Source organism: Crocodylus siamensis, chromosome 11, assembly GCF_052110815.1.
Source record: "Crocodylus siamensis isolate JL-2025a chromosome 11, ASM5211081v1, whole genome shotgun sequence".
Taxonomy (NCBI): domain Eukaryota; kingdom Metazoa; phylum Chordata; order Crocodylia; family Crocodylidae; genus Crocodylus; species Crocodylus siamensis.
The window spans coordinates 47,990,593-48,207,608 of NC_143405.1; the positions used below are offsets into that span (position 1 = coordinate 47,990,593).

Here is a 217,016-nt window from a genome sequence, read left to right on the forward strand (position 1 = left end):
AGTCCAGGACACATCCAGGGATGTTCAGGAATCTCCTTCCCCACACACTCTCCCCATAACTCTTCACGATCTTTGTATCAAAAGTGTCAGGCACCCTCCTCCTGTTTCCTGATCAACACATGAACAAATCCAGCCAACTTGAGGAAGCAATAGTTCATTGAGGAAGCAATGGTTTTAAAGACGCAGAATATTTTTGAAGCAGGGAGTACTAATTCAACTTCAGGCACCTGTAAGAGAGCTTCAGACCTGCAACAAGCAAAAAGTTTAACTCAAAAGCCGGTGGCTGCGAGAGAGAGTGGTTGTAGAAGCCATAACACAAGGAAGCTCGGTGTGCAGGTAGCTCATATCAGGCCCTATATATAAAGGCATGTTAGGGAAGCTGAAGGGGTCCTGTCCGTCCCAGCCCTCAGATACTACGAGGATGAAGCTCCTGGCATCTTCCAGAACACGCCATACTCTCCATGTTGAATGTGTGCAAAGCTCTGATGTGTTGAGGGGGAAAAACAAAGCCTTCTCCACAACCTCCATTGAAGCTGCGTCTGGGCATTCATCTCTTCTCTCAAGATCTCACCCAAGCCCTTGCATAACCCCTTCAGGAGGCATTTGGCAGGAGGTTGATGTGCCTGCCAAATGACTTACCGGAGGCAGGCAGGGAAGCCGTGTTGTCAGAACCATACTTTATGGCTGCAATAGCAACCCCGGTGTGTAGCAGGGATGAGGCGTGAAGGCAGCAGCCTGTACTACAACCCTGATCTTGACCAGCCTGCAGGAACGCTCCAGCTGCACAGGCAAACGCTAATGTATGGGAATGGATCCCCATAAGCACAACTTTCTGAAGCCCTTTAACTGTTTTAGAGGCCTCCTCTTCCTCCACGGCGGTTTTATTCATTGGGGGCATAGTGGCCAAAAAGCCTAGAATGAGGGCTTTGGGGTGGCAAGTACAGAACAGCCTCAGTGGAAAGACTTCACCATGGGAATCTCCTGTGCAACCCCATCCTCTCTCGCACACACCCAAGAGTGATGGAAGAAAACAGGGCCAGGCCTAGCAGCATTTCCAGCTGATAACACAAAGAAAATGGTACAGTAAAGGAGGAGGGAGAAAAAGGGACATACTGCCACATTAAAGCTGTACTTGGCACCTAGGTACCACAGGACTGGAAAAAGTGGAGACAGAAGGGAAAAGACAAATGAAATATGGAAGGTTAGCTCCTGTCCCCCTCCTCCTCCCGCTCTGAAATGGCTTCTGATGATGATTTGCTTATTCATCTCAATTAAAATACCCATGCTGTTGGTCTGTACAAATGCACTACCCATCCTCCGTTCATTTCAGTCATTTGTAGCAACTTTTTTTATGCTACAGGTAAAATTTTAAAAAGCTCCTAAGTGACTCAGGAGCTTTGTCTCACCAATAGTCCACCTGGCTGTGAAGTGCCTAAGTCACTTTTGAAAATGGGACTTTAGGCTCCTAAGACCATAAACTCCCCAGGGCAGGAACTTGTGCTTACCACAGTGGGCTCTGCTCTCATTGGGCTTTCTTGATACTGCCATAATATGCATAATACAGGAACCCCTTGGTTTCCGGTACATTGTTACTCAACCTTCAGCAAAAGACCAACATAAGAAACGTTGCTGCTCGAGAGACTTCTCATCGGAAGCAGTTGTGGACTTCCTTTGAGCTATTTATTATATACTATACAGCTCTTCTACAAACGTTCTTCCCCAAGTGCCTTTTCAAGATCCTTTGTTAATGCCATTGCACATCCTGCTCTATGGAAGGTAAAGTCTAACAGGTAGATAAAGACCTTGTTTGTGCTTAGTTCGCTGGGCACAGAAGTCCTAATAGCAGGCAGCAGCTGGCACCACCACAATGTGTGCACATCCACCTGCTCCTGGTGGCTCTGCGTGGCTGTACCCTCACAGCTGTGCCACCGGCGCCTCAGCCACCCAGGGCAGAATGGAGCACAGCAGCCAGCTGAAGGTGTGGGAGTGTCTACACTCTTGGTTGCCGGATAAAACCAGAAATAGTACTTTGTTCTGGAGATCTGCCTGAAAAACTGTGCAGTACAGATTAGGCCCAAGTGACTTGCCTTCAAGGTATCACAGGAACTCTGTGATGGAGACCAAACAAATCCCTGGTGTCCTTGCTTTTTGTCCCCTGTGCTAGTCCCTAGACAATGCCATCTCTCTTTTACCTCAGGAAAGTAAATCAAGTGCCATTTCCAGTACAGCATCAAGCATTAAACATACAGGAGGAGATTTCAAAGGTACAAATGGCAGGTAGACCTTTAACTCACACTGATGGTCAAAGCCCTGCTGAGCACCCAAATGCCGTATGTCTCCTTGGAAACTCTCCCCCTCAGCGATTTGAATGGAGAGTAAAATCTGCCTTGTTTTCTAAGGAGCCAAACAATTTCCTCTGTACAAACCTATGAACCCAGCAATGCATTACAGGCATACAAAAATGATTTCCTTCTCACCATTAGGCATCTAAAGAGTTGAGCGTGTTAATTAAATCCTCCCCACTCTTGCCCCCAACACATCATGGACATCATGTCCCAAAAGAATGAACCCTCTGATGTCTTACAAGGCCTTTATTATCATGGCATCTAGACACGGCTGTAATGTATTTATCTTCAACAGTCCTGCAAGGCAGGCTGTGCAATTCTTCCTGTTTTCCAGTTGAGAGAGAGAGGCGCAGAACGTCTAAGAGTGAGCTCCACAACGGATGCAGAATGGGATCAACAACCCAAGTGAGGCATCTTCACCCGCATGGAAAGAGTTAGGCACACCAGGGCAAGGTTTACAAAAGCCAGCACACTGAGCAGGAAGCTGCCAAAGCTAGTCAATAGAATCGCTGATATTTTAAGTCCTGCCCCACTCTGAGGCTTCAGCACCTGGTGGTGGGTTGCTAGGAAGTGTCACCGTCACATGGGATTCACAAGACCTGAATTGTCTCCTGGAGTTTGTGAGCTAAGCTTGAGCCCATTCTTTTAAAAAAATGTAGTAGTTTCTTTTAAAAGCTGCTGAGAGAAAGGAGGAGGAAGAAGACTGGAAGTCCCTCCCTTCAGTATGATATCCCAAAAGTTAGAGCACTCACCTGGGATATAGGAGACACAGGGTTACAATTCCCTCCCAGCCTGAGGGGTTCATCTCCCATGTCACACATTAGGTACCAGGCTATGGGCTATTCTGCAGCAGGAGTTCTCTCAAAGCCTCCACTTTGCACAAGTGAATTACATATTCATCAGGCAAGAGGAAAAGAAGGAGCCAGCATGACTCTAGCCTAGTGGCTAGGATACTTACCTGGGAAAGGAGACCGAGGTCCCAGTCCCTGCTCCAAGCACAATATGTGTGTTTTTCCAATGACTGTTCAATATTAAATGACATCATCCCAAACTAGGTGCCTAGGCCCCTTTGTGAACCCAGCCCTAACCCTCTTGTCCATAATCACAGGAGTCCATGGACTTTGTGTTCAGGCCTAACACATTCTAAGTTACAGCCTTAACCACAGGACCATCATTTTTCCTTCTTTAGAGAGTCTTTCTGCTTCAACCTACTCATCATATAAGGCTCCCAAATGTGTAGCAATATGGCATTCTTCAGGTTGATTAGGTCAAGAATAGGTGGTATCATTATTCCTTCAATAACCACTTGCAGAACCTGAGGGCCCACACCATAAATCTGTCACCTCCACTTGGCACAGAACAAGGCTTGCAATTTTTTATAGCAATTATTTTTGAGTAAAAAGAGCAAAGAGAAATTATTTGGTGTTCTCTTTTAGAAAATGTAAGTAAAAGTGTGTTAATAAAACTGTCAGTGATTCACAGGCACTTCAAGCTCAGACCATCATTTAATGAACTGTATATAAAGGAAGGACTCGCTGCCAGTGGAGATGTTGTACAAGGGAAAAATAATGTCAGGGTTGGGATTGCACAATAATCCTACAAGAACAAAGACATAACTGTGCTCAGGCAGAGCTCTCAGCTCACCCATTAGATTCTCTGACCTCTGCTTCCTAAGGGCAGAAGCAAGAAGTTTAGGTTGAGGAAAGAACAGAATAGAGGCACCATTAGTCAGCTCCCACTTACAGTTCCAAAGCAATATACAAAGTGTCACAGCTGTGTGAGGTTAAGTTGTGAAAGAGTCTCCATCCAGTCAAGCATCTGTAATTCTGGACACTAGAGAAGGAAAAATAAAGGTAGGGTGGAAATTAGAGGCAAGAACTGCACAACTCTGACCTGAATCTCTCAAGAAACATACTTGAATCAGAAGTTTGGGCCTCTTACTAAGGTAGGAACAAAGGAGTTTAGATCTGGCCCCTGACTTTTCCCAAATTTACATCAGCACCTGAATACTCTCCCAGTGCTAGCCTGTGCCAAGAGATAAGGTGAGGGACATAGAGAGGCAAAGAAATATAGTGGACAGAGCACTGGAGTAGCAGCAAGAACGCTGACAGTCTAGTCTGGAGTTTTCTCATTAATATACCCAAGAAGGTTATCTTCAAAATGGAAGTTTCTACCAAATATGAAAATTTCTCACAACATTTTGCCCCAATCCTTTTTGATTTAAAAGCCTGGGTCATACTAAAGGCCAAGTCTTGCTGTTAAAGTCAATGGCAAACTTCCCTGTTGATATCAATGGGAGCAGGATTTCACTCCAAAAAATTAAGTCATTAACACCCAACTCCTCCCCTGTAAAATTGGCATTATCCTCATTTAACACATCAGAGAACTGAAGCCCATAGAGGTGCAATAGCTTGGCTGAGGTCACACAGCAAATCACTATCTAATCCAAGTCATCTTCCTCTCAGAGCCATTGTTTTTGTCATGGGCCGTTCTACCTCAAAGTTACTAAAGACACAGGAAGCCACCCAGTAGTCTCTCTGATGAAACAGAGTAACTCTCCTTAACATTATTTCTGTAGATAGCTCCCTTGAAGTGCATTGGATTATGCTTATAAGGCAAGCATGATTTGGTCCTTATTTTTGTTGGCAGGGCAGAGGCAGATGCCCATGTAACATCTGTTATTATATTAGTATTGACAATGAAAAGTATTTTCCTACACCTGGGGTCTAGGTCTTCTATGACTACTGATTTATAAGGACTAGCTCCCAAGACTCACAGAATCACATGAATGGAGAACAAAACTCACAATTCCCTAGTAAATAGTGCCTTTCCTAAAACCTCTGGCCAGTGTCCAGCCTCTTGAATATGAGCATGCTGAGCATCATCTGCCTTTTTAGGAAAGCACTGATAGATTGCACTTCTTGGCAGGGAAGAGGCTGTAAAATGGCAGCTTAGTGAGAAGCACCATCCTGATTTAGTCATGATGCTATCAACTTTCACAGAGGTGTTTCTTTTAAAATATTTTGAAAATTAACCCTAAAAACCTTTAAGCTAATTACCGCAGTTTTCTTTCAGAGTTCAGACACATGTGGTTATAGCAGCTGGGATTATCTTAATTACCTTCTATCCTAAAACTATGTGGCCCCTCATGGGGGAGTAGGATTATTGCTACTCACTTGAACCCTTAAATGTCCAGTCCTTCTCAGTGATAGAATAACTCTTACCACAGACTGAAACTACAGGCTGTAATATTCACCTCAATAAGTAAAGAGCTTGTTCAAAGTTTTCTTCCCACATAGATCCAAGGAGCATCAAAGTTTCCAAGCAGCCAGTATAAGAACACACATGAGCAAAATTAAAATAAGAGTTATATTTATTTCTCCATTGGGTGCACAGGCCTCATCTCATAATTAAGTGCATTATCATCTCATCACTAATGGAGACCAGTTCTATTACAAATGTTGGCCTGCTTCTAATAGCAAGTACTACTCAAGGAATGGAAGGCATGAAACAAATAAGAAAGCTGAAGAGTTTTAAGATGTGGTTCTCTTCTATCCAGCCAAACTGAAGAAAAAGCCAGGAGGATCTGCAAAGAGTTTCTCATGCAACTCTTCTGCCTGGAGTTGCCACAGGGCCACGTTCTAGGCATTTCTCTTAAAAATTAAACACCACCAATTAAAGCCCCTACCTAGAAACCGGAGAAAACTAAAACTTTCCTTGAGTGCCCTTAGCAGATACAGTAAACTCTAGTTAATTTACTGCTTCAAGGTGAAGTAGGCAATAGCGGTCAATTAACCAGAGTTGATAACAGGGGATGAAGGAGGAGGGAGGTGATGGAAGAGAATGAAAACATGGCCAGTTAAAACATAGTGGTGAATTACCCCTTGGACAAATTAGCCAGAGCTTAGTGTAATACTCTTCTGGCTTGTGGGAACTGAGCATAGAAAGCACAGAAAACTTTAAGGGGGAAAGGAGTACAACACCTGTTCTGGAAAACACTGTGACAACAAAGCATGCGTCTGTAAGAGAAACAGTGCATCTACTTCCACAGTATCTGGGACAAATAACTTCCATCTCAGATGCCCTCCTCCCCCCGAACCTGTTGGGAGAACATCCAAGAGACACCTCACTCTGCCACTCCAACCACTGCCTCCAGCTCACCACACTCACCATTTGCTGTCGATGGTTTGTGAGGCTCCTAGCCTGGGAATGCCTTTGGGCAGGTCCAGCTCCAGCTTGCAGAATGAAGCGCTCCATGAAGGTACCTCCATCTTGCTGCCACCCTGTACTGTGATCCCCTCTAGTTGTGATCCCACGTCGCCCAGCACACTCTGCCTCCTTTCACAAGGCCATCTCTACACACCCAGGATTCTGGCCATGCTACTACTTTCACTTGCAATACCCAGTTGGGTCCTGCAGCGCTCTCGCAATTACAGCAAGGAGAGACCAGAAGGGCATTGGATCCTTAAGTCTTTTTTTTTTTTTGGAAAATTTTTTGTATTTCAGTTCAAATTAGCCAAATCGGTTCTGAATCCTCTTAACTGAGCAAAACTCAATCATTCAAACACCATATTCAAACCAGCAAGCATCCTCCACCTCAGACTTTTCAGCCCGGAACTTCAGATACTCCCAAATCCGTTGGCAGGCATCCTACGTGCAGACCCAAGCCTAGAGAGCTCGGGGTTTGGATGCCCCCAAGTCTCACTTGCCCTTAGGCGTGCAGCCAAGATCCTCCAACTGGAAGCCGGCCTCTAGGAAGCTAATCGCAAGATTCGTAGGGTGTCCTGTCCGTAGTGCATTAGACCGGGGTGCACCCTCCACTATGCAATGCCCAGACCAAACTGGATTTGAATGGCAACAGACCAGTGCAGTGACTACACTTGACTCTCTCTCTACATATATATTCTGTTTGTTTGTTTGTTTTTAAAGAAATGTTTCACGTTCCAAGCCAAATCAGCCCAAACAAGTCCAAACCCATGACTCAATCCAGAACCATAAGTGGCCTTACAACTGGGAAACATCCTTCAGCCCCGCCAGAGGCTTCAGGCATTTCCCAAGACTTTTGGCAGGCATCCTAAGTACTGGCCCAAACCCAGAGTTTTAGGGCTTATACACCCCCAAATCTCACCTGTTCTCACCTACAGGGCCATAGGAACAAGCTAAAAAAGAACAAGCTATAAGGAATTTCCTCTTTTTTAACTAACCCAAATACTTAGTTGTCTCATACACCGCTACCCAGTGATTTGTGACTGAGAAGCTACTTAGGGTGAATTTTCCCTCAAGCTGCACAAGGCCCAATTCTGTTACTTTTTAAACTCACAGTAAGGATAACAACACCTAATCATCCCTACAGCCAGATTTAAATTAATTTTAACCAAAACAAACATAATGCCCATGCTAGCAGAGTGGGTGGCACCTATGCAAATTAGTCCTGCTCAGTCTGTTTTCTGGTTCCATCCATCAGTAGATAACGCCTTCCTTTCTGCATTTCGGTCTGGGAGGCTATATCAATGCCACAGAAAACAGAGCTACCAAATCTACAAAAACTGGATGACTGACGACACAAGGATATTCAAGCATAGGGAGACGGATGTTTCAGGTTCTGAATTTCTAGCAGCTTTCCAAGAGCAGTGGAAAGCCATTCACATCATTCTTAGGAATTAAAATTTGGCCAGGGCATACACAACAGGATAGACGTAAGACAATCTGGTCCCCTTAAAGCAACGCAGAGGAGCTCAAAAGCATCACTGTTCATATTTACAGGCAAACTTCATCCCCTCTATATTTAGATTTTATCCTTTAGTGAACACAGTGCTGTGGGAAGGTTGTTGGGGCTGGTTCACGAAGGCTGCTCCCTCACCTTCCCACATCCCAGTCACACATTTTTGACCACAAGCAACCACTGTGCAGTGACAAAGTGCATGAGTTTGTGTTCATTCAGACCCTACCCGCTCTGCTGTAACTGCCAAGAGGTGCCGATTGTTGTATTTTCTTTCTGCCAAGTGCTGCCAGTGTGGCTGGCATGACCATATTAGCAATACCCAGAGGACTGGCAGAGACTGGCCCAGAGAACAGTTCAATTTTACTATTAGCACATTCTAAAGTTGTGAAACGGAGGCAAACTACTTATGCAGAAAGGAGTCTTTTTAGGGCTACTCTTGCCACATTTCATGTTATGGTTTCTCTGCCAATTCTTTGAAAACTATCTGACTGTTGGCATTAATCCCCAGCTAGACTGAGGGACCTGGACAGCCACAAGCTCCCTGATAAATACAGAATGAGTTTGCTTTCTTAGCTTGGAAATAGACCTAGCCAAATGAAGTGGATCAGCTGTGCTGGGATGTGCCGGAGCTATTGTTCTGCCTGTCGATGCTGCAAGGCAACAGGCCATGTGCAGGGTTTGTCCCAGGGTTTGAGGGGCCGTCCTGCGTGACCCAGGAATTCCCACACGGGATAAAGCCCCTCGGGCACTGGGAGTGCCTGCTTGCCTTTCCCCTCTTATAGAAACGTGCCCCAAGGGAGGGACATGTCTCCATAAGTGGGGAAAACTGGGTATATGCTCCTCAGGTTTGAGGCACTTGCTCCCTGTGCTCTCGTGCCATTAATAGCCATTCAGCAAATAGATGTCTGCTGCTAAATAGCAGCACAAAATGAAACCACCTTTGTCTCAGCCATGAATTTTCCACATTTGGGGGACAACAAAGAGCACAGGAATCTGTTTTCTTGGCTTTTTGCCACCATAACATTTTATAATGGCACAAAAGCGGTGTCTGTTTCTGCCCCTAATCCCCCATTACGAAGGCTGGGTTATTTTACACATTTGCATAGCACAGTCAGTCCTTCCTCCTGTTGCTAAGAGCCACTGCCGCATCAAATACTTAAGCACTCTCTTCCCTGTTTTTACACCATGTTGCGCACGGGTGCAACATGCATAATCTACAAATAAAAAAATACTAGGACTACAGATCTGGTTTGTGCTTTAACTGCTCTTCTCTTTCAACTCCAGGGAACTGGTGCCTTGAATTACAGTAGAAGAGCACCCCCAAGTGGACAGCAGTAAATGTTACTCCAGAGATCACTTCAGGGAAGTTGAGTTAAGCTGGAAGTGCCTCTATCACAGAACAAAAAAAAAGAAAGCCTAACAAGCAGTCATTGTTTGAACACCTGCAGATCTCCCTCTACAGCTGGGAGGATGCCAGCAATGCGTTCCTTGCTGGCCGGAGTTCAAACTGTGACCTTTTTAAACAGGAAGCAGGCAAAGGCTGGGGTTTCATGTCAGAAATCTGGCAAAGGGAAAAGCAGAGAAACTGAGAAGGTAGAGGGGTCCAAGCTGCATACCAAATAAAAGAGTATTTCAAAATGTCATTAACCTTCCTGCCTTACCCTGTACTCACTGCCACCTCTTTGTGAAAGCACCCTTCTCCTCTACCTTCTCTACTGGCATGTACTTGAACATGGCTAGTGGGGTTCACACCATACTACAAAGACAGTCAGCGCTCAGTCCTTATGCTTAGACATATCGGGAAACCATTTTAGAAGCCTACACTTCAGAAATGACAGAGCACCTGTCAGTTATGTCATGTCACATCAGTAAATCAACAGCAGTACACACTGCTTTATAAGACTGGACAAAACTGAAGCCTATTGCTGCGTCGATATGCTGACAGCGTGGGGGGCCAAGTGGTTAAAGACAACAACCGGGAGTCAAGAGTCCCACGTTTAATGAAGACTGGATTGTGGGTAACAAGCATCTTTCACAAGTGAGAATCCCAGTTTACCTTCCCATGGCAGGGATATACACTACTTCTCTCCTTCAAAAGGGGCTTTGGAAATTCTAGGTGTAAATGGAAAAGAAAAGGACAGCTTAGCTAGAATTTGGTTCACTTTCCCTAAAAATGAAGCATTCAAGAATCTTCCAGGACATGGGTAAGATTTTTTCCCCTTGCAATTATAAAAAAATAATAATCAGAAGATAATAATCAGTCACAGTGAACACAGCTCAGGAAGGGAACTGTAGCGGGGCTGTAAGGGGAAATCAAATCTTAACATGACTTGTTTGACCAATCTGGGACATGTGGAGTAGGGGAGGGGTAGAGGAAGGAAGCCCTGTACACATATTTTCTGTTGACAATGAAGCTAGGAAAATGCTTAAGCATGTATTTTGGCTTAAGGAAAACATCAAGCCTGTCCAAAATTCACAAATGTTTTATTCCAAGTAACACTGAAAAAAGAAAAAGGTCAAAGGGAGCACCTTGGTTGTTTGATCTCCATGTAGGCATTTCAAATTAAGTAGATTACATACTTCTAGATGCTCCTTGTCAGTAAGAGTTTTACTTCACAGGCGGGCTGGGGCATAAAAGCTGTAGCAACCTGCTGCTGCAAGGATGCTGTACTACAGCTACAAATTCCAGTGTGCTCTTTGCTGAGCAGGGTCTCAAGCTGTACAAGGCTGTCCTGAGCTAACTAGGGAATGCAAGGGACTGCCCCTTTCTCATACAGCATGCTAAGAATATTACCTGCACAAAAGAATGCTTAACCTTTTCTTTCTGTGCAAACATTAACAGATTTTGTCCTGTGGACATCTCCCCTCACATTCACAGTGCCCTGGACCACTTCCTTCCATTTATGATCACATAATAGCTCTGTGGCAGATGCTGGTATTGCTTACAGGAGAAGTATTTGTATTTTTCAGCTGTCCTTTATTGCAATTTAGCAGCAGGGAAAAATAGTATGATAGCATCTTCCAGCTATACATTGACCGTTGTGAGAATCACTGTGCTATGGTGACTTTACAAATGATAAAGTCCAGGCCAAATTTCTCAAGAGCAAAGAGAATGTCATCTTCAGAAAAAAATGGAGCAGAGTAGTGGCATATGCACACAAAAGGTGTTTATACCACAAAAAGTTAAACATCCTCCTTCCCTATTCCATAAGGAACCTGAAGCCTGCCAGAACATTGCCCAAAAAAACCCTGTCGCCCTTTAAAGTCTTCTAAGAATTACTTTTAAGTTACGGATTTAGTAACACGGAAATACTGCTTTTACCAATAACTTCACAGATTTTATTACCTCTTCATCATAGTCTTAATGCTATTTGCATGTCTTCCACCTGTTGAAGCCTAGGTTATACCTCAATTCTAACCTCTGGAGTAGGACCTGCCTATTTGTACAATACTAGCATAAAAGGGTTCCCCCAAACCAACCATAGTAAAAAAAATAATACGTTTCAAAGTATCAGCTTGATGTATTGAAAAACACTCCTGAAAATAAATAGGTTCCTCCCCATCTGGACTACATTCCTTTGCACAGTTACTTTAAGAGGCATACTTATTTGTAATATTCAACATTCACCTTCAGAATTCAAAAGCACCAAGTCCACATTAGCTCCAAAGTTGTATTTTATTTAATTAGAAAGCAGAATGTTTAGGCATGAGCTCTTTTTGTGAATGTCCCTTGTACAACAAGCAGGTCCTGTCTTGAGGACATATCTGCCTGTAGGTATACCAAGGTTCCAGCACTAGACAAGGTAACGGGTGCATTGAACAAGCACTCTTCACCAGACACACAAAAACTGATGGTCTACCGAGTTGCTGAGAAGGCATTTGACAGAAAAATGCAAGTAACATCTCCAGCTCAGCCAGCACGCTATGCCCAGAACCAAGGTCATCTTCATTTTAACAGTGAAAGCTTCGATTGGTTTTATAGGGAAAAATTCTTCTTCCCCTCAGAAGCCTCAGGAAAACCATTCCCTACATTTGCATCAAAAACACATGCTGTTAATCCTAAAACAGACTCTGAATAAAAATAAGGATGTAGTGTGAAGTAGCAGCAAGAATGCTGTCATAACAGTACTCTTTATTCATGGGTACTTCACTGCATCATTTTCACTCCTTTTCCAATTCTGGTCCTTGTCCAAAATATGAGGGTGGTGGTATGTGGGAGGGTTTTTTTGATTCTTGAATTTTTTTAATTTTAAAGTAGAATCTTGAATTTTATTTTAAGACGGATGGCTCTCACAGAGCTTGCAGAATTCTCATATATTTTGTAGCTGAATTAGATGGTTCATACAGCAAGAGCTTCTGGACCTTGTCTACATTTTTCTCCATGACATGCAGTAGAGAAGCTCCCATCACTCAAAGCAGAACAGTATTTTACAGTTTCAGAGTAGCAAGAGAAAATACATAGAAACTCAAAATTGATGCAGTACAGAAAAATACGCCAACATTGCTGTCTCCCACCCTGGTTCTCAGGCTGGCAATACTGCTTGGAAAGAAATTTGTGCGTGTCAGAAAGCTTGTAAATAAAGATTACTGCATTTGGTCATTTAAAAAAGTATTGAAGGCTTAAACGAAAATGAGATACTACAGATTTTTCAGCACCGTTGAAGTCTTTCATAGACACTGCTCCAATACGAAAGACTGGCCCTGAAGCATAAAAAGGAATCCCTATACCTCCTTGACAAATGTTTTCACTATCAAATAATCAAGTCAACATGAATATACTTAAGCATATGCTGGAGATGGAGCAGAGAAGTCTTCTGTGTGGAAGAGACATGAATTACTTGACAGCAACTCTGGATCCTGGACTATACACTGAACTTCAAGAAAAGTATATAAATTCTACTTGCAGCATTTCATGTGAATGAGTCACAATTGACCAGAAACAAGTAGTCAAATACTTGTCCCTTCACTGCTGCTAGGCCAGCACTTATTTAAAAATGAGAATACCTTGGGTTTAATGCATGGGCACAAGTGTATTTGCATCTAACTGGCTGTGAGATACATTTCTCAACTTGTGTCAGAGCTGGAAATTACTATGGTCAAGGTGGTGATGAAAATGGTAGCTTGAGCATTTACAAGGCTTCCCTGTCTTGTCAGGTTTAAAGGGTAAACTCTTTAGGCACAATATCTGCTTCCCTGGAGGAACCAAGACAGACCTGAGTTTTTCTTCTTATGAAGAGAGGGGAAAGCATTTTTATTTTTATTCTCTACAGAAACTAGGCAACAGTCTGAAGCCAGTACTCATCATATGACAAGACCTAACTTAATTTACAGGACATCTGGAAAGAGAGGCAGTTTTGTAAAGACACTAATAAACTGCCTCTCCCAATCTGCCATATTAAAAAAACCAAAACTAAACAAAACCAAAAACTGAATGTATTAAACAGTGTGTGTGCTTACAACCATAATTATGGAACTCCAGTGCCAGAGGGAAATCCTTTTCTTGGCACATCCACTGTGGAGATGCAAACACAAGATATACAGAAAAAAAAATCCCTTCCAATATATAACCCTCCCCAACTCATGTCCATTTACCAAAGCCTGTGAAAGCTTCAGATCTACCATTTCAGCAAGGGCATAAAAAATTTAGAGCTGTCAAACAAAATCCAATTCAGAAAGATGGATTTACTAATAAAGTAATTAAAATACATTTTTCTTTAAAAAGGGTTTTTGCCATTTTCCAACCCTTTATAAAACGCAAACAGTATGCTAAAAAAGTCTGAACCAAAGGGAATGTGCTTTGGAAACATTATTAAAAATACATGTTCCAAAAGCATGATGTGCCCGAGTTTGTTTTATTTTTCACCTGATTGGATAATTCAAGAACACTTTTCCCCCTTCCCTGGGTCCATAAGAAGCTGGCTTTAGAAAAGAAGAGCTCCCATGCTGCCAACTTCACTCTGTTCCTTGACAAAGATTTCAAAGTACTGGTAAATGATAGTGACAGCAAGCAAAATTCCAGTTCCAGACCCAATCGCCCCAAGGAAATCTGCCAGGACAGAGAGGGCACCAATGCAAAGACCACCAAATGCAGCCGCTGTGGGAATATACCTGTAAAATACAATGTTAATAAGAAAAGCACTGTCAAATTTCACTTTGGATTTGAATCACACTACTTTTCACATGCAAGAGTGCAGTACTGTTGTAGGATAAAGGTACCTGGTACTGTAACCTAAAATCAAGAGCTGAGTGTTTTTCCTATAAAGGAAATACCAGCTCCTTTAAAATATGAAACTAGACTTCAGACAGCTAGGGTCAGAGTGCTTTTTCAGCAGCTACTGCACAATTTGATACCATTGTTACTAATAAACATAGAATTTTTTGTAACAGAAGACCCTTTTCCATCCTGGTTTCAACAACCAGGAAGGAGGAACATGCATTAGGATCATCATATTAGACAAGGTGGGAACATAGCTTGGCCCAACAGAAGGACAAGCTGGAGTTATGGATAAGACAAGGCTGTATTAGTAAGCATAAAGGGCCAGCCTATAGCAACTGGCTCACCCAAAATACAATGCATCTTCTCCCAAATACTTTAAAGTTAGGATTGTGATGGACCAATATATACTGGCACCTGTATCCCACCACAAATTATATGTTTATATTATGGATCAATACACAGTGGGAAGCACTGCAGAACTCAAGAGATCTCTTTTGTTCACCTCTTGGCAAAGTATTTTAATGATTAAATATTTTTAAAAGTATTTATGTAGAACACAGAACTCTGACCCAGAACTGTATGTAATTGAGGGATCTGAATATATTTAACTTTACTCATCAAAACAGAGTGTTTGAAAATGTAAATGCCTGTTTAAAGGCCAAGTGTATTCTTATAGGTAAAAAAAAAAAAATAAAAAAACCAGTAGGAATATAGGTGCATATGCATGATTACATGGAAGAGCTTTACAATGACCTGATGTAAATGTTTCACCTGACTACTCATCTATTCCACTCTAGATGAACACTGTACTTTAATTGTACTATACAGTTCTAGCATAGGAGTGGACAAACAAAACAATGACTAGTTCAGCTAAGTATTAAGATCCAACCATTTCCTTTAGAAGTTTGCGTTACATCTGTCCATAGCCTAAGTTATATTACTCACATTTCTGAAGTCCTTACAGCCATACAAGGATACTAAAAACAGTAGAACCATTACAGTAACTGCTTACTAAGTTGGGCAATTGCATATACATGTCCTTAAAGGAGACAATTTGGGCCTTAATTCAACAGCTCTTGTTCTGTCCAGGGAACCCTAAATCCCATACATCCCACAACTATCAAAGAGGACTGAATTCAGGACATTCACTACTGCAAATATGTTTCTACCACTTGAGCTATGTCCTTTTGCTGAAGTAGTAATAGGTTGCACTACCTCTGGGCCTAGCCATTAGCAGAAGATGAACATATGTGCTAGGCCAGAACATTACATGAAGACTGACCTGGAAAGAACATGATGTATTTTTATCTCACCTGTTTAGTTCATGTACCATGGAGGTTTCTCTATGGCCTCTCATGACCATCTGTTGCTCTTTCAGTTGTTTGGCAACCTGCATTAATGCAAGAAGTTGAGGTTATAAATTTGATGCCAGTTTAAAAGATACTATTACAGAATCTGCTAGCAGTTTAGAATTAGTAGTAACGTACCACAGTGGCTACATGTCAACCATCTTCCAAAAAACAATATTAAAAGCAAAGCGGAGCCATTTACAAGGATGACGTTTATTTGAATTTGTCTTTTTCCACTCCTGTAAGCCAGGATGGGCTGAGTAAATAAAAGGCATCTTTACACCATCCATTATTGGATGCTTTTGGGGATAAGTCAAATTATGCTGAAAAAGAAGCCACCACTGGAAATAGGCAAACTATACAAGAGCAAGTTCCTAGTGGAATCTTTTACCAACCAGTAAGCAAAACCAGGTAACCTTTAACAAAGTCAAACGTGGTTCTGTATAACAAACCGCAATTTTTTTGTGCTAGCTCCTGTAAACTCCATAAATAGAAACTCAAGGAGGTTTAAGCCCCCTTTTGTTTGTTTAATGCAATTAGGGTATAACAGTCTCTCCTGTAGTGTTGAGACAACATTCGTACAAAAGGTGTTGAGAGCTATTTGGTATTTTACACGCAATAAAAAAAAAAAAAAAAAACCTAGTCAACGTCTTATGACTGCTACACAAAGGTCCTCTCACGCACCTAAGCAGCTAGGTGCAATCCCAAAATGAAAATGTTCCAGCTGTTACAACTATAATGAGAACTGTACATTACTCATACTCCATTTTTTAGTTCATACAGTTGCAAAAAAAAGCTCACCTCCTTACCAAAACCACACACCCTCAATGCCAGCCATTTTTCACTTTTGATACCGCCCAGCAATGCAATTTAAGAACGAAACATTTTGTCTGAGCTTCAAGCATCTTGGAACAACTGACCCTCCCTGAGGCCAGACAAACGTATATGAGATGAATTATTTTCATGATACTTGGAAACACTGTTACAGCTAACTATTATACCCAAAGAGGCCTCAAGAGAGCTTATATTGGCCAGATGCGTATTCAAATATTGCTTTTAAATAATGTAATTACTGACACTATGTAGCTATGTTCTCTCCACTATGCTGGAGAAATGCATGCCTTTCACATTGTTCTGTTTTCTTCTACACTACCCAAGTGATGTTTAAGCATCTTTTTTCCTAAGCTGATCACCAAGACCATTTTGGGGTTTTTTGTGTTTTTTTTTTTTTTTAAAGAGGCAATGAGCAAGGAGACAGCAAAAAGGACATAAAATAGGAATTGGGAGACCAGGATTCTACCTTTGTGTGCCCAAGTTCTCCCACTTGTAAAATGACAACAGAAATGCTTACTCAAAGTCCTCGAGATACTCAAGACAAAAGGCAGAGTATGTATGCAACATTACTGAAGCACATCTGGCACTAGTCTATAGTGTCCATTTCAGAACGTTACTGGAAGGGAATAATTACTGCACAAGAATTCTCCTTACTTAATGCTGCAAATGTATTTCTTTTACTTACATCTTTGGCAGAGGAGCCAGAGACTTCAATCCATGTCTTAGAGAAGAATGCACAGGAGCCCAGCATAAATACTATATAAACAACGGCATGGACAGGATCCTCTAACACTGAAGTAAAGGACTCAGGGGGTGACAGATAATAGCAAAGTCCACCAACTGGATAAGCACGAGCAGGACCTCCAGATGACGTGTCCTAAAAAGGAAGAAGCAGATTTGTCCTACTTGGTTTCATCTCCCTGCCAGATAGCAGTTAGACTAGCCCCCACAAAAAGCACCACCACCTTATTACTGGGTAATACTCATGCAGTGCACAGGGATCTGAGTTTTTCTAATAAGAGCAGTTTTTCAATGACATAGCAAAATATAGTGACACATGAACCAAATGAATTAGGGTCAGCAAAGGAGGAAGAAAACCCAACCAGTTAGAGTTTGTACATATATATTCAAAGGAGAAAGCTACATACTCTACAGTCAACAACAAAGGAAAAAACATCAGAGGCTGGACTATTAGTCTCAGGATGAATAATTCTGCTTGTGAATAAGTGGCCTTATTTTTAGAAAGGCTGTCTCCCAGGCTGGGCATTTAAGTGGGACCCTTATACAGCAGATTATAGAAAACAGCCAAATACTTACAGACCAGGTACCCAGTAGGCTAACCAACAAGTTGCCACTGAAGCGAGCAGACAGCATCTGGGAGATCACGTACAAATTGGATACCAGGGCAGACTGAAGAATGATGGGAATGTTGGAAGTATAGAACAGCTTGATAGGGTAAGTGTTGTATTGGCCACGGTAGCGGGCAGACTTGATGGGGAGGTCCACTCTGAAGCCCTAAAATAATCAGAAGAAAATCCATCATTATATTTTAGAGTTGACATACAGATACAGAGTACAGCAACCCCACTATTTCAACAAGACCTCATCAAAAGTCTTGCTGGGAAGCCTGCAGGTGTCATGTGCTCTGCCAGCTAAGCCATCCACTTAAACTTCTGCCAAGACCTAGGAACAATTACAGCTGGGCAACACAGCTTAAAAATACAAACGTATTAAATGCCACAGTTCTTAATGGGAAATCTTCAGTTTGCTGGTAAACAATTCCAGCATAGTGCCCAGGGGAGGAAGCTTTAAAAGTAAACTACATTTATTTCCTGTTTGTGGACTTTTTGCTCCATTCAACAATGAAAGGACACAGATTTTTAAAAAGTCTAAGGTGTTTTCTATCAAAATGGCCTGGTCTTTTTGGTAATGTCTACTACAATACATATATCCATCAGCTCTGCTGGAGAGTAATGACAGATCACAAGCCTTTGGTGGATACAGTAAGCCAAGTATAGAAGCCTGTAGCCTCTGCAGATCAGGTAACTGAGTACCAGAAGCAAGAAGCCTTCTGAACACATCAGCAGGTGAAATGTAACCCTGAAAGCAAATCAAGCTTTAGAACACTCAGCACATCAAAATTTTGTGGAAGAACAGAACCACCAAACAGTGAACTAATTTTATTTGTACTGAAGCATTTCTAAAGTCTCTACCCAAAGCACATGAAAATGCAAGTGATACCAGGTAATGTATATAAATATAGTGAGCCATGCAATCCTTTATTATTTCCATAACAAGCACTTTTTAGACAACGTTCTCAGTTCCAACTGACCTGGAAGTAAATGACAATTGCAAAGACAAAGATGGTGGCAATCAGGTTCATGAGGTTGGGAAGGTTCTGGCGGTAGAATGCTTCACGGAGAGCTCTGACTTTATCTGTACGAGTAGCCAGCAGATGAAACAGAGCAATGATGGCGCCTTCAAACTCCATTCCTTAAAAGAGAAAGAAATTGCCAGGAAGTGAGTTCAGATATCTTGTGACCTTGAGACTTTGTCCTATTAACTAGGGTTTGGAAATACACTGTAGAATAGGATTTTAAAAGTATTTGCTTTTAAAAGTACTAAATCTGCTGTCACTAGCAAGTTTTACCAGAGACCTCCAAGGAACTGGTCAGGCCACACACTTGCTATAGGAAAACAAATGAATATGGAAAAATGCTACTAAGTCCAGATGCTAATAGTCCAAACATGGATTTCATACCGCATAGCTTTTTTACCACAGTGCCAAAGAATACACTTTAACATGAAGTAACAATTGTATAAAATAAAGGAATTTAGCAATGACAACAGAGCACTCAGTAGCTGCAGAAAGCAGCATATCTTGGAAAACTGAATCATTATTCAAAATAGTTTTGGAACTGCATTGCTAAGCAAAGTTATTCAGAAACCCAGATTTCCCACAAAACAAGCAATAAGCACAAAGGGCAATGCAGTATTACAGAATCAAAGCCAAAATGACTAAGTGACATTTCAGAGGGACACGGTACTTTCTTTTTTTTTTTTTTGTAGTTATGACACTCAAAACTTATTCTTCCACAGCCTTGGGTTTTACCAATGCGACTTTGTTTTTCCCTAATCCAAGCTGTCTTTTATACTTCAGGAGAACCCAACGCTCACAAAGCAAACAATTTTGACCCCTGCTGGAAAAAAAAAGAGTCTCCTTTGAATCAGTGGCACTTGCAGCAGCAGACTCAGATGGCCCCTTTTGGGCAATCTTACATTCCATACTTACCCACAATCCTCAGGATTACCATCCCTCCTACCAGGCTCTGTTAATCATACATGTAACCAGTAATCCTAAAAGTGGTGCGAGTACTCTGAACACTTAAAGGGCAAAAACAATACAAGTGGAAAAAGCTGCAGGTTAAGGATTAAACACTCGCAGCTTATTTTTACACCTCAAACTGGCTGCCTTTCCATAAGCAGGTACTATGTTACAAAATTAGAGCGTTCTATTTCCTTCACCTCAGCTCTCCTTGCAGTACCATAGGGTACTTTTATGGAATTTACACCTACCATGCGAACATTCCCCTTATAAAACTGGGGTTCCATTTGATAAATGCTACAGGTTAAGAAATCAGGAGCAGCTTTTGATGGTTATTTTGCCACATTGTTTTTCTTCTTTTTTGGGCTCAGAAATAAGATCTCTCTAAAACTCAAATGTGCTTTGGATGTTCACCACAGTGCTATGAATAGGAAATTTAGGTAACTGATGCTTCAGAATGTGGAAGAAGGAATGTAAATGTACAAGGGTAGCCTCTTCATCCTACATAAATAAGCCCTAATGTGAGTAAAGACCACAGAGAATAAAATATGTTACCTCGACCAGTGTTCACAGTGGTGGGGCTGAATGCCTTCCATACAATAGTCTCACAAATGTTAGTAGCAATGAAGAGAGAGATGCCAGAGCCAAGACCATAGCCTTTCTGCAGAAGCTCATCCAATAGCAGAACTATCAATCCAGCAACAAAAAGCTGCAGGAAAGAAAACAGCATTATTCACTCAAGGCTTCACCCTTTTTATTTTCCTAACAATGCTCACTCTGTACAAGTGTTTTGTGCTACTGGAGGTAGCAAAAAAGAAAATCACCAGAGGTTAAGCAGCAAAAATCCGATTTAGTTGGCAGACACTGGTGTCTTGATCTCTTTTTACTCCATTAGAAATGGACAATGGTCCTTGAGGCTGTTTGTTCACACCTTCTACACTCAGGCTAAAAAGGGAGCATAATGTTGAGGAATGACACGTATGGTCTGGTATAAGGATTACCTGAATTGTGATAAGCAAACAGATACCAGCACCCATCTCCGATGGATCTCCGTACATCCCAGTCATTACATAGACGATAGACTGACCGATGGTAATAATCATGCCAAACACTGTAGAATAAGAAAAAGCACTGGCTGTTTAGTCTGGAGATTTATACCCAGGAGAAAGGTAGACTAAGTAACAGAGGTTTTTCATTGTAGGCTCTGAATTTAGAGGACTGTTTCATTAACTCCTTTCCTAAGTTAAACTGAATTTTAGTCAGTGAAATCAGCTGTAAGACACTACAACACTTACAAATATTTCATAGCCACAGTGAGAGAAAACTGTCATAAGACAAGAAGCAGAAAAGTTTCCATGCTTGCAGGAAATACTTTTAAGAATATCTTGAGTAATAAGCTATTGAGCTGATTCTTAAGCATTTTAGATTAGGTTTTTTCCCCCCAGTAAACAGATTTGTGTGTGTTCCCCTTATTTATTTCACAAGTTGCAATGAAGACATAACTAAAGTTATCTAAAAATTTACCACTGGGGCACTAACAGGACCGCTTATTGCAAAGAGTCATATCAAGAGTCACAAGAATGAATCTGCAACAAAGAACTGCCTCATTGTTTTGCCCTGCAAATATGCTTCAATCCTAAGCAAGGATTTCTAGGCAGGCAGGGTTGAGGGCTGGCTTTCCAACACGCATTAAATGCTTGGCTTCTCTGCTGTATGTGCAGAGGGACTTAGACACATATCCACTAGGAATGTGACTGAAGCTTACTAGATAATAGGCCAAACAGCAATCCAACAACAAATTAGAGCACTAGAGTATTGATTTGGAATCAAGGCGCTATCACTAAGGGAGACCTGTATGTCAGACTCTACGATTTGTCACAGGGTTAAGTTCACAGCTTACTGCTTCCATTGTTACAGTGAGGCCCCCTCCGAAAGAAAAGAAAAAGCATTCTATAAGAACCTCCTTCATTATCAGTTGCTACTTACATTTCTGCGCTCCATTGAAGAGAGCTCTGTCTTTTGGGGTGTCACCAACTTCAATTATCTTGGCACCAGCCAGCAGCTGCATGATGAGCCCAGAAGTGACAATGGGTGAAATACCCAGCTCCATCAATGTACCTGTCATATGCAGAAAGTGGAATGAAACCAAATCAATGCAGTCCAGCCATTTCCATGGCAAAAACTGACAGGGTTACCTCACCAGGGTGAACTAATGTGACACAGAATTAAAAATAATACTTTTTACTTTATAAAAATTATAAAGTCTAAGTCAGTTTAAAAATAAAAGCTTTCAGTGGAAATTGAAGCTTGATGAAAATCAGTTTAAACCATGCATCATAGCATCACCCCTCAGAGCTTTCAGAATCATAAGATCAATCCTTTTTCAACAGGTATGCCAGGTTTAGATGATATAAAGCTTCTTTCACTTTTTTTTTAAAAAAACAAAAAAAAAAAACAAAGGACATCCAAAGGAGTTCTGAGGACAGAAATGAGCAACTGTACAAGTGTTCCAAAGTTATACGGTAGTCTCTTCCCTTCCTATTGCACTACAGTTAACAGATATTGAAAACTGATGTTATATATACTTGTGTGCGCATGCGCACGCACACAGACTGGTATCAAAGTATATTGAAGTGACTATACTTCATTTGAATTGTATCAGCATTAAAAAAAAAAAAAAAATCTTCAGTGAACAACCAGCCAGACTACACCAACCACTAAGGATTTTTCTGCCCCATGATTTACTCAAAGGTGTCACTAAAACAAAACTAAAAGGCTATCACATAGCTGGGAAACTGCATTCAAATGCACTGTACTTGCTGCAGAATTTAGAGCCGTCTCATTCCCCTTTTGTTTTCAAAGGCTATTTGGCTACACTGTAGATATCTGCAATGGAAGACATATGCTCATCCATATATGGAATTTTTGATACTGTTTATGCCAGCTCTAATCCCCAAATTTGTTTGTTTTATATTTTACCTGTGTTTACTGCTTTAATTCAGATATTAAACATCATTACTAAAAACCTGCAAACCAAGATAAGCCCCAAATGTTCAATGGAGCCAAATTATGTAGCAACTAGAAATACAACAAAATCATGCACTAGGAAGTGAGAAATTTCCCCAAGAAATGGGATCATACCTCTGTTTGAAGCCAGAATTACTCTCATCCAGTAGAAAGGATCTGCTGAGTCTGATGACATGATACCAAACAAGGGAATCTGAATGTCCATGCAATGAAAGGGAAGTGAGGTTAAATTAAAATAAGGGAAACCAAGTCCATAATTTTAGGAAGGGTTGAAGGACTGTTACACACATACCTGGCAGCATACTAAAAAGATGAAAAGAGTGATAGCTGTCCATAGCACTTTTTCTTTAAATTGAATCTAAAGCAAGAGAGATAAAAGGGAGAATTATACTGAGTAAGCTGTCACTGTCAATGTCTGATCTATTAAGCCAGTTAAGTAAACTCTGATAGCAGCCTCAGCTCATTCTACTTTTCCACCCTTTACAAGATAAGTAAATATAGGCTTCTTGAAGAAAACTGCCAATCCCCCTTTCATTCCTTTGATACTGTGCAGAGGTTTGAAAGGAAAAAAGTGCCAAATCTTTACTTATGCTTTTTTAATTGAATAGAAGTTTACGTAAACAATAAGGTAATTCCACTGTTTTTACTGATATTGATACTTATAATTTAATATCCTAAAGAAAAAAAAAGCTTTTAGTACCAAACTAAGATTGTCTGAATTAGCTGCATTTTAGAGAAAAAGATAATTTTAAGTTTAATTTTTAGGTATACAAGTTTGTGTGTCTCACATGCATAGCCATAACTTACGCCTGATCTACAAAGTTGACTGTTTTAGCTATATTTACCAAAACAATTGCTCACCACAGTACTTTTAGCATAGATGCAGTTATGCACCAGTACATAAAGGTACTTTTTATATCAACACCATTATACTCACAGCTGCAAGGGTAATACTACTATAACTATTTCAGTTAAAAACAATCACATTACTGACCACTACAGTCATGTCAGTTCAAAACCTATCAGCTAGGCCTTATACATCTTATCTTTCACAAATAAAGAATGATGAAGGACAATTTCAATAACATACCTTCCTTTCTGGCTTTTGGATTTCAGGCAAGATAACACAGAAAGGCTTGATTACTTCCAGAAATTTTACTGCAAAACAACAAGGTAAAAAGGCAAATGAAACACAGGTATGAAATTGATTGCAAACTTGATTACTAGGCACTGAAACTTGATAAAACACAATCTGAAAAATTAGTTTTTACAAGTCTTCAGGATTCCAGTTGTGGGCTTAGGGCTTTCACACCCTAACCCCATATGGATAACCGCACTGACAAGAATGAGAACGAGTGGAATGTTACAGAAAGCGATTCTGGGTGTTTTCTGACTATCTTTGTTGAGAAGGACGGCAGGAAAAAAAAAGCCTGTAAGTTTTGCTAAGTGATGTTTTTCCGCCCCCCTCAAGAGACACAAACATGCTCTTTACTTTGTATTTAGAATGGCTACTTCCTTAATATGATGTTGGAAGAATAATGGGAGAACAGACACTTGTTCGTGTCCGTGTGGACATGGCCCATTTGGTTCCCTGGGAACAACTAGCCAAGGCACACCTCTTTGCTGCCTCTAGCTGTCCCTGGGGACCCCCTGTGCCATGTGTCCTCTGGCGCACGGCAGGTTACCCCAGGTGGGGTACAGGAGGCTGCAGCCAGCACTGGGCTGGCCCCAGCAGCCTTACCTGGGGTCCTGGGGCTGCAGCAGCAACAATCCTGACACTCAGAGCCTGGCTGGTAGCCAAAGCATGGCTCTGGACAGCCAGACACTGGCTTTGAGTGGCAAATGCTGCCCCTGCATGCGCCACTCTTTTTATTTTGCGTGGCTTTCTGTTCTTGCACTGCAGAGAAGAGCTGAACGTGCAGTAAGTGGCACCACGGACACCACACAGCCACACTCGTCTAGACGCGGCATGTCAAGCAGAAGATGCAGTTGGGCCACACAGCTGAATTTGGGCAAAGTTACTCCATCTCAAAGGACTTATGCATGAAACTGCTCTCTAGGGCAGCAGTTCCCAAACTCCAGCAGTCTAGGAAAATGATGTAAAACGATATGACACTATGACAAAAATGACACAACAAATGTAAAACGATATGACCTCAACTACCACCAGCAAACTTTTCAGTTCAACCTTAAGTAGCACCAGCAAATTTTGGTCATTTAAAGTAATTACAATAAATCTGTTAACACATACCACAGATTGGGAACCGCTGCGCAAGAGCAAAACATTTCCTCTGAGAGAGGAAGGCAAACCTCAGCACTCCCCTCAGCTCACGAAAAAAGGAACCTGTTAGAAAGCCTTGAACCCCTCCAAGGTGGAAGGGACACAGGGAAGCATTTTGCCCCTCCAAGATAGGCTTTCAAGGTTCAAAAAAAGACCCAAACCCAACAACACTCACACCACGCGCCTTGCCATCCCCGCACAGACTCCAGGACAGCAAAAGGTGCTTGCAACCCTCCCACAGAGATGCAGGACAAGTCACTTTCACAAGAGCCCAAGCCCGGACAGGGCAGCATCCAACACGCGTGTTAAAGGCTCCGGAGCCCAGGACCGGGAGGCGGGGGGGCCTGCCGGCCCCAAGGGCCCGGAGAACGCGCTGATTGGCCCCGGCGCAGCCCCGGGTGACGGGGGGGCAGAAGCGACCTCGGAACGCGGCTGAAAGAAGGGGGTCCCCTCCAGGACACCGTCCCCGCGCGCGTTAACGGCTCCGGGGACCGGGCCCGTCAGAGCGGAACTTCGCGGGAAGGCTCTGGCTCCCCCCTCCCCACCGCCGCTGCCAGGCGCCCGGGGAGAGGCCGCGCCGGTACTCACTCCCCATGGCGGCCGCCGGCGCCGGGCAAAGAGCAGGCGAACAGCAAGCGGCGACTACGAGAGACACGTCAGTGCTCGAGCCGCCGGGCCTCCTTCCGCTTCCTGCCACGCACGGGGGTCGTTGGGAGCCTCTGCGCACGCGCGGCGGCTATAGCAGTGCGGCCGGAACTATAATCCCCGCGAGGCACTACTATTCCCGGCATGCACTGCGACAAGAGAAAGCGCGCGCTGCATCCCTGCCCCCACCGGCTGTACTAACGTTCGATTGGCTATGGGGTCTGTCAATCTTAGAGCCCGGGGGGGGGGCACGCGAGGGCCGCTCGGCATGCTGGGAGTTGTAGTCCCCGCCTGCTCAGGCGCCATAATAGGAGGAGGGGGCCTGAAAACTGCCCGGAGGCGTTTTTCAAAGCTCGTGAGCAGGAATGTTGGTTTTCTCTGATTTAAAAAAAAAATCCCCAATTTTTTGATTGAAAATGTAACCCAAAATTCACATTTTTCTGTGATAAAAATGAAATATCACTATCTATCTAGCTATATCTAGATATAGCTATATCTAGATATATAAAAGTATATGTATGGATATAGGAGTTTTGAGTTACTTTTTTTAAACCAAAAATTGGGGATTTTTTTTTTTAAATCAGAGAAAACCAGGATCCCAGGCAGGGGGTAGGACTTGAAGATCTACAAGGTCCCTTCCAACCCTGCTTCTATGATTCTATGAGTTAGGCCCTCCCCTGTCATGGCCTTGACTCCAGAAGTGTAAATACAAGCACACACAAGCCAGTGGGACTGCTCTTTGCTCACCTGGCTTTGCCCTGAGCACTGCAGGGGCTCGAGGCTTTTTATCTGCAGCCGTGAGCGGATGTAGGGGGTGCAGATGGTGAGGGGCTGCATCCCGTATAAAAACAACATGCATTTTTCTCCAGTTCCAAATGAACGCCGGGCTCGGGGGCTGCATCGTCCCATCTAAGATGGAAGCACAAACCTACATGGCTTCATTGGAATGAGCTAAAAACAACCAGCAGGACTGCAAAATAGGAGCGTCCTTACCAGGAGCAGCTCACAGACAGCCGTGCTGCAGAGGAAAGGCTAGCTTGATGGGTGGAACATCAAGACAGTTTAAAAGGAGAGGGGGCCGTCAACACCTGTGCAATGAAGAGTTTAGAAGAAACTGGCAGATTATAATAAGCCATGAAATCAAGTGACTCCCTCAGCACTGCCTGACTAGAAATGCTGCTGCCACTGCCATGCACTTGGTTTTAAATTTGGGGTAGAGTAGGAATCCAAGAGTGGGTGCAAGTGCACTAGTGCACCCTCTGCCCCCATCTTCAGCAAAGAAACTCTTTCATTTCCACCACCAAAAAAATAACCCACCAAAAGCTACGGCTCTTCTGAAATCACAAGACTCTGGGAGCTGGAGGCTTTCAGGAAAACATGAACTTATCAGCCCTACAGCCAAGGATTTGTGTAATGTCCCCATACAGTGGGATGGCTTCATTAAAAACGTGATGGCAGCATCAGCCATGCTGGTATATGGTAGTGCCAAGAAGAGCTAGACACTTTTGAGGCATCTGTAATGGGACAATCTTTGTAGTGAAGACATTGCAGTAAGAGTGATGTTGCTGTAGTCCAGGAATCATACAAGAGACAAGGACTCAATTAGTGTGATATATTTTATTGGACCAACTGCATGGTTAGAATAGTGTTAGACGAGCTTTCGAATGCTAGACAGTCTTCATCAGGTCAAGCTTTGATCTGAGACCCGATGAAGAACATCTTGTATTCAATAGCTTGTCTAACTCTATCCCAACTGTGCAGCTGGCCCAGTAAAAGATACTGCACTAAGAAATTCTTGCCTCTTCTGATGTATAAGGACAGACACATAAATAGACATAGGGTAGAGGAAGGGGAACAACAGGGGTTTTAATAAAAATCAGCTAGACTTATTGTAAGTAGGTAGAACTGGGTCTTTCAGAAGATTTAAACGTGGACAGCTTTGAATTGCTGACAGGACTGCAGTACTATCTCCTTACACCCGTAGCAGCCACATACTAACACACTATTAGATGGCCACTGACATTAGGTTGATTGTACTATTAGATACAAGCGTGAAAACACTGAGGCAGAGAAACATGTGAAAACATTTTGTTACATCAAGATATCCTCACCTGCAACATGGTACAACTGCATTGTGTATACAAATGTCATTCGGTTATGTCAAAACACCATTGCATGAAGACAGAGATTGATGACAGTTTGGTTCAGCAGATTGACATGGCATCAGAATGCCATCATGCTGTGACACAATATGTCAAAAAAGTGTCACACCTCTTTGCAATGTCATTCTGCCAAGAGACAGCATGGTGGCCTTATGCTAAAAATTAGAGGTAACTATAGCATAGCATAGTAAACATAGTGCTGGAATTAGTGTTGTCTTCCAGACTCAGCTGCTGTGTCTGTGTATTTGTTTGATTCACATACCATTTCCACACCTCAGTTTCCCTGTTTGTAAAATGAAGGTAATGATTTCTCATCCATTTCTGTAAAGTCATTTGTAATCCTTGGCTGAAATATGTAATAGAAGCACAAAGTCTTGGGATCCTTGCCAAGATAAACTGGCATGTCATCAGATGACAGAATGGCCTTATGTCAAATAAAAATCCTGCGGCTACTATAATCCATCCTTTCCTGGAGGTGTTACCTTTTGGTCAGGTTGCAGCACTTGTGCATGTAGAGGCTGGAAAAAGAAAAGAAACTTCCCAATCTGTTTTCTGCCCTGCACTTGGACTGTTAAAAAGATAAACTTCAACTTTTAGGGATCTCAGTTCAACTCCTTTCACCAGAATTAATCTCACGCTAAAAATTAGCATCTTGGAGGTAGACAGTCCCACAGATTGTTCAGACTAGTAGCCTTTATCAGTGATATAAAAATAGCTGAAGAAACAGATTGTGTTATTCTGGGCATTGGCTAGCTGTCAGATTTCTTGGTTTGTTGTTTGTTTTGAAAAATTAATTTAAAACAATGAAAAGCTTTGATGTGTTTGCCATTGTAATAATAAAAAAATGTTTATAACCAGATATGGACCTGAGCTGGATCATAGGGATAGATCATTTCTAACTCCCTTCACAAGTTGGTGGGAGACTAGATTCAAATGCAGATCTAATCTCAGCAGCTCTTGTTTATCTCAGTAATTAGTCCCATCTGGAACACTATAACTGAACAGCCTCATTTTTGGGGAAAGTTTGTTCCCAGATCTGAAATGTGCCAGATACAGCCCTAATTATAAATAAGATTCCAATAATCTAATCTTTTAGGGTCTCAGAGTGAATAGTCTTTCCTCTGCCAACCAAAAGCAAGGCAAAGCATGCTACAGTACAAACCACGTTATTTCTCTTCCATAAACAGGCATAATTCTGTCAAACCATTGAAGAGCAAAAGAAACTGAAAACATAATTACAGTAGCGTTATTGGGGTGGGGCAAGCAGAGTACTAGCAACATCCTGCAGCTCTCTGTACCTCCACCCTAGCACTCAACAGCATCAGTGGGCCAAAATTGGTAGTTACACCTCTGAATAGACAGAGGCCACTACTGAACCAGTAGGTCAAATTCCTACCTGCAGCAACTCCCAGCAACTTTGGTAATTTATATTGGTAACAAATCTGACACGTAGACTGTTGTAAATTGAGTGATGAAAAAGGAACATCACATGTGAGGACTGTTTTTTGCCCTGTGCTTGTAGAGCACACCTACTACAACAGGACACCAATCCTGATTGGTGACATTTGGTGCTACTGGGATAATAATAATGATGCTTAGGATTATAACAATAATTAATAAGCCACTCGTCAAAGGCAAGCAACAGCTGAAAAGAAGCAGACATAGATTTTAAACAGCTTATTCTTTTCATGCCTTGCTATTCTTTCTTGAACCAAATCAGTCTCTCTTACATAACCAAGCTAATCCTGCCTCAGAAATGAAGTGCAATTTAGGACCATTAAAAACATTAATATTCACTTACTGGCTCCAAAGTCTGTTAGCCAGTGCATTCCACTGTTTCACACAGCGAAAATCTCGAGCATTTGCTGCAAAATTATATATCTGCTTATACTTTGATTATATTAGTACAGAATTGACATTTAATTACAGCTTTTAAATGTGGGCTTCATTCTGGGGTGATTAACTTGGGATGCTGGACCCATATTGCAGTTAATTGTCCCCTAATGGAACCTGCAAAGAATAGCATGATTGCTTAAATAGCCAGGTGGAAATGGGCAAATAGTTGAGGGTGGAAGGGTTATAGAGTGGGAAGAAGGGTAGTTACTCAATGTCTCTATGTTGTACTGGTATACTTCCCAGCTCCATTTATATTGGCTGAGTGCAGTGGGTTAATATTCTCCATTTAAAAAGTGCACTTTCTTAATCTCCATAGTAATCTCCTGTTCAATTACCATTTCACTATCAGCATGATAAAGCTTTCAATTTGCAATAAACATAGGCTTTTACGGGGTGAGCTAAAGGAGATTTGTGTCAGCTGTTGTGCTACCAGGTCTTAGATCATCTGAGGGCAGCAGTCGCTAGAGGGCAACATAACTGCATTGACTTATTTACATGCATACATACACATTACACTTACCATCTATATGTTCATATGGGTGACATTAATATATTTAGTACTCACTTACAGGTGAGGATTTGCTGTTGCAGTGGGGGTTTGTGTGATTTGTCTGTTTAATATGACTGTCCGTAAGTGATCTCTGACTCTGATACTTAATGCAAAACGCTGGGAGTAATATTCTGTTTAACCACAAGGTGGAAGAGCTGCTTTGCTTATGTTGCCACCTCTGTTAGCTTGCATGAAATATGCACACACTTAGACAAGTATCATTAGTATTATTATTTAATGGCTAGATTACAGCTGTGTGCAGAAGCCCCATTCAGAATCAGTACTCCTGGTGCTAAATGCAATTCAAATGTAGACCCGAAACAGCACCATGCACATCGGATCTCTGTGCCACACAGACCCATTGACTTCACTGAGGCTTCTCTACCCAGAACACTTGGAAGGACGGGGTCTGTGGCCATAGGATGATTCTAGCACAAAGGGCTAGATTTAGAAAAGGCCATAAGTGCCAAAGAGCAGGACTTGGATGGACTTCAGGAATCTACTAGCCCCAAAGCCCTGTTTAGTGGCTATCTTACCCTGGAATAGAAGAACATAAAATTCACTAGGCATCTCCTTGTTTGTTCTGAGAGTTACCTAGATACCTGGAGCTGTGGTTGTACAGTGTGTGCCCAGTTATCTGAGCAACTACATACCATGGGATGCAGAAACTAGGCTGAATGGTACTTAAGTCTATGGAGTGGTCCAGTCGAGTAGTAGGCATGCTTAGAGCGCACCTAGCACAACAGCATGGCCAAAATGTAGTCATACCTGCTTCTTTTATTAAAGCACAGCTAGGGGTGATGAGCTCCTTTATATAATAAAGCCTAATAGTTAGAACACTGCCCTGGGAAGCCAAGGCCATGTTCCTATGACTTCTTCAGTCAAAATGATTCAGACCTACATCTGTCTCCAAGGAGAGTGGCCTAACCAACAGCTACAGGTGGGGAAGAGCAGGATGCTCCTCACTGCCTGTTCAGAGTGATCTGTTGGGCCAAAAGGAATACAAGATTTGTGGGTCCAGGAAGAGCACAAGAAATAGCATAACCCTGTAGCCCTATGGTTAGGATTCCCATGCAGAAGAGGGGAGACCTGGATTCTGGCTCTACTCCCAGGATTTTTATTTTTTTTATCCAGTGACTGCTTAATGCAAAATGCATAAGTAATTATGAGATCATGGACTAGAACCCAAAACTTTCCTCCTCCCTGCTTCATTCTCTCACAGTAGATTGCAAAACCATGTATTCTCCTCCTCGCTCCATACATTGTGCATTTCTTTCTGCATAATAGCCTAACTCCAACAGGACAATTGAAGAGTTTGCCTCCCACCCCCACTCCAGCCTGTAGGTTAATTTCTGGAAAGGCCCCATTTCTGGAAAGCACATTTAGGACCAACCATGTTCATGACAACACCTAATAACAGGCTTTATAGGAAAGCACCTAAATTGAAGGCCCTTAAGCCTTGTCTTGGATCTAGCCCAAAGGATGTACAATTTAAGGATTGAGTTCATTAAAATCTAGGAAAACTTTAAACATCTACGAAAACACTCCTGTTTTTATCAGGTTTTGTAAAAACTTAAAAAATAAAACTTTACTTGCAATTTTAAGCAATAGAATATTCCCCCCTTTAATCAAACAGGGGCTAAAGTGTACTGATCTAACCACACTTAAAATAGTGGCTACTGTTCTATTGCCTTGAATGGTGGAAGAATTTCCCTTGGAGTGTTTATTCATATTCAAGAGATGTTTTTTTCCCAGCTTCTACATGAAGCTGGGAAAGCAGCTGTGCCAAAAGGCAGATGGGAGAAGGTCCTCTGTGGCACACAGATGTTGGCAATTATGTTCCTATTTTCAAAACAGGTAGAAAGTAACAGTTTCTTTAAAAAAAGAACAAAACAACGCCCCCACCCGGTTGCACATTCATTTACCAAGTAATTACATGGTATACGTGGCCAACTGGGACATAAGTGCACAAAGTGGTATGCTAGTCTTTCTCTCTGCAAAGACACGCTTGAATTAAAAAATTTTCAGCAAACAAACTGCCTGAGTGCTTAATGAAGGGGGTACTTTTTAAACGTAATTTTCCTTTAGCCTAGCAGATTTCCATTTCAAAGGTCCCATTGTCAAAGGTTGCATCTGTAATTTTTGTGGGCTATGAAATCCATCTTTGCTGCCTGTCCTAAATACAGATTGAGCTGAAATGCAAAATGTGAATCCACAGTTTACACATCCCAAAGGTCACAGGAAATTTCATATCTGAGAGTATATGCTAATCATTTCCAACTTGGGGGTGTCAACCATCAGGCACCTAAATCCTAAGGATTTTGAAAGAGCTGGGTTTAGCTTTGCCTTCCAGCACAAGTATGATGCTTTACTGTGCCTAGGACCTTCTAGGAGGATTACCAGGACATGAGGGAGTTTAACTGCATGACTTTGTGTAGCTTTGCATAAGTTGTTTTGCATCCTGAACTACAGTTATGACTCACATCTCCATTTCTCCCATTTGATCACAGGGCTTCTGGAACATCTCTTTACTGAATGCAGTTACAGCAGTGCTCTCTTCATAATATATAAATGACATTTTATAATGCTGTACTTGTTTCAGCTATGCTCTTATCTGGCAATATTACAGCTCTGTCTCTCTCTCTCTTTTTAATAAAGCTATAAAATTACTAGGCTTCTCTTTTCTGGCTCTCATTGTTAATATAAGCTGTCTTTATAAGATCTACCTTGCACAACACAAAAAAAACAAAGAAAAACAGCAGTCCCACTAGCAACATTACAACAAAACTCCCATTGACTTCAATGAGGCCAGGACTCCATCCCAAATCTTCACATACGGCTTCTCAGTTACAGGTAGGGACACATACTGGTTAAGGTAAAAAGTGTAGTGTTATCATTTAATGCAAGAAAGCTCTATCATAAATATAATATTTATTTATTTGTTAAACTGCATGCTAAAAATGTACATAATAAATAAACTAGGCAGATTAAATGACAAGCAGATATTTTCTCTTATCATGTGAAAGCACAAATAGGTGCACTGAGGGCATATAGATTAGGGGAAGCATGAGATCTTCAATCTACTCCAAAGGATCTGGAGCTTACTACTGTTAGGAACAGGATTCCAAAACTGGGGGAAATCTGTGGTTGGTTTCTGTTGGATAATATGGAGGGTCTATAATACGTAAGTCAATATTAGCCAACAAATTAATATCAAAGAAAAATTACAAAGCCCCAAGAAAAGTACTAGCATATGCAGGGGTGTGCTTTAATCAGCTTCTTATTAAAGTGACATTGAGCCCTTATACGTTACCCGAATGCTTGATTTGCTTATAGTTTTGCATATGTTCCTTTCCTTTGCTTCTAAAAAAAATGCAAATTGGTTTCTTGGGTCCACTTTAATAAATGTGTGTGCATCAAGAAATAAAACAAAACTCTTTACTTGACAGAAATGCTTTTTTCACTGTCTTATTTTATGATAGCTTTTCTGATTGGGCTTTGTAGAAAGTGGTAGGCTTATTGTTCAAATCTATGCCCGACACACATAGAATAATACCCCCAGGGAAAGATAATGGTTTCTGTACTATTTTTAGTTTTGGATCCTAGGACCATCATTTAGAAAAATGTGTTTGTGTTGGAAACTTTTATATAGGTTATTTCTAAGTGATTGCAGCACTCAAAAGTCACAAGATTCACATAATTCTGATTATCACCTTGTTTTCCATATGCACTTCATTCCCAACCTGATTTTGCAGCTGCTCTCTTGAAATCAGCTAGGCATCAATAATTGTTGCTCTATAAAGCTCTTACACCACTGGAAACCCAGATTTTAGTATAAAGTATTCATTTCTCTTTAGCGTTTCAAAGGGCACTGGCCAAAGCACCTTTAATGCTAAAAACACATTACAGTTAGGAAGGAGAAAGCAGGAGGAAGAATAATGTGACTTTAAGGCCGGCTGGTTTTGAAAATATTTTACCTTAAATTGTAACTGATCCTTCTGTCTAGCAGATCTATTTTGACATTAGATCAGGAAGTAGAAACCTCTTACCTCTTGTCTATCAAAACAATATTTCAACCTGCATTTCAAAAAACCCATGCAATTGCATGTACATTAACCTACCCCAAATTACGAGCAATTTGTTCAGAGTTACTTCTGCTGGGCACATAAATTAGGTTTCTGGGCATATGGGCATTAGTGTATCTAACTATGCTTGCAATTTCAGTAATTGTGTCTGAAAATTAAGCAGGCAATTGTATGTGCATTTTTGCAGACGCTGTTGCTTGCCTACTTGAAAAACAGGGCCTGTAGATAAAATTACATTGTTGACCCTTAAAACTAATCACCAAATCCATGCTATTTATCCCTGGGACTGTTTCAGCTTCCAAAGTAATTCTTTTAATCTTGCACTTCTGGTCTCATGACAACATCAGCTTTTAAATCAAAACTGTTTGTAAATCATTCTCTTAGCAATTGTGGTCGTCTGATTTGGAATTCTAAGAAGCAACAGAAATTCATCAAGCAAATTCCCTTTCTGGCTTTAAAACCAAAGCTGAAACCTGAACAGTTTTGTTTGGTGCACAATGAATGAGCTTTGGTTTGATTTGATTTTTATCATATTTCATTTGAACTTTACTATAAAATAGCTCCCAGAGGCTCTTGTGTGTGAGGCTTTATAAATAAAATCTGTAATGTATTTCCAAACACATGACTTTTCAAAGTTATTTGATACTTTTTTAGGCCACAAAATCTTATCTTCATAAATATACAAATATGTGATAGGCAACTGCAGATGTTCAGAAATGGAGCTAGATGTCTGTAAGGTTTTCCCTAATGTGTTTGCCTTTCCCTTACTAAAAAGTGGGTAAACTGTATTTCTAAACCCAATATATACTTCTTCTGCACCTTGACTCATGTGCAAGTCCCAGCAGGCTATGGATAATATTGGCACTCTTTTCTGACTTTAGCTGTGTCTCTAGAGGTTTTGTTGACACCAAATTAGTTGTACATTTTTTCATTAACATCACCCCAAAAGCTGCCATAATTTAACTAAGTAGATGGTGTTCTTAGTAGTTCAGTAGAGTTATGCTCTTAGGGTCCTTATGCTTTTTTGCTAAGAAGTTGCTTCCCTTCTTTGAAATGATCCTTCTGGTGTTTTTTCAGTGGAACAACAGTGAGTTCCAGTAATGGCTAAGTTATTCAGGTGTGTATTCCAGACATATACCCAAAGAGATCTCCTAACATCTGCTTTTCTACATGGAGCTCATAGTTTGTATGCAATTAGGTATAAATAACCAAATCTGGTCCATTTTTTAAGTCACCTAATTGCTACTGATTTCCAGATATCAAAGTGCCGCTGTATGAATCCTAGTGGAGTTACAACACAGTTCTGATCCTGCTCACATTGCAATCAACGCAAAAATTCTACTGATCTCAAATACAGCTGAAACAAGCCACCTCTCTCTTCCCCAAAATGCTACCCTTCCAATCAATGGGATATAGCAGGTCACAGCCCTATTATATCTGAATGGGATCATTAATAATTCACAGGAAGTTCAACCAAGCAGCCACTGTTTGCTTTGGATTTGGATTTTATGATTTATTTCTCCCATGCTGAAAGAGATCAACTTAGTCAGTAAATCAGAATATACACGTTGACCTTTCTGATGTTGCAGTAGCAGAAGAATGTTAAATATTCTCCTTAGATTTAAAAGAACAAGGACTCTGGCCAAGTGAAAAGTGTGGGAGAACAGGCTGGGTCCCTAGAAATGTAACACTCTCAGGTTTTACAAATACGTCAAGAGGTTTAGGAATTTGTATTGAATATTTTTCGCTCTGGCTTTTCTGAAGGGTTTGTTGTTGTTGTTATTTTTGTTTCTACTCTGTTTAAAGATTGAGCAGTTCAAGGGAAATATCAACATTCCTGGGAAGATAAGCATTATTTAATGCATCAGATGACTGCTTCAAACCACTTCGCTTTACACAAGTGTGCCATAAACTACTAAAACAACAGCACTTTAACTAGGCAGGTTATATCTAATACAAATCCTGGAAAGGGTTGAAGCCTCTGTACCACATGGCTTTGTGCCTCTGTTCCCTGGTGTCCTGGTATAAGGACATCAGAAGGCCAAGTGGTAAAATGCCTAAGCTATTAAAATGTGAGTCACTGAGGAGCCTGAGATCTTGTGCATCACAATCATTGCTGGAGGTGTAGTCTGCTGCCTCCTTATCTATGTGAAAGGCACTCTGCAGAACTAGAATTCCTAGGCCAAGTTTGGAGGGGAGGTGCATGCTGGTGTGTTTGTCTTAGGCTACGTTATTGGTTCTCAACTTTTTTAAACTCAGGGCACCCCTCAGAAATTGCCAGCTCTTTGCTTTCATTCATTCCTTGACTATGGGGAAAAGAATAGAGCAATTCTTCTGTTACAGAAAAACTACAATAGGTCATATTGTTTCTGACACTATGGAGTCCTGTTTGAAATCTCTGGGTTTATCTTGTGAAACGTGTGTAGACTTTTATTGCAATGCACCCCATGGCACCCTTAAAAGAATCTCATGGCACCCCACCTCTAAGTAGGCCTCACTGTCTCAGGGATAGTCCACTGTAAACACTTCAAAGGGTGCTCATGGGCCATATCTTGGAGACAACTGGAATTTTGTTGCTGATTTCAGGGGGAATCAAGATTTGTCCCCATGGACCTCCCTACTGATGGGATCCTGGGAGAATAAGTATACTAATAATACCCAGATTATTGTATTTTCTGAATTTCAAGTGAAGTTTGAAGATGTCATAGAAGCCTGGAAAGGACATTTTGACCGGCTTGAAGATCAGCTAGACCAGCTCAGAAAAGGCCTGTGCAGATCTGCCTGCCCTAGCCTCTCTCAGCAAGCAACAAAGCTTAAGAGCAGACCAGTAACCCCATACTCCATTCAGGGAGGGTAATAGGTACTTTCCACTGACAGTTTAATCTTGGCTATTCCATAACAGGTGAGGTTAGATACAAATTTCCCATTACTTTCATATATATATATATATAGTAGCCAAATAAATTCCCTGTACTATAATTCATAGAAGCAGATTCTTTTATTGGTTTGCAATGAGACTTTTTATCACCAGGAAACTCAAAGAGATCTAAGGATACTGCCAACATTCACTCCAGCTCCACAATCAACAGTTTTTTATTCAGGTGCTATAGATAACCTATACCATACACTTCATTGCTGAAGTGTCTTTTGTGACATTTGGAATCAAGACTAAATATTATATTTTTCTTCTTTGAGGACATTAACCTTGGTCCTAAAAAATTTATCATGAGCTTTTTTACCTGGGATTCCACCTAAGGAGGCAAGGCTTCAAATAAGGTTCATTTTGAAGCAAGGTTTGACATAAGAGTCCTCCTCTCCTTCCCTCTGCCCCACCCATTTATATATCTCTTCTTATAACTCCAAGAAGTTTACTGCTTATGAGAGATAATGGTAGTCCTGCTAGCTGACCCCTTACACATACAATTCCAGGCAACAACAATTTTGCAGACTGCCACATTGTTGTATTTCAGCTCTGATCGAAAGGAACCACATCTGGGGGTGAGAGCAGAAAGCGAATGCCATTGACCCGTTTAGTCCTTCACCTCAATGTTCGGGGTGCCAACAAGGAAGCTGGCTAACAACAGTACTTTTTGAGCCCTTTGCATACCAGTCCATTTGGGGCTACACTAAGACCCACAGAACATTTCACAATAAAGAGCCACCAGCTGGGAATGACTTTCAGCCACTACTAATCTGCATTACATTTGAAGCAGTGGCTAAGACGAAAAGGCTTCCTATTCTATCACCAGTCCCTCAAACCACCTATTCTTTTTTGTTTCCTTTTCTAATTTACCATAGAAAAGACTCCCAAGCCATGAACCTCTTCCTAAGATGAAACTGGCTTTGAGGGAAAGTTTAAATGAGATTTTCTTCTTATTTAGACATATATTAACCCATGCAGTGCCACTGACTAAAAGAATTACATCTGATTTATACCACAATGGACGAGCACAAAATGAAGTGGCTTCTCTTTTCTATGTTTCTATTTATTCATGTTTTATTTTCTTTTCAGAAGCTGCCAGTTCACTTTCACATGAACGTTGTATTTAAAAGGTCAAGGCAAAAAAAACAACTAGAGCAGCTTCTAAATTAAAATTAGTTCTGTCCTGCAAAGTAAATGCCTATACATTTAGCACTGCATAAACAGGAAACAGATCAACGTCCTTTGCTGGCTGATTAAAAGAAATTTGCTGTAAAACTTTGTCCATGCCTGAAGGAAGACACCTTTTAGGAGTGCAGAGTTTAGGCATTGAAAGGATCTGTTTGTTCAGCTAAAATTAGATATCTATGCAGAGAGACAGATAAGTCCACAGTCATCTCCAGTATAACTCCAGTGATCTCAACAAGTAGATCCCAGTGTTTACATCTAGAAAAGTCTGAAGCTCCTTCTAATAAATGTTCTTCTGAGTCATTTCTTGGACACATCAGTACCTTTTAGCAACTAGTTAGGTGAATTGCAGGTACATATTCTTTATGGGAATCCCAGAAGGCCTCTACCAGCTGCTTTCCTCATCAAAGCTGTGTGGTATATAGTCTAAATTCAGCTCAGATATCAGTTACCTACTACATCTGCTACTCTTCCATAAACCACCTTCTACTTTCTGTCTATAACCAATTGTCAGGAGCTCTCTGTGCACTTTGTCGAATGACATAATTCACTAAATCAAAACCACTTTTTTTGTGAGGACAGTTTATCTATGCTTAATGACTGCAGCTCAAATTTATCCCCAGTAAGTATCCTGTAGAGTTTTCTGTGATTAGTTCTGCATGTCTAGGAACACTCTGAGCAGCCTAGGAGCATATGTGTAAACCCTGTTTCTTTCCTGATGAATAAATACAGTGGTTTTTATTACAAGACTTGATTTCCTTTACTGCCTATCCTGTGAAGAAGTATCTACAACACTCTTGTCATCTGCTCCTAGCTGACTTCTCTCTTAGGAGGAATTGGTTTCTGAGAGCTTGAAACATCTGTGTTACTGAAACTGCAGAGATGGGCCATTATATGTTGATAAATATACATTGCAAATCCATAGTGTTTTTTTATCAGCTGACCTCTGTTGGTTTGCCCACTATACACCTTATATCGGTTTAACTCATAGATCAGCTGAGACCCAGCAATTAAGCGATTTGCCTGTGATGACAGACCAAAAAGGTACAGCTGGAAGTGGAACCCAGGGGGTTTTGCTTTCCATTCCTGTGGTCTCCCCACAAGACAACAATCCCTCCACTTCTCTCTGCATTATAAATTTCACAATTATTTGCCTGATACTAATGGGCCATCAGTGTTTTAATATTATGCCACAGTGATCTCAGCAGTATTTCTGAAGGAAGGAGTCAGATGTAGGGTTGATGTGGGAAGTGATTTAGCTTACATTTCTGTATATACACTGAAGTGCATTTCCATCACTCTGGAGCTACTGAATGAGAACATGAAATGGTGCAGAATGAGTAATATTTTAGCAGCAGTACTTTCACCCTGACAATCAAGAACCAGCAGCATCAATCAGCAAGCCTATTTAGGGTATGTTCTTTATAGAAAGGTTGGAGAAAGTCATATGTGTTTTTACAAAGGATGATTGGGAAAAGACAAGTCCAGAATATGTATCTATATTCATTTATGAATTACAGACTGGGTTTTCTAGGATGATCTGCCTCTCTTGAAGCCACAGATGAGAATCTGACTTTAGAACTAGACCTATATGGCAAAAATAAAAAGTGTCACCATTCATGCTTTACTTTGAGCATCAGCCTGGGTTTGAAGACCCAAGTATAATAAGACCTGGCACTAGCTGCTATTATTGGTGGGGCATGAACAGCTTCTAAGCATTTCATTTTATTCTGTTTTTCTAGATCCTTCCTTCCAGGAATCTCAAAGACATTGCAAACAAATGGTGGCTCAGAATCATTACCCCATTTTCAAGAGAGTAAAACAGAGGCATACAGTGGCAAAGTCACTTCCCCAAGGTCACATAACAAGAGTATAACAAAATAGTACCTTAAACTTAGCTCCCCTGAATCTCAGGGCACTGGCTCATGAGCACAAAACTAAAAATAATGCAGAGCAAACATTAAGAAAGAGGAGTTCTTTATTAACCATGAGGCAGAGGACAGGTCTACACTGCTGTTATACCATGCCCAGGAACACCACTCTGAAACATGGCTGGTACGCTGACTCCTGCTCTGCATACATACACTCCCCAAAATGATGAAATGTAGTCATTTTAGAGTGGTCCTGAACCCACACCCAGAACTGCTTTCTGTCTTAGGTGTCCTTATTGGCATGTGCTCAGGGCTGGTCTTAGAGCCCTTGCACCCAGGATTTGGCAGGGATGGTGCAGAAGCGCATGGAAGATCTTTCACAGCAGTAATGAAGACAAGCCATGAGATGCAAGTTCAGGTTGTTTGACTCCAGGGACTTGGTTGGCCTCCTCCCTACTTTCTAAAGCTGGTCTGGTTCATGGAGCACTGGGTCCTAACAAAAGCTTTTTTGAAGGAGACATAGGAGGCAGCTGGGTAATGTCAGTGGAAAGGCTGTTGCACGGATGAGGTGCTGAGAGCTGGGCCAGGAGATAGTGGGAGTATAGCAGTCAGGACAAGCTTTAGGCAGAGATGAGGGCAAAGATACAGGGACAGGCAGCCTTGCACAAGACCTGGAAGATAAGCATATAAGGGCACTTTCACACATGCTCTGGGGGTTGGGGGGTGGGCAGGATGCTTTAATTAAAGCGCTGCAGTGTCTTATGTATCACCATCCCTGCACTTCAAAATGGTGGTGGGGGCGCTTGAACTAAAGCTTGTTTGATGAGTTTTAGTACAAGTGCCCCTGCTCCCATTTTGAAGCATGGGAACATGGATACCTGAGATGTGGAAGGCTGCTAGAGCATGATAATTACCATGTCCCAACAGACTTAATTAACCGAGTCTGCTCTCACATGCTGTAATTACAGCATGTCAGAGCAGCCTCCACACTTGTGTACTGGCCTGAACTGGATTTGGAAAAGGAGTGGTGGTCAGCATAGGACTGGAGGAGGTGGAAGACATGGGTAGAGCATCTAAACATGCTAAATTGCATGGCTTATAAATATTTAAATCTGATTGATTTAAAGCCAAGAGGTGTTAGAACCTAGAGGACTTTCCCATCCAGCCATTGGTACCAGTTGGGCCACATACTTAGTCGTGTGTCTGACTTTAATCATGTGACTTAACACAAATACACTTAAAGGCAGGTTCACGCTTAATCATCCTGCAGAACTAAGACCTTGGCAGGATCACTAGGTACTTAGTAAGAAGGATCCCATTGCCCACAGCACACAACTTCCAACCAAAGCTGGAAATAAGAAACTCCCCATATAGGCATGTGGTATCTTTCTCATACAGATAGCCTTATTGGGTGCTAGAGCTCAATACCATTTGCTCTAGCAAGACAGGTCTGCTCATATGGAAATACAGCCCTTTTGTTCTGCTGCATTTTGCACTGTGCAACATAAATTTGTGACCCTTACTCCAGAGTACCTTGTGGTTGAAATCACAGGGTGTTATTAAATCATTCCATCAAACAGCCAGAGGGAATGCTGCAACACGCAGAGATGAGATGCTTGCCAAGGAAAATAAGGGAGGTGCACTTAGAAGTACATTCTGCATATATTTTGGCCATTTTTTAAAAATACATCCTTTGCTTTCAACCTCAGAGTATCAAAAGGTAGTAAATTGCTAACGTACTAGCTCCAGCTGAGCACAACCGGTGGTAAAATGGCTTCTTTTTGAAGCTGCTGATAGATGATCTGTTATGGCTGCTTGAAAATTCCTAGCTCCAGACGCTTGCAAAAAAAAAGTAGCTGGAATTCTGACCAACAAGTTCAAAGCATCGTGATTCATGAATCAAACCACTGAAAGGCGTTCACGTGCCATAGGAGACCAAAATGTAAAGTCCTAATAAGGAAAAGACAGAAGTCAACTACAGGAGAAACAACTGCTGAAAAGAATACCCTTGCTTTAAGAGATTAGCAGGAAAGCAATAAAGATGTACAGCTTTATGAATGTGTTTTTAACATTGATTTAAATGCCTTGTTTAAAGAAATAATTTTAACACACGCTTAAAATGGCACATCAGATGGTGGAAGGACTTGTTACACATTTCAAATTGTTCAGAAGAGAAAGGGTATAAATGTAAAAAGCCAGGGCTCAATCCTTCTACATGTGTGAAAAATGAGTGTCATTTCACACCAACTCAGCTCCTGCATGTAATATAGCAGGCTAGGAGAATAATATGTATTATAGCATATGTATTGTAATATGTGGCATGATGCACCTCACCATCTGCACCCTTTTCAAAATTCTAGATCCGCACATGCCTTGCATGCAACACCTTCAGTTACTATTTTTATTGTTTTCGCAAACAGTGACACTTAAATTAATGCCTGTTTTTGCATAACAACTTCTGGTCATTTCTACAGTGCTAGAGTTTGCCAGTGCTTCCTTGTTTGCACTCTAGAATCATAGATCAGTGTTTCCCAACCAGTGCCCCGTGGCACAAAAGTGTGCCATCAGGAATGAACAGATGTGCTGTGGAATTTTGCCATGGCAATGAGCTACAACAAATATGAGGATGGGGAATGCCTTTACAGGTGTGCTGCAGAAAATGTTTATTAATGTAAGTGTGCCTTGGGCTGGAAAAGGTTGGGAAACACTGTCATAGATGATGTGTGCATGGACCTAATTGAAAACTGAGTTCACTACTGTTTCAACAGGCAGTGGCTAAAGCAAGCAATTATCATTTTAGTGAAACTCACAAACAGTGAATATATGTGCTATAATTTTTGGTATCAGGATTTAAAACAGGAAATCAAGAATGGGGAGGATGTTTCCAGCAGGGTGACATTACATACAAACTCGTGAATGTATCACTCAGGTTTGCAAAGTCTGTGGACATTAGACATTGGTGTGATAGAGGAGATATCTTTTATTAGACCAACTAGATAGTTGCAAAAAATGTTCTTTATTTGTAAGCTTTCAGGCTCATGAGCCTTCCTCAGGCAAAGGAGAATGCAAAGACTGTAAAATTTTTCCCAGGTAGAAATGACACTTCATATTGTACAGAAGAGCTGGAGGGTGCTATAAGTTCTGGCTGGAAAACTTCAGTTTATGCAAATTAGGCTCGGGTAAAAGTTGGAGCAGTTTATTTACCTCAAAGGTGTCTGATGGCAAGCAGGATGTTGAATTATGCTTCTTTCTACAACCTTTATCCCTGGAAATTTGTGGAGAACTCTGGCTCAGATATATACTTCTCACTTTCTGTTTCTTGTTCCTTCTGTCGAATTTCCATTTCAAACTGTTGAATGAGAAAGTTTAGTAGAATTGTAGTTGTCAGAATTTTTGGAGTCACCATAGAATTTCCAGAATTGTAAGGACATTCCACCTTGAGATGAAGCCCCAGCTTGGCACCATGAAATGGCTGAGTGATGTCAGAAAAATCAGGTATCAACATGAATGCCGTGTGCCCCTGGAGGCTGGTGGGGTACAGCAAGCTCCTGCAGGCAGCAGTGGCAGTGCTGTCAGCAGTGGGAGCATGCTGGCAACAAGTGTGGAGCTCCTGCAGGCAGCCGTGGTGCTGCAGCAGCAGCCCAGGGTGGGTGGCAAGTGCTGACCAGTGGTCAGTGCCCATCCATAGACACCACCAGCAGCAACAGCGGTGGTCAGCAGTGATTGTGGACAACCTGCAGATGCTGCTCATGGTGGCGGCGGTGAGAGGGAGCGGTGGCAAGCAGCGACCGCCCACAGGCACCACTGGCACTGTTGGCAGCGCCTTTTCGGAGGGGGTGCATGTGCACCCACGTGCATCCATACATGTTGCCAATGGACCCCCTCTATATTTATGTATATTGGGAGAATAACCACCTTAAAAACCTTCCTGTTGCAAATGAATTCAGGGAATTGGGTGTAACAGAGAAGGAGAGAGATGAAAAGTCTTGCTACTGGCTAGGATTTTGTAGTGAGACTGCTGAGCAGTACTGAGTACGTGATTGGGTTGACTGAGCTCTGGTATCTCCTGAGGGACCTCTGATGAGGGAAGGCCACACAAAATGACAGCAGCCCCAGAACTCCAGTTCTGGCAGCTGAATACAATTTAGGATGGTTAATTTATCAGTTCTTATCTCCTCCAGTTATCAAGAGAGACCGTGATGGATGCAGTGTCAAAGATTTCCGTGACAGAAACAACACGTAAAGACTGGGGAGGAAGTGTCAACTCATCATTGGAATACAAGCTTGATGGAGGGGCTCTAGCTGTATTTAGGCTGCTGCCGTTAGCTGCAGCAGTTCCATGAGACAGATTGGGGTCCCTCTAATGGCATGTATTTCAACGCTCCAATAGATCGAGTGAGGAAAATTAAAAGCCATACCAGGAGTGCTCAGAAAAACAAACACATAAATAAAAATAATAAGAAACATTTGGATTGTTCCTTTCTTTTTATTTTTCTCAGCTGTTAATAAAAAAATGAAAGAAACAAAATCGGCAGATGCGGAAGCGGTGATCGAAGTAATCTGCAGGACCTATTCATACCAACCCTTGAAGAACTATCCACTTGAATGAGTTGTGACTCAGGAGTATCAATTCCCATAAACTTTAAAGCTGTGTAAAAACAATCCTCATGCCTGAACACAACAGACACACTTGTTCTGCAGGGACAGCAAGGCTTAAGCAATTAAAGGTTCTTTACTTCAACATGAGGAACTGTGGGCGCTCTCTGCTATTTCTTTTTTTATAGTTCACAAAACTTTATTGTCATCTCAATCCTGAAAAGGTATTTAAAAGCCTGGGCATCGAGGTGTGATCCTAAGAACCAGCTACTTTTGTTACTACCACTGGGGCTCATCTTAGCTACAACACTACCCTGAAGTTTTAATGAGCTAAATGTCAACACGGGAAAGAAATCAGGATGATTTAACAATATGGAGATGATGCATACACAACTGCGAGTGTTTAGACTGTCAAAGGCATCCTGCCTACAGAACATGCAGGGAGACGGAAGCTGAGTCATAAGGATCACAGCCTCACTTCTTCTTTCCTAGATTTTTTCCTAGTATAAACAAAGCAAAACACATTGGTTGGGTCACCCTCCATACAGCATGGCGTATACGGTGTGTACAGAAGTTGCTTTTTTCACCATTTAAAGCACTTTGCCGTGACTTAACAGAAGTGCATGGCTTTATAGTAGGGCTGTGCAAAATTTCGCCGGCCGTTTTGTTTCGACAGTTTTGACCAATTTCAAGGTCGAAACAGGAAAATTGGAATGAAACAAAGGCCGTTGAAATAGCCTCAAAACAAAACGAGGCTAGTCGAAACATTTTGAAAACTGAAATAGGCTGGGGATAGGAAGTCAGTCCAGCTGGGTTGACCTCCCATCCCCCGCGCTAGATCATAATGGAGGCAGGAGGCAGCCCAGCTGGGCTGCCTTGCCGCGCCTGGTGTGATCTAGCGCTGGGGATGGGAAAGCAGCCCACCTGGGCTGCCTCCCATCCCCCCCCTGCAATCTAGCACCAGGGATGGAGAAGCAGCCCAGCTGGGCTGACTTCCCATCGCCAGCAAAACGCTGAAACAGCATCAAAACAGCCGTTCTGTTTCAATGGAATGGAATGGAACAGCTGTTTCAACTCGAAATGAAATTCGAATTGGAAGGCTGTTCCTTTGACCCGTCGAAACTGAAGGCAAAATGGAATGGTGCCCTTTCACACAGCCCTACTTTATAGCACTCTAAAAATGGGCACAGAGCTTTAAATTAACCCTTGTTAAATGAGGTATTAAATTTGAAGCACTGTATTTTACAGCACTTTAGCAACCTACAGTACTTTAAATAACTTCTGTACATTGGTCAAATTTCTCACCAGTGGAGAAGCCCCAGGGGGCTGCCTAGGACCCCCTGCCTCCTAGCCTGGAAAATGCAGAGAGGCTCAGAGGCACCCTCCTTTCCCAAACACTGCACTTCTGTCATGTTTAAGAGAACTGTCACTTTATAGTGCTATAAAAAGTGCTCTAAATTACAGCGTTGTAAAACATACACAAAGCACGCCTGCAATGAGCAAACTTTGGTGTCCTTCTTACTGAGTGTTGTTACAGGCAGGCTGACAGCCCCACAGGGCAGTCCAGGGAATAACTGATGAATCTGATAATTTAGTCCTAGCAAAAGGGCTTCTGGGTCATCTTTTCTAACTTCCCCTGCAATGACTGCAGGAGAGAAATCAACTGCTGAAATATTTGCTACCAAATATATGATTCAAGAAGAGCACAAAGAGAAACCACTCCAGCCTGAAAAATTTGCCCTGCAAATAACTGTGCTCACACTACCTAGGGGACTCACTCTTTCTTTGCTGATCACTTCTATCCAGGTTTGTGGTTGCCCCTGTGACTCTCAGAGGCAACCTCTAGCTAGAAATGAATTGTGGACTGCTTCAGTGCTTTATAATATATTTATACATTCTCCATTGATGATCTCACTGTCTCTTTAGAGTAGCATCCTCTCAATTGCAGCTTTGGCCCAGGAGAGCTGCTCAAGCTTCCAGCCCTCTTGCCTGAACTGCCTAGGAAATGACACTCAGAAACCACGGTCAGACACAAGAGAACGTATAAAGGGACATTATTTATTCAAACTGGAGCTCTGTTACTGGGTGAGACTTCAGAGCATCTCCTGGCTGCTGTCATCTAACCTGCTCTACTTAATGCTGCTTGAGGAAGCTTAAAGGAATCATTCTGTCTGAACTACTCCTTCTCCCTATGGAAACAGTCGTACCCCTCTCCCAGTGCAGTTTACCTCTGATCACATGCACACTTCTATTTAAAAAACAGCCTCACTGAAATGGCAATGGCTTGGTCTGTGTATGGCACCAAATCTGGTCTGCTAAGAAAACTAGCTTAGTTCTATTTTTACTTTTTGTTTCATTCCTTTCCCTGTCCTTCTATCAAAGAGAAAAGAAAGGCTTTCAAACAGCCATGTTGGAACTGTAAGACGCTGGCTCCACAGCAGGTTCTCGCAGCAGCCCAGATCCTTGGAGAAGTCAGAATTCTCCCTGACTCTGGTGCAGGAGGGTCAAACCACTGCGAAGAGACACAATCTTTTCTCCTCTCAGTACCGGCCCCTAAGCATGCCTTAAGGGGTCTTTAAGCTACAGTTACAGTTTGCTGTAGCCTGCTCCTCAGCTAGTCTATGCTTGGCCCTTAGACAATGTGAAAGGTTTTGTGGCCTATTCTCTTCTCCAGTCCCTGCTTATATGTAGGAGCACAGGGCTTGCTGCTATCTGTCTGAGCTATACCCGTGTGAGGCCAAAAGCATCCATCCATGCTAGCCCCACTGAACACTGCATGAGGTACAGCCAAGGCAAAATCTTCTTATGTTTGCACCTTCAGCCTGCTGCTGCTTGCAGTTCAACTATGTGGCTCTACCCTGGAATAGGACTTGGGTTGCAACTAGACTACAGTTTACAGCAATCCGCAATGCAGTCTAAGCAAAAGCTTATGAAGGTGGATAGAGGAGTGCATTACAGAGTGCCTGGGCCAGGCTCAGAGGCTGAACAGATTAGGGAACCTATAGTGTCATTCAGTAGTCTAATATACTAGTACTGGGGCATGTAGCAGCTGGTGGGAAGCACTGGTGCACTTGCACCTGTCTCTGATTCCTGTTCCACCTAAAGTTTAAAAACAACAGTCTAGCAGTGGCAGCAGCATTTCTAGTCAGGCAGTGCTGAGGGAGTCACTTGACTTCATGGCTTATTATAAGCTACCTGATCTCTTCTAAACTCTTCATTTCTGCAGCTGTTAATGACCATCCCTCCTGTTTAATGGTCCTGATAGTCCATAATCAAGCAAGCCTTTGTTTTGCAATTCTGTGAGCTGCTCCTGGTAATGAAGCTCCTATTTCATAGCCTTGCAGATTGGTTTTAACTCATGCCAATGAAGTTATATTTATTTTTGTAGCCCTAGGCCCCTTGCATATTAGTAAAGCTTCTAGTTTCTTTTTAACTGGAGAAAAAGGTGTTGTTTTAGACATTATGAATGCATCTCAACATCTGCACCCCCTCTTCAGAATTCTAGATCTGCCCATGGGAAGCACCATTTGAAAGCATGGCTGTCATGGTTACAGAGCCATCTCTGTAAAACCCAGCTGTCACTTCAGACCAGTTCCAATGTCACTCTGCCTCCCTCTCTTTATTCTGAGTTCATCAGCTGCAGCAGACTCTGGAGCCACTAGAAACAACTGCATTTCTACTGCTCCACTAGATCAGAAGGCGGGGGGATCAGATCTCTTGGGTTCAATCTGGCAACAAGGCAGACGTCATAGTTGTCATGCATGAGGACATTGACGGCCACCACATTCCACTGGTTTTCCCATGTATCCAGCTCTAGGATCTCTTTGGTGATAACTTCATGTCGAGCTGAAAAAAAAAGTGGCAGCAATATAAAACCAAAGGCTAAGCCAACAGGGTCAAAGGAGTTTCCACAATTAATGAATGAGTCTAGCTTCTGTGTGAAGTGTCTGTTAAAAGTTCCTTTTTGTGGGGTTATCATCATTCTGTTGTCGTTATCAGAAGGTAGGTTGACTAATGTGCAGTCCATAAATAGAATAAAGTACATGGCATTCTATACTGATCATTATTCCCTCTTCTCTTCAATGTTGGGGTGCAACATGGAGACAAAAGGTCCCAGCATGCAACACTTAATTTTGATTCAAGTGGTTCAGCAGCATTGCATTGTGGGATCTACTGTCTTCTGTAAGGCACTCTGCTCCTGGACACTCTCCAACAATGTAGTTTCAAAGAGTGCAAAGTCTGAACACCCCTGCTTTGTGCGATTCAGGATGGAAACAAAGGTAGAAGAAACCTCCAGTGCCTTAAATACACTTGGGCTATTTTGAAGAGTTGAAAAATTTGCTATGAGCAGTCAGAAGAGAACAATGCTACTAAATCAGAGCCAGTCTTAAGACAAGATGCTTTTTAGCAGAGCTAACAAAACTTAACAAAATAGCCACCACATAGGGAGAATTTTGCTTCTGTCAGCCAGCAATGCTGCATTAAACTTCTTGTAAAAAGGGAAAGGAAAAAAAAAAACCCTTTCTGTGCTAATACAAGTCCTGTACTTTCAAGCAGTTTTGCTACTCAAAGCTAACCTCTTTCCTATAAAAGAAAAAGGGCCTTTCATTTCCCTCACTTTTGCTTTTCATTTTAAAGTTACTTTCTCGCAGCAAGTGACCTTAACCTAAACTTTTCATAATTTGAAAAGACAGCACAGATGTTCTTTGCTGTCTCCCTTCTACAGTTGATGAAACTCTAGATAGTTTTTCCTGGATGCTGAGTTGCAAGGATTCCCAAGTACAGACATTTCACAGCCAACAGGAGAAGAAACTTTCACAACACCAAACATTAAACACCCAGCCCTGTTCTCACTGAGACTGGGTGATCTGGTGTCCGGTTGAATTGCTTAGTAGGGCTGTGCGAAATTTCAGCGGCTGTTTCATTTTGATGCTATTTCCACTTGTTTCAAGCTCAAAACAGCAAAATCAAAATGAAGAGCTTCGAAACAGCCTCAAAACAAAACGAGGGCAGTGGAAACTTTTCAGAAGTTTCGAAACATTCAAGTTTTGTAACTCAAGCTGGGCTTGCCTGCAGGGAAACAGAAAGTAAGGAGATGGAGGAGGAAGAGTGGGGAAGGACTGCTCTTATCGACTGTGTAGCTGGCCAGTGAGTGTCATCTTTTTCTGACAGTGCTTTGGGGGAGGGATGGAAAAACTGCATAAAAGGCAGCACTGTTAGAACTGGCCTGCTTTCTGTCACCCATGTCACGAGTTTTGCTTGTCAGCAGCCTGAGGTGCAGTCTCACACCTTGCACCTCAGCCCCTATCTCCTTGAAACTTGGCCTCAGAAGGGGCTAGCCCGCCTGCAAGTTTCATCCAAATCAGGCAAGAACTAACAAAGTTATAGGCAGTTTTATGGTCCCCCATTATAGCCTATGGGTGAAACATCGAAACAGCATCAAAACAGCAAAACTGTTTCAACGAAAGGAAACAGAACAGTGGTTTTGAAACTAAATGAAACTCAAAACAAAACACTGTCCCGTTGAAACAGAAGTTGGAACGAAACACTGCTGTTTCGCACAGCCCTACTGCTTAGTGTCTGAACTGGAGCTCCTATTCATCTCTTCCTTCTTGGTTACACTCGATCATTTTTCACATGGCCTCAAAAACTGTTCCCTCACATCTAGTGACCACACATCATTGTTTATATCATGCCATTGCATGAATAATTCTGCTTTGTGGATCAAGAAAGAACTTCAGGAAGAACTTTCTGACAATGAGGGTGGCCAAGCGCTGGATCAGGCCTTCTGGAGAAGTTGTGGAATCGGCACCCTTGGAAGTTTTCAGGAGCAGGTTGGATAGACACATGGCTGGGATGGTTTAGTTAGGGCTGATCCTGCTTTGAGCAGGGGGCTGAACTAGATGACCTCCTGAGGTCCCTTTCAGTCCTACTTTCCTATGATCTTATGATGAACAAGCAAGGGAAAGACGAGGACAGAGACAATGAAAAGGACAGCAGCAAGGCTCATATAATCTCCCAATTACTAGAAGCACAGGCAGCTTCTTCCCCCTATGAAAACAGTCTTGGGGATTTACCACTCTTCCCTGGAACATCTGTATTGTCTTATCATGATCTTGAGCCAAGGTTTTCAAGCTTCCTGAAGTCACAGAACCCTTTTATATAAGCTCTTCTGCCAGAGAAGCCTGACACCTATTTTAAAGGCTGGCATGAAACCAGGTGACCTAGCCTGGCAGTGGCATCCCACCCCTCCTAGACTGCTCTGCCATTGCCTCCAGTCTCTTTGCAGGACTCCAGATGATCTACCACAGAATCCCAGGGTTTCGCAAAACACCATTTCAAAACCACTGATCAACACATGCTAATATTATATGTCACAATATCTCCTTGTTATGAGACCTAAAATACATCCAGAGCTCTTCAACAGTCCAGGAAAGTTGACTTGCACAATGCAGCAGTGAGTCCTATGGAAACAAAATGTCTTTGTAACTTCAAGATAGGCTTCCCACAATGATAATTAGGGGCAACTCTGGGTTGTGGTACCATACCCACTGGTACCATGGCGCCCCTAAAGTCAGCCCTTCCTCCAACCAACATACATCTGAATCTAAAGAAGCCATTTGCTACCCAGTCATGCAGATTCTCACAGAGCATCACAAAGTGATTCCCCTTTCCCTAAGTTCACAAATGCTAATAATATTTTTTTCCTCAGTTCTGTCTGTGGTTAACTGTAGAAGAGAGGAAAATTAAATTGAAGAGTGACAAGTCCATGGGCTAAATCCTGAGCATTTCCTTGGCTTTTGCTCCACTCTGGGAATTTACTTGACAAACATCTGATTAAAACCTGAGTAAAGACCTCCTTGGGATTTGTCCCATCTGTACCCCTTCCATTTCTGCCTGCAGCCCATGGAGAGCTAAACAGTTGTGATATTTTGCTTATCACACTCAGGCAGTTCATCAAGTAGACAGGAAGAATAAGTGTGAGAGCACCATCCATCCAGGAATGAAGACAGCAAGCTGCTAAAATACCCAGTTAAGTGTGAAGAAGGAAGGCTTGCTTGAGAGAAACACAAGTACCAACAGATCTTCTCTTTCCTATATGACACAGGAGGGCTGAGTGGGGATGGGGTTTCTTTTTTTCTTAAGGAAAAAGGATGACAAGCCACAAGATGTGACGCTGGAGGCTCCAATCCTGTTTTTTTATTGTGAAATCATCTCCTTATGCACTAAATTATTGTGCTTTGGATTTTGTTTGACATGAAATGCAGCAAAAATAAAACAACTGGTTGGGAAAATCAAACAGTGGAGCTGTCTTAAAATGTTCTGTTGGCAGTTACAGTACTTCAAAAAAGTCCTAATTAAAACATCAAAGGAGGAGCTGGAAACCCTCCCCTCAAGTCTTGCTGTGTCTTTTCCTGACCCTTGTGACTCCAAATCTTCAGTGGCCTTTGTTTTCCCTTCCTTGTGGGCTGTTGTAACTGGTTTTGTTCTGCTCTCAACAAATTCTGCTTGCCAGCACATGAGGTGTTAGTTAACTCTCAACCCTGGGAGATAAAAGAAGATCTATGTTGTTGTAATAATAGATGTGATCCATTTCTCTTGTCTTATCTCGCTTAACTTAAAAGGAAACTGCACCCATTTGGTACAAAAAGTTCAAATAAGGAGAAACAGTGCTCAAAGCATAGTTACATATTTGAGCAGAAGAAATGTATTAATAAGAAGTCAGTGAAAATTGGTACCTCAGCCCTGAAGCACTTTGATTTTGGAATTGGGGGTCAGAATCAAATCACTGGATTCAAACATGGCTTGAGGATTTTCCAAGGTGAATCTAAAACCAGCCAATGTGTCTAAATCCTGCAAGTGTTTAGTGCCACACAGTGGATATCTCACAAGAAGAAATGATTCCATGAAATTCCTGCTGCTGTGTAAATGCTAAGTATTATTTATTACCACCATTTTTTATTATGATGTTGGACACCAATAAGAATAATTAAATGTTACAAGAACGCTCTTATGAGTTTGGTTTCAGGATTCAAGCTAAAACTCAGAACTTAAACTCACCCAGGTGCAGCTCTGAGTGGCTGTCTCATCAATTTATTTTTAATTTTAACTGCAATCTCCATTTCTAAGCCTCTACCCAGTTTTGTTAAATTTTCTTATGAAAGCACAGTATTATCTATGAAAGAGATCACCTTCATCAAGCAACTGCTTCTCTTAAGAAGCCTCACGCAGTATCCCCAAACTGACTCAGTTCCACTTTCATCAGAACGCCACCTTCATCATGCAAATCATTTCTTTTTAGTTCCCTAAACATTTGTTCCATGGTTTTTACTCCTTTACAAAATCAAGTTTCATTCTACTGTAGATACTGTTTACGCATGAGGATTAACTCTTGAAGAGGCAAATTCCTGAGTTGACTTGAATACACACAAAAGTCGCATTACTTTAACTATACTGACATGTTTAAAGTGGTCCAAACTCATACGCCACCAGTATGGACATACTTAGAGCAGTGTGTCATATCCTGTCATACAGGAAGGGAATAAGCTCTATCAGCCTGAGGAACCTTTATGGTAATACCCACAGGCATTACCTATAGGCATTACATTTTGATTAACCTAATAAGTGTAAATACCCACTCACGAAGGTATTCAGAGGGTTTAATTTAGCCCAAGAATGCAGGGCCCAATCTAAGTTAGTGCACCTAAGTAGGTGCATTAATTTAGATCCAGTACAGGCTAACCCAATCTATGAAGGGGTTAACCTGATCTTGCAAACACTTTCATGTAGTTGAGCTTTCCCAGCCTGGGCCTCGGAAAGCCCAGCCACTTGTCCCAGCCCCAGAGCTGTGCTGCTTCCAAACCCCAGTATCCCTGACTGGGCAATCTCCATACCATGCACCCACCAACCGCTGTTCAAGACCTGCCAACTACCCCTATGGACTTACCAATGCCCTCCCCAACTTCAAGTTACTCATCTCAGGCTCCCCACACTGTTCCTGTTCTAGGTTTAGGCAACTTAAAGTAAGCTGCATAAACTTAGGCAAGGTGCAGTGAAAACTTGTTTGCACTTTAAGTGTTGGGTTTACTTAATTCTAGTAATAAGAAAAAAAATCACACCTTTAACTGCCACATTTATACTGGTATAGCATGTGTATATAGAACCAAGCCTAATACTGTATCTACAAATCATGTTTTGCATGTAGTTAAGAACTTGATATTTAATGTGCAAATGCAAAATACCATTTTACATGTGCAAACTGCTGTAATCTAAATACAGAACTTGCAGATATAATCTTTAACCCCCTACTTAAAACTTCAGCCCATGATATGTTGTTTATAAACTAAATGCTTACTACTTCTTGCATAATTAAATCCTTTGGATGTGGTTAAGGCTGGTTGTAACCAACCAAAATATTTATTTTCAGTAAGATGGCCATCTCCACCTATCTACTTCTATCAAAAACTTTATTTTCAAATGGATTTCACCATTCAAATATGGCCAGATTGATTGAGGAGGGGGGTTGTTGTATGATTTCTGATGCTACTTAAATCAAGACAGACCATCACAGGTTGATAGTTACACTATGCTGCAGGCAACATAAATTTTTAATCTGCTTTTCCATTCTTTTGAATTGCATTCCCTACATGGGTTGGACAGTAGCAATGTTTCTGTGTGTGTATAATATTTAATCCTTCAGACTTGCTCTTTTCTGTTGTAAGAGCTGAACTTTCCATTACAAAGTTCACTTAAAGTCAGTATATAGAAATCTAGCTGGCTATTTGTATGGCCCCATCACTGTAGGACATTACCCTCCCAGTCATTTGCTAAGTGAATCTGTCTGCACCACAGTCCTATGGTAAAGTATTCACTTTTTACAACATGGAAACTGAGGCACAGAGAAATTAAATGGCCTGCCCAGAGCTGCAGGAAGTCTGTAGCAGAGCTGGGAACTAGAACTCCATTGCTCCAGTCCAGTCCTTTAACCGTATGAGAATTAGGCCTGTGCAAAGTGGCTAATATTCACTTTGGATTTGGATTTGGCTGATTTGGGGGACAGTAATTCGATTTGGTGATTCGAATCACTGTCCTGAATCAACTTGGCCGAACCTGATTTGGAGATTCAGCTGCTGCTGAATTCGCCGACTCTCCAAATCAGACAGGCCCCATCCCCCACCCACTCTCCCAGCCCCATCAATGGCCGCCCCGGCCCACCCCAGCTCCCAGCTCTTTGAAAAAAAAAGCCTGGCACTCACCAGCTGCTGCCAGGCAGGGGGGCAATCCCCACTACCCCCACTGCCCCACACCACATGGGGGGCTCTGCCATGAGCCCCCTGATCCTTGCCTGCTCTCCCAGCCCCCTGCCCCTCACCATGGCTGCCCTGCCCACCCCAGCTCCCAGCTCTTTAAAAAAAAGGGGAAAAAAAGCCCCGACTCACTGGCTCCTGCCAGGCGGGGGGTGGGGGTGATCCCCGCTGTCCTTCAGTGCCCCATGCTACATGGGGGGGGGCTCTGCCATGAGCCCTCAGGAGACCCAAGGCTGCTGCAGCAGCTGGTGGCTGGTGAGTTTGGGGCTTTTTTTTTTTTAAAAGAGCCGGGAGCTGGGCCAGGCAGACCAAGCATGGGAGGGGCTGAGAGAGTGGACGGGGGCCAGGGGCCTCCTGGCAGATCCCCCCATGCTGCGCGGGGCAGTGGGGGGCAGCTGGGATTGTTCCACTGCCTGGCAGCAGCCGGTGAGTAGGGACATTTTTTTTTTTAAAGTGCCAGAAGCTGGGGCAAGCAGGGCAGCCATGTGGGGTGGGGGGGCAGCTGGGGGAGTGGGAGGGGGCCAGAGGTGCTCAGGGGGGTTGGCGGAGCAGGCAGGGGATGGGCCCCCCCATGGTCCCCTTCTCCAGCCCCCGCCTCCCCCGCCCCCTACTTACTAGCACGGAGTCCGGGTCCAGCTCCCTGCAGCAGCCAGCAGGGACTGCCCAAATCTGTGGAGCTCTCCAAATCTTCCAAATCGATTTGGAGAGCTTCAAATCAATTCAGACTTTTTAACTGGTCTCCTTATTTGATTCGAATTCAGAGATTCAGCTGCTGAATCGGGCTGAATCTCCTCCAAATTGAATGAGCACCCGAAGCTTCGCACAGCTCTAATGAGAATATCAAACCTTGCAGCAGCTCCTTCAGAACATACAAGTAGCATCTGCTTCCATTTTACACCTGAGGAAACAGAGGCATGTGAGATTAAAAGAGACCCATCAAAGGTCACAGAGCAAGTCAATCTTTGATCAGAGATTAGTGTCCGAGCTGCTGCTTCTCATCTGCAGGTTCTGCACAAGTGCTATTCCTCAGTCAGTCCCCTCTCTGAGCAACTGCTGAGCTCAGTCCTGGTGTTTTTATCAACTGACCTGCCTCTTTTCCATGTCTGACGGGCAAGTCTCCTGAATACACCTGTCCTACATCAGTTTCATAACAGCCACTAAACCTCTCCCTATTTAAATACTGACCAACCTCTTTCCATGAAAGAGGCATTAAAACACTGCAAGGTACGCACCATCCCTATCACCCAACCTCTAGACTCTGCTTCATTCTCCATCTCCCCCTGCAATTGGCATTTAACAGCCATACCAAAGCTACTTTGCTTCAATTTCAGCATGGGGTTTTTGTTTTCAAATCTTTCCTTTGTAGGCCATGCTCTACACCAGAGAACAGCCAGTAATCTCTGCACAACACATGACTAACACACTGTCACTGATCTTCATGGCATAGCTGCTCTCATATAATTACCTAGCATAAATATTGAATGGTTTTAGGGAGGGGAGTTTGTGTTGCAGTGGGTTAAATGCTCTGGTAGCCTGTCACCATGGGATGCACAAAAACCTCATTGGATAAGAGAGAATTCACCAGGTCTTTCATCCTCGACCCTGTATCTGTGTACAGCTAAGGGCCAGATTACAGACTATTCCACATATGCACACAGAGGTATAAGAAGGAGGCTTAAGGTGGGCCCTCCTCCCCCAACCTGGCTTGAGAGAGGGAGCACCCTTGTGAAACTACCATGTTGCCCTTAAGCGCATGTGGGCTGCACCAATGAGTTGTGCCCAAACTATTACCCACTATTTTGGGAGTGTTTGCTTGGCTGACCCAATGTAGAACAGGCTGAGACTTAGTGATTTACCTGCTTGCCAGCACACGCTGCCCCAGCGCTAGAAGCAGCACAGAGTATATCCTCAAGGACATACAGAGCAGGGGGAGCACTGTGGGGGCAACCTGGTACTTGGGTTTACAAGACTGTATTATGCTCTAGTAATATACAGGTCCATGTACTGTATGAGTGTAAATACAGTACATATTACAATGCTGGGAGCTTTAGACAGTCAGATGCATAGGCAGGTGTCCGCATTACACTTCAGAAAGACAACACTGCCAATCTGTCCACTTTGCTTAATATCCTGTGTGCTCAGGCAACCTGAAAATGGCAGGGAATCAATTACAGCAGCTCCTGCAGCATTTATTTTCCTTGTAGTTACCTGCTTCAGTTTTAGTTGGCTCTCTTCTTTGAGATCAGAGGCCATGTGGTCATTGACAGGGGCACATAGGAAAACAGACTGTAGACAATAAGCTGCCCTCCACAATGGGATATCAGTGTACAGGCAGGCAGCTTTAATGACATGGGAGCAGAAGTTATTTCAATGATCTTTTTTTGGATTGTTCATTTTACCTTCAGGCTCCAGAACTTTTCTAGAGGTTTATACTTTTCAGGCCTGTTCATGCTCTCTTACTTTCATGTGTAGTCTTATCTGACCCAATTCTCATCAAAGTGAAAGGCAAAACTCATTTCCATTTCCATGATAGCAAAACTGAGCACAATGGTTTTAAAGGGATCATTCGCATGAACAAGGGCTTCAGGATCAGGCCCTCATGGGAAGAGAATTATTGGTCTCCGTATATGTTCAGACTATGTTGATAAATGCTTTACAAAGGGTTAGTAAATTATTAATTGATATTAGGCAAGTGATGTATACACAAACAATGTGTGTTCAAGATAATTATGAGCACATTAGTAGAAGTTATACCAAGCTATAAGCTGTGTTAGAGCGGTAAAAACCCCTGCTCCCCGACAGGCCAAGTCTGTGCTTGATGGGCTAGGGCTGTCCCATGCAGCATGTGGAGTGAGGGATGGGGTTTGGCACTCTTGGGCAACCCTTCTGATGTCATGTGTCATGATTGCCCCTTGCACTGCCATACATGCAGACCCCCACACCCACATTACTTCATATACCCCAGCCATGCTCCCCCTACACACATACTCCCCCTACACACATACCCCCACAAAGGGGGTACAAGAAGAATGGTCATTCCTCAAGGAAGCGATCCTAAAAGCTCAAAGGAAGTCCATAATTTGCGTAGATCTTGTAGGGGAACACCTACCAGAGCTGTGCGAAGCTTCGGTCCCTGATTCAACGCAGCAGAGATCAGGGAATTGAATCAAATCAGAGGACACTTTAATATATCTGAATGGAATCAGAACCCCCCGAATTGATTCAGAGAGATTTGGAAAGATTTGGCAATTCGAACATAGGCATAGACACAGCTTTAAATGTTTTTTCTGTATAATTTTAGGTAGCAGGCAGCTTGTGAAACTGTGAGGGCACGTTGTAAACACAGAGCCAATGAGACTTGCTTGTCACCAGAAATTATAAAACCCCTTCTTAGGGGAAGGTTTAGCAAAATAAACCAGTAAATATTGTAAAGGTTTTTGATGGAAATAAAGACTGATTTAAAAAATATATTATCACAGGGTTTGTGTGCTATGCTGTAGAGTGGGCTGTCATTTTTGGGTGGGACAGAGCAGGTGGTAAATTTCCCAGAACCAGGGGATGTGTTGTAAAGCAAGTAAACGTACCAGCAAAAAAATTTAGATATGTAACCAGAGCATACCTCTACATATTTTATAACTATAGGGATTCTCAGCAGACCTCTAAAGTGTACAACATTCCTGAAGAAGGGTAGAAACCCTGGTCCATTTCCAGGTTCACTGCTGAGCACATGGAGGCCCCCACACACTCCTGTGGGATGCGCCATCCACCCCAACATCACAGCAATCACAAGCCACACTGGTACCTTGAAGTATGTAGAAAAAAGATTTAAAGCGGTGTCTACATCCGAATCACTGATTCTCCAAATTAGCATTGACACTTCAGATTTGGATTCAGCTAAATCAAATCAGGGACAGTGATCCAAATCAACAAATCGAATCACTGTCCCTGATTCAGGCTGAATCTGAATCCAAATTGAATAGGACCCACTTTGCACACCCCTACTATTAAGCACAGGCATTTATTTTCTGAAAAATAGATTTCTGTGTGTGTGTGTTTTAGGGTGGTGGCTTTTAATTTTGCAGAGGGGTTTTTAAAGGTTGGGGGCTCTTCAGAGTTGCAGTACGTGTATGATGTTAAATTTAGGATTCCATTTGTGGAAAATGAATTCTTGATGCTAAGATGTAAATTGTATATATTTCCTAAATGATCTCATGCAATAGATTCATAGATTCATAGATTCATAGACATCAGGGCTGGAAGGGACCTCGGGAGATCATCGAGTCCAGCCCCCTGCCCAAAGGGCAGGAAGTCAGCTGGGGTCATGGGATCCCAGCAAGATAAGCACCAGGCTTAACTCGTTCAAAAACCTAGTGCGTGCAAATACTGACATGATGCTCCAAACCTTAATTTGCTCGAAAGCCTAGTGTGTGCAAACACTAATGCGATGCTGCAAAATAAACAAGTTTAAATTTTATAAACCTATTTAATTTAATGAGGATTAAAACCTGTACCAGCAAAGAACATGGTGTTCCAGAGAATCGGCTCCCCAAAATACCAGAGGACCAGGAATCAGACCAAAGGCCTCTTACAACATTACCACAAAACCAGAGAAATCAACCTTCTTAAATATGAGAGTCCAAAAGGTTGATCACTTCTATCATGTGACTGGGGGTAGGGTTTGTCATGTCATGTGTCATGTGACTGGGGAAGGGTTTATGTCACATGTCATGTGACCTGGGGCCTGGGGATGGGATTTGTGATATCCTGCATCATATGACCAGGGTAGGGTGGGGTTTGTGATGTCACATACCATATCAGGGGAAAAGGAGATGTCAAAGACCATGTGACGGGGCAGGACTTCCAGTCCCAAGATGGTGGCCTAGATGGCCACCTGTCAAATTAATGAGTTGGTGTTTCTATATAATACTTTCATCATTTATTACCCCCTTATAAACTATTCGTATGTGAACATTTTTAAGCCGTGGAACTGAATTGCTCATTTCGTCCCATTAGATGTTCTGTCAGAATCAGACCTGGAGTGAGCAGGTGCAGTCCACCATGACTGCTGTGACCTGGACTAGCCTTATTTACGGCAGAGCATTTCTAGCTAATGAGGGCTGGGTGAGTCAGCAGCCATCTCTGGGAACAGAGCTCACCGGAGAGCTCTCTGTTGCACTTAGGTTTCTGAGAGTGGACTTATACATTGCTCTGATTAGCGGACAAATTAGGTGAAAGATCAACATCAGCCTGGATTCAAGACACAGGCCTGAGAGATGGTTTAGGGCTGGCAGCGTGACAGCAAACAAGGAACATATATTTATACAGAATACAGCACAGGGATCCTGCATCCCTCTTATTAATAGGAATTCAGGGATCAACGCTGTAGATAGGAGAACTTTAAATACAGTCTTCCTCACTGCCTTGTGCCTGATATTGGAGAAAAACAAGCACTGTTGCAAACAGATAGCAATCAGGCAAGAACATGCCCTCCTGCTTTATTTAACTCGGAACATAGCAGGGTGCCTGAGAAACAGTTTTGCTCCAACCACACATCCCCCAAAATTCACAAGTACAGTATTCATTGCGCCAGGGGCCTTAATATGTCTAAATTTAATTTGCTCCCAGTAATGTACTGTAACCACTCTAATCACAGACAAGGATAATGCTTCTCCATCTAAATCATGTAATGGATGAGACAGAGGGGAGCAACCTTTATGGTAGATTAGTCGAAATAAATAGCGGTTCAGCTAGTCCACTGTTAGAAAAGGGTGGCCTGGAGAGGCAAATGCATTAGCTCAGCTGGAATACCCCAATTACAACATGACTCTGTATTACTTTAAACTAAATTCTGTCCCTATGTATGTATTTGCTTTCACTGTGCATGTACACGAGGAGGAGGAAGAGGCCAGAGAATTTGTTAGGATTAGGGACATAAATAGCTCTGTATATAAGGTTACAGTTGTACTTCAGAAGTGTCACTAATTTGGAACAGATACCATGGCTACTTTAATAACTGCAAGGATAGAAGTCACACCTCCTGCTCCAGAATCAGAGCCTTGAACTAAAGGACAATCTCCATTTGTGATATAGTATGGGGCCTGTGACACAGCTGAGTTGAGAGGTGTAGTTAGCCATGTTAGCCTGAAGTCAAGTAGAAGGCAGGGTAGATTTACACCTTAAGAGTATAACCAAAATACTTATGTATGTGTGTGTATGAATGTGTGTGTGCATTATTAAATACATACATGCAGTTATTAAAATAGCCATGATATGTTTTAGTCTACTGTTACTTCTACAGTGCAACAGTAACTACACACGCGCGCACACACATACACACACACACACAAGCTTTTGTGAGCAAGCTTTTGAGAGCAAGCTTTTGTGAGCTGAAGCTCATTTTATCAGATGCTGTGCTTCTAAGGAAGTAAGCTTCACCTAACAAAAGCTTGTGCTATATATATGTACACACACACACACACACTCATACCCACAAACAGAGTATGTTACAGCTTGGATTGGCTACCATGCTTGTATATCATAGCCTTCTAACAGAGCCTATCAAGGCTGGTCACCTCAGCTGTGGCAGAGTAAATTTGTACCTTATAGATTAACCAAAGTAGATTTTATGTTTTTTATATATATTTATTACACACATTCACACACACATATAGGTATGTATAATCTACTTTGGTTAATCCATAAGGTGCAGATTTACCCTGCCTTCTATGCAGCTGAGTTGACCAGCTTTGATAGACTCTGTTACAAAGCTATGATATACAAACACAAGCTCTAACATACCATAGGGAAAATAGTATGTATTGGTTGCTGCATTTGAGACAGTGAAGTGAGTAGCTGGCATTTCAGATACACACAGTTCCATATCAGTGGAGTTATGTGATGAGGACAATAAGGGCTTTTAAAGCAATGGACCAATAATACCAGAGGTTGTACTTCAGGTAGGGCCTTCAGTATTTGAATTCAGATATCTTTTCTTTTGTCATGTATCCAAGGCTCTGTGAGTGTGTTGGCTTTGAATGATAACCAAAGCATATGCTCTTAATGAAGGCTAGCACTTAATTAAACAAAATAGTCACTTCAAAAGACCCCAACCCTACTACAAACCAGGCTCCCACTGATGGCATCTATTCACTCTACCCCCAGAAAAGGCCTAGGAAAAACATGCATTTGGCAATGTAATGTGAAGGTCAACAGCTCTGAGTTCTGGCCAATCAGCCACTGAAGCAAATATCCCACTACCAGCACGCAAACAACACGTGCACATCTCCGTTGGTTTAACCCAAGAGTAAGAGTATCTCTTGGGTTAAAGAGTCCAAAAAAAAGTGTCAAAGAAAAAGGAAACTCGCCTGGCAGACATTTTATAAATATGTAATGTAATGCTGTATAGCTTAACAACTTCTTGCCACATCTTTCAGCAGAGCATACTAATGTGACTGCTTATACCATACATACAGACTGCAATGCTAAAAGCTGTCAACCTGTGCAGGTGTCAGGGTTTCATTTTATGTAAAAAAGCAAAGGAATTATAAAACGTATCAACAAGAACATTATGCAGTCAATCTGCAAAGGTTGGTTTAAAATCAGTAGCTATGGCAATAGCTCAGCAGAACCCTTAGAAGATGACTGGATGGCAATTGCCCATTGCATTGCACCGAAAGTTTGTTTACTTCATCGAGCTTTTACAGTGGGCAAAACTATGAACTGTGATGGACAAAAATGAATTATAAAACCTTTCTGAACATCTTTGTGGGTGTCACATACTGGTAACAGGCAACAGAGTATCAGAGAAAGAGATTTATAATTCCCTCCTGCCTTGATATTAGTTTTAGCTACTGGAAGAGCCAGACTAGTTAATATGTAAGCCACTAAAAAGAAGGTTCTCAATTCCTGTTAAGGTGAGGTATTCAAGCAGACAGAAATCACATTCTGGTACCCAGAAAGGTCATCACCAGATATAAGGTCAGGGGAAGATGGTGCTTACCAGCAAGACAGCCTTGAGGAGTCATTATCCTAATCTGGACCAGAGCTCAGACTTTCCCAAGACTGCCCCTAAACCAAACCCTGCCCACTAGCCTCATCAAAGTCGGGTGCAGTTTCACCATTCAACAGGGCTGAAATGCTTTGCAGAGCTTATATCTCCTTGGGTCAGACTTGGACACGGTTTGGGCTCAGACCATCTTTGAAGCGGGGCTCGTGTGCTAAGCTCGACATTGATAGCCATGCTCAGATACCCATGTAGATTCAGCTCACTCTCATCAGGACCCTTTGTGGGGTTTGAGTTGTTGCCTAGGAAAGCCAATCTATATTATCCCTGATTCTCCCCATAATCCCTAACTTTAGAACCAGTACCACTTTCTCCCTCTACTTTGCCTCCTTACCCTTCCAGCTACCAAATGGGGCAGGAGCTCATCAAATTTCCATGGGACTTGGGACTAAGAGGAAAGAGAGAGTGCAAGGCAAGCAGCCAGCATCTAGCGCTTGTCCAATGACAGATGACTGGAGTTGTTACAGTTGTCAAAATAATACTCTTTGTTTCTATCTTGACTAAAAACCCAGGAGGTTACTTACACAAAAACTGTATTAAAAGAATGTAGTTTTTCAGTCATGTCCTCAAAAGTTAGGAAATGCCAGATTTATGACAGTCTCTGCACTTTTTTGGGTCCCCTCATTTGTTTAATACAGGTTTTAATATGCATACTAGGTTTTTTTTTCCTGCAGGAACCGTGCCTCAGTGAATAGAATGAGCCCACTAGAAAGTACAATTATATTTAAACAGATGACTGTAAAACTGGCATTTTCTACCTTTCAAAGGCTTGATTTCCCTTTTAAATAACATTATTGTCATGTAGATTTTTGTATGCCATCATATATATCGCAGTGGTGCAACAGGAATCAGGATCCCATTGTTCTGTCATTGTACAAACACATTGCGAAAAAAATGCAGATTTTCGCCATCTTGAAATCCACACTGAGACTTTTTGACTGTTTCCTCACTTTTTGACTGCTTCCAATCTCGTCCAGTCCCAGTACTGGCTCTCTCTATATATGACTCAGTGCCAAAGCGTGATGGTGTTTTACACAGTGTGTTTCTATGGCTCTGAACCATAGTACCCTTATTCAGCAAGTTTTATACTAAACTGTTAGTCATAGTGAATGTAATTGCTTCATTTACTGACAGAATGGATTGATCTTTTGAGATTTGCACTGACTAGGTTTAGGCTTTTTTCCCCCCTGAATGTTGGTGTGAGACAGAATTAGTAAAGCATGAGGGCACAGGGTGTTATCCACGGAAATACAATAACGTGTCATAGGCGCTAGTGCTCTGAGCTCACACGATTCTAAGCACATGACAACAGAAAGGTGATACCAGAACGTTCCTGTCAGAAAACAATTGTACTATTGTCTTCAGGAGACGACTTCTTTTTGCTTAAAAGCAGCAGTGGGAGGAAAGGTGAGTTGGAAACCAGTAGAACAAAACAACACGAGAAATTTCAGTACCCAGACAGCTTTACCCAAGAGCTTACGGCATATATAACTGCAAGTGAAACCCACTTGGGACTGGAGTCACTGCCATGTGGAGGATCTGTATCTCACAGTGGTACCATGTGCAGATCTTGGGCAGCGGCTGGTTCAACATGGCACTAGTACTGGAGAATGCATCTGCCTCACTGCTTTCTCCTAAAACATGAGCTATGATGGGGGCTACTATCAGGTGGCTTCATGTGAGTACTGGGGACTGTGCATGGGTAATAATAACAGTAATGTAATCTTTTATAGTGCTTCTTGCCTCAAAGGACTGTGGTGTTTTATTAACAGGGTACATACAAAACCACTGAAATGTGCAGTTAGCCAAGATGTGAAATGGCAGATGCCAGTGATTTGGGAGGAAAACTCACAGAGAGGAAGGATGGTCTATTTGTTAGTGAAGCAAAACCCCTGTGCTCAGTTCTTAGCTCTGCCACAGACTCCCTTTTGTGACTTTGGCAAGGCATTGAGGCCCAGATCCTCAGGTATTTTAGGTGTCCAATTCCTATTGAGGTGCCAAACTTTCACTGAATTGTCAGGAGTACGGGGTGCTTAAAACCTTTCAGAATCTGGACCTTAGTCTCCCTGTATACTGACTCCCTGATCATGATAGAAGGGGAATAATAGCACTTCCTACCTCACAGAGGTATGATGAAGAGAACTCATTCAATATTGTGCGAACCTCACATGCTCTGGTAATGGAGTGAATTTAGAGATGTCTGGCAAAGGACAGCCAGGAAGAGCCCTAGTTTTAGAAAAATATCTAAAAGTTCTTGAAGGAGCAGAACATAAATGTATGACTAGTTCCTGATCTCATTTACACTGATGTAAACCCAAGATAATACTGCTGAAGTATGAGGAGTTACTTTGACCTCCAGCCCTGGAAATGTTCAAGAGCAGATTAGACAGCTATTTGACTGGAATGGTTTAGTTAGGGATGATCTTGCCCTGAAGCTGAAGGGTGGATTGGATGACCTTATGAGATCCTATCCGGCCTTATTTTCCTACGATTTGGATAGAGGCAACAGAGATTAGTACCTGGTCCTTTTGTATTTTAGTTTGCGCTGAAAAGATCAGCTGAGACTAAACCTCGTGGAACACAATATACATTGCCATTAGGAAGCAGAAATGCAGAGACGCTGAATCAACTCTGTGGTTCTGGAGAGTGTGTGATTAAAACTAGGTCACCTGCTGAAGGTCTGTTAGTGCCGGGGAACAGAAAAGGTGAATTATGGATGAAACCAACTCTGGTCAGATTTGTGTGGTACCTGCTCCACGAAATCCTCCGCAAAGATAGAGCTTCCCCTCCACAGAGCCAGCATTGGTAGAGTTGGTTCGCAAGGCGAGGAGAGGAGAAGGCATAGGAGGCCCATCCCTCCAGAAGTCTCCATCTGGGTTATAAATCTCCACTGCATCAAGACATTTCCGTGCCTGCCCCCTGTCTCGACCCAGGCAGCCAATTCCACCTGGGGAGGGAGATATATAGAGATTAGGCAGACGGAGAGGTCACCAAGACAGGAATGCAGCAGCATTGGGATGCCACTGAAACACATTGCTTTCTATGGAGTTATTTTTAATTTACATGCACCTGTTTCCCACCCACGATAGATTTTTTTCCCTCTTTTAATTCCCAGATGCTGTCTAATAAGATTTCCTCTAACCAAAAGCCACAGGATCTTCACTACAGAATTCACTGCTAATTTAGGGAGTGGTTCTGTTCTCAAACCAGAAATGGCAGGAAGAACAAAAGAAACTTTCTCCAAACCCAAAGGTACACAGTCCTGTTTTTGAAGCACATGGTAGATTTTGTCTGTCATTGTCTGTAGTGGCCAGATCACACTGTCCTTCTACTACAAGGATCAAAAAATGACTTTTGCAAAAGGCAGTGACCATTGTTGTTAATGGAGGAGTTTGGAGGGTTTCACTTTTTTCAAAGACAGGAAGGAGTTTCAGAGAGCAAACTGACTGCAGATAAAAATACTGTCCCTAAGAAAGAGAGACAAGACAAGCCCTACTAGTGAAGGGTTAATCAAGATAAATACCTTCTATGTTTAGGATGCTTGACCTCCTAGCTGCTGCTTTGTTTTTAAGACTTAGTGCATCAGCCTGTAGACATACCTACAGTGTCACTCTGTGCTACCCTGTGCACTAACACTGTACTGTAAGCATTGCACTTCCAAATCCTTTCCAATGAGAGAATCCAGGTTTTGAATTCGCAGCCTTTTCATCTGAAGGATTGATATGCTGACGTGCCCTAGCAGGTTTCCCATCTGTGCCAGTGGATACAATACCCTGTAATGAGCACTGATGGCATGCTAAAGCAGCTCTTTTGTGTATGTGCGTATGTGTGACCACTTTTAAATATAAAATGACAGCAATATTCATGCAATTTCCACATGAAGGGCCAGATTTCCAAAGGGGCTCCAGCTACACATGCAGGACCCCACAATTGTGCAAAATCAAAATGGATGCTAATGCAGATAATTACCCACTTATTATGTGCAGAAGGGAGCACCAGCATATATTGCTAGAACAGTTTTGGGGGGAGGGGCCATTCAAAATTTTGGTTGCTAGTGTAATGTTATGAGGATGGTCAGTCAGTGAGATGAGCCCACACTGTTTAATGTTTTAATTACAAAAAGGTGTTTTTTTCAGCTGCCTCTTCACTGGGAATATTTTAACTTTTTGGGCAGTCTCTAAAGGCATTTGCCAGGATCCTTGTACAAGTAGAAGCTGTCATGTCCTGGACTCATCTCTTTTCTATTTCTGGTTAGTAGTTTATAACAACCAAAGATAAGATGAGCCATTCCTACTTTTACATTGAGTCCATGGCAGCAAATTGGCACAGGAGTTTGAGAGCCTGGCACCTGAGCCCAAGAACATTCATGTCAATAGGGCTAAGTACAGATAGTCAAAAAGCCTGAGGCTAAATTGATTCAGTCTTTGCAGATTAGTCTATGCTGTGTAGGTTGAACTGATAAGCAAGTGAACAGACATTCACTTTTGATTCAGAAATGCAGCCATAAGCTTGCAGTGGCCCAAGCCAGAAGCTGGGGGTGGGAAGGAAGGAGGGCTAGAGCATACCTTCCTGCTCAACTGGAGCAGACAGCTTGGGCTAAGACTAGCTTGCCAACCCTGGGGGGGAAGGGGGTGTTGCAGGGGTGGTGCAAAGCAACCTGGGATGCTGGAGTTCTGTGAGTTAACTTGAATCTGGAGGGGATCTGGGATAGACAGTCAATAAACCAATTTAACTTAAGTCAGTTAAGTCTAATATTACATTCATCCAAGTTTATTTTAAACTAGTTTTTGGCCACTTTGAAAGTGATTTATGTGCACTGAGCTTCTGGGCTATGTACAGACAGTCAAAAAGCCTGAATTGATTCAGTCTTTGCAGGTTAGTCCAAGATGCAGAGATTAAACTGAGAAACAACTGGACAGACATTCACTTTTGATTCAAGAAATGCAGCCACATTCCTGCAGTGGCTCAGGCCAGAAGCTGGAGGGCACTAGAGCACAGCACTCTGGCATGGGCTGTGGCCAGCCAGCATGGGCTGTGTGTTTGCCTTCTCTTCTTGCTGCCCCTGAGGTCTCTGGGATTTGCAGCCCTCAATCACAGCAGTGGGACTCTGCAGGGTTGCTCATCACTTCCTCTTTCTGGTTCCAGGTGCCTCTGGGATTTGTAGTCTACAGTTGCAGCCAGCAGTAAGTTTTTAGCAGGGCAGTGTAGGGTAGCTCTGTACTCAGGGGAAGAGGAATTTAACCTCCCACCCTGGCCCCAGACCCCAGCCAGGCAGACCCTGCCTCTCCCACCAACCCTTCTCTGCTGGGGCAGACAGCACAGCCCAGCCCAGGGCTGCAAAGCATGCTGAGATTCTGGGGGACTGTGATTTAACCTGAACCAGGAAGGAGTCTGAGATAGAAGATTCATAAACCATTTTGACCCAAAACAGTTAAGTCTGATACTACATTCAACCAGGTTTATCTTAAATCAGTTTCAGCCATTTTGAAACTGATTTATGTGCACTGAGCTTCTATTATATTACAGGTTTAAACCAGTTTCTGATGATTTAAACTGGTTTATGTGTAATTTTTGTCCCTAGCCCTGTTGTGTTATGGATTTGAGCTAGTTTCTGATCATTTTGATCAGTTTATATGTAATTGCTGTCCCTAGCCTAGGAGTCCTCCCACTCACTGAGCAAACCCAGTGCTGGGTGTATATCATTGATCAGAGAACTATATGAGCTCTCCTATCTCATCATCAAGTACCAGTGCTTTCACTTAAGGCGCTCTCAGTTGAGAGGACATGAAGCATGTACACCTTAAGGCTACCAAGGATATTTATCTCAAAAGTTCTAACCTGGAAGGACCAGGGAATTTTTTAGTGCTTGGCTGCAGTAGGGCAGCTAACGAAAGCAAGCTAGTAGAGCTTCAGCTTACAGAAGGCAATGAACACTGCTAGATTGGGAAAGCATCCAAAGAACAGCAGTAATTACTCGGGCTGTGCAAAGCTTCGGTCCCTGATTTGATTCAGCGGAGATTCAGCCCATTTTGGTGGCCAAATCTCTGAATCTGAATCAAATCAGAGGACCCTTTAATCTCTTTGAATTGAATTGGAACCCTCTGAATCAATTCAGGGAGATTCAGAGATTTGGACATAGACAGCTTTAAATGTTTTTTCTACATACCTCTAGGTAGCTGGGGAATGCTGGGGTGCATGGAGTGTCCCACAGAAGTGCGGGTGCTCCCCAGTGCACTCCACAGCAGACCCGGAAGTGGACCAGAAGCACTGGAGTGGATCACCCTCCCCCCCGCTCAGTGACTAGTGCCTCCTGGGTCTGGCAGGGGGGCACCCAGGGTCCCCCTGCAGCCGATCACCAAGCCAGAGGGGTGCAGGGCCCAGCGTGCTCCCCAGCAGACCCAGAAGTGGACCAGAAGTACTTCCGGTCCACTTCTGGATTCATTGCCAAGCACATGGAGGTCCCCTCTCCCCCAGCGCGAGCCATGCCTGGTACCTCAAGGTACATAGAAAAAACTTTTAAAACCGTGTCTATGTCTAAATTGCTGGTTCTCCGAATCAGCATCGAATCTTCAGATTCGGATTCAGCCGAATCGAAGCAGGGACAGTGATCTGAATCAACGAATTGAATCACTGTCCCTGATTTGGGCCGAATCCAAATCCGAATTGAATAGGGCCCACTGCGCACACCCCTAGTAATTACTTTAGTCTTGATATGTGCCTGAGAATGAGTTTCAGGTTTACAGAGGTTGGCAGATGGAGGGTCGCATTACAGCCAAGGCTGCTCCTAGACCAGCATTGCCACATTTAAGAACGCTTACTTCTCACAGTTGTTCCAGCTGGAAAAAAGACAACCTTTTCCTTCAAGCCAGAGTGGTGGAGGCACCCTCCCTGCATAGCTCTAGCTGTGGTATCAGGACAGCTCTGCCTGAGCTTCTTTGTTGGAGTCCTCAGCCCACTTCAGTTCTAGTTGTGGCTTGATGTTAAGTTCAACCCCTTTCAGAGCAGGGAATCACCAAGTTCAAGTCCAGCAAAAGCTTTTCCCCTTCCCCACTGAGCTCACCTGTCAGCTCCTAATCTTTCAGGTAGCTTCTTACATGCCTGACCCCCACTAGCAGCCTCCTAGGCTAGGGACAGAAGTAGGGGTTCAGGCATGTGGGGGGCTAATATTCACTTTGGTTCAGTCTGCACAGGCTACATTAACTTGCAAAGCTTGAATCGATTCAAGCTCAGGCTTTTTGAGTCTCTGTACTTAGCCCTAAAGTCCTAGCAAGGCTTTTTACACAATAGGGGCACCCTCAATCCACTTTCCTGTATGTAAATAACAGAGGGAAAAGTGCAAGAGCGTTTGCCGGTAGGATATATTTACACAGCAGTCTGCAGCATAGCACAGATAGCTCATTTAAAGCAACCTTGAGTATCTTGAGTACCAGAAGCAGGCCCTGCAGAAAGGGGGTCATGGTATTGCTGAGGCTACACTATTTCTGATACCTGAGCTACCTTGTTTGACACTCACTTGGGAATATCTGCTGTATGCTGTGATCTGTAGGGTGGGTTAGTTATTTAATCTGAAGGATGGAAAGATTTTGCTGTTAAATTGCAGGTGCAAGAGACATTGGAGCAGTACAAACAGGCATTTTTCTGACTTTGATTTGTCACCCTGCTGCATCAGCTTGTGCACCTAAATCCAGAGCTGCCTGTGGAACTTTTTAAGGAAGGTTATTACCTTTATTTTATGCATATGAATAAAAGATGCAATAATAACTGGGCACTGCAACTTTGCAAGGAATAAAAATGGCAATTTGTACTGAGTCAGAATAGGATTAATGTGGCACAATGTGTATAACATTACAACAAGTGCTTTACCAGAAAATCCAATCTTCACCCGCTAATATAAACAAACACTCCTGCTGGTAAGCTGGGGAATCAGCTTTTAAACATTTTCCTGGTATAATTATTATTAAACAAATACCTTTAATGATCTATCAGGAATGGCTTTCAGAGCCTAAAAGCTATTATGTTTAAAAATTATTAAAGAAACCACTGTTAGTTTACACTTAAAATCTGATCTGCCTAAAAGCTGTTCACTCCAATGGGAAAAGCCCTCAAGATACAAAATATCTAAGTTTGTATTTGGATCCAACTAAGTCATTATGGATAAATGCAATTTCAGTTTCATTTGAGACAAGGAAAAAAAATCCATACTTGGTAGCTGGAAAATGAGAAAAAAAAATCAAATAGGAATAAAATATGATTTTCAAACATCTAAAAGAGGATTCTAAACAATGAGGGATTGCATCCATGGGAAAAAAACATGAAGCTTTTCTTTATGATGATACTAACACTGATAATATCAACGTTAAATGCAAAGGAGTTTGAGGTCAACAGATATTCCTAGGGTTGATGTGCCATGCACTCACAGATGTGGCTCAAAACTTCTCCACTGCCTGCAGACTCATTGTTGGTCAACACTTCAGGAGAGAGGACTCAGCTGACAGACACTGATACCACAGGCCTCTTCCTAAAATGTAGGCACATACATGAGACTTTTCACAGTGAGAAAAACTCATCTCTTCCAACAGTAGGGAGGCATATCCAATGACCCAGAATATTCATCTTCCAGAGCAGTTCCCCTTATAGAGACTTCCAGAGTGAGACACTGGAAATGAAAGATTTTTTCTCAGTTGGGCTCTTCATTCCCTCTGGTTGCTCACACTTGGTTCTGCAAGTTTCTAGCTTGCTGGTGCTCTTGTTCAGTGGGGTTATGAAGCTGTGAGGAGGGCTAGTGAAGATCTATAGACATAGTGTTAAGTTGCTGCAGGTGCTCTCATATTTTTAATTCTTCTGATCTGGGTGGGGCCCTTGAACAAGTTATTTACTGTTTAATTGCTGTTGGGGGTTGAGTGAGGGTGAGCTGGATAAAGCTCAACCCATGCAAAATAGAGATGAGGGGGGAACATATGGGGGTGCATCTGGAAGGAAGAGCTGAGACGGGACTTGGTAGTTGGTCAGAGGAAGGTGGGAGGAAGAATTACCTGGCAGGACAGCATTGTTGTGAAGGGCCAGGTCTCTCTGTTTGGGACTTCTGTCCTTATGACTGTGCATATCTTAAACTGCCTACAGCTATACACAGGTGCATTAAAACACAAAACTGTGCTTCCAGTGACCACAGACTCCTGTATTGTGCATATGGAGTGGCAGCAACTTCTATTTCTGCCTATAGGCTGGAATGGCATCTGGGGAGGGTCTGCATTGTTAACTCTCTCCCTCTGGGGACTCTGGCCATGAAGAGAGGGTGACATCCACCTATTTCCACCACCACAGCCCTGCTTAGTTCTCTGCACAAAGCCTGATTACTTGGCTTTTGTGCACAGAGAGGTGGATTTCACTGTGGGAGTTTTGAACACTTCTCTGTCTGTCATTTTCCCGTTTGTCACACAGATGATTTAATCCCAGAGATCTGTCCCTATTCTTTCCAACACACCCTTTGAACATGCAAGACCCTTTGCATTATTTGCTTTCCCTGGAAGATAGTTCAGATGCCACTGGATGACTTCAATAAGCCAGCAGAGCCACCTTTGTGTTCCCAAAGCCATTAATGCTTGAGAGCTCTCTGTATCACGCTTGGCTGACTCCACAATCAAACACACTTTTAAGGGCACTCTGAAAGCAGCTGTTCTAATGGACTTTAAATGTAACATGAAGTTCCATTAGTAAAATAAATATATAAATAAAATACATGATCTTTATTACAAAACCAAGATTCAAAGACAAGCCTTTTGATGCAAGAAGATGCAGGGCAGGTGAGGTAATAAGGACAGCCCTGGAATTTCAATGAGATACAGTGCTGTGCTTTACAGATACCCACATACTCTTTTCCAGTGACTGAATGTAAAAAAATATTGTTTCTTTTTAGGGCAACTCCCCTCATTCTCACACAAGAAGGCTAAAAGGAACTTGAGCTGTGTGGTTAAAATGACAAAAGAGCTACCAGGAAAAGATGCAGGGAGTGGCACTACAAAAAGAGGGGGTGTTCTGGTAAAACCTAGGTGCATTGGGAAACCTGCATAATCAGATCTTTGGATGGGGAGTGATAGGAGAAGTTTCTAGTAGTAACAAACAATGATGATCAGTGCCTCAGAATTACTTCATTTATATAGCTCTCTTGAGAGGGGTGTGGAGATGGACCAAGAGAAACGAGATTTTCCCAGCTGTGCCATTGACTTGCCTTGTGACCTCAGCTTATATTTTCACTTGTAGGCTGCTAATTTTGAATTGATATACCTGGGGTCTGATTTTCAGTGAAAATGAATTTACATGAAGTCCATCAACTTCTGTGAAAGTAGTGGGTATGTGGCACTTCTGAACATCAGACCTTTGACTCCTCAAGTTGGATGCCCATAAGCCCTGCTAAATGGACAGGTTACTTAAAATCTCACAACTGGGGGCTGTCAAGCCTCCAAACCATGACAAGCCCTTTGATCAAAATGCAATCAGTGAAAAATCCTTGTTTCAATTTTTATCAAAGAGAAAAAAAAGAGGGGGGTTGGGGAGGGAAACAGAGCTGATGAGCCAATGAGCAAGTGAAATCTTTCTCTCCCTTTTCTTCCGTAAAATAATTCACTATTAAAATGATCTTTCAAATACACAATGGATTCAACACTTTGAATCTCTTACATAGCATCTTCCTTCGTTACTCCCTAACAGCACACAAGATAACAGTCTTAGCATTGCCTGGCTTTCACTCATTCTCTGTAAATTGGGGGCTGCACAACTGGTTTCATGGAGAAATAAGGGAGCAATAAAGATGAAATGGAGAAGTGCTGCCATCCTTAACTATCACAGAGACAAGTAGATGATATAATATGGCAGGCAGCAAGAGGGGACCAAAGATGTAGTAGGAGCAGGGAACGAATGCCTGCACCACACAGCTAACGATTTTGGGTTCCAGCATCCCTTTCTCCCACAACTCCTGGGTAGTCTCTGACCAGAAGGAAAGAACTTTTGGCTGCAGTTGTCATTCATGGTTCTGCTCTTACATTAATACCCACTCAATGTCACTTCAGGAAGGGATAAAGAGGTATAATCCAGAGCAAGCCTGTTATTTTCCACTTGGAGGAAGTGAATGTATTTATGAATAGACAAGTTTACTTTAGAAGAAGCATAATTTATTCAAAGGCACAGTTCATACTGGAGCATGAAAGTTAAAATTTCTCTTTCCAGTTTACTCCTACACAAGCTTTCCTTCACAGAGACCCCTGAGTACTGCATTCAAATCAGTATTTTATGATGGAGACATTCAGAATTTAATTGAACCTCATTTAACTGCTTAAAACTTTAAAAAGAAGCTCTCAGCAAGTGCTCAGGGGAAACTAGGCTTTAATGAGGAGGGATGCCAGGCTGAGGAGGATAAACAAAGATTCTTTGATTCCCAAATCTTTATTAATAGGATTTCTCATTTAATTCCTTCTATATGTTCTTATTTATAAAAACAGGGATTACATAACAGAAAAACAATACACTGCTAATGCCCTTGTAGTGATGCAATACCTTTTACCAGTGGCCTATATTTCACACACTGTAGTTCCTTTGAAAGTGTTTTAGTATAAGCTGGTACATTTGGCAGGTCTTTTTTCCCCCTCATTTACCCATTGGTTGTAATGAGTTTTCACAGCCTCAGCTGCAAAGAACTTCTTTTTTGATTTTTTAAAGCATGAGATTAGAATGTGTGACCTTAAATAGAGCCCTCCCATCTGGTTTTCTTCCAAATTATCTCAATTGGCTCTGTCATTAAGAACACAATACTGCTCTTTCTTGAGCTTTCTAACGAATATAGTTATGTTCCTGGGAAAATATGGAGAGAAAGAGCTAAGATCAGTCAAATGGCTGAATAGGAGAAAGGATTTGGAGCCTCAGGAAGTGCTGTTCATTTACTTATAAGGTTTATGTATGCCATGTAAGGAGCATAAGAGTCTCTAGGAACATTATCTGACAAATAGCCCATTCTAATATAGGGGAGCTGATAAAAGACTCACAGTACCAGTTCCATGAACAAGCCGATCACCCAGACAGTAAGAAGCTATTTCTCCTGTCCCTGGCATCTGTATGACACAGGAATAACTCCAATGAATTCAGAGGAGTCACACAGGTGTGTGACCAGAATCAGGCCCTACCAACTAATCTGTTCCCTGGGGAACATCTCCGTTAATACAGATGTGCAGTGCAAGTACCTCTCCTTACTTCAGCACAGCCCAGAATTACATAGAGGAACCAAAATTATTAGAGGTCCAGAAAACATGACTTACAAGGGAGGAAAGGTTGGAAAAACTGGGGGGTTTTAGTCTAGAGAAGAAATCTCTTCCTTGGCATTTAAAAGAAATTGTCCATATTCAGACCCAGATTATCTCACAGCAAAACTCCTAGAGCAGCTGATTACCATGGGCTGTGTGCTCAGCTCCTAGGATTTGTGGGCAGTGCCTGTGTAGCCTAGGTTCTGTCCCAACAGGACTTTTCAGAAATTAACCCTTGACAGCCCAAGAGCCAGATCTGGAACTCAGTTTGATGTAAATCTGGGGCAACATGACAGCAGTCAATAGAGTTACCACAGGTTTACACCCATGTGACTGAGGGTGAATTCTAGACTTACATATCAAAAGTCCATTAGAGCCTTCTAGCTGAAGCAATCCCATACATAAATTTTGCTTCATGCATTAGCAGAGTTATATTAAAGAAATTAATTAGGAACATTGCTCAGTTCAGTTATTGTTATGTATATTGAGGCACCCCCCAAACCTGATCGAGGCCCCCTTGACCTGGAGGCTGTACAAACACACGGAAAGACCTGGAACTTGCTTCTAAGACCCAATAGTCTCATTAAGTTTGGATTTCCTTGTAATGCCTTAAGTCCAGGCTCCCTGTAGCCTCATTCTTATGAGCTGAGTATTTATTCTAGGAAAGACACGTATCCTCTGTTTGGTTTTTATACTACTCAGGGGTAAGGAATGCTGTTCTTTCATAGGATTTTCTAATCAACCCTCCAGGAAGGAAAAAGGGTTTAGAGACACTGTCCTTCCAAGAAAGACCACAACCACAGTTGCACTGATGAGACCACAAGGAAAGATGACAGCCTGAAAAGACAGAAGTGCTGGCAGGAAGCCAGGCCCAGACAAGGCCTGCATAGGCTATGATGGTTCAGTGCCCCTTGAGCAGAGGCTGTATGAAGCCCTGCTGGGAATCAGATGTGCCCACACACACACCAGATAAGTTCTTCCTGGGAGTCAAAAATAGGAACGAACATGATATATAATGCCCTCCATTAGGGGAAAACTCTCCGCCCCGGGAACAAAGCTTAGGTTGCCAGAGGAGGTGCAGCTACACCTCTCCTAACCAGCTTTCTGGATTTGTTATTATCTCCTGTACCTTGGCTGCCAATTGAACAGATCTTCATGGGTCTTCTAGCCATGCTGAGCGATGTGGGACCACCATATATGAGGACTTCTTCAGAGCTAGTGATAATCTCCAGAATCTCCCTTTTGGAACAAATTGGCATTGTCAGACTTTTGCAAGGGTTTGACATCCCTGTTTATTGGTGTTATGTCCCACAGATCCATGGCATGGAGCAGCTTGCTCTGGGTTTTACCACTTCCATGGCAGTTGCTATTCTTTGGTCTGTCAACATCAGCTCCAGACCTTCCCCTTCTCATTCTCCCGCTAATGTCATCTCTAGGGTGAAGTGCTGCCCCACCCAGCTTCAGAAGGCTTTTAACTTGTTCATTCCAATGTCATGAGCTGTCTGTCTGCCCGGGGAGGACACTATCACAACTGGTGATGATGAGAGGAGGGCTATACCCATTTGGCAGCCTGAGAATTCACTAGGCAGCAAGCACTTGTCGCCACAAATAAACCTTGGAATGTATCTTATTGAGCAAGATTTTAATTGCAGTTGGCATGTGTGAGCCTAGTGCTGGGGATGAGACCATCTGTGACACTGACAGAATGAGACTCCGAATCCTGGTGACTTTAAGGCTGTTTCTGACCTGTTTTAAGATCAGACTTCTGTGGAGGATAGATTTGTTGTTACAAGGGAAGCTGGAAAGCAGTTCAGTCTTTTCTGCACAACTCTCAGTCAGTTACTGTTAGGAATTACAAGGCCTCAGTTACGCTGATAGAAATTAGTTGTAACTGTTGACATAATGGGGTTTCTGCAGGCTTAACATTTTGGAGCCCAAGGCACAATTTGTCCAGAAATAGGTCATTTGGGGTTTTTTATGTGGTTTTGTTGTTGTTGTTAATACAAGCATTTATCTCTTTTTTAGCAATATGGGTGCTGCGAGGACCAGACTAAGAAATAGCAATTGTAACTGAAGGTTTACATTGCAGTCAGAGGTGTGACCGAAGCCCCTGGAAATATCCCTACACTAGCTTGATCTAGCTACAGGTGGGACCAAGAGCAGTGAAGATGCAATGGCACCGACTTCAGTAAGTACCTATAGCCTCTGGCTGAAGCCCATCCCATCATGTTTTCTCTGCAACTGGTACACAAGCTAGTTAGATCAAAGTTAGCATAGGTCTGCTTACACCTGTGGCAATCACACCTCTCTCTGCAGTGTAGACAGACCTGACAGAGTGGATAAGAGCAGAAATAAGACTGCAGAAAGTAAACACTTTTCTCAACTAATCTGTTCCCTGGGGTGGGTTCTGATATCACTTAATACACATACACAGTGCACTTATATCACCTCACTTCAGCACAGTCCCTCCAGAACTACACAGAGCAATCAAAATTATTATAGCTCTAGAAAATATGACCTACAAGGAGGAAAGGTTGGAAGAACTGGGATTTTTTAGTCCAGGGAAAAGAAGACTGAAGGCTGATTCGATTTAATAATGGTCATCAAGTTCCTGAAGAATGGCTATAAAGAGGATGGTGATAGACTACTCTCTCTGTCTGCAGGTGACAGGACAAAAAATAATGGCCTTAAATGGCAGCAAAGAACATTTAGGTTGGCTATTAGGAAGGACTGACTGACTATAATAGAGGTTGAACATTGGAACAGGCTACCTAGGGAGGTTGTGGAATCTCCATCCTTGGAAGTTCTTACAAGCAGATTAGACAAATATTTATCTAGGTTGGTTCAGGCAGAAGTGATTAAATAAACTGTACTAGAGGACCTCTTGCACCCCCTTCCAGCCCTATTCTCTAGGATTTTATCTGAGATCAGACATCAGCATAGAGATGTTACAAGGCATCTAAGTGCCCAGGGCAGCTGTGAAGCACAGAGGCAGTGAGAAGGCCCTGCCTTAGTTATACCACTGGAGCATCCCTGTAGTTATATAATCACATTGGTTATTTTAGTGACAAAAAAAGGGTCCAATATGAAATCACATCAGGGATCCATCTGACTTCCATGGGACTGTTCATACAGGGGCTATGCAGGTAGGGGTATGAAAGGTGTGGGAGGGAGCAGGATTCTCTTCTGCCTCACTCATCATCGATAAAATTGTTAACATAGCTCTACCTAGTGAATCTTTATGATCAGTTTTGACTGGCAAGCAAGAAAGAACCCAACATAGCACAGAGCCCAGGCTGAGTTTGACAGCTGTACATAGCAAAATATTGCTTGAAAAATGAACAAATCTCCTTTCAAAGCCCGTGAAAGACCTAGAACTTCATGATGCCATTTTTACAGTCACTTCTCAGAGTGGATCTGCCCTCTTAGCAAACATATACATTGCTTCCCTTTCACTCTGATACACTTCTTGCCGTGTATAAATTTAGACCAAGTAAAATACTAGTGACCCTCATCTCAGAAAGCTTCTCTGTTTTCCAGTAGCACCTCCACTGTGTGGAAGACTGTCAATCTGTTTTATCACATGCATCCCGAGATGGCTTCTTTTTCTCCCTCCCTGTCTCTTTTGTGTCACTGCAGAATTCTTGGTGTTGATCTCAGTGTACTTGTTACTGAAAGACTTGAATAAATCCTTTCTTCATGGCTATTTCTGCTGCTGCAGGCCTACTATACAGCCTGTTTCAAGTTCCCCTCTGCCCCCCACTTTTTTTAAATCTGTCACTTTCATATTTAGTAATTTCCTAGTATCTTTGAATTTAAATAGCCACAGCTAACTTTATGTGACAATATGCTGACCTTCACCTGCTTGGGACCTTTGACAATAATGATTTTCTACTTGTGTAACTTTCTTTCCTATACACACTTGCTTGACCCTAACTTCTGGCTACATCCATGGGACCAACTCAGTTCCAATGGAGAAAAGAGTCTCTAAACTCAGACAAATGCAGGGTAGTATATATGTTCAGATCCTACTATCTAAGGACATTTACCTCATGTTGGTGTCTTCTTGTGGAGACTTTCTATACACTGTTTCTTGTGTTCCACACCAGATACAGTAGTCTCACTTCCAGATACTTGCACAGTCATAGCTTTGCTTGTAGCTCTATTCTCATTCTCCTACTTCCCTTTTTGCTGTCTTCTATCCTTGCAAGGTGACTCTTTCCCACATTTTTTGGTCATTTCCTATACCTGGAATGCCTTCCCTCTTCTTCCTTCTTTTTTGCATGAAACCATCATCCTCTCTCCAAACAAATCACTTATATATCTTTGTCTTCCAAGATGTCTGCTAGACTTACAAAGTGCATGCGTGACCCTTAAATGTGTACCCAAAGTAAAGATGAATGGTCATGTTTCTACGGTTTTTAACTGGCAGTACAGCTGTGTGGATAATGGACTACTCAGTCTGATAGTTGGCCACACAAATCAGATGTCTTCAATTTAGATCAATCAAAAAGTTCTGGTATTATTTAACTCACTCTCATGCCTCTTTAAAAATGCAAGTCAAATTCAAAATGCTACATTTCAAATTCAAAACAAAAATTAAGTTCATTTTGAACATGTTCAGAATAAAACATTCCCACTTTTCCAAATGTTTTCTTTTTTTTTATTCACCAAATTTGACCTGAATTCACAAATAGTTTTGGTTCTCCCCAAAACTACGTTTTTTCAGTGAATGTAGTAGTTACTGGAAAACTTTTGCCTGGCTCTAACTGGAAGACCTGTATTTTATTCTCCACTTTGCCAAACTTCACATGAACCTTCATCATATTACTTCACTCTTCCAGATCTCTAAAATGATGCTAATCATCCCTCCTCCCCTACAAGGACTGGGTGGTCATTCTTAATTCATTAATATTTACAAGGCACTTCGCGATCCTCAGCAGGACTGTGTTAAAGAAAAGCAAAGTATTATTATTGTTGCAGTAAACCAGAACATTAAAGTTTCATACAACTGGTTTAGCTGAAGTTCAGAATATGAGGAATGATGATATGAACAAGAAAAAAAAATTGCAATCTATTTGCTCCAACATGGATTGCCCCAACCATACAAAACAAAAAGGGTGAAATATTTCATTTCACAGAGGCAAATTGCTGGGAAAAATAAAAAGTGGCCATAGTATCTGTTAAAAATCTGTTTCCTCTTACCCAGGACATAAATCTCACTGTTGACTACAGCTGTGCTGAAGCGGTATTTGGAGTACTTCATTGGGGTGTGCTCTGTCCATTTGTCTTGGCCTGGGTCATACTGAAACATTCTGTTACTTAATCGATCTGGCTCATCGTCAGGGAGATCCATCTGTATGAAATATGACAGCCATATAATAATACAACATTTGGAGCCCTCTGCACACGCCTGCATGCAATTAATCACAGCAGACAGCTGAGCAGATAAATAACATAAACACATCAATTATAGCTGTGAAGTGATTCATACTCACTACGACTTAACAGCACCCATGACTTGTGGCTGGAAGTACACTGTAGAAGGCAGATGAATAAAGTGCATTTATATTCCATAGCAATGGAGTCAAGGATTTGAGTAATAACAAAACATCCATGGACTGAGCTCTGACAGAACATAGCTCTTTTACAAGGCCTTTGTGAAGCCATACGAATAAAGGGAAAAGCTTTTTCAAGACATTTTTTTCTTCTGCTGAAGACTGAATTTCTATTTACTTTCTTACTTGGGCTGCACCATGAGTTTCAATGATGCATGCGGAAGGCTGTTCTAAGAGCTTCACGTACACATTACTTATGCTGAACTAATATCTGTTAATTTAGTCAGTCCACATACATCCAAGCTGCACAATTGCTAAATATTGCCAGTTAATAGTTGTAATGACAACTTCCTAGCTCCCAACTAGGCAAAAAGTTTATTTAGATAAATGTGATATCTTTTATTAAACCAACTAAATAGTTGGAAAAAAAATGTTCTTTGCAAGCTTTTGGGTACAAATGCCCTTCTTCAGGCACAGGGAGTGTCTCTAGCTTACAACTACATTTTTGCACCTTTAATGACATCTCTAGTCACTCCTACTTGCCTGATTTTCCTAATCTTCCCTTTTTCCTCCTCCTCTGATAAAACATAGGAACTCCAGCTCTGATTATGTTTCCTGAGTGTGGCACCTTTAAATATAAGCTGTCTGCTTTGGGGGAAGACTGATAGATTTCAGAATGAAAGGTGAGCAAGAAAGAGAGGTGGAGGGATTGCTACTGCATACTCACAAAGTTGTTACAGTCCTTTCTTTGCTTGTTGTTTTCCTTAGTATAGAGCAGTGGTTCTCAACTTCAAGGCAACCCTTGGAAAATGCCAGCTTGTAGCTTTCACTCATTTTTTGACTACGGAAAACAATAGAGCCATTCTTCTGCTGCAAAGAACTCAGAAAGACCACAACTGGTCTTTGTTTTTGACACTGCGGATTTCCACTTGAAATGTGTAGGTGTTTGCACAGTGCTAATACTACGTGGCACCCCCTGGCATCCTTAAAAGGATCTCATGGCATCATAGGGCACTGCAACACCCTGGTTAAGAATCACTGGTACAGGCATCTTGAGGCTAAGGTAACGAGTGAGAAATAAGAATCCAGATAATGGAAGTCATCTATACTGACACTTTTTTATGCTTTGCTTTTTCTGCGTGGAAAACTTTTCACTCCACTTCACGCCTCCTTCCAGCCTACCTCTGGGGGGTAGAATCACCCCACTGTCCTCATCAGCCAAATTCCAAACAGCCCTCAGTGACCCTTCTTATTATTAACAACCCCAAGTTTCCTTGGTCTAATTTACTCTCATTGCTCTGCTCCAGTTTAAAACTCCACTGATGTCAGGGAAACATTATATCAATGCAGGCATGAAGTAATGCTGCAGTGACTCAAGCCCTTCTTCTCCTGAACTGTTATTTTACATCCTGTCTTGAGTTTGTCTTTTCTTGTTTCAGTGATAAGGTCCCAGTGGGAAGGGAATGTGACATTATCTATGTTCTATGAACTGGCATATACATTTATGTCACTATATCGATATTATACTAGTAGTTCTGTTTATTACAATGGGGTGTTTGGTGCTGCATAAATATAAGGACAGCTTCTGAGCTGACCTGTGGAATATGTTTTATATTGTGCCTGCAACAGCACTGTAGCCTCATACACAACCTGAGAGGTAAGTCCTAGTATATCTGGCACCATCCTATTTCTGTAGTGTTGGTCTTAACATCCTTATTTCTGTGTTGAGGCTAATGTCGAACTGTATAAGCAGGTTCTTACTTTTCACAGCAATAGCTTCTTTTCAATTAATGCTAATGCACTCGCTATTGTATGTATCATCACATGCCCCCATGAGTTGTCACAGCCAGGGTTGTTGGGAGGTGTCAATTCCCATGTGTCTCACAGCAGCCTTTATTTTTGCCATTTTGCCTCAATATCCATTGCAAGAGCTTTTCAGCTGCTTTTCCTTTTTTCAGTCTCTGCTGGGGAGATGGCTAAATAAAACTGGGTGTCTCACTTAGAATCTTTGTTATACAAAAATCCTCCCCACTCTAGCATTTTACAACCAGGTTGTTTCCATATTGAGGATACTCTCAAATTTTACTTCTTTAAATAAAGAGAAGGTGTCTTTGGTTGTTTCTCTGTCGGAGCTATTCTCTGATCATTCTCTGGTCTCTTTGGGGACTTCTGTGCTCAGGATATTTTAAGAGATGCAAATCATGTTTGCTGCACACAATTTGGTCTTAAATACTTTTAAGATTTATTTCTTCAAAGGCATCCCAAACCAAGGAGATGTGACACTATTTTTAATATCCTTCAGTCAATAATATGAATTACAAATGTCCCAAATACAGTATAGCAAATTTTTCAAGCCAGAGAGAGTCTCAACTTGACTTACTAAAATTAAACTGTACTGAGCAACAACAACAACAAAAGAAGTACCACTTTAAGGAAGGACGTTCACACTGGGGAATTAGAAAGGGGGAATGGTACTTTGGAAAGCAATCCATTTTGCTGCTATTGTTCTCTTTGTGCTGTTACTAAAGATACTTATGATAGAGCTGAATAAAAATGTTACATCAAAACATGTTATTGGAAAATTCAGTTTGCATCAGAGCTATTTTTTAAAGTTATTTTTTCCATAGAACATTTTAATTTTTCATCAAAATCCAAAGCACCCAAAATCAGGAACAATTTCCTGAGAAACAGAGCTGAGCTCTGCAACTTCTTGAACTTCAGATTTACCAGAGTTCACAAGGTTGCATCTTAGGCTCCAATAAGGACGTGTGTCTTATTTTAACACAACTATTTTCTACTAATTAGAAGAGGCAAAGATGAAAAAAGTACCAGTTACTGGGAAGGATGAGAGAAATTCATTTTCCATAGTATGTGATGAGGTAAAAGTGCCAGGCAAGCACCAAATATCATCACTGTTTATTTTTAATAAACATTTTGCTAGATTAAGGACTGAGCAAGGACTTCAAGGTGATCCCAATGACTATATAAAAATGGAAGGTGAGTGAAATCATGCCAAGACAGCTGCATTTTAAAGTCTGCCTCAATGTGAAGTTTTTCAGACAACTGCCTTTTATGGGATGTGACACATGCATCAAAATTTATATAGCAAGGACATTATTTCTTCAGGGCTGTTTGATTCTCATATTAAAGAGATCAGAGGACAGTGTGACTTTTTTTTGTCAGTTATCCCTCAAGTGTGAGGGTGTTTCAAAAAGCAATGGCATTGTGTGTACGACAGTCATTTACTGAACTATGTCACTTCTCGAAGTCGTCGTAAATGCTGGGTGTTTGATGACAGTACATCGGTATTCCTCACTGGTATGTAGTGTCCCACTCCATTGCACAGACAATGGTTTTATTTCAAAACTGCCATCACTTTCTGAGACTCCCTTTGTATTTGAACCATGCAAGAAGCACCATGATGTTATACTGCACAAAAACTAAGCCCAGCTTTGCTAGTTAGTTCTTACATAGCATTTCTTTACCTGGGGTGTCCAGCCTCCCATCACGTAGAGTTTATTTTTCACTGTCACCACAGCGTGGCAAGCCAGTTGCAATGGAAGAGGTGCTACACTTCTCCAGCTCCCTTGCTCCATGGAGTATTTCTCAACACAGTTGGTGACCAGATACTGGTTTTTCAGTTTGGCTTGGCCTCCTATGATATAGAGGTCATTATGGATGGTGCCCAATGCATAGAGTTCACGAAACTGAGCAGTGCACAAACTTTCCCAAGACTGGTTTCCCCGATGGTAATACCTGTAGCAAAACCCCAGATTAGAAACACTGCAGCTCACAAAAGTCATAGCAACTTCTTTTTTAAATCAGATTCCTCCTGTTTCATTGTTTCTTTAGATAATTTTACAATGGGAAGAACATTTTTTCTTTCAACAGAGAAGAAAATTTCTAGCCTTGAATTCAGTGCATTTATTTACTTGTATAGAAGTCACTCACAGATTGATATGAGTCTTAGAACAGGGTTTAATATTGGTTTAAGGCTTTAAGTATAGGCACATGGTTGGAAAATAATGAATCTCATTAGGATGTCCTTATATTTGTACGTGCTGAATTCCACTGAAGTCAGTGGCAACCACAAATACTCAGCCCCTATAAAATTTTTGGCTGCTTTGATTTAGGTGCTTAAATATGTATTTGGAAGCTTACATTTAGATACTCACATTTGGCATTGCTGGCTTCAGTTTTTACTCAGTCTTTAATATGGAAAATTTTGCATTCTAATTTGTGTCAGTTTGTCTGAGTAAGAACTGGATAAAAACAGAGTGAGGCTCTCTGAAATATTTATCATCATCATTATCTTTATCATATTTTACCTCCTCAGAGTTATCTGCATAGGACTGTTAATGATAGGCATAGATTCATGTGTGACCAAATCCCTAAATCATTCCCACAGCTCAAACATCAGCACCATTAGTAAATAATTGACCTGCAGGAATGAACTAGGAAAGAAAATACTAGCAGACCACCAATGCTTTGGGTCAGGGAAAGGTGAGGCTTACATAAAGGCATGGAAGGCCCAATCTAGCTCATCTTCAACACACAAAGATTGAACCTTAATGAATGGGCTTTCCCGTGTGAGTAAAGATGTCAGGATTTTCTCCTATATATGGGAGAGGCTTCATCATTTCATGGAGACAGTAGTACTGTCCTTTCTGACAAACTGATTTGGGTAACTGAAATCTCTGTACAAGCATATGGGGAAAGACAGCTTTCTCCAGTAGCCTCTTTCTGCTCCCAGAAGCATGATTTAGGGTCAAACTTTATAGACAATTAGCCATTTAGAGGATACACACCTATACATTTCAATGTTCCTGGTCTTTTGCCTAGACATTTTGGCAGCACTCGCCTCCCCCGCCACGATAATATCGTTGTTCTCAGTGACAACACCAGTGCACACACATCCCAAACCCTCCCCATACTTTGGAGAGGAAATGAAGTAAGTCTTTTTTGTGGCAGGAGCATAACAAAAACTGGCATCTGCATAGCTGCCATGTCTTGATCTAATACCCAAGGAATTATTGCCGATGCAAAGTAAAAGGCTGGTGGTCTCCATGCCGTAGCGAAGACTGAAAGAGGGTTGGTTGGCTTTCTTGATGGTTTCCAATGCCTTCTCAATCATAGTATGACATTCAGAATTACAAAGTAGCACTGTGTTCCTTTTCCGAGCTTCCACTAGGAAGGAGGGGCTTACAAGTACCAGCCTCACCTGCTTCAGGAGCTCAATAAGGTGCTCTGAACGTGATTTTTGGCTGTGGTTCACCCATCTGAGGACCAAATCCAAGATGCTTTCCTCACGGGATACGTTCAGGTCATCTGATCTTATGAGGTTCAACAACTGCTGTGCTTCAATCTCTAAAATTTCCTCTTGTAGGCTCACCTCAGCAAAATGCCGGTACAAGTATCGCCTAGCTTGATCAGATAAGTCTTCTGCCCCAATATGCTTTGCAAAATAGTAGATCCCAACGCAGTTGGAAGCATCCATATGGTCCATCATGTATTTTTCACATGCACTGAAAATGTCTTCCATCTGCAGAAAGTATGCTGCAACAGCAACATTTTGCACATTCAGATGAGTGAGGTGCAAATCCGCACTGTACATGTAGTTGAGTATTATGGACACGCTCTCTGCTGAGATGTCATATAGCACTACCTCTCTTTGGGTGCACTCAAGTAAGCCACAGGTAAACATGGCTTTGAAATAAGGACTAAAAGCTGCCAGTATCAGCTTATGGCAAGGGAACTTCTCACCTTCTGCCACCAGGACCACGTCTATCATTTGTGTCAATTCTTTCATGCCATTTATTTGATCCAATAAAGTCAAGCTATGCAGCTGTCTTCTTTTCAGATCAGTCTTGTGATCCATGATAAAACTCAAAACATTTCTGTTTCGAACCTCCTCTGGATCCTGTTTGATTTTTGGAAAGATTATTTGTGTGTCATTTGGTCTTCTTTCACCATACCTTTTTCTGGGGTGGAAAAACATAAAACGTTCCTATAAGCACAAATCTCTGACAACTGAATTTTACTGTTAAATCCTAACAATAGTAAATGCTCTTAGAGGACAGGTTACAAATCAGTAATACATACACTAGAATGTGCATAATCATTTCATTTTCCACCTAAATTTAATTCTAATCTCAGGACTATATTTTTTCACTCTAGTATTTGATGTCCAAACACATGAAATACTATTTTCATTTTGCATCTGGAATTGATACTTCTTTTAATATTCTGACTGGTTGTCTGAGTTTAATAGAAAATTCTCATTGCATTACAGAAATGTTCTAATGCTGTAATAAATACTACCAAATATTCATAGTGTTAGTTAGTGAGATCTGATATTAAAGATTAAGTCCCAACTGGTACTAAAATTGCTGGGTTCAGAAGGTCTTAATTAACCAAAGCTTCTATTGATGTCACATGCTAACATGAACCTTCCTGCTTGCCAAAAATCAGATCCATTCGATTCTGCCTGGTTCAGAAATTATTTATTGAAATAGATGCTTATCATAGAAGCCAGTTTTGCTGGCTTTTGCCAGATTAAAAAAATCTCATGTATTTTATTGGCCCCCCCTCTGTTACAAATAGACTTGGCACCTGAGAGTATTCGACCTAAAAGAATTCTGCAGATCTAATTTGCTGTCCACCATTTGTGCTGCCTGTCTTTTGCATTTATCTCTGCCTAGACACGGAAAATCAGCTGGTCAGTGTTGCTTTTGTTTATGGTCAGTAAATAATCACTCTCACTGTCAGATTTTCATATGCTAGCTAGCCCAAGGTTGCAGGTTTTGGGTGACATACTGCACCCAAGGCAGGGTTCTCACATGGAATTCATGTAGGACAGAGCCAGTTTCACAATCTTTCACCAGCCTTTAATTTTAGGTCTGAAAAACGCAAAGGAAAAATATATTTTCAAGAACTCCATTTTAATTTTTGTCTTTTGCTCTGTTTTTCTCTCTTTTCCTCTCAAATATAAAAAGACCCTGCTTTACCACTTAATAGAAAGGGGCTGTTTTCAGTGGAAGTACATTGGCAAATAAGTGGAACTACACTAGCAATTCAGGCCCTGATTCTCCAAGTCAAAAGCCATTTCAAATGATCTTCTGGCTTCAATTCCGCCCCCCTTTCTTTTAGTCAAAGAAGCCCCAAAACCTCCATTTCAAAGTGTGCTTCTGTATCTGGCTCTTCTCTCTTTTCTCAGAGCCTGATCCAAATCTTATTGAAGTCAACGGTAGGATTCTCATTAACTTTAATAGGCCTTGGGTCAGGCACTCAGATATTCAAGCTTCAACTCACGTGCACACCTACAGAAAACCAGTCTACTGCTTGGATGCTGAATGTCACCTTATGGTTTCGTCAGCTCGCCAAGAGCAGACAGCTGGAACGTTTCAAAATCAGCTAGTCAGTCAGTGGCACGTTTCAGTGCTCACTGTTCCCTACAGACTTTGCCAGGAGTTTGATGTAGGTGAGCTCTGCAGGATGGGAACCCAGGGGGCTCACAAATCTGGTAACCCTGGGTTCATTCTCCATTGCATTTCACTTGGTACAGAGTCTACACTGTGGACCTTTCTACCTGTGCAATGTAGGTGCAAGACATCACCACCAAAGGGAGGGCATGAAGAATCTGATTCATTAGCTTTGTGCACCCATTTTGCACAGAGGAATGCAACTAGGAACACAGGATAGTAGAAATTCAAGTTCTGCTCAAGCCTGTATAAAGGGCCTTTCTCCACAACATGCTGATTCTCTGCTCAGACAGGGATCACTCCTCTCAGGTCAGTGGAGTCATACAAGGCTGTTGCTATGAGCAGACAGTTGGGATGCTACTTATTCACTTGCCTCTGCACCAAATACTTCAGCTCATCTCTCAGCTTGCAGAATAGTCCTAAGGAAAACATCCCTGAGCTTCTGTGCTTCTGCAAGCAGGAGAGTGTCTCTTCCCAGACACAGGGGTAAACTTGTCTCTGCCTCTCCGCTGCTGCTGACCTTTTCTCTAGGCTTTAAACGGTAATGGCAGCAAACAGAGAAATACTGCTGCAAGCAGGATGACCACCATTTCAACAGAGAAAGGTGGGACATACGCCTGCCTTCCCCCACCCCTGTGCACCTGCCATGGCCAGAGCAGAGCCAAGTGGGGTGAGGTAGGGGCTGCCAGCTGCAGGCTTGGGGCTCCCCACCCTGATGCTTTTCCCCGGGGAGTCTTGCACTGGACACACACCCTCTGCCCACCCAGCAGCAGCTGGGGGTACAACTCCACACTGCCACCATCCCCATTGCTGCTCCCCCTGGATAAGCTGCCCATGGCTCCATCTCACTCCATGTCCCAGCCCCATGCACCTCCCTGGGTGAGCACCACCCACAGACCCAGCTGCATTCCCTCCCACACCGTGGGGGCCTCAGTCTGCCACCCCTGCCCCCCATACTCTCTCCCCTCCATAAACTTACTTGCAGGGAGCTGCTCTGCACACTGCCTGGCTCTTTCCCAGCCATGTGCATGTGTGTGGGTGTGCACATGCACATTGTGCCCCCTGCATCCTGCTCCCTCCCATCCCCAAGCAGCCTCTTCCAAGCTGGAATGCTGCTAGATTGCAAGGGGAAATCCACCGTTTCCTGCGGACCCCTACACGATGCTGCAAATCTGGGACAAATGCTGTCCCAGACTCATGCAGCCCAGGATTAGGACTTGAGGTTCCCTATCCCTAACCCCCCATATTACTATTAGTTCAAACAAGTAGGCTCTGGTAGTCTGGCGGGGAGAGAACTGGATCTAAACACTAGGCTGGACTCCCCACTCTTGTGAAGCCACGTAATGCCATCAGTTTCAGTGGAGTTACTACCAGGTGGCACCAGGGTAAGTGAATGGTGAGTCCAGGCCTGGCTTCCAAACTGTGCTACAGCCTTTCAGGAGGCTATGACAGGGTTCAGTGACATAGTTTAACAAAATTTGGAGTCATCTCTGTTAGCCCTAAGTGGTAGTTTAACTGCAGTTTAAATATTCAGAGATTCACAGAAGTTTAGGGCAGCCTACTAAAGCTTTGTGTGATGTACTTTTAGCCTCCCCACAATGCTCCCCCATTTCAGCTACCCTTGTTTTTAAAGTCACCCAAGTATAAAATGGGTCTGAGGGGCACAAGGTTCACAAGTACTCCTGTGCCAATGCCCACCTGTCGGCCGCTTCTAGGCTTATCCATGTTCTAACACAACTCCTGCTTGCAGAGCAACAGTCCTATTACAGCATGGAGTGGGGGAATCATGTTACAGGCTAGGTGATATGGAGACAGGCCCTAATGTCAGGCTGGAAGCTAGACATAAACACAGCAGACACAGAATGTGACTGTTCAGATGAGTATCCCTACACATGGAAGTTAAGAGGAGGCAAGACAACACCTTGCTGAGCTGGCTTAAACAGGGATAATCCTGCCTGGAGCAGGGGGTGAAATTAAGTGACCTCCTGAGGTCCCTTCCAGACCTATTTTTCTATGATTCTTTAAGCGTTTGTAGAATCAGGGCCTTCAACTGTCAGAGTGAAAGGATGTCTTTCTCAAGCTCAGAAGTTGTTGTGAGCAACTCTCTGAAGCCTTAACAACGGGACTAAAGGGAAAATTCTGGGACTAAGGAGAAAATTTCACCTAATTTTCACTTCAGACTAAGGGGAAAATCATAATAGATAAGGTTCAGAATGGGCAAGGTGGAAATGACCACCTTCCTACTGTTGCTGTTGAGCTGGTGTGTGATCAATTAGAAAAGTTAGACATTTATAAGTCAGCAGAACCAGATGAACTTCATCTGAGAGTGCTGAAGGAGCTAGCCAAAGTCATTGTGGGACCTCTGGTGAAACTCTTCCAAAACTTGTGGTGCTTGGGGGAGGTCCCTGAAGACTGGAAAAGGGCCAATGAGATGCCCATCTTCAAAAAGGGGAGGAGAGAGGACCTGGCCAACTATAGGCCAATTAGCCTAATTTCTATCCCAGGGAAAATCCTGGTATAATTCATCAAGGAGTCTGTGTGTGCTACGCTTACAGAAGGTAGGATTCTGAACAACAGCCAGCCTGGCTTTGTCATGGGCAGGTCTTGCCTTTCGAACCCATTTTCTATGACCAGATAACTCGCCACCTGGATAAGAGAGAGGAAGCTGACCTTGTACACCTAGACTTCCAAAAGGCCTTTGATCTGGTATCCCATGATGTTCTCACAGGAAAATTGGAGGATTGCAGGCTTAACTGCTCAACAGTTAGGTGGGTAGGAAGCTGGTTGTGGGGTAGGGCCCAGAGACTTCTAATGAATGGATCTGTGTCGTACTGGCGAGAAGTGGCCAGTGGTGTCCCACAGGACCATGCTCGATCCAATGCTTTTCAACATCTTTGTCAATGATTGGAGGTGGGGGTGAAGAGCAAACTGGCCAAGTTTGCGGACAATACCAAGTTATGTGGGAGCGTGGCCACATCTGAAAATAGGTGGCAGATGCAGGTAGACCTAGACAGGCTGGAAAGTTGGGCAGACCGGAACAAAATGAAGTTCAACATTGAAAAGTGTAAAGTGCTCCATCTGGGGTTGAACAATCCGCAACATACTTACAGGCTCGGTGGCGCCAAACTCACTAGCGCCGCGACTGAAAGGGAGCTGGGGGTACTAATAGACCACAGTATGAACATGAGGCATCAGTGCGATGATGTAGCCAGGAGGGCAAATAATACTCTGGCATGCATCAACCAATGCATCTCAAGCAAAACCAGGGAAGTGATTCTTCCACTTTACTCAGCATTGGCGAGACCGCAGCTGGAGTACTGCATCCATTTCTGGGCACTGCACTTCAACAAGGATGTGGAAAAGTTTGAGAGAGTCCAGAGAAGGGCCACCCATATGTTGAGAGACTTGCAAGGCAAGCTGTATGAGGAAAGGCTGAGAGACTTGGGTCTCTTCAGCCTAAAAAAGAGAAGGCTGAGACGGGACTTGCATCAAGGGCTCAGCAAACAACTGTTCACCAGGGCACCCTTGGGGAAAACCAGCAGAAATGGTCACAAACTCCTGCAAGACCATTTCAGGCTTAACTCTAGGAAAAACTTTTTCACAGTCAGGGTGTCCAGATTGTGTAACAAACTCCCCCCAGAGGTGGTGCAATCACCTACCCTGGAGATCTTCAAGAGGAGACTGGACAGTCACCACGCTGGGGTCACCTAACCCCAGCTGTCTTTCCTGCTTGGTGCAGGGATCTGGACCCGATGATCTTGCAAGGTCCCTTCCTGCCCCTTACAATCTATGAATCTACAATTTATGAATCTATAAGCAGGGCTCTTGGCTCATTTTCACTGAAAAAATATACACAGATGTGAAAAAAAAAGCGAATGAAGGTTTAAAAAAAAAACTAACAAAGCCTATAAGGGGATCCTCCCAGAAGAGTTTAGTTCTCTCAAAAGGCTTAAACAGTTTGGATGTTTAGAAAGATTCATAATTATCTCCCATGTGTGGAATGATATTGCAGCTACAGAACCAGCCTTAGGACTATGCTTGCAGCTGTTAAGATGTTTGCATAACTAGTCATCATGCTGTTTAGAAAGATGGGTGGCTTTCTTGTACGGAAACTTACAGTCAAATTTGGGCACATTTTAGGTGGAATATTTCCCTGACTTTGTCATTTTTCCTCCCTATTTTTCCAAATCATAAACGCAGCATAACAAATTTAAGCAGTGAATCTGGATTATTACCTCACATTTGAAATGTATTTAAAAAACAAAAACGTAACCGTGTAGTCTCCATGTGAGCCAAATCCTACATTTCTAACTCAATTTACACTGAGTTAAAGGCAATGAAAAAAGCTTAATACAAAATGAGTAAGAGCCTCAGAATAGAAGAGGAATTTTTTGCTATCTATTCAAAAATGAAATTTCTAGGAACACGTTAAGGTCCTGATCCAGTAACTGATTTACTGGGAGTTGTATATATGGAGAAAGTTTGTAGGGTCAGCCTAAAGTTGCACTTTGAAGGGTTGTTTAAGAACTGTCATCTCTTTTTACTTCTTTGGCATGATTTAAGATAGTAAAGCGACCAAAATGCTGGCGTGCATCCATAGATGCTTCTCGAGCAAATCCCGGGACGTCATTCTCCCCTTGTACTCGGCCTTGGTGAGGCCGCAGCTGGAGTACTGCGTCCAGTTTTGGGTGCCGCAATTCAAAAAGGATGTGGAGAAGCTTGAGAGAGTCCAGAGGAGAGCCACGCGCATGATCAGAGGTCAGGAAAACAGATCTTACGATGACAGGTTGAGAGCCACGGGACTCTTTAGCCTGGAAAAGCGCAGGCTCAGGGGTGATCTGATGGCCACCTATAAGTTTATCGGGGTGACCACCAGGATCTGGGGGAACGTCTGTTCACCAGAGCGCCCCAAGGGATGACGAGGTCGAACGGTCACAAACTCCTGCGAGACCGTTTCAGGCTGGACGTAAGGAAGAATTTCTTTACTGTCCGAGCCCCCAAGGTCTGGAACAGCCTGCCAGCGGAGGTGGTTCAAGCACCTACATTGAACACCTTCAAGAGTAAATTGGATGCTTATCTTGCTGGGATCCTATGACCCCAGCTGACTTCCTGCCCTTTGGGCAGGGGGCTGGACTCGATCTCCCGAGGTCCCTTCCAGCCCTAATGTCTATGAAATCTATGAAATCTATGAAGAAGGCCCCCCCCACCAAAAAAAGTTCCTCTCCCATGCTGTTTGTTTTCTACCTTACAGGGTAGAAAAAAAAAATCAGGGACATTGCATCTGATTTTCCCTGGTTTTGATGGAGCCTGTCTCAAAGAATGCATACTGGGAGCTTTCACACCTTAACAAACGAGGTGTGGCTTCCTTAACAAGGCTGCTCATCCTCCAAAGTGCTAATTGGTCACTGAAAGTGTTAACAAAAACAAACAGTAACAGAAAGGATTTTAAAGGATGACTAAAATATTCTCCCTCTTAATTACTCACTTCCACTCTCTCCCCCTTGTTGTGATGTCATCTTTTCACTAGTCTTTCAATCAGCATATCTTCCAAGGGAGAAAAAAAATCAGAATATCTAATGCAAATACAAGAAGAAGAATGCATTATTTTTATATTACATATCTGCAACACTGTAGAATGAAGATAGAAGGAAACAGTTCCAATTTTCATTTCCTTTGCTGGTCACCTTTAGTGTCCCATCACTATTAATTTAGTCTTCCTGATAGCAGCTCTTTGTCTTTGATTACTTCATTTGGTGGAAATGGAGATTTCATATGATCATTTAAAAATAATTAGGATGGCTAGCACAGCCTGCTCACTGCCAATCTCTCCTCAGCTTCTTTAATAAAACACTAACAATAAGCATGTTAAAATCACCCCGCAGTCTGTCTTTCTATCTTCCCATTCTAATGAAAAATAATCAAACCCTAAGGGCAAACCCTGAACCTAGCACCTAGACCATGTAGCAGACCTCTGGCCTCATCTGTGCCTCTGCTTTTTCATTCCCATCCCTGTGTACTGCCATGAAGAGAGTTCCCACACAGGGTCTAATGTATCTCCTTAAATCCTTCCCATACTTTCCCCTGTGATGTGAAGCTGCACTGAACACACTACCAGAGAATACTAGAGTATAGGAATAATCAAATGTTCTCCTGACTCTTCATATCTAATGGATCCAGACCATGCCAGGACAAGAAATGTAAAACCCCTTGCCACATCTCCACCACTCTCACAATTACTACACCCCACAACAGAGCCATCACCATTCCTGGATCTTACACCTCCAGAAATGTAACATATCTCATCCATTGCACTGAATGCTCTGATGGAAAATACACAGGAGAAACCAAACAACAACTGCGCATCAGAATGAACATACACCGAAAATCTGTCAAAGACACAAATACCCAATTACCTGTGGGTGCACATTTCTCACAAGACAACCACTCTCCGATCTCTCAGTTCTAATCCTCAAAGGGAATTTACAAAACACCTTTTGTAGACAAGCCCATGAACTTCATTTTATACATCCATTAGATACAAAAAGTCATGTACTAAATATAGACATTAGATTTATGGCACATTATAAGCTGCCTGCATCTGATAACCCCAGGTAACCTAACTGCATTTTACCAGCTACAGTCTATCACCAGGTCAACATTCTCCCCTCCCCCCTCACCTACCTTTCTCACACCTATTAACTCCTATTCCCTCTGCTGTCCCCTGCTACGCATTTGCATTTTCACAGACCTGCATTTTGGCTTAAGCTTCTATTCCACCTGGGAGAGCAGACAAACACCAGCAGATTCTCCCTATGCCTGAAGAAGGATGTTTGTGCCCAAAAGCTCGCCAAGAACAATTTTTTCAACTATTTAGTTGGTCTTGAAAAAGACATCACATTTGCCCAAAGAACCTTGTCTGCCTATATCCTTAGAACAACATGGCTATTACCAACACCACTGCCCATATCTAACACATTCAGGAAGCTGAATGAAAATGCCATGAATGCAGCATAGTAGTTTACTCTCACATCTCACTTGAGAAAGGACTAAAGAATGAGTGAAGCCTCAATGGCAAAGCTAATGCCTTTAATGTCTGAAGCTGCAAAACACACCTTTCCTCACAAGAACTGTGCATTTCTGCAGCCTCCTGCAGTGCAAGATCTCAGAGCACTTTACCAGCCTCACTGAATAAAAGAGTGAAGCCTGTTTGGGAAAGCAGGGCTGCTTACACCCCTGTAGATGAGGAAGCTGTAGCACCAAGAGCTCCCATATTACTGAGAAATGCTGCAGAAAAGCCAGGAATAAAACCCAGGGGTGAAATATTTCCATTAGTGTCAGTGAGGCCAGAACTTCACTATCATTCTCTTCCTGGAATTTTGCGTATTTTTATTTAAGTGTGGCCTTTACAGCTATGAATTCTCACACTACTAGACAGACTATTAAAGGATAATGATACCACGATGCTTCCCTGCTTTCTGCTTTGAATTGTAGAGGGAAAAGATTGGATATATATATTAAAAGAAAGGAAAATGGAATACAAATGTAAATTGCTGTGAAGGACTACATTGATCAAGGGCTTGAATGTCATTATAAAACCTACTGTACAATGCTTGAGTGCTTTGTAATGTTACCAGATGCCCAAAATGTAGTTATAGCTTTGCTCACAGTTTTGTTGTTTTTTGGGTTTTTTGGTTTGTTTGTTTTTTTGATGGTGCAAAACGAGTCTAGCTGCATAACCTACTTTATTTTATGGTAATGCAGTTGATTTACCTCCAATTCTGGCCTGCTATCTTTATTTTTATCTGTTTTGTTAGTCTTCTCACATATATTTATCTGTCTTTGTGTAGTGCATCTTATAAATAATAATGCATAATATTATGTGGAAACTAAAGCTTATGTACACAAAGCTGCAGGAACTGTTTCAAACATACATAAATGTGCTGTTGTGATCATGGAACCTTAAATAACAGCTTTGGCAATGATTTCAAACTCCAGCCCCTCTTCACTGCTAGACTGTAAACTTGCGGGAGTTATCCCTCACAAAATTTCCCCTGACAACCAAAAGGGTCCTACCAGGTGGTTGGTATCATTGTAAGAACACTGTGCCATGCCTTCTTGGTTGCTACACAAGCAGTACAGGAAGGAGGGTTACTGGATCACCCTATCAGTTTACAGCCCCCAGGCCCACCTCTTCTGGGTGGCAGATGTAGATTAGAACAGCCTTCAAGCTGTCCCTTGAATCTGAAGGATACTAATGGGGTATAAAGCCATCTTTGGCCCACCAAGCACAGCTGAGTCCCATACCAAGCACAGTTCCTCCCAAAGAACCAAAAAACTCTGCCTACAAACTATTTGCTCTGCATGTGTTAGCAGTGAGCTACCAAGCAGACTTATTAATTAATATATACACTTACATGTTGGCTGGGAACATATATCAACATCAGGGCACTAATAATGTTATAAATGGTATTTCATAGACATCAGGACTAGAAGGGACTTTGCAAGGTCATCAGGTCCAGTGCCCTGCCCAAGAAGCAGGAAGTCAGCAATACTGACACTAAGTATACTATGTATGAAGTCCCAGAAGGCTGGAGAAAGAAAACACTATAACTACATTTCAAGACATGGAAAAAAGGACCCAAAGAATTATAAAGTCAGTATAACTTTGATACAAACAGAACTATTAAATTTTTAAACAGCAATTTATAAATATTTAGAGGATGCTAAAATGATAAAAAAACCAACCAATAAATATTTATCAAGAACAAATTGTAACAAGCCAAGCTAATTCCTTTATTTAACAGGATAGATGGCTCAGTGGATAAGGGGAAGCAGAAGATGTAATATAGCTTCATTTCAGCAAGGCTTTTTTGACACTGTTTCACATGCCATTCTCATGAGCAAACTAAGAAAATATAGTCTGGATTAAATTGCTCAAAGATGAGTGCACAACCAGGTGAAAAACCGCACTCAGAGTGTAGCACCATGAAAGCATTTCAAGTTGGGCCTCATTAGGTCTGTTCTGTGCCTGATTCTATTCAGTATTTTCATTAATGGCTAGAATGATGGGATGAAGACTAAAATTTGTGCTTGGCATCTGCTGAAGGCACTTGGGATGACAGGGTCAGAATTCAATACCATCTTGATAAACTGGCTACAAAAAGATGAACTTCAGTTAATACAAACACAAAATACTATTCGTAAGGTAGAAATCAGATGTGCAAATCCAAAATGGGAAACAAGTAGAAAGGCAAGTACATGCAGCAAAGGAGTTGTAGTGTGTCAATATTCAGGGCATAAAAGGCAAACCTCATGTAAATGGAAGTGCTATATGTAAGACATATGGGATAATTATTTCAGTCTACGTGGTTCTTATGATGTTTCAGTTGGAGGGCTGTATCCAGATGTGAGTACCATACTTTAAGAAAGATGTGAATTAGGTAATCAAGAGGCTAGAGTAAGTGACAAGAATGGAAAGTGGCTTAGAAAATGTGACCTATGAGGGCTGAAGGAACTCACTGTATTTTATCTAAAGTAAAGGTGTGATAACAGTCTTCCAATGTGTACAATGTTATTTGATGACTGCTCTCCATATTTACGAGGGGGGGCACAAGGAGCAATAACCTCAAGTAGCCACAAAGTTTAAATTATTTACTTCTACCTGTAAGAATAGGAAAGCATTGGAACAAATGGTCTACGGAAGTTGTGAAATATCTTTCCTTGGAGGTCTGTAGGGATAGTTTAGGTAAACATCTGTCAGGGATTGAACAGGTGTCCTTAGTTTCCCTCACTGTGAGCACATGGACCAGCTATGGTGGAGGGCCCCTCTGACCCTACATTTCTATTACTGGTCTTTGTAACCCCTCAACTCAGCATCCACTCACACGAGCGTGCTCCATCCACTCCATGCATTGACCTGGTATTGCAGTGCTTCCAGGACCGGTGCAAAAAAAACAGAAAAAAAAAAAATGTTAGGTTTCGGTGCTGGTGTGGGCAGGTGAAACTGCTCAAATCTGCAAAGCAGAGAGGATTTTCCATGCCTATATCCTCTTTGGTCAAGTGACTTTTGGGTGTAAAAATGCAAACATTCCAACAAGAAAATGCTGGGATTTTTCACCTGCATGTATAGTTGTTAGGACAGTGGTTTTCTACCTTTTTTTCATTTGTGCACCCCTAAAAAATTTCAAATGGAGGTGCAGACCCCGCTGAATCGTAAGTGTGCATAGTCACATACTTTTGATTGATCACAGTCATCTTTTGAAGACCTCTTAGACATAGTCTATAGACCCCCAGGGGTCCACAGATCACAGTTTGAAAACCACAGTGTTGGGACATCAGAGGTGGCCTCTTCCACAGGACAGCATATCCACAATGGAAAACAAAACTGTCTAGATAAGGCCTTGAAATTAGAAAAATGAAAGTAAGACTCAAGTAAAATGAAAGGGACAGAACAAGAAGTAACAGTCTCAAATGGGAGATTCAGGCTGGATATTAAAAAGAACTCTATAATTATGAGGGTGGTTAAGTAATGGAAAGATTACAGAGAGAGGCTGTGGGATCTCTTTGCTTGGAAGCTTTTAAGAACAGGTTAGACAAATATTTGTCTGGAATGATTTAGACAGAGAAGATCCTGCCTTGAGCAAGGGCTTAGATTAGATGGCCTCCAGAGGTCTCTTCCAGACCTACATTTTATGATTCTAAGATTTATGGGAATAAAATTAAATTAAAAAATAAAGCCTGGGTTCATCTCCAATTAACACATTTTCTTAAAAGTAGAAATGATGAGTTTAAATCTCATACTAGTTACATGATACACTAGGGGACACGAGGGCCGGGGGCACGAGGGAAGGGAGGGTGGCACTCAAAAAGCAGTGATAAGTTGACATTTTTAAAGGCCACATTTGCAAAAATCAGTTTTCCCTTCATTTTCCTGCCAACTGCTGAATTCATGATTCCGTGTTTCCGCTGTAGCACTTGTGAAGCTCACTCACACCTTGACAGAGGACCTCCTTTCCTGCTCTGCCTTAAGCATTAGAGCAGTCCTCCTCTCTTGCCAAAAATTCATAGGACCTTGAACTTAGGACTTAGCATTTGAGTGGAAGAACAGCTGTTTTCCTAAGACTTTTAAGTCTAAAATGTATTTCTGAGTTATGAGATACTTAGTGACTTTTTAAATGTTCAAGGAAAGTTTTGTCTTAACGAAAACTAGTTACTGTGCTTCTGGCACTCTAGACTGTTTCCAGTCACAGTGTTATATCTCTGAATACACTTCCATGTTTCCTTGTGTGTTTCCCATTTATGGCAAAAAAAGATGGCTCCCATGACTACTGCCAGCGAGGAAAACCTTTTTTGACTCATTAGGATATTATACCAAATGATAATCACATAGGCCCAGAAGCCTCAAAGGCTACCTGTACACAAGCTGGGAGCCTGCTCTGAACACTGTAATTACAGCGTGTTGGAGCAGACTCAATGAATCAGGTCTGCTGGAGTGTGCTAATTAGCACAATCCAGCCAGCCTTTGCATTTTGTGTATCAGTGTGTCCCCATGCTTCAAAATGGTGACGGGGCGGTTTAATTAAAGTTCATTTGATGGGCTTTAGACAAAGTGCCCCCGCCACCATTTTGAAGCATGGGTGCTCTGATACAAGAGATGCTCTGGGCTACGGCTGCCAACCCTCCAGAATTGCCCTGGAGTCTCCAGGAATTAGATATAAATCTCCAGAGCTAGGGACAGACATTACACACAAGCCGGTTTAAGTGATCAGAAACTGGCTTAAACCTGTAACAGAACAGATGTTCAGGGCACATAAACCAGTCTGAAAATGACTGAAACCAGTTTCAGATAAACCTGGTTGAATGTAGTATCAGACTTAACTGATTTGGCTCAAACCAGTTTATGCAATGTCTGTCCCAGGCCCCTTCCTGGTTGATCTTAAACCAGAGTCCCCCAGCATCCCTCCCCTTTGCTCCCTGGTTGCAGCTCCCACAGTCTCTGCAGGCATCTTCCTGGCTTCTGCTCCCCCCTCTCCCCACTCTCTGCTAAGCAGACACCTCTCAGCATTAGTTAGCAAACCACATGTTGGCTACCTCCAAGCTGTGGCACATGGAACAAAAGCAGAATCAACAGATAGCTGGTAATGTCCCTCTGTTGTTTTCTTAATGGGGGTGATAAACATGGAGTTAGGGGTGATAAATATTCCCTGTTCTGCTGGTCAGGACCCTCTCTAAGCATAGCATCCTGCCAGCCTGGTCACACACCCCCACCTCAGCTCTGCTCTGTGCAAGGGAAGGGAAGGGTACTCTAGCCTGAGCCACTGCAAGCATGTGCCTGCATTTCTGGAATGAAAAGGGAATGTCTAGCCACCTCCAAATCAGTGTATGTGTTGCGGGTTAAACTAACCTGCAAAGATTGAATCAATTCAGGCTCAGGCTTTTTGGATGTTTGTCCCAAGCCCGGCAGACTGCTGAGAGTCACCCAGGAGATAAATGATAGGGCATTCTTTAAAAGAAATATTAAATGTTAAATCCAATTTATACAGTAGTCCAGTGGGTTTTTAAAATGTAGTAGTAATGTGCATTTGCCTTCCTGACGTAAAGTCTACTACTCATTACAGTAGACCAGTCATTACGTCATGTGATAAAACCTCCAGGAATAGATGCAAATAGAGTTGGCAACCCTACTCTTGGAGCCACTCTAATTAAAGTGCTCCCCCTGACCCCTGGAGCACAGGTAAAAACACTCAAAGGTACTTAAGTGCCCAACTTCACTGAGTTAAGTACCTAAACATTTTTTTAAAGGCACCTAACTGACTTAAGAGCTCATGTCCCATTTTCAAAAACAACACAGGCTTTCTAAATAACTTAGATGTAACTTTTGAAAATAGAACTTAGACTTCTATGTTACTGTGGTGTTTTTAAAATGTTACCCCTAGGGCCTCCAGTCAGAAGTAGGATTTCCACTGACTTCAGTGGGAGCAGGATCAGCCCTAAAATAAGAAAGTAAAATAATTTGCTGTTCTCAGTGACCTGAGCTGACTTGTTGGGGTCTAGAAGGGACTGGGGATGATGTGCCATACAATGCTTTTGACATACAGACACCCTGGGTGCGTCCAGGCTAGCAGGAATGTGCATATCCAGGGACAAATAGCAGTGCCACATGCTGCTGTTGGTTGTCCCTGGGTAACGTCCCTGCATATGCATTCTGGTATGTGGCAAGCTGCCCCAGGTGGGGCAGAACAGGCTTGGGCAAGCACCTGGGCTGGCCCTATCAGCCTTACTTGAGGTCCTGAAGGACTCCCAGGGCTCCAGCGGTAGTGATCCAAGTGCAGGGAGCCTGACTGGCAGCCGGAGCATGGCTCTGGCCGGCCAGGCTCTGGTTTTGAGCAGCGCATGCTGCTGCCATGTGCGCTGCCCTATGTTTTTCTGGTGGTTTTTTTTGACACTGGGATCTCCTGGTGTCAAAACCCCCCATTTTGCTACAAGTTAGCAGCACAATGAATGCTTGCACGTGCAGTGCATGCAGTTTGTGGCACTGCAGGCTGGTCTGCAGTGCTGCAAACCACATGTGTGCACTCATCTGGATGCACCCTCTAATGTTAGGCCTTATGCACCCCACACATGGTCTGGCTTTTGCAGGAAATCTTGTTGCTAGGCCAGATCTGTGGAGGCTCCCCAGCACCTCACAAAGAACAAGCGGTGTGCAGGAGACGTCAGTGTAGAAGAACAGACTGTTTTGTGATCAGGTAGCCTGAGTGACCCTGTGTTCTCTGTTGTATGTGGCTTTGCAACTATTATGACATCTATTTGTGTCTATTACGCCTTTAATGCCCTAAACTTTTCTGCTGTCAGCCATTTTGATTTTTGACTGAGGTCAGATTGTTGCAGAGGATATGCTACGTTCTTTCCTGGACACATATTTTTTTTACTTTCCCTTTTGTTGCTCTCACTTGAAAGTAAAAATAATTCACACTTGAGGCATCTTACACCTTTTGTGGGCAAATATAACATCTAACAATATCTTTTAAAGCACCTTGAAATGCTACTGTTGGTAGCATTTTGGACCACTGGAGACTTGAAGATGCTTTGATCACTTTTCAAAGCATTTGCCTGGTACGTGATTTTGAAAAGATGTGACAGTTTGAGCCGCATTTATTGCCACAACAGAGCCTAGAAGCAGAGTTAGATTAATATTGATCCTATCTCAGCAAATTCCAGGAATGTTTTTTTTCTTTAAATTGTTATAGATTCATAGAAATCAAAGAGGCCAGAAATGAAAAGACTCAGTGTGCAACCTTTTCAAAGATACCTTAACCTGACTTTAATTTGAGCCTGACTCAAAGCCAGCAAAGTCAATGAAAAGACTCCCATTGACTTTAGCAGGTCCTGCATCAAGTCCTTTGTGTACATACAAATTACAACAGACAAGTTATTATTTGAGCACTCGCAGTGTGCTAGTTGCTTGTGCACAAAGAGGACAGAAGTCACACATACAAAAGACCATTTCTTTGGCTTGCAAGTGCAGATGGAATTTGGACATGTAAGTAGTGTTGCTTGCGCATACAAGTGATAAGACCCTACAACTGCATATACAAGTCTTTTACATATCCAGTATTGTCCTCTTAGGTATTCATTCATTCATGTACGTTGTACCAGCATAATGTCAGCGTCAGTGATGTCAAAGGACTTGCAAATTACCAGGACTCTGATGGAGCCTCAGGAGGAAGATAGTTTCTCCAGGGGTCCCAAAAGGGAGACTAAAATCAAAGTTGCACAAAATGTCAGTGACAGAGTAGGCTAAGCACCTGTATCACTAGGCCATAATTCCTTCCTATCAGCAATCAAATCCATCTTCTATGTAACTTTTAGTTTCTCTGTTAGTATGTCTATATGTGTCTGACAGGGTTCAAATTACACTTTGACTCTTGCAGGGGGAGGTCTGCAAAAAAAATTAAACCAGTTCCTTGATTAACAAGTCCACCTAAATGAAGGAGCGATCTGATCAGAGACCTCTCCCACCAGGTTATCATGCTCAAAGCTTACAGGGGGGCTCTCCCCTCCCACCCAAACTCCACCCCCCCCGGGTGTCTGAGATACTGGAAAAACAGCAAAGATATTAATCTGTTATTGGGCTTTCTTAAGTTGCTCAGACCTTTCTGCAATTAAACATACATGTAAATTAATAACTGTTATAATCTAATTTTCATTCATTCTGTTAAATCAATAAAACCAGTGAAATATCATTACCAGTAATGACCTCAAATTTTCCTGCATGTATGTTACCCAAAGCATTCATTTAATTAGCAAATACTAGTGGAGGAAGAGTTAAAATCCCTTGTCACTCAACCATGAGATTAAAATAACTTGCTGGTTGTAGAACATTGATCCCTTGACATTAGCAATTTGCTAGTTACTCTGGAATTTATTTGAAACTTTACCTATAACTTTCCCTAACTTCAGTCTCAGTCAGTAGCCAACAAGTATCAGGGTTGTTTATACTTTCCCACAAAACCAGGAAAAACTCAACAACCCCTGGCAAAATCCAGGACAATCCCATTAAAAGATTGATGCTAAATTTGTAACAGCCAATCCATGATGCCCTTACACTAAAAAATCATAACAGCTCTCCAGTTAGTACCAGCACCAGCAGCATTCAGACCTGGTGGCAGCAAAGGCACTGGCTCTCAGGAACCCTGGAAGAAAGCAAGGTGAGAGGTGGGTGTCTTTTCAGTTTTGGGGAGACTGTAGTACAAACAGATGCTGAGTTTAATGTTCTCAGGGCTTCTCATTTTGACACCCATGGGAATAAGCCCCATATAACCCCTCTTTGAAATCAGGGACGGATCCTATAGGAAAGCAAGAATGCTTCTGCCTCAGCACTGGCTGTTGCTACTCCACATTGGTATGGAGTCCTAATTCGGGGTGGGGGAGTTGCAGTCCACTACATACAGCTGCCAAAGGCCCTGTTTTAACAACCCTAAGACTTTCAGGAGCCCTGTGCCTGCTCAGAGCACCCCCCTGTCATTCCCCCCAAACACTTGCCTACTGCCTTGTGCCTCAGCAGTGAATCCTCTCCTTCTCCGTTCCTTGAGATGCCCCTGGCTCTGCTTACGCTTGTGAGACTATGTGAGAGACAGGTGGGAGGATGGGAAAGATACCTCATATGGCTGCTGCTTATCTGAGAGCTTCACGTGGACCGAGAAGGAGCCAGGAGCTATAAATAGACCTGGCGGGGTTCCTGGCTGTGATGGAGCTCTTTTAATGTCACATACGGGGGCACATTAGGACTCTAGCCCTGGGACTGGCACCGATTTCTCTCCCCTTCCCTCCCTCAAGCAGTCACCAGCCTCGTTTAATCATGACAAAGCCCATTGGGATCCCTCCAGAATGACACCCCGGCCCCTTCACCTCGTCACGAGCGGAAGCCGATGCAGCAGGCAGGGAGAACGGAGGCCTCCCTGCAGGGACATACATTACCAACCTTTCTCTACTCCTGCCAGAGGGAAGGAAACTTGTGGGCTGGTACTTGAACATGTCACATATTGCCGTGCTTTTATTCGACTTAGACTTGGGTCCCAAACAAGCTTTACAGGAGATCCCGTGGCCAACCATATTGCATTAGCATTGGGTTTAACGAAGGTGGTGTTTCTTCTATCACTCTTAGAAGAGCCAATTTTTTTCTCCTCAGATGTGCAGGTATATTATTCCTTCTAAAGGGATATGGATAGCAGGATCTGGACCTCAATGTGGAGTCAGGGCAGGATCACAGAACAAGCTTTCTTCCTGCAGTGCTGTTTGCAGTTCCTATACACAGAGGTGTAGACAAATTAACTAAGTACAGTGAGGTGACGAGGGAGCAGGGCCCTCTGAAGCATTGGGCATCGGCTATGGCTAAAGCTAGGGAGTTTTGACTCCTGCCTCTAACTACAGATACATAGTATCCTGGCTGGATGGTCTTCTTCTTCTGCTCAGGGTCATACATGCTGCCAACTTTCATAGTTTCATAGATGTTGGGGTCAGAAGGGACCTATTAGATCATTGAGTCCGAGCCCCTGCCCTGGGCAGGAATGAGTGCTGGGGTCAGATGACCCCAGCCAGGTGTCTGTCCAATTGCCTTTTAAACACCTCCAAGGAAGGGGACAGCACCACCTCCCTTGGAAGTGCATTCCATATTTTGGCAACCCTCACCGTAAAGAATTTTTTCCTGATGTCCAATCTGAATTTGCTCTCTTCCAGTGTGTGACCATTATTCCTAGTTACCCTGACAGGCGCCCTCGTAAACACTGTATCCCCTATTTCTTGCTGCCCCTCCCCGATGAGTTTGTAGGCAACCATGAGATCACCTCTCAGCCTCCTCTTGCGGAGGTTGAAGAGGTTCAGGTCTTCAATCGGTCCACATGGTGTTTTTGGTGTCAGTTGAGTTGTAAGACTGGTGTGGACTGTGATGCTTTTGCCTTCCTCTGTAGCACTGGGCACAGTCTCCTCAAGCAAGTTCTAAACACAGATTCACAACTATCATTGCAGTGGCTGGACATTGTCAGTCAATGCCCTTTGCTGGCTAGCCTACAGGCCTTGTAGCCCTGACATTGTCTTACTCTGGCTTCAACAAAACCTTGGCTCACCAAGGCCTCAGCTTCTAGCAGGCATCCCTCCACCTTCACTCCCCACTTTTCCTGGGGTCTTTGCTTCTAACCAATTTCTCTTCCTCCCTTCTCCCTTCCTGGAAGGGAATTATTAAACTAAAGCTCCCTTACCAGATGTAAGAGGAAGATTTTTTTTAACTCAGCCCTAAAAAGAAAAAGAAAAGAAAGGTGCTTATGGTTATATATGCGCAGATACTGGGTCTGATTCTTTTCTCATTCTTACCAATGTCAATCAGGAATAAATCCACTGAAGTCAAGGGATCAGGTCAAGGGAGCCACACTGATTTCCACCAGCAAAGGATTTGATGCAGTAGAGTTACATCAGTGTAAAATTAGATATATTACAGAAGAGCAGGAGGTCCTCAATCATTATTTAAATCTTAATACATTTGAATCCATGGCAGAAAAAAAGAAGCTAAAATTAGGGCCACAACATTTGCTAAAATTGAATCTGCAGTTTTTCTTTAAAATTAAATTAGGGCTGTTCTCATAAGGTTGAAAATCTCTTCCCCCCCTCCTCCCCCTTTTTAATGCACTGTTGATTGGTTGATTGATCATAATAGTGGCTGGGAAAATGGAAATGAAATGTATTTCCTTATCAAGATTTTTTTATCCTGCTGCCTTTATAGTAGGGATTTTAAAAATGCAGGAAGAAATGTTCAGGAGGGCTCAAGTGCTCATGTAGATTTGCTGTTTTAATTTAAAAAATAAAAGATGTGTGTAAGAAGTGGCTGGATTGTCATCTCTCTAGGTAGTTTAGAAACAGGGAGTCCCATATCTGTGCAGGGGGTGGACTAGATGGCCCTTCCAGTTCTTTCCAAATCTACAATTTTATCATTCCTTTAAAAAGCCATCAACAAATGTAGCCCGGGTGCACACAGGTTTGTACTTCCCTCTCCAATTGAGGGAATTATTGGCAGGGCAGTGTGCTGTAGAGGGACACAACAGCCCAGCGGCCACCTCTGTCCCCGACAGAGTCAAGTCCAGTCAATCGATGACTTAACTATATATAGATTTATTATTACAACAAAACCATTAAAGGGTAAGGACATAGATTTTATATATATGTGTGTGTGTGTGTGTACATATATATGTGTATATATACATATTTACAAAACAATAAACCCTATAATACACACACACACACACACACACACACACACACGGATATACACACACACAGTTATCATTTAAAATACAGATGAACAATAGAACAAACCAGACCAAAGGATATTGATTGGGCAACCTTATAACTCTATTCTCTATTCATATACAAACTATTACTTCAAATTATTCACATAAACTGTAAGGCACAGTCCACAAATATAATCAGCAGTCCTTAGACTACCTGGATGCCCCCCTGGGGAGGGGCCCCACTCCCAAGGCACCACTATAGAAAAGGAGGTAGGGGGAAAGAAAAGGGAGAGGAAAATCCCAAAGACTCTTAAGCTCCCCTGCTATCACCCAGGAGTGGCCCACGCGCTGCCCCTTCGCAACCCTCAGGGGGTCCCTCCCCTGTAAGGACCCTCCCTCCAGGGTAACTTATTATTCCACAGTCCCGGAGGGTTGCTTCTTGTTCTCCAGGTCAAGCTCTGTTCCCTGCTGGGTTTTCCTGCCACCTGACTCTGCTGCCGCCGTCCTGGCATAGGGCCACATGCACCACTGTGTAGTGCGCACTTTGCCTTGTGCTAGGGGTTGGAGGCCTGGACAGCCTTGTGCAGCACTGGGGCTCAGTCTGTTCCCAGGCCCTCTGGGCAGCATCATCTGCACTGAGCTGCTGCTCCATGTCAGCAGCTGTAGACCCAAGCCACCTCAAGCGGCTCCCAGGGTCTCTCATCCCCCATGCAGCACCTCCTGCACTGAGCTCCCAGCCTCGTTCTGGGGGTTGAGGACCTGAGCCTCCCCCAGGGGTCCAAAGATCCTGCTCTGTGCACCAGCCTTTGCACCAGGTCTCTGGCCACACACCAGAGGTTGCAGACCCGAGCCACCTCACGCAGCTCCCAGGGTCTGGATGCTGTGCACTGTGCTGCGCACTGAGAGCCTAACTGCTGGAGCGGTGCCATGCTCCCTGCTGATAGAACTCTTCAGGGGCTGTTCCTGGGCTACTGCTTCGCCTTGCTGAGCAGCTCTCCTCAGCTCTTCTAAGCCCCGCTCTTCTCTGTCCCCGATGCATCTGCCCCTTGCAGCTCCTTTTATACGCTCCAGGGCTCCGCCCCTGAAGTCTTCCGGACCTGACCGTCTGCAGTCTTCAGTCAGGTCCGGGAGAGCTCTTCTCCCCCTCCCCTCAGAAAAGGGGCGTGATGTTATTTCTCTTGCTGCCTCCTGATTGCTGAATGGGCTCCATCAATCAAAGCAGCAGGATCTCAAGCCTGGGACTCAACCCAAGCTCTGAAAGGTAAGCCTGGAGATGGCCCAGAGGAGGCCGCCCGCATGATCGGGGGCAGCAGGCCAGGCCCTACGAGGACAGGCTACGGGACCTGAACCTGTTCAGCCTCCCCAAGAGAAGGCTGAGGGGGGATCTAGTGGCCTGTTACAAACTAGTCAGAGGGGACCAGCAGGCACTGGGGGAGTCCCTGTTCCCCCGAGCACTACCAGGAGTGATTAGGAATAACAGTCACAAGCTGGCAGAGGGTAGATTCAGGCTCGACATCAGGAGGCGCTACTTCATGGTTAGGGCGGCTAGGATCTGGAACCAACTTCCAAGCGAAGTGGTGCTGGCTCCTACCCTGGGGGTCTTTAAGACAAGGCTAGACAATCACCTTGCTGGGGTCATTTGACCCCAGTACTCTTTCCCGCCATGGCAGGGGTCCGACCTGATGATCTGCTTAGGTCCCTTCCGACCCGACCAACTATGAAACTATGAAACATTCATCAAGAGACCTGACCTACCACTGGAATGCTCCAGCGTTACACTAGTGTAACCACAATTAAGTCCATGGTATGTTATCAGGGTAGAACTAGAGTAACACGGTAGTAATTAAGCCCAGTATTTTTTTTCTAAAATAAACCCCCTCACAATATAAACCAGCCCTGTCTTCCCCTTCGTAATGCAATTAAGTCGTAATACTTCCTTTCTGATATCATTATCTGTTGTCATGGTGACTGTAAGGAGACAATGAATGGCTGAAGTGTGAGTAAAGATTAAAGTTTTGTTAAACTTCAGTAAATTACTTTTAACAGCAAAGAACAAATCCTGATGATAATAGGACAAGTGGTTCTTTTAGGATTTTATAAGAGAAAAGCTGTTTACAATGGGGGCTGAAGTAAATGGGACAGTCCAATGTATACATGCAGAACGAAACGTGCAGATAAACACCGTAAAGAATGGACACACAGATTGAGTATGGGGTTTAGATAGACATTTTTATCTGGTGTTGCTCAAGCAGTAAATACTAATTTACCTGTAACTGCCAGGAACAGATTTTGTTTCTGATCCTCACTGGGTGCATCTACATGGGTGCTTTAATGCGCAGTTGTTTATTCTTCTGTACATTAAAGTGGGATGTAAAACTTGATAATATGCTAATGTGCAGTAGAATAGGCTACTGTGCATTAAGTGTCACCTAAAAAGTATGTGCCTGCGCTACTGTGCATTAGCACAGCCTTATGCACACTTATTTAGTACCTCATATTGAAGGTACTAAATTTAATGCACATTATGAAAAGCACATTAATGTATGTGTAGATGTGCCCACTGATAAGTAAAATCCAAGAAGTAGAAGCCTGCTTTCTTTCTTTAAACCCAGTCACAGGATAACTTCCAAGAGTAAGCATGCAAGAACATATGAAAGATAGTTACAGTCCATCTGAAAACAAAAGTCTGTTTTGAGTATAACTTATATGCCATTATAGTCAAGTCTTCTATGTAGCTTTTCTTTAAGTCATTATTAGCAATAGGTTGACACAATAATGGGGTTTGGAGGGAATGGGGAGTTGCATTTGGCTTGATAAAGTACAGTAGAGTGTAATACTCTTTCCATTGTATAAAATGTAAAGACTGTCTGGTCTCCATCGTCTACTGCCACCATTCAAATGTGCAGACCTACATGCTAGATTAACCTTGTCTTCATTCATTATCAAGCTTGTCATTCCTCTGTGGTTTTGTTCTGGCTCATGCTGTGCTGACAAATACATAATTTCACACAGATGTTTTATTAGACAGTGGCACAAAGTTTTGGCTTTAAATTATATGGTTCTCTGCTTCCCTCCACGCTTTAGCTTCCTAACGTGCCAACTCCTCCCTGTAGGTCCCTCAGAAGACCCTCTAGGGGAGTGACATGGTACTTCAAGGGCGGTGGGCTGGACTACATTTTGATGATGGAAACTCAGAAGTCCATGGGAGAGGGTGTCTAAACTAGAACTATACGCCCATTGGAGGGGCTGGAAGATTGTACTGTCTTCATACTCACCTTGAAATTTGGCTCAGAGTGACTTAGTAGCTAGAGCACAATCCTGTCCTTCAGTACATGGGAAATACTGTTTGTCTCATCCACTACACTATGACCCCAGTCAGCCAGGTGCTGAAGGCTGGGCAATATGCCTCACATTTCTCTAACTTTAAGCAAGAGAGCAATTGCACTGGCATCAAAGGGCTAATGACAGACTTAAAGTTAGCCAGGTATTTAAGCACCTTGTTGAACTGTGACATGGGTGCTCAAGGAGAGTAGTTTATGATTGTACCTAATGCCTTGTGAGCAGAAAAGGAACATATAAATGTCTTCTATATTTGAACATACAAGAGAGTAGAAAAGTCTGAGACAGTATGAATGATAATTATGATGATGGATTATTTATATTATTGTAGACCATGGGAACCCAGCTCATGGACCAGAACCCTACTGCATTAGGCGCTGTACAAATTATTATCAACTATCAAGTATCACCCTAGAGACAAGAGCAAAAAACTGTTGAAGTAGAATGAGTTTACTTAAAGAGAGAATCTGGTTTAATCTTGTTATCTCTTCTCCTGAATTCTGTCAAAATATGACACTGATTATTTTTTTCTGAAATGAGGATTGACCTTTACTGAAAACCAAGGGCAATTCTGAACCTGCCAGTGTCCACTGATCCAGGGAGCAAGCCCCCTGAAGTCCGTCTCAATTGAAATCTATTTCTGGTTCTGTCAACTTGATTCCCGAGTTGCTGAGCAGATAATGCAGCATGCCAGCCACCCGCTGCTTTTTCATTTAAATAAATGAGAAAGTTGTGGCTAAATTAACACCCCAGTGGTGGTAATAAGGGCAGACTCAGCAGCTGCTATGATGTATGCAAATTGCAGTTTCACACATTAGGAGCTAGAGGTTGCTTCATTTGTAGGTGCTTTGCTGTGTTCTATATGTAAGAGCTTCTGTCACATGCTGGCAAATTTGAAGAAGAAAAAATAAGCTTGATAACTGCCTGCTTTCCTTTCTGATCCTCTCTGATAAGTGTTTTTTATGAAGTTATATGTTCTGTCTGGTGCTTGTTCACACAAAGCCTACATTGATTTCCATGGGTGTAGCATCTGAGTGAACAAAGCAGAATCAGACCTTTTGTGTGTAAATAGAAGTCTTCCTTCTCCTCCTCCTGCTTTCTCAGCCTGATTCATGCAGTAATGACAAAATCCAGTAGCTAAACATCAAGCTTCTTTCTCTGGAAATGAAACTGTAATAGCGCAAAGGAAAAACTGGAATATCAGCAAGTTAATCAGAAAGCAGGCATAGGCTGAGGGCACCGCTTTTTGTATCAGCAGAGCTGGGAAAGGATAGATGAAGGAGCTGGCAAGGCAAGTGAACGGATTCTACAGAAATTCACTGCTCAATATTATTTTTAGGGCTCTCAGAATAGGTAGGAATAGTGCCAATGCAGTAAATAGTTTTGTCAAAATTAGGAACCCCAGCACAAGCCCAACAGAGAAAACAGAGAGAGGAGGGGCAGAGACTGAACAGCAGTAGATGAAAAGACTGCTCCCACACAGGTGAGAAATAGCTGTAATGCGTCCAGGAGGGCATTGTCTACACTGCCCCTCAGCTGCTCCAGGAAACATCACTGAGAAACCCACCCCACTCACTCAGAGGCAGCTTAGAGAGGCCTTGAATATGTGCCAAGAAGCATGTCCAAGATAACCCAAAAGCAGTGCTGGGGTGTGGTCTCAGGGCTGACCAAAGCTGACAACCCTGTCTCATTTCTGAGTAGGAGCAAGTGACTGGGGTGTACTTCCTGATGGTGGTCCTGGGTGTAGCACATCGATAGTATGGACCAAGGAGCTCGTTATACTATGGGAGAGAGCACATAGAAGCTTCCCCAAAATCAGCCTTTGCTTGATGGTTTTGGCGATGGTTGTGCTGAAATGAGTGTAAGGTTGTTAGCTCAGGAACAAAAAGTGGTTTTGTGGCATAAGATGCAATCGTACGATCTAGGGCCAGTTTGTCTTGCATGTAACGCAGTACAGTTGCATCAGGGAAGAAGGTGGCCCTTGGATTCTCATCTGGGATCTTCCATAGCTCTATCTGTGATGCTGGGCACATACTGTCACCTGACATGGCCTCAATTTCTCATCTGTAAAATGGGCTAACAATACTTTCCTACACCTCAGGGATTGAAGTGCACTTAAAGTCTTGTGAGATCCTCACACAGGAAGTGCTGCTTATGAAAAGGTCCCCTGTATTCTGCAGCTCTGTGGCAGCTACATTGTAAAGGCAAATCGCTACACCAAATTGAACCCATATAACATCTTTCTGAGCCTGCAGGTAGCCTGACACAATAGTTCTGAGAGGCATGAGCTGCCTTCATTGTAGTGACAAGGAGTTACCCTAGAAATCTAATGGGAACAAATTAAATGGTGATAATGAATGGATGATCACTTTGGCAGCAGCTTCCTGATAATTTTGCTTAACCAGTGTTACCAGATGGAGCAACTGCTTGCTAGCAAAAGTTGCTGGGGGGAACAATTAAAAAGGCATACCCCAATCCTGGAATTTCAAGCGTCTTCCCTTCCTGCTCACCTCAAAGACAATTGTGGCCACTCCCCACTGAGACCTTCCCACCTCAGTCCTCGGTGTCAGGAATCTAAACCCTTTTCCATGTGCTCTCAGGTGCCCAAAGTGTCTGATATCGTGCTAAAATATCTGGCATTGTGCCAAAAGTGTCTGTACCACATGTATACACTGTCTAGAGAAACACTGTAGAGCAGCCTAGAAACCAAAAAAACATGTGGTTACCATATCCAAAGGAGTAGCACAAGGCATACTGTGCTGACTTAATTATTCATCATTCTATTTAAATCCATTAAAACTCACAGTTTTGAATTGATTGAAGTTGCCCCAGGATGTAGAATTTAGGACAGGGGAACCTTAGAAATCAGGAGACCTTGCCACAGAGTCCATGGGCCCCTGTAAAAATTTGCATTATTACAATATTTATTATCAAGTAAGGAATAGCCAGGTGAAATAGATGAATTACTGACTCCAAAACCACAAAGATCCTTTATTTATATACATGGCTCTTACTAATAAGAAAGCAAGCCAACGAGAAAAGTCCCTCAGAAATGAAGACCTTTCAAAATGTATGGGGACAAAATTGCAGCTAACACTTTATCCAGAGTCATTGCTATAGCCTTTAAGGTTGAAAGAAGATGGGCCCTGTAGAACATAAACTCCACTACTAGCATTTTTGCTTTGCTGTATAAGTTACTTTAAAACATCCTTCTTGAAAGAAAAAAAATAGCCCAAAATTTATGTTGAGGTCATATGATCACCAAGGGCCAGATTCTCTTCCACTTATTGGGCACCTATGTAGACTTTGGCACCTTTCTGCAATTCCTTTCAACTCTGTTCAAGTCCCTCAAGAATTCTTAATTTATCTATTTCTGTAACACACCAACACCTGACCCCTTAAAACTGAGTCATAAAACAAAAGAAGCAGGGAGAAGGAATGGACTAACCCATCTTTTGTAATAACAGTTTTTCAGGACATAGATACCTAAGGGGACTCCCTGCCCAAGTCCACCTAGAAAGCCAACTGATGAATAGACAGTGGTCCTCAGTGTTCCCATGGAGCCAAGTGGCACTGTACTGAGCTATGCTAGGACTGCACTGTCACATGCTTCTGAACTGGTGCACACACACTTCAGTGTAACACTGTGTGTGCAGTAGGCCCAACTGAGGGACAAAGCCCAGTGACCACCCTCCCTCTAACACAGCTGCAACGTGTCTGGTTTGGGAGCTCGCACATGTGCTGAGTGGCACGTTTCAGCCTGGTGCCATCTTGTGCCTATAAACATGCCCTGAGAGTTGAATTCAAACTCCTGGAGAAAAAAACACGTTCAAACAAAATTAAATGGGGAAAATAGCTCCAAGATTCACCACTACTATCTGAGCAAGTGTAGCATAATACTGGACATCTTCAAAGTGTTTCCAGAGGTGTTAAAACCAGCACACGCATGCTATTGAGCATCATGTTTACTACCAGGGATTCAGTGAGACAGCTCATAATAGCACTTGGCTAGGTAGTGTTTGCAGGATCAAGTTCATAAACAAGAAGTATGAAGATGTCTACAGAAAACCAAATTGCTGTGGAATGCCCTGTTTTGGTCATAGACTCTGCCATTTTGCTGCAGCTCAGTGCCTAACATTTTGCTTTCTCCCTGTGCCCTTCCAGGACCTGGCTGTATCTTTCTCCTTCTAAGCTGCTTGCATATGGAAGTGCATTACTTAACCTGTATATTCTCAGCTATGGCCATATTCAAAAATCATGAGACTGGCTTAACATTTATGAGCTACAGGATATGTCTACACATCCATTTATTGCACATTAAATTTACTCCGCAGTAAGCAGGCTGGCATCTACATGTGCAGATTGCCATCTCAAATGGATGTTTTGCTTGACAGTTGTTACTGTGATACATTTCTGATTTCCTCTCAGCAGACAGATACCATAACAGTAGATGTTGTTATCACTGCCAATTAACAAATCAACTCATTAAGAGAGACATTAAGGGCCCTGAGAGGTTTAATATTCATCTATTTCACTTGAAAGCCCATCTCCAAGACATAATGATAGGGTCTGTGGTATCACCACTGTATGCTGTCTTACTCCTCAGCCCCGTCAGTCCAGTACTTGGAAGGCACTTGAGAAGTGCCCTGCCCTCAGTGAGACTTGAACATTCGTTGCTTAGCATTGTCTCTCTCACACGATATCTCCAGATTAATTATAACTTGTGTTAATATAGTGGAGAAAGAATATCAATGAATGCATTTTCCAGCCCTACTAACTATACAGTCGATTGTAATGAACCCGCACATTTTTGGCACAATGTAAATAAGAATGAATAATGATGGACCAGTACTGCAAACCCTCAGAGCAGTGTATAGTACTTACTACTAAAAGCAGCCCCATTTAAAATCATGAGGCTAGGGTTGAATGCTAAGCACTAGGGGATCAGATTCTTATTCTGGCTCCTAGGTAGTGCCATGATACCACGTTAAAAAAGATACCATATTAAAAATAGTGATAGTCAAAAGCAATGCATTTCATAGTCACTGTTTGAAGGCCCATAAATTAATGTAAGCCACCAAAGTATACAGAGTAAATTTTCTCAGCCACTCTGAGATGCCTATGATGCCTATTTTCCCTCTCGCCTCAGTTTTCCATTGGCATAACTCCTTTGCTGTCAATACAGTCTCTCCTGATTTACATGGGTGTAAATGGGGTGGGATCAGGCTCTTGGTTTAATCACTAATGCAACTGTTTTGCTGAAACAGCTTCCTGGCTGGGAATGTATCCAGTCAGCTGTGGATAACAAAAACCCAGCAATAGAGATGTTAAAGATTTCATACATTTATTTTTTAAATATTTGCCGACTTACTTTTCCTACAAAATCTGCTATGCAGATGTTAGGAAGCAATTACTTTACATGAATCAGAAAGAGAACGCAAGTTTTGCACAGTCAGACGTTGGCAGATGTGAGTGCATTAAGCAAAGACACCAAATATGAATTCAAGAAAACCTAAAAAAAATCTCATCGTAATTGCTGCTGCTGGAATTTACCACATGACATGGCAAGACATGCAGCTCTGCTACATACCAGTGACCCACAGGTATATGGCAAGGATCAAGGCAACAAGCCGGTGGTGTTTTTTATCCACCCACAAATTGCTGGTAAATTGTATTCACAATTCCTGGGCTAGGAATAGGCTGTCATAAAAAAGCTCACCCACCCTCACCATCAAAGGGCATGACATCCAGTCAAACCACAAATCAGCACGGTGGATAGTAATAAATTATTACATGCGTTTTTTGTACTAACCAAAGGTTTCCAAAGCACGGTCGAAGCTAAATGGACAAGATTTTTAAATTGGGGTACATGTATCACCAGGGTATGTGGTGCTTTGCCACGGGGCATGAACCTAAATTTTAATAATGGCAGAGCAGCCTCTGATTGGTCAGCATGCAGTGATTAAAGGCATTGCCACACACTGATGTCAATGACAACAGAAATATTGGGTATAAGGGTATAAACAGCAACATTTTTCAAGTAAAGCCCAAATAAGCTTGAAAACATGGACTAAATCATGCATATGCTCATGCTTACATGGAACTACTAGGAATGAACACTCTCAGAACTGCATGATTCCACTTTGAACATAGGATGATACAGCTGTCTATAAAAACCTAAGCACCACCCTGGTTTTTGGTGCAACTGAATGAAATAGCCTTTGCAACTAAGGGAAGTCACATCTGCTATTCCAAAGTAAAATCCAGATAATCCTAACTATTAGAATTATTACCACTAAAATGCAGCCATGTTGGGCTGGTAGCTGGCAGCTATGGCAAAAAACACCCAACAGATAAACAAAGCAAATGTAAACTGGCCAAGATACTAGAACTGGCTCCTCAGCTCTTTCAAAGTATATGATAGATTCTGTAACGATCACCAGAGGTCACAATATTAATCATATCTATGTTCCAATGGACAGACGCTCCTTCTGATGAGCCTGATGCAGAACATAATGAGATGAGAACATGCTACTATATGAGTGACATTTGCCCTTGTGAAGAGAACATTTGCTATGGTGACAAGATGATGGCCTGGGAGACACAAAGCTTGACTTTTGTTCCCACCTTGCTTCTAACACTGAGCAAGTCATTTTATTTTTCTGTGGCCTAGTTTCTCCCTCAGAAATGAGGGATGATAACACTTGGCTTCACTTCTAAAACGCTTTGAAATGAACGGATTAAAAAGTGCTAATAACAGCTAAACATTTTAATCAAATGATATTAGCCAGGCTCTGTGGAGCACTTTTCATCAGGACACTGTATCCAAAGAGGGTCAACAGCAGTATCCCCACTTTGCCGTGGGGGGCAAGGAAACTGAGGCACAGAGCAAGGGAGTCATTTGCCACAACATTAAAGCTCCCTAAAGAGGCAGTTTATAAGTGGAAAGGGACCGTAGACCTCTGTGCACTGGTGATTTTCACTCATAAAGATGGTGTTCTGTCCATAAAATAAATCCCTTATTATGGTTCTTTATCATCTGATCTTGATGTGGCAGTACCACAGAATCAGCTTGCAAAATCACAAACTGCATTAATATTTCAAGGCTAAATTGGAACCTAAAACAGCAGCTCAAGAAACGGTAAGAAAGCACCAGGGTTGGGTGCATTTTAGAACAGCATTTGTCAAAAGAAGAAAAAAAAAGAGCTTGAACATTTGGGTTGCCAAGGCAGAAACAAGCACCACAGACACATTTTACCCTTATGGGGATTCATCAAGGTTGTGCTGTGCAGCTGTTGTCTTAGTAAAAGAAAGTATCGGCCCCTGGCTGGAAGAAACAGAAACATAATTATGTTATGATGAGCTGGAAAACATGCAAAGAAAAATTGGAATGCAAAGTGTGATGGATGATGCTTTGTCAATTGGCAAAGCAGCAAGAAAACCAGGCTGCACAATAATAACTCTTCTTCAGTCAATGCTTCCAGTTCCAAAAGAAAGCACCACTCCGCCCTTCCCAGAACCACCGTATCTTGTTGTTGTATTATTTAGTCCTGACACAATTAGGCTGGATTTGTAAAGTGAATTGTGTAGTGATCCTCCGTAATAAAAATGAGAGGAGGAACAGATATGCCATTCTGAAATACAAGACTGTGATTCCACTAGGAAAGAAATTATGTTATCGCATTGCTTTTTTAAAATATGTTTTTAAATTAAAAGTTTAGGACTTTTTCCTTTTAAGACAACTTTTAATGCTATTTTATATGGGGAAAAACTCCCTTTTCTCCTGATATGACTGGCATCCTAGCAGTAACAGTAATTATAATAATGTGGCTATGTGAAGTTACATCACAGTAACCTAGGAAATGTTGTCCCGGAACAGACTCGTGAATCTGCCTTTCCTCGCAATGATAGAGACAGGATTTCCCTCCAATTATGCCCACATCCAACATATGTAACCCGGCCATGCACATGCACAATGTAAGCGAATCAGGCAGGAAAAGCAGGCTAATGACATTACACAGGAAGCTTCTGTTTAGAAATATATATCAGTAGCAATGATAAAAAAGGGAAGACGAAAAGAGAAAAAGCAAACCGCAAGGAAAGCCTGTTCAAATATATTCTTCCAAGCCTTTATCGGTGTGGCCTCCCTGTGTATCCTGTCTAAAGAAAAGCTGTTAGTGTGCCCTCTGGTGCTCAGGAGCTGCAGTACTTACCTGCTGTTACCTTTGAGCATCACAGAATCATAGCAGGGCTGGAAGGGACTTCAGAAGGTCAGCTAGTACCGCAGCTCCCAAAGCTCTCACCGTCTACACAGGGGTATTGACAGGCACTGCTACCGCAGAACAAATTATTCCACTATAGCTTTTCTGTGGACACTGTGGACAGAATAAGTGGTTTATTTCAGAATACTTCTTCTACTTAAAATTTACTTTTAATTCAGAATAAAGTATGCACACAGAATCATTTTTTTGGAATAGCTATGCTGGTCAATTCCTTCATGTACACAAGGTCTTAAGATGAAGTTTCAGTCTTTAGGTTTGAACTTTCTACTTTCACGGATGTGTTTCATCTTTCTATGTGGAAGATGTGCAAGAATCTCAGCACAAATATCCTGGATTTTTTTAACCCCCTCCCCCCCAGATATTTCTTCTCTAATTAAATCAGCCAGTTTTGAAAAATAAGTAGGAAGGGTCATATTCATGAAAAGGATGAAAAGTTGCATGCATACAATGTATTCTTAATTGCAAGGTTTTTTTTTTCTCCAGTGTGTATTTATGATCATGTTAAACACCAAGAGTTAAGGGCAGACCTGGCTCATTTTATTCATCCAAGTGCTACTGTTTGAAGTCAGAGTTTTTGTCAATGGCTTCAATGAAAGCAAGCACTGCAAAGTCTTTTAACTCCAGCAAAGTAAATCAGATTTCTCATTTATATTTCCTACAAGGAGCATTCTCTGCACTCTGCCTGCACTTTGCATTCCAAGCCCTTAGAGCATCTTAAAGATTAATTATTATTATGTCCATTGTGATAGAGTGGGAAAAGCATGGCTAATGTGACTTCCCTAAACTCAGACAAGGAATGAAAGAGCCTTAGGTTTTCCAACATTTGGAGGCCTCCATTCTCTGCCTGCTGCAAAGGCAATGGATGAGTAACTGCCTAGCAAGAAGCACGAACAGGAGGGGTCAAATATCTACAGATGCTGCACTGCCTTGGGAAACCTCCGGGGGACCGGGACAATAAGGGATTATGGTATCCTTGCTTTCCAGCCCCCTAACTGTGGAGCAGCAGCAGCAGCAGCTCTGGTAGGATCTGAGAGAGTATAGCTGGGAGGGGTTGTATATCCAAATACTACAGACATACCACAACTCAAAAGCACTTCAACCAAAGTGTAATTTGAAGTGCTTTACATGTCCAACCCCCCAGCCCCTGCTCTGCCCATTATTAAAGCAGTGGTTCTCAAACTGAGATCAGGTACTCTTGGTGGTTTACAGAAACTTCTGCAGTGTACGTGAGGGGAAGGTGTGGGAAAGCAGAAGGGAAACATAGAACCATACGGACACACAACCCCCAAATATTTGAGATCTGCTGTGCTAAGCCAATTTTGTGAACTGGTGAATGGGGGTAAAAGACAACAGGCCATGGCATGCTAGGCAGCATCCCTATTACTATCTTGAAGCAACCAATGTGATTAACAAGAACATTATAATTCATAATATTCTTCCACAACTCATGACTCATTTTTAAATGACTGTTGCAAGGAATTAAACTGAATATCTTAAGATCAGAGAAAAGCTGTTCACCCTATCCCACTCCTCATTGGGTGCCCTTCTTTAGTAAGACCAGGTGGAAGGCTAAAAAGTAGAAAGGACACAAAAGCTCAAGCACAGAGACTGAACTCAACCTAGGTGCAAGAAAAGAAATAGCCCCTCTGAGTAGCATAAAACAAATAATCACTGTAAACTGATTGCAGTTGTGACTTTGGCTGCCTTTACTTTTCTCTTGCATTTTAATGCCTCTTCCCTACCCTTCATCTTTTCTTGTTCCCAGTATGCACTTCTAAACTACACTGGCTGCAGTTCTTCCCAGCTGCTCCCTGTATCCTGTAGCTTAAGACCTAGGTCACCTTTCTAGCAGATTTTCTTATCTAAATAGTTTTAGGTACATTTGAATATTGCTTCCTGAGGTCCTCTTTGTTCCACAGCATCAGCAAAGCGGACTGTTTCATTATCCTATTGGGCAGAAACTCGAATAGTGTTGCCCGTACTGCCAGCTGAATCCTAAATCCCCTTTTCAAATCCAAATATACTGCTGCAGTTTCACTGGGTCCCACGGTCAACTGGAGCAGAAGGATCTATGGGGTCAATTTATGTCAGCATGCCAACAGGAAATAAGCCATTACAAACTCAGGAACACCCTGATCCATTTCTTTCACTGCCAGCTTCCTCTATGCTCTTTTCCATCCTTCTTTTTCTCCACCCTCCTTCTCTCTGTTTTGTCTCTCATCTCTTTGCCCTGTGGTCATACAATCCTCACCTATTTATTTCTTTCAAGTGTCACATTCTGTTTTTGGCATTTGTCATATTCTAGGGCCATTGCCTCCTCTGTTCATGCATGCCCCACAAGGTCCAGTAAAGAAAGCAGGGTTTTGCCCTTCACACACTCACCCTCTTTCCTCAGATGTATCTCACAAGTGTGAGCTGTGTAGCCACAAGCTAGTGTAAAGATCCACTTCTGTTAAGAAGTTGGATTTAGTTTAATATGTCTTTTCAACATATGTGTCATTCCACAGAGGAAAGCTCATAATCTCATAAACACTTCATACTCAGAACTCCCTCAGTTGCCATACTGGCTGTGCTGCATCCTTACATGTTGTCTTAATCTCAAAAACAGGTAGGCTTCTCCATCCCAACCCAGGCAATGTCCTCAGGTGGCTTTTCATTCAAGACTCCCCCAAAACCCACAAGGAATACCAGAGCGCCAAGCAACTGCTTCTCATTGGCTTTTAAATTTATATCACAAGAAAAATGGGTGTGTCCATAAAGGGATTTACCCCGAACATCCATGCCTGCTTTGGGGTAGAATCCTGCATTCTTGGTACACCCACAGCTTCCATTTAAATGGTAAGAATTGAGACCATGCTGGGAATGTAGAAGCTGGACCCATCAGGCTGGGCTGGTGGATTAAAGGTTAATTGTTCAGGTGGTAGCCATACATACAGTAATAATTTATATTTAATGCCCCATGGGATCTCTGCATGCTTTATGTATTCAAGGTGTTACCTCTACCTCACCTCCTCTGAAGTGGAATGCGATAGCTGTTTAGCAACACACAGCCCCAAGGGCCCAACAAGCCGATGCAGTCTATCACATGCTTCTTTGAAAGTCCTGTTCTCCAGCCCCGTTCAGGTCCCCCTGGCCTGGAATCCTCAGTCCTACTCATTAGAAACAGCCAGAGCTGGACTTTCAAACATTACCGGAAATAGGTGACTGTGCTTTTGCAGTTGGGAACTATAAACCCCTTTAAAGTTTTTAATAGAAATACCAATTAGAGAAAAATAGAAATGCCAATTAGATAAACAATCTGCCTTTGATTTCCTTAAAAAAAACCCCCAAAAATGAATTAGTTGTTGCAGATATTAATTATATTTCCCCTTCCTTTGTTCTGCCTTTGTTCCTAGATTAGGTTTTTCCAAGAGTATGTTGCCTTGCTCAAATAAATATTGTTTACAGAGGGCTTTTTTAAAGATACTCAGAGGCCCCTGGGTACAGGTAGACATATAGAAATTAAAGGCTATTACTATGCTGAAACATAAAAGGCCTGAATCGGCACTCCTGATGCAGGCAGCATGTAAAGTGCTCGATTAATGCTAAGTAGGGAGTTTTGTCAGCATTAGAACCAGAGGATCAAGTTCTTCAGTTTAGCGCTAGGATCCTTTAGACCTGGGCGGCTATTCTCTCTCAAGAGAATTGTGCTTTGACAGCTCTCATAAGTGTTTGTTATATGCTGTAGAGCAGGGTGTAATTAGAGATGAGCCAGTGACGTGGTGATCGGATGCTGATCTGGACTCACTTCAAGAGGACTGGTGTTTCTGGTTGGGATTCAGTAGCTCTGAAAGTCAGGAGAGCAGCAGCACTGAACTAGACCCGCAGCCTAGGCCTCTCTGGGATTTGGGATCTAACCAGAGGCAAAACCACCGAGGTGGGTTCACAACTGGGACAGGAACCAGGGGCTTGGATTGCTAGCCTAGGCCCTGAGAGAGTTTCCCTGTTTCAGCGCTGGTGCCAGAGGCAGGCAGGGCCCCTGCTCTCCTGGCAGCTCAGGCAGGGGCCAGAGCAACTTCCGGGGGCTGCGGCCGGGCGTGGGCCACCCTGCAGGCAGCCCCGAGCCCCGAGCCCCTTCCCATGGCCTTATCCCGAGCGAAGGAAGCGGCACGAGGCTCTTCCTCCCCCGAGCAAGGAGGGGGAGGCGGAGGCTTGTACCTGGGGGCTGCCACTGGCCCGGGGCTTGGAGGGGGATTCAGGTCCAGCCGGGGCTCCAGCCCCCGGGGGCCAGCTCGGCGGGGCGGCTGCGCAAGCAGGGATCCCACCCGGGGACGCGGACGGGTCCTTCCCTCGGGCTCGGGGATGCGCTCTCCGCCCCCGCAGCGAGCCGCCCAGCAGCCCCCCCCCGGGCCCCGGCGGCGCGTGCCGGGAAAGTGGCACGCTCCCTGCGGCGGCCGTGCTCCGGGGCCTCGGATGCTTCCTGCAAACGTGCCCCCCCCTTCCCCTCCCACCGCCACCGGCGGCACGGGGGCAAGCCACGCTGTGCACTCCACGTGGTGACTCGCCGGCCCCCAGAGAGCGAGCGGGGGGGGGGGTGTATCTGCTTGCAAAAAAAGCCCGACCTCCCCCTTTTTCTTTTTTTTTTTTTTTGCATTACTTTGCATTGCCTGGCGCAGCCCGCGCGCCTGCCGCCCGCCGGGCGCCCGAGCATGCACAGCCGCGCTCAGGATGAGAGCAGGTTCGTCCTCCCGCCGCTCGCCGGAGCCGCCGGGCATCGCCGCGCGAGAAGCGAGCCCGCCTCGGACCCCCTCGCTCGCGGCTCCAAAATCTCCCCGGGAAGATCCGCTTCCCAAATCGATGTATCAAAGAGCCCCAGATGGGTAGGAGGAGGGGGCGAGCAGCTGAAATGGAGCAGGCTGGTTCTTTCTCCCTTCTCCAGTAGCTGGAGCGCACTGGCGAGAAGCTGAAGGGGGTTTGCCGCCGGCGGGGAGCAAGCACAAGACGTCGGGAGGGTGGGAGGGGAGGGGGACTTCCAGCAGTGGCAAGTTGCCTTCCTGAATGTCTGCACCCGGGAAAGCCCCGGGACTGTCTTGCCTGCCCCCCGGTTAAGTATGTCCTGTTTCTTCCAACACCTTGCAGGTCGCCCGTCCAGAATGCCAGAGGAAAGTTCCCCCAGAAGGAGTCCTCAGCATGTCCCTTATCAGGACCTTCCCCACATGGTCAATGCAGACGGGCAGTACCTCTTCTGCAGATACTGGAAACCAGCAGGAGCCCCAAGGTGAGTCATTCCAAGCCTGACACTTTCTTTCTTTCTTTCTTTTTTTTTTTTTTTTGGTGGGGGGTGTCAATAAATAACTGGGTTGGCTGAATGGTGATGTATGGTGTATGCTGCATCAGAGGTGCCTGGGGTGCTTCGTAAGTCAAAAGACCTACCCTCTCCACAGGGAGCTTCTAGCAAGTCCTCCAGGCTCATAGGAACGAGGGCTACTTATGTGAGTGATGTTTCTGCACCATCTGGATTTGCTTTCTCTTGGGGCTCTGTTGAAGAGGGTGAGATTGCAGTGTGCTAAAAGAAGTATCACACGGATGATGCATTTCGGCATCAAACAAATATTTTAAAACAAACGCCGCCAACTTTCCAAGACGCGTGAAATGCACGGGTTTACATCACCTCGCCTCTTCCATTATTTTTAGTGTTCGCGTGTCAGACTTCAGAGGTCTGATTCAGCGTTTGTGGAGGTGCTGTAAATCCGGGAGCAGTGGCTAGATGTATGTTGACATGCGGTATGTCCTTACTAAATATATAGTTGGCAAGCGACTTAGATGGGTCTTCCACTTGAAACTGGCTGTGATTTCACAACCAAACTCAGTGATGAAGCATGAATAAATAAATCCATAGGAAAGAAATGTAAATGACTTTTTTTTTCAAAATAATTCCGTACTGCAACGGCTTCTGACTTTGGTTCTGTGCTTCCAGAAACATGAATATGGTCTTCTGGTGGGAATTTGCCTCTGCATTTCCCTTGGTATTTAAGATCTCTTCTCTTCCTTTCAGTCCCCGTTATAAGATGCTGGCTTGACGTGGATTGATGCTAGCACTAGCCGTATAGACAGTTGCATATGAAAATGCAGCTATTGTTCCATTGTTTGATTTTCTGCTGGCAAACAGGATAAGCTCTGTTTATCTTTGCACTACAGGGATAGAACTCATTTGTGGGAAATTGCAGCTCAAGGGACAAGGGGAAGTTTCAATGTTTCTCCCCTGGCCCTCCAGTGCCTTTATCACTGTTCACAATTGGCCAGGAGCGCTCAACAGTGTAGTGGATAGTTACCTAGCATCATACTTCAGGTCCCACACCTGCTGCCAAGCTGCCGGAGCTCAGTGAGTGACATGCGCTCCTGACGCAAAAGTGGGTGAAAGACCCTTTTTGACAACATCTACTAGCAACCCATCCCCTGGCAGATGAACTGTCGGGCCTGTTCCAAAGCCCACCAAAATCAATCCCCTTGATCAGGCTCTAAAACAGTTGTCTTGACTTAAATCCCCTCATCCGGGGAGCAGCTTGGACAGTTCTTTCTAACCCCTGCTTTGTCATCCTAAAAAAGCAGGTGGGAACTTTTTGGCACCGCTTTGCACATAGCACTGGCATCCGCCTGGAGATTTTCTCTACAGAACAAATTCAGTATCAAAACAAGCTTCTTCTGTGAAGCCAGACTGTCATATATTATAATGCTAATTAATCATTAACTGCCCACAATGCTCTTTACTGAGTTGTGGAATCACATTCTTTTCATGTTTAATTTCTTAGCAAATTGGTGATGAGCAGATGAGGCTTTGATCAAGGACTGAAAGGCATGATGGAGAAGGGAAAGTTAAAACTTGGTGTTCAGCTCCTTCCACTAACTAGTCTTTTCAGGGCAATGCACACCAAGCAGTTAATAGAGAGCCAGGCTGGCCTAGTTTTGTAACAACAAAGTAAACAGGATCAGTGCTGCTCATTTACAAGTGGTTTTTCAGTGTGGGGGGAGGGGCTGCTTATTTTTAGTTTTTCTTGTACTTTTGAGCGCAAGAGATTGTAAGTCACTGCATAACGATTCTGTGTCTTGTTCCTACTGGTATGAATGCTCTCAAAATGCTCCGATGGGAAAACAATCCCCCAAAATACATTTCTTGCTCTCCAAAACCATCCCAAATTTCCTGTTTTGTGTATGGAAACTCAGCATCTTCCATCTGCTTTTAAATGTTCAGCAAAAATGATAGGGAAGTTGTAGGGGCCTGTTATCAATTTATTCAGTTTGAAATCCTGATGAGGGAATGAGTAAATATTTCAGTTTGGAGGTTGGGAAGGTGGAGATGAATGTTGTGGAAATTAATTGGTTGCCTTATTTGGGGAACGTGTGGTGCTGTTGTGGTCAAACAGCGGAGTTTCTTAAGGGTGCATTCTGCCCCTCAGTCCCAGCGAAGGGCTTTTGAAATGCCTTTTTGTTGCAGATGTCCAGAGATTATCATCAGCTTGATTTCCAGCGGAATAGGATGTATCATTCTTGACCCCCTCCCAGGGGAAAGAGAGAGGAAATTTTTCAAAGGAAAAAATAAAACAGGAAGTCTTAGCCTGAGGGCTGATGGTTAGATGCCCTCTGAGAACAGGGCCAGCTGATAGCTACTGTGCCCTTCTGAAGCGCCTGTGTTTCACTCCTAGGATCAGACATGTTAAGGTGTGGTAGACTAATAAGCAGCAGCATTTTGTTAAGTGATTAGTTCGGAGGATGGGAAGTTAAGGACCTTCTGGTTAGCATTTGCACAGATACAGGACCTAATGCTGCATGACTCTGGGTGTGTCTACACATGCATTTACTGCACAGTAACTTACTGCAGTAAGTTCCTGCTCAGTAAGCAGTTTTTAAACCAGTGTCTACACATGTAGGTATTACAGCACAGTAGCACCGTGTGTACTCCGACTTGGGAGTAAAGTTACTCCCAAGTCAGAACACACACAGGGTGTTACTGCATGGTAACTGAGTGGGTGTAAATTTGCTACCTGCATTATACAGATAGCAAATTTATGGCCAACCTGGTGTAAATCACCATAGTTACTGCACAGTAACTATGCACACGTAGATGTGTCCTCAGTGTACTCTCACCTTCCACTGGCCCAAACTGGTGCTTAGAAGTTGGCCCATATGGGAACACATGGGAAGCTTTGTTCCTTATGCCACAGAGGCCAAAGTTACAGTCAGAGTGAAACCTGCTTTTGGGAGATCAAGGGTCTGTCATCTTGTTCTGAAGTGACAATTAAGCAACTATCTTGCATGATGCTGAGGCACTAAGGCACTCAGGTGTCACAGAAATGGTATGGCAGAGACAGATCAGATATTAATGCACCTAAGGAGAGCAGAGGGGAAGGAGACAGGAATTCCTGATCATTCCTTTTGTGTGGGATCTGTGCAGAGCAGTGCAGGTGCCTTCCTGTAACACCTGCAAGTTGTTCAGTTTGCAGAACCTGTTTATGTGCCTGAGCTGATGTATCTGAACACGTGAGAAAAAGAGTAGGCACATGCCAGGATTATTAAACAGGAATGACAGACTGCCATAGTGAGATAGCATGTGTTTTGCAAAGCAGTGGTTAATATTGTGGCACTGGGGACTAACCATAACCAGTGCATTTAAAGCTATGACTAAGGTGGGGAGAGCAAGCGCAGGACAGTTCAGCACTGTCTGGAGTGCATACTAGCTAATCATTAACATTGGAAATAGGGTCACAACTGCCTACATGTGGCATGTCCTTGATTAAAAAGCAGTCCATAAAGTGAAGAAACATCAGCATTATAAAACCCCACCCCGGAAAGCGTGGGAGTCGAAATGAAGGCATTGTGGACTAATGCAAGAAGAGTTACAAGTCCTGTGTCTTTCCCAGTGATTTCAGCTGTGACCTCAGGCAAATCTCTTAGGATGATACTTTCCAGAGCCCTGAGTATTGGTTTTGCCTGCCATCTTTTTTGGGGTACAGAACTTGAGACAGTTTTTTTCTTCACAAACGCTGAGTACTTGCAGCTCTCACTGATCACAGGTACAAATTTGGATGGTTGGTTCCCCTAAAAAAAGCCAATCGATCCTGGGACTTGTCCATGTGGACACCCAAGGTTATAGGGATGCTACTTCTTACTTGTACTTCATTTTACCATGAGTAAAATGTCATCTGCCTAGTTGCGCAAGGACTTATGAGGCCCTCAACATATTTTGAACAGCTGCTTTTAAAATCAACAGCTGAAAAAAAGACTTTGTTATGGAAAATCCAGAAACCTTTCTAGAAAAACTCACAAAACTCCTTCCCATTTCATGCTTATATGGCTCATATCCTTGGTAAACTCCCTTTAATTCATTCCAGCTCAACAGCATACAAGAATCAATCTGGTAATAAAAAATACACATCCCTCTTCCCCTCAGGCTTTACAGAAGCTCCTGTGGTGCAGAAACCCAAGCTGGTTTTATTTTGAGTAGGGCCCCAGATTGTTAAATATTGCTTGTTGATGCTAGCACATCACCACCAGCATTTCCCACGAAACTGTAATGTGCAGCACAGCCGAGGAACATAGTTCATTTGAACTTTCAGACATTTACACAATAAATAAATCAATAAATAAACCAAAATGAACAAGCTCCTATGTACTGTGCCAGTGAATAAGTAATTATACTGTGAAGTTCACACCTAGCTAGGTTAGAAGATTAAACACCCTTGTTTTGTCCTTTGCTTCTTAAAGAAATAGTGACCTAACTGTTAAAGATGTCCAAATAGGTCACCTCCCTTAAAAAAAAAAAATCCCTCATGACTGGTTTTGTCACTTTGAGGAAGTGTCTCTTTTCTACAAACCCTGAGAACAGGAACTTATCACCAAGTGAACATAAGCCAGGGCCAAAATCCTCCTGGGTGTAAGCTCACTGACATCTGTGCCATTACACCCGAGATGAGCTCAGCTCACTTTGAATATCAGATCATAGCGTATGCAGTGCACAGGGGAAATAACACGTTTTGCTTAAAGATTAACACTATCAAATCAGCACTCCGGGCTTTATGTGCTGTATGGCTGTGGTACCTGTGTTTCTAAAGCCTTCCCTTCTCCTATATGTCAACCATTTATGTGTTTCCCTAATGCTAATGCTTTCTCTGCACCATGGTGACTGCCTTATTAATTGTAAGTGGGGCATCCTTTTATGATTCTGTCTTCCCCCAAACCATTTCCAAGGGAAAAAATACAAATCAGCTTCAAATAAGAGGGCCCGCTTGATAGACAGAAGGGATGCTTCTATTTGCAGTAGATGTTTCTAACAGTTCTCATTAGTAGGCTGTTTTTATTTTTTCCCCGTTACCACAAGAATGTTCCACAGAAACAAATCTGGCTTTGTTTTGCAATGGGGCCCAAGAAAAAAAGCAAACAAGCTGCTTCATGAATAGCCGCTATTATTATCCTGCCTTTGTCTTTCAGCTACCTGCGCCGGTACAAAATGTTTCTAACCACAGGTGTACAACGGGCACGGATGGGAAGCCAAAGCAATGCGGCATTGTGGATGTGTGCGTGTAATGGCAGGAGCTGGCTTTAGGAGCTCCCTGTGGTGCTGCCCATAGGTGGGGTTTTCCAAGCTAGCCCTTTGGGAATGAAAAAGAAAAGCAGTATTTTTTCACAGCTTCTAATCTGCCTGATTCTTGGGCCTCCTGCTACCCAGACTTGTGAGAATCAGTAGGGGAAGAGATGGTCCTTGTGACTGTTGCAAGACCATGGTCAGGGGACTTGATTTCTGTTCCTGGTTCTGCCACAGACTTGACTAAACGCTTCTTGCTTCCCTCGTGTGAATATTTCCGTCCACTTTAAAAAGGATTACTAATGCTGAGAGTATTATTTGTCTCAGACCTTGGGGCATGCAGCCCTGACAACTCCCTCAGGGGGCCAGTCACCACACTGCTATATTTGGGTCCCACCAAAGTAGGCTGTGTTTGCTCTTAAGCTTCCCTTAGCCAGGCTTGGCTGCAGCACTGGCTCTTTCCTTGGCCTCTTAGGCATGCTGCATGGTCCAGTAACATACTTGCATACTCCAGCAACAACTGTACCATCTATGGTCATGTCATCAGCCTCCAACCACACTCTCAGCCCAGCTCAGGTGTGCTCAGAGCATACTACATAGGCTCAGGCTGCCTGCTGAGAAAGCAGACCCAATGACCCAGTTGCATTAAACCTCCAGATTCCCTTGGAGCTTAAGCAGAGTCCCACCCAGCAGGCAGTCTGCGTCTGCTGTTTACCTCCTCAGGGACACGCAGTGGCTGAAGTGGCCAGGCATACAGATTTTGTAAAGGTTCCAAATAACCGCTGCTCTTTACTTTTTCTAGCACAAGAAACATGGCTGTGGAGACAACATAGCAGATGCACCTCTGCATATTTCCCTGCCCGCCTTTCCTCACCATTCCTGAGCAACCTTTGGGCTCAGTCAGGACACTGTGAAGTCAGTGGGATCCTTCCCTGGCTCCTCCCCCAAGTCATGGAGTATTTCTTTCCTGTGCAGACAATTTCTTTCTCCCTCAGCTGTCCCTGCTGGCCACATTGCTCTTGAAAGCCTACCTCAGCTTCCCCTCTCCCACCAAAGCTTCCCATGTCTGCAGGCTTATTTAGGCTTAGTCCAGACTGCAGGGTTTTGCTGGCAGAACTCTATGGCTGCATCCAGACAAGCGTGGCCGTGCAGTATGTGGCACCGCAGTGGTGCCACATACTGTACATTTAGATGTTCTTCCTGCTGCAAGAGAGTGCTGCCCATGCATACACTGCTGTGCTTTTTTTTCCCGTGGGTTTTTTTGACCCCAGATATCAAAAGGGCCAAATAATTCTGGGATTAAAAAAAAAAAGCCTATGGAAAAAAAATGAGGAACAGTGCATGCACAGGCAGCATATGCCACTCAAAAGTGGAGCCAGGCCACCCAAAGCCATGCTGCGACTGCTGGTCAGGCTCCATGCAGCAAAATCACCACTGCTGTAGTCCCAGGAAAACCCCAGGACCCAAGTAAGGCTGCTGGGGCCAGCCCAGTGCTGGCCCCAGCCTCCCCTATCCCACCCAAGGTGACGTGCCGCACGCCAAAGCAGTCCCCTAAGACAAGTAGCAGCTGCACAAGGTGTGCTGCCGCTAATTGTCCCCAGGGAACCAAACGTCCACACTCGTCTGGACATGCCCTATGAGTGCATCTGCATTCAGAGCTCTTCAGCAGCAGCAGAACTATCCTTTCTGCCTACCGAGTAACACCACCTTTGCCACTGCCTGGCAGCGGGCTAAAAGCATGTGTGGATGCCCCACTCCTTCAGCCAGCTGCCGCAGTCCATTCAGCAGCCAGTGCCATCCCAGACTGCACTTTGTGCGGCACAGCTGCTGTAGGAGAGCCACCGGAAGTGCACGGTTGTACGCACACGTTAGCAGCTGCTGTTGAGGCAGCTTCGTATAGACACAGCTGTGCGCTAGAAGATCCTGTGCCCTGTGGGCAGTGCTCCCTAGTGGAAGGGACACCCTTTATTGCTAAAAGGAGTTTTTCTGCTGGTAAAGCTACACCACTTCCTGAACAACACACTTAGCTCACAGCAGTTTTCTCCTGTCAGTAGAGCTGCATCTTCATTGGAAAGTCATGTCAGGTGTGGAGGGGGTTGAATTTATTTCTTGCTCTTAGCTGATTTAACAATGCCAGCAAAACTTAGTAGCATAGGATCTAGCCTGTGTTTCCTTCTGAATTACCCTCAGATCTCAGGCTCTGGGTTTCTTAAGACGCGGTGTTAACACCTACCTCATCTCTTTGTTCTCTTAGGGAATTCCAGTATTTCAAACCCAGTCCTGCAGATTGTGGCTTCCTTAGGCTTCAGCCATCTCATTGTCCTCCAGTCTGTCCACTTGAATAGGAGCCATTAATGGCTCTTTATAGTTCCTGGTCTAGGAAATTCATTACAGGACCCTGAGGGCAGAGGGCCAGTTCTGTATACACTGAGTTGTTCAGTGATACAGCAGTTCCCTAAGAGCAGCCAGAGTCCATAATTTGTATGTACACTGATTCTTCAACTTGTCACATCTCATCTATGTTCCAAATTTATACTGCTACAACCATTCTTGTAAAACCAAATCAGTACAACCCCCTCTCCCCGAAACATCCACCTAAGATAATCACTGTTATATTGTGTATATATACACTGTATGCGTGTGTGTGTGTGTGTGTGTGTGTGTGTGTATACACACACATACACCAGGATGGCCTGTCCTCCTATAGAAAGGGAATAAGCTAAACCAACATAAGGTACTTCTAGACTGTTCATAACTATGTTCAGACATACCCACTTCTCCCATCTGACTGTTACTTGCAGGAGAACAGTGTAGACCAGACTTCCCTGTATCACCACTGTAGATGAGTCTGATCCTACCCACTCTTACTGACAGAGGAAGTCTCAGTGAACTTAGTGGGACCTCCATTGTTTATTTCTGGTAGCAATGACAGATTTAACATTCCTTTTTTCCATATCTCATAACTACTCCTATTGCAACCAAAGGGTGTGTCAGGGCCATGACAGCAGAGACTTCAGTCACAACACTGAGGAAATAAATCCTGCCCTTCTTGCCTTATTTTTACCATGGACACAGCTCCTGAGGTGAGGTGGTGAGGACATGCCAGAAACCTAGGTCTTGACTATGCCTTGGGGGGGTACCCTTCATAGTGGCCTTGCTACCTAATTTCTGGGGAGGATATATGCAGGGTGGAAGTAGATGAGCTGGGCTTATTTCTTTCGTAGCATAGACCCACACAAGTAAACCCCTGACTTAATGTGGTAGAACCAAGTCACTAGTTCTTCAAGCAGGGACTGCATTTGTACATCACCAGCCAAAAAGGCTGGGGCCTCTAGGTCCTATTATTAGAATAGCAATGATGGAGAGATCCTCAGAAAGATCATAATATGAGAGGATAAAATCCACCAAGTGATTCAGTCTTTGTTCTCCACCTTTCGGCCAGAAGTCGGTTGTCCTGGCACCAGTGAGTTCAAAAAAGAACAAGAATCTGAGAAACATTTTAGGAATGATAAAGTGGGCAAGGACCTGTGCTTGGCTGGCTTCAAACAAGCAGAATGAATAAATCCATATAGTAACTACATGCTTTATTACTGTATCCAGATAGATACAGTGGAGAAGATGCAGAAACTACTATGCAGTTGATAGGGAAGAAAGATCCGAAGTCTCTTTTTAGGAGACTGCCTGACCTGAGCTAAGCAAGACGCTGTTGTACATTACATCATTTTCCTGATCAGGTTTGCAGCTAAATGGGTGGAATGGGAAAAATCTTCTATTGGAGAACAGAAAAAAGAGTTATTTGCTGAATCTGTCAGCAGTTTAGCCAGCACTTTAGCTTTTTAGGTGGGCTTATTAAAAAAAAAAAAGAAGAGTATATTTTGCCTTTATTATTCAGTGTCTATTCAGAGAAGTTTCAGACTTATCTGTCAGACTCCACAGATCTGTGGTAGCTTGATTTGTGAGGCTGATGGAGTGAGGAATGATGAGGGAGCAATAAGTAATTAAACTGCTGCAGAGGTATCATCTAGCTGACTTGATAAAGACTCTGTATATATGCACACATACATCCATATAGATGTGTAACATGATGTGAAAGCTCTTTTGTAATATTGGGAATATTAAAACACTGAATTAGGAGTATCATTTATAATCTCATGTCATTGAGTGCATATTCAAGAGGTCAGCATTCAACCGTTATTGTGGCCAACTGTAGATGGCTGAAATGAGGGACTGCACAATGTTAAAGATGCAAAATGCATCTGCATTGCAAACAGGCACATTTTCTTTCTTACATTCTCTTAGATTATTAAAACAGAAAGAACTGTAAAAATGCACTTCTCCTTTCTGTGGCTGCTGTGGCCTTATGGCCTGGGCTGGAATTCAGACCCCAGGGAGCTGGAACTCATAAGACCCAAGGTAAAATCCTGGTCCCGTTGAAGCTGTTACCAAAACTCCCATGTGATTTTAGTGGTACTAGGATGTCTCCCTTATTCTTGTTCTCTTACTAGCTCTGCCACTGGCTTACACAAATGTTGCTGTTGGTATTTGTGCTATTTGCTTACTAGCTGCCTTATTTGAAGGTAGGGAACTAAAACTCAAAATATAGTTTTGCTTTTGTTTGTACCCATTTTTACTTTTGGGTTCTTGCTGCAGTTTTTGGGGAATATCTGTTTGTTTAAAACTTCTTCTTTCTGCTGCATTTGTATTTAATACAAGCCTTTAGGTGGCATTTCCCTTGTACTGCTTTACTTTGCGTTCCAGTCTTCAGCAGTTCATGTCCCCATATTGTGACACAACTTTCCTGTAACCTCAGGAAGAAGAGTCATGTCACACTCTGTGGCAAAGTCTTGTAAAAAATGGCATCACGTTATAATGTCAAGACCTGCTAATGTTTTGCCAGCCTGAATAATTTGGCGGGGTGGGGGTGAGAAAATCCATCCTTCTTTTTGGACATGAATTGGACAACTCCAGAACTTCTGTGGCAGTCATAAAATCTCTCCCACATAGCTGATATAAAAGGCAAAACACCCCCCCCCCCCGTCCCCTGGGCTGAGTGAGATTATCTTGGTACATTGGCAGTTATTAAGTATGTGGCTTTCACTCCTGCACAACACTGGAGTGGAGTTCAGTAGCGAGGGGGTTAATAATTGTACTACTTCATCTCTTTGCTTTTGACATTGCTGTTTTTTTAAGTGCACAAAAATGTGTGGTATTTCTCAGTTTCTAATGAAGGAATGCACATAAAATCCAGTGTTTCCTCAGTAGAATAACAGCTTGTGGTTTAAATAAGTGGTGTTATTTCTGCTCTGCTGTAGGTGTGCATGTATGTTTTGGTTCAGTGATTGCCAGATACTGTAAATGAGTATCGATTTCCCTTTCTATTTAAAGCCTTGCTGCAGTAAATGCATCCCACATGCCTTTTGCTTTGGTTGTATGTACCCTAACCCACTGCACCAAGGGGGGATCTGTATTCATCCCTTTCTTGCCATCACTAGCTTTAGTTCTACCAGTAGCACTTGAGGGTGAACAGTCCCATTCACTTGCAGGCATTTGAAACCAGGGGTGGGCAAAATATGGCGCCTACCAATTGATTGTATCCGGGCCACGGATGTGTCCATGGTGCTCATCATGGGGTTAAGCCCTGCCCGCTCCTGCCTGGGGCAGCCTGCACTGCACTACCATCTGTGCCCACCAACGCCCTAGTCCCGGTCAGCGCACACAGCTTCCCACTGGGTACTGCTCAGCTCCCCACAGGTCCATCAGCTGTACCTGCTGCACTGCTCCAGGCAGGAGGTAGCATGCAGAAGTGATGATAGCTGTGGGGTTGCATGCTGGGCAGCACACACCCAGCCAGGTAAAGGAGAAAACCGCAGCCAGGAGGCTCCTGGCCCAGAGTGCAGGGCTCCAGCTCCTGGCCACCTTCCTCCCACTCCACCAGCCTGGTGTGTTGAGCAACCGACTCCATGGACAGGGATGTGCTAGGAGTGGATTTCAGCTTTGCCCCAGGCCCTGGCCCTGTCACTGCCTCGTGCTCCTGGCCCCAGCCCCACCTCTGCCTGCCTGCCCCATCCCATCTGCCCAGCCGCCCTAATCACACAGGTCCTGGGCCAGTTCCCATGGATTCCCCAGGATCGCTGGGCAGTGACTGCTGGGCCAGGCCTGGGGCAGAGCCACCTAAGGAGTTTTGGCGAACTGTTGCGGGTTGGGGGTGGGGGTGCTGACCCAGCCTGCAACAGCTTACCAAAACTCTTAAGTGGCCCTCCAGCTCAAATAATTGCTCACCCCGTTCTGAACCCTACCTTATCTTTGACTTTTGTGAGAACAAAATGACCAGATGCAGTGCTTAAAATACCAGCAGTAACATGTTCCTTTTCTACATCAGTGGTGTCACTTTTTCTATGACAGGTAGAGCAGATGTGGTGTTACTTATGGTAGGGAAGTGAGCCATGTGTGGTCAAGGTCTTTAGGCAGAGATTAAATAGAACAGACCACCAATGTAGAGCATGACTTAGGTAGCAGTAGACTGCAGTATGCATTCAGATGTTAACTGTAACTCATTTGTAGATAGATTACCATAACATCTCGTGCCACCCTTATGAATATCCAAAGCACGGAAACATGACTCAGCCCTTCAAGCGCATGTTTTAGCAGTCACTGACTTTACAGGATTACTGTATATCATGTTTAATTGTTTACATTCAACACTTTCTTTCTACCTCAGGTTTGTGGCAAATGCTACATTAATTGGAACATGTCCAGACCGTTGGCACATGCCTGGTCTGTGATATTACTAATTTCCCAACAGAGTAATTCCTCATATTGATTTTGACACAGCCTGGAAAGAACCCTTTCTACTGCAAAGATTCTTTTCACAGCTGGCCAGTGCTGAAATGCAGCTCTGGAATATGCTGAGAGAGGACTACTCATTTGAAATTAATGTACTTAATCTCTAGGCATTTTAAAAATACATAACAGCCTTATGATTAAGAAATACATCAAGCCTCAAGGTTTGCACTCCAAAGCGTACGGGATTCCAAAATAATTCCCCTCTGCCTCTTGGAAATTGCTCTGTGAAAGACTGGATACTTGGAGATTCATATAACCTCAGACTTCTCTACTTTTTAAAGAATAAATTATCCACCTTGCTCAAAAATAACCGATGAAGACTTTAGCAGCCAAAGAGGACTGCAAAGTTGGATTGAGAGGATAAAAATGTGGATGGGTAATTGAGCCCATGCAGGAAATAATCAAGAGCTGATCATGATGATAGAAGTTGCCTAGTTACAAACTGTTCTATTAGGTCTAAGTTTAATGGCAATTTGCAGTTATATGTTCTGCGTCCGACGGCTTCCGTTGGGTGGCAATTTTACAGTCACTGCTTCGCGCAGACAATAGAGTCACAGATACTATCTGCAAATTCACAGGTGGCAAAAACCTGAAGTTCTTACTTGTGCCCTATTCCTTTCCAATCTCTCCTAGAAGTCAAGAGGAACTTTGAGTAAGAAGTGAACAAATGATCCCAGCACATTGTCCCAAGCCCCCAGCAGACCTGGCGGCCTTGATGCCTAGTCTCATTGCATACATGCATCACAGTCTCTTCGGATGCCTGAAGAGCTGCCATGTAGTGTCCTTTCATAACCGCTTCAATATTGTTTCCCCAAAGCAGCCATGTGAGGGACAGTTAGAAAACTGGATTGAGCCCCATGTGCGCAAAACCTCCGGCTTTATGAGAACCTGTTGATTTTGTCAATTGATGATTTTTGGGGAGGGCAGGGGATCTGTATGTAAAAGGACCCCTTGCTCAAATAATCCCAAATTTGGCCCATGAATGGGACTCAGAACCTTCATAAGGTGTGAAAAATTTCAAGACAATCATCATGCATATTTTTCGAGTGCTTGGAAAAGTCAAGGTTTAAACAGAAAATACTGCTTAACCTTACCTGTAGTGGACTTGGTGTTTCCTACAGTGTTTCTGGATCTGGCTCAGACTGAAAGCACCCTTTACCAGTTACTTAAGAATTGATAACCAGGACACTGCCAAGCATGTAGAAATTACCAGGTCTTTAAGAGTAATTTACCTGTGGAATGAATAACAGGAATATGGTGAGTTCTTTATTATTTGAAACTTTTAAAGCGAGACTTCCTACAAGTATGTCTTCCTACAGGATCTGCTCTAGAGCAACCAGAAATCGTGGGCTTGACTTGAGAATTACTCGATGTAATTCTATGACCTGTGCTTTGTAAAAGGTCAGACTGAATGATCAAAAGGGCCCTTTCTGGCTTTGAATGCACCAAAGGGAACAACCTCTTGGCTGGATCTGAGGGTGGACGAGATGAGGCCATCTGTTAATTAATCCCTTTTGATTCCTCCCCAGAAGGTATAGCAGAGCTCACTCTCTCGTAGCTATGATAACTTTACAGAGCTATAGGCCAACAAGAGGAAAAACCAGTGAAAACTTATGTAGTCAGTAGAGCAGTAGTTCTCAGCTTTTTTAGATTTGGGCACCCCACGGAACAAGCCAAGGAATATTCACTCTTTTTTTGCCTACAGAATAATAATAGTGCACTTTTTTTGTGTTGCAAAGAACTCAGAAAGACCACAGCTGTGGATTTCTGTTTGCAGTCTCTGGGTTTATCTTTGTAAACCTAATATTAATATTGTGTGGCAACCCATGGTACCCTTGAAAGGCTCTCAAGGCACCCCAGGTACCATGGCACCCTGGTTGAGACTCACTGCACTAGTCAGTAGAAATGGCTCTGAATATATCTGAGAGCAGAGGAGCTGAGTAAGAAGGTGCCATTTTTAATAGTCACTTTGCATAATAGAACCACGCTTTTAAACGATCGAGTTGTTCAGTCAAAAGGGTTTAGTACGAATATATCAGTAATATGCAAAGATAAAGTAAATTATTTCTTAGAATAAGGCCTCTCACCCTTTCAGCGTAAGCTTTCTCCTGACCTTAAAGCAAAGCCCCTTTAATTACGTTAGTCTCACATATTCCCAGGCATCTGCTCATTGTTACACTGTGATTTCAAGAATGAGCTGCCTGCAGAGTTGATCTTCTAAACTGCAAGCTCTCTCCTTTCTGAAACCCTTCAAGTATGAGTCCCTGGTCTCTCCGAAGAGGAAAGAGGGGTTGGGTCAGCAGCCTTCCAGGAGTTCTAGTCCTTTGCTATTGCTTTATTAGCCTGTTCTAACTATAGCCTTTTCCATGACACTGTAGGCAGGAAGCCACCTTCCACCCACAGAGCTTTGCTTTTAAGTGGAAATTAATGGAGTAATGGAAGTTGCCTCTCACATTGACCTTCATTGGCTCTCCCCCTCCTAAATCCGTTAAGCACTTTTATAACTCTCTCTCCTGCCTCTTAATAATTAGCAAAGTGGTTTTAAATGCTGTTTGCATCTAGATACAAATTTTGCTGCTTGGCCCATTTTTCAATTATACACATCTATAGCATCTTCTGGTTGAAGGCCTCAAATGCTTTATGCCTACTGATATCTTAACCCTTACAGGCTCCCTTGGAGATAGGTAAAGTTGGGTATATTTACTTCAGGGCAGAAAAGTGGCCTGTCATGCTGGCCAAGAACTAAGACCTACCCATCTGCTACTACTCCATATGTCAGCCCTAGAAATGAGGTAGTGAGGACACCCTAAAGAGTGCCCCTGGCATGGTGCTCAGGACCTGGGTTTTCAGGATACTCAAGGACATCCTCATAGTTGCATTTCTGGGGTTGCCAGGCACAAAGTGGGTGGGTTATATTTTCTCAAGGGGATCTGCCACTGTGTTGTATTTTTATGGTCCCTGTTTCACACATGGAGAGAAACTAACGCATGAGGATGGAGGGTGAAGTCTTCTGCCCTGGCCCCACAGCAAGTCTGTAGCAGAGTGAAGAGCAGATTCCTTCCCTGCACTTGACCTATTCTTGACAAAGAGGCATCATTTAATGGTGCTGGTATCACATTACTCCACTTCTCAGTTGTGTGAGAGTTGAGTCTCGGATTTATATACTGAGAAATAGGGAACCTGATTTTGCCTTTCAGAAATCCCAGCAGCACAAAATTGGTGTAAGTAGAGAGTCAGGGACAAAGCCTGGGGTATTCTGTCTGTATTTCCCAGTTGCCCATCGATCTCTCAGCATGGGGTGGCAGGCCTGTCAGCTTTGCTAGGGCAAATCCCATCAGTTTGTTGGCTTCCTGAGGAAATCCTAGAACACCTATCCCAGGATAGAGTTGAACAATTGGAAGAGTATGGAAAGCCCAGGAATTTTAATTCATACCACCATTTATTTAGCCTAAGATTTTGGCTTGGTGCTTCCCAGAACATAACACCCCACGTCTTTGGGGCATTTGCAAGGTCCACAGAGTCCTTCCTCCAACTGACATTTGCCACCAGCAGTTTGTCCAGGGTGGGGGGGGGCTAGCTCCCTGCCACTGCATGCATTCACAGGGTGGTATGGGGGCATATGCCCCCCAGATTTGTGCACAGGGTAAGAGCAGATGCATACTGGCTGCTGTGGACTTGGGGCTCCCTACCCATGCTTTGGGTGGGGAGAGGGGCATCAGCAGGGCTGTAGGGCTGTGGGTGGGGAGTGAGGGGCACTGTTGGGGCTGTGGAACTGTGGCTTGGGAGTGAGGGACAATGGCATATCAGGGCTGCTTAGTGCCACAAAGCTGTGGTAGGGAAACAACTGCAACTAGACCCACGTCCTGGTGAAGAAAGGGGGCAGGGGGAGCTCTGATTTTCCATCATAAAAAACCCAAAATCAAATGCCAAAAGTTAAAGGTATTTAAAATTTATTTTATTTTATTATAGTGATTGAGGCTTCCAAATTGCTTTAAAATTGTAAATGTATCACTAAAACATTGTGTTCAACTGATACATATATAGAGAGTGGCTTTTCTTTTTAATTGTGGAAACACAACCATTTTGGGTTTGTTAATCAGAGAACTTGTGTGTGTCATTTTAATCAGAGGATTTGCAGTTTTTAAACAGAGAAAACCAGGATCCCTGGTGGCTGAGAAGTTACTCCAAAGGCCATTTCTGTCCCCAGAGCAGCTACTTTGTGCTCTCTTCTTTCTTGCTCATGTGTTCTGTGTTGCATTTCACAGAGATGGAAAAGAGACTTGAACCACATCTGCCTGGCCTGGGCTTATGCAGGATGTTATAGAACAATACAGGTTTCCCTCGCCGAGCACTGGGGTTAGGTTCCTGGAAGTTCCCGTGGTTGGCAAGACAAAGGGGAAAATGGCAGGTGGCGGGCTGATGTGCAGCTATGGAAAACTGTGGTTACTCAAAACTGTATACCATAGTAGCCAAAATGGTATATAGAATATTAAGTGTGGATACTCAAAACTGTGGTTGGCGAGGGAAATGTGTATGTATAAATAAGATGTTGCCACTTAAATACAGTCAAATTCTGATCTTTCTTACTCTGATGTGAGTCTGGTTTAATTCCACGGACTGGAATTACTCCATAACTAAACAAATATAAAGCACAGTTTGGTGCACTGAGTAAACAGAAGATCTGAAGGGATAACATTGTTGTTTTTCTACTGTATTTGTTTTCCTTCTGTATTCCAGTGATTCCTTGTTTTTAGTACCTCGGGGTTATAAACGTCAGGATGACGCTATGACACTACATGGGTGCCAGGCTGATTTCTGTGCTGTCTGCAGCTGCAGGCAGACGTTCAGACACCACACCATATGTTAGAACTGTACTACACCCAAAAAACAGCGTTAAGAGAACATGCCAAGTTAAACTCTTTAAAAGTTAGGGAATGCCAGGGTTAAGTGCGTCTTGAGGCTTGCGCACAAGGGGGTGGATTTATGATTCAGTCTTTCCAGGCACATACAAAGATGAAGGTCAAAAGTGTCCATTAATTTAGGTGCCCAATTTGAGCTAAAGATCTGCCTATTGGATGGCTGTTCTAGAACTTCTCTCCTCCAACCATTTGACATCCTCTTGTAATTTCCAGCCTATATGCATTCATGGCTCATTTATACCCATTTGTTCTTGTGTCAACATTGTCTTTTAGCTTAAATAGCTCTTCTCCCTGCCTGGTGTTTACCCCGATGCATTTATAAAGAGCAATCACGTCCCCTCTCAGCTTTGATTTTGTAGGCTAAACAAGCCAAGCTCTTTTAGTGTCCTCTTCATTCCCTTGATCATCCCAGCAGCTTTCTGTGCACCTGTTCCACTTTGAATTCATCTCTCTAGTACTCTGTCATCCAGATGAGGTCTTACCAATGCCTTGTACAATGACATTAATACTTCTCTCTCTCTCTGCTGGAAATATCTCGCCTGACATACTCTAGGATCTGCCTTTTTCACAGCTGCGTTATACTGGTGGCTCATCCTGATCCTGTACTTGACTAATGTATCCATGTCCTTCTCTTCTGTCATTTCCAACTGATGGGTTCCCAGAAGTTTTTGCTATTAGTCCTCAAGGGTATGACCTGGCACTTTTTACTGTTATGACTTCAGTCCTCCTGGTCATCCCCCACCTCACCTGTGATGCTCTGATTTTCCTTTGTATCAGCAATGCCTCTCCATTTTGTGCACACTCCAAATTTCATTTGCACATTCCAGCTTTTCATGCCAGGATTATTAATGAAACTATTAAATAAGATCAATTGCAAGACCAGCCCTGTATGAAGCTCCACGACTATCATCCCTCCCAGCCTGACAGTTCACCTTTCCACACAACCCCATAGTCTTTTCCCCTTTAACTAGCCCCTTACTTGCTTTACAATTTTGGTATTAATTCTTTAGTTTAACTAATGTTTTCCCACATGGCACCATCGCGCACATTTTACTTGAAGTCGATAGGCAGGGCTGTCACATTTTCTTTGTCTAGAAAAATAGTTGTTCCATCAAAGAAAGAAAGAGACTGAGATAGTCTAGCACAGTCTATCTACCTTGCTAAACCCATGCTATATACTTAATTTCATTTTAAATTTACTGCCATGGTCTTTAGTTTCTCTTTTCTTCAAAATTTGTTCTAGAGCTTTGCACACTGCAGAGGTCAGACTAATATGTCACAAGAACCATAGATCATTTATTTTCCCTTTTCTTAATCCCAGGGTTTCTGATGCTCTCTTAGAGCAATGGTAATTGGGAAGTGAGAGAGTTTTGTCATGGAGACTCTGGGAGTGTGTAGACAAAATGGGGGCCCTAAATTGAAGCAATGGGTTTTTAAAAATACCTCTTCAATTCAGGGGAAGTGAGTCCCCATGTTGTGTACACCTGTGTCTTACCTGCCTCTCCAGGGGCAGAGAGGGGAGGGTGAGCTGCCAGTGGGCAGAGCAGTCCCTAGGCTGTGGTGGGGGCCTGGTGCTTCCCTCCGCTGCAGCAGTGCCCCCCCCCCCACCGTGGCACCCGCCTGCAATCACCCATTTCAGGTGGTCCGAGGGGGCACTGCAGCTGCGGAGGGACAGACCAGGTCCCCACACAGCTTATGCAGGCAGGCAGGCTGGCTGGCTCTGGGGGGAGATGCAGGGGCGTGGAAAGAAAAAAGATCAGGCTTGATGCTTTTTTCCCTTTGGTGGAGGCTTCCCTCGCGGGCTGCTGCCAGGCTGCCTGCATGGGCTGCCTCCATAATCCCTGAGCTGCACAGAGCCCGGTGCTTCACTCTGTGGCTGTAGGGCAACAAACTAAAACTCCTCGGAGGTGTTTTAGTTTGCTGCACCCTAAAGTCATTTAAGGTGCATTATGCTGCTGAATGTGCTACAGCACCTGGAATTAATGTGCAATACGCCACCGACACATGCAAACACCAACACCATTAAAGCGGCGCAAAAACTTTTAAACCACTTGAAAGTGTTATGCACACGTGCCTCTCATTTCATTTACACATGCCCTCAGAGACCTGTGGAGAGATGAGAGACCCCAGAATCTTGTTTTTTGTTCACAGCTCTGGAGGGATCTCCTGCTAGCGGACACGGACTCTACAGTCAGTTGTCTCAAGTAAGACCCCTTTGCCCCAACCCCTCTTCTCCATCCTGTCCTTGACCTAGTCAGTGGTCTGTTCAGTGGCCCCTGGTCCTACTCCCTTTCTCCTCACATAGCAAGTCCTAGTCTTCACTCTTCAGACTTCTCCTCCAGTAAGGCATAGTTTCAACCATCTGAATTCACACTCTCCCTGTTCCTAGCATCCTTACCCAACCCGTCCCATTCCTTCCTCCACCATCCTGGCGCTTCAGCTGCTCTCTCTCTCTCTTCCCCAAGCTGCCTTTCAGTCCCCCGCTACCTTGCCTATGTTTCTTTTCCTGACTAGTTCCTAATCCTCTCCCCCAGCTTCCACTTCCAGAGTTAACTCTCCTTCTGGTCTCTCCTGGATCCTCATTAGACATGTCTCCTCTCCCTTTTCACCATTTTTCTCCATCTCAGTCTTCTTGTTTATCCTGCCCCAATCTCCCCCACAGCTTCCTCTTCCAGTCATATTATTTCTTGCCCCTTACACTTTCCAAGCCTCCTTTTTCCTCCCTGGCTCTCTGTCCGAGTGTCGTCATCAATCCACACCCAATTCCCCTTCTACCCTGGTCAACTTTCCTCCCAGCTTCCCCCAGTCCCATATGCAGGTCTGCCTCTCTTTTCTTCTATGTAAATCAAGCAGCTCACCCCTCCAGGATGCCTGGGCTCAGCATATGATCACTGAGGTCAGAGAAAAGCTTATTTCCCTGCTCTCAGTTCGGGTGCCTGTATCTGAATCCCAGCACAGCAATGAGCAGGCTGGAGCTATGGTTTGCAGGGAAGTCCTGCTCAGTCCCAGCATGTTCAGCTCACCATGGAGAGGCTGTTCGGGGGATGTTGCTGCTAAAACCCAAGAAAACTGCTAAAACCTACAAAAACTCTAGCAAGCTGTGATTTTTCAGAGCCTTATCATTTGGTCAGATTCATGCAGATTTTCATAGGGATGGCAAAAGACATGTCTGTGCTGGATTTCAAGTCCCCTTTGGCCAGCACTCACTCATGGCAGTGAGTTTGTTTTGTCTGAAATTCCACCCTCCCTTTCCCCCCCACAAAATGTTTGTTTTTAAGCAGAATGGAAAATTTAAGTCCAAAATATCAAAGGCTGGCAAAGTTGCAAGCAACTGGAAATATTGGTTTATAATGGGAAGTGTCTGCTGGCATTACAACGGGCTTTGCTTTCAACCCAGCCTGTTACAGGACCTGGAATGTGCCTTCTATGTGTCTGCAAGCTAAAGTGTACATTTATAGTGCTGTGATTGATTTTTGATACTATAATCCTGGAGCACTATAGCAAAATCCAAGAGGCTTTGGACTAAATAAACGAACCGTTTGCAGATGGCAGACACCCCTATGCCTGTCTGACTATCTACTTGTTTGATAGTCTAGAAAGTGCTGTCAGCAAGAGATTTAATATGAATGAGCTCTAACTGTTTTACATCTAAGTGGCAGGCTGATGCCAAGTACAAGGCAGTTAATAAATGAGCTAAAGCAGGAAAATGAAATCTAATACTGCATTTCAGTAATTTTCTGGCACGCTAGATAATTTGCAGCTTTCTGTTGATTTTTTTCATTTTGGTAGGGGGGTTAATTTCTTGTTCAAATTGCAGATAATCAGCTCTTCTGTTTTAAAAGCCATGCTGGTGCTAGTAGCAACATATCTAACATGGAAAAGAAGGATGCGTCTAGCATGGAATAACATTCCATAAACTTAAGTTGATTCAGGAAAGTAATTATGTATGTATTCCCTCCTTATTCAGGACAACAGTTACATTTGTACTTAAGGTTTTAGTATATATAGAGAGAGAATGTATTGTTTTATGGTCCAGTCTTAGTGCTTGGAGACCTGTTTCCAGGTCCTAAAGGAACATGTACAGTTCCCATCAAAGTGCCTGAAGCCCTTGCTGTTCAGGAAACAGCAGGCCTTAATATCACATCATCCCCACTTGCACTCTTGCTTTTTCCCCACTCTAAATCTAGTTCAATGGTACCTTGATTTTAGTAGCCCCTATCATGACAAATGAAAAAAAGCCAGAAAGCATATTTCATGGCCCAACCAGCCAGCATTTGAATCCTGATAATAATAATAGCCTATAACATGTATTTCTAGAAGCTGTGGGCTGCCACAGGACATCAGCTCCAGTAGCATTAATCAAAAACTCAATACATTCCTCAGTATATTTTCAGTACTAACTCCAAGCATTAGAGTATCCAGACTTAATGACCAGTGTAATTCAAGTCCTTGGCTGTAAGAAAGTAAGAATGTAAATGAGATAGGCAGTGATAATGCTAGGTACAGAAATATTCAAAGTACTGAGGGCAAAGACACTACGCATCAGCTACAAGAAGTATGCTAAACAAACATATGCATAATTAATATAGCAGTAAATAATTAATGTAGATGCATATTTAATTCTTCACTCTGCCACATGGGCACTCAGCAACAGCAGCATCTTGCCACTGCTATCTAGTAACTCCCATGCCTGAAGGTAAAGCACATGACTACCTAAGCATCCATGTGGTCTCCCTTAATGTGCCTACCCAGCAGAGTGAAGGTGTGATTGTAGCACATGGAAGTGGGCTGCTGCTAGGTGAATTTGAGCTTCAGATAACAGCAGTGAAGACAGAGCAGCAGAGGGCTTAAGCATGGGATCCCTCCTCTAGGAACCCTAGCAACCTACCCTGCATGCTAACCCATATTGTCACATTTTCACTGTTGTCACCTGAGCTAACTAAATTATACCAAGGCCAGGTCTGCTTGCCCTCGCTGGAACTGAACCTTTCTTTTGCTGTGTGGACACACTCATTGACTCCAGTGGTACTACCACTGTTGGATACAAGCTTAACGACCTTCCTGAACTGAGGAACAAGAAGCAGTGCTATGAGTTTTGGGTAGTGTGCCCCATATTTATACAGCACTATATTTACCTGTTATATATTTAAGTTGCGTGTGTGTGTACACTTACATATTTACATCTCATTAAAAATCATTGGAACTTGGGCTTTTAAGTCACTCAAGCATTTTTGAGAATTTTACCCATGATGTTTTGCAAGCCAAAGAAAGACAGTCTCTGTCCTAGGGTCTGATTCTGCATTACCTAGGTAAGCAGTTCAGTTGTAGTTATTTGGGGCTGTAGGAGAGAATAAGAATTACTAGTGGAAAAGGTGGCAGATTCAGGCCCTGGAGTTTCAACTTGTGGGGGCTCAGCTTCTTACTGATTTTAGTAGAAGGTGAGGGTGCACTAACCACTCTGTAGGACCTGGTTTCAAGGCAGCGAGACTGCATGGACATGAATGAGAGTGAAAGTATGATACAGTTTATGAGAGAGAAAGTACCAGCTAATGTCTCCCTATAAAACTTGTTCTTGATCAACTTGCAACTAGGTTTTCATGCTCTGCACTCTACTCAGTACATTAGTAGCATTTTAAACAATGTTTTGACTGAAAAGAAAATGCACTATTATTGTGATGAACACCTTGTAAATGCATAAAAGGCAGGATTTTCTCCCCTCAATTTTCTTACCTCTGTTCTGTATCTGAGGGCCAGGCAAGAAAAACTATGGCAGGATCTGAAACATGCATTTTAGTATGGTCAAATTAGCGTTGGTACCCTCCCCAACTTCATATCCATTGTTCTGACTGCTTGGTACATTTAGCCTTTTCTCAGAGAAATATAGTGTTGGCAAGCCTGTCAATTGACTTCATATTTTTTGACTGGTCCAAGATTACAGCAATTTTACAAAAAAACCCAACCCTCCTTTTTTTGTTGTTGTTGTAGTTTTCTTGACAGAAATATGATTTTTATTGTTTTTTGACACATTTCTTAATGGAAAATATATGCTTTTTCTGTGTATTATTTGGATCTATTGGCAATTTTTTACAATTTTTGACTGATATTTGACTGGTCCATTGACCGAACTTTATTTGACCAGTCAAATACCCAACCCTAGGGAAATATCAACTTTAGGCATTAGTACAACTTCATAGGTCATTTTTGAACCACTAAACAAGGCCTATCAAATCTTCCTAGCACTGTGAGCAGGAGAGTGTAAACCTGCTCTGTCTTTCCTGATTAGTGTTACCCAGCTGTCAGAGTAATCTTGGGCCTCTGTTACCAAATCTCCTGTTTGCTACAGTGAAGTCCATCTTGTTTGGAGAGGCAGTTCTTCACAGTGACTAGGATTACCAATTATTGTGCAGTTGGCACTAATCAAAGAGATGGAGCGGTAGTTACCACAGGTTCTTTTGGGGTTTAGATGCTACTAAGATCAAAGCGGTGTGATTTGATTGAGTGATTACATCTTTTCAAGATGTATTAAAAGCCCTAGTCAAAGTAGGGTTGAGGATTTCACTAAATTATTATTTAATTTAGGGTTTTCTAATGTACTGAAAACATCTAAGTAGCAGCCTCCAGCCTGATGTTCTGCTGACAGATTATATCTTTAAATGAACAAATCAGATTGAAATAACTACAGTTTGAGAGAGAAAAACGTTAGGCTGAGAAATGCTTCTAGATTCTCTGTTGGCCACAAGTTATTTCTACAAAAAAATCAGCAGTCCTTACAAATGCAGCTCAATAAAGATTATAGGGAAATTTCATTCAACACAAGCCATGTTTATTTCATTATATTCCACAGAAAATGCAAGAAAAATTCTAAATGTAAGTCTTTACAGATAAGCACTTGTATAGTGCATTACACATAGGATCCTACTGGGTTTTTCTGCACAATCTATGAAAACTAATTCTGCTGTAACTGTTAAAGAGTCACTTCACTTACCACCGTAAGCAAGCTATTCTTTGGTTGAAGCTGGAAATGGGTAACAATAATGGAACTAGGATCAAGATCCAGAGGTTTCCAAACTTCACCTCATGTCCTGGGGGCCTCTTTAGCTAAAATCTAGTAGCCATTTGTGTGCAGTAACATTAGGCAGCAATCAAATTCTAAAAATGAATCATAATATATCTGTTTGAAACTACTTAGAGAAATCTTAACCCTGATCCCACGAAGCCAAATGGTAAAGCTGACTTCCAGCAAAGCAGAATCCAAACCACAATGTAATTATGCAGCTAAAAGATTGTTAGCAACCTGTCTACATTTCAACCTGTGAATGCTCGCTGGAACCAGTTGTGTCCATTTAGTGTATAGTGGAGTCAGTGTTACCACCAAGCTATCTGGCAAGGATCAAACTGATGCTGTTTTCCTTCTTAGATGCTGCAAGCTGCTACCAAATGATCTACTCCCTTCTTCACCATGTTACCATCTTCTAAGCTACACCCATGCCCCACAGTTACTTGACTTGCATTTGTTGATCTCCGAGATGGTTGTTGATGAAATGATTACGCTGTTTTTCCCCACAGCTCGGGAGCCTTTGTAGGCTGGTTTCCAATTTAGTAATGTATACCTTGATGCTCCGTTTAGGGCCCTCGTGTTTATCGCTCATGGCGCTGGGGAACACTGCGGCCGCTATGATGACTTGGCCCAGATGCTGACAGGACTTAACTTGTTTGTATTTGCACATGACCATGGTGAGTATCATCAAAGCAATAGCATGTGACTTGTGGCAAAGCGGGGCCCGAGTAAGGTGAACGTGTTTAGAACTGTTCAGCGGTCAAGACAAATCAGTATGTTTGTTATCTGTCAGTATAAAAGGCAAAGATGTCTGCCAGTTCCTGTTCTCACTGATACTGGTATAATCCTGAAGTAAACACCATTGGAACGCCGATACTTCCAGCGGAACAAAACCAGGGTTGTTACCTTGGGATGACTTGGCCAAAATCAAGAACAAAATCTGAACCTTGCCCCCCCCACCCTGGTCCTAATATGCATTAATATGTAAACTATACCGTGATGCACAGCAACCCCTGGATTCAGCCTTCCCATCTGAACACTCTGACATTTAGGAAGTTTTAAGAACCAGCCCAGATCTATTTGGCTTTCAAGGAAAAAAAGCAAAACTCAATGAGACAGGACAGCCAGTTCTCCCTCACGAGAAGTGTAATTGTGACTCCAGTTGGCTTGCACACTGGTTTCTAAGGGCAGAGATTTGGTTTCTCTTGAGAGGGAATCTGTTACTCGGCTCAAATGCCGTGTTTTAAAAAAGCTGCAGTTACTTGAAGAGTTTCTAAGACACTGCATACAGGCTTGGCTTTAACAAAGAGTAAGCAGGCAGGTGGCCAGGACAGCAGTACCTTTGCTGATAGTCCTGGACTTCTCACTTATTTTAGATCAGTGTAACTCCATTCATTTCACTTGACTTCCTTCAAATTTATACCTGGGTAACTGATGGACTGATCAGGCTTCGTGTATACAGTGGCCTCAATGGGCGGTGTTTCCACTCATTTTTGTGTTCTTGTGAGGCATAAAGTTCATGAGAAAGGTCATATAGTACATCACAGGACAAGCTACTTAATGCCAGACTGTCTCAGTAGCAACCTCAGCTTGCTGTTGTTATTCTCCAGAACAGCACTGCAGGTTATTAGTACATCCTAGCAAACCTAAGTGATGTGTTTGAACACGAAAGCTCCCAAAAAGCTAGAAGCTCTGGGATTTAGTGGGGCTGTTGTTGCTTTTCTGTACCTGCCATCATTTCTACTTTAGGTCTTTACCCTCCTTAAATGAAAACTTTTAACAAGTTTTAAATACCAGATTTTTAAAAATAATATTTAAAAGGAACAGACATGGAAACAGCAATAAGGCAGCACTTTATAGTGTAAATTTGATAGGGAAAGAATGCCATATCTGTAGACAAAAATGAGCGTTTGAAGTGAAGGCATTTGTCTGGATTATTGTGCTGCATAAAGAGATATGCTTTTGCTCAGTGCTGCTTTGTATCTCTGTTAGACGCAGAGAACTATGAATTTCCTTTTATTTCTGCCTCAAGTGACAGCCGCCAAATTAGAGCATTGTTATTGTGTTTGCAAATGGTAACAATAATCAGCTCTTTTGTGAATGTATTCTTGGGGATATTCTTAGTGTATCATGAGACTGTTTTACCTGGTAAAAATTTGGCTGTATTAGAACTTTTTCCATGAACTAGTGAAAAGCTCATGCCATGAGAACTCTTTTCTAAATTATGTCTGCCAAAAAACAACAGTGTAACACTGCTTTGGTATCCACTGAGCCCCTGATAAACTACAAGGGGACTGATGAAGGAAAGATGCAGAGTTCCTTTATGATATAAAGAATGTCTCTCTTCTCATGGTCACAGCCTCTAGTTTTTGTGACTTCTTTATACAGTAAACTTGTTTGTTATGGCTGGTAACTTTATCCTACTGTTTCAGGTTTATCCAGAGCTTCACTACATGGGGCAGAGTTAAGATTGTTTGGATAACCTTGCTACACATTTCCATATGTTGACATTTCTTTGAACTTTAACCTTGACTCTGAATTGCTTGACTTGATGCACATACCATTTTGATCACTGCAACCTTCTTAAAGGGTTCTTAGCCTTACACTGTTGATTTGTGCTCTCAAGCTGCTTTCCCCATTTGTGAAGGAGACAAGACTTGTGCCCAAGTCTGGGACAATGTGATCTTCAGTATCATTTCAAAAGTGGAAACCCATTGGTTTTTGTGCAATTGTGACAACTATAAGAGAGAGAGAGACAGAATATATTTATACTGGTTACCCCGAGGGGTCTTGGCTTTATTGGCAAGACTTTCCACTGTCCATCTCCAGAAGGAATTTGTAGAGGATATCCAGACAAGTTCTAGTCTTTCATGTTTTCTATAACCATGGGAGATGGCTGTCTCTAGCTGCCTCTAGGATGCAAGGTCCTTAGGGATCCATGAAACTAAAAGAAAATAAGAGGGAAGGACAGGAACCTGTGCTGCATTTTCTCCTGCAAGATATTTTCAATTATTAAATTGCAGTGTCCCATCCATCCTCATCCCAATCCCTGTCCCATCATGTTTGTTGTGCAAGGCTTTTTATTTACTTTGATTGCATTACGGGCTGATAGTTCACCTTTGTATCATGTAATAGCAGTTGCTGAAGTGTTTACCTTTTTGTAGCTAGCAATGACGTTTTATATTTACTTCTCTCTTATCCTTTGGCAGTATGAGGGGCAGCCTTTTTTGTTCCCTTTTATGTGGGCTTGCTGGTGCTCTCTATAGGTTGTGCAGGTGGCTTTCTTATGTGGGAGTTTGGAGGGAAGATGAAATCTGTGCCCCAGCTACATGGCAACTTGTAACCCTCCATTTGTTTAAGCATTATGTCAGTGTCCAAGCCCCCACATGCCTCCTCTGTGTCCAGATAGCTTCCTAAAAACCCTTCCTAGTGCACAGGGAGCACAGAACCCCGCTAGTCTGCTACCCACCTTTGAAACTTAAGGATCCAGCAAGCAAATTTTAGGATCTAAAAGTACTTGTAATCTCGGATTAAAGTGAAAATAAATGTATTGCTCTTACAATTCATTCAGATGCTTTAAGATTCCCCCAGCCCTACTGCTGCTGTGTGCATATGTGTGTTTGTGTGGTGTCTGCTGCGGTGGGCTGGCATGGTGGCTGCCCCCCCACCCCCGAAGCACCCAACACAGCTGGTGTTCCCTGTTAATTCTCTCTCTAGATCCCCAGTATAATGAAGTCATTACTTTAAAAGGGGAAGAAAACAGCTGGAGATGGAAAAATTCAAATATTTGGAATTTTTCAGTATGGTCACTCTTTTGTTCTTGCAACTGTTAAAAGACCATTATTGGCATGAACAGAAGGCTTTTATTTATTCATAGCTTTGGGAAGGCTTGATCTACACAGAAAGGTTAAAAAGGACTAAACTTGTACAAGCCGGGCAAAACATGACTAAGATGAATGTCAGCATTAACAAGAGCATGAATTAGATTTGGGTGTTTCTACAAGTGAGAAAGAACAAGCTCATACAAGAGAAAGGAGTGAAGGAAAACCTTTCTGGATAGCCACATTCCCTAATAAAAGGATCAGTCAAACTCCAGGAAAGCCTTCATCTTGGAAGTCAAGGCAGGAGTGATTCAGAGTTGGCAACCCTCAGCAGGATGCTTCCTAGCTGTGCCTTAGCATGCTTGGATGCAGGTTAAACCCAATGATTATTCAATCTGGAGACCCCGCTTAGTTGGACAGAAAAGGCATAGGCTGCTTTGCTGTTGTGGCTTAGAATGTGCTCTGTCGGAGCCGCAAACAGCCCGCTTTGCCTGACAGTCTTGAACACAAGATGTCTTAGAGAAATGTAACTTCAAGAGAGTGCAGCTGGCTAAGCTGGCAGTAGAAGAGCACAGGCTGGCCCTTAAGTAAATGAGAAGCTCTTGTGTGTGGCTGGGGAGACACATGACAGGAAGGAGTGAGGCTCTGAGACAGGTAAGCCCAGGGCCTGTGACAGAAGAAGCAGTCTGACCTTGCATGCTGCAGGGAGAGGAAATCTCAGGGAAGGTGATTGCAGTAAACAGGCCCATGGATGCCTAAGCTACCCACAAGAGGTAGACCAAGACAACTAAGAGGGAGGTATAGTTTGTGGTGGGGTATTGACCCAGAGTGGAGGAAAACTTCTGTGCAAGCAGTTTGCTTATATTTGTTACGTTTAAGTTTAAGACCAGAGGACTGGGTTGTGACTATAGGGACAGTTTAGAGGCCACAGAAGTCCATGAGAGGCATCCGGTGTAGAGCTGCCTAGCCAGGGTTAGGGACCCCAGGGGCAGAGCTGGATGCAAGCTGCCTAGGCAGGGTTAGGGACCCCAGGGGCAGAGCTGGATGCAAGCTGCCTAGCCAGGGTCAGGGACCCTGGGGGTGGAGCAGCACACTAACTGCTTACACAGGGTCAGGGACCCTAAGGGCTGCCACACAAGACTGAGCCAGAGGCCCAGAGCCTGAGGGTGAAACAGGGCTGGGACCCAGAAGCTAAGGTCCAGGACAGTAGACCTGGGCTGGAGGAGCCAGCCAAAGGAAAGGGTCTGAAGCCGAGAAGGTGGAAGCCCCAACAGAGGTTTGAGGAGCCAAGTGCGGAGTCAGGGCCAAGCTCCCCCCCTACCTCCAGACACTGGAAGTTCATCCGAGTCTGTCACTTGGTGCCTATGGGGTGTGTGGTGTTACCAGTGCACCACTGGGAGGGGAATGCCTTTGCAACCCCTGCTAAAGATCAGACATGCCTACAGACATTAGGATCAAGGGTTTTATTCTCACCAGTTTAAGTGCAGGAACTGTTTCTAGTCAGGTTTCTTCCCCTCTGGGCAGGAAGGACCTCTGCACTGAAGGACCTTTGCAACAGATCATCCCCGCACTGGAACTGCATAGAATGAGGTCTCTTCTGCACTGGAAAGTCGTACTGTACTGCTGCACCAGTCCCTAGTGCGGATACAGCTATACTGGGACATCTGTCATAGCTACTCATGCTAGCCTAGGTATTTTCCTTCCAATGAGTCACCTTTCTGTGGGTAAGAGACATGTCCACATTAAGGCTTTTATTAGTATAACTAGTGAGGAAAAAATTTATACCCTTGACTGATGCCCTTGTATCAGAAGTGTATGTGAAGACCAGTCCCAGGTTGGGCAAAAAGGGCCTCTACCACTGCTGTACCCTGTGGAGAGAGTCTTCAGAAAAGGTCAACCTACAGGGCACCATTGGAAGTGAATCAAGACAGGCAGGAGATGTGCAGTTAGACAGATCTAGTGGCTTTAACGCTGTCAAAATGGTGCTAAGAGGTGGAGATGATGTTACAAGTCCATATGCTTCAGAAATGGCTACAAGGGTGGTAATCATAGAATCACAGAAAAGTAGGGCTAGAAGGCACCTCCAGATCCAAACCATCCTAATAAGGACCTGTGTCCTGGGCTCAGGTTGGGTTTCCCTTTGTTCCAATGCATTTCATCTGCACAAAGCCCCCCTTGACTGGTTTTATGCAGGTGAAATGAAGTTCACCCTATTGCCTCTTTCGCTGAGAAACTTGATTAGTGATGACTCCTGCTCCCAAAGGTCATGTGAGTCACTCTCCACTGTCAGGCAAGATCTGCTACTGGGTCATTTTCTGCTGTGCCTGTTGGTCTGAATGACTGCTTGCATCACCTAGTAAGGAAAGATTCTTCAGTGCTTCAGATTAGACTTTGCTGGCACAAACCCTGCTGGGAGATATTATTTTTTAACTCATCTCAGTTGACCCATCTGTAAATCTTATATGATCCCTGGAAGGCAGCTGTTGACGGGTGACCAGTCCATACCCCAGCTTCACAGCAGGATGGGTTAATGAGGCAATATGTAAGAACTGCAGAACAGAAAGCTTGTGACCACAGCAGCAGTAGTAATGGGAAGTTTCTCTCAGAAAATTTCTCTCTTAGATGGATAACACTTTGAATTTCTAGCCACGTTAATTATTTAATTATTAAATAGGAGCTGTGGAGCCACCGAGCTCTCCCTGGAATTCATCACTGTCTTGGTTAAAAAAGGAAAGCGGTCCTAAAAACTGCTGCACACGAGGCAGGGAGGTGCTCTGGACTGCGGATAGCATGTCCCGTTTCATTCCATTCCCATCACGGATTCACAGGGCAGCTCTGAGCACAGCTTATACCTGTATAAGCCTTATACCTTAGTTTCTCTGTATGTAAGACAAAGGTAATGGCAGGGCAGTACTCACCTGGGGACAGTAGTGAGGGGTATCTGACACATGTAAAACACCTCAGCAGCCCGGGGTTGGAAGGTAAAAATGTCTTGCATTGCTACTGGTGTGACTCCTGTTCAGAAGAGCTAGAGACAGAGGACTGTTTGCAACAGCATAGAGTAAGATCCCTTAATAAAGCAAGTTGCTCATGAGCAGATCCAACTTCTGGTGCCTCTCTCATTTATGGGGACTGAAGCTGGGAACATTCAGCAAGCTCTGAAGCCTTCAAGAACTTGGCTGAAAACCTCTGGGAACAAATGTGCCCAGCCTGCAGCAAAACCAAAGGTTGCAACTGTAGCCCATTCTCCAACACACGCGATCAAACTTTGGGCCCAGCAGAAAGTGCAGATCTGAGAGTGGGGGCAAAGGCAGCCCCAAGAGAGCTGTGCCGACTCAGACTGCTGGATTTTCTCCTCTGCTGCCTCTATGAAATCCCTCAGTTTAGCTGAGTGACCAAGGCCAGGGGAGGGGGAAAACTTGCTCTAAGCAGTTACAAATAAAATATCCAAATTTATCCAGAGACATCCAACTTTCAAAGCCGGAAACTGAATGTGCAGAAGGTGCAAGCATGTCCTTTACTCAGGGCACAGACACAGCAGCTAACAAAAGTGAGAAAAGAACTTGAACACATGCCAAGGATGGTTTGGGAGACCAGTTGCCTACAGCTGAGGAGCTCCAGTCAGAGCAAAACTGGTCATGTCTCAGCTCCAGGAGCTGTGGAAGGTGTAGGCTGGTCCTGTTGTGGTGGGTCTCTGAGCAGAAGGGGTGGCTTGATAGGTAAGAAGTTTCCTTCCTCTTGAACTCCCTCACAAATCATGATTTATCCTGCTAGATGATGCTAAGTTTACCAGAAGCCTGACAAGTCTTTTCCCATAAGCAGGTACTTTGTTGGAGACCATATGTTTTCTCAGTTCCTCTCAATTTACTCATTGGTACTGTGGCTCTAGTAGTTGCCATGTTTTGCTCCAGAGATAGTTGCACCACACTGCTAGACAAAGCAGGTCCCCATACACATCTTACGACAGGTAGAATTTAATTACACATGCACGCACACACACATTCAACCTCTGAAGACAATTTTACCATGCAGAAGTGTTGTGTGGCTTCAAGCAACAATTGTAAAATTACTGTGCACTTCATTAGTGCAAATTATTATTAGCCAGCGATATTAGCTGGCTCTTCTAAACCAGGAATCACTGCAGTCCCATTGAACTAAACAAATATAAATCCCCAATCCTCTGGCTTGCTCAGCTTTTAAAAAGCAACAAATCAGAATTAAAAAGCATCTATGTTACTTGGATACTGGCAAGTCAGGGCTGTGCTTTAAATGGATGGGCTCCTTGTGGGGCCCAACTTGTTTCTGTTCAAGTCAGAGTGAGTTTGGCTTCTGAATGTTGTCATAACCAGAAAGCAAGCCTTGTCGAAATCAGTCCAGTCTAGAGACCTGCTGAAGGAAGGCCTGGCTGGGACAGCAGTAAAATTCCTCCCAGGCAATCTAAAATAGCATTTCACTGTTGCTGCTGCCAGAGGAGCTGCACAGATACTAAAACAATGCTGGGAGAACATGGCAGAAACCAGGAGCGCTTCACTTTTCTTAGATGGGGTCAGCTCAGAGCACACTGTAGACCTCTATCGCCAACTTCTGCAGTACAGTAATCTTGACAGCAAATTCATACTTTAGCACAAACCATTTACAAGCCACATATACTGCTTACTAGGCTGTGTATCACCCAATTTCCATGCCCATCCTATGCCACATATTTTGCATATTGTGCCATTTGAAAAAGGTAGCTGTAAGGCAGCAGTACTTGTGTCATGGAAACAAATATCCGAGACACCTATTGCTCTACTAGAGACCACAGACTAATCCTGACTTTTATTTTTGTATCGGGCAAGACGAAGCAATGCTGTCAAACCAGGAAGTGGGTGGACCACAGTAAACTAAAAATAAAGAGATGATGAGGCAGCTCACAGCTGATGCAGCCACCAATGCTAGTGTTAGTGGTGGTGGATGCCTAGCTTAGGAACAGCCAGACTTGGGGTAGGCATAGATCTACTCAGCACATATCCTTTTCCCCCCTCCCCATCCCCCTGCTTCTTTTAGTCATGAGGCAAAAGATTCAACTCCCCATCTGTTGCTGCAGCTGTTAGGCATAGGTGGGCTTATTCTCTTCTCACTAGTGCTGGCTAATATAATTGCCTTCATCTGGGTTGTTCCAGAGTTGTACTGATGAGAAGGGAGATTTGCACCTTATAGACTAATCAAAGCAGCTATGTATCTATAGCACAAGCTTTCACGAGCTGAAGCTCCCTTCATCAGATGCTATGAAAGGACTGGTGAGGAGAATCAAGCCTATTTTTTCAGTCTGGGAAGGTGCACAATTGCACATCAGTGTTGCATGTGCTGGTACAACTAATGTCCATGCAGTCAAGGGAGCTGAATATGCAACTCAGACACATTAAATAAAAATGTCCCTGGCAGGAGGTACAAGCAGCAGCCAGGCTGAGCCTTTTTATCAAAAAAACTAAGCCATTGCCTCAGACCTGTTGGGTCTGCTGTGGTGTCACTATTCTTTAAGTCCCCATTCTGAGCAGGGGGAGAAAACGTCCAGGGGTTGTTGTGAGAGCATGCACTTGCTCAACAGCCATTCCTAGGACCGAGAGTCACCTTGTGGTTGCCCTTTGCACAAGGAGGACCCAAGGCATTGGCAGCAGTTGCTAACAAAAAATACATAAGTAGAGGGGAAACACAACCAGAATTATAGGTGGCTCTGTAAGAAGGACACTGTTCGGCACACAACTCAACAGGGCTGGTTTCCTTCCAGACCACATTTCTCGGCCTGTCTGTGCCCTAGGAGGGGCCTGCTGCCTGACAGATCCAGAACGAGGGATGCCAAAAATTATTCATGTAGGAAGCTTAGTGGAGCGCCTTGTTTTCCTATAAACAACTCCCTTTGTGCTCAGCTTGATGATTTTCCTGTCTGACGCAAATCACTTTCAAAGATAAGAGTCAAGGGGACACCAGGTTTCTGGAACATAGGTGACTTGGGAGCTAATGTGAAGGACGTGATCTAGAGATGGGGTGGCCAACCTGCGGCACGGGTAGCCTCTCAGTGGCATATGGCACACCAAGGAGGGGACAGGTGGCACAGTGACACATAGGGCAGGGAGCAGAAAGCAGATCAAGGAGGGGAAAGGGATCCGAGTGGCACTCAAGAAGGGTGCAGGGCCAATTGGTGGCTCACCTGCCAAAAAGATTGGCCTCTGCTGGTCTAGAGAGACAGAAGCAAAGCGCTTCTCAGGGTAGGCTCAAAGAGGAGATTCCCCCAGTCAGACCCAGCCTCACCTTGGCCTGCGAAAGTCAAACACGAAGGGGGAGTGATGGTAACTTAAATTCTCTAGCGAGAAGCACAGGCAAAAGAAGCTTTCCTGTGGCTTTTCTGCTGCCTGTTTTATTTGGATATTTTAGTTGCCTGTTCTCTTTCTATAAGCTGCCCTGAGCCTTTGTTGAGAAGGGCAGCCTATAAATCACATAAGTAAATAAATAAATTCAGCTACGGCATTTTATAGGCATCTCCTTGCCCTGCCTTGGCATAGGAGGAGGAACTCTTCCTTCTCATTTATGTACCTGTTCGTATGTAGTCCAGGAACCTTTTTTCTTGCAGGCTTCTCCTGGGCGAGGCAAACTCCCCACTCAGTTCCTTCTAAAGGAGTGATCGCCGGCCTCACCTGTCTTGGCACGGAGGAAATTCCATTTCAGTCTGCAGGTTTTATCCAGGCCAGTCAGGATTAAAGGGAAAAGCCTGAAATAGGACAGAGGTTTTTGCCCCTGCTTGTATACCTAAACATGCAACCTGGGATTCCCAGATACTTAGATGTAAAGGTCCAAAAATCACCTGCCTGAACACCACTTGTTGTGTTCCTGAGCATGAAGTGGAGAGCTGCAGCTGAAGGAAAAGAACACTTCACAGCAGCAAATCTTGATTTTCTTTGTTGGTTGATTCAATAGGTTTAAAAAGAGGAGAATTGCTATAATGCAGCCATCTTCCACCTTTCTTCACCTGCAACTTGTAAGTGTGCTTTCACAACAGAAAGCAGGATCTGGATTCTGATATCAGAGTCACTCTATGGGGTGCACTCACACTTCACACTCATACTTGGGTCTGATGCCCCAATCCTCTCTCTACTCTCTGCCGCTTGACCCCTGGGAACAAGCTAAGATGTGCCAAAGGGCCATCTCCTTGGTCCAGGGCACCTCACCTCCATCCATCTCATCCACACCCTTCCTGTAGGACTGACTAGCTTGTACAGTCAAATCACACTTGCCACAGACAAGCAGTAAGGTATAAGAAATAGCAAAAGGACTGAAAAATGAACCAGAGGTCTATTTACTGCAATAATTTATTTGATTTATTTTTCATATTTCTCTCTCTCTTTCAATATACAGCCCCTGATTTTCATGGTTTTTCTTGTTTGCGTAATAAATCTTTTTGCTATTATTGACTTGGCATCAGATTCTGCATCCAGTTGTGAGAATCCCACCATCTGTCTCTTCTCCAGTTCCCAATAGTGTAAATCAGGATTGCTTCATCTGAAGTCGTTGCAAATACAGCAGTGCACAACTGATGGAAGTTAGCAGAGACTCAGGCCCATTTCTTTTTATAAGTAATTTGTTCAGGAGTTGTTTGCTCACTAATGCTTACTGCCTTTTCCACTGTTACACCCTTTGACAAAAATCAATTTCCATAGCAAGGGCCAAACTGTGAAGTTGTATGGGCGAACATAACTCTGGAATAATTCCACTGAAACATCTCATAAAGTAGATTTTGGGCCCATTATTTCAGTTGTTCAGTAGTTTACCATAATGAAGTGCAGCTGATGGCCCCTTTTCATTGCATTTTCAACAGCTCCTTCCCAACCGCAAATAAAACCATACTGTTCACTGTGAATCTTTTTCTGACTGTTAGACTGTTGGGGATGGAAGAACAAGAGCCAGATGTACTCTTGTGGGGGGCTACAGCTGAAGGGAAGGGAATATAGGATTGCTATAACGTCTGCTTTTTTAAGTTAGTGGGTAGATGCCAAGTTTGCCGGAAATATTGTTCCGCTAGTCAGATCTGCAGCTGGTTTGGACCAGGAGACTTACACTGACTGCAGAACCTACATCAGTTAGGCAGAACTGGGCTTAAAGAGTTTATTTAGGGGGGCTGATAGTCTCAGACTGAAAAGGAAGAGCAAGATGAGTAGAGGTGGCCCATCATAAGAATAGGTGGAATGTGCTACGTCCCAGCTGCTGGCTATAGAGGCAATTCCCTTGCAAATCACATCGGAAGTTTTTAGTGTGGCTGAGGAAATGAACCCCTTAAAAAAACTCCTGGGCTGTATCCATGATCATGGAGACTCTGCTTTCAGGGAGCTGTTTCCTGGTGTCCTTGGACGATGACAGAAAGAAAAAAAAAGTGTGCACGTGTTTTTTCATTTTTACAAGGACAATCTTTTCCATAGCAACAGCATTTCATTAACATGATCAACTGACTGTTTTTCCTATTGTTTACTTGTCAGATATGTCTAATTTGGAAGGTTTGGGGACTTTTTATATGTATAAGGCAATTGCAGATGATTCTTCCTGTGGAAATGCATCATTGCACAGATGTTAAGTTTATCATTTTAGCAGGATCAAACTGGCTGCCCCAGCTCCATCTTTTTGGTATGGGGTGCACCCAGCTCCTACAAGGCAGTTAAGACCAAATTTAAGTGCAATTCAGTGGTTGAATTGCTGTGGGTATTACATATGCTTCTTTAAAAGCAACAGTGCAGCCCCTGCCCCTCTCAAATCCTTGTGATGGAAATGGCAGTTGAAAGAAGGCTGGTTTTCCTGAATTAGACCCCAACCACACCGCAAACTGAGGAACACAATTTTTACTAAGTCCCATGTGCATCTTTATTATTGTGCACAAACAAGCGTACAGGGAAGAGTGGCTTTGTGAAGTAAAGCCAAATACATCCCCCTTAATTATCTGAGCCAGTTTTGCTGTTTCATCTCAATTTTTAATGCTCCTTCTATGCTACTTAGGGTGGAAGCCTAACAGATTAAGCCATAAGGTTTCTTGTAGCTGAAACAAATTGCCGGCAGAATTAGAGAAAGGAATTCAGAGACAGAATCTGCTGACGTGGAGCACGATGGAAGCTTAGTTTTTAAGTTCTTGGATTGCAAAAAAAAAAAAAAAAAGCAATTGATCTTGATTCTCAGAAAATAAAACAGAACCAGTATATTAACTCACAGCAAACACAGATGAGTTTGTCTATAAGGAGTCACAGTGCCTTCCCATCTGCTTAAGCTATATGCATTTGGGTAGCATCCTCACTTTACTTCTCAACAAGGTGATCACACAGCCGAACGGGGTGTATGTAGCTCCCTCCTTTCCTGGAGCAAGGTGCATTCCATTTACTAGAGTGTGCTGAAGTGTAAGCAGCTGTTGAAAATGATCCTGCAGTTGGATCCATGCACACAGTCTTGAATGCCCTTATAAAACTCTCAGCAGGTCTTTGTTCAGCGGTAATGCTCCTACACAGGTCACAGGACAGGCTTGGTGTGTGAGCTATGATTGTCCAGGGAAAAGGACAGAGGAGGAAGCATGTTTTGGGCCGCACAATTTTACTTGTAATTTTTTATTTTTCCTTTTGCTTTGCTTCCTAATTCACTACTGTTTAATGCATTGCTCTTCCATTTTCAAGTCCACCTCGTGAGTGGCCTCTAAAGAACTGTCTTGATTTTCTGGCAAGAGTGATATTTGTTAGATAGTTGTGACGCCTTCATAAAGTTCGCTATACAAAAACAACAGGGGGCAGATTTGAATTTAAAAGCAAACTTTAACAAATCATAAAAATAATTAGCAATGGTTTCATTTTTTTTAAATGGACAAATTGAGTAAACACACCATTAAAAATATTCTCAAGCAGGATCTGCAGCCCAGACACTCCATTACTGAGCTCCCAAAAGGGAAAGAGCCAGTGACCAAAAGTGAAGTTTTTCTCTTCCATAACCACACATAAATTCCTCCATCCTTACTAATTTTGAGTGGTGTTAGTGGCAAGGGTAGCAAAGTACATGTTATAGTATCTGACTTTGACCGGTAGCCTCTTTCCTCTTGCTCATTTACTACTGAAAGTCAAACAGAAATGGCATTTATTTTTATTTTTTTATACTCAATATAACAACCCAGGAATATAGGGATCCTTGGGCCATTGAGTTCAGTCTCTTGCTTTCAAACAGCCGTGCCATGTGATTCTTTCATAAACTGATCCAACTTTATCTTCAGTTTTCTGTGACCACAACACCTTGCGGAAGGCAGCTTCAGAACCTCGCAGCTCTGGTAACCAGACACCTCCTTTTAATTTCAAAGCTACATTTATTCATGGACAGTTTATGCCTATTTGTTCCTGTGCCAACACTCTCCTTGAGCTTGAGCATTTACCTTCCTGAGCAATCATATCCCCTTTCAGTTTTGTCCTGCTGCACTAAACAAGCCAACCTCTTTCAGAGTCTTTACGTGAGATTGCTTCTCGCAGTTTATCCTGGCTCTCCTGCTCTCTTCCTGTGCTAGTCTGGATTCATGTTTCCTGAACACAGGGGACCAGAACCACACACACTAACCCAGATGAGGCTCTCTCAATGCCTTGTTCAATAACATTAATGCTTCCCTGCCCCTACAAGAAATACCTCACCTGCTGAGGCCAAGGTTTGCATTTAGCCCTTACACAAGCTGATCACACCGGTGGCTCTTAATCATTTCATGATCAACACTCTCTCTTCCTTGCGTTCAAACTGAGAAAGCTCCCCCTCCAGAATACAGCAAAAACCCTTGTTGTTAGTCACTAATAAGTGCATGACTGTGGGCTACTGAATGTCATCCCTTTTCTATTAGGTGTCTAGCCTTCAGGATCATTCATGCCCTTCTTATCCAATATTCCAGCCCTCCTCTGCATTGACATTGCTTTCTAACATTATGCTTTCAGCAGATTTCATTACTCCATTCCCCCTTTTTGTCCCAAAGTAATGAATGAAAATACTGAATACTGACCTTGAACTCTGCTAGTAACATCCCCAGCCCAGACTTCCCTTTTCAACACTGCCTGGTGTTCCCCAACCCTTAGCCCTCAGTTTCTCATCCCCCTTCCTATACCAGTCCCCATCTTCTCAAGCTTAGTTTATGACTTTCCATATGACTCAATGTCACATTCTTTACTGACAGATAAAGGGAAGACCATAGATCTTATCTAGAGATCAGTTCTCTTGCCAAAGGAAGATACCAGGTTACTTCAGCATGCTTCACCTCTGGTAAACCCATAGGCCATTTTCTCCTATTTTCCTCATACCCCAACATGTTTGATTACCCCTTGGATGAACCTGAGTGTCTGCTTCTGGTTTTCGTTGTGGTGGTGAAAGGTGAGGGCATACATCATAGACATGACCTTGAGTAACCCAGAGGTACAGACATCCTTATCCAGAGCAGCCCTCTGAGCTGCTTGCTGTGCCGAAGGAGCCTGTGCCCTGCCCTATGCTCTGGTTCCTCGGTGGGGCTCTTTCCTCACCATTACATGAAGTGGCCCCAATATCTACCATCTTTCATAAGTATGTTACGATTGCTTAGACTAACTGGCTTGCCTGAAGTCGCATAGAAAGTCTGTGGCAGAGAAGTGGTTTGAACTGAGTCTCAGAGTCCCAGGCAGCTGCCCTAGAGTCCTGCCTTCTCCCTCTGCAGCTTCAGGTGTCCACTCCAGAATAAATACAGAGCAGTCCCAGCTCTCCAGTGAGCAAAGGAATTGCAGTTGTGCCCTTCCCTTATCCACACTGGCACAGCCCATGCAGACATGCAGCAGAATGTGGCCCTAAGCACACGTGGATTTGGGTGCACAGAAGTCTAAGCGTCTGAGCCCAGATACCAATCTTCATAACACCTAGTGTAGGTAGGCTGCAGTATGGTACAGTCCTAAGTGGCTTGAGACAAAAGTTGTTCTCACTAGAACAGTAAAGTTCTAGTATCTGAGAACCAGAGTTACTCTTTTCTTATGCAGACCAAAGAAAGAACAGATTAGCCCATCCATCTTACTCTGCAGCCATTTCACCTGTACATTGGAGATGGGCCATTCTTCTTTATCCTGTCTCTCCATCTTACAAGTCCTAAAGTAGCAGGCATGCCACAAATTAGCCTCACACCACCCCTGAGTGCCACTCTGATCCCAATCCCCTGCCCAATTCCTTGCTCTGCTTTTTGTTCCTGCCATGCCCATGACTATCCAGCTTGTTCCCTCCCTGATTTGCTGCATGCCATATATTGAGGCTACCTGTGCCATGTGTTCCACACATGTGCCACCCTTGTCCTAAAGCATGAAACGAGGGGCCAGGGGTGACTCTCAATATAGTTAGTGGGCTATAAATGTAGAAAAGAGAAAGCATATTCATTGGGTGCATGAGAGAAAACGTCTTGCTTTCCTCCAGGTCTCTGGATATTGCAGGAAGCTGGATATACTTGACTAATAGCCTGAACCAGAATAAACCTACATGACGACCTCATAGGATCTTGAAATTAAAAGGTAGCATATCCTTGCAGTCATCTGTAGGCCTTGCTCTGCTACAGTGGGCTGGGCTGTAACATTACAGTTCTTGTGAGCAGGGCGCTGCAGTAGCTGCACTGCATAAGGAGCTTGGCAGGAACCTGATCATGGCCCCAAGAGTCTGTATCTGCTTCTGCTTACACCCATCAAGTAATACTATGCACCCCAAGCGCCCTTCAGGGAAGAGCACTGCTTGTGCTGTATAGGACTGCTCAGCCTTAGCAGGGGTTGCAGAAGGCGCTCTATGTTAGTTGTGAGATTGCTGCTTGGGAATGATATCTTGCAGCAACCAGAGAAAACACTACAGGGACAAACTAAAGGCATACCTCAAGAAAATGGATGCTGACATCAAGAGCAGGGAGGGTGCTAACCAGCTCCAATGGTGCCGCAACCTAAACCAAGTGACAGGTTGTTTCAAGATAAAGCATCTTGCCTCGAAGCAGAGAAGGGAGTGGAGAAAATAAAAGGAGAGGAGTCATAGGATCATAGAAAAAGAGGGTTAGAAGGGACCTCAGGAGGTCACATTTAGTCCAACCCCTGCTCAGAGCAGGACCATCCCCAACCAGATCACCCCAGCCAAGGCTTTGTCGAGCTGGGCCTTAAAAACCTTCAAGGATGGAGAGTCCACCACCTCTCTAGGTAACTTGTTCCAGTGCTTCGCCACTCTTATAGTGAGAAAGTTTTTCCTAATATCCAACCTAAACCTCCTTTGCTGCAGCTTGAGACCATTGCTCCTTGTTTTATCATCTGTCACCACTGAAAACAGTCCAGCTCCATCCTCTTTGTAGCCACCCTTCAAGTACTTAAAGACTGCTATCAAATCCCAACCCCTCCCCTGCCCCTTGTCTTCTCTTCTTCAGACAAAATAAGCCAGTTCCCTCAGACTATCCTCATAAGTCATATGTCCCAGCCTACAACCTACTCTCCTCTGTGAAAAGATCTGCAACTTCTGCAGATGGATCCCTAGTTTAAGGATTGGACTGTTAAATCACCTCAAGACCCATCAATATGCTGTGGTAGAGATTATCTTCCAGTTGAAGGACTGCTCATAGTGACAGCTTCAGAGTCCTGCTGGTAAACCCTGGCCACTACTGGAACCAGAAAACAGAACAAATGCATGTAGCCCCTTAAAACTACCAAAGGTCACCAGGGGAAGCTGCAGGATCTGTATTCAAGTTTAATTGCTACTGAATTTTATTTGTATGTATGAATACTGCTCTCTGTTTATACATACTAGGTACTATCCTGACCCACTGAGGATGATTTCAGTGGGACCCAGATTTCACCCAGGGATTTTGTAAAGCCTACTTTTTTATTATAGAGACTTTTTGTATTTGTAAAGAGCAGAAAAACTCCTTTATCACAGCTGACAGAGACAGGCAGCTTTGAGAAACCAGGTTAGGCTTGTTTACAAAGTCCCTTTGGCAATTTCAGGGAGCAATTTCAGAATATTTTTTAATCCAATCATGGTAATTTAGAGCCTTTGGCAACATGAACAGCTTCATTGGAGTCCATTAGTGGAGTTGCGTGGAGCATCTGGTTAGCATCTGGCATGCTGTCTAGCAACATACCGGCTCCCAGCAACATTCTCACCAGCCTTACGTATGTCCCACTGTTATGAAACAAAGTGGGATGGTGAAAGTAGTTATGTTTGAGCCTGCCTCAGGCAGAGTATTGGTCAGGATGAGCTCTGGAGGTCCCTTCTAGCTCTGCTTCTCCATGAGTCTGTGATTCATTCACCCAATGGCCAGACGTGATACATGCCTCTGAAGAATTACACTATTCCCATAATGAAACCTCCCAGTCCATTTGGCTTGGAGGGTGCTGTTTTTTCTGGATATAGAAACCTGTTTGCCAAGATGTGAGATGTGACATCCACAAGTCATTTCACAGTAGCCATCACATGGCAACATTATTTGATTAGTGCAGGGCTGAGCCAGAGTCAGTCGAATGACCCAGAGCTCAAACCCCTCATCTTGGCACCAGTCCTCCGAACCTTCCAGTTGTACAACTAGACCCTTGTCTAAAGTGCACTATAGTCAGTGGAAAAACTCCCTTCCACTTCCCTGGGCTTTGGATCGGGCCCTTGGTATTGAGTTCCTTGCATGTGGGCAGGCTAGTGCTATCAGGGCCGTATGGGCTGGTTGCAAGACCCGCAGTCAAGTCATATGGCTCTGATTGAGGAGTGGTTACCGTTATGTCATAGGAGAGAGAGCGCACACTGCTGGCAGTTTGGGGAATGTGTATTCCTTGCTCAGCTGTGTGTCATAGCTTAACTCTATAACTTTGGGCAAAAGTGCTGCTTCTTGCTGCCTCTTGGTTCCTCCAGCTGTAAAATGAGGAAGTGAGACTGATCCCACCTTTGTAAGTGCTCTGAGACATGCAGATGAAAAGTTCTTGGTGCTAAGCACATAAAACTGTTGAGGTGATGGACTTTTTACAAAATCTTGGAGGAAGATACAGTCTCTGCCAAGAACAGTTTATAGCCTAGGATCAATGTGACTCAAACTCCTAGAGGGGGAGCCAAGAATCACAGTAAAAAGTTAGAGCTTTCCTTATGTTCTGAGGTGAACTCTACTGAAATTCTCGGTGTCTGAGTTCAGAAGAATCCAGGGGCCTGTGAAAATGCATAAGCAACTGCACACTTCGGCCACATCTAGATGTGCAGGGGCATGGACTTGCAATGGCACAAATAGTAGCAGCACAAATTTGTGCCGCTACTTTGTGCTGCAGTGCATGCCCCTGCACATGCGCTTCGGTGAGGGGAAAATTATCCAGTTGTGGGCAAACTGCCCTTTCCCTGCTTCTCCCAGCTCGAATGAAATAGTAGAGATGCTCTGGCCAGCAGCCAGAGCGTCTTCCTGGAGATCTGAGCCTCCATTTGTTCCAGCGCATGCTATTATAACTTCCGCCACGCCACTTTTTTTTTTGCTATTGGGAAATCACAGTAGCAAATTTTGCCCCTGCACTGCAAATTTGCAGTGTGGGGCACGTTTTAACATTCTGGTGTGCAGCTTGTGGCATCGCAAAAAGGTTTTGAGGCATCACAAACCGCACGTGCCTGCATATCCGGACATGGCTTTTGTCTGCATGTAGTTGGCAGGATTATGTGCCTGAATCAAGTCATTGCATATACAAAGGATTAGCTAGACATGCAGTTGATGATTTGCATGCGTGCCCACCCAGCTTGTGCATGCAGTTGATTTTGCAAACATGGCTTGTTTGCAAACCAAGTACTAGTTACTCGTAAGTTTGGTTTAAGTTGATGCTTGGGGAGCTGGAGGCTTGGGGGGCTGCTTGTTTGCTTCAACCTTTCCCTGCCTTATTTTTTACCCATGGCAAATATCAACCAATGGGCCACAGAGGGTGAATTTTTTCAGCGTGTCAGGCTAGTGATAAAGAGATCAGTGTTTTTTCAGCGTGTCAGGCAGGACACCAAGGTGTTAATTTCTCGAAAGATACTATCTGCGGATTCAATTCATAAGAATAAGCTGTTATGCCAACAGCATCCCCAACACTGTGATTTATTCAGCGTTTGGCAGCAGTCTGCAATTTGAAAATCCTTGTTCAGCCTGGGAAAAAAAAATTGCTGAATTGTGAAGGATACAAAGACTAATGGTATGAGCCCAGATCCCTTAAAACTGACAGTCTTCAAACTGCACGTCTAGCTGGAACGGAATAAAAGGGCAGTGCTGGAAAGGCCTGGCAGCTTGTATAATACTAAGGAACAGAGGGTTTGATCCTCAACTGTGCCAAATTTATGTTCAGTACAGCTGAGAGGGGGAGGGGAGGAAGGCAGCTCTAAGTGAAGGCTTTTTAAGTTGTACCAACTGAAGCATTCACATTATTGGGATTGCTGTGGCTTTGCCAAGGGTGGAATAAAGCACGCCAGGGCCGCATTTCCGCACTGCTTTGGAGGGTGCAGGTGACTGGTGACTGGTTCACTGTCTTGCTGTCCAGCTCTGGGGTGCTGAGAAACAATACACAGTTGTACTACAGATTGGTAGCCATAGATGAGGGGTTTTATGGTACTCTAGAAGCAGTGGGGTTTTGTCAGGTGTTATTATTCACTGCTTACATACATACACCACCTAACTGTGGCTTTAAACAAGGGATAGAGTACAGAGAGTCAATAATCTGGCTGTTTAATCCCAACAGTTAGTAATCAAGGTAAATGAAGAATTACAGGAAAGAAGGCTCAGGCAAAAAAGAATTAGCAAAAACTATTCTTAACCTTAAGGCAGCCCCCAGAAAATGCCAAGTCTTCGCCTGCACTCACTTTTTTGACTATGGAACAATTATAGAGCAAGTCTTCTGTTACAAAGAACCACAACAGGGAAGAAATATTTTTGATGCTAAGGATTCCTATTCGAAATTGCTGGGTGCATCCTGTAAAGCGTGTATAGGTTTGCACATTTAAAAGTGTTACTACTGTGCCGCACCCTGGTTAAAAATCACTGAGCTAGACAATACATGGAACAGTAGCATCAAATCACCCTGGAAGTCAGTTTAACCATGTTGAGTTGAGCTATTTTCTGTCATGAGGTTCTCTTAAACAGGCATGTGGTGAGAGCAGGATGTTCCCAGCTGTTGCTCTAAATAATCCAGCTTCCTTTCACCTGTGTTTTCAACAAACTCATGCAAAGCAGTTATAACACGCTTCTGTTTTCAAAATGGCAATATTCCCCCTTGTCCTAGTCTGTACCGACTTCCCACGGCCAGGACTGAGAACACAAGCTGCAGCATAGTGGACAGTCAGGCAGGAGTTTGAAAAAGTTGCTCGACCAACAACCTTTTGGCAGGTGAATTTATAATATGCATTGCAAGGCCCTGCAGTTTCTGGTTAAAACAGCATGATTATTTATTTAGACAGAAACCAAAGGCACTTTGTACAAAAAGACATGCTCCAGCCCCAAGAGCCTTGCAGGCTAAACAGAATATATTGGGAGCCCTCATCCAGTAGGAGAGTGGATTGGCTTTTCAAAAATAAACTGTGTGGGTGAGCGACAGCTTTATTTGAATTACTAGGGATTCGTGTTGGGTGGTCTTCAGGGAAGGAGAACATTTTGAAGACAGCTTGAAAGGAGACCCCTGACACATGAACATGGGGAGGGAGTACCAAACACAGAAGACCGCAAGGAATAAGTCATTAAACGTGACTTTGTCCTGCCTTCTGTCTCCTCATGATGCCTGTTCAAAGCTTTCATAGAGAAGAATCAATGCTGTGTCCTCCAGTCCCTACACAACAAATTGTCTTGATTATTTTCTCAGGATAAATAATCATACAAGGCCCATGCATAGATTTTGCCATATAACTCAGATGTAGAGGGCTATACAGCATGCCGTGCTAGTTTCCCCTCTTGAAGATCAAAAGGTGGATCATTAACTTGCAGCTTTATTCGAAGAAGAACAATCAAATGGGTTGTACCAAATCCTCCAACAGGGTGAATGGAACAGTCGTTAAGCAAACAGAAGAGCAAGAAATGAATGGCTTTTGTTGAGGAAAAATGGAAATGTTTTCTAGTTAAACAAGCTGTCATTTAGGACTTAATAGCATGTGCGTGTTGGAAAGCAGATCCACAAGCCAACAATGCCTGAGAAATAAATGGGCGGTGAATATGAAGGAGAGTGCACAGCTTCACTACAGCTCTGGCTTTTCTCAGGAAATCCTGGCATTTTGCTTAAGTATCTCAACCGTTTTTAAACCATGTTAGCTTGAAGCTTGACCAACAAGTTAATGCAGGTGGGCTTCTTTTCCCTCCATTCTTATTTTTTAAAAGCAACAAAAAAAACCCATCCATTGTGCATGTTTCCCCACCCTACAACCTTCACTCCCCAAGTAGTTTTCTGGCAAACTTTCTAGATTAAAAATAGCAGGGAAGCTTTTTGTTCACTGCTACAGATATGTCATCTCTTCTCCCAGTGAGTGTGAAACAGTTGCAGCCATTAATGGACTCTTAGTTTATGCGTTTGGGGAGCAGATTACAGAGGCCCCATGCTGTTTAAAAAAGATCTGCAGCCTAAAGGAAACATGGGTTGTGCCAGTGTGAAACTGAAATAATCCCAGAGCAGTCAAGGGAGTTTCTCTGGATCTGCATGTGTATCACTAAGAATGGATCTCAGTCCTGTATCACCTTAGTGTTCACAAAACTTTGGAGACAAGCTCCATGTCACCTCTTCTCTGGTGCAGGCAAAGAAGATACGCACTCCAGTTTGCAGGGGTGCATTGAAGGATAAGGCTTTTACTGGGATTTTGGCAGAACAACTTGCTACTTGAATATATAGCCCTTAGAGATGTCAAACAGTTTGCACTGTTAACAGCATAATGTTTATATAGTGATTCTCACCCTGACGCACAAGGGATTGGAGAGCAATCTCTTCACCCACCGAAGAAATGCGATGTTCTTCGGTGGAACATGACAACAGTTTACTTCTGATATCACCTTAGGACTGCTGCTCAGTTACCCGACAAGGGCAGTCCATTCCAGTTAGCCTTCTGCCATAATATTATTGAAGGGAATGGGGGTCATGTCCTAGCCTGAGAGGGATTGCATGGCAAAGGAGCTGAGGAAAGAGATGGGACATCAGACAGCAGTCACTGTTTGCTGTCCTCGCAAAAAACAGAATCCACTCCATCCTCCCGTCTTTCACACACAATCTTATTTTTCACAAACCATTCAGCATCAGTGCACAGATTTTGTAGTGAAAGGCTATCAAAGTAGGACCAAAATGAGGACTTACACGGGCATGGCCTTGCTAAAAGTAGTTGGTGTTCTTTATATCGCCACGTAATAATGCACTGCGGAAGTTTGTTTCATTATTATTTCTAGTTGACTGCAAGTAGATTGCTTGCACGTGAACTGTGCAGCAAACCAGTTACTTTGCAACATGCTCACTTTGAAGTATCAATATAATCCAATCCTCCCTCCCCCACAAAGATCTTTTAAGACCTTTCAAAACCAAATCTCGGAAGGAGGAAATCAAGTAGAGTCTACTCATGTTAGAGTAGAAGTGGTCTTTCACATTGCCAAGAACAGGGACCTACAGTTTACCTTGCTGGATTGATTTATGGACAGTTCTAAATAGGTGAAAGCTCATTTTGTCTGTCATCTTTAGAGCACAGGAAAGACTGTAAATGGCTCTGCAAGAGGAGCAGTTTTCTAATCCCCAGCAATTAGGCAAATAATTTTAGTCTAGAAAATTGCCTGTTTCCCGTTTTTTCTTCTTCTTCACCAAGACAACAAACAACATTGTGTGTGTGCTGTTCTAAAAATACCCTGGCGCTGCAAATCGGAGTCTGATGTGGGAGAAGGCGCTCAGTGCGCTGCAAGTGGGGGGGGGGGGCAAGCGAAGAAAAAATATCCTGTGAATGCTGAAAGAAAATGGATCTGCCTAATTGGTGGGGTGAGGGGTGAAACCACCAGTAGCAAAAAACCCAGCGCTTGCACACAATGCTCCTGTTCGGAATAAGACACACCTGGATTGTAAGGGCTGGAGGGGATCTGTCTGGTGCTCTCTGCTGGCAGGATATCCTGTGTGTACCACAACAGAAGAGGAGGTGGATACCGTATTTATAGATTTATAATATGCCCCTCTTCTTACTATACAAGAACACAATATGCTTGCTGCATTTCTGACAGGGAGTCAGTACCCAGTACTTTCCATGCAAATGCAAGTGGATATCGTACACTTCAAGTGTGTGGAGACATTTCAGAACTAGATTGTCCAGGGCACTGAAAATATAAGGAAGTATGGTCCAATGGTTAGGGTGCTAGCTGGAGATTTGCTTCCTTTGAAGCAAACATTTGCTTCCCTTGAGCAAATCTCATCCTCAGCAGCTTGCCAAAGGTCAGACAAGTGCCTAAGAGCAGTAGATACCCAAGTCCATTTGGCCTTCAGTAAGATTAGTGCCTGACTCATTTAGGCTCTTTTTAAAAATCCCATTCTTGATCCTGCTGTGTCTCAGTTTCTCATCTGCACGTACAGTGAGGACTATTAAAAAGGGTGAAGTGCTCAGGTGCTGTTGTAATGGTGGTGTCTTGCTCAGGCTCCAACGAATGTCATGTAAGGGATCCATTTGAGAGGCTGAGGGAAGGTGGATGGAAAACAGGTTGCCCTTTTGAATGTTGCTAGAGTGTTCCCAGCATGCGGAAGTTTATTTTGGGAGCACGCTGCTTTCTGACCAAGTCTGCGGTGCTTCCTGTGCGTGTTTGTTCTGCGAGCGGAATATCTGCCGTGCATGTTGTGAAGGATAAGGAGCAGCCTCTTGACTTTTCCAGATGTTGGTTGTCCTGCTTTGATGTTCCTTCCTGCTGCTGCTTCAGTGGTTTGTGTCTGAATAGTGGTTTAGATGACAGCTGCTTGTTAAACAAACAATTCAGCAACATCAGGAGCTTTGAAATCCAGTATGTTTAATTAACGAGCTTTGCTCACTTCATAAAGAAATACGTACTCGATTCACGGTAGAACAAGCGTATTCTGTTGAGTAGTGAATTGTTCTGGCATAATTGCTAGTGTTTACTAGTTCACTCGTTTTTTTCCGTTAAACCTTAAAGAAAAGGCTGAAAGTTACCAAGTCTTCGTGCAGCCCTTGCAACTTACAGACACCACTGTCTTCCCTAAATAATCTTGTCCACGTCCTCCATCTACACACTTCCTCCTTTCTCCTCCTCTGCACAAAATGCACAGTCTTAATGCTGATCACAGATTATAATCATTATCCCTATTGCTGTGGTACACGGAGCCCTCCTTCCTAGCCTAAGGGCTGTACTAAGGCAGTCCATGGCCCAAGGAGTTTGCAGTCTAAGTCTTAAATATAGAAATCAATAATTGGAAAAAAAAATCCCACATCATCATAGTTCCACATTATGCTATCTAATTAACACTACACCAGTGACTTCCAGTACAAAACCCACTAATCACAAGCTATTTCCACTTTCATTAATAATGATCCAATGCTACACAGTTAAAACATAACCATCAGTTAAAAATATATGCTGTGCACACTGACACAAATGCAGTGCTCTGAGCAGTTGGAGAGCTGCCAGGTTTAAGTGCACCACGTGGTAGGGGCTGAAGGTTTTGTGTTTTGCACAGAGGTTGAGGAGAGGAGGCATGCAAATAGTAAGTGGTGGATGACAGCAAGATGCGGAGAAGAGAAGAGCTTGGTTGTAGGGGGCCTGGGTTAACTGAGGACAATACTAGAGATTTTATGGCTTCTCTACAGCTGTGCTGGTGCTAAGAAAGAATCTTAAATGTAAGTGTTAATGCTCTGGGACATAAGGCCAATATGGTCCCTGCCCATTGAGTTTGGCTATTGAGCCACATGATTGTGAACCAGTGTCAATAAATTAAATCCCTTCAGTACCAGCCAGATTGCAATCTCTTTGGGGCAGTGGCTGTCACATGAGTACAGCACCTAACACAGTGGATGCTCTCAGCTGACAGAGACTTTTGCATGCCATTTGCACTGGAGAGAGACAGGAAAATCAGGTGCACCTGTGTGGGCCTAGCACTCAGAAAAGAGACATCCAAACTTCTCACAAGCGCAATCCTCTCTCCCCTCATTAGTTTGACACCCAATGCTTCTGGTCAGCCTGAGCTGTGGACAGTAGGAAACTGTCTCTGCGTTTAGCACAGCCCCCATTGAACCCTGCAATTGCAGCACAGGATGTGGTTTCCTTGAGCTTGTGTCAAATGATGGTGCTGGTGTTTGTGCAGGGCAAGGGGGGGCCAGTAATCACCTGAGAAGCTGACAGGGAGATGTAAATATCGACAGCAGTGATCTATTGCCGCAGTGAGTAGAGACCCACTACCTGCTTCCGGATCATAGAGTCATAGAAAATGAGGTTTGGAAGGGATCTCAAGGTCACATCTAGTCCAACCCCCTGCTTAAAGCAGGACCATCCTCAATTAGATCATCCCAACCAAAGCTTTGTCTAGCCGGGTCTTAAAAACCTCCAAGGATGGAGATTCAACAACCTCTCTGGGTAACCTGCTCCAGTGTTTTACTACTCTCCTGGTGAGAAAATTCTTCCTAATATCAAACCTCAACTTCCTTTGCTGCAACTTGAGACCGTTGCTCCTTGTTCTGCCATCTGTCACCACTGAGAACAGTTTAGCTCCATCCTCTTTCCAACCCCCCTTCAAGTAGTTGAAGGCTGCGGACGAGGTGGAAGATTGTGGGCAACATCTGGAGAGATAAAGCACCTCTCTGAGAGTAGCTAAAAAGTTCAATTATGTCCCCAAAGGCTTTTAGGAATATTTATTTTTAAAAAGTTACTTCATAAGACAATTCTGTCCTCTGCCGTTCCTATGAGCTTACTGATCAGAGGGGCAGGGAGGTAACAAAGCAGCAGAAGTAGAGCTTTGTTTGAGCTGTAATGAAACTCCCCCCTTTTCACTGCTGCTCAGGGCCATGGCAGTGCCTCTAATGTACTGCTACCTGCTGCTGCACTGGCACAGCTACTGCTGAGGCAATAAAAACTCTTTCTAGCCTTCAAAAGGCTCTGGTGGGAATTGAAAGAGTTTCCCATCCATGCTCCAGCTTATTAAATTAGCTGCTGCTGCATTGAGTCAAATTTCTGCCTGGCTAAAACCTCCTGTGACATAATTAATAAGCATCCCTTATGTATGGATTCAGCTGTATAGGTGAAACTCTGTGGGTAGATAGGTTAACTGACTTTGCAGCAGTGACAGAGTTCTCACTTTTAACTACCTTAAAAAGTCCTGGATCCAAAACTGCTAAGTGCTGTTTCCATTTAATATTTCTTTATTACCAGATGTTTAGGTCTGAGTGAAGGGAAAAGTGTTATCTGGAATGGTAGAATATCAGCTTTCTTCCTGCCCCTTCCTCATTTAGTCTCCACTTTGTGTCATCAGAACCAGGTACCTGAAGTGGAATTGAAGTCCAGCAGTAAGCAGTATCCTAAAACCCAAAACACCCTTGTGCCTTTTCACTGGTTTTTACTGCCGATGGTACTGGAAGCACAATTCCAGAGCTCGGAGGGGCCTGAGATAATATCCTTTGCTCTAGTCATTAATCAACCTTTGGTTGTGCTGGATCCAAACTCCCAGACCAGCACGCCTCTGAATTTTGGGAAAGCTTGGATCTAAATTCAAGTACGGCATCTCAGATGCTCTCTAGGCGAAAGATTTTTCACATCCTGCTTCTCCCTTTCATGCGTTTTTAGTGGTAAAGTTGGTGGCAGAGGCATAAAGAGCACAGTATAGGCCAGAACTTCAGATGGCCAGTGTTGTGAGGTCTGGAGTGGCTCCACTGAAGTCAGTGGATTGACACTAGCACAATTGAGATCATTATATAGTTATGCCTCACTCAAAGCCTGTGTCAGCAGAACCCCTTAGTCTGCCAGCAGAGCTACATCACATCACACCTGTCAAGGGAAGAAAGACCTCTACAGCCACCCAGCAGGAGACATATAGATGCTTCTGTGCTTTCATCTTGTGGCTGCTGCTGCCTTCCCAGATGTGCTTCACATTCTGGTGACACAGCTGTGGAGGGGAGCCCTGTTGAGCTGGCAGAAGCAAGACAGTGGTAGTTTTTCATAGATTTCATAGACATCAGGGCTGGAAGGGACCTCAGAAGATCATCGAGACCAGCCCCCCGCCCAAAGGGCAGGAAGTCAGCTGGGGTCAGAGGATCCCAGCAAGATAAGCATCCAATTTGCTCTTGAAGGTGTTCAATGTAGGTGCTTGAACCACCTCCGATGGCAGGCTGTTTTCCTGTCCCACTTGTGGATTGAGATGTGCGGCCTTTCAGAAGGCCGTCTCTCTCTGGCAGCCTTCTCCCCTTCCTTGCCCTGGAGAGTGACAGAACAGTCTCTCAGACAAACACTGCAGAAGTGCTCATCCAACCCTTCAGTCTCTCCCAGCTGTGTGCAGTGAAGGCCCCAGACTAGTGGAGAGCAGACATGGATCATGAGCCAAGATCCCCTCAGCTGCCAGTACTCTGCTGATCTAGTTTACTGTATTTAAGGGCTGGTGTTCAGCTGTGCTGAGTGTCCACAGCTGCAGCGAGAAGGCACCACACTGTACTGTATGTTAATAATCAGCACTTGGCTGGCTGCAGCAGGTGACCCGCATAGCATGGCTGTCGCTGCAGGCAGCAAGTCTGCTCAGCAGTTCCAGCACAGGGCTGGGGGGTTCCCTGGGCTCTTGCCTCTGCATATGGCTGCACAACCCAGGCCACCTTTATTAGAGGTGTGGAATCTCACCTCTGTCTTTTTGCCAGGCACATCTGCAATCCTGCTGATGTGTAAAATCCTCTAATGAGTGTGAAGACAACTGGAAGGGACTTGGCCGGGTTGGCTTTGAAACCTAGTTTGAGGACAAGGTCCTATGATGCTGAAAGGTGTGGAAGCTGGGGAAAGGTCCCTTGAGCATGTAGAGCTGTTCCAGTATCTGTCATGAGGCAGGTGAGCTTTTAAATGCTTGCTCCAATGGGGTAGCACACTCTCCTTATCCTTCTCCTCTGCCCAGCCTGCCTTCCAGCATGGGCAGACAGCGCTTCCCCTCTCCGCATGTTTGCGTGAGTATGTAGGGCCCATCCACTTGGCCAAGAGTCATGTACCTGAGCCATTCCTTCATACTTGGTTGAGTTTGTGATCAGTTGCTATTACTGTACTGATCGCTAAAAAGATAATTATGGTTTGGGCTGAGTAAGGAACACCCCTGTGCTGACAATGGGAATGAACATATATACACTAAGATTAAAAGTGGCAAACAACGACTAATTTTACAGGCTTAAACCCTGCAATCCTTAGTCAGTCCCTTCTAAGATAAAGTGCACGGTATTTTGAAACAATGCTTTGGCTGGGCCAGGGAAGGAAAGATTAGACCCTGTAGTTCTCCAGCATCTATTCTTTATTTTCAATGTTTGTCCTGTTTAAAAAAAAAAAGTATGCATGCATAAAAATGCATATGTGGGTGTATATTCCAGCTGTATACTCCACTGCATATGCATCTAGCTGCCCATTTGTTGATGTGAACAAATTAGTTATATGTGCAATAGCAGTAGTGAACAGATAAAACATGAAAGAGAAGGTCTACAAGCATTACTGCTGGCCCTTTACAGACACCTTCCACTGAGTATCTTGAAAGTCTTATCTAGCTGACCATCTCTCAGTTTACTTTAAGCCTAAATTGGCATTTCAGAGAAGCATTTCCCTGTCTGGCTTTTATCATATATACTTGCATATCATACACCCCTTTCTCCCCCCCGAAAAGAAACAACAACAAAAACAAAAAAATCAGTCTTCCAAAACCTGCGTGTCTTAAGCAGGAGGTCTGTCTTCTTCACTGAAATAGAAGCAGAGATGCTGTGCTGTAGTGGCTGCTGCGTCTCTCCAGGCCAGCAAGCAGCAGGGGTAGAGGCCATTTTTAACCCTTTCACAGCCACTGCCAAGTTGGCAGTTGCTTTTGGCAGAGCGGTTAACACTGTAGCTTTTGCATATAGCAGCCAGTGAGCTAGGTGATGAAGAGCAGGCTGCTGCAGTCAGCCAGCTCTCAGCTGCAACTCTGGGACAAGATTTTTCCTGTAGTTTGCCTTCCAAAAAAGGAAGGAACATTTCTTGGCATGTGGTAAGGGGGGATGGTATGCAAGGAGATACAGCATGTTATTTTGCTCTGTTACTACTTGTTTGGTTCCATCACTTGCACCTTTACCTTGATTTCTGGACCAACTTTCATTCAACCACAAAGCCAGATCCATCCCAGTTGTGGTATGCAAGGCTGGATTTGGCCTTTTCACTCTTACAAACTCTTTTAAGGACTAAAGTTTGAAGAAAAAAGTTCAATGATCTTCCCTGTACATCATGATGTTTGATTGTGCGGTTCCTTTCATGCACCACAAAGGGCTCCTTGTTCCAGGCAGGCAGTTGGGTGAATCTACTTCTAGTGGACTCATTACATATGGAGCAAGCTTTGATTTTGTGGAGAAGAAAAGATAAGAGCAATCTGCCTGCTCAAGTAAAATCAAATTAAAAAGCCAAGAACTTTGTAAGGTGGAATGACAATGGAAAATCCCCCAAGAGGTCATTTTAGGCAGTGTAAGAGGGGCATACTAGCCCCATGGGCATAAAGGTACAAGGTATCAGTGGCTCTCCATGAACTCACTGTACCACACAACATGGGGAGATGCACAGATTTTCACCCTATCCATAGCATGGGCACAGTCATCTTGCTTTACCCCACCCAGGTGTTAGGAGACAGAATGCATTAGTGATTGTGAACTACTTCGGCTTGTTTGGATTATAAGTACCATTTAAATTACATTCCTATTTTATATGATGTACATACCATTAGAGGGCACTTTTTTTTTTGGTATTACTCAGACAAAGAAGTGGACCATTTCTGCTTTTGAGGCTAACACCAAGGGGCCAGGACCTGACCCAGTTGAGTGCTTACCCTTCAGCTTTGTCTATGGGATTTAAATACACACACACATGCTTTTCCAAATCAGGGCACAGGGCAGAGAATGCTGGATTCAGCAGCGTGTTTGCTTATTGACCCATTTGTAGATGACAGAGCTTTTAGCTTATTTCCACCCCAAAGCTAGAAAGGATCTTCCATGTGTCAGTGACAAGAAGCAACAGCCATCATCAGTCATTTGGGGAAGCGAAGCCATATGTAGAGCTATAGATGCATTTGTCTGGAGAAAGAACATGGAACAGTCTGCCCTACGCACACATTCCAACAGCTCTGCAAAATCGACTCACCCTCTGCCTGGCTTTTCATTTTAAGCACAGACATTAAGTAAGTTCTGATCACACCTTCTTTCCAAGCTTGGCATGTCTCAGGGTTTCTCTCGGTCTCCTCCACCTCTCCATCAGCAGGCTCCACTTAGCATTCCCCAGCAGGATCACCCATTCACGGAGCTGGAGGAGGTTCAGATGAACATGACCAGCCTGTTATATGGAGCTATTTTCCCCCACACTCCTTCCAAGTCTCCTTTAATGACAAACCGCACTGAACAAGAACAGTGTGGCTCTTTTTTGAAAGAAAGATATGCTATTTATATAGTGCCCCCCACATATGTCATCATGTTAATCATATAAATCATTTCAAGACTTTACGTGCTATAAATTGACTTTAAGCTGTGCTGGTGGATGTCACCAACTCCACCCTTACCAATGATGCCATGTTCCCATAGTAACTTGTTTACTTCGGGGGGGTGGGGGGCAGGAAAAAAGCAGGAGGAAACTAAAAACTGATCCAAATCAAGGCAAATCTAGTAGTACGTGGCTAAATAGTGTTAAGATAGGATGCTGCATACTGTGAGTTACCACTTGTTTTAGGTGGAACTCCCGTACTTGTGAACATCGTGACTGCTAGTTTCACTTGTGACCCTAGTCACAGATTTGAGCTCTGTCCATTACTGAAGGCAACTGCCCCGACCCATCTCCCCTCAGCAGCAGCAAATCAAACATCCCTAGATAACATACACTGTATGACAGAGATGTGAGCAAAAAGGAAGAGCGGAGTCATAGCGCCCTAGGTCTAAGTTTTACAGAACATCTGTTTATGGCTATTCTAGCCATCTCATTCAGTATCCAGAACCCTCTAAGTTTTTATGCTACACCCCTCACTGTGGCAATCCAAGGCCTTACACTCCAGGTACGGAGGCTAAACACCCACCAGATGCTTTCACTCACTGAACTTTGGAAGAGCAAGAGACTAGATCTGAACTTTGCTTGGGGCTCATCTCATTTTGGGAAGCATGTGCTGGGGGGGAGGGGATGGGAAACAAAGGCTTCTTAGGCAAGGACTGAGTCACTTACGAGCTTTTCTTGTCCAGTATGTTGTGCTTATTATTTCTATAGCACACTCCTACTTATTCCCTCCCCACATTACCAGATATTGGGAAGGAAAATTCTGAGCGCTCAAGATTATGCAATGTAAAGCACACTTATAACGCATGTATGCATCAGCACAAGAGCACTTGGTCAATGATTCTGTCCCTGCAACTTGCTGAGGCCCCCATAGTCAACCCAACACCCAGATAAGTTTCCATTACTTCACTGCGATGCAACCATGCCGTCTTCTTTTTCCTGTGCAGTTGGCCATGGGCAGAGTGAAGGGGAACGTATGGTTGTGTCCGATTTCCACATTTTCATCAGAGACAGCTTGCAGCACATTGAACTCATGAAGAAGGAACACCCTGGCCTGCCCATTTTCATTCTGGGGCATTCTATGGTAAGTGTACCCTTCTTAACAATGGTCAGGACAATTTGCTACAACCCATTCACAGAGATGGGAGTCACACAAGCCACCGTGCAAAAAAAACCACAGCAACAAGTTACTTCCCTCTTTTGCCACTGCTCTTCCACCCTGGAGGGACGTCAGTGTATAGGACCACTCAGTCCTTGCCCCTGGAATCAGAATGTAATTACTGCCATTTGCAAGAGTGGGTTTGTTTGCTTAATGGCAGCATTTCTCAACCAGGGTGCCATAGCACCCGTGAAAGGATCTCATAAGTGCTACACAATAATAGTATTGTTAGTAGGCCTGTGCAAAGCAGCAAGTATTCGCTTCGGATTTGGCCGATTTGGAGGACAGCAGTTTAGATTTGGAGATTCAGATCACTGTCCCAATTCAATTCGGCCAAATCAGATATGGAAGATTTGGCGCCGCTTCAGAAATTTGGTCATAGACTAAAGAAGCAGCTGACGCAGCTGCCTACAGCTGGTAAGTCTGTTGGGGTTGGGGGAGGGAGAAGGGAAGGGGCATGGGGAGGGACAGATTGGGGCTAAGACAAGCTGCCCAGCTGGGGCAGGGGACTTGGGAGGGGGCTGGAGGGGTGCGGGATGCAGGTGCAGCAGCGCTTGGAGCAGAGGCGGTGCACTACTGCCACTTGCTCAGCTGGTGGGGAGGCGATGCAGGTGTGGCTCGCTCTGGGCAGAAGGGGGCAAGCGGCAGGAGGGCATAGCCCCCACTCCCAGCACTGCTGTGCCCACATCCCACCACACCAGCTGGCAAATGGCAGCAGTGCATAGCCCCTTCTCTGAGCACTGCCACATCTGCACCCCTGCCCCAAGTCCCATGCCCCCCCCCCCACCCCAGCTGGGCAACTTGTTCCAACCCCAATCTGTCCCTCCCCCATGCCCCAGACTTGTCAGCTGCCTGTTTAGTCTAAGGCCAAATCACCAAATCAATTCAGATGCTTCAAATATATTTGGAGCTTTTAATTGCTCTCCTGATTCAATTTGGATTCAGATATTCAGTCCCCAAATTGGGACGAATCTCGTCCAAATTGAATTGGCTACCGAAGCCTCGCACAGCCCCAATGCAAACATGATTCACAAGATAAACCCAGAAATTTCAAATATAGAAATCTATAGTGTTAAAAGCATTCTTTGCAATAGAGCAGATGCTCTATTACTTTTATGTAGTCAAAAATAAATAAATAAATCGTCAAATGGAAAACTTAAGACCTGACATTTTCCAAGGGGTATCTTGAATCTATCAAGGGGTGCCTTGAGACACAAATAGGTTGAAAAGTGCTGCCTTATGGACACTAGTTTCCTACTGGGAGCTGGACTGAGTCCTACTCACTCATTTCTCCCAGTCCTGAGCAGCTGCCAGCAAGTAGCATCTTACATTCAAGAACTAGGGTTACATTTGAACCAGTAAGCAGGAGGTAAAGCACTCCATGACCTTGTGAGAGGATTATGTATGAAACATAGCCATGCACTGTAGCCCCATTGTGAAGAACAACTACAGGAAAATGCACCAAGGATAAGGGACAGAAAACAAAAGGGTGGTTCCTTTTGCAAGCCAATTTTATGTTGAAAGTCATAAAATAAGCAAGTCCAGCTTATTCAGCCAGGAAATGATCCCATTGAGTTTACAGATCTTTTCCCTGAAGATTTAAAAAGGCATTCTGGTATTCAGCCCCACATTCAGATAAACAGGAGTCCCAATATAAAATATCGCACAGCTCAGAGCAAAGTGAACAAGCAGCCAGTTTTTATGTAAGGTCATTGAGATTCTTCTTGCCGCTGCTCCATTTGGAACAAGCCAGTGGTTCTTTGGTAGCATGGACCTTCACCAAGCATTTTCCTTGGCAACTAATCCTCTGTGAACTTCACTGAGCAAGTGAGCCAAGCACTGCCGCCTCCCCATCAGAATGACTACAGTTTTCACACAGGAAGGGGCCAGTCCACATCTCTTCAACAATGCACTTGAAGCTACATGTTCATAGGCTTCAGGTCCTACAGCAACATATACGCAACTGAGTGCAAAGCTGGGAGAGGAAACCTCACAAACATTTGTACAACAGTAATCCAGACCTATAATTAACCAGTATTTCACATCTTTCTTTCTGAAGTAACACCACTTCCTAACCCTTGATATACCAATATAATGCAGAGAGACTGGAGGCAAAGCTCCAGCCTCTCTGCAAACTGGGTTATCCTCTCCCAGTCATTGCCACCCCTTCAGTGGGCTGGCCCTCCAGCCAGTCCTCTTTTCAACCCTCAAATCTCACCCGAAGCAGCCAGAAGACCTTTCTTTTTCAGTCCTCACAGTAGGGGTGCATTGGAACCGTGATCCTGCCAACACATGTGAATAAAACTGGTGGTGTTCCACAAAATTGCTTCTATGCCTGAAGTTCAGTAGTGCATAGTAGTATATAAGGTAGTAACATCCATTACTGAAATATGGCCTCACCACACACAAGAAACTTAACCCCAATCTGTTTTTGGGTTTCAGTTACTCCAGCTCACGTTCGTTTGTTAGCATAGTTCTCCAACCACATTGTAAGCTCCTTGGGACAGGGGGCTTCTTCTTGCAACCTCACACCACTTTTAGGGTGCCTGGTATGCCATCTATGTTGTACAAACAAAGAAGAATCGTGCTCTGTCTCAGTGCTTCTTCCTTTTTTTTTTTTTATTGCAGGGTGGAGCCATCTCTATTCTAACTGCAAGTGAGAGGCCAAATGACTTTTCGGGCATGGTTTTAATTTCTCCTTTGGTTGTAGCAAGCCCTGAGGCAGCAACACCCATCAAGGTAACAGAAGGAAAAAAAAAAGAAAAGAAAGAAAGACTGTTTGACTGTTGATCTAGACATTTTAAACAAACATGACAACAAACCCATATGTTACTGCAGGCTTCCTACATAGATCCCTCTTCTCTGTCACAGGGCACCAGGCATTATCTCCTTCCTCCACTAGCCACCCCCTTTGCCAGACAAATGCCTTTAATCCAAAAATGCCTTTAATCCCTCCAAGGAAAGCTTTTCTCCCCTTAGTTCAAAATTAGTGTTGGAGAGAAGAATGGAAGTGGGACAGGCCTGGTTTCTGCATCATCAACCATCTTCTGATATGCTTAGAGACTACTCACCCTGCCTTGGTTTCCCTTCGCTACTTCCTTAGTTGAGGGCTACATTTCCACTTGGACCCTGTGCTCTGGTGACTTCACTCTTTCTCTGTACCATCTGATGCCTGGGGTATCCAGGTTTTAGATGGGACACAAAGCCAAAACTCACTGCTCCTTGCACTTCTCAAAGGGATCTTTAGCTGTCTCTATGGTAGGGCCCCTAACCACATCCTCAGCTGTGCATCTGAAAGCACCTGACCATGGCAGTTTTCATTAAGGAGTTAGGAAGCCTGGATGGGGCTAGTCTCCACAAAGGATTATCAGTCCTGGATTAGGCACAGACTATTTTTTTTTCCCTCAAGTTACTGCTCTATAGCACTCTATGAATCCTAGCTTCCATCAAGGAGGCTCCATCACCTCACCTAGCACCCCCAGACAAGGTGCAGGCAATAGATTTAAGCAACAGTCCTAAAAGAAACATAAAATAAAGGATGTATTACCCTTCCTGAGTCCCTTTCCCATAGGGCACTAGCCTCCCATTTTTTTCCCCTCTAGTCATTTCCCCAATCTGGATCTTTATGCCCAGTTAACTTCCAGGCTAGCTGTCCAAGATTTCTCCTCTCCCTTTCCAGAGAATCACCAGAAGCAATCCTACTGCTGGGCTTTGTCTGCTCATTACTGAGCTTTTCTAGTCCATGAGGGCAAAGGGCAATCACCTGTTTCCTTTGCAGCTGAATCAGATAACTGATCCATGCCACGTAATCACCAGCAGGCCAGGATCATCTGGGGGAATAGCAGCTCCATCAGAAATGCAGAGCTGGATGACTCTTAAAGGACACATTAGCAAGTGAAAGGGAAGGTGTATATGTGATCAGAAGAGGTTCAAAGGAAAATAAGAGACCTGAGCAATGCTGGGTGTTTTTAACTTCTAGTGTATTTAGTGAGCAAGGAGGGCATTTGGCTCCCCTCAGGATTGTGTTACTGTGTATGGTCAGGCTCTAAACTCTAGGTGTAACAGAGAGGTGCGTTCTGCTCAGGGAGGGCTGAGAGTCCACACCAAATACATTGGTGCTTCTCCCCAGGCAGGGAATATTTTATTTTACCCTTTTGAGCTGTTATGCCTTGTAGTTCCTGAGTCAGCCCCTTGATGACAGAGCAGGGACCTTCCAATTCATCCTCTTGGAGCAGAGGTTTCTAAGCCAAACAAGAGTTTAATTTGGCATAGCTAATGTTGACTAACAGGAACATGATAATAGTGAGCAATATCCTGTGGTGATCAGATCTTGTGCTTGCCGCTGTCTTAGAAATGTCTCCCACGTACAGAGAGAGAGAGAAAGGGCACGGGGGCCAACTAGTTACACTATCTTGCTCTGGCTTCAGAAGCACCTAGTTTGAGAACCTCTCTCCAGACTTGTGCCATAGGCTAACCCCTGTAGCTCTAGCTATCAATGGACATGTGGCTATTTAAGTTACAGAAACTACATAGCTGGCAGGCTAATTAGTAGCTTATGGCTTATCAACTCACTGACCATGCTAGAAGAAGAGCACTGCACCAGTGGTAGTATCTGGAAGCCGCCTGGCTGCAGAGGACAGGCAGGCAGAACTGGGGGGGAGTTCAGGCCACCCCTGCACTCCTCGTAAGATAAGAATGCACATTATCCTAATCCTGTGCCTGGCAAGTCCCTGGCATTTTGAGAGTGAAATCACCCAGCTGTTTATTGCTAGCTCCCCAGGGAGTGAAGGGCACCAAATTAATTAAACTGGGACAAAACATTTCATAGACATTCTATTCTGGTATAAGAGCGGCCTTTCTCCCATTAGCTTAGACATGTTTGTAATCACTTTGCAGTAAATCAGAGAACCCAGCTTTTTATTGGCATAACAGCATCCAGGTAGCCTTTTGTATCACATTAACTAAAGTAATGGTGAATCTCACTTTTAGTTAAAAATCGCACAGATTTCTGGGTTAGATAAGCCCTCGGAGGGAAAACATATCTTCCCATCTAGTCTGGGATCTCCCTTTTGGACCCTGGCATGGAAAAGGATTGAATTTGAAAGTGTCCCCACACCAGGATGAGCATGGGTGCAGCAACTAGCTGCTCTTTTATCTCATCCCCGGACTGTCCAATTGCATCTTCTCCATCTGAATGTAACTGGCCTAACAACCATTCCCGGCGAATCTGCATTACATCAGCTGCTGTTTCAAACCAGTCAGGAGATAAACTCCTCAGCTATCAGATATATCCAGGCATTAACAACACAACCTTTAATTAAAAGTCCAGTGTGTCACAGTCTGTCACCATAGTGCTCACAAAATCAATGAAGCCACATTAAAACCTTTTGACCCTCTCAGCATGGGTTTGTAACATGAAAGGTTATATTTTCCAATGGCAATGACATTGGCTCTTAGAATGATTGAGCTATAAGCTGTATTGACTGATGCAGCCTACAGGAAGGGTAATGTGGCTTTTCATACACAGCTGACAGTCTTTACGAAGCTAGTGTCAGATTCCTTATCAGTCAGTTACTGTGACTGTACGATGAGTTACATCTATGCTTCAGCAATATTTGTGGGTATATACACACATGCATGATGCTTCTGTGTGCATATCTAAACACCATGTATAGGCCCTGATTCTCTTCCCTCACTGTTGAAAAATCAGGAATAATTCCACTGAAGTCAGTGAAGTTACACTGGTGTAAAATGGGTGGCTAAAGCTGGAGAGAACTCCAGAAACATGAGGAAGCTTTGAGAACATCTTCAAAGCTCACGCTAAAAGTTTAGGTCCTCGTGGTCTTGGAGAACCTAGTGAACAAGAAGTGTCTGCTCATGAGGGAAACCTTAGATTTACTCTCACATTATTTATATAGAGATCTTTTGGGGGTATAAATATTCATAGGTTCAAAATAAAAAACAGGACTGATAATAAGGATGTGTATTTGTCTCAGTCTTGGTAGAGGCCCTCTGCCATGCCCCTAACTCTTGAGCTGCCCTTGATCTAAATGGGCTGCAGCCTGGTTTTTTCCCCTTGGACTTTCTGGGGACAGGCTCTCTGACTGAAATGGGCCTCTTTGGCCCAACTGCTTTGGGTCCATTAGGACCAGCACTAACTCCTTGAAGATAAACACAACCTTCCCCTGAGCTCCACGCTTGTGGGTGTGCTGTGAGTATGGTTCAAGCCTTCAGAGCCCATGAACACACATTGGCAATATATCTCCCATTGATTTTGCACAGGATTCTTAAACAAATTATTCTTTTGTGGCACAAAAAAAGCGCGTGCACAGACAAAAATAATTGACACATCTGTACACATTTCCCTGCTCTTCAAGCAGAGTGTCTTCTGGTAGATTCAGATTCCCCCTCTCCAATACACGGCCTCTCTCCAGAGTCTCCCAGTGTCACCTAATGTCCTTCTTCCACAGCTGAGTCCACAATTAAGCAGTGCCCTCGGCCCCCCAGAAGCATGGCTGTGTCTTCCTGTCTCCTGCAGTAAAGCTTTCTGTATGTGTCTCTGCTTTTTAAAGACCAGCATCTAACACCTTGGTTTCTTTGTTCTTCACCTGAGAGTTTTACATGTGTTAAACCCTACCCCCCTGCCTTCTTCCCCTGAGAACCTGGGGGAAAAAAGTACTTCTGATTTTACCTAGGCTATTGTCCCAAGGTGTTTCCACCTGAATAAGCAATCACTGAGGTCTGACAGTTCACTGTTGTACCTGTTTTGGGGGAAGTGCCAGAGCCCTGAGAGCAGATGGTCCATTTTACATTCACTGGAATTCCACAATTTAGAAATTCTGTAATGTTAATCAGCACTCATAAAATGTGTCAAGACAGATGCCCCAAATCAATCTAATCTTAAAATTATCAAAGGCTAAAGAAAACTCCCTCTCTGTTTAGTAATCCTATTTGAAGATATAAGCTTATGTGTGCAGCCATGGAGATCCATGATATAACTCTGGGGATCTCAGTGGAGTAGAATTTGTCTCATGAATTGTGAGTGCCAGTGGGGTAATCAGTGCAAAGACAGAGTTTATGATTTGCCAATAATATGTTCCCCATGCATGGGGATGCCTTGATATTTGCTGTGAGCTATCATTGACCACGTTTCTAATTTCAACCTAGTATTGATCCCTTAATGCAGTATAATTTCCCTTCATACAGCATCTTTGATACAGAAATATCAGAGAACACTTACTAAGTGATTACAATCTGCACATACAAACACAGGCAGGGTGTATTAGGTACAATTCACCTTGAAGGGCAAGGTGGAAACAAATAGGGCAATAAAAGAGACTGCAAAAGCCAATTACATATTATCTTCTTTCCTAAGTGGTGACCACTTAATTAGAAGACAAGGTATCAAAGATCAGAGAAGAACCCCAGCACTGGGGGGATTGTAAAATGCTATTGAAAGCAGGGAGTTACTCTTTTTTTTTATGCCAGCATTTTTGAGCTCAAGCTGCTGAATGCTTTTGTTTAATTCCCAGGAGACAAGCGAGCAATAGATTTCCTTAGTCAATGCATGCACATTTTGCTGTTGTTTATTTTCAGGCTCCCAGGAGAATGTGCTTATCAAAAAGAGTGCAGCCTAGGCAACTACTGTAAATTGCCCAGAATATCACTTATGTGCTGCAGCCTGAAATCAGAGCTGAGTGACGGCAGGAAAGGGCAGCAACAACAACACAATCAGCTCCACGGAGGAGTGAAAGCTGCTTTCCCTTAACAGGGTTCTTAAGTGAGGCCCTTCTTAACTTAACTTGATCCCATCTGCAATGGGAAGAAATGCAGCACAGAAAAGGGGGCCCTGATGTTGCGAGGAGTTGATAGCCAAGTGCATTTCATGTCATTGCACCCATTCCTGTAACTGGTTTTGGCTGGCATCCAACTCCTTTCCCTTCAGTTTTTTAAGTACGGGGTCAAGTTCTCTGCTGGTGTAGCTCAGCATAGCAACATTGACTTTCATTCAGTAATGATCACCAGCTGAGGATCAGATCCATGGACCTCTTTTCTACTTACTGAACCAACTACATTCCTCTCTCATAGGTTTTTGCAGCAAAAGTTCTCAACTTTGTCCTACCAAACCTGTCCCTGGGATCCATAGATCCAAATGTGGTTTCCCGGAATAAGAAGGAGGTAAGAATGTTAATACCATTTTCATCTGATGAAATGAACTTGGGGTTCACAAAAGCCTGTGCTCCATATATATGTAACTTATTTAGTTAGTCTATAAAGGTGCATACCATTTTCAGTCACTGGAGTCTTGGTAGATAGCAAAGAAATGGCAGTACTAGGTATATGACATACCATTGAAGCCTTGGGAGCTTTAAGTCCTTACACCAACAAGCAATTTTAGCCCAAAGTCAGGAACTGTTCAGTTCAGTGCAGCTGGCATCCAAGGTGTGCTTTAGGCCGGAGAGGTAGCATTTGGCCGTGGGGTGCTCAGTGCAGCAAGTATGGGAACCATCCTTTGCCACTGGCATGCAGCTCCAATGGCAGCAGCCCTGGAGGAAGTTGTGGTTTAGAGATGGCTCAGATACTTCAGGCTGTGTTCAGCTCTGCTTATTGTACCGTTATGGCAACAGAAAGACTTGAGTCCCGTCAACACAGAGCAAAACAAATGGCCTGTGCCCCAAAGAGGTTACAGTCAGAGTAGCCACTGTCACCCATTACAGCCTCCATGATTACTACCCAGAGCAGAGCAGCACTGGGGGAAAATATTTTGTCAGCATAAATGTGTCTCATGGGACTGAGCTGTTACATGGAGAGGCAGCTTCTCTCCTCCCTCTTCCTTACAAACACTCCCAGTAGTAGCTGTTGTAGTCGCTGGTAAAACCAGATGTCTTAGCAACTGTACAAAACAATGAGTAAAAACGCTCCCACACCTTTCAGGAGAAACAGCCACGTGTAGGCTTGGGTTTGTATTTCAGTGCTGAGGGGGAAAGAAAAGAGAAACCTCAATGAATGAAAAAGCTCAGTGTGGAAAGGTTTTGTGAGCTTGGATCTAAGCTGGTTTCTAAGATCAACAGAAATGACAGAAAATGGTACCTGAGGGCTTCTCAGAAGCAGGAGTGTTTGGCAGGCAAAGCAAACACTTACTCCCTGCCCCCCTGTGTGCCACTGAGGCATGCTGTCATTTTACAAGCCTCTGACTGGCAGGATATGTTGGATTTGTCTTTAAATAGATGTAAGTCCATTCCCCATCTGTGGGAGTGTCTGTGCACCATCAGACTGTACATTTGCCACTTGCCACACATGCTCGATTGAATAGAGAGGGAGCAGACGGGTCAGTCAAAATATAAGCACGGTACAGGTAGGCTTTGTTTGCAGGTTTGCTTTGCTTTGAAAGGGGGGCTGTGCAAAACGGCATCGTTCTGTGTCGCCTTGAGTTTCAATGGTTTGAGGGAACAGTGTTTCATCTCAAATTTCATTTCAAGTCAAAACAGCTGTTCCATTCCATTCTGTCAAAACAGAAACACTGATTTGACACTGTTTTGAGATTTGCTACATTGCGACGGAGCAGGAGGCAGCCCAGTTGGGTTGCTTTCCTGTCCCCTGCGTTAGATCAGTCCAGGAGCAGGAGGCAGCCCAGCTGAGCTGCTTCCGAGGGCCCCATGCTACATCGCTGGGCTGCCTCCTACCCCTGGTGCGATGTAGCATAAGGCCCTGGGAAGCAGTGCAGCTGAGCTGCCTCCTGCCCCCCTGCCAGATCTTGTGCTGGGGATGGGAAGTCAGCCCAGCTGGGCTGACTTCCCAGCCCCATCCTATGGTCGAAACATTTTGATCAGCATCATTTTGTTTCGAGGCTATTTCGACCGTCTTTGTTTTGTTCTGATTTTGCTGTTTCGACCTCAAAATTGGTCGAAACAGTGTTGGAATGAAATAGCTGGCGAAATTTCGCACAACCCTAGAAATTAGGAAAGATGGTCATGATGAATAACCACGAGGACTCCTGGGTTCTAGTCCTGGATATGACAGAGACCCTCTGCTCAAGTCACGTACTCTCTCTGTGCCCCAGTTTCCTTGTCTGCAAGCAGGAATAATAATATACTGGGTTTAAATCCTCACTGTTTTAAAAAAAACTTTGAATTCTTCATCTGGAAAAGAAAAAAGTAGGTAGAGTAGTTACTTGAATACTATGGCTCCGGACAGAGTCTATGAACCAACACAGACAGCACTAGTTAAACACCCACTTTGTAACTTATATCTCCTCAAATGTATTCGTGAGCTTTGGAATAACAAAGACCCACAAAACATATGCATGCAAATAAGGTTGGCTCCATCCAAGTTATAGGAACACTGCTTAGCTGCATCTATCTGCTCTGTGGAGTTTCATCATTGAAAAGGTGTTACCAACTATTACTTGAGCAACAGCTTAGAGAAGAGTTGATAAAATCCTGTGAAAAAAGATCTGTTCCTGGGTTTTTGAGGAGGAGTGACATCAGGGGTCACTCCTCAAATGGAAAGTGCTAGTGACATGCTAAGTAATGTCACTGGGGATGAGCTCTGACCTCAGGACATCCCCATTATGGTGAGTTCAAACAGATGCCTACCGTCTTCCCTAATTTGGAGCACAATTTTATCCAGTCACTTCATTGGGAAGGGTGATGCTGAGCAGTGTTATAACAACTGAAGGATACAAGGGAGATTCCCCCTAAATTTCCTGTTTTCTTTGTGTTCATGCCAGACTGCCATCAAAATGTAGGTACTGAGAGGTACAGGGTAGACTGGAGATGATTTTCTGTTATTTACATGGATGGAAAGTAATATGGGGTGCTGATGAAAAGCAGTCCCGTTTCTGGGAAAAGCAAGGCTACTGGATCTCATTAATTTGTATTCAAGTCTTGCTCCATCTGTCATTGAGATTGAAATCAGCCAGAATATTTACAGTGAGCACTGGATAAGGCTGTAAGTGCTTAGTAGTATGTTTCATGTTGTGGAAGATACTTGGAGAAAATGCAACCCTGGCCTAGAACTTCTTATGGTCTAAATAGATGGGTAATACCAGGAGACATGGTGGATAACTCTTATCTTAAGGAAAATTTAAAAACCTCTTCATTGGCTGTTGAGATGGGTTCTACAGTTCCCACACCAGGCCTGGGCAAGAAAAGATCACTGAACTTTTGTCTCCAATATAAAGATTTTGACCAGACCTAGTCTTCAGTTGCTGCCCATGGTCTCCATGTTGGCAAGAGAGCTGCCTCCAGCAGTAACCAAGCATAAGGGAACAACAGGGAAAGGAGGCAGAGAGACAAGCAAAAAGTGGGAAGGCAGAGGACAAGCAAGAAGTGGGAAAAGGCACAAAGGGAACAACGAGTCAGTTTTACTAGTAGAGCAAAGGTAGGTAAGAGGGCTGCAGTAAGAAACGAGCCCAGATACAGGGCAATGGAAAGATGGATGGGAACGCAGATATAGGAGGGTGATTGCCCCAGACTGTCATTCACCTGAGGGCTGCTGAGTGCCTGGAGGTGTTATATCCCTTATTATTAGTCACAGGACTCTCCCTAGGGTTCAACTCACAGAGCAGGGCATTCCCCCATGGGGCCCCCCACATACGTAGCATGCCCTTCATGGCAGGGTGGCTCCCCTCACTGGGCACGCTTTCTGTGGGAAGGCAGCCCACTGCACAAGGCACAACCTCCCACAGGCACAACTTGAATGGCACGGCAACCCCTCACCCCAAAAAGTGCCTCCCCACACAAGCCCCCCTCCATAAGGCATCCCCCAGTCACAGGGGGCCTCACATACAGGGGTTGCTGCAAGCTTCTGCTTCATCTCTACCAGATCCCATCTACATCACTGGTGTTGGAGAACCTTAAAGGTCAACTGAACTTCTCTTCACCCTCCCTACAGCTAACCCTCAGCCCACCAGATGTTACAGATAGCAGGTCTTTGAGCTGCCTTCTCCTGTGCCATCCCAACCTGCCTTGCTGCAAAGTGGAGATGCTGCTTCTTTTGAAGACGGGAGATAAATCCCCATCCTTCTTCCTCATCTATTTATCCTCCTTTCACCAGGAGAAACCTGTGCTGTACACTCACTCCATGTACAGACCTTTAACAACTGGGATAATGATTGTCATCCATTAGTTGTTTTTATCCCTCTCACCATGTTGATTGTTCTTTGGGTATTATTTTTTTCCATCCACACAAAAGATTGGTCTGCTGCTTAGTAGCTAAAAATTCCCTGTTGTTTAAAAAAAAGGAAAGAAGCCCATTAGGCCATTTCTTGGTGTTTATGGCATTATATGGGGGGGGGACACCTCATATAAATTTCTCTGTATTATTTTATTCCATGTGTAAGTAACATCTGTCAATCCTGCCCCCCACCCTGCTTGATTCCCCCAGCCTGAGTCCTCCTTCTATTGCCTTCAGTGAAATGGAAAAAAAAAAAAGAAAACCACCTCAAAGCTGTGTTGCCTTAGTGCAGCACTGCAACACAGCTCCAAAGAAATAAATCACAGATTAGGCTGAAGCCAGTTGCTAAGTAGCCGAAGGAACCCTATGCCTTTTGTTTAAATTGCAAACAAAAAGTTCAACGGTTTGGGTAAAAATATATTGGGCGATGCCCAGCTGCTAGAAAGAGGGGCAACAAAATTGGATGTGCTTGGTGTTCCAGAAGTCAAAGTGTGCCTTTTCCAGGAGCACAATCCCAGGACAGCTCTTTCTAAATTCAGGTAACTTCATGGGTTACAGACAGCTTTAAGAAAAGGGAAGAGGTTTCAAACAAGTGGGATGGGACTGTGCAAGATTCATGGTCCACTGACATGGCTCTCCCTGGTGGGAAGTGCAGGTGGGACCTGAGGTGCCTGCAGCAGTGATGCTGCACCCCTCGGGGCTGTCCGGGAGAGTGGATTTAGGTGCTGAATATTCACACTGCCAGAGCACTACATGAGGGAGCAGAGTGCTCAGAAGCGTCATTTCCTGTTGCTTCCAGGAGTTCAGGATCCAGGTTTGGGCGGTGATTGTGTAGTTTCAACCAGGATTTCACCACCAGTGGATTCTTACAGGCACGTTCCAGGCCCCTGTCTGTACAGACACGTGAGCTCATGCGTGTTGGTAGAGATGTGCTCAGACTTCCCATGCTTGACCTATTGGGATGAGAGTGTATTAGACTTCTCACCAATAATTACCCCTTACTTTGGAGTCTTTTTTACTGTGCCCTTAATTTTAATTTCTAGTAAAGAGAAATATAAACCCACACATTTACAGAGGGGGTCTCAAAACAGCAACATGTTGGAAGTGGGGGTCCCAAAACACCACTAAAGTCTCATGGTAGTCAATATTCCTAATTTTCAAGGGTCACCTCTTATATGGGATAGAGGGAACTGCCTCTGGAGCTTGCTCCTTACAGTGGTCAACCAGAGCCCAAACTTAGTGAGCATCAGAGCTCGGAGTAACAGTTCTCTCTCCAGCTAAGTCTCTGGTTCCTGTCTGAGCTGTTGGAACTGCAGAGGCAGAAGGTTCTTCATCTGAAGACAATTTTTGTTTCCTGTTCCTCCCTCTAACATCTCCTTGGTAGGATAGCTTATGGGTCTGAGCTTAGTCAAGGAATACATACAGAGTCGGTTATGGACGCCTGATGGTAAATTCTTTTCTGCCCTGGGGAAAACAGAGCATGGGACCAGGAGGCAACCAGCCAGTTTGAGCTTCCTGTTCCTCTGTATATGCTGGGAAAGACTAGAGCACCTTAGGGGCCCGCATGGACCTCCGTCAGCTGGTAGTGATCTCCATTTGACCATCATCCACCACCAGTGGGGGCTGCTATAGTGACTTCTATCCTGCCCATCTCTTTCCCCCAGCGCATACACTGGGCTTGGGGCTATGTCCATAGGAGACTTCCCCTGTGGGAAGGGAATCCACAGCAGGGGACTTCCAGGTGGAAGCAGAAAATCCATCATGTGCCAGTTCTAATCTTTGGATTCAGTTCCTGTGACAGATGCAATCACAAGGGCTTTGAGATCTAACAGTGGTCTGATCTGAAGTAGCCTGAGAGGAAATGGGTAGAGTTTAAATTGCAAACAAAAAGTTCAACAGATTGGGTAAAAATATATTGGGCAATGTCCAGCTGCTAGAAAGAGGGGCGACAAAATTAGATGTGCTTGGTGTTCCAGAAGTTAAACGCTTCTGAGCACTCTGCTCCCTCATGTAGTGCTCTGGCGGTGTGAATATTCAGCACCTAAATCCACTCTCCCGGACAGCCCCGAGGAGTGCAGCGTCACTGCTGCAGGCACCTCAGGTCCCACCTGCACTTCCCACCAGGGAGAGCCATGTCAGTGGACCATGAATCTTGCACACCCCCTTCCCACTTGTTTGAAACCTCTTCCAATAGCACCACCGTCTTTGTTACCTGTAGGTTTTTAGAAGGATACATCAGCCCCCAGTCAATGCATTTTGCTTCACGGTCTAATGCTTGTCAACTTTAACGAGCGAGTCTGTTCCAAAGCTCCCAGCTAAGTGAAAGCTAATGGGGGACTGCCTCGCAGGCAGTCTCACAATCCCTCATTCCCACACAAAGTAGGGGCTCCAGCATCCTGCCAAGGGGACTCACTTTTGAAGAGTCTCTGTTGCCTGTGAGGATAAAGCCGAGGCTTCATTCTGTTAACCTAAAAATAATGATGTTATGTGAAAGCCCAATGAGATTTTAGAGGAATAGCTGCTGTGGCAGGGACCAACCTGTAATTGGAGCTAACTGGCAAATATTGAGATGGTAACGCGCGCGTAGGCCGCAGAAACTCATTTCTCCATGTACAGTGTACAAATATTTACTGTAGCTTTGCATGATGCAGTAACTAGCCATTCCTAGCAACCTAGGATTGCTGGCTCTCCACTCTTAGCCAGCCTGCAAGAGGAGGATATGAATTTGCAAGTGAAATACTGATATACATTTTTGCCTCTCAGCACCTTATGCCATTGTTTAAATTAATATAAATATTGCCCAACCCTGGGGTCTCCATACCAACTGGCCAAGAGGCCAAGACCACACCTAGCCGGTAGGGGTGCACCAATAAAGATTTTTTTGGCTGATACCAACGGCCGATTATTAACCAGCCATATCAGCTGATACCAATCCACTGATTGATAGGCAGCTCGGCAGCTTGGAGAGCAACATCCAGCTATTAAGTCTGGGGGGCGGGACGGGCAGATCCAGGCCCCTGTGGTAAGGGACAGAGTGAGGCTGGAGCAGGGGCAGGCGCTGCCCAGCCAGGGCATGGTACAGGACAGAGCTGCAGGTGGCTCAGGGGGCAGCTTCCATCATTGTGCGCACCCCAGGGAAGGGATGGGGGGCATGTGTGGGGCAAGGGCAGGCTGTGCACTTGGAGCCAGGGGCTGTGCTGACCTCTTCTCAGTGGGGGGGCTGAGCCAGGGCTGTGCTTGGGGCAGGTACCAGTGGCATGGGGGACAGGGTGGGCTACAGTCACCCTGTAACCCCATCCTACTCCTCACCCTGTCCCCATCCACTCCGAGCGCAGCCCCAGCCCAGACCCCCCACACCAGGAAGAAGCTGACACAGCCCCAGCCCCAAGCACACAGCAGGCAGCCTGCCCTCACCCCATTCACAAATCTGGGGGGGGCACGTGCCCCTTATGTCCCTTCTCTGGGGTGCACGCAGCAGTGGGAGCTGCCCCTGGATGAGCCACCCACGTCTCTGTCCTACACCCTGCCCCACTTCTACTGGGCAATGCCTGCCCCAGCCCCACTCCCTCGCTCACCATGGGGGCCACAATCTGCACCCACCCACACATACACCTCTTCCCCCACACAGACTTACTGGTAGATGCTGATCTCCAAGCTGTTGGGCTGCACTTCTGGCTGCATGCATGCTGCAGCTGTGGCAGGCACGTGACATTTATCAGTGACATTATCAGCCACATCGGCCAAAAAAAGCCAATTGCCGATAACGTCAATTTTCCTTTTATCGGTGCCAATACAATACGGACCAATGTATTGGTGCACCTCTACTAGCTTGCATAAAGTATGAAGATTGAAGCCACCTTCATACAGAGGGGTTGCCATTGGAGACTTCAGAGCCCATCATGCAGCACTCCATCTTGAGCAGAATGGCTTCCACTGGAGTGAGGAGAGCAAGGTCAGTTAGGAGCTGTTGTCCTTGCAGGCAGTGTCTCCATATGTGCATGCTTAGCACCAATATAGAGCTTCTAATCACCATAATATTTTATAAACAGGACTTACATAGGCCTCCTGCAGGATGGGGAAGTACATTTACCTCCATCTTGCAAACAGGGAAATTGAGACATAGAGAGGTGTACTCACTTATGCAAGGCCCCTCAAAAACTGTGCACCAGAGCAGAATGGGGACCTAGGGGCTGGTGGTATCATAGACATATAATATCTCTGCATTAGCGCAGATGGGATGGACTGTCTGCAGGAAGGGCAGCACAAATGAATGCAAAAGGAAGCTCCCATGAGAATAGTCAATAGCTGATACTGCTCACTTGCTTGCAGAAGTATATTTGGTTTCTCAACATTTCCACTGGCACAAGCAATGAATCTAGAGTCTGCAGTTGCATGAAATCCTGGGGGCAATGGCTGTTCCAGCAGAGGCCTTAACAGGGGAAATGGCACAATTGGCCCTCAGAGAATGGAAAACCACTAAAAAGCTCAGAGAAGGGAAAAAGAGATTCAACACACACCTCCTGCCTCAGATTTTTCAAGTAGACCATTGATGATCTTAAATGATTTCTTCCCAACAGGTTGAATCTTACACATCTGATCCCCTGGTCCACCATGGAGGAATGAAAGTCTCCTTCGTCATCCAGCTGATGAATGCCATTGCCAGAATAGAGCGGGCCCTGCCCAAATTGACCCTGCCAATCTTGGTGCTGCATGGCTCACCCGACAAGCTCTGTGACATCAAAGGATCCTATCTCTTGATGGACACAGTGCTGAGCCAGGACAAAACACTCAAGGTCAGCTTGCATTTTTCTCTGGGAAGGAGTTGTATTGCTAGTGTTGGCCTCTGCTTTAGTCACCATGGCCTAAGGCAGGGGTCAGTAACCCCTGGCACACGTGCCGAGCATGGCACCCAAGGCCATCTTGCTCGGCACACCACCGCCAGCCTGGGCTCTAAGCAGCTGCTGCCAGCCATGGAGCCCAGGCTGCTCCCAGCAGGTGGCTGGGAGGCTGCAAGCTCCATGGGCCAGCTGCAGCTGGGAGGCTGCAAACAGCTGCTCCAGGCTCCAGCATGTTGGCAGTCTGGCACCTCCCGAGGTAGACATTGTGGGGTTTTTGGCACTCTGGTCAAAAAACGTTGCCTACCCCTGCTCTGAGGCTTTGAGGGAGCTCCATTCAGCCCAGAAGTTAGCACTGAGGGAGGGAGCATGGAAGTCACATATTCCTCAACCTGGGATGTGCTGGGTACTCTCAACTCCTCTGGTACTTGGCATATTCTAGGATGGACTCTTATCCAGGTAACCAGTGACCCTGAAAATGTGTAAACAATGAAGGCTGCTTTAGTGCCAACCCCACCTCACGCCCCATTGCATAAAGGTACAAACAGGCCTTTCCAGAGCACAACAAAACAAAAGCCATTTCACATCTGCTCATTTGGCAAGAGCACACAGCTGATTAAGCAATTGTTAGCACATGAATGAGCCTGAAAAGGAGATGGGGAGACCAAGCAAAAAGCTTTTGTCCTCAGAAAAATAACTGGCTACACTGGGCATTAAAGGAGTAAAATCACACCTGGGATGGTGGAAACATCCCCCATTGTGGCATAGCTCCAAGGGCATGATTAATACTTCTTGCCACTGCTTGGGTTGCCTCACTAGATTTTGGCTGCTTGGGATGGAGCTGTGCAAACATTCGCAACCACTGCTCAAATGATGAAAGCAGCCCTCAGAAAAGACCCATGAGCTTCTCCACATGTTGGAGATACTCTGCATGGGAATGAAAAGAAGGAGAATGCAGGGCTTACTAGGGGGAAGGACGTAGACGGTTGCAGTTCCCTGGCTAAAGGGCAGGAGGCAACAGGATGTTCTGCATGGTTAGGATGAGGTGCTGGGGACACAGTCACTGTGATGATGATGATAATTCAGTGGCATTAACACCACTCCATTTGCAGCAAAAGGAATGAAGCAGCAAAGGGCAGAGATGGAAGTCGTAGGGGCAGGCAGCTGGAAGAGCAGATGTCAGGGGTGGGAATAAGGAGGGATTAAACAGTGGGGGACTGTTGATTGCCACTGGGGATTGAGGGAAGGGGAGGAAGAAATAGAAAGTGCACAGGATAGGCAGACAGCAGCCTAAGGGAGAGTGTGGGAATAAATGAGGGACATGGAGGAAAGAGGGAGCAACCAATGAGTGGTAGGTAAGCTGGGGCCAGGTGTAGCAACAGATGGGCAGAAAAGAGTATAGAGGAACATGGGAAAAGACAGTGAGGTGGGGAGCACATGGGAGCCAGGATGGAGGGAGACACAAACATATTGGATGTGCTGAGGGTGAAGGAATGGGCGCTGTGGGGTGGAAGAACAGGCAGTAGTAAGAGTAGCAGAGATGGGAGGTTGGTCTTTGTGCTCTGAGCATGGAAAGCAGGGTAGGAAGTGGGCTTACTTCATTTTTTTCAGATCAAAAGAAGTCCAGTTCCTTTTATCCCATGCATGGAATTCAACTGACTTAATGTGAGAGGGAGAGCTTGAATGCATTTGACCAGATATTGCCAAGCAGTTAGATACTAGCTCACCTATAAATAATGCACAAAAGCAGCCTTCCAAGGGAGCCTTTCCATAGTTTCATAGTTGGGAGGGTCAGAAGGGGCCTGAGCAGATCATCAAGTCCGACCCCCTGTGATGGCAGGAAAGAGCATGGGGTCAAATGACCCCAGCAAGGTGATTGTCTAGCCTTGTCTTAAAGACCCCAGGGTAGGAGCCAGCACCACTTCGCTTGGAAGTTGGTTCCAGACCCTAGCCGCCCTGACAGTGAAGTAGCGCTTCCTGATGTCTAATCTGAATTTACCCTCTGCCAGCTTGTGACCATTATTTCTAGTCACTCCTGGCAGTGCTTGGGGGAACAGGGACTCCCCCAATGCCTGCTGATCCCCCCTGACTAGTTTGTAACAGGCCACAAGATCCCCCCTCAGCCTTCTCTTGTGGAGGCTGAACAGGTTCAGGTCCCGTAGCCTCTCCTCGTAGGGCCTGCCCTGCTCCCCCTGATCATGTGGGTGGCTCTCTGGACCCTCTCCATGTTGTCCACATCCCTCTTGAAGTGCGGCACCCAGAACTGGACGCAGTACTCCAGCTGTGGCCTGACCAGTGCTGCATGGAGGGGGAGGATCACCTCTTTGGACCTGCTCGAGATGCATCTGTGGATGCATGACAGGGTGTGGTTGGCCTTCCTGCCTGCCTCCCCACACTGCCGGCCCATGTTCATCTTGGCATCAGTGATGACTCCAAGATCCTTTTCTGCCTCTGTACTGACGAGAAGGGAGTTTCCCAGCCTGTAGGTATGGTGCCGGTTCTTCCTCCCCAGGTGCAGCACCTTGCACTTGTCAGTGTTGAATCCCATCCTGTTCTCATCTGCCCACCCCTGTAACCTGTCTAGGTCCAATTGTAGCCTATTACTCCCTTCTAGCGTGCCCACTTCCCCCCACATCTTAGTGTCATCAGTAAATTTGAACAGGGTGCTTTTTACCCCCTCATCCAAGTCTCTGATGAAGATGTTGAACAGTGCGGGCCCGAGGACCGAGCCCTGGGGGACCCCACTGCCCACGTCCCTCCAGGCTGAAAATGACCCATCCACCACCACTCTCTGGGCGCGGCCCTCCATGACGGAGAACTTGACTTAAAGGCACAGCAGCAGCATCGCCAGCGTGCTTCACTCTGAATAGGTTCCCCACTGCTAAAATTACTAGAACTGAAAGGTTAAAAAAGATTTCACTCTATTTTTAATCTGTATTTATTTTTTCTACATCCTGACAAAACCCTATTTTCATTTCACTCTTTCTCCCACATTGGCCCCACTTCTCACAAGCAGCCCCTAATTGAAGGCCTGCCTGGGGACACCTGGAATCCAGTTTCTTTCAAAGGTGCTGAGCCCTCCCAACTGCTCTTGCTGTCAGCGAGAGCTCCATGGGCTCAGCATCTCTGAAGACCTCTCAGATCGGAAACCCACACTCAGATGCCCTTCTCAGCCTTTCTGCACCTTGTGTGAATTTTTCACGCTGCAATAGGGAAAAGTATTAAAGAAACATAAGGAATTAGAACACCACACACACGAATGGAGATTAGGAGGCACTTTACAAAACTCAGTGCAGTTCAACCTGAGGCCCTCCCTTGCTGTATTTAAGAAACACAGAGATACAGACAACGTGTGACCAGGGCACATTGGGACTGTGGTGCTGGCCAGTGAGGCCTCAGGGCTGTGTTATTCTGGATGTATATGGTTTTAATATCTGTTCTTTCCCTGACTATAGGTGTATGATGAGGCCTATCATGCTCTCCACAAAGAGCTGCCTGAAGTCAGCACTGCTGTCTTTAAAGAAATACTGACGTGGATCGGTCAGAAGGTCGCAGCTGCTGAAGAATCCAGCCACACTTAAGAGTAACCATCTTGATACCTGCTAAGTGGTCACGGGGATCTTCTGGGGATGGAAGCTTTTCTTTAAAAAAAAAAGTCTCTTTTGGAGAAGATGTAGATCAGAGGGACTCCTGGAATGTTTTTCTCTGAATAGTGCAGGAGGGACACTCCCGTCATTTAGAGAGGCGATTGTCCTAAATGAGCAAGGGAGGCTGTAGCAGTGGGAGCCCCCATTATAAACTTTCCAGGCTGGGCATTACACTAAAGAAGCCTTCCCCCATTCCCTCCCCCCACAATCAATCTATTGCCCCTCTTCTTTGTTCACCCTGGGATCCCTGATGTACCAAGGGTGTATTTACACTGCAATAATCTTTGGAACGTCACTAGTTCAACATCTTCCATTTTGTACAATTTCTATGCCAGCCATGGACAGTTGCTTCCCTGTCCCCTCAGTCCTAGCATACGCTGTATAAAAAGTCCTTGTCCTTGAGAGGCGAAGACTGGTGAGTTAGCAAGGAGCATATGGGAGGTGGCAGGTGCTGAGGCCGAGTGGAATCCTTCGGCCCTTGAAGGTGAAAGGCTTCTTTCAAGGTCTGACTGATTTAAGCATCACCTCTATTCACACATAATAGGGAGTACATACTGACCCCCCACCCTTCAAGTTTGCACTTTAGAAAAGCATGTTTAACAGGTCTTTAATTTCCAGCACTGTGGCAGCACTGAAGGAGGGAGAGGACTAATGTAATGCCAGAAAAGATACTTAAAAAACTACAAAGCACATTCAAAATCAGACTACTTCCAACTACGTCTCCCCTCTGCGAGATGAACTTCTCTGTAAATAGTCTTAGGGGTTACTTTTTTAATTAATTGCTTGTGCTACTGATACTTAAGACGTAAAGTCAAAGATTTATTTAAGAGAAACTATTGATATAATATATATTCTATGCTTATAGGCAGCTTGGAGCTGTGGAGAAGGAAAGGAGCAGAGTTTAAAGAAGGAGGGAGAATCCTGTTTTGTTTCCACCATGGCCAGAGGAGTGTTGACCCACCAAGGTCCACTCTTCTCACCATAGTTTTACAGGAAGGATCTGGTGTCTTCCCTCATCAGTTGGAGAATGGCTTGAAAAATGCTAGAGACCCAAGCTCAAAGCACCTGGTGGGAGGGGAATGAGCAGTGTGCATCCTCGCAGTCCACCGCTGGATAGCCAGATATGTGCACTGCAATACTAGGACTACCCATACCACCATGCCCAGGCCAGATCGGCGCTGCTGAATCCGTCACAGGGGACAGCCATTCACAGGAAAGCTTCCAGATCCATCAGACTCTCATATTAGATGATAGATAGATCCTGTGAAGACTCTCTCATTTGGAGATAAGGTCACAGGGCATGTCCGCCTCAGGCATTATACCAGTATAATATAATTACACCGGTGGTGTGCTGCTGGAGTGCTTCCCCTTGGAGCAAAGCCCTAATTACTAACAGACCTCTGCCCGAGTGCAATAGCTAGAGCTCCAAAAGGAAGGAATTCAACTTATCCCTCTCATGCCTTGTGCGTTGCAACAGGCGTTCTGGAAGGAGAGGGGAAAGGATTTAAACCCAGAGAAAAACAATAGCTTCCACGATAGTAGGGAAACAGCCTCCTGAAATGGGCATTTCACAGAAGCTGGAGTCACCATGGTTTCCCTTGCTGCCTACCCTCTGCCTCTTGCCTGGAGGAAAGATGGGGGCATTTTTCACCTCAACATCTTCACAATAGGATCAGTGGCTTATAGGCATCACACCCATACTGCTTCAGTTTCACCTTTCGGAGCCAGCTCGTGGCAGGAATCAGGAAAGCAAACCTTGTGCAATAACAATCAGACTAACTTTAATTAGGTCTGATCTGTCCTCTAGTGAGTATGTGAATGTGAGAAGGCAGTGGACACACAGCTTTGTCAGTGTAGCTGTTTAGTAGATCCAGTCAGATATTCTGATTTCGACAGACCAGCTCTGGCATGTGTATGCTTGTGGCTCCCTGCCTGCCAAAGAAGAGATGGTTGTAGTTCTCACCAGCTCAGCTGCATTTGAATTCAAATCCTTGCCCAGCTCTTACAATCAACTGCTACCCCCAGCTCTTCTACTGCCCCACCTGCTCCATTGTATTGATTTGTTAGGACATCTTTCCACTAAGAGTAGGTTCCCCTGACAGTTGCCATGAGCTGGGTAGAACAAGTGAAAATGGAGAGGTGGGAAACTCTGCCTACCTCTTAGGCTTGTAGGGACCTTTGGTGTGAGCCAAGGGTAACAGATGTTCAGGCAAGATGGGGAGTAGCAGAAGTCATTTATAAATAAAAAGAAGAGATTTAAGAGGGGAGGAGATTTGCCAAAGCACTTGGTATTAGCACAGATCCACTCCCATGGAAGTACAGAGGAGTTTTACTGTTGACTTCAGTGGGAGCAGTGCTGAGCACTTTGAAGTCTCTCCCTAAAGGGATAAGCACTTAAAAGAAAAGGGAACTATATACCATCAAGGTCGGAGTCCTGCTGCTCCCAAGACCCTGGATGTAGCCAAAGGAAGGTCTGTGGTTAGTGTCTTTAAAAAAGTGTTCTTCAGGCTGGTCCTCCTGAGCTCTGAAGCACTAGAGAAGAAAAAATGATGATCAAGAGATTTAAAAAAAAAATCTGTCCAGCTAAACTCAGCAATGTCCCATGGGCTGAAGATGCTGCACTGGACGTTAAACAAACCCCAGATTAAATGGAAACTGCAACTGGGAGACCCAGCTGAAGCACGAAGGCTAGTTTCTAACAGACTTAGATTAACATCTTTCTCACAGCTCACCCTTAAATCCGGTGGCAAAGGACCAAACCCTCAGGTGGTGCAAATCAGGGTTTAAAACAATCAGACACCTGGGTGTAAATCATCAGAGGTTCTCTAAGATCCCTTGGGTTGCAGTGATCTTCTCTATATCAGCTGGGGATCTGAGCCTCAACCTTTCAATTTGTGATCTTTAGATGAGCCATTGTCACATATCCAAACTGGTTTACACAGACACATCACATAGGAAATCCCTTCACGGGGGACTTGGCTGGCAGCAGGCAGCACTGCCACTTATGGGAATATAATACTTTATTTTCAAATAGCGTGCACCGTTTCTGAGGAGCACTGCTGGCCTTACGAACTTCCAGATTGCTGTGCTGAAATAAACAGGGGCAAGTCTGCCTTTGAGAATAGGGTGCATTTATGACAGCAATAGTAGTCTGTAACTATTGTAGATACCACCACCCATACTGCGCATAGCACCAAACGACCATATCCTCAATGTATTATCCACCTGGTTTTCTATTTAGCTTGCTCTTTTTATATTGGCCACTCTGCCAGCATAAATTTGTTGAGATCACACTTATTTTTCCAAGTAATTTCTGAGCCTGTCTTTTGTTTGACTGTACTCCAGTTAAAAAAAAAAAATATATATATATATATATATATATATATACATACACACGTATATATACACACATATATATATACACAAACACATACATACACATATTTTCAGTGGGAATAATGTGTTCAAGCTTAACATTCTGAAAGGAACACAATGTATACTGCAACTAATAATAAAGTTATGTTTTATGAATGTGGTGCGTTTGGGGGCGTCATTTGCCAATGTCATCAGACTGTACAGAAAGAATAGAAAAGAGAGAAGCTAATAAACTACCGTAAAGGGAAAATACAACAAATCCCAGCCAGTGCAGAACTGCGCTACCTTGAGTGCAGTGGCGGGGTGGGAACAACCTGGAGATCTTGCCATCCTAGTGGGATGCCAGTCCTGCTATGTGATGGTGTAGACACCTTTCTGTTTGAAGGTCAATTTTCCTAAGTTCCCCAAACCCACATAATTAGGCTTGTCCTGATCGTTGGTGTTTTGTGAGTGTGGAGGGCAGGGTTAGAGTTTCAGATAAAGGGGCATTTTGAGTAAGAAATTCCCACTCTGTCACACCCCCTGACATGAGCCTGTCTCAAGGGGAAGAGGTGCAGAAGCGGGACATCAAGCTATGGCTCTGCTCATGCCCCATTGCTTGATATCTCTCCCAGCTGGTGGCTGGAACCCTCTTCCCTGTTGCAGAAGCATCATTAACAAGAGCATTCAAAGGTTTTGGGCCATCTAGAGAGGTTTCAAAGAGGTTGGATGTCTCCACGGGACCTTCTGAATACTGGTTTGGATCTGACCAGCAAGAGAAAAACTGAAAGAATACAAATAGACAAGAGCCTCTTTCAAAGGGACTTGAGGTATTTTTCAGTAGGGAAACGTAATCCATCTGCAGCAGAAAATTCAACAGGTGCTCACAGGATTTCCAACCGTATCTCCTACAAGCACAGGATTTCAGGAAGGGGAGGGGGATATAGGGAGAGGGGGCTGGGGCTGCAGCAAGGACAGATATGGGGAGGGGAATAAACAAACAGGGATGAGTGTAGGACAGAAGAACAGTGGGAGGTCAGAACATGGAAGAGGTGAGGATTAAGAAGACTGAGGCAGGAAGCATAGGACACCAGGTGGGTGACATCTACACTTCCATGTGTTTGCTGAGCCCTTGGTGTCCCTTGTCCTATGAGGCGGTGGGGAGGGGATATAAACTACTCCCCTGCCCCAGATAAGCCCTGTGGTCCTTGCCCCGTTAACATTCCTGCCTTTCTCCCTTCAATGTATGCACCAGGATTGTGGGGGCCCTGCCCCACTCACCAAGTGTAGGCCTCTCCTGTCTCTCTCCCTGTCCCCATGCAAGTTGTGTTCCAGTGAATCCCTGCCCTTGTAAGTGTTTGAGCCTCCCCAATTGCGGCTGGGGGCAGAGGGCCTCTTGCTAAGGGGGATGCAAGACCGTCTGAATGAGCTTGTCATTGTGGAGGGAGATGAGTTCCTGTTCCTGTTTCCTGTGCAAACACTGGGATTTGAGTGCTTGCAGAGACTTCCCACTGGCCATTGCTAGTTCAGGGGTGTGGGGCAGAGTTAAGTGATGTGGGCCTGTATATACCAGCACTTTTCTCTTCCTGCTTTCAGAAGCTGGCATATTTTCTTGACTCAATGTGCTGAAAAAGCATGAAACACCACCAGGTAATCTGAGCACTCTAGTGATGAAGTTGCTTGTCATGGACTGAAAGGGGAGCAGATGTCAGAGTTACATTCAGTTGTGAAAGTAAATCTATTAGCAGGCATCAAGTGTATCGATGGTTACATTAGAGGTTGCAACCTTAGAGTAGTAACTATATTTAAAGGCTGCCCACCCAGGTAACTCAGACCTAGAGTTGATGGCAGGAAGACTCTATTCAAACAAAGTTTAGGAGGGTGGAAGTTCACTGGGCACAACAGTGATGTCCCATCTCTACCTCCATCTCCAGGCCCCTCCCATTCCTGCAATCCTGTGCTTGCATGAGATATGGTTGGAAATCCTGTGAGCTCCTGCTGAATTTTATGTTGCAGCTGTGATGTTCATTTGGTCCATTATGTCACTGGTCTGTATTCCAGAGGAGTCCAAAAGGCTGGGTACTGCCCTTGCCACTGCCACCATCCCCCTGCCAAAGAGCTTCCTATTTGAAAAGCCTGTTTTCGCTAACAGAGCACTTTATTAGCTGCAGCTGGCTCCGTACATATAACTGGCTGAGCTGTGCAGAGCCCTACTGGGGCTCAGGGAGAACCCCACATCAGTCCCTCTACAAAGAAACAGCTGCAGAAATACTGGGACTTAACCTTCTCTTTTTTAGGCTGAAAAGGTCAAAGAAGGGATTTAGTACCAGCTTACCACTACATCAGGAGCTCGGTGAACAACTGTTCACTATAGCACCCTTGGGGAAAACCAGGAGTAAAGTCCACAAACTCCTTGAAGACTGCTTCAGGCTCAACTGTAGGAAAAACTTCACAGCTGCAGTGTCCAGACTGTGGAATAAGCTCCCTCCAGAGGTGGTGCAATCACCTACCCTGGAGATCTTCAGGAAGAGACTGGACAGTCACCTTGCTGGGGGCACCTGACCCCAGTTGTCTTTCCTGCCTGGTGCAAGGGGCTGGACCTGATGATCTGGCGAGGTCCCTTCCAGACCCTAACAGCCTATGAATCTATGACTACAGCCTGTCTATACCTAAGAGTGAGTCATGGCCAAGGGCATTAAGAACTTCCCCCCTAGGCTTCCCCCAGCAGGAGATCCTTGTCTTGGGGAGAGTGGCCCATTGTTTCAAAGCCTCCACTCCAAAGTATGCAGGACTCCTTTACCTCAGGGCTGGGGTAAGTATGATTATTCCCGCTACCTTGGAAGTAGAAGTACAGAGTCAGTTTTGCTATGTTTCAAAGCTCTGGCTTGAACAGTCTAAATATTTTGAGCCTGATTTATGACCTTCAGTGAGTTGTTTCATGCATTTTGGGCCTTGTCCATGTTTAATCAGGATCCAGATATTACTCTTCCTCCATTTCGTGTCAGTCTTAGGTCCGATTAGATTAGCAGCTCTCTGAGGGAACAGATCCTTTCAAACTATGGGCACATACGTTACACCAAGGACAATGGGGCCCAGAGCTTGGTCTGGGACTCTTGGCACTGCTGTAAAACAGAGAAACATCATCGGCATTATCATGCCTTTTCATTGTAAATGGCCAATTTTAAACATTTGAAAATTGTCTGCCTACACATGCATGGAAGAGGATTTCCTGATATTACAGATCTGGTAAGAGTTTCATATGGAAGATACGAGGTATAAGCATCGGTTGGTATCAATCAGCTGGTATCTGCTGACTTCTGTGCAACTCAGCTGATCTACACCAGACGGAGAACCTGACCAAGAAGAGAAGAGCCATCATCAGCTCTACACTACATCAGATGCCTCATGATGTAGGAAGTCCAGTGTTCAGAACAGAGAATGCGATGAAAATAGGAGAAAGCACCCTCAGACACTCTTGACAGACACCCACCCACAAAATGTTGTGTGACATGGACTAGGAGTTTAAAGGAAAGGCAGAGGTTTCCTCCTGGATACTCCTTGTTAGGTCTTGATAAGAGTTGGATACTGAAATACCTAATGGGCGGAGATGAACAAAAAGAAATTGAGCAACTGATTCATATTGCACTGAAATCATATTACAAGAGCATGGGTTCACACCACGTACCTGCAGAGCTGGGTTGTGGGTGGGGCAATCTGCTTCCCTGTAAAAATGTTTCATCAGCTGTGTCTGTAACAAGTTTATCACATCCATGAAAGGTGTTAACACCTGAGGCAGAAAAATGGTGAGAGTAGGGGGCAGAGGGCCAGGAAACCTTGCTTTACTTTCACCTGTGTCATGGTCAAGTCATGGCATGAACTCAGATAAGTCACACCACCTGTTGGCCCCACTTTCCCTATTGAAGGAAGGTAGATAATGATATTAATGCAGCTTGGAAAACAATTTAAGAGTCCCACCAAAATCATTAATAGGATCATTGTTCATTCACAATCTGAGGCCCCTGGCCAATTGCCCTTTGTCACAAAGCTCAATAATCAGAGTCACCTAAGGCTGCTTCTAGCAGAGCCCAACTTGGCTAACAAGTCTGTTTGTAAAGTGCACTTTTATGGAGCCAGAGGCCAACCGACCCCTCACTGATGCTTTTAACTGATGCTCGATGTGGGCAGCAGCACTGAAGGACAGCTTGGAGATTCCTGTTGTGATTCTCAGCATCTCTTTCATGGCCTGTAACTGGAGCCAAGCGATTGGATTTTTAACAAAGTTCTCTGAAAATGGCGAGTAGCATCAGGATCATTATCTCTAAGTGCACAAGATTCATCTCAAAGCAAGAGTAGCTATCTGAGAAAAGTATGCACTAAGTACAATGAAATAGGGGAAGGCAGCTATTCCAAGCTGTACGCACTAGCACAGCAAAAAAAGGCACAATAAAATCCAGGATCGCTGACATCAATAGAACTTCACTTGCTCAATAGTCCATGGCTGCTAAATGCACTGACCATCAGAAAAGCAAAGGCTGCATTTATTTAAGAGGAAAGAAATTACAAAGTAGCTGGGGGAAACAGCTTGAAAACTAAATCAGATTCATGGCTTTCTCTAGAAGAAATCTACTAAAATAACAGAGTCCTGCCGTTGAACCTGGGGTTAGCATACACAGTGCAAAGCTGTTCCCAGATTCTTCTGTTTTTTGCCATTGGATTATATCCAGCAAGGCATTTGTTTTGTTAGTAGCAAAGGAATTCAGTACCTTTACAGTACTGGGAGAAGCAAGGTGCGGTCCATGGACTGTGTGAGGTCTGAATAGAGAGATTCACAGGGGAAAAGGAGTGTGGAGACAGAAAGGCATTTGAGGGGAGAGGACAGACTTGGTTATGGGTGGAATCTGCAGCATGTTAAGAGCCATTTCTTAGCAGCCATTTGCTAGCTGGGGGGCTTTTTTGTCATGTAAAAAGTCCTTCTGGACACCATATAATCCTGGGTTGAGTTTAGCTTGCCAGGCTGGGAGGAAGCTAGTCACCATTTTTAGCACAGACCTGAGAGTGTCACAAAGGAGATTTGCACTCCTTGCTTTTGGACAGAGTGTATGGGATAGCTCTGAAGTAACTTTTGCTCTTCTCTGACCAAAGTCTTGACTGGTCCCACTGGGACCTCTGCTGAGCATGAAGGGCTGGTCAACCCAACCCAGGAAGTCAGGCTAACCTAAAAGTGAGTGCAAGCAGAATCTGATACTCGACCCTCCTGCTAATTATCGAGCATGACTAACTTTGGAGACATTCCCACGGAAGTAGCGCTGTCTGAGTGTAGGGTGGTTGTGTGCCTGTGTCAGTTGTTTTCCTGCTCATTGAACAGGGTGAAGACATTTGCCACTGATTTATAACAATGTCAACACCAGACACACACACACACACACACACATAAACACACAGCCAACAAGTAGCTGTCCCACGCTATTTTGGAAATCAAAGTTGGGAAGCATCCATTTACTTCTATACCCAGAACCAAGGTCTCATGGCAGCCCGTGCAGGGATGCGACTGAGGTTCTTACTTTACCCTGTCGGCGTATAGACCAAGTCACACATGCACTCTCCACAAGAAGCACTTCCTACAGGAGCGGAGGCAGAGAGCTTCCAATTCCCTCTGTAATTGTGATCTCCAGGTGCAAAACTCTCTATTAACGAGATTCAAACCTATGTCTAAGCCACAATTAAGGCAGGATCCAGATTAGACCATGACAGCTTCCAAGAGTTTCCGTGTGGACCAGTTTCTCTAAGTTAGCTTCTGGAAAAAGACAGGTTTCATTAGATAACAAGCCAGAATTATTTGCATGTCGCCCCCCGCTCCTTCCCTTTTGTAAATACAGCCCAGCAATCAGTTTCCTGCAAGACTGAAATCCAGGCCTCCGTCATGATCAGCCACCACCACAGGCCTGATGGAGCAAAGCCAGGTCCCCTCTGCCACACCAACTCCAGCTGGTTCATTAGGATAATTTAGTGCCTGCTTCAAAATAAAGCCCGTTTGCCTGTACAAAGGCACATGTGGTCCTACTGCTCAGCCAACCTGCTATCAAAAAAACAGTGAGCCTTAAGTTTAATCCACAGGCCGTGTTTACATTGGAGAAGCTTGCTAAGCATGGGGCACCTGCAACATCTCCTATCCATTACCAGTATTTTCTGTGCATAAGCATGCCACCAAATGGAGTAGACATGATGCAAGTACAGATAACTTCAGAGGTCTTCTAGCGATGGAGCAGTGCCATGGCGTGGGAGGCCCAGTGGCTCCAATGGCACAAACAGCTCCCTTCCATCTACCCCACAGTGCACCAGGCTCTGGTAAGGTGCCCTATCTGGTCTTTATTCTGCACTCTTGGTTGAACACACTACTGGGCTCACTAGCTCTTTTCCCAGCATCTGGTTCTACCACACAGTACTGTCCAGCAATCCCCTGCTTTAAGGAAAAAGCCTGTCTCAATAAAAAGCCTGGCTGTGAACATGCTGCCAGCTCGCTGGAGAGAGGCATGCAGACACTGGTGAACATTTGAGGCAAGCAGCAGACTCAGCTGAAGCTGAGGACAGCAAGCTGGCCTGCGCCAGTCTGCAACCAGGTGTCTGAGCATCTTGATGGGGGAGAAGGTCACTCAGTTCAGTGAGCATTCACAGGGCAGTGCACAGACAAGGCATGAGCAATGAGCACCTGTGGCAGCCAGAAGAAACGGAAGGGCCCACGTCTTGTGTCACCTTAAAACCCTACTTGAGAGTCAAGTGGCCCTAACACCCCTTGTTCTCTCTGGACATCTGAGTCTGCAACCCACAAGCTGGCATGGATAGAGGCAGCACGCTCCACAAGGAAAAGTTCCTCACTGCTAGGCAAGAATTTGACAGAAGGCCGGGAGCAGCATGTGTGCAAAAGAGCCTCTTCCTTTGCAGCTTTTCCAGCAGCTATTCATGACACCATCACCACCTGTGTCTCTGCAAGCTGTCACAGGTGACGGGCAATCTTAGACCGCTGTTATCCCATGCTTCTACATGATCATGGACCGTTTACATACTTGTGTTATTTAGATATATGGGGTTTTTTACCTCTCTGGTTACAACTTCAGCGCAGGAAATGAGAAAATATTGTCCCACTTGATATTGAACTACACACCTTTGGAGTCACTTAGCACTGATTCACAGTTTCACATACGTTGAGCCTCTGGGAGGTAGGGAAACGGCCAGCTTCATCCTCAGCTTCATTGTAGGAAAAATAGATTGGGCCCCTGGTTTGTTTTGAGGCAAACAAGGACTTACAGTGCCTCTTGCCCCAAGTCACTAAGCAAATCAGGGGCCAGACCCAAACCCAAGGACTCTGCCTGAGCAGCAACCATGAGGCGATGCTTTTGCCAGTCACAGGTGGCCTTTTTGTTCTTGCCTAAAAGCACAGCTCTGGAGGCGGCAAGGCTGCAGGATCTACCGTGAAACAAAGTGGCATTGTCGCCTATTTCCAAGTGGATGCTAAGTATTCCCCTCATGCCACCACTTGAGAGCACTTTGAAAGGAAGAGTTCCCCGGTGTTGTATTGAGGGTGTGGAGCTGCTCATGGGCCCAGGTGGGGGGACAAAGCAGAGCCATCAAGAGGCCACAGACTCCTGCCTCTCCAATTAACCCTTTCATTACACATTGAGTGGGGCTCTTTTGTTAGAGGGAATGCAAGCCATGCAGGCAGCTGCCTAATTATTTTAAAATTAGCTGTGGCTTCCAATTAGAGGAACAATTTTGTTGGTGTAAACAAATCAGCAGGTTCTCCAGGCTCACTGGCTCCCATTTCCCAAATTAAGTTCTTAAAGTAACAGTAAGAATTGCAAAGCCAGACCTTCCCCCATTGACACACACTTCCTAGCAGGGTGTGGGCCTCCCACATTCATTACAGCAGTTCAAGGCTGCCCACCAAAGTCCCCAGGGCAGAAAAAGACAGTGCCCAAGCATTACTGATAGGCCTAGGCTTGACACCTGCTTTCCCCCTGCCTGCATGTAGCTATGCATGCTGCTTGGATGGGGAGAGAGCTTGCTTCAACTCCCTGTTCCCACAGGGAAGAGAGGAATGATGCACAGTGGGCAGAACAGGACAGTCGAGGGGACTGGTAATTGAACACAACCTGCCAAGCTTTCCAGGGCTGCCATGACAGAGGTGTTACCTGTTGACAGCTGTTTGGTGGCTTCGGTGCAATGTTCTCAGTGAAGCTCCTAGCCAGATCCATCTGTCCACCTCTTAAAATGGTACTGCAATGATTGACGCCTTTATTAGTAGTGAGACCAATAAATAAATGGACAAAAGCTCTCTCTCCACTGTTGGCAAGGAGAAGTAGCGTTGCCAGCCCTCTCCGACTGGCTGGGAGTCTACTGAAATCGGCATTGATCTCCCAGTGACTATTGAAAGCAATCTGGGAGATTGATATTGTGAACGGGTTGAACAGTACAATTAATGACATTATGCCGTGTTGGGAAAACAAATCCCCCGGAGTAGCTTCGGTCAGAGTTGGCAACCCTAAGGAGACAGGGAGCTTGTACTTGCACTGGGAGTGATGGCACTTGCCTGTAGATAAAGAAACAAAAAGATTGCTCTCTCTGACCAGAGACTAGATGGAGGAGGGATCTCTGCAGCCCTCTGTCCTACTCCTTACTAGGGTGGCCATCATAGAGGACAGTCCAGTTGTCCTTTGTCCTCTATTAATATGAAACCCAATGCCTTTATGTCCTCTATTTTTCTCTTGAGGACATAAAGGCATTGGGTTTCATATCAATAGAGGACAGAGGAGCAGAAAACCAGAAGGTCCTCTTTGATGGCTACCCTACTCCTTTCCCATTCAAACACCAGGAAAGAATTACTCCAGGTACCTGCCTCTAGTGTCCTTCTCAGTGGCTCTTGCCAAGCATTGGCTCCACATCTGCCTCAGGATCCTGTGCTTCTGACCCCAAGACCTGCAATCAGGCTCTGTTTTTATGCTTTTTGCTCCTAGTGATCTGCTGGTTCCTGGAGCCTGAGGGCTCTCCCTCTCCTGACTTAGCCTGTTATTGCTTTGATGAGCTCAGCCCACAACATCCTGTAAAAAGAACTGGCACTTTGCACTAGCCTTCGAAATGTACCATTAAATACAAGAGAGAACTTCCTTATAGAAAGGTGAATCATGTACAAAACCTGTCTAATAAAAGAATGATCACAGCAGGCTCCAACCCACCCCTAAGCAGCATTTGAGCTTTTATGGTGGCAGATTTTTTTCCCCTGATTATCTAAGCTCTCACCAGGAACCCAGCTACAAATGAGAATCACAGGGCCCACTAACCTTGCTCACTTTTACCGAATTGCCTGAAATTATGGCTGTGTCAACACTGGGAGAACAGAAGAATTAACTAATGTTAATGGGCCTCACTCAGTTATCAAACCTCTATTTTGGTATCTGGGTGTTTTCCTTCAAAAGGAAAAGTCTCAAAGAGGCTAAAGCTACAGTGAATTAAATTAAGTCTGTACTGTAATTTAGGCACACTGACTTCACTTCCTATGTAGACAAGCCCCAAGACCATCTCCTTCACTTTAAACAGCTTCCTGAAAGTCACAGCTGTCAGCTCTGAGGGTGGTAGCATCTGTAGATCCTACCACTTGTCCCCCTGTGGGGCCTGAAGGACACGGCTCCTACTCCACTCCCAAATACTTTCTGAATGGTTATTATATATTTCTCCATTCTAAGCAGATGATGTTTGAGTCGCCAAAGAGTCCCAGAAATGCTAACCATGCCCGTAATTCCAGTAGGATTGGTGTTGATTAATAGTACTCACATAGGAGAAGAAAATACACAGGGGCCAGGATGAGCTGTAGGGCACTGAGAAATATTGCATCAAGAAATACACAGGTGATGGAAGATCTCTGAAGCTGTCAGTGTAAATGCTGACTTGGTGCCAACACATTGCGTGGGAACTCCACACTTAGCTCAGTTCCTCTGAAGAGCCTCTTTGAAATTATTGCCTGTTTCATCACTGACCTACTGCAACAAGAACAAATAAGGGGTTGGTAGACAAGAGAACACATTAGAGAGGTGTTGAAGACATGGCTTGAAATGGGTGACTTACTGAAGCCATGACATGAAAGGATAGTTCAGCTGTGAGAGTACTGCCTTTTGGGTAGTTCTATCCCCCTCCACCAGACTGCCCACGTCACCTTGGACAAGCGGCTGAAGCTCTCTGTGCATCAGTACCCCACTGACAAAATGGGAATATTGCCTGGGGGTGTTGTGAAGAGGAAGTCATTAAATGAAGACCATGTAAGTCAACTAGAGCAAAGCTCAAGTGGCCCTTATCAATCAACACCGGGGGGCAATTTTCATCTGGACAATTTGCTTAGCTGGTAAAATGACAGCACTTGCTAACTGGCAAATCATTGCTTATAGGATTTATAGGCTATTAGAGGAAGTGGAGAAAGAAGTTGGGCTGTAATTCACTTCCAAACTGCTGACAAGCCAGCATGGATGAATTAGGGAGCTCACACATTTATTGTGCTCTCATCTGAGGGAAGGCAGTCTGGTCACCTCTGCTGTCTTCTTTAAGAAGGAACCAGGGGGAAAGGGCCCTGGAGCACAAGGCCAAGTTCTGATGTGATCTGAGGCAAGTGAGTTGACAACTGTACCTCTGTTTCTCAATCCATAGAATGGGGATAATGCTTACTTACCTTCTGAAGAGCACAGTGGAGGTCTGTGAACGAAGAGCACCAAATAATGAGGCCCCGCATGTTGGACAGAGAAGGAGCCGGGTGTGTAAGAAGAGACCCAAAAACATGGACTATCACAGTTACAAGGCTAGCAACACTTTGACTCCTCTCTGAGTACACCCACCAGGTGTTTTCTCAAGGTGGGATGCCATGGCTTTCCCATTCTGACACAGTCCCAAGCTTCAGCCCCCTTATGGTTCAACCATACTTACCCGATAGGATCTACTCTTGTAGATCCAGCATCTGCAAATCTTTCTTTCAGGAGCTTGAGACCCATAGCACAGCCTGGCTGCTTTTCCCCAAGCAAAGTAGCATGTAGTCTCAAAAGGAGGAATAAAGGAAATCAGAAAATGGATTTTAACACAATAAAATGCAATACTCTTGCCTTTCCCCAAGTCCTACCAAGCACATGTGTCTTTGCTGGAGGGGCTGAAGGAATTCATCTGTGGCAGTCTGCTCCCTGCTAACACCTCCCTGACAACAGCCTCCGCCATCTCTCTCCCAAGTGATTTCTTTAAAAGATCCTGTGCTTCCTTACAATAGTTTTATGCTCAGCACTGACAAAATAAGCTTCAACATGGACTGCAGACTGAAAGTAGTAGAGCCGCCGCCAGACCGGCCCCAGAGGGGACCGCCTGAAGCCCCCCCACGCCAGACGGACCTTCACTTCACTCCGAGAGGATTCCTCAACCACGGACGACCCCGCTCCACCCGAAGAGGACCCCCGTGATGACTGAGGCACTTCGAACACTTCCTCCACCATTGCGGACCATAGTAACAGGTTTGTGTGTATCTATCTCCTTTCTCTCTCTGCGTCGCGAACCCCCTCCCTCCCCTTCCCCCTTTTTCCCACCCCCGGACTTAGGTGGCTAACTTTGTATCTCCTGTAACCTAGTTGCGTTCCCCTCCTCACCCCCACCCCTCTATTGTTAGTCCCTCGCTTGGGCGATCTGTATTTCCCTATCAGCTTTGTCATCTTTTTTCTGGATTCCCAATCCTAAACATTTACAATTAAAAGTCAATCTTCTCAGCCAACACCTCAGACACTGTCTCTTGATAACCCCACCTACGTTGACCAGGAAGTTGGACATGTGGAACTATTTGGTTGCCTT

The 217,016-nt window shown here is 43.9% G+C and overlaps 3 protein-coding genes across 14 annotated transcripts; 1 reads left to right on the forward strand and 2 right to left on the reverse strand.

Moving 5' to 3' along the window:
• Positions 1–11,724: 11,724 nt before the first annotated feature.
• On the reverse strand, positions 11,725–25,840 carry SEC61A1 (SEC61 translocon subunit alpha 1). Its single transcript, XM_090022040.1, has 12 exons — positions 25,689–25,840; positions 23,910–23,977; positions 23,112–23,177; positions 22,934–23,012; positions 21,779–21,910; positions 20,794–20,903; positions 20,348–20,501; positions 18,800–18,960; positions 17,785–17,982; positions 17,153–17,344; positions 15,598–15,674; positions 11,725–14,175 (listed from the first exon to the last, which is right to left on the reverse strand). The coding sequence occupies exons 1-12, from the start codon at positions 25,693–25,695 to the stop codon at positions 13,989–13,991; spliced, it is 1,431 nt and encodes a 476-aa protein (XP_089878166.1). The 5' UTR covers positions 25,696–25,840; the 3' UTR covers positions 11,725–13,988.
• Positions 25,841–40,899: 15,059 nt separating this feature from the next.
• On the reverse strand, positions 40,900–104,840 carry KBTBD12 (kelch repeat and BTB domain containing 12). Of its 6 annotated transcripts, none has more exons than XR_016438451.1 (7): positions 104,750–104,840; positions 86,036–87,208; positions 84,713–84,983; positions 80,875–81,025; positions 66,132–66,329; positions 43,622–43,766; positions 40,900–42,367 (listed from the first exon to the last, which is right to left on the reverse strand). XR_016438451.1 is itself a non-coding variant. In XM_090021583.1 (7 exons), exons 3-7 carry the CDS (start codon positions 87,103–87,105, stop codon positions 48,690–48,692), a joined length of 1,860 nt encoding a protein of 619 aa, XP_089877709.1. In that variant the 5' UTR covers positions 87,106–87,208; positions 94,194–94,281; positions 104,750–104,824; the 3' UTR covers positions 44,462–48,689. The 6 variants fall into 6 exon arrangements, 4 of the variants coding, with proteins under 4 accessions (XP_089877711.1, XP_089877709.1, XP_089877708.1 ...); XM_090021583.1 differs by lacking the exons at positions 40,900–42,367; positions 43,622–43,766 and adding exons at positions 44,462–48,859; positions 94,194–94,281 and having other exon boundaries at positions 104,750–104,824; XM_090021585.1 differs by lacking the exon at positions 40,900–42,367 and having other exon boundaries at positions 43,608–43,766.
• Positions 104,371–205,326, forward strand: MGLL (monoglyceride lipase). Of its 7 annotated transcripts, XM_090021586.1 has the most exons (9): positions 123,234–123,822; positions 124,224–124,362; positions 143,574–143,626; positions 149,050–149,156; positions 180,933–181,069; positions 183,773–183,883; positions 189,233–189,322; positions 197,899–198,114; positions 201,612–205,326. In XM_090021586.1, the coding sequence occupies exons 1-9, from the start codon at positions 123,794–123,796 to the stop codon at positions 201,735–201,737; spliced, it is 1,008 nt and encodes a 335-aa protein (XP_089877712.1). In that variant the 5' UTR covers positions 123,234–123,793; the 3' UTR covers positions 201,738–205,326. The 7 variants fall into 7 exon arrangements, with proteins under 7 accessions (XP_089877718.1, XP_089877717.1, XP_089877712.1 ...); XM_090021592.1 differs by lacking the exons at positions 123,234–123,822; positions 143,574–143,626 and adding an exon at positions 104,371–104,415; XM_090021591.1 differs by lacking the exons at positions 123,234–123,822; positions 143,574–143,626 and adding an exon at positions 122,920–123,021.
• Positions 205,327–217,016: the final 11,690 nt, after the last annotated feature.

Bases quoted from the DNA above. Each gene is read 5' to 3' on its own strand.
- MGLL (XM_090021586.1), top strand. From the start codon at position 123,794: ATGCACAGCCGCGCTCAGGATGAGAGCAG. The intron at 149,157-180,932 runs GTGAGTATCATC...TTTCCTGTGCAG, and splicing joins TGTATTTGCACATGACCATG to TTGGCCATGGGCAGAGTGAA. The intron at 198,115-201,611 runs GTCAGCTTGCAT...CCCTGACTATAG, and splicing joins GCCAGGACAAAACACTCAAG to GTGTATGATGAGGCCTATCA.
- SEC61A1 (XM_090022040.1), bottom strand. The intron at 15,675-17,152 runs GTAAGTAAAAGA...GCATTAATGCAG, and splicing joins CTGGCTCCTCTGCCAAAGAT to GTTGCCAAACAACTGAAAGA. The intron at 14,176-15,597 runs GTGAGATAAAAA...TGTATTTTACAG, and splicing joins ATGGTACATGAACTAAACAG to GTATATTCCCACAGCGGCTG.
- KBTBD12 (XM_090021582.1), bottom strand. From the start codon at position 87,105: ATGGATCACAAGACTGATCTGAAAAGAAGACAGCTGCATAGCTTGACT. The intron at 66,330-80,874 runs GTAAGAGGAAAC...CTCCCTCCCCAG, and splicing joins CAGTGAGATTTATGTCCTGG to GTGGAATTGGCTGCCTGGGT. The intron at 48,860-66,131 runs GTACCACACAAA...TTTTTTTTTCAG, and splicing joins CGGAGGATTTCGTGGAGCAG to CTCGACATGAAGTTATCACC.